The sequence below is a fragment of the Coptis chinensis genome, chromosome 8, assembly GCF_015680905.1.
Source record: "Coptis chinensis isolate HL-2020 chromosome 8, ASM1568090v1, whole genome shotgun sequence".
Taxonomy (NCBI): Eukaryota; Viridiplantae; Streptophyta; class Magnoliopsida; order Ranunculales; family Ranunculaceae; genus Coptis; species Coptis chinensis.
Window position 1 is genome coordinate 95398226 of NC_141463.1, and position 288358 is coordinate 95686583.

General features: G+C 37.8%; 8 protein-coding genes, 6 long non-coding RNA genes and 1 pseudogene across 28 annotated transcripts; 6 read left to right on the top strand and 9 right to left on the bottom strand.

The window, feature by feature from the left end:
* Window positions 1-15008: 15008 nt before the first annotated feature.
* Window positions 15009-72173, bottom strand: LOC147484713 (putative LRR receptor-like serine/threonine-protein kinase At3g47570). Of its 5 annotated transcripts, XM_086576000.1 has the most exons (8): window positions 71108-72173; window positions 70449-70481; window positions 35940-36336; window positions 35413-35500; window positions 34583-34815; window positions 34095-34219; window positions 18957-19105; window positions 15009-15300 (listed from the first exon to the last, which is right to left on the bottom strand). In XM_086576000.1, the coding sequence occupies exons 1-4, from the start codon at window positions 71709-71711 to the stop codon at window positions 35494-35496; spliced, it is 1041 nt and encodes a 346-aa protein (XP_086432126.1). In that variant the 5' UTR covers window positions 71712-72173; the 3' UTR covers window positions 15009-15300; window positions 18957-19105; window positions 34095-34219; window positions 34583-34815; window positions 35413-35493. The 5 variants fall into 5 exon arrangements, 1 of the variants encoding a protein (XP_086432126.1); XR_015203836.1 differs by lacking the exons at window positions 35940-36336; window positions 70449-70481; window positions 71108-72173 and adding an exon at window positions 35708-35848; XR_015203837.1 differs by lacking the exons at window positions 35413-35500; window positions 35940-36336; window positions 70449-70481; window positions 71108-72173 and adding an exon at window positions 69497-69515.
* Window positions 40624-41690, top strand: LOC147484714 (uncharacterized). Its single transcript, XR_015205697.1, has 2 exons — window positions 40624-40951; window positions 41188-41690. It is a non-coding gene; the product is annotated as an uncharacterized LOC147484714 (long non-coding RNA).
* LOC147484715 (F-box protein At2g26850-like) lies at window positions 46245-123674 on the bottom strand. Of its 5 annotated transcripts, XM_086576002.1 has the most exons (11): window positions 63788-63877; window positions 63190-63339; window positions 61384-61463; window positions 60956-61134; window positions 60679-60753; window positions 60070-60247; window positions 59230-59370; window positions 58755-58911; window positions 58527-58591; window positions 57746-57919; window positions 46245-47198 (listed from the first exon to the last, which is right to left on the bottom strand). In XM_086576002.1, exons 3-8 carry the CDS (start codon window positions 61443-61445, stop codon window positions 58839-58841), a joined length of 708 nt encoding a protein of 235 aa, XP_086432128.1. In that variant the 5' UTR covers window positions 61446-61463; window positions 63190-63339; window positions 63788-63877; the 3' UTR covers window positions 46245-47198; window positions 57746-57919; window positions 58527-58591; window positions 58755-58838. The 5 variants fall into 5 exon arrangements, 4 of the variants coding, with proteins under 4 accessions (XP_086432128.1, XP_086432127.1, XP_086432129.1 ...); XM_086576001.1 differs by lacking the exons at window positions 63190-63339; window positions 63788-63877 and adding an exon at window positions 123607-123674; XM_086576003.1 differs by lacking the exons at window positions 63190-63339; window positions 63788-63877 and adding an exon at window positions 62330-63128.
* LOC147484716 (uncharacterized) lies at window positions 74020-76679 on the top strand. Of its 2 annotated transcripts, XR_015206388.1 has the most exons (4): window positions 74020-74168; window positions 74427-74628; window positions 75588-75843; window positions 76055-76679. It is a non-coding gene; the product is annotated as an uncharacterized LOC147484716 (long non-coding RNA). The 2 variants fall into 2 exon arrangements; XR_015206387.1 differs by lacking the exons at window positions 74020-74168; window positions 74427-74628 and having other exon boundaries at window positions 74635-75843.
* Window positions 111150-112211, top strand: LOC147484717 (uncharacterized). The gene is made up of 2 exons (XR_015204462.1): window positions 111150-111470; window positions 111708-112211. It is a non-coding gene; the product is annotated as an uncharacterized LOC147484717 (long non-coding RNA).
* Window positions 123675-124742: 1068 nt separating the features above from the next.
* Window positions 124743-126020, bottom strand: LOC147484718 (pentatricopeptide repeat-containing protein At2g03880, mitochondrial-like). The gene is made up of 3 exons (XM_086579801.1): window positions 125882-126020; window positions 125346-125828; window positions 124743-124879 (listed from the first exon to the last, which is right to left on the bottom strand). The coding sequence occupies exons 1-3, from the start codon at window positions 126018-126020 to the stop codon at window positions 124743-124745; spliced, it is 759 nt and encodes a 252-aa protein (XP_086435927.1).
* A 1558-nt stretch (window positions 126021-127578) lies between these two features.
* Window positions 127579-180525, bottom strand: LOC147484719 (beclin-1-like protein). Its single transcript, XM_086579802.1, has 9 exons — window positions 180501-180525; window positions 180232-180398; window positions 179741-179865; window positions 131831-131879; window positions 130856-131065; window positions 129944-130029; window positions 129594-129665; window positions 128535-128684; window positions 127579-127882 (listed from the first exon to the last, which is right to left on the bottom strand). Exons 1-9 carry the CDS (start codon window positions 180523-180525, stop codon window positions 127678-127680), a joined length of 1089 nt encoding a protein of 362 aa, XP_086435928.1. The 3' UTR covers window positions 127579-127677.
* LOC147484720 (uncharacterized) lies at window positions 132272-138390 on the bottom strand. 3 transcript variants are annotated; one of them, XR_015203834.1, is made up of 5 exons: window positions 135326-138390; window positions 134249-134678; window positions 133743-133792; window positions 133416-133543; window positions 132272-132428 (listed from the first exon to the last, which is right to left on the bottom strand). XR_015203834.1 is itself a non-coding variant. In XM_086575999.1 (4 exons), exons 1-3 carry the CDS (start codon window positions 138036-138038, stop codon window positions 133786-133788), a joined length of 3150 nt encoding a protein of 1049 aa, XP_086432125.1. In that variant the 5' UTR covers window positions 138039-138389; the 3' UTR covers window positions 132689-133543; window positions 133743-133785. The 3 variants fall into 3 exon arrangements, 1 of the variants encoding a protein (XP_086432125.1); XR_015203833.1 differs by having other exon boundaries at window positions 133380-133543; XM_086575999.1 differs by lacking the exon at window positions 132272-132428 and having other exon boundaries at window positions 132689-133543; window positions 135326-138389.
* A 1130-nt stretch (window positions 180526-181655) lies between the features above and the next one.
* Window positions 181656-183135, bottom strand: LOC147484721 (putative LRR receptor-like serine/threonine-protein kinase At3g47570 pseudogene; annotated as a pseudogene).
* A 3117-nt stretch (window positions 183136-186252) lies between these two features.
* LOC147484722 (uncharacterized) lies at window positions 186253-187332 on the top strand. The gene is made up of 2 exons (XR_015205074.1): window positions 186253-186591; window positions 186829-187332. It is a non-coding gene; the product is annotated as an uncharacterized LOC147484722 (long non-coding RNA).
* Window positions 187333-228716: 41384 nt separating this feature from the next.
* Window positions 228717-230595, top strand: LOC147484723 (uncharacterized). The gene is made up of 3 exons (XM_086577980.1): window positions 228717-229756; window positions 229833-230120; window positions 230289-230595. The coding sequence occupies exons 1-3, from the start codon at window positions 229739-229741 to the stop codon at window positions 230334-230336; spliced, it is 354 nt and encodes a 117-aa protein (XP_086434106.1). The 5' UTR covers window positions 228717-229738; the 3' UTR covers window positions 230337-230595.
* Window positions 230596-236745: 6150 nt separating this feature from the next.
* Window positions 236746-243610, top strand: LOC147484724 (uncharacterized). 4 transcript variants are annotated; one of them, XM_086580697.1, is made up of 5 exons: window positions 236746-236991; window positions 238967-239137; window positions 239242-239280; window positions 240048-240160; window positions 240306-240425. In XM_086580697.1, exons 2-5 carry the CDS (start codon window positions 238969-238971, stop codon window positions 240333-240335), a joined length of 351 nt encoding a protein of 116 aa, XP_086436823.1. In that variant the 5' UTR covers window positions 236746-236991; window positions 238967-238968; the 3' UTR covers window positions 240336-240425. The 4 variants fall into 4 exon arrangements, 3 of the variants coding, with proteins under 3 accessions (XP_086436823.1, XP_086436825.1, XP_086436824.1); XM_086580699.1 differs by lacking the exons at window positions 240048-240160; window positions 240306-240425 and adding exons at window positions 240435-240494; window positions 240980-243610 and having other exon boundaries at window positions 236749-236991; XM_086580698.1 differs by lacking the exons at window positions 240048-240160; window positions 240306-240425 and adding exons at window positions 240432-240494; window positions 240980-243610 and having other exon boundaries at window positions 236752-236991.
* Window positions 243611-243899: 289 nt separating this feature from the next.
* LOC147484725 (uncharacterized) lies at window positions 243900-245086 on the bottom strand. The gene is made up of 3 exons (XR_015206192.1): window positions 244647-245086; window positions 244308-244548; window positions 243900-244232 (listed from the first exon to the last, which is right to left on the bottom strand). It is a non-coding gene; the product is annotated as an uncharacterized LOC147484725 (long non-coding RNA).
* Window positions 245087-250313: 5227 nt separating this feature from the next.
* LOC147484726 (uncharacterized) lies at window positions 250314-254489 on the bottom strand. The gene is made up of 5 exons (XR_015205035.1): window positions 254130-254489; window positions 253449-253842; window positions 252933-253077; window positions 251513-251808; window positions 250314-251180 (listed from the first exon to the last, which is right to left on the bottom strand). It is a non-coding gene; the product is annotated as an uncharacterized LOC147484726 (long non-coding RNA).
* A 12655-nt stretch (window positions 254490-267144) lies between these two features.
* LOC147484727 (uncharacterized) lies at window positions 267145-269606 on the bottom strand. Its single transcript, XM_086579803.1, has 3 exons — window positions 268622-269606; window positions 267876-268516; window positions 267145-267792 (listed from the first exon to the last, which is right to left on the bottom strand). The coding sequence occupies exons 1-3, from the start codon at window positions 269604-269606 to the stop codon at window positions 267145-267147; spliced, it is 2274 nt and encodes a 757-aa protein (XP_086435929.1).
* Window positions 269607-288358: the final 18752 nt, after the last annotated feature.

A 288358-nucleotide genomic window follows, 5' to 3' on the forward strand; every position in this document is an offset into this window, starting at 1 on the left:
ACTTTCCACTCTTTTTTGTCACGAGTGATCCGTGATCCCAAGTATCGCTTTGCTTGACCCAAATCCTTCATCTCTCAAAGGACTTACTCAAGTCTTTTTTCAACTTGGATATCTTGTTGATGTTTGGGCCAACTATCAACATATCATCCACATACAACAATAGCACTATGAAATCCCCATCTGGAAATCTCTGAACAAGCGCACAATGATCGGAAGCAGACTTCTTGTATCCTTGCTTCGCCATAAAGGAGTCAAACTTTATGTACCATTGTCTCGGTACTTGCTTCAACCCCTACAAGCTCTTTATCAGCTTGCATACTAGGTGCTCCTTGCCTTTGACCTCAAACCCCTCTGGCTGGTCCATGTAGACATCTTCTTCAAGGTCTCCATGAAGAAAAGTTGTCTTAACATCTAGCTACTCAACCTCTAGGTTCATACTTGCGGCCATATACCCCACCACCACGATAGAAGTCATCTTCACTACAGAGAGAAAATCTCATCAAAGTCGATCCCTTTCCTTTGGCCGAATCCCTTCCACAACAAGGCGAGCTTTGTGCCTTGGGGTGAGGATTGTTCTCCTCATGCTTAACTTTGTATATCCACTTATTTTTGAGAATTTTTCGCCGTCCTTGCGGTTTCTCAACTAACTTCATAAGTGTGATTCTTATGCAAAAGAATCCATCTCATCATGGATGGCCATCAACCACTTTTCTTTGTCTATACCTTCAAGTGCCTCTTGATAGTACATGGGTTCTCCACCATCCGATGGTAACGCGTGCATTATGTGGTGGATACTGGTTGAAGCTAGTCTCCCTGTCCGACCTCCTTGCTCCATCTGGCGGTGCACCGGGGAGGATGCACTACGCTTTGCTTTCGGTGGTGGTTCATGCATCTCAAATGCATCTTCTATACCAATAGGTTCTATCCCATCCCGAGCAATAGGATTCTCATCATGAGCTTCAAACTCATGGTTATCTGCATTCTCGATGCCTTACGCGCGTTCCACGGTAGGAACTTCGGTTGAATCAACAAGATCATTGGTGAAAAGATCAGAAGCTTCTCACCCTCCTCAAAGTCGCTATGGTTTGGTCTTCTAAAACACAACATCTCGACGGATTACCTTCTTGTTAATCGGATCATAGAGTTTGTAACCAAACTTTTCATCTCCATAACCCGGAAAAATGTCATGCTTGGCTTTGTCATCAAGCTTGGATCTCTCATCGCCGGAATATACACAAATGCCGCACCCAAATACCCTCAAATATCCATAATCAACATTTTACGCGACCATACTCTCTGCGGATAATCACTATTAGGAGGCTTTGTCGGCGACGAGGTTGATCACATGCATTTATGCGCATTGCTTCTACCCGGTAGCTTCTAGGTAGCTTAGAGTGAGATAGCATGCATCTCATCCCTCTACAATGGTGCGGTTCATTTCTCTGCTATTCCATTACATTTGCGGTGTCTTGGGAACGGTGCGCTCATGGCGAATCCCATGACTCGGCAATACTCTTCAAATGGCCCAATGTACTCACCCCCGTTATCGGCGAATACACTTCAACAACTTCCGGTCTCTCTTTCCACCATCTTTGTGGAATTTCTCAAACACGCCAAGTACTTCATCCTTGGTCTTCAAACTATAGGCCCATATCTTTCGACGCATCATCAATGAATGTCAAAAGTCTGAAAACCCCTGGTGGGACTTTACTCTCATAGGACCACATAAGTCCGTGTGCACTAGTTCAGGGACCGGTATCCTTGAGGCGGGAATCTTTGGAAAGACACCTGTGTTGCTTTCCTACCAAACGATGAGTACATGTATTTAAATGTGTACCTTTAATGCCGGCATGGCCTTTTGCTTAGCAAGAACTTCCATCCCTTTTATGCCCGTGTGACCACGGTCTCTTGTGCCATAGCTTTCGGATGAAGCTTCTTCTTACGCGCAGATTCATACGCTTTATACAAACTAGCTTTGTGTTTTGTAAAGAGAGCAAGTTTTCTTTCCTCTGGCTGCTACAATGGAACCTCTCGCTTTCGGTTTCCATACCCGTTACCAAACGAGTTTACAAAGCCATCGCGTCATCTAATTTCCCCGGCCGAAATTAGGCTTAACCGTATGTCGGGGACATGCCTTACATCCTTGAGTGTCAAGGTGTAGCCGACATTGGTTTTACATGAACATCTCCAATGCCTATAATCTTGAGGCGCCACTTGTTACCCATCCCACTTCACCATATTCACCACGGTGTAGGTAGTGAAGAATCCCTGTCGCGATGTGGCGTGATAGGATGCTCTCGTATCTATCACCCACCTCTCGATATCGACATGAGGTACTAAGGCGGCACACACTGCAATCGACCAATTCCCACTAGGTCGATCGACTAGTGCGGTAGTATCTCTGCTGTGTTTCCGTTCCTCGCACCATGTCTTCATGTACACAATTATTCTTCTCATCCCTCTTCAATGTCCTCGTGACTCATATCGAAGTGGCCTTGGTGGTAACCTGATAGTAACATTGCCTCTGCGCTTAGGAGTTCTAGCTTCACCCCTAGATTTATTTACGTCATCACCTCTAGAGCGAGATGGTTTTCTGTTTCTACCTCCCCGGTTTCTCTGTGAAAAGGATCTCGAGGTGAGGAGTCGCTGCTTCTTTGCACTTCTTCTAGTCTCCTCATTCAACAAAGACATGGTAGCCATCTCCATGGTAACAATTCCATCCTTGGTCGCTCCATGTAGAGAAACTGCTAATGTCTCCCCAACTTTCGGGTAGAGAGCCTAATAGGAACAAAGCCTCAACCGTCTCCCAAATTGATCTTCATCAAATACATCGATTGATGATATTACGTACTTCATTAAGATGCTCGGACATTGAAGAACCTTCTTGGTGCCGTTAATGCGCAAACTTCTTAACGACTAGCACTTTGTTTCCACCCGGCTTCCTCTCATAAAGGTATTCGAAGTTTCTTCCCACGGTGAAGGTTGTAGTCTCTTGGGACACATGGTGAAAGACACCGTCGTCAATCCATTTGTCGAATGTATCCAATCGCTTTTACGTCAAGCTTTTTTTCGGCCTCATCGGTCTTTTTCTAGTTTTACTCCCTCATTTTCAATGGGAAGTGCCAAGTCCTTGCAGTATAGCAAGTCTTCCATCTTGGCTTTCCAGATGGTGTAGTTCTTCCTATTCAAACTCATCATACGAGTGTTCACAGAATGGTCCATCTCTACAAGTTATTTAACCTCAAATCTTTTCTCAGGAATTTCGACAAACACCTTCTAACCAAGATTCGGATAACACCCTAGGCTATTCTAACCTGGCTCTATTACCACTTGTTGGAGTTTTATACTAATACCAATCGATTCTCCCACTACACAGATAACTTGTATGAACACACTTCAACTCCAGATGAATTCTAAATATCACAAACTACCTATACTAATATGCCAAACTTCGCTAAACACAACTATCAACAACAAATAATAATGTAAAGCGGTAAAACCATAACCACAAAGATTTACCGTGGTTCGCCAATGATGCCTACTTCCACAAGAGCTAGTTCTTTATAAAGTGGGAAGGAAGATTACAATTTCTCCTTTCGGTCTCACCTTACTAGATCACTCTTTATCTCTTTCTGAGGGGTTGTATCTCGTAAATGTTTATCTCAATCTTGATAGCTTTCAAGATTGGGTTTCTCTCTTGTTTTTTATGCGGTTCTTAGTCTTCCCGACTTAGTTAGGTTTTCCAAAACCTTGATTTTTGTTTTTATACCAAAAAACAAATTTCGCGGTTACTGTAGCGAAACCCACGAAAATTAGACCTGGGCGTAGGTGCGCCCCATGTGAGTGCGTCATGGCGCAAAAAAACGGAGTCATGGCTTGAGTCGCCTCATCTCGGCGCTGGTCGCTTCAACACACCGGAGTCTGAGCGTCGCGCCTTCTTTGAGCACGAATTCGGGCTCACGAACACCGGAGTCCACGGCCTTGAGTCGCGCTCCCTCGCGGGCGGTCGACGACATATCCAACGTCGAATCAGCTCCGTTTTTCTCCAGCTCTGTTTCTCTCCTCATGTGAGGGATAACTCCAACAAAAAGACGAGTTCCTAACGAGTGGAATAGGAAGAAATTGATGCAAACTTCATCATTTGTATCACAGCTGAGAATATAATGCCAGACAGTACCATAGCCAGAGATGCTCCTTCTGGAGTTCTAGGCTTGGAAGTCACCAACAACAGTGGTGGCAGTGGTAGTGTTCTTTCTACTTGGACTTTCCCTGTATTTGTTATTTGTAATTACTCTGTACAATTTAGATTATTCATCTTGCCAAAATGGCAACTTAAATGGTCACGTTTTTGTTCGGGTAATCTTCTTCTTGCTCGAACTCTCTCTTTATATAAAATTTCTAGTTTGAGTTCAGGTTTACTTAAAATGGGGAAGCTAGATGCCAAATGGAACTAGACCACCTGCTCACGAATCCTTCCCATCTATTTCTTCCTAGCTTCCAACTGAAACCAAGTTCAATCACACACCACCGAATCTCCTCAGTCCATTACGTCCCATTCCATCCTTTTCCACGCAAAGCATTCAGACAGCCCAACTGTAAAAGCATAGCAATCAGAAGCAAAAGCATCTCGACAGAGTTGGACATTTAGAACTCCTGCTTACATCCGATCCTCGATCAAAATTTAGTAATGACCATTTACATGACCACTAAACATTTAAGATAATTCCGAGATAACAAATTCGACTAGCTGTTTCCCTATATAGGCTATCTTCGGGTTCAATAAACCGATTGTTAACAACTCTAATCACGATTTTCAAAAGATGCGTCACCATTAGGCTCATAAGCTCATTCACTCTCACACGTGCTTTTTATGGTATACATTTTTCTATCGCAATTGCCAATTTCTTGGGCTAAAATTAAGTTAATGGAGCACAATAGCATTAGCTTTGGCTAGGGCTAAAATTACACTTCCTAAAGAATTTCAGATCGGAACTGAAGGCTAATAAGGAGAAACAAAAAAGTTAAACATAACAATAAAAAAAAAAGGAGGGAGTAGTAGCCTGCTACATCTGAAGCCACGCACTTATTAGCTATTACACATAAAACATCATATGTGATATTGATCCACTGGAAATCCATCACGAACATGTGGAGTACCACATACGGCGCGGACAAACAAACTTTATATCAAATGGACATTCTGGGTCGCTCGATGAAAAAAATCCTATTATGGCTACTATATATTGTTTTGAAAACGGTTTTTTTACTACCTATCGAAATCGAAATCAACCCCAAAATAAAAACCTCGATTCCAAAATTCAAATTTGAATCAATCATTAAAAATTAAATTCCCAATTTTATTTATTTTAGATGTAAAGAGGTATCATTTAACCATAGTTAGCAATTTTGAATTATTCATTTAATTTGGAAAAACAAAAAAATGAAATTTATTTATTAATGATACGGAATAATTTATTAATTCGACAAGAAATTATTAGTTTGCAAATTATTCGTATTTTCACTATAAGTTTGCTGAGTATGTTGTCAAATTTTATCGTATTTTTTTATTTTTAGCTTCGTATTATACTCAAATTACTTATGAACTCGAACTTTTGTCATTTCCGTTTTTTTTTAATTAATCCGAATTGAAAAAACTAATTCTTATCAATGCTCGAATTTTATTCGAATATTTTACGAATCGAATTTTTACCATATTATGAATTGCTAACTATGCCACTAACCCACTAATTTAGAGTAAATATGTGAAATTTGTCGAAAATAATAATAATAATAATAATTTCTTAAAATTTGTTCAGAATTTCTAATGAAATTGTCGAACTTTCAGGTGGTATTGTCGAAATTTTGGATGGTATACGTTGTGGCATGAATTGTAATAATAGTGTGAAAATTTGTCTGAAATTTCGGGTGGTATTGCCAAAATTTCGGGTGGCATAGACTGTGGCATAGATTGTAATAATAGTATTTAATGAAGGTAAAATTGGAAAAACAAAAAAATAACGTATGAAAAAATACTGTAACTCGAGGCGTGTTTTTTAAAAGAGAGAGATAGACATACTTCCTCAATAGTACAACTATCTAAACTGAAAATACCTTTATCATGTCCCGCAAAGGGACATCCATATTGTCAATTTGTCATCACAAAAGTATATGCAGTTCCTTTTACATTCAGGAAAATCGGATGCAACATGGAGAAAGAGTTATTGAAGCCCACGAAAAAAGCACAATCGCTTAAATCTGTAACCTGCCCCCACTTGGGCTCACTGTAATCCAACTTGAATACCGTGAATCTTTCAGTGAGATTATAGCCTTTTTTAACACGTGACCCAATACTGAAAAACCTTGCCACTAGGAACAGGTTATCAGAACATGCCACCAAATAATTGTTATCACCATCTACGTCTTGCACCATTCGTGGTGATAGTGTGATACAAATAATGTTGCAGTGGATGCAGGACCATCTAAGTGTTTTCACTATATCAACGCCTCCATCAGTGATAACGTAATTCGATCAAGAATCGTCCCCTTTCTAGCCTAAAAAGTATATCAAATTATTTTAGTTTTTTTAAAAATGGTGCGGGTGGCTCGGGTGTCTTGAAAAAAACTTAGTTCTTGTTTTGGCGGAACATATCGGAAAAATCTAGGAAAAAATGGGTTTAAATGGACATACTAAAAGAAATAGTAAAACCGATGATAAATAATATAATAGATAAAGAGTTTGATTTTTTTATAAAAATGGAAAAAAAAAATAGGACCATAAAATAAAAATAATAATAATCAAATGAAAGAAAATTCAAATCCTTGAAGGTATCAAATTATAATTCGGATGCAACAATATAAATTTTAGATTCAATACCAAAGCCCACTAAAAAGCACAATTGCTAAAATAATGACATAACCTGCACTACAAATAAATTAATAACTTTAAATTTTCCAATTATTAATACCGTGAATCAAAATAGAAATCTCAATAAGTCAATTGTTAGCCCACTCTTCAAAAAGGTAAATTCCAAAACCCTTTATTTCTTCTCACTAGGAACAGGTTATCAGAACATGCCACCAAATAATTGTTATCACCATCTACGTCTTGCACCATTCGTGGTGATAGTGTGATACAAATAATGTTGCAGTGGATGCAGGACCATCTAAGCCTTTCACGCTATATCAACGCCTCCATCACAATAAAGAACATAAAGATCCTCTTTATAAAATGTAACATCTGAGTAAGCAAACCGGTGATCAGGTAATTCATTCCAAGAATCGTCCCTTCCTGGCCTAAAGTATATCAAATCTCTGTTAACCGTAGGGATAGCTACAATTACCTCAGGATAAGTCGAAGATTTACCAATATCAGGAGCAGGGGACATAATCACCTTATATAGGGAGATGTCACGCATGTATTCTGAGCCGAATTCAAACACTGAGTTCTCCAAAAGGCGCCGCTGAATATGATAAAGGAGGACATTGTGGCCACTTTCCTCTAATAATCGAGTTCCAATGACATTAGGGAAACTTGTCAAAGGAGGGAGCTTTAACACTTTCTTAGCGAAAAGATGCACCAGTTGCATCTCTGAGTTGCCATTGTACTCTTTTAAATATTTTTTTATTGGAAATTTCTCTATTTAGTTGTGGATTAGGCGCAAGCTAAACTACGTAAATATTTGTCTCTCTTCTGATAACATTGGTTGTTCGCTTCCGTTTCATTGGATTGGTGTGTTTCATAGTTTTGGAGCACAACAGTTACTCCATCCATTATGCTAAACAACCTCAAAATACCCTCACGACAGTGGTTTTCTTCTTTGCCAAGGTTTCCTTCCGCAACAAATGGAACTACCAGCCATGGTAGACTTTTATGACTACGGAACATCGTGCCTGAAACTAAAATGCCCAAGTCCGACAGACACAACCAAACCGGATCACATCAGGAAGTGGAAGTTTTTCCTTGATGACGTGTAACAACTCATGAAGAAGTTGGCTCCAATCGACAAAATTATTCATGATCTCCTTTTTTTTTTTACAGAGGGATAACCAACCTAATCCTACAAGACAATAAACCAACATTAATGAAGTGCAACAGTAGCTCGTGACGCATAACAAAATGAAAGTAAACACTATCTATCTCTACTAAAATAATCCAGCAGATCAATTTCAATTTTCACTGTGTAATTTAAGAAGATGAAGGAATTAAATTTTCAAAACCCAAAAACTGTTTTAGACAGTGTGTGGCACATCAAAACACACAAGTAGCCAACCTTTATCATGCAACACATATAGAACCTTTATCAAATTAAAATCGAAACAATACAATAAGAAATCAGAAGAAGAAGTTGGTAACTGAGGCCAATGTCTGAGGAAAGAGTTATTACTGTCTTAACCTGTAAAGAGATGATTAAGGGTGATATGAATTTTGGCTCTCTGAAGTTCCAAACAAGTATTCCTGATCTTATAATAGAAAACTTGTAGTACAAGTTATTCCTCAATCCTTATATCATGGTGCCTCAGACTGAAACTTGAATCAGTTATCGAAAAAAAAAACTTGAATCAGTTATATTGGAAAACATCAAACCGACGTATAAAACCATGGCTTCCAAAGTCAAAACCCTGAATATATATCAGTGTTCCGATATATTCATGTGGTAATGCGAAATCTGATAACGATATTGTACAATTATAACCGGTGATATTTTCACTCCTAGGCATACAATAGAGTCCCTCTTCCCTCTTTAGTTCATCACTTCGTATTAAAAACTCAGCCGCTTCCATCAAATATTCACTTTTCATCTCATCTTGGATTTCGATTTTTGTGGTAAGTAAAACTTTGCTCGTTATGGTCCTTGTTTTTTTCATTGCCTTTGAACTTTTGAACTCTTTCCTCAGTGTGAGGGAGTAGTATTCACATCCAATGAATACCACACACGTGTCCAACACATTTATAAATATCACACCGACCTCATGTCCGCAACTCGCTTCATAGCGACTCACATCATCAGCTCGCACACCCAATCTAAGGTATTCGTCCTCCGAGCTCGCTCCAAAGTAGCTTAATTCGCACACCCTCACGCAGAATATTCCACCTAGTGACATCATCTATTATCCAGATGCAATCATTACCAGAGCCGTACTGACACAAACCAACCACTCCCCATCATTGCGGACTTCCTACCACCACCAATCCTACACGTATCCCTGATCTCGACCACACATCTGTACTCGTCAGTACACAAGATCTTCACGCTCAACAGCTATAAATACCCCCATTGGAACTACGCCGGACGATTCTTCTCTTCCCGAAAATCAAGAGAAGATACCGTAGGCGGTTCGTTCTTCGACGAACTCGGTCATAACCATATTCCAACCCATCCTCCTCTCTCTGTTGTATGTAAAGGAAAACGAAAACATGCCTTTACATTGGCGCCGTCTGTGGTCTCGATTCCTTGAGAACTACTTCATAAATCCTACCACCAAAAAGAAAAATTCTCAAGCCCACAAAGCATGGAAAGCCTCGAAGCTCAAGTCTAGAGTTTAGTTGGTCAACTAGGCATAATGAAAGGGCACATTACCCTACTCCGGCGGGAAAAGTCTCCAAATTAACAGTTTTTTGTTCTAATTTCTTTTGGATATTAGTTCGATCTAGTGCAGGTGAATCAAACTCCAATGCACACTGGGGGCTAGCCACAACCATCTCCAGAATGGGGCTCATTGTTGCCATCTAAACAAGTTCAATTATGTTATTATGATCCATGCATCCCCAAAATTACTATTGTTAGTTCGTACTAATTCTTTGGTGCTAGCTCGCATTTTGACAGTCAATGAAGCTCCAAAATTGGGGTTAACTATGGAGTTATCCCTCAATTCAAGGCTAGCTATGAACGTCGATCTCCAAAGTAGGATGCCGACTTATCGGAGTTCTAGTAACATAGGGGACCAGCTTCAAAGTGAACCGTGCTTCGGCTTCTTCAGTCTAACGCGACTCGCTCTCGAGTGAAGCGCCAGCTCGGGCATAATTTTGTGGGCCTTGCTATAGCGAAATTTGGTTTTGGAGATAAAAACCAAAATCAAGGTTTTGGAAAACCTAACCAAACAAGTCGGAAAGGATTGGAATCCGGACTAAAACAAAGAGAGAACCTTTCTGAGAGACTGACCGTAAAGAGATAAGAGTGATCTAGTAAGGTGAGTGAAAGGAGAGATTGTAATCTTCCCACTTTATTAAGAAGCGCTCTTGTGGAAGTAGGCATCATTGGCAAGACCACGGTAAATCTTTGTGTTGTGGTTTGCTTTTCTTTGCTTTACATTATTATCGTTGTTAATAGTTGTTTAGCGAGTTGGGCATGTTAGTATAGGTAGTTTGTGATATTTGAGATTTATCGGGTTGAAGTGTGTTCATACAAGTTATCGTGTAGTGGGGAAAGATTGGTATTGGTATAATCCCCAACATTAACTATAGTCACACCCAATTCAAGGCTAGCTATTGACGGCGATCTCCAAAGTAGGATGCCCTATCAAGTCATAACACCCGGTGAATATAGGCTCACTCGAGCTCAAACGCTACATAAGCGTCACCACTTCTCTCCTGTTGACAAGACCCGAGAGAGGTCGTCTCGCTCTATTATCAAGACCCGGAGGTCGTCTCTCCGCTCTATTATCAAGACCCCCCGGAGGTCGCCTCCGCTCTGTTATCAAGACACTTCATTCCTTGGCAAAACAATCGGAGGTCGCTTCGCTCTTGTTGTGAAGACCCGGAGGTCGCACCAACTCTGTTGCCAAGATCTTCATTCCTCCGGGCCGAAACAATCACCCGAGACCATTTCTGGGGGGTCACTTCATCTTCTACCGCAGTTCGGCATGAGGGAAACCACTCATTTCGTTCTCTGAACAAAACACTCTCGGGGAGTTCAAAGCGTGCTCAAGCACAAAATGCTCTCTTGAGCTCATAGGCTCCATTGCCTCTCAATTCTCACTAGTTGAGGACCTATACTTCTAGGTTCAACTCGGTGAGAACGCTCTCCGATGAGCCATACGGCTTTCTTAAGCTAGCGCTCTCCGCGGCGGCATGCTCTCCGGAGCTTACGGGCTCCATAGCCTCTCCAAGTCTCGCTAGTTTAAGACCTATATTTCTAGGATCAACTCAGTGAGAATGCTCTCAGTGAGCAATACGCTTTCATAAGCTAACACGCTCTTCGCGAGCAGCACGCTCTCTAGAGCTTACAGGCTCTATAGCCTCTCCAAGTCTCGCTAGTTGAAGACCTATATTTCTGGGATCAACTCAGTGAGAATGCTCTCAGTGAGCAATACGCTTTCATAAGCTAACGCGCTCTCTCCGAAAGCGGCGACACTCTCCTCGGAACTTATAGGCTCCATAGCCTTTCCAAGTCTCGCTAGTTGAGGACTTATATTTCTAGGATCAACTCAGTGAGAATGCTCTCAGTGAGCAATACGCTTTCATAAGCTAGCACGCTCTCAGTGGGCAACACGATCTCCAGGAGCAACACGCTTTCTTAAGCTAATACGCTCTCTTGAGTCCATAGGCTCCATAACCTCTCCAATTCTCACTAGTTGAGGACCTATACTTTTAGGATCAACTCAGTGAGAACACTCTCCGTGAGCCATATGCTTTCTTAAGCTAATACGCTTTCCGCGAGCGGCACGCTCTCTTGAGCTCATAGGCTCCATAGCCTCTTCAATTCTCACTAGTTGAGGACCTATACTTCTAGGATCAACTCAGTGAAAATGCTCTCCATGAGCCAAACACTTTCTTAAGCTAAGACGCCCTCCGTGAGCAATACAATTTCTTCAGCTAACAGGTCCCTTAACCTAGGCTCTCTTGAGCTACCAGACTCCATAGCCTCTCCAGTTTTTGCTAGTTGATGACCTACACCTCTAGGATCAACTCAGTGAGAATGCTCTCCGCGAGCAGCATGTTTTCTTACGCTAACAGGTCCCTTGACCTACGCTCTCTTGGGGCCTACCAAACGGTCACTCAATCTAAACCAAGGAGCAACTCAACGTTGGAGTGACCACTCAGTCTACTGAAGCACCACCCGACCTACCACACGATCTTTCGGCTTACAGAAACGCCACCCGACCTACCAAATGGTCACTCTATCTAAACCAAGGAACAACTCGGCGTTGGGCGACCACTCAATTCCATGAAGCGTCACCCGACCTACCAAGCGGTCACTTTCGGAGAACATCTCCCCGACGAGCTCAAGACAGCTCACTTCATAATGAACCAACAGTCTCTCCGTGAGATCACCTAGCCGTTCGTAGGTAGGTTGCCGAATACTTATTCACGAACTGCCACCATCGAGAAGGCAAACGATAACTAAGAAGACTAGAAAAGCATACTCTATTCTCCACTGGCTGGGCTGGATCGACTCCCTCTGCGCGAGGCGCCCGGATCTACTCCATCTTCCTCACGCTCTCCGGAAGAGACCACTCTATCGCCTAGGCTCTCGCCAGACACTATCTTCTCCACTCTCCCCAACCACACCAAATCATCCCTACATGAACTACGTTTGACTTGATTTAGGTTCCCCCAGAGAGAGCTTGATACATAGGCAGTTCGTCGAGAATGAACTCAGTCGAAACCCATCACAAATTCTGTAAAACGAGGCAGTTACTATTTCCGTTCACAATTACTCGCTTCCTCACATGTGCTAAACCGTGCTATCGTTCGTTCTCTCGCCGGATCGCTCTGGCGTATAAAGCGATCATCGGAGGGGCTGTGTGAGGGAGTAGTATTCACATCCAATGAATACCACACACGTGTCCAGCACATTTATAAATATCGCACCGACCTCATGTCCGCAACTCGCTTCATAGGGACTCACATCATCAGCTCGCACACCCGATCTAAGGTATTCGATCCTCGAGCTCGCTCGAGGTAAGCTTAATTCGCACACCCTCACGAGAATATTCCACCTAGTGACATCATCTATTATCCGGATGCAATCATTACGAGCCGTCTTGACCACAACCCAACCACTCCCCATCATTGCGGACTTCCTACCACCACCAATCCTACACGCATCCTCGATCTCGACCACACATCGTACTTTCGTCGAAGACAAGATCTTCACGCTTCAGACTATAAATACCCCCATTGGAACTCGTCGGACTGATTCTTCTCTCCCCGAAAATCAAGAGAAGATCGTGAGGCGATTCGTTCTTCGACGAATTTGGTCTTAACCATATTCCAACCCATCCTCCTCTCTCTGTTGTATGTAAAGGAAAACCAAAACACGCCTTTACACTCAAGATTTCCTCTGCATGGAACATATGGAGATGACAAATAATAATGTTGGTTTTTGGAGTGAACTTCTTCATGATCTCCAAAACTTAATCCGTTTCTATTGTGTTTGCAAGTAGTGGAGGTCACTTTTACGTCGCGGAACTCTGTCCGCGAAGTCGGTTTCCATGGCTAATTGTTCCCTAGGTCGTTGAAGTACAATATCAGCGTTGAAGTACAATATTAGCGAATATGAAAACTATTCCCTTGACGGTGTCCTTGGGTTCTTCAGTATTTTGGACGGATTGACTTATAAAGTTGAGATACGAGTTAGTTTGGGACGTTGTGTATCGCGTTCTTCTTTTGGATGGTTAATTACGTTGCAATGGGTGTAGGGGTGTCTCTTTTGCGAATTTCGATTTTTTTCGAAATCCGACCGAAATTAGTGCGGCTCACGGGTGTAGTTTTCATGGGGCGATTTTCCGATTTCGAAAATTCGAAAAAAAAAATTGGATCGGATTTGGATATAATTCTAAAATCCGATCCAATCCGAAAATTCTGAAATTTCCGATATTATTGCCAATTTATTCCGAAAATATATACTTCTCTCACTATCCACTTGATTAGATCTTGACCGTTCATTCATTTTCTAGTTTTTTACTTCCAAAAACAAACAAAAACATAACCTAGCGTCCTAGCCACTACTTCCCCACTTGAATTGGACCACTCTACTGTCATTACAATCCTGCCATAACAACAATGATATGAAAAAAATGTCATTGAGTCATACAATGACTTCGGACCAATCAAAAGCCAAATTCAATAGATAGAATATTATGTAAAGCTACTTAGAGTCCAAGACCATAATCCATTATTTATCACGGACACTTCACGCTTCAATTTTCCACACGAAAAAGATTGAAACATTACAAATACCCGGACCTCAATGAGAATGCAATGCTTGCTATTGGTGGTGCTGGAGGTTCTTTTCGCTTTTTTCTTGGATCACTTGTTTGAATGAAAATGGATTTTCTCAATAAACAAGTGTGTATTGTTGTTGGTACATTGGTGTTGTGGACATGGTTTTCTCTCCCTACAATGAACATTGGCGTATGATATTCCAAAAATAATTGAAAGTAAAGAGATCTTTGAAAATTTACCAAGTATTCCGAAATTTCGAGTTATTCGAAATTTCGAAAGTTCAAAATTGGAAATATATTTTGAATCCGAAAAAAAATTGGATCGGATTTGGCTAGCATATTAGGTTCCGAAAAAAATTTGGAAAAATTCCGAAGGAGGTTAATCCGATCCGATCCGAAGTCACCCCTAAATGGGTGCATGAGAAAGTAGTCCGTAGAGGCGTAGACCATGTTACTAATAGAATCTGTGCATTATTACTTATGAATTAATACGGTTTCAACTTCCAAGCAAAAATGCTTGGTAGAATAGTAGATAAGGTTTTTGGGTTGAGATCTATGGCTTTCCAATTTTTCATGTCTTAGTGAAGAAATCATTCTATCCGATTTCACCTAAACAGTAATATGTCAGTAAATATCCCCTTGACTATTATGGGCAATGTGCAAGCAATTTCTTATAGGACAAGTTCCCTACAAGCACCCTCCATGGATTCATCCTATCGGCCTATCACTCTTCCTCACCCATTAAACTACAAGAATCATCCTATGCTATGTCCCTACGTTTGTAATCAGATTCCGTCAAGAGATGCATAACACAGAAGTAGGCTGATAGCGAAATGATGATACAATGTGAATTAGGACCTTTTTTTCATTTATATACACTGAGCACAATTTACTAGATCATGTATCTGACCGTGTTTGTTTCAAGTTGGTCATGTTTTGTACAAAGAACCCATGGTTGAAACATCATCATGAGAAGAGACCAATGGTGAAAGAGGTTGGAAGTTTGTGTTGCCAATAAACCAGAAGAGCGCCCATTCCAAGTTGCAGAGGGTGTATTTGGGGGCCTTTGTCCAATTCTCTTGTTTATTGAAACTCTGTGTGATGGTATAGTTCTCCACTTTGTCGTTCTCAATCCTAAAATACAAAATGAGCAAGGTTAAATACATACAATATACTTTCAAATGAATATTGATGAGCACACTTTTTCAAGTTCTCTGAACAAATTTTGCACATCTCAAGGCATTTTATGAATATGTGGCATATGAAGCAGACTACATTTATATTAGCAAATGCATAGACTAATAACATCGGTAGTCTTTCCTAACAATGCATCCTTTGGAGATCAACTGAGTAGCTCTCTGGTGGTTTTGATTGCCATCAGAAATTACTCGAACTAAAAGATCCAAACTGATGATCTTGAGGATGTTACAGATATAGAGGAGGCCACCTCCTTAAAATTTCCTTTTAAAAAAGTGGACACAAATTAGCCTAAATTCTTAATAATTACACCCACCTGATACTAATGTGCCTACATCTGAGAAATGCCCAAGAGATTTTACCAAAGGATGAAAGAAGAAGAATGAACTTCGTTACAACAAGCTAGTGCTAGGTATCTAATATAACAAAGTTAAAGGGCCGTCTTTTCCTAATGACTGCTGTTCAATAATGTCTGGTCGAAGACCAGTAGCTTAATATAACACCCCGTGTTTTAATTCTTTTATTTTCCAAATAATAATAATAATAAAGATAATAATAATAGATAATAGATAAAATAAAATAGGATAAGTGTTAGTGAAAATAGGAGACGTGGGTTTATGGAATAAACCTTTGTTTTGAAAAGAACAGAAAACAGCATAGGGTTGGTCAAAAACACCGCGAGAGTTTTTCAGAAAAGGGAGAAGTTTTACTGACAACAGAAAAGGAAGATTTTTCCTGGTAACTGGTTGATAGTCGGAGCGCGCTAAAGGTGAGTAGTTATTTTTGCTATTTCACTGAAAATTATAGTTTTCGTATATCGGTGTATCGGTTTCTGCTTTTATATATACTGCTCGTCATCTTTATTTTATTGGCATCATGTTGTCGAGTTGTTATAACTCTAGTGAAATTCGGATTTGATATAGAACTGTCGAAACTCTGTTGAGTCTAGGAAATTCACATTTGAACTGTCCAAGCTTTATGGGCGCTAATGGCGTCGCGAGCCAAAACAATGGAATCGTCCTGTTCTTGGTTGGTTGAACTCGTTTTTTTTGTTGTTGTGTGTTTGTGGCTGGTTGAACTCGTTTTTGTATTGTGATTGGGTTGTGTAGTGCGTGATGTCGGGGCAGTGAAGCTTTGAGGGAGGCGTTAATGGCGTTCTTTGCCATTCTTGCGGATCTTGTGATTTTGCGTTTTTATGCGTTTTTAAAATCGTTTGAACTGTTTTTGTTTGCTTTGGTGGGTTGTTGAGGTATGTTTGTATGTTGGAATGTGGATGGGGGCTGTTGAAAGGTGGTGTAAGCCATTAATGGCGGCGGTAAGGTTTTAGATCTAGATTTGATGAAGTTAGGATTGAAGGATTTGAGGAATGTTGTGTTTGTTAAAGTTGTAGGGATTGTTATGGGGATTAAAACCGCTTGGTTGAAATGTGTGGGCGATCGGAATTGGTGGTGGCCGGTTTTTGGTGGTGGCTATTGGAGAAGATGGCACTGTTCCATCTCTTGGGCCTGGGGTTTGGGCTTAGATGGCTGTTGGGCTGGGCCGAAATGTTTAAGTTTTTTGGGCCATTTTATATTTCTTTTGTTTTAGTTTTGGGCCCGATTTTGGTTGTTTTGTATGGGCCAGTTCTAATATTAGTCTATGGGCTCGTTTCATTTGTTTTGATTGGGCCGGTTTCAGGTAAAATTTTCGGGCCGAACTCAGTTGTGTTTTGGGCCTGTTCAGTTTAAAGTTTTTGGGCCAATTTCTAATATTGCTTAGGGCCAGTCCATAGGACTTAATATAGATCCAATTGGGTCAGGTGGAATAAATAAGTTGGTTTTAGACTTTCGGGTTCTAAGGTTTGGGCTTGGCCAGTTGAGTCCGAACCATTACCTTAGTCATGAGCCCATGAGCCATGCACATTAACCTTAGCCATGAACCATGGCTATGACCCCGAACTTGTTGAACATGGAAACGACAGTTTGACTTTGACCATGATGGTTGACTTTGACTTTGACCAGGATTGACTTTGACCAGAGTTGAATGTTGACTAGGGTTGACTTTGACCAGTTGACCCAATTTGACCTTTTAACTCGGATTATGATTTGGGTTATTAAGATAGGTCTAGGGCTATTAGCATACTTGACTTTAGGCTAAGACCTCTATATATACGTGTGTATGTGTATTAACTACTATGTGATTTTCCAGCATTTTATGATATGCAACATTATGACACTAAGACATCCCTAAAATTAATAACGCGTAAATAAAAAATACAGGAATAAAGATACTCATTCGTTCTCTAAAATGATATATAAAATAAAGTTCAATAATGCGTAAATAAATTTACCGCACTCTTTTAGAACTCTCCACGCCTCAAGTTTTGGAATTGAGTTTTATGACTGTTGATGTCATATGATAGGTGGACATTTATTGAATGTGCCATAAATGGCCCGTTAGCGTTATCTATGAGTATTCATTGCATGTGCCATGAATGATCAGATTCTTTGGACTGCCCTAGAGAGGAACTAAGGTATTCGCCTTGCGGGTTAGTTGTGTTCCTTGAGTGTACAGGAATGTAGGGTTGGGTATTCTTTGAATGTGACGGGAATGACCTAAGGTATATAGGCACTAAATGGTGAGTGTATAAGAAAAGAAATTGATTATTTGATAAGAGAAATTGATTTGATTATGCGAGTGTATTTGGGCTTGCATTGGAATACCTATGGGATATCTACACATATTATATAAAATTGCTAACTTTCTTTTGCAGGAGGGTAAGACTTAAAAATATTTTTGTGCAGGGACGCGGTCTTACCCTTATACAACAGTGGATATCGGTAAGTTCTAATGCAATGATTTAGATATTAAAACGATTGATTTGAATGAGTTAATATAATGGAAGTTTTGCTTGGGAAGAAACTATGCCGGTTGAAATGACGGAACTACCTGTCTTCCAAGTTGAGAATGATTAAGTTATGGGAAAATATAAAGTGATTGTTTGGATAATTAAAGTATGATAATGGTTTTATGTGGTTAGTCTACTCATACCAACCAAATTCCATTTTCTTTGACCCATGTTTGCTTTGTTTTGTAGCGTGTGTGTGTTCTTGGGAACATAGGTGGAAGGCGATGGAACCATGGCGTGTGATTTGGATTCTTTGCGGGAGATCCGTTAATTCTTTTATTAGGTCTGTTATTATTGGAAGGATGTAATAACATAGGTTACATTTTCATATGACATGAGAATACGATGTTGGAAACTGTTTTTTTTTTAAGTCGTTCGATGTTTTTTTTGGGATGGAAGAAAGTTCTTTCATAAAGCAATAAAGAGAATTTTGGAGATTATTTTTGTTGTTAAGATTCTTTATGATGTGGGTTTTAGGTTTTGACATGTGTTGTATTCACCCCGTCATAGCCTGGGTTTTTAGACAATTGAACATAGTGATGTTTGAGATAATTTATATTTCAAATATTCATTAATTTTAATTGTTTAGAAATTCGGGCTGTGACATTTAATTTCGAGCTGATGCATCATTCTTCGGTAAATATATTTGGTATATTCAAGAACCATTTAAATGAGTACTGTTTCAACAAGCTAAATAGGAACTTACTTGTAAGGGAGCTTGAAACATTTTTCTGGAGGTATGTTGTTTTCTCTATCCTTGGAATTTGCAAAATCAGAAAAATCCTTGAGGCAGGTCAAGAACAGGGTCATTGCTTTGTCATAGTGAGTACTCCAAAATAAGTTTACAGGGCCAAACTTGAAAAAAAAAAAAGAAAAAAAAAAAAACAATCAAATAACTAGATAAATATTCAAATTTAAAGGAGAATCAATTTATCACCATGGGAGAGTATCCTGGTTAACCCATTTGGTAAGACTCCATAAGAGTGTAGGTGGTGTAAAAACATCCTACCCGAACGAATCCCCGCCCATGGTCAAACGGACCAAATAAAGGTAATTTCATAAAGTTGGAGCTGATTCTCATGATGAAATCACATAACTGATATTCTATTAACCTTTCCCGTAGCTGTCAAATACGATGAGAGCTACATTTGAATTGTGGGATTTTGCCGCACTCATTTATAGGCTAAAGTCCTAATATGAGTGGTTTATTAGTGGAAACCTACGTTACATGGGCACGCCATATTTTGAAAATAATAGGCCTCCACTGAAGCAAGATTGGGCCTCCGAGTTGGATACATATCCACATGTCCCTGTTGGACACATTGTATGTTATATACCTCAATTTTCAATATTTTTCCGTGTCAGAAACTTCGGATACGGACACGCCTATCTGTGTCAATGTAACTCAGGTGGAAATGTTTCCTCCCAAGAGCTCTAACCATTCCCAAATTAATCCACTCCCCTCTCCTTATAAAAACTCACAATCACAACTAATTAGTTGCCAAAAGTTCCCACAAAATCAAGAGGTTGACCAAACATTACCTGTTAAAATGAATGTTTCCCCTGGGAAAACCCACAAATAAAAGACGCCCACAAATAAAATGGAGGTTAACTTTTACGGTTTTAGGAGTAAAATATCTCCTAACCTCCTAGGTAGAACTCACTGTTCCGGCCCCCACAAATGTGGCCCAATAAAAGCCCTATTCAATATAAAGCCCACGCTCAAAGTCCATGCTACAAAAAAGCCCACGCTCAAAGCCCATACTCAGAGCTTTGCTACAAAAAAGCCCACGCTCAGAGCCCATGCTTAGAGCTTATCTATAAAAAATCCCACGCTCAGAGCCCATGCTCAGAGCTTATCTACAAAAAGCCCACGCTCAAAGTCTACATCCCACAATGTTTTGCGAGTCAAACAACTTCCACCAACTTCATCCCACGAGCTGACAGATGTCCTGCCAGTTCTCCAACTTCATTCCACGAGCTGACAGATGTCCCGCCAGTTCTCCAACTTCATCCCTACGGTTGTCGCCCGGTTCATCCCACGACTTCATGTCCCACGACTCCAACGGATGTCCCAGTTCTCAACTTCATCCCACGGTGACGGTTCTCCCCGGTTCTCGACTTCATCCCACGAAAGCCGACAGTTCTCCCGCGGTTCTCAACTTCATTTCCACGAGGCGACAGATGTCCCACTAGTTCTCAACTTCATCCCACAAGCCGACAGGTTCTCCGCCGGTTCTCAACTTCATCCCACGAAGTGGCGGTTGTCCCGCCAGTTCTCAACTTCATCCCACGGTGGCGGTTGTCGTATTCCACTCTCCAACTTCATCCCATGATTGGGCCAGTTCTCCGCCGGGTTCTCTACTTCATCCCATGATTGGAATATTGGAGAGCGAGGAAGTAACTATCAACAATGCTACCTATAAAATCCAACCTTCGTCATTTTTCGTAAGCGACGCTAATCGAGACTTGATCCCAAGCAATATCTTTGGAGTGCGGGCAACTTCAAAACCGAAGTCAGTCTCATCTTTTCCCAATCACCATCTCCTTCACCATCTCAAAAACATTACTTCCAACCTCAAGTGGTGTGTTTTGGCAAATCTTCTTTGAAACATATTTGGTGCCGTCGTGGTTCTACCCTCAACCACAAAACAAAAGTTACGTCAATGGCTTCTCGAAAAACAAATAGCGGTGAAAGTATCCCTTTTACCGCGACAAGTTCAACATTCACCTTTCGCTGGGAATTCACTTTCCAAGTCCGATGGTCCTCGCCATCGCGGCGAGAGAGAGTGGGTATTCATGTATCGATCCATCAACTCGGGTAGACCGTCGTCTCGGACAATTGGAGAGCAAGAATAAGAATCAAGAAAACAATTTGCGTCAACTTCTCGAAGATGATTCAGTGGTTTACGGCAAAAGTGTTTGGGATCGTTTGAACACTTTGAAGCATCACCGCCAAAGACTCCGAAAGTACAAACTCCCGCACCAAGAGAAACCGCGGCGAAGTAAACTACGAAAGGCTTGAGAAACAAAATGTGCAACGCCGAAAGCCTACACTTTCCAGTGTAATCGTAATCGAATCCACAAACTCCTCTGCCGACCTTGATGCCGACCACCCTGTCAGGGATCACCAACTCACAAAAGATCTCATGATGAAAACCGGTTTTACCGATTCGAACCGTACTAAGGGAGATCGGCAAAATATTCATATAGGTCGGCAAGATAGACTACCCAACCAACGAAAAACCAATGAAGTTCCTACCCCAAGCTATAGAAGGGGTAGGCAAGCCACTGCAAGTCCTCGTCGCAACAGCAGTATGCGCCGATCTCGACAGCAGCACTATTCACCAAGCAGTTCCAGTTCACAACCAAGTCGCTCAAGTTGTAGTCCCAATCCAAGAGCTCATTGTCGGCCAAAGTATGTTGACAATGGTAGCCATGGAGATGGAGACTCACTTGCATCAGGTCAAGAAAATGGTTGTGACCCAAAGACTACTCTGTCAGTATTCTCGATGTTCACCATAGAGAGGCGAAGGAACCAAACTCCTCTAACGGCTCGGGTCACCTTCACCTACATGGGCCGGGTCGACGAGAACTCCTCCACCTCCTCGAAGAAATCTTGGCCAAAACGTCCACAGTTCGGGTCGTGACCATCGTCAAAGAGAATGTTCCATTTTTCTGAAACGCGTCTACACGAAATGATCTGAAAGAATTTTGTTAATGATAAGGAGTCACGAGAAAATAAAATCTGACGAAATCTTGCTATCGAGAGTGGTATCGATTCTCCTTCTCTCTCGAATCCAAACAATTGTTCATCACAAGGACTTCAAGCGACCCGAATTGAAAAGTATGATGAGATTGATGGAGATCCTTTGATGCATCTTGTTAATTACTGAAACAAAATGATCTTATGGACTTTCGACGATGCTCTTCTTTGCAAGTTATTCCCGTCCACACTCATTGGAATTGAGTCGATGAGATGGTTTAACATGCTTCCAGAAAGATCCATCCACAATTTTACTGATCTGGCTTACAAGTTTGCCGAGCATTTTCATCACAACTGGAAAGAACCGAAACATATTGATTCTCTATTCAGTATTAAACAACAAAAAGAAGAAAAGCTCAATAAGTTTGTTGCGAGATTTCGGAAAGCGACTGTTGAAATCCCAGATGCATCTGATATTCTTGTCATTTATGCCTTCAAGGAAGGCATTAATTATGATAGGGACGACATTTACAACTCTATTGTAAAAGACGTCCCAACAACTCGTTATGAACTTTTTTCTCGAACTCAACAGTTTATTCGAGTTGAAGATGATGCATCGGCACGAGTTCACAGAGATAGGGATCGAATAAGCAAGCCGCAGGAACAGAGTCAAAAACCGAAGTTTCAACAAACAACCGATCAAAAGTCCAAGAGTGATGGTAGGCCACAACAATAGAACGACAAAGAACAAAAGAAACTTCCTGAGTTAAAGCTTACCGCCCTCAACGAGAAGTACGTTGTTATCTATGAGAAGATTAAGGGAAAGAATATCTTATCTCTACCTTTTCCTCTCTCCGAAGATACCAAGGCTACACGTGACAAATCCCTGTGGTGCAAATTTCACGATGATTTTGGTCATGGCCCGAACAATGCCGATCTCAAAGGGGTAGAATCAAGGTTTGATCGAGAAGGGTATGCTCGGGATTACATCTTTGGGTAAAACGAAACAAGCTTTAGTCGTTACGCACACAATGTAATCAAAGTCGGTCATGCGAGTTGATTCAATGTCTAACACCCGGTATAAGAATTTCAATCACTCCAAGATCATCGATCTCAGCCACCACTATATGTTTATAGTGGATATGATTTTCTCCACGGAATGGGTGCTGAAACTTATGAGGAAGGACCTCTCTGTTGGGTGACAATGACACGATAGGAGTGCACCATCCTCATTATGATGCCGTTGTAATACAAGCTTTTGTTGGAATTCATCGTGTGCAGAAAATCATGATCGATCTGGTAGTTCGGCAAGTGTGATCTACAAGCGTTGTTACAAAGGACTCTCAACCTCGAGAAAATGATAGTTCCCGATCCAAATCCTATCATTGGCTCCGATGGGACAGCAGCAACATCAGTTGGTAGATGCTCTCTTCCGGTGACATTAATGAACAAGGAAGTTACAATTGATTTTCTTCTCTTGGATTGTAACTCCTCCTACAATGTCATTCTGGGAAGAGATTGGATTCACTCAATGGGAGCTGTCGTTTCTACTTTCCATCAGGCTATCAAGTTCTGGTGTGATGGTAGGGTATGCAAAGTTTGAAGTGATCAGATAGCAGCTTTGAAGTGCCATGAGTCTGTACTCGAAGATTATAAAGATTCGGAAGTCAAGGGTAACACCATCCTAAATGTCGATGGGAAAAAGTAGCAATTACAGAATTCCATTGGCCGGGTAAACGCTATGGAGCAGCGTTTAGGTGGCCCCCCGACCATCGATAGACTCCTCGAAGTACAGATCGGCAACAAGGAAGAAGAAACCACTTTTATTTCTGCGGAAATTTCCAAGAAGGAACAGGATAATCTCATTGAGCTTTTGAGGAAAAATTGCACAGTGTTTGCGTGGATGGTCGAACAAATGCCTGGGATTGATCCTTCACTTGCATGTCACAGGCTGGATATCGACAAAACACAAAAGCCAGTGCGTCAGAAGCCTCGCCGAATGGCTCCCGATTGAAAGCTCAAAGTGAAAGAAGAAATCGACAAACTTCTAAGTGTTAATTTTATTAGGCCTGTACTATATCCGAAATGGATATCAAATGTAGTAGCAGTCCCTAAGAAAAATGGGAAACTTAGAATCTGTGTTGATTTTACTGATGTCAATAAAATATGTCCTGTTCACCCGTATCCCTTGCCTCGTATTTCTGAAATGGTTGATGCCACTTCAGGGTTTAAACGAATTTCTTTTATGGATGCCTCAATGGGATTTTATCAAATTGCATTAGCCGAAGATGAACAAGAACTTACGACTTTCATAACATACCAAGGCTTATTTTGCTATAAGGTAATGCCTTTCGGTCTAAAAAATGCACCGGCAACATATCAGAAATTCATTAATACATCATTTTCAGACTTCTTAGGCAAGTTTATGGAAGCTTATATTGACGATATGGTCATCAAGTCGCATGAAGAGTCATCACACCTTCATCACTTGCAAAAATATTTTGATCGGGTGATGCATATTCGAATGCGTCTAAATCCATCAAAATGCGCATTTGGATTAGCATCGGGAAAATTTCTTGGATATCTTATGACCAAACGAGGCATTGAAGCTAACCCTGATCAAATTTGTGCAATTACTGAAATGCCCTCGCCAAAAACCAAGAAGCAAATCCAGCAACTTACGGGTAGGATAGCCGCTTTGGGTAGATTTATCTCAAAATATTTAGATCGGCTCCACCCCTTTTTCCAAGCCATTAAGGGATCCCCAAAATGGACAGATGAGTGTGATGTAGCTTTTCAGAAAATGAAGGAATACCTAGTACAGCCGCCAATTCTTGCTAGTCCGACCACCGGACAAACAATTGGCATCTATTTGGCAGCATCAGAAATAGCTGTGAGTGCCGTCTTATTCATTGATGATGAAAATGAACAACCAATTTTCTTCATAAGTAAGACCCTTACAGCTCCAGAAACAAGGTATTCACAGATTGAGAAAATAGCTCTCTCACTTGTCCATAGTGCACGAAGATTGAAACCTTATTTTCAAGGACATATCATCAATGTCTACACTGAATACCCCTTGAGAAAAGTTCTTCGAAATGCTGATTCGAGCCGATTAGCAGAATGGGAAACATATTTGAGTGCCTACGAAATTATCTACAAAGCCCGATCATCTGAGAAAGGCCACGCAATGACATCACTTATGGCCGATTTTCCTGTCGATGACATACCGACCATGGAAGAGCGGTTTTGACGAACCTCCTCCTAATCCACAACAAGGATCGGCCGATCCATCCATAAGTGCCGACCCTACTTTATGGACTATACACACGGACGGTTCCAAGAACAAATCAGGTTCAGGCCTTGGTTGTGTTTTGATCCGACCTGATGGCGAGAAAATTGAAAAATCTGTTCGCCTCGGATTTTGCGCATCAAACAATGAAGTTGAATATGAAGCGGTTCTTTATGCAATCGCGAACGGCACTTGACACGGGGCGACAAAAATCGAAGTTATTCAGCGACTCAAAGCTTGTTCGAATCAATTTGGCGGATCTTTTGTTGCTTTCGAAATGATAGGATGGTGATATGTCCAAAAATGCATGAGCTATCCATTCATTTCAAATCCATTGCTGTTCACCAGCGCTCTCGCAATGATAATCGTCATGTCGATGCCTTAGCCTATCTCTCTGCCGCAGTTGATGTTAACAATGAAAGAAAAATCTGTATTGATTTCCAACCTTTTCCAAGCATAACTGTCATAGAAGAACATGTTCAAAACTTATATATTGCTCATCTATGCTATTTCCAGACGACATCTCGGAAATTCGAATTCGAGCAAGTGAATGCCGTAACAACAAGGAAAAGAAAGAGAGAAGAGCTAGCTCAATCGGCCGGCACAAGTTTAGAATCTCACTCTCGGAGGAAGCGGCTCAAGAAGATTTAGCCGACCATCAAAGGTTTGGCCGATCATCGTGTTGAGAGTGATTCTCCACCCACACATGATGCCGACCAAATCAATGTTGATATGGAGGATGAGTCCCACGGCGATAATTCTCGAAGTACCACATTTGGATCTCCAATCTATCGGCGGTGACACTTCACCGGATGATTGGAGACCTATTTATTTAGAATTTCTCGCAACATGGAACTCTACCGAGGATTCGCCGCTTTTCTACAAAATTAAAGAGATTCCACGGAAATTTGTCATAATTCCAAATTCTAAAGGAAACCTCCTACTTTATAGGAAAGCAAATAATTTCAGATCCTCTTTTTCGGATGTCTTTCCAAAGATCAAGGTCATCTAGTTCTCGAAGAGATATACTCCGGACTTTGTGGAAACCATTCTGGGGGACGTAGTCTTGCACATAAAGCCATGACTCAAGAATACTGGTGGCCTAGCATGCAAAGACACTCAACAGAATTTGCCCAAAAATGCATACCATGTCAAAAACATGCAAATATGGGCAAACTTCCAGCAACAGAACTCCACCCAATTCTAAGCCCTTGGCCTTTTGCGAAATGGGGCTTGGATATTGTTGGACCCCTACCAAAGGCTCCACGGAAGTGTCACGATTTTTATTGGTTCATCGTGATTATTTCACTAAATGGGTAGAAGCTCAACCGCTTGTCAACATCTCAGCAACAGATGTACGGCGTTTCTTATGGAAAGACATCGTTTGTCGCTTTGGAATTCCATCTAACATCGTCTCTGACAACGGTAAACAATTTGATGCGGAAGAAATTCACAAATTTTGTGCCTCACTAAAAATTCAGCATAATTTCTCCGCTCCATATTATCCACAAGCAAATGGACAAGCGTAGCAACCAATAAGGCGATTTCTCGACTTTGAAGAAGAAGCTTAATGAAGCAAAGGAAATTGGGTTAAAGAGTTGCAGCAGGTGCTTTGGGCTTATCGCACCACTCCAAAGCATTCTACCAATCTTTCCCCTTTCAATCTAGCTTATGGCATGGATGCCGCCCCTCGGACGCAGAATTAATTGCACCAACTACAAGGACGTAAGCGATAAACCGGTAACAATGATGATCTTTGCTCTAACTTTGGTGGCGGACTTCAATTGATAAAACTCGAGAAAAAGCTTTACAATGTCTAATAAAATATCAGGCAGCCATGAAATGCAAATATGATAGAAAGCTTTGCCTCAAGAGTTTTGAACCAGAAGATTGGGTACTTAGCCGCAAACAGAAGCTCATTGAATCTGGGAAGCTGTCAGAGAATTGGGAAGGACCGTTCATTATTGATAGACCAAAGCATCCAAAGGGTCTTATTTCCTTCGTCGAATCACGGAGAAAAAATTTGCCAAGCCATGGAATGCTTTCATTTGAAAAAGTGTTATCGTTGAATGTTTGTTTTTCATTCATTGTAATCATTTTATAATTCAATAAAATTCGATCCATATTTCGTTTTAACTAGAGATCAAATATCCCAAATTTTTTATCATTACATTACAAATTTCATTATGTTATCATTACACCCGGGCGGCGATTCCCCAAATTTCATTATGTTATCATTAAACTATGGGCGGCGATTCCCCAAATTTCATTATGTTATCATTAAACTATGGGGTGACACCCCAAATTTCATTACGTTATCATTACACTGACACCCCAAATTTCATTACGTTATCATTACACTATGGGGGTGACACCCCAAATTTCATTATGTTATCATTACACTACGGGGCGATTCCCCAAATTTCATTATGTTATCATTAAACTATGGGGCGGTGACACCCCAAATTTCATTACGTTATCATTACACTATGGGGTGACACCCCAAATTTCATTACGTTATCATTACACTACGGGGTGACACCCCAAATTTCATTACGTTATCATTACACTATTGACACCCCAAATTTCATTACGTTATCATTCATTACACGGGGGTGACACCCCAGATTTCAACGTTATCTTGGGGGCGACCACCACCCAAATTTCATTACGTTATCATTACACTATGGGGTGGCGACACCCCAAATTTTATTACGTTATTATTATATTATGGGGGCGGAGACACCCCAATTACGTTATCCTTAATACTTATATCTATTTTTAAAAGAAATATTATATACGTACCAGTTCTCGACTATCAATCCCTTCCTCAATTTTACTTGAGTTATCCCCAGTTTTCTTTTCATTCTTTTTTGGACGTACACTTCTTTTCTTCTTTCTAATATTTTCTTGTCCACTATCCTCAGAGTCATCTCCTTCTACTTCTTCGTCATCTTCACTGCTATCATCCACAATAATATTCTTTCTCTTCTTTGAGCCACGGAAGGTGCTAATTCCCTAGGCTCATTCAGATCTAGTTTCTATATCATGATAATAATCTACTATATCGTCTGGAAACGAAAGATCATAGACATCTACATTATGACTAAACAAACTAACAAATTTCTTTTTTATCATCTTGCTGCTAAACACTGATTTATTTGGAAACTTCAGAAAATCCCCTATAAAAAAAATAAAAAAAAAAAAAAAAAAAAAAAAAAACAATTTAATCAAAATGTGATGCTAACTATTTAAAATTATAATTATAAGAATATTAAGTTAATATCTTACCTGATATATTGTTAGGATAATCAATATCTTCGAACCTCCAATTGCCTTTAATCTTAAAACCATACAATTTCGCATTCTTGTAGTTCGAAGGCATCCCATAAAACCGATAATTCTGGTTGTGATGGTTATGATGGTTATGATATCCCAATGCATAACTTTTAGAAGATGCATTGTTTTGCCGCAGATGCTTCAATAACTCAAACAAAAGGTCTTACGACATACTATTTTGATAAACCTTACAAATTCTCGCTACATGGGCAAATATAGCCTAATAGCCAGGAGATAATTATAAGGGATGTACTCTCCATCGAGCTAATAACTCGAAAACTGATTTCCGAAATGGAACACTACAACCAAGCCAAAAATGTGAAAACAATAAAATTATCTTATCCTTTTCACATTTTTGGCCGATATCGCTACCAACATACTCAATAGAAATATCATCTCCAATATCATACTTTGCTCTCAAACTATTAGCATCAATTCCCTTCACCACCCTATTCATATTAAAATCCCCCTTATCACCCTATCTCCTCTTCAAGTTATAATTCCTCTCCATTAAACAAATATTTTCAATACTGTCAAAAACTAAACAAAATAAAAATCTAACATTTTCACAAACCTCAATTCAATTGATCAAACCCGCAAACATGTAATCACCTTGGTAAGCACTAGAGTCTCCAACGTGCAAACCTTACTGAGCAAGACGAACGAAAAGAATTATAAAATCAGAACTTTGTTTTATTTTGATTTTTGTTTTTTTTTTCTCTTCTCTCTTTGTATTATGACTGATGAAGAGCCGACTTGCGTTCTTTTTATATCCAAGGACTAATAAATAACGTAAACCAATAGGTTTCCATGTGTTTCACAACCAATAAAATTCATTGGTTTCTTGTGTTGGGTCTTTCACAAACAATGGGTTTCTATTGCCGCTCCTGAGAAAGAAATAAAGTCGCATGAGTTGCCGATCCCAGACCAGCCAATCCATTAAATTGCCGACCCCAAGCTATGCTGAATATCATTCTTTGCCGCCCATATGCTGTGATGTTCTCTCTTTGTTTCTGTTGATCCTAATATCTAATATCTAATTAGCCCCTAAGCAAAAGCCCAATACCAATACTCTCAGAAAACTTTTTTGTATGGGGCGGCAAAGGTGGTACTCAAGTAGAGAATACGCTGGGCTAGGCTGTGATTGGCAACACATTCTGAGATGGAACATTATCTGTGTATGGGTGGGATTTTATATTCAGATTTTCGATGGCTATCTACACTGTTTTATTGCCGCTCGAGTAGCCGATCCAATAATGCCGCTCGCATTGTCGCTGTATGCCGCTGGCTATAGTAACCTTGATTTGCCGCTACCAATAGAACACTCGAATTGCCGCTGCTTGTTTTGCTGCTTGTTGAATTTGCCGCAAAGCATATTCTTCTAAAATAGTGGTGGCTGATGATTTGCATCAACTTAAAGTGATGAGCATATTCTTCAACATAAAGCATCCTTATCGGTTCTAGCATCCGGGGTTTAGATTTTTAGAGTCGCCATTTGGAGTTGCTGGAATAAACCGTGTTTTTAGCTTTCTGAACAGTAAGCCAAGACTTTGATATTCATAAAACATAAAGTACAGATAATAAACCATCACAGCTAAACTTATATTGCAAGTCATAAGATCTCTTCATATTGTACTGAAAGCAATCTCGAGTCTGTCTTCTGGTTTTGGAAGAGGAAGCCCGTGACCAAATGATGAAGAAAAATGGCAAGTTGAATCCTAGCAAGCATGTTGCCTGCACTGAGCCTTTGTCTTGCTCCAAATGCTTGAATCCAGAGGGAAGGCGTTCAGGTGTGGATAGTGCAGGAGCAGTTCCTTCACAACACCAGGGTGCAGTTACCTTTGAAGATGAGCTCCAAAAGCTTGTGGCAATGGGTTTTGAAAAGACACAGGCAAAAGTCGCTCTCACAGCCGCTGATGGAGATTCGAATTGCCGACCCAATCTTTGCCAAAACACAAGCTTAATATAATTTGCCGATCCCTGAATTGCCGACCCAAAGTGTTAGATATGCCGCTCAATGCCGCTGTTATTTTTTTTTCGAATTGCCACTGGTTTCAAAAAAAAAAAAAAAAAAAAAAATTAACTCAGAACTTGTGCAGCTGGTTTCAAAGCTTGTGTGTCAAAGATATTGCTAATGGGACCAAGATATGATCAGATGGTTGGATATGTTGCCGCTTTTGATTGAAAAATGCCTGTATTGAAATCGTTGGATGTGTGTTTTCGTGAGCAATTCAAATTTTCCACTGCTTGAATTATCAACTTCGGATCGCATAAATGCCGCTCGCATCGCAGATCCCATAAATACCGCTCGCATTGCCAATCCAATTTGGCCGATCATTCTCTATCGAAATAAACCAAATTCAAAATTTCCCGATCAATATCCCACCCAATTTGAGTAACACCTACCTAAAAACCTTTGTCACAGTTGAGTAGCCGGTGGTGATAACTTCTTCTCATTTTTCCAACTTTCGAATTAGACCGATCCTACAAGCTCTTTTAGCCCCTTGCTCCTCGTATTTCTTTAAATATTGTAGAGCCCATTATCAAATCCCAATTCCAATTCCTCCCATATTTTTCTTTCCATGATTGGAATATTGGAGAACGAGGAAGTAACTATCAACAATGCTACCTATAAAATCCAACCTTCGTCATTTTTCGAGCAATCCAATTAATCGGACTTGATCCCAAGCAATATCTTTGAGTACGTAGGCAACTTCAAAACCGAAGTCCAGTCTCATCTTTCCCCAATCACCATCTCCTTCACTATCTCCAAAAAACATTACTTTCAACCCTCAACTGGTGTGTTTTGGCAAATCTTGCTGAAACACTCACCAATTGGTGGTACACTGTAAAGCTTATGATGCATCTTATCTCTAAAGAATATAACAGAAAAAAACAATGACACTTCCGAACAAACTACCAGTTTCTGACTAATCTGAAAAGTTGGGGTCAATTTGGTTATGAAAGTGATTCGACTGTTGGGAATATAAACGAATGCCGATAAACTTGGGATTGATTCACATTCCATTGCTCCTCCTGACGACCATATGGGAATCCATAGATAACAGTCCCCCCGTTCTAATGCTTTGTTTTTCTAGATTGTGATAACCCTTTCGAATACCCCAAATAGTCATTCGAAGGGAGATTACCCCTGTCATATTATTTTCTCCTTATTGTTATGAACTTTACAATACCTTTTTTGTTTTCTCCTTTTTCCAAAGGTTACTAATAACCTTATTTGGCAGCCACTGCATACGTGGTTAAGTTATTTTCTTATTGTTTAATTATAGTTTAACTTATAGTTTGTTTGCAGGTCTTCTTTTTTTTAAAAAAAAAAAAAGCTAAACTTTTATTTATATAAACCGAGTTTAACATATTCCAGTAGCATCATAGAACACCTCCATATTTACAAACATTGGGGTTTTATCCCACCAAACAAAAGAAAAAACAGGAAGGAAAGACAAATCACCAAAAGGCCAGGTTGATTGCTCAACATTTTGTTGACCTTGGCATTTAAAGTTCTTCACCCGAGACGCATCATATGAAGCAAAAACATCCGCACAACTACATATCAAACAGAAGAAAAAACAGGAAGGAAAGACAAATCACCAAAAGGCCATGTTGATTGCTCAACATTTTGTTGATCTTGACATCTAAAGTTCTTCACCCGAGACGCAACATATCTCTCTTTATTCAAATAAGGATTATCTATGTTGTTGTGGGTGAATGGATTAGTTTTTTTTTAATAAAGGGCCAGTGGTTGAGTTGGATTACATTTTGTTCTTTATCCAAGATCTTAGTATGACATTGTATAAATTTCACTTGAATTGCACATATCGTTTCTCGATACATTTTTCAAATTACTTAAAAAAAAATTCCCTTAGCATCTCCATGTTTCTTTGGAAAGTTATAGTTGTTTATGTTTTCATTTTTGAACAATTAAGCTTCCATTGAAACGTTGTCGATAGTGGAAATTTAAGCTTTTTTTTTTTGTTTTTTGTTATTGCAACTTTGTTCCAATTTTATTACCAACATATAATGTACTTAGTATTTGAATTACTGTTGAAAAGAAATACATTGCACAGTGAGTGATATTTATAGGTGTTCAAGATGATATTAGTGAAGGGTTCGTACCACTATTCTAATAGGAAATACACTTATATTAAGTTTTTTTTTTTATTCAGTAATTTTGATTCATCTTATGATTTTGGAGACAGTAGTGTGAGAAGAACTTAATATAGGATAGAGGAGATTTTGATGGAACCAACAATGACAATGATGGGAACAATAAAGAACCTGACCACTATAGTAACACACTTCACCTAATGGGTTGTTTTTATTAGCAAGTGCAGTTCTTATGTAAAGCTAGTTATGTTGGGCTTGGCAGGGTCATCGATCTATTGCACTAGATTTGATATGGTCTTCTTTTCATGACTTATGTTGAGGCTTTTCCAAAGAGCTGGCTATGGATAAATGTTGTAGTGTCCTTCCATAAAATGTTGGAATGCTGTAAAGTTCTAAATGCTTGCAGAGGTAAGAATACATCTAAGTCCTCCTTTTGCAATGTTTGGTTCTCTAGGGGAATATATACATACATGGAAGCAACACATCTGCTTATGGTTTTCAACTCATAGATGCTAGCTACTGAAGTTAAGTCTTTTTGTAATAATTTATTTTTTCTTTAATAAAAATGAAGTGCTTTAAACCGTATATGTGTAAAGAGTTTCATGATGTAGTTGTTTAAAAATAATGCAAAATTTTCTTTTCAAAGTGCCACTGATGTATTTGATGAGTTAAGTCCTATGGCTACTTTCTACACATGGTATGGAAAATAGAAGAAATTTAATGAATTTATTTCATTTATATATATATATATATATATATATATATATATTTTTTTTTTTTTAACGTTCAATGTAAATTAATAAAATTTAAAAATTCCGTGCTGAAGGCACGGGCATTAACTAGTTCAATTAACAAAAGGAGGCACTTAGATATGCAGCTGTGTTGCATGGGTGCGGTAATGAAAGTGTCCAATTTGGACACGGATCACGGAGATTTAGACACGGCATGGTCTAAAAAGCAGATACGTGGACACGCCTAATATTTATTTTAATTTTAATTTTTTTTATTAGAAAAACTATTTGGCAATAAGGTTATTAAAAAGATAAGTAAAATTCTGTGGTTACAGGATCTCAATTCTAATCTTTTATGTTTCTGTGGGTCATATATCTTATAAAAGATACATTATCCTACACCTCTTACTGTAGAAGTGTAGGTGTTGTATTTGGGTCGTATGTCCATGTCAGACATGCCGACACGGGGAGTGTCACACGGCGACACGAGACACAACAAAAAATATGAAGTACCCATGCAAAAGAGATATGCAGAGTTTGGATGATTAAAAGAACGTGCTTCTGATTACAGAAAATCCATAATGAACTTGTAAAATGCATTAGCAGATATCTTCTCCAATATGAAAAGTGCAGTAGTTATCAAGAACTTACCATTCCTCAAGTTCGTCAAAACTCTTTGATTTTAGGTCTAATTCCTTCAACTCGGTGTTCACTTCTGCACACTGTTTCTCAGTTTCTTTGATTGCTTCTTCAAGTCTTCGCTCCTCTTCTTCAACCTAAACAAGTAATGTAGAAGCAAAACTGATTTTACTAAAAATTCAAACAGATACATCAAAGTCTTACATGTTACTTGTTTCTCTGATTTAAGCATATGTGCATATTACTGGTCCTAAGTAATACATCTAATTTATCCTTTTATTTTAGGTAAAAACACACCAATAAAAACAAAGGTAAAACTAAAACACACAGATCACTGGGTTTTTTCAACGAGGCTTTTGCCCATCCCCAACGCCCTTAATGAATTAGTCTCCACCATCCACTTTCTAATACCGCAATACTGATTCTCATAGATACAAACATTCTAAACATCCAGATGGAAGAAAATTAGGATAACGTTGGTGGTGATTGTCAATTAGTACCTTCAACTTCTCACGAAGAAAGTCAGCCTCGCTTAGAACATCATGTGTCTCCCCCTCGAGACACTGAAGACAAGCTTCATATGCCTTGATATCCCTGTTGACATCTTCAACCTCTTTATCAAGTTTATCTTGATGATATTTCGAAGCTCGAATTTGGGCTGAAGATGATTATATCAGCATCGGATCCAGTAAGAATTGCTCCTTTTCTTGGGTAGATATTGAATATCTGAGCACTGCAAATTTCAATCATGCCGAGTCCTTTAATATATAGATAGCACCATCCAACTCAGTCATAGATATAATAGAAACCAGTAGCAAAAATGTAAACTATCAATCTTACAACGTCTCGTTTGTGTCAAATATATAAAGGCAAACATTCACTAAGCCAAAATTTGTCATTTGTTAGTATAACCAAACGGTCATCTGAGATCATGACTCTCAGATTCCATGCTTCAGTAAGCAACCATACAACTGAAGCGTAACTCTTTACTTTACTGCATTGGTACTCCAAAATAGAAGCCATTACACTGTTGGGCTTACCATTTTTTTTAACAATTAAATAAAATACGGTATCCCCGGCATCCCAATGTGATTTATTATCATTACTACAAATACAGAGGTACTCTATCTGGCATGCGGTATGCCATGCCAAGATAACAAAGAAGCCAGAGTATATGCATACCATTCAGTACTCGTTACTCGCACAAAATTAGTAACAGAAATTTGACCAGACTACTACATCAGATCAATTGAAACAGTAAGGTTAACGGGAGTAGAAACATCGCCAGGCATTTTCTTCAGAAGCTAAGAATCCATGAATTGAAAATTACCATTAGCACCGTTAGGAATCTTCCGAAAATCATCGATTCCAAGAGCTTTTTGTGTTGAATTGAATGTACAATGATCAGTTCCTACAAGCTGCACAAAAGAAAACGACAAACTATTTAAGAATTTCCTAGCTTGTGCAGCATGCTTATATATTAAATGCAATACAAGCCAAGTTGGAAGGGGAAAAAGAGAGAGAGAAAGAAATTATCAAAGTCGTGTTAGTAAACCTAGTACTGATTTCAACTGATACATTCATATGCACGATAGACCAATACTAAGAGAAGCAGAGAACTATACCACAGAAAGCAGAACTATCTCATCTAAGAAGGAATTTCACAGACATCATATTTATAACTACAGAAAATTCATGGAGAGCAAATACTTTTTTTTTTGTTTTGTCATGATCAACTATTTGTGGGATATATTTCCCGAGATATTAGACTTGATACTAGATACTATTGGAGACAAAAAGATATATGAGGCAAATGCACTTAATTTCAAAAGAACAACAAAAAAGATGTGATTTTACCTTTCAATTAAACCGTCTTTGGAGTCAGTTACGTTCTCCGTGAACCTAGTACCAAGAAATGTGTCTCTGCTAGCGTGCAATTCTTTACTGACACCTCTGATATCCATTCTCTCCGACGATGATTCCACACAACATGCAACCCCAAGTCTGACTATTGTAGTCAAGCACTCTAGCAGTTTTGCTCTTCTATGATTGCCGATTTTCATGCTATTATAAGTATCTCCTAGAGTGTCATCTCCTTCAGATAGAAGTATTGGATCTATGATCTTTATAAGTTGATCTTGCAAACCATTGTTAGCATAGTTATGGAGGCATAAACCGTCTTTAAACATCTTGTCGGTTGGTCTCCTTCCTGTGGACATCTCCAACACCAAAATTCCGTAACTGTACACATCACCTTGTATGGATGCATCAACTCCCATACCATATTCTGCAACATACACATCAATCACTAGTTTCCATAAAACCATTTAAATGTAAAAAAATAAACATATATTTTAATCGCCATTGGCAAGCAAAAAGAAAATGAAAAAAGATAAAGAAACATAATAGTAGTATTGTAATGCTTTACATCCATTATACTACAGAGAAATTGAAAAGGTCCATACAATCGTTAGTTAAGATATTGCTAAAAGTAAACAAACTAGCTTAATTACCACCACAACGACAGTTCCTTCAGCCTCGATCTTTTCAATTTTAACTTAACTTGCATGGACTGAAAAGAAATTAGATAAGTTGACAGTTTTTATTCTCTCAAATAGCTTTTCATTATCACTAAAAATTCATTTTTCCTCTTTTAAAATATCTAAATGGCTATGCTATAAGCTTCGGAGCTGAATTCCAACTATCCAAGGCCCTACTATACCTATATTAGCTCGTGTAACTGGGGCTATATATTTAATGGCGCTGAACTTAAAAAAGCGGCAAAACAATTTTAGTTCCACTAAAATGTGGTTGCACAAAAAGAATATAACGTATACCAAATAATGATTTCATGCACTTATGAATTGGAAAAAGGACTGAAATCAACATATATATATATGTCAATATTAAAATTCCAACTTGGAGGGGCATAGCCAATAGATCCCTTTACTCAAGTTTAGGTACTTTGATTATCATGCAAGTTCTCCATTGATCCCGTAAGAAACTTTGCTAAACCAAAATCACCAACATGAGCTACCATATCATTATCAAGAAGCACATTGCTTGGCTTTAGATCACGATGAATAACCAAAACGTGGCACTCATGATGAAGATAGCTTAGTGCAGAAGCAACATCAATGGCGACATTTAGTCTTTGAAGTAGGTTCAAATTCGATTCTTCATCTTGTTCATTAGTATCATGATGCAGCCACTTTTCTAAACTTCCGTTTGGCATGAACTCAAAGACCAGTGCTTTGAATTCATTTCCATCATAATCCTGACTAGAGCAGCAAGAAGTTAGAATTCTAACAAGATTTCGATGGCGAATATTACGCAATGATTCACACTCTGCCATGAAACTCTTTAAAGCTCCTCTCAATTGAAGTTTGAACACCTTAACAGCAACAATGGTTTCATATTGGTTGAGTATTCCCTTATACACTGCCAAAACCACCTGAACCAACAAAATTAGTTTGAGAAAATCCACCGGTTGCTTGAGAAAGATCTCCATAAGAGACCTTAACATGCTTATCACTTAATGATGGCAAAGAAGCTGTTTGAAGTTTACTTTTTCTTCTCCAGTAAAATATTAAAGAACATAATGCCATAAGAATGAACACGGCCACACTGATGCTAATTGTTATTTTGGAAGAATCGGACCTTCTTTGCTTTTTTTCATCTTGCTTTTCAGATTTGCTAATTCGGCATGGCGGCAATTGAAGTTCATGTATACCCCCGTAGAGATCGGAATTTCCTACTACTGAAAAATTACTTGCAATTTTAAAGATTCCGTTCACTGGTACCTCTCCTTCAAGTTTATTGAAGGATAGATTCAACATTTGGAGATATGAGAAGTCCTCCAAATATTTTGGAATTCCACCAGACAAGTTGTTCCTTGATAGATCCAACACTTGGACATTCTTTAAAGAACTCAAAGACTGAGGAACTATCCCTTTAAACAAATTTTCGTGCAAATTAAGATATTCCAAACTCAAACACTCACCAAGAGTACTAGGCAATAAACCAGATAACTTATTTCCAGAAACATTCAGTGTACCAAGAATTTTTAGTTTCCCTACTACTAAAGGCAGGGAACCAGTTAAGGAGTTCAGAGAAATGTCAAGACCAAACAGGGACGAGATATTAAAGATCTCTATTGGTATGGTACCATTTAGGTTGTTTTGTTCCAGACCCAGTTATTGCAAATGGCTAAGAGCACCAAGACCTGAAGGAATGTTTCCTTCCAGTCTATTGCTTCCTAAGAACAACTGACTCAATTTTGTATAAACTAAGATCTCCAATAGTCTTGCCTCGTAGAATAATTTGGTAATCATGGTCATTTGGTAATTTGGTAAGGTGTGGTAATATATATATATATATCAAGAAATGGAAAATGGAGAATTTGGTTTAAGAAAAAAAAAACAACTTAAAAGCCGAACTAATAATTTTGTTGGATTTTAATACCCCTAATTTGTTTTCATCGGCATAAGTATTTTTTTTATAGAATATCATTAGAATTTGGGCTTTTGACCAGCCCACCACATGTGATTTTTTTGAGATAATTTCTTTTCTTTTTCGGTCTTGCAAAATAACTACTTAGCAGATAAATAACTGCCCCTATTTTATTTTTTGTTCTTCTTTTTTACATAATTTTTTTTAGTTTATGCAATCATCATTCTTTTAATCTCCTCTCAATTTAATCTTTTCTTAAAAGCACATGATGTTAATCTATGAGCGAAAACAATTCCTGATCATTTAATGAGCAAGGCACAGTTTGGACAGCATTCTTTAGATGGAATGCTTTATTTCGTCTCGTGTATTTTTTTTTTTTTTTTTTTTTTTTTTTGATGGAATATTTCATTCCGTCCGGCGTGTTTTTTCGGTTTTTTAAACCCGGACGGGATGTTTCATTTCGTCCGATCGTTTTTTTTTTCGATTTTTACATTCGACGGAATCAAACATTCCGTCCCGAGGTTTAAAGTCACCTCTGCATTGGGCTACATTTTCTTATTTTTCACCATAAAGATAGCAAGAGATAGCAAAGAGGGAAAATAGTCCTACGTGGAAGTGAAAAAAAGTTATTTGCATCGGAAATGCTCTTAAGAACATTTAAGTTTATCGGTACATGTAATTTCTCCGCAAGACTCTTTGGAGAGTCATCTATGGTACTACTACATTGGGTATTTGTACAAACGTTAGTCCTTATTTTATGAATCGCATATTTCGATTGAAAAGATGAACTTGGGAGTTACCTGGAACAACCCACATCTAGCATGAGGAAAGAGCATATATACATGAGCTACAAACTTACACGCAGGAACAAACAAAAAGGCTTAACGATCTGTTCATTTTGCGCGCTTGCAACTTGTTCAAGTTTAAAATAAGAAAATCAATCTTACAATTTGTTTAGTTGGTTTACCAACAGCCAGATCATATCCTCGCTTTTGGTAAACACTTGGAAATCCAATTTTTCAGCTGATTTACATTTGCATCTTTCTTGGCTGCTTTAAATTCGTATAGTTTATCAATTCAATTTTACTAGAAGTGCAAAAGATCTTCTGATGAATTTGTGCGCTTATGGGTCTCCTGTATTAAATCAAATGTTGCACGCGCATGCTATGGGTCTAGTCACAATACATTTTAGTTGCACCTTTTCTATTCTCTCTAACAAAATTTCCAGGCAATAAGTGTCGAGGCACATTTTGTTCACAAAAAAACAAAAAAAACTAAACTAAACTCAGAAGTCTGAACTTTTTTTAACTGCTTGAAGAATGCATGTTTGATGACATTTTTTTTTTGGATTGACAATGGCGAGTGGCTACGCATGTCTACACGACTACATGCATCATTTTGAAATTCGAACTAGTGATAATTTGATACATACTTACTATTTTAATGGGAGAAAACCATGTATGTAGCGGGACTTTGGTTTGTCTAATTATTGTGATGCCTTCCAACAAAAACTACGGATAGTATGTACATAGTATATTATCACCGATCTGGAAAATTTGGCACTGTGTTAAAACAATCTGGCCGAGAACATCCCTCAAATGTTGCTGGCTTTTTCTTATATTTATGAGTTTCGATACAAAAGTAACATCTTTTTTTTTATTCCACCCAAAATGTGAGTAGAACTTTCAACAACGTTGACTTTCGATTTCTAGTACATATTATGCACGCGAGCGTGCATACTATACTATTACTAGTAGCAATAGCCATCCCAGCTCATGGAAGAAGATGCTCGAGAAAGCTTTTACATAGGAGGCAAGACATTTTGTAAAGCTTGGAGTGTTAAATTGTACTTTCATAGGCCAGGCCCCCCAACCAGAAATGGCTTTGCATATTTGCATGGTGATGAGGGAGGTTGTGATGCAAGCTGGCAGGGATGGAAAGGTAAAAACAAGAACCCACCTTTCAGTCTCCTCTGTTCAGAGATATTCCTAAGTCCGGCCTCTACTCACCTTTTCAAGCAAATACAAGACCTTGGCTTGCTAGCTAGCTATAGGTATTTGCTACAAAATGACATTTTACTTCAATGCTTTTGTTTTAGTACAAGAATTGAAAGTGGTTCAAGTCAAAATTAACTGCAGCAACATCGGCAGTTATTCTCCCCTATAAATATTCGCTCTGTTTTGCATGTTAACACATCAGTTTGTAACAAAACAATTGTTTTATCGTTACAAAAAATCAACAACTCATGGCTCTGAAATGTCTCTTCTTTGTTTCCCTCTTAGTTGTTGGCTTGGCAACCCCGCTTGCTAAAGCCCAACTTGGAGTATCCCTTCCTGGGTTGATCCGCATCCAAGGCACTTTATTTTGTACCATCAATGGCAATAGCGTAAATGGCACAGCAACTCCTGTTTTTCCTAGTAAGTTATCCTGGAAGGCAGTATTTCCAAACATGTCATATCTTGTACATAAACAAGTGTTGACGGCATTTAACGTCTGTTAAGTATCCGTGAGTTTGCATATATTGTAGAACCAAACATTATTTGTATAATTGTATCTGAGCATGGCGTGGATGGAACCTAAATGGCGGCATTCTGCTATTCATATATATATGTCACACTTCTAATGCTAGTATACATCTTTTAATTTCTTGCAGATGCTGCTGTACTACTGCAATGTGGGAGTGGAAATACTGTTGTAGCCAGTTCGATAACTAATACTTCCACTGGACAGTTTACCATCTTGTTGGTTACATCCGAATTTCTTGTCTCGTCGGTCCTGAATAACTGCAGACTTTTGGTCAACACTACACTCGCTACATGCAACGTTTCACTGGGCACCGGACTACTTTCTTCACCCTTACAGTACATAGGGAATACTGTACAAGGGCTTCTGACTATCACCGACCTCGTTCCTCTTGTGTTCAAGCTACTTCTTTGAGAAGATTGCTTCTTAGCAATATAATATATATATTTTTATGAATAAGTAAGCTTGGTTCTTACAACCAGCCAATTCAAGAGAATGGTTGGTGATAGTCTCCATATTAAGTGCTTTCCTTAGCATTCTATATATCTGTAATGAAGATCATCTGGGGTGTATTCTCCTTGCCAAGCTCTCTAGCTTGCTCAAGAAATTAATAAATAAATGCTATTGTGTCAACTTCATTTGTGCCATACTTTTTTTTTTTATTTTTTTTGTGAAGGTTAAAATGTTTCATTAATATGTATTCATAGTCATGATACATAAACAGAGTACAAGATAGACCGATTAGCAATGATTCGACTGCCCCTCCCCTAGGTCCTCCACTCCCCATCGCCCCACTATCGGTCGGGCCATGCAAAGCTTGGGCGGACGATCCGAGCTATCATATGGGTCAGCACAACGACCTCTTTACGGCTTGGGGTGAAAGTCTATGCAGCTTGAGAGACGTCCTCAATAAGCTCCAAAAACTCAAAGATAAAATCGTGCTTAAAGCTACACAAGTCCATCTAAGATTAACAAGACATCTGTTTTGAATCTCCCAATCAAAAGGTGCAATCAACATTATTGGGTATTGGGAACCTGAAATCTAATAGTCCCACATGGAAGAAGAGACAAATTTATCATGGGTTAACAAAGTGGGATCTATCACAACTAGTACCAAGGTCTTTTCACATAAAAAACCCCACACCCATGGCCATGTGTTGCCCCAAGCCTAATGGGTGGTTAAAGGGAAATGTTGTTTTGACCTTATGGGCCTGAGATCAAATTTTTGGAGATTGTTGGGTATTGTTTGTTTTGGGATCTAACAACTAATACCAAGGCCTTTTTAAACCCTACACCCATGCTGGCCCAAGCCCAATGGGTGGTTAAAGGGAAATGTTGTTTTTTTTTTTTTTTTTGTTTGTTTGAAGAGAAGAAGAAGGCTGACGCCTTTTGGCATACTGCTTAAGGAAGTTTTAAATTAGGAAAGAAGAAGGGGAACGCCTCCTATGCCTTGCTCAAGTGACGACTTCTAGCCTTTAGCCTCTACATACCAAGTTAGATTTTTTTTTCTCTAGTAAATCGAGATTGCCTTTATACACTAAATTTTTTTGGACCACTATAAAAAAAGAAGAGTTTGGGTTTTGACCTAACTAACTTTTTCTCTAATAGCACTTCCTAAACCCCACACCCATGGCCATGTGTTGGCCCAAGCCCAATGGGTGGTTAAGTTGGGGACATATTATTGGTACTAGTTAGATCTCAGAAAGTTTATGGGCCCGCCCGAGGTCGTGTGTGTCGCCCTATCAAATGGTATCAGAGCCGATATTTGGCTGGGACTAACAGCATAGATCATGTAGAATTTGAAGACGAAGTCATTCAAGGTGGAGCCGCCAACGATGATGGCAAATCAAGTGGAGTTGCTTAACGAAGTGTTCCTGTACACTATGACACTTTTGGAGGTTGTGGATGCTCGAAAGAGTGTACCCCCAGTGGAATTCAACGACATGGAGTGATCTTCGAGGTGGAGCTTGTCCTCTTGACACCTTCAATGTTTGGCATGATATCGTGCGATGGTGATAAACAAGTGAAGATATATGGATTTTGGTTTCGGTTCAAGGTGGAGATTGTTGGGTATTGTGAACTTGAAATCTAATAGTCCCACATGGGAGAAGAGACAAGTTTATCATGGGTTAATAAAGTGGGATCTATGACGACTAGTATCAAGGCCTTTTCAAATAAAACCCAACACCCATGGCCATGTGTTGGCCCAAGCCCAATGGGTGGTTAAAGGGAAATATTGTTTTGACCATTTTTTTTGGGTACTGTTCGTTTGAAGAGAAGAAGGGGTGCACACCCCTTAGGGTACCCCCTTGTCTAAGAAAAGAATTGAAGTTAGTTTTTTTTTTTTTTTTTTTTTTTTTTTTTTTTTTTTTTTTTTTTTTTTCTCTCCTTTCCGCGAAGCTTTGGAAGTTGGTCAAGAAGAAGGGGCTCGCGCTCCCTCCTATGTCTAGCCCAAGTGGGGCACGCTTTCTAGCCTTTACATACCAAGTTCTGATTTTTTTCTCCAGGAAATTGATATTGTGTTTATATAGTGAAATTTCGGACCACTATAAAAAGAAGAGTTTGGGTTTTGACCTAACTAACTTTTTCTTTGTGAGAAAGTTGAGAGAACTTAACCTAGAATACAAAGAGAGATTTGAGAGAGAACATTCTTTGTGAGTGTAGAGTGAGAAATCATTCTTAGTGAACAATTACATCCAAAGCTGAGATAAAACTCAAGTGGATAGTTAAAACTTCTGTGTGATGGGTTGGATTTGGAGTCAACTCAATAGCAACCCATCTATACATCTAGCTTGGGCCCAAGATGAGCCTTTAAAAACTGTAAGGTAAATCTAACACAAAATACAAATTTCTTATACAACCCATATTGTAGCGTTCATGGACATGTACTAAATTTGGTTGCTCTATCAATGTCTTGGTCATTCCGTTCCACACCAAGACCAAACAATGAGTCATAAACCTAGAAGCTAAACTGATCCAAGAAAAAGATAATAAATGTTCAACAAAGAAGCTGTCAATCCTTAAAAGTCTCATACTTTTTTTAGAATTAGCCCAGGTGTTTAGCAAATATTGGAGACTCTGTGAAGACTCAAAAAATAGAGCCAATAGGGTATATCTATAATATATATCTAAGGATTTGTTTTCATTGGCATAAATATTTTTTTATAGAAAATCATTAGAATTTGGGCTTTTGACCAGCCCGCCACATGTGATTTTTTTGAGATAATTTCTTCTCTTTTTCGGCCTTGCAAAATAACTACTTAGCAGATAAATAACCGCCCCTATTTTATTTTTTGTTCTTCTTCTTTACATAATTTTTTTTAGTTTATGCAATCATCATTCTTTTAATCTCTTCTTAAAAGCGCATGATGTTAATCCATGAGCCAAAACAATTCCTGATCGTTTAATGAGCAAGGCCAGTTTGAAGAGCAAGGCACTGTTTGGAGAGCAACGAAAAAAATCTCTTGCTTCAGTAGTAGTAATGACCTATTGTTTTATCTGTCTTTGGTTCGTTGGTGGTCTCACTGGCTTCCATTTATACCTAATGAGCACAAACCAGGTCAGCATCTTTCTCTTGATTAAATTTCTTTCCAACTTTGTTCTTATTTGAAAATATAACTGCTTTTGTCAATCATTCAACATATTTTGTTCTTCTTTAGTTTCAGCTTTTTTAAAAATTACTGATCATGTAATTTTTTCAGACCGCATATGAGAATTTTCGTTACAGAGTCAACAATAGGGCTAACATCTATAATCGGGGATGCTTGAACAATCCTATGGAAGTATTCTACGCGAAGATAAAGCCTTCAAGAAACAACTTCCGCACATTTGTGCCAGAGACTTTACAAAGGCCTCCCATGGTTCAGAACCCACGAACCGTAAGTAGACAAACACGTGTGGAGAGAAACGTGCCAAGGTAGAAGATGACCTAGAAATTGGTGGAGATATATTAAAGATTTCTCAGCCCACACCTAACTTAAAGCATTTTTCTTCGGAATTAAAATACGTACATCTTGATCCAGATGATAGTCACCCAATTATAATTTCATCCAAATTGACTGCCAATCAAGAATTCCGTTTAATTCATGTCATTCAAGAACACCGTTCTGCTCTTGGATGGTCTCTCGATGACATGAAGGGAATTGATTCTAGTGTGTGCACCCATCGCATCCATCTTGAAGAGAATGCAAAGACATCGTGTGAACCGCAACGCCGTCTGAACCCTGTCATGAAAAATGTGGTGCGGGAAGAAATTTTAAGATTACTCGATCCGGATATTATATTATGCGATGCGGGTATTATATATCCTATCTCTAATAGTATTTGGGTAAGTCCAATCCACGTTGTCCCCAAGAGACATTACAGTTGTGCGAAACGATAAGTGTAATTTCCAGTGAGCATCCAATCATTAGACTCTGATTACTCTCTATTATAATATACCTCTATTAGACTCTGATTACTCTCCACATAACAAGAACTAATAACCTACAGAAATATTTCCAGTGAGCATCCAATCATTTAAACGTGGCATTGGCACACTGCTCAACCTTTATACTCCTTCAGCACAAACCTCCAGACTCGATTATCAAAAAAAAAAAAAAAGTGGGAAATCAGTATTTTCCATATAATCCACAAGTAGAGTAAGTTTTTCTAATTGGGGATACATATAAAAAATCCCATATTTTCCCACCCCTCAAAAACTCTTCCCTTCTCCCTCCCCATATACACTCTCGTGCCCACTGTGTCGCAGTAATCTAGAAAATGCTATCGTTGATTCCTAAGTCCTAAACCAAATTCCAATGACCCCTAGACTCTATTAGTAAGAATCCAGTATCTACAAGCAGAACGAGTTTAATCGACTTGGGAGCGGGCAAAAAGGGCTTAAAACTCCCTTTCTTCTTCCTCCCCATCCCCTCTATTCTTCTCTATTAGTGCCCACCATGTCTAAGACCTATACCAATTCCAATGACCCTGATAATTAATCTATTTAACTAATTACCAACACAAAACAATCAAAAACTAATAAAAATAATGAGATACAATTATTTCACGCTTTTCTAAAGAGTGCTGGGTAAGGTAACTACTAGTACTACTAATGAATCGCTGAATGAGATTTTGTGTGAATCGTGAAGAACAATGGAACATCTCTCTGATAAACACATATAGAACGAAAATGATGCAACTACAAATTGATAATTGGGATGTACAATACGCCTGACTTTATTTGCATTCAGAAATACAACATACAAATGATACTACATTGTTCTTCTTTATAATGCATTTGCTTCTATTGAATCTATTCCACTTCCATTTTTGAACATTACAAAATAATAATAATCTGAATCTCCAGAAGCAGTCCTGGGGCGTTGTACAGGAGCATACATTGTGACCACGCTTTTCTACGGATTCGAAGTAGAACATTTGATGTTACAGACGTACGAGCATATGGTGAGCATCAACACTGCCGAGTGCCAAAGCTGTTACTCATGTAAGCTAAATAGATGAAGAATTTAGATGTTATGGCAGAATGATAAATGAAAGCATCTAGACTGATAAACTATTCCCTCATATAATCTTACTAGGAGTTCATGAATTGAATTAATACCAATTGACAATGGCAATAAAGAAGCACATCGTTCAAATCTCTATACAAAATCAAATCTCTTCCAGATGAAGAAATGACAACACCAAAGTACCAAACTGATTACATAGTTTCTCCCTAAGCTCTGTAAATCATTAGTGTATGTGAAATGATGATCTCGCACCATGTATATATGCATGAAACAGCCAAACCAAAAAGGATACCATACCATAGGCCCCTGGACAGTTACTGAGTCGACCAATGTGGTTCAAAAGTGGATGACTATGCTTGTTTGATGGTTCTTATCCCAGCAAACAGGATTCAGTTAGCATTGCGAATTTGAAAACCCATTTCTCCTTTTTATCCCCTACTGACCAGGGTTTGGATTAGTGAGATTGTGCTTCAAGAAGGATGTTTGTAGCCACATTGATGTCATTTCTGGCCTGTACAAGTGCCTGTCTTGCTGAGTTCCTGTGAAAGCCCATTGAAACCAGTGTTGCGATGGAATTGTCAGATGGCTCCACGGTAGAAGCAAGAGGAGCAGCGGAAGGATAATTTCCCTGAACCAAGAAAATAGGTTAGTAGAGTCAGAAAAACAGAATAAGAGATGAGGAAGTACAAAAGGAATGGAACCATTGCGATAACCAATTATTGTTTTCATTGTTATTGTTATTGCTATTCTTAGTAATGTTATTATTATACCAAACAAGGATCCATTACATAATTTAGGCAATCCAACAGTGAAAACCACAGTGCCCGCCATTTATTATAAGTCTAGTAATACTTGTCCATAAAACTATACCGCGGAAAGCCATTGACAAAGCCCAAAAGAATCATTTGGGTCAACACAAACACGGTACAAGACCAAGCAAAATGGAGTCCAAGACAAGTGGCGAATAAAAAAATCCTTCCAGTAAGGCACTAACTGGGGAACATCCAACAAAGCAAAACAAAATGCCTGACGGCCACAATATCAGTGTCCCAGGAATTTGAACCATATCAAAATGCAAGTGAAACGTATGAAAGTGAAATTCTTGCGGCAGGATGATGGGAGCATTAGATGTGATATGTGTGTTTTTTTTTTGATTGGTAAAGTATATATAGTTTTATATATATATATATATCAGTTTGTCTAGAGTGCCACTCTTATAGTGACACTCTTATCTCACACTCCTCTCAAACCGTCAGATCTAATCTAAGTCTCAAAAGATCTAACACTCCTAATTTCAAACAACAAAGTGGGGGTAAAAACGTCTTTTCTTTTCATCTTCTCAAAACAAAAGAAAAAACCGGATCTACAATTCTGAATTCATTGCGGTAAAAAGGATATGGAACAATGGGAAGTTGGACAACATCTTGCTTGAAAGAATTTCAAGCAGAGGTCCGATATTGGAAACAATTCTTCACTCAAACATAGTAAAACTGTTTTTCTTTGTATTTCTTGTGAGAGCTCGGTACTTCTTTTTTATGAATACATGGTGAATAGCGCTTAGACCGATGGTTACACAAAAGAAAGAGAGAATCAATATTTTCAGATTCAGGTTAACCATGTTCTCTTGGATTGGCCTACAAGGTTGCATATCTTGAGTTGGAGTTGCTCAAGGTCTTTGCTATATGCATCATGGATGCTCTCGATCCATCATTCATTGTGATGTGAAATCGAGCAATATCTTGTTGGATGCCAACTTTAATGCTACGATTGCAGACTTTGGATTGGCAAAGATGTTGGTTAAGCATGGGGAGTCGGATACAATGTCTGCATGCGGTAGCGTCTCTACGGATACATTTGCCGGAGTGAGTCTTATTTGAGTACATTTCTATATTTTATAACATACTTAAAGTTGGAAAATCGGCTAAACTGCAGTTGGTTGATTGAATTTAGAGTACACTTACACAACCAAGGTGAATGAAAAGATCGATGTATACAGTTTTGGGGTAGTACTCCTAGAATTGACTACGGAAAGGAACCTAATGATGGAGATGAGCACATAAGTCTTGCGAATGGGCATGGCGTCACTTTAATTAGGAAAAATCTATAACTAACATACGGACGAGGAGATCGAGGGATCCATGTTATTTGCATGAAATGAGTTTGGTCTTGGACTAGGGATCATATGTACCTGTGCTTTACCTTCAAAGAGACCTTCAATGCGGAGGTATTGCAAGTCCTACTCGATGTGGCCCTCGGCAAATCAACGCACGTAAGAAAAATCGAGAACATGCATGGCGTCGATCCACTCGTAGATACAACTAGTAGCTACCTTCTTTGCTACAAGGATAGTCACTTGGGATCATTGAAGTACAATTCAATTGTGCTTGATTATAAATAAGGTTGATGGTGAAGTTTTTCATGTATTTGTCTTGTGGCTGTACTTATTTATACTCGAGGTGAGAAATAGAAATTTCATATATTATGAATTTCATGTATCAGCCCTGTGCCTTCGAAGATAAAACTATAAAGCTTGCACCGAACTATAAGTGGCTTATTTAGTTATTTTCACTCTTTTGGCTTGTCTTGGTGTATTTGTGAGGCAACTCAATTTTTCAGGCAAAGTTGTGAGGCAAAAGGAATCAAAGAGTGTATAAATTGGTTCTAGCTATTGCTATCGCACCTTGAATCCTACCCCGCTATTAATTACACTCCCCTTCCACAAGACTTGGCATCCCCGGGAATAAATCGTTCAACATGATCGGAAAACAAAGTTCTCTTAACTATTTTAACTAACAAAATGCAAATAACAATCACAGCTAAGTCAAATATTTTGCAAAATGGAAGAAACCGAAAAACTAATCGACCTTGGGGATAACTTATTTTCCCTTGGAATGGATTCGAATAATTTGATTGCTCAATGTATGTTACAAAACTATCAAACACCTTCAACAATCAAAAATGTATCTGTTTGGACTTTGTCCCCAAACGGTGTGGCCATGCCGTTTGGCCTTAGTACCAAACGGTGTGGCCATGCAGTTTGGGACTAAGTCCAAACGGTATGGCCAGCCATGCGTTTGGGACTAAGTCCAAACGGTATGGCCATGCCGTTTTGGCCTTAGTACAAACGGTGTGGCCATGCAGTTTGGGACTAAGTCCAAGCGGTGTGGCCATGCCGTTTGGGACAAAGTCAAACAGAACCGCGCCATTTTTGCAAGTTCAAATCAAGCGATATGGCCACACCGTTTGGACTTAGTCCCAAACGGTGTTGGGACTAAGTCCAAGCGGTGTGGCCATATCGTTTGGATTTGAACTTGGATGGAAAAAAATGGCGATGTGCAGTATGGACTTTGTCCCAAGCGGCATGGCCACCGTTTGGCCTTAGATTAAAACGGTGTGGCCATGCCGTTTGGGACTAAGTCCAAACGGCAATGGCCATGCCGTTTGGGACAAAGTCCCAGAACCGTCATTTTTTGCAAGTTCATAAGGTTCGATATAACAACAAAATTTAAGAAGAAATAGTCAGCGTTATAGTCATCAACTATGTCGGGGAGTTATAGTTTATACATTAGGCCGCATGTGAGGAGTTTGTTATAGTGTTAGTGTAAGTTTGGTATGCATGTCGAGTTTTGTTATGTGAGGTGTGTGTTTTGTAAAGTCGAATTATAAGATGGGATGCTCTAGCTAGATGAACTTGCGAAGAGAACCCGGCCAAGTTAAATTTGTCTATCCGCTCATTCTAGATTTTTTGATGTGCAATTCCCGAGCTTTAAGGAGGCTGCATAAACTTCTATTACTAAGCAATGTATAGCTGCAATGTCACGGCTTCTCAAAAGTTAGAAAAAAAGCGATTACTTGCTTGCTATTTCAACACTTCCACTAGCAAAAGCCTAATTTACTTGCCCCTCTTTAGTACACCGCGTCGATCCCAAAAGCCTACTTCTCATCAAATTTAAAAAAATTCCACAAAGCTAGATTCTTCTAACATATATAGTCATATTGTTTTGGAAGCTAAGGAACATCACAAGATGCCTTGTTAGGGCATAGGCTTCTTTTTTGGCATCTTTGGCCTGAAGTGTAAGCGGTTTGCAATGAACTTTGTTTCTCAATTCACATTGTTTCCTTGTACTAGAAATATGAAAGACAAAAATACTAGGCAAATAAAAGAGACAAATTTGATAAAAGTATAATCAATTACTTTTTACATGAGCGGATCCTACATTCTTCAATTCAAGCACATCCATGCTGCTTAAATGGCTTACCAAAAAAGGACTTCATATTCACACAATATTATAAGAAACACACTTTCGCTAATGAGTAATAACATTAGATACATCAACTTTACAACTGGTAGTGCTCGGGCCTTGGAATTAATGGGCGACAATGAACACCACCGGTTTGTCCCCACGAAAATATGAGCACACGCACCAATACTTCAAATACCAATTGAGACCAGGGCCTTAATTTCAATTTGGTGCCCTTGATCCTCTTTGGAAGTTGTAAAATCAGAAAATGCTATTAAACACCTCACCAGAACAAACAAAAAACTGAAGTATCAATAGCCTATGACCAACTGAACTACCGCCGTTTGCAACTTGGCGGGCGGGGAAAGCACAAGTTAGTAGACCACTTGAAGCGTCAAACACTTTCATGTCTAACTGAAAAATTGAAATGAATGAGTTCAAATTAGAAAAGGCGTTGGCAATGAGCAAGAACCCTTAATATCTAGCAAAAACTACAAACTCAAATTAGGGCAAATATAAGGGGAAAAAATGAAGAAAGAGTTGATCGAATTAGGATATAATGGTTTAGCCCACGAGTTAAATAATTTTTTCCCGAAGGTAAAGAACAAAATCAAAGAAAGGGAGATGAAGGAACTTTTGGTTGAAAGATGAGGGCAAATGCCGCTTGCATTTTTCCTAGATAGTTCAAAGAACGGTTGTAGGGTAAGCAAAGGGAATGATAAAAGTTAACCATATACATTCTATTTGAACTTATTGATTATTCATAAACATATAAAGGAAATGAATCCCTTTTTTATGAGCGAGTGAAGTGACAAAAATCTGGAACAATATCATTAGGAACTAAAGATAAAACACGAATAACTTGAATGTTAGTAGCACATAATTATTTGTATACATTCAAAGGATTGTTAAATATTGATAGGCACTTAAAGTCGGATCTGTCATACATATAGAAACCGCGTAAGTAAGATTTCAATGATTGCTACCTGGATAGGATAGTTCCATGTCGAGATGACCAATCTGACTCCTAGTGGTTGGAACACAATTTACATTGTTGATACTGTTAACCACCAAATTCAAACTAGAATCATAAAAAAAAATAGTACAAACTAATTCACTCAAAATGATGTCAAAAGAAATCGAACCTAAGTGAAAAAAAGTCTCGAACTTAGGCTTAGAAAGTGTTTTACTTAGGCTTAAAAGTCCCCGTGGACATGAATTGAGGCTTTAACGTAATTTCGGTTGAGCTTACGTACGTACATGTGAGGATGTCTCTGCTTGGCTTCCACCATTAGAAGCCCGATAATCTTTGTGGCCAAGTAGTAGAAAAATGGGGCTAAGATTTTTAGAGGTGAGTAGTGGGTTTAACATCAACAAGACTATTTCTTTTCATCGGATCGTGTTCATTGTTGAGGGAGAATAGCAAGAAGGGGGTTAGGTGGGTAGAAGAATGAGGTAGTGAGTGAGGAAGAAAGAAGTGGGTTTTGCTTCCAAAATTTATTTTGTAAGAAATGGCGATTATACCCCCACTTGTTTTGATTTGGGCAAAATCATTTTAGTTTGTTAGATCGGGGATGAAATCGGAGGGACTAGGAAAAGTGTGAGATTAGAGTGTCACTATAAGAGTAACCGTATATATATATATATATATATACAACCAGATATATATATATATATATATATATATATATATATATATATATATATATATATATATATATATATATATATACGGTTTGTCTAGAGTGCCACTCTTATAGTGTGAGATTAGAGTGTCACTATAAGAGTGGCTCTTAGACAAACCGTATATATATATATATATACGGTTACTCTTATAGTGACACTCTAATCTCACACTTTTCCTAGTCCCTCCGATTTCATCCCTGATCTAACAAACTAAAATGATTTTGCCCAAATCAAAAAACAAGTGGGGGTATAATCGTCATTTCTTACACAAAAATAAATTTTGGAAGCAAAAAACCTCTTTTCTTTCTCTTCCTCACTACCTCATTCTCTACTGACCTAACCCCTCTTCTTGCTATTCTCCTCAAACAATGAACACGATCCGATGAAAAGAAATAGTCTTGTTGATGTTAAACCCACTACTCACCTCTAAAATCTTAGCCCCATTTTTCTACTACTTTGGCCACAAAGATTATCGGGTTTCTAATGGTGGAAGCCAAGCAGAGAGACATCCTCACATGTACGAAGCTCAACCGAGCTGGCGTAAAGCTCAATTCATGTCCACGCAGACTTTTAAGCCTAAGTAAAACACTTTCTAAGCCTAAGTTGAGACTTTTTTTTCGCCTAGGTTCGATTTCTTTTGACATCATTTTGAGTGAATTAGTTTGTACTATTTTTTTTTTATGATTCTAGTTTGAATTGGGTGGTTAATCAGATCAACGTAAATTGTGTGCGAACCACTAGGAGATGTATTGGTCATCTCGACATGGAACTATCCTATCGTATGTAGCAATCATTGAAATCTTACTACATTAGTAGCCTATATGTATGATCAGATCGACTTAAGTGCCTATCAATATTTAACAATCCTTGAATGTATACAAATAATTATGTGCTATTGATTCAAGTTATTCGTGGTTTTATCTTTAGTTCCTAATGATATTGTTCCAGATTTTTGTCACTTCAATGCTCATAAAAACAGGGATTCATTTCCTTTATATGTTTATGAATAATCAATAAGTTCAAATAGAATGTATATGGTTAACTTTTTATCATTCCCTTTGCTTACCCCCTACCGTGTTCTTTGAACTATCTAGGAAAATGCGGTTAAGCTTCATTTGCCTCATCTTTCAACCAAAAGTTCCTTCATCTCCCTTTCTTTTGATTTTGTTCTTTACCTGTTGGGAAAAATTATTTAACTCATGGCTAAACCATTATATCCTAATTCTGATCAACTCTTCTTCATTTTTTCCCCTTATATTTGCCCGAATTTGAGTTTGTAGTTTTTTGCTAGATATTAAGGGTTCTTGCTCATCATTTAACGCCTTTTCTAATTTGGAACTCATTCATTTCATTTTTTTCAGTTAGACATGAAAGTGTTTGGACGCTCGAAGTGGTCTACTAGCTTGTGCTCTTCCTGTCAAGTTGCAAACGGCGTGGGTAGCATTCGAACTGTTGCTTCCTTATTGGTCATAGGCTATTGATACTTCAGGTTTTTTGTTTGTTCTTGGTGAGGTGTTTAATAGCATTTTCTGATTTTACAACTTCCAGCAGGATCAAGGGCACCACCTCGGTTTGAAATAAAGGCCCGGTCTCAATTGGTATTTGAAGTATTGGTCGCGGTGCTCATATTTTCGTGGGACAAAACCGGTGGTGTTCGGTTGTCGTCCATTAATTCCAAGGCCCGGAGCACTACCGGTTGTAAAAGTTGATGTATCTAATGTTATTACTCATTAGCGAAAAGTCGCGTGTTTCTTATAATATTGTAGTGAATATGAAGTCCTTTTTTTGGTAAGCCATTTAAGGGGCATGGATGTGCTTGAATTGAAGAATGTAGGATCCGTTCATGTAAAAGTAATTGATTATACTTTTATCAAATTTGTCTCTTTTATTTGCCTAGTATTTTTTTGTCTTTCATATTTCTAGTACAAGGAAACAATGTGAATTGAGAAACAAAGTTCATTGTAGTCTGCTTTTACAGAGGCCAAAGATGCCAAAAAAGAAGCCTATGCCCTAACAAGGCATCTTGTGATGTTCCTTAGCTTCCAAACAATATGACTATATATGTTAGAAGAATCTAGCTTTGTGGAATTTTTAAATTTGATGAGAAGTAGGCTTTTGGGATCGGGCGGTGTATTACTAAAGAGGGGCAAAGTAAATTAGGCTTTTGTGCTAGTGGGAAGTGTTGGAATAGCAAGCAAGAAATCTTTGCTTTTTTTTCTAACTTTTTTGAGAAGCCGTACATTGCAGCTATACATTGCTTAGTAATAGAAGTTTATGCAGTTCCTTAAAGCTCAGGGAATTGCACATCAAAATTCTAGAATGAGCAGGATAGACAAATTTAACTTGCTGGGTTCTCTGGCAAGTTCATCTAGCTAGAGCATCCCATCTTATAATTCTGACTCCTGACAAAACACACTCCTGACATAACAAAACTCTGACATGCATACCAAACTTACACTAACACTATAACAAACTCTGACATGCAGGCCTAATGTATAAACTATAACTCCTGACATAGTTTATGACTATAACGTTGACTATTTCTTGCGAAATTTTGTTGTTATATCGAACCTTATGAACTTGCAAAAAAATGGCGTGTCTGTTTGGACTTTGTCCCAAACGGCATGGCCACACCGTTTGGACTTAGTCCCAAACGGCATGGCCACACCGTTTCGTACTAAGGCCAAACGGTGTGGCCATGCCGTTTGGGACAAAGTCCAAATCCATTTTTTTTTGGCCAGTTCCGTTCAAACTTATGGCCACACCGTTTTGGACTTAGTCCCAACACCGCGTTTGGGACTAAGTCCAAACGGTGTGGCCATATCGTTTGGATTTGAACTTGCAAAAAAATGGCGTGTCTGTTTGGACTTTGTCCCAAACGGCATGGCCACACCGTTTGGACTTAGTCCCAAACTGCATGGCCACACCGTTTGGTACTAAGGCCAAACGGCATGGCCATACCATTTGGACTTAGTCCCAAACTGCATGGCCATACCGTTTGGACTTAGTCCCAAACTGCATGGCCACACCGTTTGGTACTAAGGCCAAACAGCATGGCCACACCGTTTGGGACAAAGTCCAAACAGACACATTTGATTGTTGAAGGTGTTTGATAGTTTTGTAACATACATTGAGCAATCAAATTATTCGAATCCATTCCAAGGGGAAAATAAGTTATCCCCAAGGTCGATTAGTTTTTCGGTTTCTTCCATTTTGCAAAATATTTGACTTAGCTGTGATTGTTATTTGCATTTTGTTAGTTAAAATAGTTAAAGAGAACTTTTTTTTTCGATCATGTTGAACGATTTATTCCGGGGGGATGCCAAGTCTTGTGGAAGGGAGTGTAATTAATAGCGAGGGTAGGATTCAAGGTGCGATAACAATAGCTAGAACCAATTTATACACTCTTTGATTCCTTTTGCCTCACAACTTTGCCGAGAAAATTGAGTTGCCTCACAAATGCACGAAGACAAGCCAAAAAGAGTGAAAATAACTAAATAAGCCACTTATAGTTCGGTACCGCTTATAGTTTTATCTTGAAAGGCCGCGAGTTGATACATGAAATTCATAATATATGAAATTTCTATTTCTCACTCCTAAGTATAAATAAGTACGACCCACAAGACAAATACATGAAAAACTTCAGCTCATCAACCTTATTTATAATCAAAGCACAATTGGAATTGTACTTCAATGATCCCAAGTGACTATCCTTGTAGCAAAGAAGGTAGCTACTAGTTGTATCTGAGGGATCGGCGTCATGCATGTTCTCGGTTTTCTTAAATGCGTTGATTTTTTGAGGGCCACATCGAGTAGGACTTGCAATACCTCCGTCATTGAAGGTCTCTTTGAAGGTAAAGCAGGTACATATGATCCCTAGTCCGAAGACCAAACTCATTTCATGCAAATAACATGGATCCCTCGATCTCCTCGTCCGGGGCATTAGTTATAGATTTTTCCTCATTAAAGTGACGCCATGCCCATTCGGCAAGACTTATGTGCTCATCTCCATCATTAGGTTCCTTTCCGTAGTCAATTCTAGGATTACTACCCCAAAACTGTATACATCGATCTTTTCATTCACCTTGGTTGTGTAAGTGTACTCTGAAATTCAATCAACCAACTGCAGTTTAGCCCGATTTTCCAACTTTAAGTATGTTATAAAATATAGAAATGTACTCAAATAAGACTCACCGGGCGAATGTATCCGTAAGAGCACGCTACCGCATTGTATCCGACTCCCCATGCTTAACCAACATCTTTGCCAATCCAAAGTCTGCAATCGTAGCATTAAAGTTGGCATCCAACAAGATATTGCTTTCGATTTCACATCACAATGAATGATGGATGAGAGCATCCATGATGCATATAGCAAAGACCTTGAGCAACTCAAACTGCGATATGCAACCTTGTAGGCCAATCCAAGAGAACATGGTTAACTGAATCTGAAAATATTGATTCTCTCTTTCTTTTTTGTGTAACCATCGGTCTAAGCCGCTATTCACCATGTATTCATAAACAAGAAGTCTTGAGCTCTCACAAGAAATACTGACAAAACAGTTTTACTATGTTTGAGTGAAGAATTGTTCCCAATATCACGGACCTCTGCTTGAAATTCTTTTCTCAAGATGTTGTCCAACTTCCCATTGTTCCATATCCTTTTTACCGCAATGAATTCAGAATTCGTAGATCTGGTTTTTTTCTTTTGTTTTTGAGAAGATGAAAAGAAAAAGACGTTTTTACCCCCACTTTGTTGTTTGAAATTAGGAGTGTTAGATCTTTTGAGACTTAGATTAGATCTGACGGTTTGAGAGGAGTGTGAGATAAGAGTGTCACTATAAGAGTGGCACTCTAGACAAACTGATATATATATATATATATATATCCAGAGCCTAACGAAATAGGATGAGATATCCTATAGTACAAGTTACAAAGGAAAGAAAAAACACAAGACAGAAGACAAAATCAACATTTCTCCCATCAGCTCATTATAAGTCAGTAATATAAGCACCAAAATTTAAACATCAATGCAGCAAATGAAGATCTGCAAGGGCCTAAAGATAAATTAAGATTCTTCAACATTAAAGAGGAGCCAATGTCAGACATAAATTTGAATAAGGACTTCACATGGTAATAATATTAACATACACAATGCAAGAATATAGTTCTTGCAATAAAACAAAGCTAATCCATAAGTTCTCCACAAGTGACAAACAGCAAAAAAAAATCATTTACTAGCAGTACTTGCCTCCATTTCACGGCCAGTATAAGATGGTACATTTCCAATAACATTCCCGCTTGATGCTGAAGGTGATGAACCTCCCAAAGTTGGCCAAGACAGTCGTGAAAATAATGAACTGACAAAGAAAGCCACAACACTGCTCCAAGTATGACAAATTGCATGCATATGGCACCCTAGGAGCTGTATGACATTCGGTCATTGGGAATTACTTGTTCAAGTGCAATGAAAAAGGAACCGATTTTGCAATAAGAACCAGATAATCAATTAGCTATTACAAATAGAGTTGTTCCAATTTCATATTAGACAGTCTGTGCAGTTCACAATCTAAAGATTTTATTGAGATCTGTGTGCCCAATATAACAGAGCAACTCGACAAAAACCTATGGTATAACATAAAATCGCTCAATAAGAAAAATAAGCTCCACAAGATGACCTATAACCATCTATAATACCTTTTTTCTGGAGTCATGTTTTCTTCTTCATTCCTGATAACTAGAATTATTGTATTATGGTTGTATTATGATAACCTTTTTTTTATGGTTGTAACTAGAAAAATTACAATTAACTGCATTATAGAAATATTGTATCTAAGTACAGCTTGACCTGATAGATCTTCTGTATGAAATAGTTTGAATGACTAAAACTGTTGCTCCACTCAATGAAGAACTAGTAAGCTAGTGACTAGCCTACTAGTGAAATCTAAGAAATCTTTCTACTGCCATATCAGAATTTGCCCAGCTAAATTATCTAAACAAGGTTAAGAACAATTGGAAAACTATAAACTAACCTTGATGCGGCGTATGCCGAAAATATTGGAACTATAGAGAAGACCGGCAAGAACACCACATATTCCTGGCAAAATAGATTTTTTCCACGATGAGAAAAGGAGCTGTGAGGTGAAAGTAAAAGTAAAAGTACATTTAGAATTTAGTTGAGAACAAAACTATTTGACGTCGAGCCAACCTAGAAATAGATAAAAAGGAAAAACCATGAAGTAGTTATAGAACCAACTTACCTGAAGACCTGCCAAATATACAAACAACTTGTCCGAGAAGTTAATTCCAAAAATGCAAAACCGTGTCGAGTCGAAACTTGGATGTCAAAGTAGACTGGTACAAATGAACAAAATATAAGACCGTAAGGTCCAGATGCCAGCATGTTCAAGGAAGGATCTGCAAAATCAAAGAAATAAAACTTCACCCTAATTTATTGCTTTACAATCCTTTTAATAAATTAAAGAAATCCATCAAAAAATGAAGTACTCAGAAAAAGGACTGGTGAACTCTTCACACACTATGGTCCAACAAACTAAAACTTCTCATCAATCTGAATCTCTATCACTAATATTTCAACAGTAGAAAAAACTTGCAAGGCACCATATAGACCAACAAGGGACCATTATTTGCATAAAGGCTCTATGAATTTTCAACACAGTAAACATACACAAAAATCGAGACAAACAAAGGACCGTGTGGGGGTAGATAACTCACCGAGTATTTATTAGACCCAATTTGCCTCTCAAATACCCTGAAGTAGTAGAGTAAATACAGTCCAAACATCCATTCCGGTATCGATGAAAAGGCAAACACAGACGCAAATAACCTCCATAGACGAAGCCTCCCAAAGATGTCCTGTCAACCAAAAAAAACAAAAAACCAGTCCATAAGTAAAGAGATCTTTAAGTGTAGTTTTATTTTACAAAAACACAAACAGACTGCCACGTGGAGCAAAACGACATGAAATTAAGTAAACAACAATGCACAGCTCAGTATAAACAACAACCAAGTATCAAAATATATATTTCCAATCTAATCAATACCCAATTCTCTAAACACATATAGAGTACCTGATATGATAAACCGAGTTAGGAAAAAGAACCTCGAACTCCAATTAAAATTGTAAGAATAGCAGATGCAATAACAAACGGAGCATTATCTGACAAAAAATTGGACCATTAAAACAAAAATGCAGAAGCAATTAATAAATAAATAAAAGAAAAGGGTGTTTGTTAAGAAGGACGTACGGAAACCAGACAGTCCGTCGTTCATCTCTTCTTCTTGTTTGAAAACTCAGAGAGAAGAGAAAGAGGGGAGAGAATTTTTTTTTTCTAAGAGAGATACTGTATTTAATCTTGATACTGTATAACTCAACTACAACTCTACAAGTATATGATACTGTATTTAATCTTGATACTATATAACTCAACTACAACTCTACAAGTATATGATACTTTATTTAATCCCATATATGCGCAAGGCTTTCCTCAGCTCTTATGTACCATTTGACTCTTCACATGACTAAAATCACAATTAGAACAGCAAGACCTGCACCTGGTGTTGTCAGAGATGCCTCCATGCAGAGATTCTCCCTTCTTGTGAAGTTTCCTGATTCCACCATAAAATCCCTCTGCTTCACTGCCCACTTGCTGGTGGTCTTTCCTGCTTAGGGTTGTTTGTCTCCACCGTGAACCAGGGCTATATTGGTTGAATACCACTATGAAAGTATCTACTGAAATAATTTTGCATGAGACATAACAATTAATCAATTAAGTCTTCGGTAAAACAAGAACTACACTAACAACTAAAAAACAAGAGAAATGAGATGGAAAAGTTTTACTTCTCATTCTTTCCCAAAATTACAACCATGTTCCCTCCAAACTGGGCATCCCGATTTATTGATGGTGAGCAACACACTGTAACCAGTGGTGCCTCGTGACCTTGTGTATTATTAAGGAGGAGAATTATGGTTTCTCCTCCCTGGTCGAGAAACTGTTCTCAAAATGAACACACGAGACAATAAAAGCTATAGGGTGGCATATTACTCTTACTGCAAGACAGTAGAAGCAAATATGTGCACGTAACATTTGAAGAGGAACCTTATCACTAACATATGGGGAAATTGAATTCAGTTTATCGAATCAGAAAAATAAGTTCTCTTACCGCTCTTATGATAACAGCAGAGACTTCCAATCTTGTTGCACGTCTCCAGGTGACCAACAACACCATACCACCACCCTGTGAAGTATACAAGTAATACAACACAAACAACTAACTCAAAAATTTTGTTTTATTCTAGTTTTAAGGAAAAACTTGGTATAGAATATTGAGGTAGAAAATTAGAGAAAGTAGATTAAATATTGGAAACTTAATGTAATCTTGTACAGTTTCAAATCAATAAATTTCAAGAAAGCGTAGAATTCAGATGTCGTGAACACACCATAAGGAAGTTCTTTGCTTCCTCTCCACTGAATCTTAGGATGGTCCCCCGGATGTAATTTGTCTAAACAATCCGAGGCATGAACATTATGAGGGGGAATGTCTACTGGTGGCGCTCTTATCCTATCCCAGTGCACGCATTGCTCTATCATTGGTGCCCGTGAATAATGAGATGGATACCTGAAAACAGAGCAAACATCCAATGAACAAAATAAGTTCTAGAAGGTACGTACACCCACTCAAATGAGCTAAAGATACACTGAAAAGTGTCAATAGTGCTAGTACTAGCATTTTGGTCATTTTCTATCCGTCATTCTATAGCATGAAACAATTAGATGTTTTGAGGCTTTAAAATTGATGTCGAATTAGAATAATGACAACATGAGATCATCTGTTGTGAAAACGAAAATGTAGGATAAACTTTGATACCTTGCTTGAAAGGTGTCTGTGAAGCAATTGTAGCGAAGTTCCGCATCATAACATGACAACATATACTGAACGTGCCCATTCTGAAATGTAAAGACAGAAAAGAAGAACCTAAATTTCAGTCATTTTAAAACCATAACCGTCAGACGTTGAAACTCGTAAACCATTCATTACAAATCGAGAGTCAAGCATTATATTGTGATATGTGAATCCAAACTGTGAAAGATAACTCTTTGAAGGATACGATGGATGGAACAAACATGTTGAATTGAAACTCTTTTTTTAAATAGACACAAGGAAGAACGAAAGCAAGAGATTAAGATCTATATTGGGTCTTTGACCAATTTACAGTAATCAAAATTTGGATTGAATGACACATTTTTTGGACAACCTCACCAAAATCTATGATCAACACAAGAAATCTTTACAAATGTTACAAAACATAACAAAAAAATATTTACAGGTACAAGTGTACAACTAGAAACAAATATGACAGAAAATTATTGTGGGATGAAACCTGAGCCACCCTGCATATTCGATTGCATATACACAGTGAGAACTTCAGTTGCAGATAGAGGAATACGGGTATGGGGCATTGGAGGGAGATTTTCATGGTTTTACTGGGATAAGAGACCATTTGAGTTGGCCTTAACAAAGATTGCACGTACAATAACCAAATTGATACAAAATAACCAATAACTTTCACCTCATAAAAGTAGAGAATATGGCCGCTATCCTGGGAATCATGTACTGGTTGGTAGCAACCTCTAACACATGTATGAAGAATCTGCCTTCAATTTCCTTTTTACTCAATTTACTAATGTTTCTAAACAGTGTTCTATATATCCCATAAGAACATAAATGAAAGAAAAAGAACAGAGCAAAACACAGATTTTTTCTACTCTCTATCTCTTTCATACTCATTTATTTGTAAAAGATGTGATTTTACCTTTTATTTAAACCATCGTTGGAGTCAGATATGTTCTCCGTGAATCCTAGTACCAAGAAATGCATCGTCTCTGATAGCGTGCAATTCTCTACTGACATCTCTAATATCCATTCTCCGTGATGGGGATTTCACAGAACACGCAACCCTAATTCTGACTATTGCAATCATGCACTCTAGCAGTTTTGTTCTTCTGTGACTGTCGATTCTTATGCTATTAATATCTCCTAAAATGTCATCTCCTTCAAATAGAAGTACTAGATCTATAATCTTTATAATTTGATCTGGCAAACCGTTGGCCAGTATAGTTATGAAGGCTTAAACTGTCTTTAAACATCTCATTGGTTGGTCTCCTTCATGTGAAAATTTCCAACACCAGAATTCCATAACTGTACACATCACCTTGTATGGATTCATCAGCTCCCATATCATATTCTGCAATATATACATCAATCACTAGTTCCATATTTTGATCGAGGAGGTGGTTCCAATGGAATTCTGTGAAATTCGTTTTTGCAACGAATAATGCCCACGTTTTTAGCTTGCATTTAGTAGCTTATTTTTCTCACATATTTTTGTGAGGGTAGGAACTCGGAAGGTTCAAAAGAAACTATTAATTAAGGGACTGTTTTCAACATACTGATGCTGATTCTCACAAGCTTAATTCATCTTAACCTCTAAATATCCAATAAAAGCATTTAAGTCTATCATAGGTCCGTCACAACAATCAAAGTGTACATCATGAATTACAGTGGCTACAATACCCTAATTGATATAGACCTTTCACTGGTCAGATTTACTAATAGTATTTTAGCTAATTCATTAACCAAAATAGATATCTATATATGTATTACAATAAATACCTTTCCTCTCCATACACATTTGTGTTTGATCTTGAATGATGGGACCTTGATGATATTTCGAAGCTCGAATTTGGGCTGAAGATGATTATATCAACATCAGATCCAGCAAGAATTGCTCCTTTTCTTGGGTAGATATTAAATATCTGAGCACTGCAAATTTCAATCATGTCGAGTCCTTTAATATACAGATAGCACCATCCAACTCAGTCATAGATATAATAGAAACCAGTAGCAAAAATTCAAATTATAAATCTTACAACGTCTCATTTGTGTCAAATATATAAAGGCAAACATTGACTAAGCCAAAACTTGTCATTTGTTAGTATAACCAAACGGTCATCTGAGATCATGACTCTCAGATTCCATGCTTCAGTAAGCAACCATACAACTGATGTGTAACTCTTTACTTTACTGCAGTAGTACTCCAAAATAGAAGCCATTACACTGTTGGGCTTACCATTTTTTTAACAATTAAATAAAATACGGTGTCCCCGGCATCCCAATGTGACTTATTATCATTACTACAAATACAGAGGTACTCTATCTGGTATGCGGTATGCCATGCCAAGATAACAAAGAAGCCAAAGTATATGCATACCATTCAGTACTCGTTACTCACACAAAATAAAGTAACAGAAATTTGACCGGACTCCTACATCGGATCAATTGAAACGGTAAGGTTAGCGGGGAGTAGAAACATCGCCGGGCATTTTTCTTGAAGCTAAGAATCCATGAAAGTCTACAACCAATGTGTCCCACATAAGATGCATTCTCTCTTCAATTCCTGAAAATTCGGATGGCCCATTGAATTAACAAGTTGAATAATGTTGTGAATAGTTAAGCTGCGGAAACACGCGTTACCCACACCAAGCGGATCAATCCTACACAAAGATTGATCTTTCTCAATAGACAAGACTTGACACCACTCCAAGCAATATCAACACTTTCAATATCAAATAACAAGCATATGAAATAAAACAATCAATGTAAAAGAAGAACAAACCACAAGACGAGATATATCGTGGTTCGGCAATTTGCCTACATCCACACTGCGAGTTCCAAGCTTTAATAGATGTCCGGAGTAACAGATTACAAGTCTCTCTCAATTCACTCACAAAGAATGAACACTCAACTCACAAAGAATTGTTCTCTTGTAATCACTCTCTTTCTTGGTTTTGGAAAAAGTTAGGTTTTCCAAAAAACTGATTTTGTTTTATACCAAAAACCAAAAAGTAAGGTTATGCGAGGCCCCAAAAAACAAAGTTGAATGTTTTTCTTTGAGCGCTATCTAAAACATCTGGTAGTGAGTAGCGAAATTAATGGCCTTTCGACCCGTGAGAAACAGAATTTTCTCTACATTCTCCACCTCGGTGAGGTTTTAACACATAAAACCAAGCCGAACACATCCAGCAAGATCACATCCAGTAGGAACACCTCCAAAAAAAGGAAGACTTCATAATCAATTCTCGGGGCTATGCCCACACAGGGCTCTTTCAAACATGTAGGATTTGGAGCAAGTCCAAACAGTGTTGGAACTTAACTCCGGTGACAACTTTCGATGGCATATCGGCCGGGGGTTGTCATGGGTGTCTACTTTCTCAAGTGCTACATCACCATCCTCAACGACATCCCGGTATAAAGTGATATCGGACATCAATATGCTTGGTCCGACCATGATGAACTTGGTTCTTCGCCAAATGAATAGCACTCGACGACTATCACAATACACAGTAGAACACCGCTTCCGCTTTCAATACCCAAATCATCTAGAAGACCTCGAAGCCATAAACTGCCTCTCCGCCATCGCCATATACTCTGCACCGGTAGTAGATAGAGCAAAATTGTAGCTGTAGCATAGACCTCCAACTAACCGGTGCACCATGCATCATAAACACATTGAGTCGATCGTCGTCTATCTAGATCACCGCATAATCGGAATCCACAAACCCACTGACATAACAAGTGCCTCCACCATAAGCTAATCCCACATCCAAAGTACCCTTCAAGTACCTTAGTACCCATTTCATCGCCTCCCAATCTTTGCTTCGAGATTTGCCATATACCGCTCCACAACACTAACCGCGTGAAATGTCCGGGCATGCAGCACACCATAGCATACATCAAACTACCCACGGCACTTGCATAAGGAACATTAGCCATATGCTTTTGTTCCTCCACCCGAACTAGGAGAACTTAGTTGAAAGCCTAAAATGCCGACTAAAGGAGTAGAAACCGACTTTGCATTCTCCATACCAAATCGAGAAATTACTTTTCGAATGTATTTCTTCGAGATACAACTATCGTTAAAAAGTCAATCTCCATGCCCAATTATCTTCTTGGCTCCACCTAAGTCTTTCATCTCAAACTTCGAGCTAAGTTGAGATTTCAACTTGTCTATCTCCACCATGCTTTTGGAAGCAATAAGCATGTCATCCACATAAAGCGAGGAGATAGATGAAGTCATTACCACGAAGCCTTCTAAAGTAGACACGCAGTGATCATACTTGCCGGGTTGTACTCATGTTGCATCATGAATGTGTCAAAGCGCTTGTACCATTGCCCATTGCTTTAACCCGCATGATGGACCGATTCAATTTGCATACACAATCTTCTTTTCAAGAGCGACAAACCCGCGAGGGTTGTCTCATATAGATCTCTTCTTCCAAGTCCCCATGCAAGAAAAGTTTTCCACATCAAGTTGCTCTAACTCCGGTTAAGTGAGCAACTAAACTTTAATAACACACGAATGGACGTATGTTTGACCACCGGGGAAAATACCTCATTGTAGTCAACTCCTTCCTTCTGTGAAAAACCCTTTGCTACCACTCTTGCCTTGTACCCAGTACTGTCGGACTCAGGAAGGACCTCTTTCTTTCTGAACACCCATTTACTGCCGATAGTCCTTTTTGCCCTTTGGCAATAAAACTAGGTCCCATGTGTGATTTTTATCAAGAGATTCCATCTCTGATTGCATAGCTACCAACCAATCTCTGTAATGAGCATCTCTAACGCCTTCCTTGAAGCTATCTGGCTCATTTGCATATGCCACTAAATCCACCGACCATAGTGTTTCACGGGCTACCGTGCCCATACTTGTGCACTTCTTTAACTTGTCTCTCGTGGCCTAGGGTCATTTACAAATTCGCGGATGCTCTTGCTCTTCTTCACATTCTTTGTGTGGTTCCATGATTTGGTACCTCATCATGATCTAACCAGTCATTCGCATCGTGACAACTCAAGCTCTCGAGTTTTTGAACTTCTATAGACTTCACCATTCCGCCTACTTCGAAAAACTTGAAAGATAACACGGAAGTCTCATCAAAAGTAACATCTCTACGACCCGGGAACTTGTGGGCTTCTAGACACCACATCTGTATCCCTTTACCCCATTTGCGAAGCCCTAAGAATATGGCCTTCTTATTCACAGGATCTAGCTTGCTGTCCCCTCACATGGTAGTAAGTTGTCGATCCAAACACTTCAAGATACTATAATCAATTTGGGTTACTCGACCACACCTCATAAGGTGTCCCGCAATCTATATAATCGGTGACCTATTATACAGTAACACGCCATGGACTTAGATCGCCCAATACTCTTTGGCTAGACGGCATTAGACAATAAACATCTTGCTCTTTCAAGCAAAGTTCTATTCATCCTCTCGCCATTCCATTAGGTATCGATTCGATCCGATTGTCCGGCAAATTCCGTTAGCGCATGAGAACTCTTGGAAAGGTCCATAGGTATACTTCGATTACCATTGTCGGACCGTAATGTCTTTACCTTCCTATCGTGCGATTCTCAACCCTTGCCTTCCACTTCTTAAATGTCTCAAACACTTCATCTTTTCGATTTCATCATATACACCCACACATAGCGAGTATGATCATCAATGAATGAGACATAATAGCGGTTACCTCCCTTTGAAGCCACCCCGAGGGTCCCCAAACATCTGTATGCACATAATCAAGGATGCCTGTTGTCGCGGTGCTTGCTTGACTTGAACTTGACTCGCAGACTTTGCTTCCCATAGACGCAATGCTCACGTAACCCCATACTTGGCTTCTTCAAGTTCTTCAAGAACCCTCGCTTGCATAACTTCGGACAAACCCTTTTCACTCATATGCCTAAACGCGATATGCCACATCTTAGTGCACTCGGAATCATTACTACATGCACCCATCGCTACATCGCCTATCACCGCATTACTACCAATCGAGTATACAAGGTTCCATATTTTTGACCCTTCATAACAACGAAGAGCCATGAACAATATTTAGGACTCCACGCCTCCCCACAAACTTGTGGCCTTTGGAATCCAAGGTACCAAGAGAAATAAGACTTTTCTTTAGCTCGGGAACATGTCTCACATCGGTTAGAGTCCTCACTACACCATCATACATCTTGACCAGATAGTTCCAATTCCTACCGCCTTACAAAGCAACGTCATTACCCATTAAAACAGAAACCGCCATCAATGCTCTCATAAGAAGTAAAACCACTTTCTATTCTGGACACATATGATAGGAACATCCGAATCAAGAATCCACCTCTCGGTCATATAGTCTTGTGTGGACACACAAGACCTGAACTCATCCCTCTTCAGAGCACGAAGCATAATTTGCCTCAAATTTTGCCTTTACCTTTCTTCTTCGACCATCTCTTGTTCTTTTTCTTGGGTGAGGACAATTACTTTGCGTAATGTCCTTTTTCATTGCAATTGTAAAGATCGTACATGTTTTAAAGGCTTTTTTGACTTGGACCTAGAATTATCATTACTTGAATAATTCTCGTTGAATTTCCTCTTGCCACTAGCCCCCGACTTGCATCAATGCTATTCTCTACACGTGTGTCTTCTTCTTCATCAACTCATAAGAAAGAAGTGCACTCGAACTTCATCAAGATCGGCGACTTCTCTCGTTCATGAATGTAGTCATTAGATGCTCATAACTTTTCGGCAAGGAGAATATCAAACATGCCGCTTGATCCTCATCATCCATCTTCATACCAACATTCAAATAATCCGCTAGGCGTCGACGAACTCACTAACGTGCTCTTGCATCGTTGAACCATCGACCATCATGTACCGATAAAAGACGCTCTTAAGGTACATCTTGTTTCATGCTCTTTTGTCATATACATAGACTCTAGTTTGAGCCAAATAAAGCGGTATTTTCTCCCATCACACTATACATGACCTCATTAGCAAGACATAACGGATTGATGAACAAGCCCGAAGATCGAACTCTTCCCAATCATCATTGCTCATACTGCGCGCCGTTTAGATTTAATCCCCTTCAAGGCCTCTCAGGCAAACCTTGTTGGATAAGGATGTCCTTTACTTGGACTTGCCAAATCCCAAAGTTATTCTTCCCATTAAACTTCTCTACTTCAAACCTTGCGTTTGACATCTTGGGAGCCATCTTTCAAGTTACACACAATAACCCAAAAGAAACAATTTCACCTCGGAATTTAATCGAACACCTTGTCTACACAAATTTTTAGTACTAAACTCAAAATCCTAGGTCATATACCTACGCTCTGATACCAATTGTTGTGAATAGTTAAGCTGCGGAAACAAGCGTTACCATTGACCAAACGGATCAATCCTACACAAAGATTGATCTTTCTCAATAGACAAGACTTCAACACCCTCCAAGCAATATCCCAACACTTCTCAATATCAAATAACAAGCATATGAAATAAAACAATCAATGTAAAAGAAGAACAAACCACAAGACGAGATATATCGTGGTTCGGCAATTTGCCTACATCCACATCGCGAAGTTCAAGCTTTAATAGATGTCCGGAGTAACAGATTACAAGTCTCTCTCAATTCACTCACAAAGAATGAACACTCAACTCACAAAGAATTGTTCTCTTGTAATCACTCTCTTTCTTGGTTTTGGAAAAGTTAGGTTTTCCAAAAAACTGATTTTGTTTTTATACCAAAAACCAAAATCGCGGTTACTGTAGCGAGGCCCCATAAAAAGACTGAAGGCTGGCGTGGCTTCCTCTCTCTGGCTGGTCGTATTAAAAAGCCATGGCGCTGCGCTTTCTTTTTTGGGCTAAAAAAACTGGAGTAGTGAGCTGAAGTCGCCACTCAGCTTTTTATCGACCCGTGAGAAACAGAATTTTCTCTACAAATAACCAAAGGTAAAGTTCAATTATTGGATTTCTTTTTAAAAAAAAAGAAAAAAAGAAGAAGAAGAAGACGAAATCGGACAAAAAAAGGTCTCATTTCAGTTACCCTGTACAGCCTATTTAACTTTCAAATTATTCTTTAGGTGGCAAGAATTGAAAATTACCATTAGCACCATTAGGAATTTTCTGAAAATCATCAATTCCGAGACCTTGAATTGAATGCACACTGATCAGTTCCTACAAGCTGCACAAAAGAGAATGACAAACTATTTAAGAATTTCCTAGCTTGTGCAGCATGCTTATATATTAAATGCAATACAAGCCAAGTTGGAAGGGGAGAGAGAGAGAGATTATCAAAGTCATGTTAGTAAACCTAGTACTGATTTCAACTGATACATTCATATGCACGATAGGCCAATACTAAGAGAAGCAAAGAACTATACCACAGAAAGCAGGACTATCTCATCTAAGAACTAGATACTGTAGACTATTCCTTCTCACAGCCGAAGGAATTTCACAGACAACATACACTGATACTAGATATCATATTTATAACTACAGAAAATTCATGGAGAGCAAATATTTTTTTTTTGTTTTGTCGTGATCAACTATTTGTGGGATATATTTCCCGAGATATTAGACTTGATACTAGATACTATTGGAGACAAAAAGATATATGAGGCAAATGCACTTAATTTCAAAAGAACAACCAAAAAGATGTGATTTTACCTTTCAATTAAACCGTCTTTGGAGTCAGTTACGTTCTCCGTGAACCTAGTACCAAGAAATGTGTCTCTGCTAGCGTTTACTGACATCTCTGATATCCATTCTCTCCGACGATGATTCCACAGAACATGCAACCCCAATTCTGACTATTGTAGTCAAGCACTCTAGCAGTTTTGCTCTTCTGTGATTGCCGATTTTCATGCTATTATAAGTATCTCCTAGAGTGTCATCTCCTTCAGATAGAAGTATTGGATCTATGATCTTTATAAGTTGATCTTGCAAACCATTGCTAGCATAGTTATGGAGGCATAAACCGTCTTTAAACATCTCGTCGGTTGGTCTCCTTCCTGTGGACATCTCCAACACGTATTTCGTGAACGTACACATCACCTTGGATGGATGCATCAGCTCCCATACCATATTCTGCAACATACACATCAATCACTGGTTTCCATAAAACCATTTAAATGTAAAAAAATAAATATATTAAGAGCCATTGGCAAGCAAAAAGAAAATGAAAAAAGATAAAGAAACATAATAGTAGTATTGTAATGCTTTACATCCATTATACTACAGAGAAATTGAAAAGGTCCACACAATTGTTAGTTAAGATATTGCTAAAAGTAAACAAACTAGCTTAATTACCACCACAACGACAGTTCCTTCAGCCTCGATCTTTTCAATTTTAACTTAACTTGCATGGACTGAAAAGAAATTAGATCAAGTTGACAATTTTTATTCTCTCAAATAGCTTTTCATTATCACTAAAAATTCATTTTTCCTCTTTTAAAATATCTAAATGGCTATGCTATAAGCTTCGGAGCTGAAGTCCAACTATCCAAGGCCCTACTATACCTATATCAGCTCGTGTAACTGGGGCTATATATTTAATGGCGCCGAACTTAAAAAAGCGGCAAAACAATTTTAGTTCAACTAAAATGTGGTTGCACAAAAAGAATATAACGTATACCAGATAATGATTCATGCATTTATGAATTGGAAAAAGGACTGAAATCAATATATATATATGTCGATATTAAAATTCCAACCTGGAGGGGCATAGCCAATAGATCCCTTTACCCAAGTTGAGGTAATTTGATTATCATGCAAGTTCTCCATTGATCCCGTAAGAAGCTTTGCTAAACCAAAATCACCAACATGAGCTACCATATCATTATCAAGAAGCACATTGCTTGGCTTTAGATCATGATGAATAACCAAAACGTGGTACTCATGATGAAGATAGCTTAGTACAGAAGCAACATCAATGGCGACATTTAGTCTTTGAAGTAGGTTCAAATTCGATTCTTCATCTTGTTCATTAATATCATGATGCAGCCACTTCTCTAAACTTCCGTTTGGCATGAACTCAAAGACTAGTGCTTTGAATTCATTTCCATCATAATCCTGACTATAGCAAGAAGTTAGAATTCTAACAAGATTTCGATGGCGAATATTACACAATGATTCACACTCTGCCATGAAACTCTTTAAAGCTCCTCTCAATTGAAGTTTGAACACCTTAACGGCAACAATGGTTTCATATTGGTTGAGTATTCCCTTATACACTGCCAAAACCACCTGAACCAACAAAATTAGTTTGAGAAAATCCACCGGTCGCTTGAGAAAGATCTCCATAAGAGACCTTAACATGCTTATCACTTAATGATGGCAAAGAAGCTGTTTGAAGTTTACTTTTTCTTCTCCAGTAAAATATTAAATAACATAATGCCATAAGAATGAACACGGCCACACTGATGCTAATTGTTATTTTGGAAGAATCGGACCTTCTTTGCTTTTTTTCATCTTGCTTTTCAGATTTGTTAATTCGGCATGGCAGCAATTGAAGTTCATGTATACCCCCGCAGGGATCGGAATTTCCTACTACTGAAAAATTACTTGCAATTTTAAAGATTCCGTTCACTGGTACCTCTCCTTCAAGTTTATTGGATAGATTCAACATCTGGAGATATGAGAAGTCCTCCAAATATTTTGGAATTCCACCAGACAAGTTGTTCCTTGATAGATCCAACACTTGGACATTCTTTAAAGAACTCAAAGACTGAGGAACTATCCCTTTAAACAAATTTTCGTGCAAATTAAGATATTCCAAACTCAAACACTCACCAAGAGTACTAGGCAATAAACCGGATAACTTATTTCCAGAAACATTCAGTGTACCAAGAATTTTTAGTTTCCCTACTACTAAAGGCAGGGAACCAGTTAAGGAGTTCAGAGAGATGTCAAGACCCTTAGGAAACTGAGGTTGCCAATATGAGGCGATATCGATCCAACCAAACTCTGGTTGGAAAGATTCAAACTTATAACTCTTTGATGATGCTTGCCGCATGTAATGCCTTGCCACTGACAGAAATGAAAAGATTGGTTCCACGAGCTTAAGCCGCCTTTAATTCCATCTCTAATGGCGATTAGAGAGTGAAGATCAGTCTCATTTCCAGAGGTGGCCATAGAAGGTTTTGTTTGTGACATCAATTGGTTGAAGAGTAGGAAGATGATGTAAAAGTTAAGTAATGTAAATGCCTGCTTTGAAATCATGGTCATTTGGTAATTTGATAAGGTGTGATAATATATCAAAGACCATTAATAATTTGAGAATGGTGCCCTTTTTGGTAATATACCTAAAAATGACCATTCAATTGTTAAGTAGCCCATAGATAAGTAGATAAAACCTTTCTTAAATCTTATCTCAATTCTTAAATTTTATCTCCATTCTTAAGCCGTTCTTAAATCTTATCTCATTCTTTTTCATTTTAGTCGTGTTTCAAATCAAAGGCTTAACGCGTGAATCTTCAAGCAATCTTTTGAAGGCAAGAGAAAAATATTATTCATGATGTCCCAGTGACCCACGCCGCCCCTTTTTTCCCGGGACTGACACATCAGATTTTACCTAAAAAAATGAATTTACGCCCATTTGCAAATTCAATTGTTAAGTAGCCCATAGATAAGTAGATAAAAACCTTTCTTAAATCTTATCTCAATTCTTAAATTTTATCTCCATTCTTAAGCCGTTCTTAAATCTTATCTCATTCTTTTTCATTTTAGTACCGTGTTTCAAATCAAAGGCTTAACGTGAATCTTCAAGCAATCTTACGAGGAATTGTGAAGGCAAGAGAAAGGATGGGTAAACATATTATTCATGATAATCTCTCTCTTATTCTCAACGGATAAGAAACAAATTAAGGCGTCACATAAAAATTCCTCTTATCGAAAGTAAGTCCATCCAAAACCATTATCGAGAATCATTCAAAGGGGGTGAAGAGAAGTCTCTTCATCTATTTGTTCGAAACATAGATGTAAATGACGAGTTTGTAAAGGACATAGATCTATGGATGAGGGCCCAAATAGTTCTCAAAGCGTTGGAAGTGAGGATGAAAGAGTTGATGTTGAGGAGAATGGTTTGGATGAAGAGCAGAGCCTAAATTTTGAAGAGATGGAATCGAATCAAGAAACTTGAAGATGATCGTGATAATACCCATGCTATTTTGAAAAAGCCAAGAAAATGCGTATTGCAATTTTCTTTTCTCGAAACCGATGGGCGGTAAGTTTGCATAATAATGGATTGACTATACTCTATAGTGATATTAAGATGTTATTTTATAGGTACAACTCCAAACACACATGAACCCTTGGTGAAAATCTTTCATTACTTAGATATTTGTTATCTATCTTATTTCACAAAAGCTCTCTCAATTCTCTAATTTCACTTGAAATTTCTCAAATGATGTTTATATGATAGGATAATTTGCATTTCACCATTTGGGTCGTCGAAGCTTAACTTATAATTATTACAGTGATTTTTTCGAGTCCCAGTTGGCCCATGATAATCTCTAACATGGGTGATAAGCAACCGACCATAGGAGTTGGTCAACAAAGAAATGGTTATTTGCATAGACGCGTTGCTAAAAGTGTCAATGGTGAAAGATTACCACTTGAGCCACCAGATTTGAACCGAGTATGTTGCAAACTTCATTAGTGCAGTGATGGATCGTGGAACTAGGTTACGGTCAATTGAATACACAATTGAAAATTGCTCTATATCTTTCATAAGGTCTCATTTGGAGGATAAGATTTGGGGATGGCATAATGCAGGTGAGTTCACTGTTAAAAGTGCTTATAATGGGTGTTTTCATTTAATTTATCTTGGATTACCTTTTGGAAAAGTAAATGAGTAATTGACATCATATTATCGTTACATATGGAATCACAGAGCTAAACTCTAAGTAGACGTCTAGAAAAACTCTGACAGCAATGTAGTCTATAGAATTACAAGTACAATTTCTTGATGACCACTATATCATTTACTTTTGAGTGTGTGTATATTAATTATGTGCTAATATTTCGAAACAGGTTCAAGCAGTTCTTTCATATTTAGGAGGAAATGGATCACAATAAATCTTTCCATCATAGTAATATGGTAGTTCTGATTCCTTCCGAGCTCTGAAGGAAACCTTTGCTATATCACCTTTTTACTTTGATTTTCCTCCAAACGAAAAGAGCGAGGATTGGACAATAAAACTCGACATACTACCCATAAAGTGGTTGCAGCGAGGTAATTAGAAATTACTTATGAGCTTTATGTTATTGGGGGTAGTTGAATATCACCTAGAGTTTTAAAGTAAAGAGAAAGAGATGATTTGAGGAAAGAAAGTGAAAGAGGAGAGAAAATATAACAGAAAGAACTACCTTGATTATATGTATGAGACCCATATTGCATATATGCGTCCAAAAAAAAAATACTAGCTTGATAAACAATAAAGCCTTCCTGCCTTGAAATTTCTCATCACAGCAACAGCACTCCCAGAATTCCCATTTCTTATATTCCTCAGCATTTGCCATTTAGGAGCATATGTTTCCACTTGAGTTGTTGGAAATCCAAATATTTGAATTTGTCTGTTTTCGTATACTTTGATTTTGTTAGTCACTTACTCAATACATAGACGTTTTCGTTGTTAAGCTCCAAATCTGCAAGCATACTCAAGTATTATTTACCATCTATTAGATTTCTATGTGAAAGATTTATGTGTGAACCTTACTTCTGAATTAACTAAGCTTTTTAATGCGATGAGTCCACATAGATTTGTGTGTGCAAATGCAGAAGGAACGGACTGTAAATTGAAGGGACATGATAGGAAACCTTAGGTTGCTTCAAGTAGATTGCTTCTCAAACATTGCTTATTTCAATTCACACTTTTGAAAACATGAACTCCCTCTATATAAATATGCATAGCAGTTGATGTATACTTAGTGATTCTGGTCAGTCCACCTTCTCATGTGCCTTGGCTTCAAAAAACCACATTCGTTAATAGCTCAAGCTCTTACAACATACAATTAATGTATGATGTTGTAGGAAAGAGCATCAAGATATGAGCAGGTGTAGTAAAACTATTAAAAGTGGCTTTCACGTTAGTTTTCCATTGGGTTTTCTTCATGGTGCTAGAATTTGATTCGATTCTTTGTGCTGAAAAATTCACGATTTACTTCTGTATATTGATTGCCTTGAGTAACCAGCACCAGGTCCGGGTGGAGATTGAATCTCTTTATGATGGTTTGGATTTCTCAGAACCACTAACCCGAGCAAGATTTGAAGAGTTGAACAATGACCTATTCAGGATGACAATGGGACCTGTACCAGAATTCCCAAGGTTCAACAACTCCTTAGGGATTACTTTGATGGAAAGGAGCCAAACAGTGGTGTTATTATCAACTCATCATTATTGACACAAGTCCACTTCCCAGCACTGATCACAACCTTTCAAGAGCTGAGGTCAGATTGAGATTATGTTGTCGTTTCTATCTGGTTGCAGCCACTAGAAAGCCATTCGTTGAATGGTTCCTGTCTAATCGAATAGCTTCATTCTTTTTATCCTTGACAAGAATCTTATAAAACTAATGATCACTAAACATTTGGCTTTGTGAACCCTTATCTTTTCTTTTTCAGAAACAGAATATATAACATGGGAAAAAATTATATGCAGGTATTCCCACTCATCAAAACTCTTACATTCAACATAATTTGCTCTCTTTTGTTTGGGTTGGAGCATGGAACAAAAAGAGAGAAATTGGTGGAGTGGTTTGAAGAGATGGTAGAGGCCAGAGGGCCTGTTATCAGTCCCAGTGAATTTACCTTTCACCACCTTCAATCGCAGCATTTGGGCAAGCTCAAGGATTCAAAACATGATCATGGACATCATAAGTGAAAAGAAATTGGCTGTAGAGGAACAAGTGGTTTCTCCAGACCAAAAAGACCTTATCACTAACTTACTTAGCATGCATAGAGAAGACAATTCAGCATTGCGATGCACTACCTGGTCACCCGGTTCACATGGAAGTTATGCTTGAAGGTGGAAACATTGTAGAATCATTCGATTCATGTAAACATCCGAACTGAAATCAACGTTGTGGTTAAAAAAAAGCACTAGCTGTGTTCAAAGTTCTTCAACCGAACATTTGATCTGTAAATTCCTTGCGATGATTTCTAGCCAGGTTCTGGAGCATATGGCTGAAGAAAATGGATCTGTAAACTTTATGATGATCTACGTAGTACTTAAGACGCAAATACTAAATATTAAAGCAATCTACAGTGTTTAGTTATTAGTACTCTACAGCGAGTTATTTATACCATGCATAATCTGGCATAATTATTGAAGCTTTATTTCAAAGTTTGCCCTCCGAGGACGAGCTGCAAAATATAGTAGACCCACTATTGACTGACTGCTAGCCGAATTACAATTACAGAGGTAGATAAATAGCTAGGACGGTTAAATGTAGGTTGCAAAAAAAAAGTTGGCAATTTAACAAAGTTTCCCGAACTGGAGCGTTAGTGGTTCAACATCCTATTATGGCTGAAATACTGTTTTGGTACTCTCTTATTAGTCTCTTCTCCTTGGCTTTAGGCAGAGCTATTACAGTAGGCTACAAAGCAAAACATAGTGATAGTGCTGCTGGAAATGCAAAAGAAAAGCACAAAAAAGCTTCTTGCGCTACCAGTTAACAAAATAAAGAGGAGACGAGTCAACTTACGTTACCCTTCATGTCAGTTAAAAGAAACAAAGAAAAATACAACCAGTCCCATTAACTACAACGCTGTAAAACTTTGGGAATCAGAAAACTAAAGTATAAAGGACCTTTAGCATAGCTGTTGGGGTAATTTTGAACATCATTACAGAAATTTGGTTTTCATTTGATACAATTCCACTTCGTTCCTTCAGTCTTGATCAATGACTAGAACAAAATCTGCGCTCCATATGCAACTAACACTACACTACATGACTACAATTAGCTTACGAGGATTCATTTAATCTATTGAAAAACTAAGGATTCATTTACATTAGCTTACGAGGAGGAAGGTCAGTCAATACTCTGTCAATGATAGGTAATGCAACTAATGGCAGATAACGGTAGGTAATGTTCTATTGTAGTTGTTAATAGTTTGATAAAAGTAAAAATAGTTAATCGTGAACTATCAATGTAGCAGGTCCGGCCGCAGGCGGACTAATTGGCTAGTATATATCAAGAAATGGGGCTGGAGAGCCTGGTTTAAGAAAAAAACAACTTAAAAGCCGGACTAATAATTTTGTTGGGTTTTAATACCCCTAATTTGTTTTCATCGGCATAAGTATTTTTTTTTTTATAGAAAATTCTAAAAATATTTTTTTTTATAGAAAATCATTAGAATTTGGACTTTTGACCAGCACGCCGCATTCGACTTTTTTTGAGATAATTTCTTCTCTTTTTCGGCCTTGCAAAATAACTATTTAACAGATAAATAACTGCCCCTATTTTATTTTTTGTTCTTTTTCTTTACATAATTTTTTTTAGTTTATGCAATCATCATTCTTTTAATCTCCTCTCAATTTAATCTCTTCTTAAAAGCGCATGATGTTAATCTATGAGCCAAAACAATTCCTGATCGTTTAATGAGCAAGACACAGTTTGGACAGCATTCTTCAGATGGAATGTTTTATTCTGTCTCGTATATTTTTTTTTTATATTTTTTTTTTTTTTTTTTTTTTTTTTTTTTTCCGATGGAATGTTTCATTCCGTCCTGTGTGTTTTTTTGACTTTTTTTTTCGGTTTTTTTTAAAACTTCGGACGGGAAGTTTCATTCCTTCCGGCACGTTTTTTCGATTTTTACATTCAGACGGAATCAAACATTCCGTCCGAGGTTTAAAGTCACCTCTGCATTGGGCAACCTTTTCTTGTTTTTCACCATAACGATAGCAAGAGGTAGCAAAGAGGGGAAATAGTCCTACGTGGAGGTGAAAAAAAGTTGCTTGCATTGGAAATGCTCTTAAGAACATTTAAGTTTATCGGTACATGTCATTTCTCCGCAAGACTCTTTAGAGAGTCATCTATGGTACTACTGTATTGTCAAATATTACAACCTATGAACTCACTTCACTCTCCTCTATGTATAATCAAATCTTTCTCTTCTCACTCAAATGTGTTGTCCCTATTCTCTCCGATCTTCCTTCTTTTTCTCTCTCCTCACTTTATATATCCTCCTTTTTCTAACTTCCCTCCACCTCTACTCCCCTCCACCTTTCCCTATCTATATAGGGTAGTTCTCGGCAGTTACGTTACCGTAGACCTGATCCGCTACATCCTGTCTTCTCTTCACTACTCCGCATACGGCCCAATTGCCACATAACCTCCCTATCCATCTGGTTCGTCCATCTCTTCCCATCTCATGCTCCCTTCCTCTCCACCTGTCCTTATCTATATATGGCAGTTCGGTTACCATGGACCTGATCCGCTGCATCATGTATCCTCTTCACTACTCAGCATACACCCCCCTTGCCACATGTAACATCCTACATCACGAATACATTCGCTACAGATGCCCTCTCTCGGTCCTGTTGATAGTCCACAGACAAACAACGGGGCTGAGATCCAACGTCTACCGTCCGAGGTCTATTTATTTTATTTGCCACTATTTCCACTGCTAAGTAGCACGTGCTCCTACTGTATCGCCACGTGGGAACGACGCATGCGACTCTGTCTCTGACTTTGCGAATATCAAGACCTCACGTGTCCCCTTTTCTCTGGCTACTAGCTTTACAATTATGTCTTTACCCCTGTCCCTTCAAATCCCGCTCAAACTCCTCATTCCCCTCAAACCCCAAACCCTTAACTCCCTTTTCTCTTTATCCTTCTACTTTTCTTTTCCTTCGCATCTTACTCTCCCCTTCTACGGTTCCTTGATCTTGTGGATCTAGCTTGCATCACCTAAGTTTTCTCTATTGATTATTCCAATTTCTTGGCTACCGCATATCTCAGGTTGGTTTTTTGCCTTTTATCTTCCTTTCGCTTATTGCTATACTCCTGTTTCTGTACTGTTACGCACTCTTTCCTTCTTTCATAGCTTATATCCTTCCCCATTGCTTTAAGTTATCAATACTATTGTTAAATTTAGCATGTCGGAATCGGAATCGGAATCGGTGGATACCTCCACCACCAGATCCGATAGATCTGAGACCTCCACTTCCAAGACTAGTCATCCCATCGTCCGGACGATCGGGATCCCCTCCGGCCTCTAACCCAACCCGGCCCATTTGTCCCATCTACTTCAGGGAGGAAGGCTTCTTTTCCGCCCCCTCCATCATATTACCGCAGACCTAATTTAGTTGCAGTCAAAGCTGCTTATGACATCCCAGATGATGTGGTATTAAAACATGTGTCTGGCATCACCCATTTCCCCCACTTGGTACCACCGCGGCCCGGTTGTCTTGTTGCGACCGTTGGTCACATAGCAGCCGGTTTGCGTTTCCCTTTGACTCTTCTTGACGTCGAGGTATGCAATCATTTCAATATCCCACCCTGTCAAGGCATAGGTAACCTCTGGCATGTTATATACACCGCTAACCATTACAATAAAACCCACGCTCCTAAAATCCAACTTCAAGTCATAATCAACCATTTTTATGTGAAAAAAAGTACCAAATTTGGCAGTGTAGGATATCTGTCTTTCTGTACTCATCCGCAGAAGAAGTCTTTTGTTCTCCGCCTTACGACTTCTGACAAGGTGTGGCACTACTATCCCTTGTATGTGTCTGGAAGTTTCTTTTCCGCGGATCTTCCTTAAGAAGTTTCTCTAAGGCACCTCAATTTCCTTAAGAGTGGTAAGTAAAACCCTTTAATCCGCCGTACTTTTGCATAACTTTGTTTTTAATCTACCCTTTTCACCGTAAATCAGGTTGGACACCAGATTCGCGATCTCAACTGTACATCGGTATCTTCTCTGCGATCTTTCAAGAGCTCTGTGATCTAGGAAGCGCCCAGTACGAAGTTCTCGGCATTGATCCTGGAAAAGGCAACCCTCTTTTGTTTGACCCCTCTTTACAAAATATTGGTAAGTACCAAGGTACCCTCTATAGGTTGCCGCCACCCAAAGAACGAAAACCAAAATCCTCTCCACCTCCCCAACAAAAACGTAAAGCCCACAAGTCATTTGGATACACAACCAAGATCTCCCACTCCCAGGGCGAAAAGAAAAAGAGCAAAAAGCAATCAATCCATCCAGCGCCCTATCCCCACTACCACCCCCTCTTCATATTCTGCGTTAGCAGATTGGGAAGACAAATTTGCACATCCCTCTTCTGTTCCAGCTTCCACCATGGCCTCCAACAAATCTTCTAAACTCAAACTCTGGGACAGCGACTCAGATGGTGATGAACCTATTAACATCACTACCAAGAGCCCCCCAGCCAAAAAGGCCAGAACTGACCCTGTAGGTCCCTCTGAGCCTCAAACTGGATTGACATGGCCATCGTCTCAGACACGTCGTCATGGGAAAGACCCTCATTCGTCTGGTTCCCTCTCATCTAGTGCCATTGACATATGGCACCCCCAATTCAAGGCCAGAGATCGCGAAGTTAACATCCGGGACTCGGCATTGGAAAACCCGGCGGTCGCGGCGTCTTTATTTTTCAGCTTTCACCTTCCACGAGACCAAGCTTACGGCGATTCTGGGTCGTTCGCATCTCACAGAGCAGCCATATATACCGGATAGGAAAAGGTATGTTGGTGTCCCTTTCCCCTTCTTCCTTATAACTCTTTCTGACAAATATTTGGCCTCAGATGAGCTTGGACATCGGTTATATGGTGCGCGGCCTGACCAACACCTTGGAGGCTCTGGATGGCGTGAAGAAGGAGATCGATGGTCCTGATGGTTGGAAAGCCAGATATGCCAAGGTAGAGAAGGACAGGGATGATCTTTGAATCACTGCCGTGAAGGCCCAGAGAGCTTTACAGCAAGCTGAGGACAAGCACCGCGACAATGTTGCGGGGGTCGCGTCTAAACTGGATAGCCAAAAGGAGTTGGAAAAAATTGCTATTCAAGCTGCAGTGGAGAAGGCTGTACAAGAGGTCACTGACCGTTTTTTAAGCCTGGTAGAGAAGAAAATTGCCCGTCAACTTAGTCAACAACTCGAAGAACTTACTGCTTCTGGTCGTCTGCTCCCCACTGCGCCTTCAGTTCCTTCTATTCCAATTGCATCAACAGCCCCTGTTGCTCCTGAGACCGCGATTCCACTGTCCCCCCAGGCTACTCCTAGCGCGGTCACCTCCCCGATTGAAGTGGACGATGACCTCACCACCGCGGTGGAAGTTACTGAGGTTTCTTCTCAGAAGGATGTAGCTAAAGGCCAAGAATGAATCATAGAAAAAGTTGTATTTTTATTTATCTGATGTTCACACATTTTTTTTATCTGTATGTTTATACTCTTGCCTATTTTGTGGGTATGACCAGCAGGTTTTTAAGCAAATTCCATTTGCCTCTCATATGTTGGTCAAATTACTATCTTTCATAATGTGATGCATATTCCCATTTGAATTAACTCGGTTTCATTTATTTGCTGTAAATCCTTGTGGGGTAGCTCAGTTTGCCCCAATTTTGATTTAGACATAGAGTCCGCGAAGGGCTCATCTCCCGTGGTCTTTGGACGGCTGTGAAGCCTCGTGGGCACAGCTCAGAGTGCCCCAAGTTTGATTCGGACACAGAGTCCACGAAGGGCTCATCCCCCCGCTGTCTTTGGACGACTGTGAAGCCTATGGGAGCAGCTTAGTTTGCCCCCAGTTTGATTCAGATGTAGAGTCCGCGAAGGATTCATCACCCGCTCTCTTTGGACGGCTGTGAAGCCCATGGGAACAGCTTAGTTTGCCCCCAATTTGATTTGGATGTAGAGTCTACGAATGGCTCATCACCCCGTTGTTTTTGGATGGCTGTGAAGCCTCGTGGGAGCAGTTCAGTTTGCCCCCAGTTTGATTCGGACGCAGAGTCCGCGAAAGGCTCATCCCCCCCGCGGTCTTTGGACGGCTGTGAAGCTTATGGGAGTAGCTCAGTTTGCCCCCAGTTTGATTTGGATGTAGAATCTGCGAAGGGCTCATCCCCCCCGTTGTCTTTGGATGGCGGTGAAGCCTCGTGGGAGCATCTCAGTTTGCTTCAGTATGATCCGGACATAGAGTCCGCGAAGGGCTCAACCCCCCCGCTGTCTGTGGAGTGATGTGAAGTTCTCAGGTGGCGGATCAGTTCGCCTTTGATACCTTCAAATATCTTTATGTGCATTGATTGAGAATAAGTGCTGATAAGCACCAAAAACTATAATATTAAACCCCATTGAGACATATAAATTTAGTTAAATATGTGTTTAATAATCATGAAATAAGTATATTTTCGTACTTTTGCAGGTATTCACAGTAAACATGAAAATATTGGTTAAACCTGCATTAAAGCACGGGGAACGACGTATATATGAATTCTCCCAAATCCGCACGGAAGCATCAAACTTCCGAAGCTCCTACCTCTTGAACCAGGACTCCGAATGCAACAAGTGAGCTGCTCAGACAATCAGGGCGATGAACTCTACGCATAGGCGGAAAGTTGTAAAATTCCCAAAAAATCGGACCGCCACTGGACAACACATGGACCCACTATGCGGGCCCACAAGATTTGATGAGTCATCTATCATGGAGCATGTCAAGACAAAAATGCCAAATTATTGGTGCAAAATTGACACCTTGCATGTAATTAATTAGATTAGGTGTTAATAGTGAAAAAAAGGCAAAGTGTCACTTTGTTTTAATGTGGTGGATAAAAAGGAAGTAAATGTGGTTTGATATTTCACGTGGGAGGAAATGAGATTTCTCTCAAATGGAGAAGAAAACAAAACAAAAGGGGGGGGGGGGACACTCTATTTACTCCCTTGACTTATTTTCCTTTACCATGTATTATTTTAGTTCCTTAGTCTTAGATATTTTTTTAGTTTTTGGTTTTTGAACAAAAGCTTGTAATAGTTTTAATGGAGGAAACTTTGGTTTTCTTCTAGTTGAAAATAAATCTAAAAGCAAGTGAGTTTATATAGTTAGTTTTCTTCTTCTTTTTCTCTCTCTCTTTTTTACATTCTACACTTGTCATCATTTATCCCAAGGATCATGAGCTAACTTCCCTTTTGGGGAGTTAATAAAACTCATGTGAGGGAAAATCTTTGTTGTTTGGTTTAGTAAGTTGTTTAGGAAGAACAACTAGACCTACATCTTATCCCAAAATGATAGTTGGTGTAGTGTCTAGTTATGGATCAAAGTGATGAGCTTAAAGATAAGTCATTGCTTTGGTTCTACATGCTAGCATGTATGAGCTTAGTAGAAATGAGTCATATATGTTAGGGATCAAGTTTTCTTTTATTAGGACTTGTCTATGAGTTCTAGGAAGATTTTAATGTACTTACTAAAATCAAATAACAAAAGTTATCTTCACATGAGGAGAATTAACTCTCCACTTTCTTTTTAGTAAAATTTTATCTTGTCTTAGTTTCATGTTTACGTAACTTCATGTTTTTAACTTTTGTGTAGTAAAGAAACCAAATATTTAAACTTACTCACTAGTTTCCTAAAAGAGTAAAAAACAAGTTGTAAGTGGTCCTAGACTTTAGGTTGGTTCGAATCCTTACTCCAACTATATGAACACGAAGATCGTGAGTAAGAAAAAACTTTGAATTCGCACTTTCACCAAAGAAGAGATTCAATCTCTAACATAGCTAAAAGGTGAACATCAAAATGGTGCCGCTGCTGTTCTAAAGGCATAGGACTTGTGCTACAGATTGGAATTTGCTCCAAGGGCAAATCCCCCTCTCATCCTCCCTTATTTTTTGTTGTTTTTCCGTTTTTTTTATTTCTTCGTCGTCACCAAACAAACGACCTGACCTCTCTCGAATTTTTTGTTGTACTTCCAGGTACAAAAAGTTAGGACTGGGAAAGTAAACTACACAAGATTCTAAGGTTTCTGTGAAAAGTTGAACTCATTGTGGCATAATCGACACGCGTGCGCGGTACTGGACTCGCGTCCACAAGTGTATTTTCTCTTTTGCTGCTCCTGTTCTACCTCTAGAATCCATTGGTAAACCCTGATCCATATCCAGGCCTAACTCTCTGGAACTGTAACAGAAAATTCGGATATCTTTTGGGAATAAACACGTTGACGGATTGAAACATCTGTTTCATTTCTTTATCGGACTAGTGGGAAGCTACAGGTTCCAAATTTTTAGTGTTTTTTATTTTTTATTTTTTATTTTTAGTTTTTTGCATGAATGCCATGTACGTAGTTATTATGCACTAGTTTATGGATTATTATTTACGTCTTAGGCTAGAAATATGCATGAATCATGTTAATACACCTGTAAATATATATATGCGATTAAGTGGGTATGAATTGCATATTAATGTATATATACATACCAATGGTACTGTTTTGCATGGTTATCTATATTTATATGTATAAGTGTCTATTATTGCATGTTTAGTATTTCTCTACGTATAAGTACACGGTATTGTTTAATAAGTCGATTTTGTCAAGAAAGATGAGAACATTCCAACAAGGGTTAAAATCTGAGTTGGGTAAGTTGTTTCTAAACCTTACGGAGTGAAGCTGCTCTCTATATGACACTCGCAATCTCAATGAGTATTGTCGAAATCGAATTATTATGCAATACAAGAGTCGTATTTTAGTTTATGTATAATACGTTGCATGTTTAGTTTTGTCGTATTTATCTGCGTACGTATACTATATTCGCATGCTAATGTATTTAGATACGTATGACTGATTCAAATTTGCCTGTTACTGTTGATATACGTCTACATAATATCGATTTATGAATTAGAGTACATATACGTATTACTGATGTATATTTGCCTGTACGTATGGAAGTATTTATCGATGACACAACCTTGCCTATTCGTATAGCTATATGTATGAGTAGAGTATCTTCACATGCTACTGCATCTAGTATTGTATGAGTAGATCGTATTTGCATGTTTGTATTTTCACCCTTACATAAATCTTAAAAAATAAAAAAAATAACCTTTCATAAATTTTAATTCCATAAATCTTAATCATATTCCAATGGTGTCTAGGAAACTTGAAAGATTGAGGTTACTTAATTAGAACCGTGCTTGCACGGAAAGCCTCCTTCATATCTCTTTTGTGACCTGGCTGTTGGTTTATGTACACGTATTCCTAGCTTCACTGCTACGTTAGCAGCAGCTTAGGCCTACGTTGTTCAACTCTAATGCTTAAAGATAATAATAAAATTCAAGTAATAATAAGTTCCTTCTGGCAATTAGATCTAATTTTATGCTTGATGCTTAAAGATAATAATAAAATTCAAGTAATAATAAGTTCCTTCTGGAAATTAGATCTAATTTTATGTTTGCATGAGATTAAGGTCTGGTTTCGCTAAAGAATTTGAACATACCTATCGTCGAAGAAAATACGATAATCAATTGCGTAAATTCTCACCTAAAAATTGTTCTTCTTCTGTTAATTACCTTCATCAAGATCCTTCGTCGCCATTAACTCCTGTCGTTATGGCCGATGATCCTTCACCAGCTGAGAACCCCCTATCGGACTTCTATACTGCGTTACAGGAAGGCCCTTCTTCCTGCATCAAACTTGAGGACATTGTCGGTGATTTTCGAATTCCGCCAAACATTTTTAGTCTGTTACCTATATATCATGGTTTGGATCACGAAAAACCTTACAATCATCTTCGTAGGCTTCAACAAGTGGCCACAACATTTCACCATCCAGCCGTCTCTAAGGAACAACTCTTGCTTCGGCTATTTCCATTCACTTTAGCGGAGAAAGAATCAATTTGGCTAGCGGGACAACAGCCACAATCCATAGACACATGAAATAAACTAGTTCAAGCTTTCATGCTTTAATTTTACACTCAGAAGAAAACAACTGAAATGCTTCAGAAAATTCAATTCTTTCATCAAAATCCTCATGAATCCTTTACAGAAGCATGGAGTCGTTTTACTGATCTTCTGTTAGAATGTCCTCATCACCAACTAGACAAAGTTGTATTTGTTCGTTCATTCTTTAATGGTATGTCTGATCATCAAAAAGAAACTCTTGATATAATGAACGGCAGTTGCTTCATGGACAAAGGAGCTACTGAAGCTTATACTTTTCATGAAAAACAAGCGAAAAAAGGTACACACTGGGGTAACACTGAGTCGTCTAGGTCATTAAAGGATACTGTTACAATGGCTATATCTATTTTTGAGGTAAAACCCGATCCCGAATTAAAAAATTTGATAGAATCCCTAACTAAAAAAGTAGATGCCCTTGCAGTTCAAGTAAACGATCAACTACCAAAACAGGTCATGAACGTTGACACCTCCCCATGTGTTCTTTTCTTAGTCCTGACCATCCTGATGCGTATTGTCCCTTGTTATATGTTTCCCCTACTCAACAAACGGAGGAGGCATGTGCATTCAACATTCCTAATGCACCTTGGAGACAGCATCCGAATTTCACTTGGAGCCAAAATAACCAACAAATGGGGGCTCCTCCAGGTTTCGCTAATCCACCTGTTCGACCAACCAACAACTTTATTCCATATTGCCAAGGAAATAATCAGCAATACCAACAAAGTCAATTTCAAAATAATTCCAATGCTAACTATCAAACCAACCGCATCCTTGTTCCAGCTAATCTAGATCCCAACTATAATCAACAACTTCTCAGCAATAATCGTGAAATACTACCTATTGCACAACCTGCGCCACCCGTTACGGATAGGACAAACGAGACTTTCTTAGCTTACATGAACCAACAGTCTCAAATTTTAACGTCTATCCAACAATCACTTCAACAATTGGCGCAAGAAAAGAGTCGAAAGGTATTTCCGACAAGCAGGTTCCAAACCCTAAACCAGCAAACACAGCCTTTGAACTCACTAATGCACCTGGAACAAGCACCCCTAACCAAGGTGAGGTGCATGCAATCACTACTCTATGATCTGGAAAAACTGTAGACAATCAAATACGTATGCCAGATGATCAACCAAAGGAATCCGAAGGTTCCAATGAATCTATTTCCAATAATGAACCTACGAAGGATTCACCAGATCCAACAAAGTCAACATCTCAGAATTTAGGAAACAAGCAAGTGGACCATTTTGCCAAATTCCTCCCTAAGGCACCTTTTCCTGTAAGCTTGGCAAAGAATAAACCTGATGAGAATTTTGCTGAAATTCGAGAAACTTTTCAGAATTTGACAATCAACTTACCTTTTCTCGATGCCTTAAAACTATTGCCAAAACATGCAAAATTTCTGAAAGATATGTGCACCACAGAAAGGAGAACTAATGTTCCTCAACAAGCGTTCCTCACCGAACAGTTTCCATCCATCACCGAACACAATGGTATAATTAAATACAAGGACCCTGGTAGACCAACAGTTCCATGCACCTTAGGTGACAAATATAAGGCTACTGCACTACTAGACCTAGGAGCTAGTGTGAACTTACTTCCATATTACTTATTTAAACAACTAGGTCTTCATGAGCTCAAACCTACCACCATGACTCTACAGTTAGCCGATCGTTCCATTAAGTATCCAAAAGGAATTGTGGAAAACGTCCTTGTAAAAGTCCAAGCCTTTTTCAATCCTGTAGACTTTGTTATTTTGGGATACAGAAGTTGCATGTGATTCCATTCCTATCATCTTAGGACGTCCGTTCTTAGCAACTGCTAATGCTCTTATTAACTGTAGGGATGGTTCAATGACCATGTCCTTCGAAAATCTATCGGTCGAGGTTAATGTGTTCAAGTTGATGAAACAAATTCCAGAGCTTAACATTGATGGTGAGGTGAACAGGGTTGACAGCATTACGCAAGAGTATTTAACAAACTCTTTTCCTGAAGATGAAGTATACCAATTTCTTTCCTTTAGCGAATATGAGTTTGAGGACGATGATTATACACAAGAAGTAAATGAGTTATTAGAGTCAATACCATTATTTGACCCTACGACTGTGATGTCCAGTAACTTGGATGAACATCAATCTGTTTACTCCATGGACGATGACTTTCCTCAAGAATCTTTAATACCCACTCCGCCCACCCCTGACTTAAAACTTCTTCCTTCGGACTTAAAATATGTACAACTTGATCCAAATGGTCGTCACCCAGTTATCATTTCTTCACAATTGACTGATGATTAGGAAGCTCTTTTAATTAATGCCATTAAACAACATCGTTCTGCTATTGGATGGTCCCTCGATGACATTAAAGGCATTGACCCTACTGTGTGCACCCATCGCATACACCTTGAAGAAAATGCTAAGACGTCGCGTGAACCGCAGCGTCGACTAAACCCTACCATGAAAGATGTGGTACGAGAGAAAGTTTTAAAATTACTCGATGCGGGTATTATTTACCCTATCTCTAATAGTGTTTGGGTGAGTCCAGCACACGTTGGTCCCAAGAAATCTGGCATTACAGTTGTGCGAAATGATAAAGATGAATGCATTTCCGCTCGTATTCCAGTGAAGTGGCGAATATGCATTGACTATCGCAAACTTAATGCCGTCACTCGTAAGGATCACTTTCCACTTCCATTCATCGATCAGATGCTCGAACGCTTAGCCGGTCATGCATATTACTGTTTTCTTGATGGTTATTCAGGTTATTTTCAGATAGTCATAGACCCTGCTGATCAAGAAAAGACCACGTTCACCTGTCCATTTGGTACATTTGCATATAAACGAATGCCCTTCGGCCTTTGCAATGCACCTGGTACTTTCCAACGCTGCATGCTTCACATTTTCAGTGATATGGTTGAACATTTTATGGAAGTATTCATGGACGACTTCTCAATATACGGAGATTCTTTCGATAGCTATCTATCAAATCTTGAAAAGGTCTTTACACGTTGTGAAGGGTAAAACCTTGTTCTTAATTGGGAAAAATGTCATTTCATGGTTACAAAAGGAATAGTTTTAGGACATATCTTTCCTAAGGATGGAATCGAAGTCGACAAAGCTAAGATAGAAAAAATTGCTTCACTTCCTATACCAAAAACAGTTCGCGACATTCGCGCATTTTTAGGACACACAAGTTTCTATAGGAGATTTATTCAAGATTTCTCAAAGGTTGCTCGACCTTTAACCAATCTCCTGCTTAAAGATGCCGTTTTTTACTTCACTTTCAATTGCAAACAAGCCTTTGAGACTTTAAAAACCGCACTAACTTCCGCTCCCATAATTCAACCACCTGATTGGTCTAAACCTTTTGAATTAATGTGTGACGCGAGTGACTATGCTATTGGAGCTGTACTTGGACAACGCCGAGAAGATAAGCCAATTGTCATTTACTATGCGAGTAAAACCCTTAATGAAGCTCAACGTAACTATACCACCACTGAGAAAAAGTTTCTCGCCATTGTATATGCTTTGGATAAGTTTCGTCCTTACCTAGTGGGTTCTCCAACTATTGTCTACACTGACCATGCGGCACTTCGTTATTTATTAGCGAAAAAAAATGCAAAACAAAAGTTGATCCGATAGATTCTCCTTTTGCAAGAGTTTAATATCTAAATTAGAGATAAAAAAGGTTGCGAAAATGTGGTTGCAGACCATTTATCACGACTTGTCAGTGATGTTGATACTGATACCGAACCTATTTGTGATTCCTTTCCAGATGAACACTTGTACTCTATTTTTTCATCCCCTTGGTACACCGACATAGTAAATTACTTTGTTACCGAGGAAGTCCCTTTATCTTGGTCTCATAATGACCGGAAAAAGTTCTTATCCACTGTGAAATTTTATTTCTAGGATGATCCCTACCTCTTTAAGTATTGTTCCGACCAACTAATCCGCCGTTGCATTCCCGACTGGGAACACACTGACGTGTTATCCTTCTGCCATGAACAATCTTGTGGTGGTCATTTTAGTGGTAAGAAAAGTGTGGCCAAGGTTCTATAATGTAGATTTTATTGGCCAACACTGTTTAGAGATGCACATGAGCATTGCAAAGCATGCAATCGCTGCCAGCAGCTAGAACGCATTACTCAACACAATATGATGCCCTTAAATCCCATTTTAATTGTGGAAATCTTTGATGTATGGGGCATCGACTTCATGGGTCCATTTCCAAATTCACATAGCTTCCTATACATACTGGTAGCAGTTGACTATGTGTCAAAATGGATTGAGGCATTGGCATGTCGTGCTAATGATCATAAAATGGTTGTTTTCTTCGTAAAAGAAAACATTTTCTCTCGATTTGGTGTTCCAAAAGCTATAATTAGTGATGGGGGAAAACATTTCTGTAATAAAATTTTTGAATCATTAGTAAAGAAATATGGAGTCACGCACAAAGTGGCAACTCCGTACCATCCCCAAACCAGTGGCCAAGTAGAAGTCTTTAATAGAGAAATCAAATCCATTTTGGAAAAAATGGTTAATCCATCAAGAAGGATTGGTCTCTACGATTATCTGATGCCTTGTGGGCATACAGAACAACTTTTAAGACACCTGTAGGGATGTCTCCTTATCGCCTCGTTTTTGGAAAACCTTGTCATTTGCCGGTTGAACTTGAGCACCGTGCTCTATGGGCCATCAAAAGCCTCAATTATAATACTAACGCGACAGGCGCAAAGAGAAAATTGCAGTTAAATGAGCTTGGGGAAATTCGGAGTGATGCCTATGATCTCTTGAAATCCTATAAAGGCAACATGAAAAGAGTGCATGACAAGCACATATTGAGAAAAGATTTCAAAGTGGGTCAAAAAGTTTTGTTGTACAACTCAAGATTACACATTTTTCCAGGAAAATTAAAAACTCGATGGTCTGGTCCTTTCACTGTCTCTGCTATCACCCCTTATGGGGCTATCTCTTTGAAAAACGTAAATGATGACAGCGAATTTCAAGTAAATGGCCAACGCCTTAAACATTATCATGAGTTGCGCTCTCCAGATGTCGAAGAGACTCTTCTCAATGATCCAGTCTACATAGACTAATAGATTCGTTGGTGTACTTCTTTCCATGTGATTTAAACATGAAAAGTACGCCATTCGGGTAGCCGGGCCCTCTTCTATTTTCTTTTCTAAAAATCCCTAGAGTGTGTGGTTACAAGCGCCGGAACCTTAGTCCACAAAAACTCTACTTTAGAACTGAGTATAAATGTCTTCTGATAATCGAGCAAACGTGCCTCCTAGAAAACAATGGGTACCAAAAATTTCAACTCCTTCCTTCTCCTCCCTTTTCTATTCTCTTCCTCGCAAACTCCAACTCATCATTTGGTGTAAATCTCACCCATCTCGAATTGGTAATGGTTGTAGTTCTTTTGCTCGAAAGCGACGTGCGCGAAGGATGGGGTGGTGTATGAATTGTCAACAACGCTTCTGTCCAAGTCTTGATCTATTATCCGAGATGAGCCGGTATAAGGTATATTATTGTCTGACACCGCAGCAGCAGGATAAACTTCGTAGTCGCCCCATTATTCCCACAGGTTGGGATTCGTCTTGAGGATCTGACGTTAAAAGACTCACATTCGTCTTGAGGATCTGACGTAAAAAGACTCAACATGTATATACTCGTTTTTTTATTTTTCCCTTAGCACCAAGTATGGTGCCCAAAGAGAGTCGTGATATGCAACATCGAATATTTCCTAATTTGTGCGGGCAATGGATTCCACCCAGGCCAACCCCGAGCGGTTTTCTATGTGACTGTATTTCGTGGCGGTTTGAGGCTATACCATATGTACTAAGGGTAATATTATTATTAGACCATTGCACATTGGTCAGGGATGGTACCGTCCTGAACCCTAGACCCCTAAAACATAAAGGTTAAGCCACAGTCTGGCTGGATTGGGTTCGCCCCAGAGTCGACATGAAAGTTGCGTGATTTAAGCTGATGTGATGTTTTGTTTTTTGGACTGCCATTGTTGTTGACACGTTCCTCTCGACTTGTACATTTGTATATAAAATTTGCAAATAAATAAAATAAAATAAAAAAATAAAATAAAAAAAAAATAAAAATAAAATAAAAAGGTTTGAATGTGATTATGTCATATTCCAGTGGATGACATTTTTAATGCCAATCGTTTTGATATCTCATTGGTTCAATTTGGAGTTAAAACGAGTCGAAATTCCACGTTTGAAATTTTGGAACATTTCGGGACATAAGAGAAATTTCTGGAAATCATTTGGGCTTGGGCCAAAAATTGGACCTGATCCAAAATCATGGACCCGGTCACAAAACACAACCCGCGGGCCACACCACGCATGAGCCCCTCACTTTTCTTCCCCCCCAAAATCCGGATCTTGGTCCCCCTCCCACTCAACTCGCGCACGCGGCATCCCAACACCAATCTTGCCTCGCGCGCGCAGACACAAAACCACCAATTCACCCAATTTTTCAACACCAACATCCCCTCACTCCACACAACCAATATAGACCCTAAAAAATTCAACTCGATCCCTCTATGGCTGGAAATCGGAGAATCACAGTTGAGAGAAAATTTTTCAAATCTCTATAATTTCGAAATGTTTCATCCATTTTTCGATGAGGAAATTGCTAGTAGAGAGTGGGAATATCTTTTGCATCGAATTCCAGCTCATTATTCCAAAGATTTAGTGTTGAAGTTTTACAACAATGGTGGTTTCTGGGGTGATGAATTTTGGATTACGGCGGATGGGTTGGAATGTGAACTCACACTGGAGTTAATATCGAATACAGCACAGATTCTGATAAACTCCGATAGTCCGACCCTGTTGTTGTCCGAGTATCCGACTATGATGGACTTAATGTTTGACACGCTTCTCAAGGGAGAGTACAATAATGGATTGAACTGCGTGTACCAGCACTCGCTCAGATGAAACCAACTAGCCGTCACTCAATGGCTGGCTTACAACGTCATTGGAACTTCAAAGACGTCTGACGTGAACAAGACCTTCTTGCACCTGCTATGGATCCTCCAGGAGAAGAAGAACACTTTATGTATGGTTCATTTCCTGGGCCATGTTCTTACGACTGCGTCAAACAGATCAGCTCCTCTTGTTGTACTTATTACTCAGCTTATGCTTAACTTAGGATTCCAGTCTGCTACTCCTTTCATTCCAACAAGGTCTTTCGAGAATTTTGGAATTTTCGAGACTTGTGTTCTGGACCACTAGGACCCAGTAGCTAGAGATGATATTGAGCGTGATAACATACCTCCTCCTCCTCCTTCCCCACCCAACTGTTTTAATGAGGATATCATGTGCCGAATCAGCACTCCCATGGAAGCTCTGAGACACATGAACACCAGCATGCGCAGGATGTTTCTTCGTCAGGAAGAGATGCTTACTTCCCAAAATGACTTCCAGCAAGAAATGTGCAATCGCCAAGGCCGTTTCCAGAGAATGATGATGGCAAATCAGCGGCAATTCCAAGATCAATTGCTACAGTCTATAGGCCACATTCCAGACCAGTCAGCTCAGCCAGAAGTTTGTCGTGGCCGACGATGTAGAAACCCGGGTTCATCTTCTGCTAACCCGGAGGATTCCCAGTAGCTGTTTATTTACCTTCGCTTAGAAATGACTATGTCATTTATTTCCCTTATGCATTGCATTTTTATTTTTCTAGTGATAAAAAAATTATATATCGGTTGATTCCTCATAGTTTTGTATCTCCAGACGGTTTGAATGAGAAATTATTTATGTTATGTAATTATTGTACTTCCTAATATATTAGTTTGTTCCTTGATGCATTGGGCCTACTCTCTAAGCCCAACGGTCAGAACCCAACGGAGTGATCCAAACGGTTAGATGCCCAACGGTCAGAATTCTAATTATAAATACAACTCTCTTTTCCACTTTCACTCATCCCCTTCTCTCACTCTTCACAAATTCCTCTTCACAAATTCTCATTTTCTTGAACATAATGAATCCAATCGAGCGATGGGAAAAGGAGCAACGCGAATGGGCTATCACAGTATTCGTGATAACAGTGTTTATCATTGTTCTGCTGTCACTCATGCATAACATGATCCAGAACATCTAGATCTATGCAACCGACATCTCTCTTTCCGTCTGTCGTTTTGTATATTAGTATGGTATGTTAAATAATTCTCACATATTTGTACGAGTTACGTATTAAATGGAGAAGTTCGTATTAAATATTTGTGTATATTAGTTGTCTTTTCCTCTAAAAAATAAAATAAAAAATAAAATAATAATAATAATAATAATAATAATAATAAATAAATAAATAAAACAAACCATAACAAAGAAAACACCATCCAAAACTCACCAAAATAATTAAATCGATCCTCATGGTGTTCAGAGAAGATCGTGCATGCTACAAGGTACGCATAACACTTGTCACACATGCAGCTCAATTATTCTATCCATATTCTATTAATGAGGTATGATCATCATTTCTGAAATTACGTGTAAGTCTAACTAACCTGTGAAACTTTCCTCCGTATTTTCTAACATTGAAACATCTCATTAATTGTTTTTGGAAATCAGACATGACAAGAAATCTGACATGACAAGACTTACTATGGATCCCCATTGTTGCTGTTCATAATCACATGGGCCATTAACTACACTTGGAATCCAGATTGGTACAGACTCATAGATTGGCTATAAATCTCTTCTTTTCAGCCATTCTCATTTCAAACAATTTTCACTATCCTTCCCTCCGTAATACTACCAAATGGATCTACCAAGAAAAATAATGCCTGAGAAAGACTACCTAAAAGTTTTTGAAGATGGCCGTTTTCTCCTTATTTTGACACCGAAATTGTACGTCGGGGATGGACACCTATTCTATATCATTCAGTAGCTGGTTATTCCCGAGAATTTGTTTTGATGTTCTACCAATTTATAGGACCTGAGAATAGAAAAGTCTACTTCAATGCTTATGGACGACGATTGGAATTGACTAGGGAAATTATCTCCGACATACTTCAAATCCCAATGAATACCCAGGAGTTCCTTTTTCTAGAGTCATCATTTGATTCCATCAAAACTTTACTAAGAGCTACCATATCTCATGGCGAAGTGGGAAATAGACATCACGTTGTTCTTCAACGCTCTTTGAAACAGAATCAACGAGTTGTGCTCCACTGGTTGGGACACAATGTGATAGGTACATCTCACCAATCTGAAGTTACAAAGTCTCAACTTTACCTACTTTGGATTTTACAGACTCAAAGGGATGAATTTTGTCTAATCCAACACCTCTGGAATGTGATCACCAGGAAAACAAGAAAGTCAGCACCTCTACCTCTACCTACTTTAGTCACGCAAATTATGATGCGTTGGGGTTATCCAATAATTTCTCCAGAAATACCACTTCAAAGGGCACATATTAGTGTATTCCAAACAGACTACTCCATTGGTTTTGACTCTCCCGACTCGACAGATGAACGTAATCGACCCAAGCTCAAACCCCGACCATTCATTTTTTGATGAAAATGCCATGCTAAATTTTTTTTAATCCCATGGAAGGCATTCAATTTCTTCATCAAGGCATGCGGGAACTACACGCTCGTCAGAATATCATCATTACAACTCTTAAGGATTTCCAAGAACGTCAAGCAATGCATGATGTTGAACAGGAGGAAATCTTGGAAAATCATTCTCAGTCCTTGCAAAATATAATCACGCTCTCCTTATGGAGAATCAAACTACACTCTCTGCTAACCAAGGGGACATTCAGATGCAGCTCGGCCAACAAATGAAAGAACTAAACAGTCTGGTGCACGATATGCGTCTCCACAATCGACATAATAATCCATGATTTTCTAATAATACTAAGTCAATAAATAAATAATCGTATATATTATTACGTTTTTCGTCGTATTATTAATTTTGTCTTATCTTTGTGTCTTCTTTTGTAAAAAATGCTTACTAGGATTGTCATCATTTACATTGTGACTAATATAATTTTAACATGTGATTACAGGAGGGTCTATTTTCTTACATACTCATTTATCCATCCAGTTGCCCTTATCGTTACTCATTTCTTTACTTCATCCACCATGGCATCTTCATCAAACATTGCATCTTCATCAAACATGGTACCTCCCAAACTCATTCTTGAGCAATCCTTTCAGTCTATGATGGATTCCAATACCTATGCCCATCTCTTCCGTGACTACATCACTAACATTGGGTGGTCTTCCCTAATTCTTCAACCTAACCAAACTTATTCTCCGAGTTTGGCTGCATACTTTTATGCTAATATGGAAGACACACCTGCATTCAACCATGTGCATGGTTTCTATTTAGACGGATTCACAATCCTAGTTGGTGACACACATCATATCTTTTCTGAACAACAGTTTGCCCTAACTTTTGATCTTCCATATCACGAACCGGTCGCATCATGGCATTACATCCATCATAATTCTTACCGTTCCTTTCAGTGGCAAGCGTTTCGCGAAACTTACGGTGATGATCTTGGGATTAAACGAGAAGGAAATGGCCATGTGCCATGGCGCGACATCACCATCCCCTTAGCAAGCATGACCATGAACATGGGGACTACGATGTTGTTTATACTACTGAACATTATGGGAGATTGGCATTTTTCTACTGCCAATGAGACTGCCTGCGTCGTATTCAGTGCACTGGCTCAAGGTCATACATTATTTAACATCTTAGGTTGTATTATCTCCAACCTGAAACGAGCTCGCACTTTTCAGGACCAGTATATACTTTTATCGGTAACCGCTTGTCGAATCATGAAGACACATTTCCCACAGTTTGTAGCTACTTTTCATGACTGGGTCAAGGTAGATTCTATGTGCCCAGCAAATAGAGTCATTTGTTCATTGAGGTTTAGGCAATGGAAGCGTCCCGCTCGGTACCTGAGGCATGTTCGTTGTTACCCGAAGGATGACACTATGAAGAAACATTTGAGGGAATCCAAAGACAAAGAATGGGCAGAAATTTGGCAGACTATTATTTTTTGGCGATATGCTAAGGAAACGCATTTCCTTATTGAGGACGCCGGACCTTTACATCCTGCAAGATGGTAAATTTGAGCTTGCCATTGTACATATATCTAGCTAAATAATTATGTTTCATGTGTTATTGTTTTTCATTATTTCGTGTGCTATGTTTAGTGTGTTATTGAACATTTTATTGTTTCTTTCTGAATAATATATTATGTTCTCCAACCTTTCTGTTCTAGCAATCTAGACCTAATTTTGCTCACGGTTCTCAGGTACTTTCTCTCTTTATTTATTGATACTTCGAGGACTAAGCATTATTCTTTTTGGAGGTGCTTTTACCTTGTAGCAAAAATTATGCAAATTGTAGCCTGTAGATAGTTTTTATTTTCTTGTTAAAAATGGTACTTAGTGACAAAGTCTTGTTTCCTTTTCAATGATGAAAATTGTCTAGAAATCTCACATTAGTATCCGAATTAAGATTTGTTTTCAAGAAACTTAAGATAATACGTATGCAATAGTTTATACATCTTTTCATGAACATTCAAGCACTGAGTATCATCGATTGTACATAGCAGTAAGTTTCTGGAACCAACGGTTAGTTACTTAAACTATAAATCTTGTGAGAATCTAACCAAAAGCCTTGACATGAGTGATTTGTGTGTGATGACACAGAGGAGTAGTTTTTCCGATTAGAGAAAATCACGCGTCTACTTACTTGATCACCACCCGAACCCTAGGCGAGAATTTAGGCCTTCTTTGGATCGACATAGCTAAAAATTCATACCTGTTACAATTTTACCGCTAATCACTCTACTGAACCTTTCATCAGATTTTTTTACTTTCACCAAAAATTCCTTACCCATATATTAAGCCAAATAAAATAACCTACCTAAGTGACGAGTATGAGAAATAGGATGAAATATAGAAAAATAAAGAGAAAGACTTGTCCCAAATAAAAGTCAGTTACTTGCTTCAGGGAAGAAAAATTGAATCATGTTCTTAAGCCATTAAAAAAAAAAAATCATCATCTGTATCCAGAGGCTTAAGAGCAAGGTTGGAAAACTCAGATTAGAAGCAAGAAAGAAAACAAGCTGGGGACAGCATTTGAATTTCGCTTGGTGCCAAAATAACCAACAGATGGGGGCTCCTCCAGGTTTCGCTAATCCACCTGTTCGACCAACCAACAACTTTATTCCATACCGCCAAGGAAATAATCAACAATACCAACAAGGTCAATTTCAAAATAATTCCAATGCTAACTATCAAACAAACCGTAGCCTTGTTCCAGCTAATCCAGATCCCAACTATAATCAACAACTTCTCAGCAATAATCGTGAACTACTACCTGTTGCACAACCTGCGCCACTCGTTACGGATAGGACAAATGAGACTTTCTTAGCTTACATGAACCAACAATCTCAAATTTTAACGTCTATCCAACAATCACTTCAACAATTGGCACAAGAAAAGAGTCAGAAAGGCGTGTTTCCTGGACAAGCAGTTTCAAACCCTAAACCAGCAAACACAGCCTTTGAACTCACCAATGCACCTGGTACAAGTACTCCCAACCAAGGTGAGGTGCATGCAATCACTACTCTACGATCTGGAAAAACTATAGACAATCAAATACGTATGCCAGATGATCAACCAAAGGAATCCGTAGGTTCCAATGAATCTATTTCCAATAATGAACCTACGGGAGATTCACCAGATCCAACAAAGTCAACCTCTCAAAATTTAGGAAACAAGCAAGTGGACCCCTTTGCCAAATTCCACCCTAAGGCACTATTTCCTGCACGCTTGGCAAAGAATAAACCTGATGAGAATTTTGCTGAAATTCGAGAAACTTTTCAGAATTTGACAATCAACTTACCTTTTCTCGATGCCTTAAAGCTATTACCAAAACATGCAAAATTTCTGAAAGATATGTGCACCACAAAAAGGAGAACTAATGTTCCTCAACAAGCGTTCCTCACCGAATAGTTTCCATCCATCACCGAACACAATGGTATAGTCAAATACAAGGACCCTGGTAGACCAACGGTTCCATGCACCTTAGGTGACAAATATACAGCTACTGCGCTACTAGACCTAGGAGCTAGTATGAACTTACTTCCATATTACTTATTTAAACAACTAGGTCTTCATGAGCTCAAACCTACCACCATGACTCTATAGTTAGCCGATCGTTCCATTAAGTATCCAAAAGGAATTGTGGAAAACGTCCTTGTAAAAGTCCAAGACTTTTACTATCCTGTAGACTTTGTTATTTTGGATACAGAAGTTGCATGTGATTCCATTCCTATCATCTTAGGACGTCCGTTCCTAGCAACTGCTAATGCTCTTATTAATTGTAGGGATGGTTCAATGACCATGTCCTTCGGAAATCTATCGGTCGAGGTTAATGTGTTCAAGTTGATGAAACAAATTCCAGAGCCTGACATTGATGGTGAGGTGAATAGGGTTGACAACATTACGCAAGAGTATTTAACAAACTCTTTTCCTGAAGATGATGTATACCAATTTCGTTCCTTTAGCGAATCTGAGTTTGAGGATGATGATTATACACAAGAAGTAAATGAGTTATTATAGTCAATACCATTATTTGACCCTACGACTGTGATGTCCAGTAACTTGGATGAACATCAATTTGTTTATTCCATGGAAGATGACTTTCCTCAAGAATCTTTAATACCCACTCCGCCCACCCCTGAGTTAAAACCTCTTCCTTCGGAATTAAAATACGTATAGCTTGATCCAAATGGTCGTCACCTAGTTATCATTTCTTCACAATTGACTGACGATCAGGAAGCTCATTTAATTAATGTCATTCAACAACATCATTCTGCTATTGGATGGTCCCTCGATGACATTAATGGCATTGAACCTACTGTGTGCACCCATCGCATACACCTTGAAGAAAATGCTAGCTAAGACGTCACATGAACCGCAGCGTCGACTAAACCCTACCATGAAAGATGTGGTACGAGAGGAAGTTTTAAAATTACTCGATGCGGGTATTATTTACCCTATCTCTGCTAGTGTTTGGGTGAGTCCAGTACACGTTGTTCCCAAGAAATCTGGCATTACAGTTGTGTAAAATGATAAAGATGAATGCATTTCCGCCAGATTCGTTGAAATGGCTTAATATGCATTGACTATCATAAACTTAATGCCGCCACCGTAGGATCACTTTCCACTTCCATTCATCGATCGGATGCTTCGAACGCTTTAGCCGGTCATGCATATTATCGTTTTCTTGATGGTTATTCAGGTTATTTTCAGATAGTCATAGACCCTGCTGATCAAGAAAATACCACGTTCACCTGTCCATTTGGTACATTTGCATATAAACGAATGCCTTTCGCCCTTTGAATGCACCGGTACTTTCCAACGCGGCATGCTTCACATTTTCAGTGATATGGTTGAACGTTTTATGGAAGTATTCATGGATGACTTCTCAATATATGGAGATTCTTTCGATAGCTGTCTATCAAATCTTGAAAAGGTCTTTACACGTTGTGAAGAGAAAAACCTTGTTCTTAATTCGGGAAAATGCCATTTCATGGTTACAAAAGGAATAGTTTTAGGACATATCGTTTCAAAAGACGGAATAGAAGTCGACAAAGCTAAAATAGAAAAAATTGTTTCACTTCCTATACTAAAAATAGTTTGCGACATTTGCGCATTTTTAGGACACTCAGGTTTCTATAGGCGATTTATTCAAGATTTCTCAAAAGTTGCTCGACCTTTAACCAATCTCCTGCTTAAAGATGCTGCTTTTGACTTCAACTTCAATTGCAAACAAGCTTTTGAGACTTTAAAATCCGCATTAACTACCGCGCCCATAATTCAACCACCTGATTGGTCTAAACCTTTTGAATTAATGTGTGACGCAAGCGACTATGCTATTAGAGCTATACTAGGGAAACGCCGAGAAGATAAGCCAATTGTCATTTACTACGAGAGTAAAACCCTTAATGAAGCTCAACGTAACTATACCACCACTGAGAAAGAGTTTCTCGCCGTTGTATATGCCTTGGATAAGTTTCTTTCTTACCTAGTGGGTTCTTCCACAATTGTCTACACTGACCATGTAGCGCTTCGTTACCTGTTAGCGAAAAAAGATGCAAAACAAAGGTTGATCCGATGGATTCTCCTTTTACAAGAGTTTACTCTAGAAATTAGAGATAAAAAAGGTTGCGAAAATGTGGTTGCCGACCATTTATCAAGACTTGTCAGTGATGTTGATACTAATACCGAACCTATCTGTGATTCTTTTTCGGATGAACACTTATATTCCGTTTTTTCGTCCCCTTGGTACGCTGACATAGTAAATTACTTAGTTACCGAGGAAGTCCCTTCATCTTGGTCTCGTAATAACCGAAAAAAGTTCTTATCCACTGTGAAATTTTATTTCTGGGATGATCCCTACCTCTTCAAGTATTGTTCTGACCAGCTAATCCGCCGTTGCATTCCCGACTGGGAACACAATGATGTGTTATCCTTTTGCCATGAACAATCTTGTGGTGGTCATTTTAGTAGTAAGAAAACTGCGGCCAAGGTCTTACAATGTGGATTTTATTGGCCAACACTATTTAGAGATGCACATGAGCATTGCAAAGCATGCAACCGATGCCAGCAGCTAGGACGCATTACTCAGCACAATATGATGCCCTTAAATCCCATTTTAATTGTGGAAATCTTTGATGTATGGGGCATCGACTTCATGGGTCCATTTCCAAATTCTCATGGCTTCCTATACATACTGGTAGTAGTTGACTACGTGTCAAAATGGATTAAGGCATTGGCATGTCGTGCTAATGATCATAAAACGGTCGTTTTGTTCGTAAAAGAAAATATTTTCTCTCGATTTGGCGTTCCAAAAGCTATAATTAGTTATGGGGGAAAACATTTCTGTAATAAAATTTTTGAATCATTAGTAAAGAAATATGGAGTCACGCACAAAGTGGCAACTCCGTATCATCCCCAAACCAGTGGCCAAGTAGAAGTCTCTAATAAAGAGATCAAATCTATTTTGGAAAAAATTGTTAATCCATCTAGAAAAGACTGGTCTCTACAATTATCTGATGCCTTGTGGGCATACAGAACAGTTTTTAAAACACCTATAGGGATGTCTCCTTATCGCCTCGTTTTTGGAAAACCTTGTCATCTGCCGGTTGAACTTGAGCACCGTGCTCTATGGGCCATCAAAAGCCTCAATTATAATACTAATGCGGCAGGCGCAAAAAGAAAATTACAGTTAAATGAGCTTGAGGAAATTCGGAGTGATGCCTATGATCTCTCGAAATCCTGTAAATCCAATGTGAAAAGAGTGCATGACAAGCACATATTACGAAAAGATTTCAAAATTGGTCAAAAAGTTTTGTTGTACAACTCAAGATTACACATTTTTCCAGGAAAATTAAAACTTCGATGGTCCGGTCCTTTCATTCGTTCTCTGTCACCCCTTATGGGGCTATCTTTTTGGAAAACGTAAATGATAACAGCGAATTTCAAGTAAATGGTCAACGCATTAAACATTATCATGAGTTGCGCTCGCCAGATGTCAAAGAGACTCTTCTCAATGATCCAGTCTACACAGACTAATAGATTCACTGGTGTACTTCTTTCCATGTGATTTAAACAGGGAAAGCATGCCATTAGGGTACCCAGGCCCTCTTCTATTTTCTTTTCTAAAATCCCTAGAGTGTGTAGTTGCAAGTGCCGGAACCTTAGTCCACAAAAACTCTACTTCAGAACTGAGTATAAATGTCTTCTGATAATCGAGCAAAACGCATTCTAGAAAATAATGGGTACCAAAAATTCCCTCTCCTTCCTTCTCTTCCTTTTTCTATTCTCTTCCTCGCGAACTTCAGCTCATCATTTGGTGTAAATCTCACCCATCTCGAATAGGAAATGGTCGTAGTACTTTTGCTCGAAAGCGACGTGCGCGAAGGATGGGGTGGTGTATGAATTGTCAAACACCTTTCTGTCCAAGTCTTGATCTATTATCCGAGATGAGCTGGTATAAGGTATATTATTGTCTGACACCGCAGCAGCAGGATAAACTTCGTCGTCGCCCCGTTGTTCCCACAGGTTGGGATTAGTCTTGAGGATCTGACGTTAAAAGACTCACGTTCGTCTTGAGGATATGATGTTAAAAGACTCACGTTCGTCTTGAGGATCTGGCGTTAAGGCTCACATTCGTCTTGAGGATTTGATGTTAAAAGACTCACACTCGTCTTGAGGATCTAACGTAAAAAGACTCAACATGTATATGCTCATTTTTTTTTTTATCTTTCCCTTAGCACTAAGCATGGTCCCCAAAGAGAGTCGTGATATGCAACATCGGACATTTCCTAGTTCGTGCGGGCAATGGATTCCACCCAGGCCAACCCCGAGCGATTTTCTATGTGACTGTATTTCGGGGCGGTTTGAGGCTTTACCATAAGTACTAAGGGTAATATTATTATTAGACCATTGCACATTGGTCAGGGATGGTACCGTCCTGAACCCTAGTCCCCCAAAACATAAAGGTTAAGCCACAGTCTGGCTGGATTGGGTTCACCCCAGAGCCGACATGAAAGTTGCCTGATTTAAGCTGTTTGTGGTGTTTTATTTTTTTTGGGACTGCCGATGTTGTTGACAAGTTCCTCTCGACTTGTACATTTGTATATAAAATTTGTAAACAAATAAAAACTTCTAAAAAAATTAAAAAATTAAAAAAAAAATAAAAAATGGGTGGTTGCATTCTATTTTTACAAGATTCAACCCCCCCAAATAAAAATAAAAAGTTTTGAATGTGTTTTTATCATATTCAGTGGGTGGCATTTTTCATGCCGATCATTTTGACATCTTATTCGTTCAATTTGGAGTTAAAACGAATCGAAATTCCAAGTTTAAAATTTCGGGACATAAGGGGAATTTCTGGAAATCATTTGGGCTTGGGCCAAAAATTGGACCTGACAAAAAATCATGGATCCGGTCACAAAACCCAACCCGCTGGCCAAACCACGCGTCAGCCCCTCACTTTTCCCCAAAATCCGGATCTTGGTCCCCCTAATACTCCCTCGTGCACGCGGCATTCCAGGCCTAAATTTGACCAACGCACGCGGACAGTACACCACCGATTCATCCAATTTTTCAACACCAACATCCCCTCACTCCGCACAACCAATATAGGCCCTCAAAAATTCAACTCGATCCCTCTATGGCTGAAAATCGGAGAATCACAGTTGAGAGAAAATTTTCAAATCTCTATAATTCCAGAATGTTTCATCCATTTTTCGATGGGGAAATTGCTAGTAGAGAGTGGGAATATCTTTTGCATCGAATTCCAGCTCATTATTCCGAAGATTTAGTGTTGAAGTTCTATAACAGTGGAGGTTTTCAGGGGAATGAGTTTTGGATTACGGCGGATAGGTTGGAACGTGAACTCACGTTGAAATTAATATCGACTACGACGAATATTCCAATCAACTCCGATAGTTCGACACAGCTGATTTCGGCGTATCCGAATACAATGGAGTTGATGTTTGACACACTTCTCGAGGGCGAATACAATGCTACCTCGAACTGCGTGTACCAGCACTTGCTCAGACGTAACCAACTAGCAATTACTCAGTGGTTAGCTTACAACGTCATTGGAACTTCAAAGACGTCTGACGTGAACAAGACATTCTTACACCTGCTGTGGATCCTCCAGGAGAAGAAGGATACCTTTTGTATGATCCATTTCCAGGGCCATGTTCTTATGACTGCGTCAAACAGGTCAACTCCTCTTGCTGTACTTGTTACTCAGCTTATGCTTAACTTAGGGTTCCAGTCCGCTAGTCCTTTAACTCCAACAAGGTCTTTTGAAAATTTTGCGATTTTCGAGACTTGTGTCATGGATAACTGGGACCCTATAGCGAGAGATGATATTGAGCATGATAACGTACCTCTCATCTGTATCCAGAGGCTTAAGAGCAAGGTTGGAAAACTCATATTAGAAGCAGGAAAAAAAAAACAAGGATTTCTCTGGTATAAATATCTTGTAGACCCTATTCTCTCATACTCGTCAATTTTGATTATCCATTTCCATTGTCTTCTACACCATCACCTAAGCCCCACAATACCTAATAAAGACCTCTAGCTCAATTAGGAGTAGGAAGGTGTGATAATAAGTAGTAGACGTGATTGATCGACCTCGGCTCCTCTGACTGTCATTGAGATGTGAGGAAATGTGTGCCCACTGCACACTGGAGTTAACAAAACCTGAGTGGTAAAATTTTGAGTGAATTTGTGTTTCGACACATACCTGTGAGAACCCATTTAGGTACGTTCTCCAAAGGTTCCAGAAACAACCCTGCTAGTACATTTCAATGAAAAGTTCACTGCATGCATGATCATATGTAGATGTTTTAATTATTGAATGCATATTAACTTGAGTTTCAAAGAAATAAATCCTCATTCCCTGCTAAGGAGATGTATGGATATCCGAGATTAATTTAGGAAACGAAGTTTTGTCACCGAAGTCGTTGTAGTATAAATGAAGTTTGTGAGTATCTTCTCTGGAAAACTCTCACGAGGCTATAACTCGTCCACTAGGGAATTCCTAGTGGTTTAAGGCCTTGTTGCATATGGTCAATGCAACCGCACTCTGCAAAACGAGAATTAGTTAGCACTACACATTTTTGCCACTTATCTATTTTAATGTCTCTTCTTTACAAGCAAAATGCTGTTTGGGGGTAGTGTGATAAGCACCCAAAACTGTAATATGAAACCCCATTGAGACATATAAATTTGGTTAATTATGTGTTTAATAATCATGAAATAAGTATATTTTTGTACTTTCGCAGGTATTTGCAGTAAACATGAAAATATTGGTTAAACCTGTGTTAAAGCATGGGGAACGACGTATATATGAATTCTTCCAAATCAGCCATGTAAAGCCCAACAAATCCGCACAGAAGCATCAAACTTCCAAAGCTCCTACCTCTTGAACCAGGACTCCGAATGTGACAAGTGAGCTGCTCAGACAATCAGGGTGATGAACTCTACGCATAGGCGAGAAGTACGTTGTAAAATTGCCAAAAGACCGGACCGCCACTGGACTGCACGTGGGCCCACTATGCTGGCCTGTAAGATTTGATGAGTCATCATACAAGTCAAGACAAAGGTGCAAATAATTGGTGCAAAAGTGACACCTTGCATGTAGTTAATAAAGTTAGATGAGATTAGGTGTTAATAGTGAAAAAAGATAGGTGTCACTTTATTGTGGATTGTGTGGTTAAGAAGGAAGTAAATGTAGTTTAGTGTTTTCACGTGGGAAGAAATGAGATTTATCTCAAATGGAGAAGAAAACAAAACAAGGGGGGGCACTCCATTTACTCCCTTGACTTCTTTTCTTTTACCATGTATTATTTTAGTTCCTTAGTCTTAGATTTTATTTAGTTTTAGTTTTTTGGGAACAAAAAGCTTGTAATAGTTTTAATGGAGGAAATATTGTGTTCCTCTTGAAAAAAATCTCACTTATTCATGCAAGTGAGTTTATATATATATATTTTCTTCTTTTTTTTAGTTCTCTCTCTTTTTCCAATTATATTTTGCACCTCTCATCTTTTAGCCCAAGGATCACGAGCTAAACCTTCCCTTTGTGGGGAGTTAATGATGCTCATGTGAGGGAAAATCTTTTTTATTTGGTTTAGTAAGTTGTTTAGGAAGAACAACTAGACCTGCATCCTATCCCAAAATGATAGTTGGTGTAGAGTCTAGTTAGGAATCAAAGTGATGAGCTTAGAGAAAAGTCATTGCTTTGGTTCTACATGCTAGCATGTATGAGCTTAGAGATACATGAGTCATATATGTTAGAGATAAAGTTTTCCTTTATTAGGACTTGTATAAGAGTTCTAGGAAGATTAAGATGCACTTACTAAAATCAAATAACAAAAGTTATCTTCACATGAGGAGAATTAACTCTCCACTTTCGTTTTAGTAAAATTTTATCTTGTCTTAGTTGCATGTTTACGTAACTTAATGTTTTCAATTTTTGTGTAGTAAAGAAACTAAGTATTTAGTATTTACACAATCATAGCTAAACTTACTCATTAGTTTCCTAAAATAGTAAAACCAAGTTGTAAGTGGTCCTAGAATTTAGGTTGGTTCGAATTCCTACTCCAAACTATATGAACACGAAGATCGTGAGTAAGGAAAATTCTTTGTTTTCGCATTTTGGCCAAAGAAGAGATTCGAATCTCTAATATAGCAAAAGGTGAATATCACCCTCTTCACCAAATAATTTTCCATTGCTATAGTGATCACCAATGCATCCTCGTGTGGTGAAACAACTGCCTCGAGGTCCTTTGGAGTGAACATTATGACTTCCTCTCCTGTCACGGTTCCCCTGACTAACCTCGGTATGCTCTCCACTTCATTGACCTGCCGCAAACTTGCCGTCTTCCTGATCTTGTCTCTGTGTGCATTTCTCCCAAGTGTTTCCCCACTAAAAATGACATTGATAGTTCCCAAGATTCTAGCCGGAGCCGTCACTCTCTCAGCTTGATGAACTTCAGTGACAAATTCCCTCAGCATACCTTTCTCAATCATCCTTTCCACCAACCACTTCAAGGCATAACAATCATTAGTAGCGTGGTTCTTGATGCCATGATATTCGCAAAAATGGTTTCCCCTCTATCTCACCCGGAGTATTCCGCAGACCTTCATAGTACTGCCGCCCCTTAATTAATGGCAAGATCTCCTCTAGCGGCCTGTTAAGCGGAGTTGACTCTATCTCACGATATGGCTTCCTTTCTTGGATATCCCTCCTACCACGATCCCCAGTTCTCTCTAGTCCTCTATTTTCCCCTCTATATGATACCTTTTCTCTGTCTTCTTTTCTACTCTTATCCTTTGGGTTATCTCGATCCACCGCCTGCACTGTTTTCCCCGATCTCTTCTGTTCCTTTGCGGTCCTCTGCATTATGTCCTCATATCGTATGTATTTTTCTACCTTTGGGTACAGAGCGTGCAGTGTGGTGATTTCTATCTTGAACACTGACTCATGAACCCTAGTTCCCTGCCTCAAACCATGCAGGAAGGCTATAACCACGGTATGCTCATCTAAATTTTCAACCCTCAGTGTCTCTTCTTTAAACCTACACAAAAACTCCCTTAATGATTCCGCTGACCTCTGCTTAATATTGAATAGAGCCGCGATATCTACCACCCTTCTTTTTTGGTGTATGAAGTGATCAACAAAAGCGCGCTCTAATTCTTCGAATCCTCTGATGCTCCTCGAAGCCAACCTGTAATACCAGTCTGAGGCTCCCCCCTTAAGACTGGCAGGAAACATCATGCATCAGAGTCCATCGTACTTATTTTCCTGCCATAACGACATCTGTTGCCGGAAGTGATGCAGATGGTCTGTCGGGTCTCCTTTACCATCATATCTTTCAAACCTTGGCTGGGTGAATCTCTTAGGCACTTCTGAATTCCATATCAAATCTGCCAGTGGATTCTTATGGAGACTTGCAACCGCTTTCTGCGCAGCACTCTGGTTCGCTCTTTCTGCTACGCGATTCACTTCTCTGTCTTTCTCAATCATCGCCTGTACGACCTCCAACGTAATGCTCGCTGTTGGTTCCGCGCCCATGGGTGGATATTCCTCATTTTCCCCTTCCACTTCACTGCCACGTTGATCCCCCCGCTCGGTTTCCCTCTGTGTGGTCTCCCTTTCTTTTCTCAACTCATCGTTCTCGTTCCTCAACCTCATTGTTTCCTCCTGAAGAAGTCTGGTGGCGTCTGCTGCCACGTTCGATATCTCTTCCTCCTCTATTCCTTCCACCTCTACACTCGCTGCTTCCTCTACCTCTTCTCGCACTGCCTCTTTCCTAGGTCTTCCTACTCCTCTTTTTGCTATGGTGGCTATTTTGCTATTCGGTCCCTACAGACGACGCCAAATGTATTGTCAAATATTACCACCTATGAACTCACTTCACTCTCCTCTATGTATAATCAAATCTTTCAATTCTCTTCTCACTCAAATGTGTTGTCCCTATTCTCTCCGATCTTCCTTCTTTTTCTCTCTCCTCACTTTATATATCCTCTTTTTTCTAACTTCCCTCCACCTCTACTCCCCTCCACCTGTCCCTATCTATATAGGGTAGTTCTCGCAAGCGATTCGTTACGCTGGACTGATCCGCTACATCCTGTATTCTCTTCACTACTCCGCATACGGCCCAATTGCCACATAACCTCCCTATCCATCTGGTTCGTCCATCTCTTCCCATCTCATGCTCCCTTCCTCTCCACTTGTCCTTGTCTATATATGGTAGTTCTCGGCAGTTCGGTTACCGCGGACCTGATCCACTCCCTGCATCATGTATCCTCTTCACTACTCAGCATACACCCCCCCTTGCCACATGTAACATCCTACACCACGAATACATCCACTACAACAACTACATTGGGTATTTCCGTATTTGTACAAACGTTAGTCCTTATTTTATGAATCGCATATTTCGATTGAAAAGATGAACTTGGGAGTTACCTGGAACAACCCACATCTAGCATGAGGAAAGAGCATATATGCATGAGCTACAAACTTACACGCAGAAACAAACAAAAAAGGCTTAACGATCTGTTACTTCATTTTGCGCGCTTGCAACTTGCTCAAGTTTAAAATAAGAAAATCAATCTTACAATTTGTTTAGTTGGTTTACCAACAGCCAGATCATATCCTCGCTTTTGGTAAACACTTGGAAATCCAATTTTTCAGCTGATTTACATTTGCATCTTTCTTGGCTGCTTTAAATTCGTATAGTTTATCAATTCAATTTTACTAGAAGTGCAAAACATATTCTGATGAATTTGTGCGCTTATGGGTCTCCTGTATTAAATCAAATGTTGCACGCGCATGCTATGGGTCTAGTCACAATACATTTTAGTTGCACCTTTTCTATTCTCTCTAACAAAATTTCCAGGCAATAAGTGTCGAGGCACATTTTGTTCACAAAAAAACAAAAAAAACTAAACTAAACTCAGAAGTCTGAACTTTTTTTAACTGCTTGAAGAATGCATGTTTGATGACATTTTTTTTTTGGATTGACAATGGCGAGTGGCTACGCATGTCTACACGACTACATGCATCATTTTGAAATTCGAACTAGTGATAATTTGATACATACTTACTATTTTAATGGGAGAAAACCATGTATGTAGCGGGACTTTGGTTTGTCTAATTATTGTGATGCCTTCCAACAAAAACTACGGATAGTATGTACATAGTATATTATCACCGATCTGGAAAATTTGGCACTGTGTTAAAACAATCTGGCCGAGAACATCCCTCAAATGTTGCTGGCTTTTCTTATATTTATGAGTTTCGATACAAAAGTAACATCTTTTTTTTTTATTCCACCCAAAATGTGAGTAGAACTTTCAACAACGTTGACTTTCGATTTCTAGTACATATTATGCACGCGAGCGTGCATACTATCACTAGTAGCAATTAGCCATCCCAGCTCATGGAAGAAGATGCTCGAGAAAGCTTTTACATAGGAGGCAAGACATTTTGTAAAGCTTGGAGTGTTAAATTGTACTTTCATAGGCCAGGCCCCCCAACCAGAAATGGCTTTGCATATTTGCATGGTGATGAGGGAGGTTGTGATGCAAGCTGGCAGGGATGGAAAGGTAAAAACAAGAACCCACCTTTCAGTTTCCTCTGTTCAGAGATATTCCTAAGTCCGGCCTCTACTCACCTTTTCAAGCAAATACAAGACCTTGGCTTGCTAGCTAGCTATAGGTATTTGCTACAAAATGACATTTTACTTCAATGCTTTTTGTTTTAGTACAAGAATTGAAAGTGGTTCAAGTCAAAATTAACTGCAGCAACATCGGCAGTTATTCTCCCCTATAAATATTCGCTCTGTTTTGCATGTTAACACATCAGTTTGTAACAAAACAATTGTTTTATCGTTACAAAAAATCAACAACTCATGGCTCTGAAATGTCTCTTCTTTGTTTCCCTCTTAGTTGTTGGCTTGGCAACCCCGCTTGCTAAAGCCCAACTTGGAGTATCCCTTCCTGGGTTGATCCGCATCCAAGGCACTTTATTTTGTACCATCAATGGCAATAGCGTAAATGGCACAGCAACTCCTGTTTTTCCTAGTAAGTTATCCTGGAAGGCAGTATTTCCAAACATGTCATATCTTGTACATAAACAAGTGTTGACGGCATTTAACGTCTGTTAAGTATCCGTGAGTTTGCATATATTGTAGAACCAAACATTATTTGTATAATTGTATCTGAGCATGGCGTGGATGGAACCTAAATGGCGGCATTCTGCTATTCATATATATATGTCACACTTCTAATGCTAGTATACATCTTTTTAATTTCTTGCAGATGCTGCTGTACTACTGCAATGTGGGAGTGGAAATATTGTTGTAGCCAGTTCGATAACTAATACTTCCACTGGACAGTTTACCATCTTGTTGGTTACATCCGAATTTCTTGTCTCGTCGGTCCTGAATAACTGCAGACTTTTGGTCAACACTACACTCGCTACATGCAACGTTTCACTGGGCACCGGACTACTTTCTTCACCCTTACAGTTCATAGGGAATACTGTACAAGGGGTTCTGACTATCACCGACCTCGTTCCTCTTCTGTTCAAGCTACTTCCTTGAGAAGATTGCTTCTTAGCAATATAATATATATATTTTTATGAATAAGTAAGCTTGGTTCTTACAACCAGCCAATTCAAGAGAATGGTTGGTGATAGTCTCCATATTAAGTGCTTTCCTTAGCATTCTATATATCTGTAATGAAGATCATCTGGGGTGTATTCTCCCAGCACAAGCTCTCTAGCTTGCTCAAGAAATTAATAAATAAATGCTATTGTGTCAACTTCATTTGTGCCATACTTTTTTTTTTTTTTTTTTTTATGAAGGTAAAAATGTTTCATTAATATGTATTCATAGTCATGATACATAAACAGAGTACAAGATAGACCGATTAGCAATGATTCGACTGCCCCTCCCCTAGGTCCTCCACTCCCCATCGCCCCACTATCGGTCGGGCCATGCAAAGCTTTGGGCGACGACCCCGGCTATCATATGGGTCAGCACAACGACCTCTTTACGGCTTGGGGTGAAAGTCTATGCAGCTTGAGAGACGTCCTCAATAAGCTCCAAAAACTCAAAGATAAAATCGTGCTTAAAGCTACACAAGTCCATCTAAGATTAACAAGACATCTGTTCTGGATCTCCCAATCAAAAGGTGCAATCAACATTATTGGGTATTGGGAACCTGAAATCTAATAGTCCCACATGGAAGAAGAGACAAATTTATCATGGGTTAACAAAGTGGGATCTATCACAACTAGTATTTTCACATAAAAAAACCCCACACCCATGGCCATGTGTTGCCCCAAGCCCAATGGGTGGTTAAGTTGGGAATAATATTGGTACTAGTTAGATATGTAAAGCTTATGGGCCTGAGATCAAATTGGGTTCAAGGTGGAGATTGTTGGGTATTGTGAACCTGAAATCAAATTGGGTTAATAAAGTGGGATCTATCACAACTAATACCAAGGCCTTTTCACATAAAACCCTACACCCATGGCCATGTGCTGGCCCAAGCCCAATGGGTGGTTAAAGGGAAATGTTGTTTTGACCGTTTTTTTTGGTACTGTTTGTTTGAAGAGAAGAAGGGGCGCACGCCCCTTTTGGCGCCCCTTGCTTAAGAAAAGAAGTTTTTTTTTTCCGAAAGTTTAAATTCTTGGAAGTTAGTCAAGAAGAAGGGAACACGCCCTCCTATGCCTTGCTCAAGTGGCGCACGCCCCCTAGCCTCTACACACCAAGTTCCGATTTTTTTCTCTAGTAAATCGAGATTGCCTTTATACACTAAAATTTTGGACCACTATAAAAAGAAGAGTTTGGGTTTTGACCTAACTAACTTTTTCTCTAATAGCACTTCCTAAACCTCACACCCATGGCCATGTGTTGGCCCAAGCCCAATGGGTGGTTAAGTTGGGGACAATATTGGTACTAGTTAGATCTGTAAAGTTTATGGGCCCGAGGTCAGGCTGTGTGTCAGGCCCTATCAAATGGTATCAGAGCCGATATTTGGCTGGGACTAACAGCATAGATCATGTAGAATTTGAAGACGAAGTCATTCAAGGTGGAGTTGCCAACGATGGCGCAAGTCAGGTGGAGTTGCTTAACGAAGTGTTCATGTACACTATGACACTTTTGGAGGTTGTGGATGCTCGAAAGAGTGTACCCCCAGTGGAATTCAACGACATGGAGTGATTTTCGAGGTGGAGCTTGTCCTCTTGACACCTTCAATGTTTGGCATGATATCGCGGCGATGGTGATAAACAAGTGAAGATCTATGGATTTCGGGTTTCGGTTCAAGGTGGAGATTGTTGGGTATTGTGAACTTGAAATCTAATAGTCCCACATGGGAGAAGAGACAAGTTTATCATGGGTTAATAAAGTGGGATCTATGACGACTAGTATCAAGGCCTTTTCAAATAAAATCCAACACCCATGGCCATGTGTTGGCCCAAGCCCAATGGGTAGTTAAAGGGAAATATTGTTTTGACCATTTTTTTTGGGTACTGTTCGTTTGAAGAGAAGAAGGGGTGCACACCCCTTAGGGTGCCCCCTTGTCTAAGAAAAGAATTGAAGTTAGTTTTTTTTCTTTTCTTTTCTCTCCTTTCACGAAGCAAAATTACTGGAAGTTGGTCAAGAAGAAGGGGCTCGCGCTCCCTCCTATGCCTGGCCCAAGTGGGGCACGCTCTCTAGCCTTTACACACCAAGTTCTGATTTTTTTTCTCCAGGAAATTGATATTGTGTTTATACAGTGAAATTTCGGACCACTATAAAAAGAAGAGTTTGGGTTTTGACCTAACTAACTTTTTCTTTGTGAGAAAGTTGAGAGAACTTAACCTAGAATACAAAGAGAGATTTGAGAGAGAACATTCTTTGTGAGTGTAGAGTGAGAAATCATTCTTAGTGAACAATTACATCCAAAGCTGAGATGAAACTCAGGTGGATAGTTAAAACTTCCGTGTGATGGGTTGGATTTGGAGTCAACTCAATAGCAACCCATCTATACATCTAGCTTGGGCCCAAGATGAGCCTATAAAAACTGTAAGGTAAATCTAACACAAAATACAAATTTCTTATACAACCCATATTGTAGCGTTCATGGACATGTACTAAATTTGGTTGTTCTATCAATGTCTTGGTCATTCCGTTCCACACCAAGACCAAACAATGAGTCATAAACCTAGAAGCTAAACCGATCCAAGAAAAAAGATAATAAATGTTCAACAAAGAAGTCATCAATCCTTAAAAGTCTCATACTTTTTTTTAGAATTAGCCCGGTGTTTAGCAAATATTGGAGACTCTGTGAAGACTCAAAAAATAGAGCCAATAGGGTATAGCTATAATATATATCTAAGGATTTGTTTTCATCGGCATAAGTATTTTTTTTATAGAAAATCATTAGAATTTGGGCTTTTGACCCGACCGCCACATGTGATTTTTTTTGAGATAATTTCTTCTCTTTTTCGCCTTGCAAAATAACTACTTAGCGGATAAATAACAGCCCTATTTTATTTTTTGTTCTTCTTCTTTACATAATTTTTTTTAGTTTATGCAATCATCATTCTTTTAATCTCTTCTTAAAAGCATGATGTTAATCCATGAGCCAAAACAATTTCGATCGTTTAATGAGCAAGGCACAGTTTGAAGAGCAAGGCACGGTTTGAAGAGCAACTAAAAAAAATATCTTGCTTGGTAGTAGTAATGACCTATTGTTTTATCATCTCTTTGGTTCGTTGGTGGTCTCTTTGGCTTCCATTTGTACCTAATGAGCACAAACCAGTCAAAAAGCATCTTTCTCTTGATTAAGTTTCTTTCCAACTTTGTTCTTATTTGAAAATATAATTGCTTTTGTCAATCATTCAACATATTTTGTTCTTCTTTAGTTTCAAACTTTTTAAAAATTATCGATCATGTAATTTTTAGGACCATATATGAGAATTTTCGATTCTGAGTCAACAAACGGGGCTAACATCTATAATCGGGGATGCTTGAACAATCCTATGGAAGTATTCTACACCGAAGATAAAGCCTTCAAGAAACAACTTCCGCACATTTGTGCGGAGACTTTACAAAGGCCTCCCATGGTCCGTGAACCACCTAACCGTAAGTAGACGACACATGTGGAGAGAAACGCCAAGGTAGAAGATGATCTAGAAATTGGTGGAGATATATTAAAGATTTCTCAGCCATAACTTTGATAAAGTCGGTGAGGCAATGGATGCACTAGTGAGTAGAAGCAAAGTTGAAACCCACGATATCTCAAATCCTAATTTTTTTCTCGGGTTCACATCAAGTTCAGCCGTGATACATATTTAATGGTTTGTAGGAGCGATCGAGAATCAAATTTGAAAAATCATTGTTTGAAAAACTACATTTGTGTGTGTGTGTTTATTAAATTCCTGTGCATTACCCTTTATTTGGGCATAGAATTATACAGAGTTATAAAATGTGAATTTACACCAACGCTTTTGAATTGTTACCTGTTTATCATAGTTTAGACCGTGAGAAACCGTACAATCACCTTCGTAGGATTCAACAAGTAGCTACCACTTTTCAACATCCATCGGTCTCTAATAAACAAGTCTTGTTACGGTTGTTTCCTTTTACCTTAGCCGATAAAAACATCAGTTTGGCTAGCTGGTTAACAACCACAATCCCTAGACACATGGAACAAACTTGTGCAGGCTTTCATGATAAAATTTTACACTTAGAAGAAAACTACTGAAATGCTTCAGAAGATTCAATTCTTTCGCCAGCATCCTCATGAATCATTTACGGAAGCATGGAGTCGTTTTACAGATCTTCTTTTAAAATGTCCCCATCATCAGCTCGACACCGCTGTCCTTGTTCGTTCATTCTTTAACGGACTTTCCGATCATCAAAAAAAAACACTCAATATAATGAACGGCGGTTGCTTCATGGATAAAGGGGCGATTGAGGCATATAATTTTCTTGAAAAACAAGCAACAAGAGGTACTACTTATTGGGGTAATACGGATTCTTCTAGATCATATGAGGACTCTAGTACAAAAGCTACGTCTATCTTTAAGGTAAAACCGATTCTCAATTAAAAATATGATAGAATCCCCGCCTTTAAAAAAAGTAGATCCCCGCAGTTCAAGTAAATGATCAAAAACCAAAAGCAAAGGTCATGGACGTTAACACCTCCCCATGTGTTCTTTGTCTAAGTCCCCGATCATCCCGATTCGTATTGTCCCTTGTTATATGCCTCATTTTTTCACAACCATCGAGGAAGAGGCTTGTGCATTCAACATCCTTTGGAGACAAAATCCAAATTTCACTTGGCTAAATAATAACCAACGAGATGGCTCCTCCGGGTTTCGCTTAATCCAATTGATAGACCATCTACCAATTATATTTCATACCGCCAAGAAAATAATCGGCCAATACCAACAAAGTCAAAATCAGTTTTCAAGTAATTCCAATACTAACCGCAGTCTTGTTCCGGCCCAATCCAATTTACGACTTTCATCTTCAACCTACCGTGAATAACCGTGAATTAGTCCCTCTTTGCACTGTCAATGCAATCCATCCACGATCGATAAGACGAGTGAGACTTTCTTGGCTTACATGAACCAACAATCTCAAATACTGGACGCCTATCCAACAATTGCTTCAACTCTTAGCACAAGATAAAAGTCAGAAAGGCGTGTTTCCTGGACAAGCAGTTCCAAATCCTAAACCAGCAAACACTGCCTTTGAACTCAATAATGCACCTAGTCCAAGTAATCGAAACCAGGGTGAGGTGAATGCCATCACTACTCTTCGATCTAGAAAAACCGTAGACAATCAAATACGTATGCCAGATAATCCACAAAAGGTAGCTGAAACTTCCAATATACCTGTTTCTGATAATGAACCTACGTTGGCAGCACCACTTCCAAACACATTACAAACTACTAACATGAGAAAGTCGGGGCAATCCCTATGAAAAATTCAAACCCAAGGCACCGTTTCCTGCCCATTTGGCAAAGAACAAACCTAACGAAAATTTTGATGAGATTCGAGAAACTTTTAAGTATCAACTTACCTTTTTCGATGCCCTCAAACAATTGCGAAACATGCAAAGTTTTTGAAAGATATGTGCACAACAAAAGGAGAACTAATGTTCCTCTGAACAATTCTCTTCTATCACGGAATCCAATGGTGTTGTAAAATATAATGACCCTAGTAGACCAACCATTCCATGCACATTGGGTGACAAATATACTGCTACCGCGTTACTAGACCTAGGAGCTAGTGTGAACTTACTTACATATTACCTGTTTAAACAACTAGGTCTTCATGAGCTTAAACCTACCAACATGACTCTGCAGTTAGCCGATCGTTCCATTAAGTATCCCAAAGGTATTGTGGAAAGCGCCCCGTAAAAGTCCAAGACTTTTACTATCCAGCCAATTTTGTCATTCTAGATACGAAGTTGCATGTGACTCCATTCCTATCATCTTGTATGCGTTCTTTCCTTTTGAACTGCTAATGCCCTCATAAACCGTAGGGATGGTTCCATGATCATGTCCTTCGAAATCTTTTGTCGAGGTAAATATGTTTAAGTTAATGAAACAATTTTGAGGTCGACATTGATGGTGAGATTAGCATGATTGAAACCCCCATGAGAAGAGTTTTAACTAACTCTTTTCCTAGCGATGATGTTCACTTTCTTTCTTTTGGTGTTTTGAATTTGATATTGACTCTTACACTTAGGAAGTTAACGCGTTATTAGAGTCAACCCCACTATTTGACCCTACTACCGCGTGACATCGAGGCGGTTTGGATGACCATCATTCCGTTTCTCTCTTGAAGAGGACTTGCCTCAAGAATCTTTGATACCGCTCTTCGCCCACACCTAACTTTAAAGTCTTTTTCCTTGAATTAAAATACATACATCTTGATCCGGATGATAGTCACCCAATTATAATTTCATCCAAATTGGACGCCAATCAAGAATTACGTTTAATTCATGTCATTCAAGAACACCGTTACGCTCTTGGATGGTCTCTCAATGACATCAAAGGAATTGATTCTAGTGTGTGCACCCATTATATCCATCTTGAAGAGAATGCAAAGACATCGCGTGAACCGCAACGCCGTCCCCAACCCAATCATTAGACTTTGATTACTCTCTATTAGAATATACCTTTATTAGACTCGATTACTCTCCACATAACAAGAACTAATAACCTACGGGAATATTTCGGTGAGCATCCAATCATTTAAGTGTGGCATTGGCTGCTTTAAACCTTTATACTCCTTCAAAGACAAACCTCCATACTCGAAAGCAGTGTGGAATGAATCGTCGATGACTCCACGGTTGAAGCAAGAGGAGAATAAATGGAAGGATAATTTCCCTGAACCAAGAAAATAGGTTAGTGAGTCAGGAAGGACATAATAAGAGAGAGGAAGTACAAAAGGAATGGAACCATTGCAATAACCAATTATTGTTTTCATTGTTATTGTTATTGCTATTCTTAGTAATGTTATTATTATACCAAACAAGGATCCATTACATAATTTAGGCAATACAACAGTGAAAACCACGATTCGCCATTTATTATAAGTCTAGTAATACTTGTCCATAAAGCTATACCGCTGGAAAGCCATTGACAAAGCCCAAAAGAATCATTTGGGTCAACACAAACACGCACAAGACCAAGCAAAATAGAGTCCAAGACAAGTGGTGAATAAAAAAATCCTTCAAGAAGGCACTAACTGGGGAACATCCAACAAAGCAAAAACAAAATGCTTGACGGCCACAATATCATAGTGTCCGGGAATTTGAACCATATCAAAATACAAGTGGAACATATGAAAGTGAAATTCTCATGGCAGGATGATGGAGCATTAGATGTGATATGTGTGTGTGTGTTTTTTGATTGGTAAAAGTATAGTTATCTTTATATATAAAGCGGATATATATATATCCATAACATAAAGAAATAGGATGAGATGTCCTGTACTACAAAACAGAAGACAGAAGACAAAAGCAACATTTCTCCCATCAGCTCATTATAAGTCATTAATATAAGCACCAAAATTTAAACATCAATGCAGCAAATGAAGATCTGCAAGAGCCTAAAGATAAATTAAGATTCTTCAACATTTACAGAGGAGCCAATGTCAGACATAAATTTGAATAAGGACTTCCCATGGTAATAATATTAACATACACAATGCAAGAATATAGTTCTGTGCAATAAAACAAAGCTAATCCATAAGTTCTCCACACAAGTGACAAACAAACAAAAAAAATCATTTACTAGCAGTATTTTGCCTCCATTTCACGGCCGGTATAAGATGGTACATTTCCAATAACATTCCGCTTGATCTTTGAAGGTGATGAACCTCCCAAAGTGGGCCAAGACAGTCGTGAAAATAATGAACTGACAAACTTTGGGAACTGCAAAAGTCAATTCATAAACAAATTTCATTGTCAAGGATGATGTAAAAGGTTTAGGACATGCACATATTAGGTAACAAAGAAAGCCACAACACTGCTCCAAGTATGGCAAATAGCATGCATATGGCACCCTAGAGCTGTATGACATTTGGTCATTGGGAATAACTTGTTCAAGTGAAATAAAAGGAACCGATTTTTTGCAATAAGAACCGGATAATCAATTAGCTATTACAAATACAGTTGTTCCAATTTCATATCAGACCGATCTGGCAATTCACAATCTAAAGATTTTATTGATATCTGTGTGCCCCATATAAAAGAGCAACTCGACAAAAAACCTATGGTATAACATAAAATCGCTCATTTAGAAAAAGAAAAAGAAGCTCCATAAGATGACCTATAACCATCTATAATACCTTTTTTCTGGAGTCATGTTTTCTTCATTCCTGATAACTAGAAAGTTTTTTTTTTTTTTTTTTTTATGGTTGTAACTAGAAAAATTACAATTAGCTGGATTATAGAAATATTGTATCTAAGTACAGCTTGACCCGATAGATCTTCTGTATGAAATAGTTTGAATGACTAAAATTGTTGCTCCATTCAATGAAGAATTAGTAAGCTAGCGACTAGCCTACTAGTGAAATCTAAGTAATCTTTCTACTGCCATATCAGAATTTGCCCAGCTAAATTATCTAAACAAGGTTAAGAACAATTGGAAAACTATAAACTAACCTTGATGCGGCGTATGCATAAAATATTGCAACTATAGAGAAGACCGGCAAGAACACCACATATTCCTGGCAGCATAGATCTTTTCCACGATGAGAAAAGGTGCTGTGAGGTGAAAGTAAAAGTACATTTAGAATTTAGTTGAGAACAAAACTATTTGACGTCGAGCCAACCTAGAAATAGATAAAAAGTGAAAACCATGAAGTAGTTATAGAACCAACTTACCTGAAGACCTGCCAAATATACAAACGACTTGTCAGAGAAGTTAATTCCAAAAATGTGAAACCGTGTCGAGTCGAAACAGGGATGTCAAAGTAGAATGGTACAAATGAAGAAAATATAAGACCATAAGGTCCAGATGCCAGCATGTTCAAGGAAGGATCTGCAAAATCAAAGAAATAAAACTTCACCCTAATTTATTGCTTTACAATCCTTTTAATAAAGAAATCCATCAAAAAATTAAGTGCTCAGAAAAAGGACTGGTGAACTCTTCACACACTATGGTCCAACAAACTAAAACTTCTCATCAATATGAATCTCTATCATTAATATTTCAACAGTAGAAAAAACCTGAAAGGCACCATATAGATCAGACCAGCAAGGGACCATTATTTGCGTAAAGGCTCTATGAATTTTCAACAAAGTGAACATGCACAAAAATCGAGACAAACAAAGGACCGTGTGGGGGTAGATAACTCACCGAGTATTTATTAGACCCAATTTGCCTCTCAAATACCCTGAAGTAGTAGAGTAAATACAGTCCAAACATCCATTCCGGTGTCGATGAAAAGGTGAACACAGACGCAAATAACCTCCATAGATGAAGATGTCCTGTCAACAAAAAAAAACAAAAAATCAGACCATAGGTAAAGAGATCTTTAAGTTTAGTTTTATTTTACAAAACACAAACAGACTGCCACGGGAGCAAACGACATGAAATTAAGTAAACAACAATGCACAACTCAGTATAAACAACAACCAAGAATCAAAATATATATTTCCAATCTAATCAATACCCAAATCTCTAAACACAAATAGAGTACCTGATATTATAAACCGAGTTTGGAAGAAGAACCTCGAACTCCAATTAAAATCATAAGAAGAGCAGATGCAATAACAAACGCTCTCGTAACTGGAGCATTATCTGACAAAAATTTGAACCATTAAAACAAAATTGTAGAAGCAATTAATAAATAAATAAATAAAAGAAAAGGTTGTTTGTTAAGAAGGGTGTATGGAAACCAGACGGTCCACCGTTCATCTCTTCTTCTTGTTTGAAAACTCAGAGAGAAGAGAAATAGGGGAGAGATTTTTTTTTTCTTTTCAAAAAGAGATACTGTATTTAATCTTGATACTGTATACGACTCAACTACAAGTATATGATACTGTATTTAATCCCATATATGTGCAGGGCTTTCCTCAGCTCTTATGTACCATTTGACTCTTCACATGATTAAAATCACAATTAGAACAGTAAGACCTGCACCTGGTGTTGTCAGAGATGCTTCCCTCTGCTTCACTGCCCACTTCCTGGTGGTCTTTCCTGCTTAGGGTTGTTTGTCTCCACCGTGAACCAAGGCTATATTGGTTGAATACCACTATGAAAGTATCTACTGAAATAATTTTGCATGAGACGTAACAAGTAATCAATTAAGCCTTCGGTAAAACAAGAACTATACTAACAACTAAAAAAACAAGAGAAATGAGATGGAAAAGTTTTAGTTCTCATTCTTTCCCAAAATTACAACCATGTTCCCTCCCAACTGGGCATCCTGATTTATTGATGATGAGCAACACACTGTAACCAGTGGTGCCTCGTGACCTTGTGTATTGTTAAGGAGGAGAATTCTGGTATCTCCTCCCTGGTCGAGAAACTGTTCTCAAAATGAACCATGAGACAATAAAAGCTATAGGGTGGCATATTACTCTTACTGCAAGACAGTAGAAGCAAATATGTGCACGTAACATTTGAAGAGGAAACTTATCACTAACATATGGGGAAATTGAATTCAGTTTATCGAATCAGAAAAATAAGTTCTCTTACTGCTCTTATGACAACAGCAGAGACTTCCAATCTCATCGCAAGTCTCGGGTGACCAACAACACCATACCACCACCCTGTGAAGCATACAAGTACTACAACACAAACAACTAACTCAATAAATTTGTTTTATTCTAGTTTTAAGGATAAACTTGGTATAGAATATTGAGGTAGAAAATTCGAGAAAGTAGATTAAATATTGGAAACTTAATGCAGTCTTGTACGACTGAATCAATAAATTTCAAGAAAGAATTAGAATTCAGGCGTCGTGAACACACCATAAGGAAGTTCTTTGTTTCCTCTCCACTGAATCTCAACATGGTCCCCGGATGTAATTTGTCTAAACAATCCGAGGCATGAACATTATGAGGGGAATGTCTACTGGTGGTGCTCTTATCCTATCCCGATTACGCATTTTGCTCTATCACTGGTGTCATGAGATGGAGCAAACATCCAATGAACAAAATAAGTTCCAGAAGGTGCGCACACCCACTCAAATGAGCTAAGGATACACTGAAAAGTGTCAATAGTGCAAGTACTAGCATATTGGTCATTTTCTATCCGTCATTCTATAGCTTTAAACAATTAGATGTTTTAAGGTTTTAAAATTGATGTTGAATTAGAATAATGACAACATGAGATCATCCTCAGACGTTGTGAAAATGAAAATGTAGGATAAACTTTGATACCTTGCTTGAAAGGTGTGCGTGAAGCAATCATAGCAAAGTTCCATCATAACACGACAACATATCTTGAAGCGTGCCCATTCTGAAATGAAAAGATGGAAAAGAAGAACCTAAATTTCAGACATTTTAAAACCATAACCGTCGGGGACGTTGAAACTCATAAACTATTCATTACAAATCGAGAGTCAAGCATTATATTGTAAATATCTGAGGAAAAGAACATAAACGAATGAAAAATTACAGAGCAAACCAATGATTTCTTGTCCTCTCTTTCTCTTTCCTATTCATTTATTAGTAAAAGATGTGATTTTACCTTTCAATTAAACCGTCGTTGGAGTCAGTTACGTTCTCTGTGAACCCTTGTACCAAAAAATGTGTCTCACGATAGCCTGCAATTCTTTCTTGACCTCTAATATCCATTCTCTCTGACGGTGATTCCACGGAACATGCAACCCTAATTCTGACTATTGCAATCATGCACTCTAGCAGTTTTGTTCTTCTGTGACTGCTGATTCTCATGGTATTAGTATCTCCTAAAGTGTCATCTCCTTCAAATAGAAGTATTGGATCTACAATCTTTATAAGTTGATCTTGCAAACCGTTGCTAGCATAGTTATGGAGGTTTAAACCGTTTGTAAACATCTCATCGGTTGGTCTCCTTCCTGTGGACATTTCCAACACCAAAATTCCATAACTGTACACATCACCTTGTGTGGATGCATCAACTCCCATACCATATTCTGCAATATATACATCAATCACTAGTTTCCATAAAACCATTTAAACGTAACAAAAATATATATATTAAGTGTCATTGGCCAGCAAAAAGAAAATGAAAAAAAAGAAAGAATATAATAGTAATACCGTAATGCTTTACGTATATCCATTAATATACTACATAAAGATTGAAAAGCTCCTCACAATAAATCGGTTAAGATCTTGATAGAAGTAAACAAACTAGGTTAATTACCACCACCACAACCATAGTTCTTTTCAATCCTCAATCTTTTTGAATTTTAACTCCACTAACATAGGTGAAAAGAAATTAGATCAAATTAATCGTTTTATTATCTCTAACGACTCTTTAGTCGCACTAACTTAACATTCCTTTTTCCTCTTTTAAGATATCTAAATAAGTATGCTATAAGCTGGGAGATGAAAACATTCAACAATACAAGGTCCTCTTTAAGCTCGTGGTAACTGGGTCTTAACGGTGCACGTCGAACTTAACAAAGGGAATAAAAAAGACAAAGATTTGAGTTTCACTAAAATGTTCTTTGAACATAAAGATTATAACTAATGCAATTATGCGGATAATGATTTTAATGCATTTATGAATTGGAAAAAAGGACCTAAATCCACATATGTGATATTTAAATTCTTACGGGCGGCATAGCCAATAGATCCTTTTTAGCACCTTTGAGGTACTTTGATTATCATGCAAGTTCTCTAGTGATCCCGAAGAAACTTTGCCAAACCAAAATCACTAACATGAGCTACCATATCATTATCAAGAAGCACATTGCTTGGCTTTAGATCACGATGAACAACCAAAACATGGCATGTGATCAAATCATTGGAGTAATCTACAATGAGTGGTCAATGAATTAACAAATGTACAATATTGCGTACATTGCATTATTGAAGTGAGATCATAATTCTAGAGGCTCATTTCCATTTTCTCAAGTGCAGCTTGACTAGTCACTAGTCCCTAGTCCCAAGCATGGCCTCAAGTCAGTAGTTTTCCAAAACCAGATGCAGTTACGAAACCCCAGTGATTGTCACTCACCACAGGCCACAGACTAAAATTTCAGCTTGTCGTTCTTATTAATATAGAGCCTTGAACGGAGTTGATTGGCTTAAAATTATTTCCTGATATGTTAGGTTGGCTACTTGGCTATACACTGTTTGAGCCTTTGAGGCTTTGGTAGAACTTAATCTTGGCGACCAGTAATTGCCACAGGAGCACACTCCTTCAACAAAGTGGTGAAAGCGATAACAGTCCCTCATTATGATTTCTCTATCTGTAAGTTTGGATATGAACTTGGTTGCCTCGTGGCAGTCCCCCACACACTCTCAGGTTCTTGATGATTCCCAAAGGGGTTCCATTTGGCCTAATGATTAGGCCGAAAGCTATGGCCAACTTTTCGCTGTGTCCATAGAGGCTGTCTTCCTTCTCGTCTTCTTCCAAATTCTGCAACACGTACTCTGTGTCTGGGACATAACCAATCTCCTTTATTTCTGAATACAAGCTGTTCATCTTGGCAGATATCTCATCTACCAATGAGTGTGAAGTGTCTCCAACAATGAAGCTGTGAACTCTACGTTTCACCTCTATCCAACTGCAACCTGGAGGCTTTGTCACCCCTCTGTCCTTCATCAATCTTCTTATCCTTGCTGCATCTCCCCATCTTACTGCTGCTGAATAAATGTTTGCTAAGAGTATGTAGTTCCCAAAATATGTGGGTTCCAGTTCAAAACGATATCCTGCAGCATACTCTGCAAGCTCAGGGTTGCAGTGGATCCTACAAGCACCTAACAGTGAGAACCAAGACAATTGTTACCTTGTTGGGTTCAATGTCGCTTACGAGCATTCCTCTCAGCGCTAACCCCCTGTCCATGCTGAGCACAAGCAGAAATAATTGAATTCCAAGCAACTACATCTTTATCGGAAAGCACATTGAAGACATAGCAGGCCCATTCCATGTGATCACATCCCGAGTACATTGTTATAAGAGTACTTCCTACACCGGTGGACAACTCGATCTGTTTTCTAATAACAAACTCATGGATTTCCTATCCTAATTTCAAATCCTTCACCAGGGAACAAACTGCTAAGGCCCCAGACAACGTGATCGAGTTCCATGTAACGCGGTCAGGTTGTACACCAGCAAGCTTCATGCCCTTAAAATACTTCAAAGCTCTGTTTAAATCCCCTTTCAACGCATAACCTGAAATCATAATGTTCCACACCACAACATCCTTGAATTCCATCTCCTCAAAGAACTCCCAAGCAACCTCCATCTTCCCACATTTTACAAACATATCAAGAACACATATATTCACAGACAATTTGTTTCCGGACAGACTTAACACCTGTAAACTATGAAGTTTTCCAATAGAAGATGGAATACTATCGTAAAAGTTATTAAACTCGAGACCTAATAGAAACAAATTGACCAGGTTCCCAATCCCTTCTGGGATAATTCCAGATATTTGATTGCCTCCTAGATACAACCTCTCCATTTGGTTGGAGAGATTGGTAATAGAGTTCGGGAAAACACCTCCAAAATTGTTTTGGTGCAAGTCCAACGTCTTTAGATTACTGGAGTTGGTCAAATAAGTGATAAAACTCAAATCATGAGCTTCTCCTGTTCCTAGATGATTACGTCCAAGATTTAGCCATTCGATAGTTTGAGGGAATTGAAAATCCTTAGGAGCTTGTCCTTTGAAATTGTTTTCTGCAATATCAAATGTTTGAAGTTGAGAAGCATTAGCTAATGAAACTGGGAGTAGTTCAGAAAGTTGATTTTCACCACCAAAGAAACCAATGAGATTAGGAAGAGTGATGCCCATGTCTGGTGGAAGACTACCACTAAATTGGTTACCGGTAATTCCTATATCATTCAGAGATTCTGGTGGAAGACTACTACTAAATTGGTTACCGGTAATTCCTATATCATTCAGAGATGAGATGTTGAAAATTGTTAAAAGGACCTCACCAGACAGTCCATTATCTCCAACATTGAAGTATGTTAAGCTTGACAGTCTACCAAAGCTGGCTGGAATACTTCCAACCGATTTATTTTCTTCCATATGGAAGATTTGAAGGGACGAAAGATTACCTAAAGAAGGGGGTAGCACTCCTGTCAGATTGCTTCTTTGAATAATCAAGAATGTAAACTTTGCCGTAAAATCTGTGCATTATTACTTATGAATTAATACGGTTTCAACTTTCAAGCAAAATGCTTAGTAGATAAGGTTTTTGGGTTGAGATCTATGGCTTTCAAATTTTTTATGTCTTAGTGAAGAAATCATTCTATCCGATTTCACCTAAACAGTAATATGTCAGTAAATATCCCCTTGACTATTATGGGCAATGTGCAAGCAATTTCTTATAAGAGGACAAGTTCCCTACAAGCACCCTCCATGGATTCATCCTATCGGCCTATCACTCTTCCTCACCCCATTAAACTACAAGAATCATCCTATGCTATGTCCCTACATTTGTAATCAGATTCCGTAAAGAGATGCATAACACAGAAGTAGGCTGATAGCTAAATGATGATACAATGTGAATTAGGACCTTTTTTTCATTTATATACACTGAGCACAATTTTCTAGATCATGTATCTGACCATGTTTGTTTCAAGTTGGTCATGTTTTATACAAAGAACCCATGGTTGAAAGTTGAAACATCATCATGAGAAGAGACCAATGGAGAAAGAGGTTGGAAGTTTGTTTTGCCAATAAACCAGAAGAGCGCCCATTTCAAGTTGCAGAGGGTGTATTTGAGGGCCTTTGTCCAATTCTCTTGTTTATTGAAACTCTGTGTGATGGTATAGTTCTCCACTTTGTCGTTCTCAATCCTAAAATACAAAATAAGCAAGGTTAAATACATACAATATACTTTCTAATGAATTGATGAGCACACTTTTTCAAGTTCTCTGAACAAATTTTGCACAGCTCAGGGCATTTTATGAATATGTGGCATATTAAGCAGACTACATTTATATTAGCAAATGCATAGACTAATAACATCGGTAGTCTTTCCTACCAATGCATCCTTCGGAGATCAACTGAGTAGCTCTTTGGTGGTTTTGATTGCCATCAGAAAGTACTCGAACTGAAAGGTTCAAACTGATGATCTTGAGGATGTTACAGATATAGAGGAGGAAGCCACCTCCTTAAAATTTCCTTTTAAAAAAGTGGACACAAATTAGCCTAAATTCTTAATAATTACACCCACCTGATACTAATGTGCCTACATCTGAAAAATGCCCAAGAGATTTTACCAAAGGATGAAAGAAGAAGAATGAACTTCGTTACAACAAGCTAGTGCTAGGTATCTAATATAACAAAGTTAAAGGGCCGTCTTTTCCTAACGGCTGCTCAATAATGTCTGGTCGAAGACCAGTAGCTTAATGTCAGAGCTGATGCATCATTCTTCGGTAAATATATTTGGTATATTCAAGAACCATTTAAATGAGTACTGTTTCAACAAGCTAAATAGGAACTTACGTGTAAGGGAGCTTGAAACATTTTTCTGGAGGTATGTTGTTTTCTCTATCCTTGGAATTTGCAAAATCAGAAAAATCCTTGAGGCAGGTCAAGAACAGGGTCATTGCTTTGTCATAGCGAGTACTCCAGAATAAGTTCACAGGGCCAAAGCTGAAAGAAGAAAGAGGAAAAAAAAACAATCAAATAACTAGATAAATATTCAAATTTAAAGGAGAAACAATTTATCACCATGGGAGAGTATCCTGGTTAACCCATTTGGTAAGACTGCATAAGAGTGTAGGTGGTGTAAAAACATCCTACCCGGACAAATCCCCGCCCATGGTCAAACACTCAAACGGACCAAATAAAGGAAATTCCATAAAGTTGGAGCTGATTCTCATGATGAAATCACATAACCGATATTCTATTAACCTTTCCCTTAGCTGTCAAATACGATGAGAGCTACATTCGAAATGTGGGATTTTCCCGCACTCATAGGCTCAAGTCCTAATATGAGTGGTTTATTACTGGAAACCTACGTTACATGTGCACGCCATATTTTGAAAATAATAGGCCTCCACTGAAGCAAGATTGGGCCTCCGTGTTGGATACATATCCACGTGTCCCTGTTGGACACATTGTAGGTTATATACCTCAATTTTCAATATTTTTCCGTGTCAGAAACTTCGGATACGGACACGCCTATCTGTGTCAATGTAACTCAGGTGGAAATGTTTCCTCCCAAGAGCTCTACCCATTCCCAAATTAATCCACTCCCCTCTCCTTATAAAAACTCACAATCACAATAGTTGCCAAAAGTTCCCACAAAATCAAGAGGTTGACCAAACATTACCTGTTAAAATGGATGTTTCCCCTGGGAAAACTCCCCACAAATAAAATGGAGGTTAACTTTTAAGGTTTTAGGAGTAAAATATCTCCTAACATCCTAGGCAGTACTCACCAATTGGTGGTACACTGTAAAGCTTATGATGCATCTTATCTCTAAAGAATATAACAGAAAAAAACAATGACACTTCTGAACAATTTATTAACAAACAAAGAAGCACTTGGTACTCACACAGTTCATAAGTATTGTTGTTGCTGTCCATAATCCGAGGATAGCTACCCATGGGAAGAATTTTTATACGGTATCTGAAATACATATAAGTTAAGGCTATTCCCACAGAGAATGAGAGAACCTATATTGATTGTTCTATTACTGTGACGAACCACTTTTTTTTCGATAATACTGTGACGAAGCATTGAAGTGACAATACCGGCAAGTTCTGATAACATAATTTCAAGTATTTATCTTGTCTCATATTCCTATAGAAATGAGGAATTGCTAAAGAAACATTCTTTTATAGCCAGAAGGATATATGGGAATCTAGCATGCTCATAGAAGTAAGAATTTTCACTTGTAAGGATACGGAAACTTTGGCCGAAAATATTGTGCCATTGTGTGGAGGAGAAGGCATGCCTGTCCCCATGCAGCATTTATTTCATCCCACTCAACCTACACATGATGACGAAAGAATGAATAAAAGAAACAGAAAGCAGTAAAAACAGTCACATGGATAAAAATATACAATGTACAAAGAATGAAAAATTGATTGCGATCAAGAATATCCCTCACTCTCAAGGAAGAGAAACACCAGAAGTTTAAAGAATAGATGTGCACCGACATACATAGCATATTCCCCATAATATTCCTAAGGTCATGTTTAGTTTCCTAAAAGTTGCTATTTCAAATGACAAATGTATTGAGACATATAGCAAGAAACTTAGAATATAAGCCCAGTTACCGCAACAATTCATAGTAAACCCTCTTTACAGATACTGCTTTGATTATTACATGAAGAAATTCTCAGATTGTGGTAGGCTCAGATAATGTTAACTAACCCCATAAAAAATTCGCAGAATACAATAGCATTAACAGGAAAACAAGAGGAAGAAACTAGCCTCCCTGCCTACACACATCAGCACTCGTAGCACTAACAATCTACCAATACCAACACATTTTATGTACTTCTAAATAACATAAACACCAAATTTTCACTCAATCAATGCCGTCCGAGACTAATAGCTAAGATTATAACATGTCAACATCCATCAAAAGATTGTCCCAACTCTTATGCATTTGTAGGACCTGTGTAACTAATAAACAAGGGTGTGAAAAAGTCATTTGTCCTGACACTAAAATTTCTCACATTCAATAACTTTGCTTGGGGTGAGCAGTGAGCCAAGCCTGTGCACTACTGCAACGCATAGGTGAGTCGCGACCCCTATAGCAAGCTATTTCATGGACCCTCGTCGCCTAATTCAGAGTTTAAAATGCATACCAGTATCTTTGGAAGACGGCCAAGCCTAAAATTATTGATTGTCCCGAACTCTCCATCATGATATATAGGGAACGCATCATTAAGCACATTGGTGCGCTTCAGCAATTCTAAATGTAATTGCGACACGGTAATCTTAGCCAAAATCACATCTCTTTCTTCCTGTGAATCAGAGAGGGAGTTGTATTCGTCATTTGCATGTGGGTAAGGCAGCTGGATAATAATAACAACAATAATAAAACTAATTCTTAAAACAAAATCCCATTATACAAAGTACAAATTACGGAAAACAAATAATCAAAGTTCTTTTATCTGTCAAAGACGGTCACAATTATAAGAAAACAAAACCGGATTATTTATATAATCATAGGAGGCAGCTAGATTAATGCAAAGAACTAAATAATCTGATAAGATTATATTCGAATTTGAAAAGCTCATAACTTTTGTTATGCAAAAGCAATCCCTAAAATTTTATTTATGAAAATATAACAACCAATAATATTTGATTATGTCAAGAAGGGTGACTTTTATTATCCTTCCAAACTAGGTCAAATGGTCAATACAGATTGTACATCCTAGTAGGCTATTACCCTATAGAAGTATCATTTAGAAATTGGAATCATCTTGGTTTCACTGATGGAGATTTGATTGTTTCATCACTTAGTTTTAAATAAGGCGATGTCTACGTTCATATCTAATTCAAAATTGAATATCTCATACTTATTTACTTCACTGTTTTAAGCCCTGCCATTCTCTGATTTAAAGGCAGTCTGCATTTTGACCTTGACTTCGCCCTGTGCCCTTAACTACGATGGTTATCATGTAGAGGGATGTTGGCTCTCTTATACATTACATTGGAAAGAGCAGTTTATATTTTCTCATAACCAAGTAAATTTCTTCGATTACAAGACTAGTGGAAATAGTCACAATGCGCAGAAGTAGATATTGATTACAAAGCACACAATATTTGAAGCATACCTGATGTGAAGTTAACTGGAACTGGAAGCTATTGAATTCATGCCAGTACCTAAAAGATATTCAATTAACAAAAGGAGGCAGTTAGATATGCAGAGTTTGGATGATTAAAAGAACGTGCTTCTGATTACAGAAAAATCCATAATGAACTTGTAAAATGCATTAGCAGATATCTTCTCCAATATGAAAAGTGCAGTAGTTATCAAGAACTTACCGTTCCTCAAGTTCGCCAAAACTCTTTGATTTTAGGTCTAATTCCTTCAACTCGGTGTTCACTTCTGCACACTGTCTCAGTTTCTTTGATTGCTTCTTCAAGTCTTCGCTCCTCTTCTCCAACCTAAACAAGTAATGTAGAAGCAAAACTGATTTTGCTAAAAATTCAAACAGATACATCAAAGTCTTACATGTTACTTGTTTCTCTGATTTAAGCATATGGTCCTAAGTAATACATCTAATTTATCCTTTTATTTTAGGTAAAAACACACCGATAAAAAACAAAGGTAAAAACACACAGATCACTGGGTTTTTCAACGAGGCTTTTGCCCCATCCCCAACGCAAATAATGTCTCCTTTTCTTGGGTAGATATTGAATATCTGAGCACTGCAAATTTCAATCATGTCGAGTCCTTTAATATACAGACTAGAAAACATGGATACGATACGACACGGATACTCAAACACGGCATTTTTTTTAAATATAGGGCACGGATACGTGAATAATATATATCTAAATATTATATAATTGAGCATTTTTCACCAAATTCAAATTAAAATGACAATTCTACTTCATAAAATGACCAATTCAAACACATTAAACAGTAACTTACATATATAATTTGGATTCACTTTATCTTTCTTCTCTTGCATCTCTTCTTAATTTGGATTTTATTTCACTTGTTTTTTTTTTGTTAAAGTTCCAAAAAAATTTATTGTATGTGTGAGATTACTGTCCCCCGTGTATCCCCCGTGAATCCCCGCATGTCGGAAATTAAAAAATTAATTATAAAATCAGATACTCCAAATCGCATATCCGACACGTATCGAACGCGTATCCGTGTTGGACATGTATCAGACACGGATACTTCACCCTTACGGACGTATCGGTGCTTCATAGTATACAGATAGCACCATCCAACTCAGTCATAGATATAATAGAAACTAGTAGCAAAAATGTAAACTATCAATCTTACAATGTCTCGTTTGTGTCAAATATATAAAGGCAAACATTCACTAAGCCAAAATTTGTCATTTGTTAGTATAACCAAACGGTCATCTGAGATCATGACTCTCAGATTCCATGTTTCAGTAAGCAACCATACAACTGGAGCGTTACTCTTTACTTTACTGCATTGGTACTCCAAAATAGAAGCCATTACACTACTGGGCTTACCATTTTTTTAACAAGTAAATAAAATACGGTATCCCCGGCATCCCAATGTGACTTATTATCATTACTACAAATACAGCGGTACTCTATCTGGCATACGGTATGTTATGCCAAGATAACAAAGAAGCCAGAGTATATGCATACCATTCAGTACTCGTTACTCACACAAAATTAGTAACAGAAATTTGACCAGACTCCTACATCAGATCAATTGAAACAGTAAGGTTAACGGGAGTAGAAACATCGCCAGGCATTTTCTTCAGAAGCTAAGAATCCATGAAAGCCTACAACCAATGTGTCCCAGATAAGATGCATTCTCTCTTCAATTCCTGAAAATTCCAGATGGCCCATTGAGTTAACAACTTGAATAACCAAAGGTAAAGTTCAATTATTGGATTTTTTTTTGTAAAAAAAAAGAAAAAGAGAAGAAGAAGAAGGAATCGGACAAAAAAACGTCTCATTTCAGTTACCCTGTACAGCCTATTTAACTTTCAAATTACTCTTTAGGTGGCAAGAATTGAAAATTACCATTAGCACCATTAGGAATCTTCCGAAAATCATTGATCAGTTCCTACAAGCTGCACAAAAGAAAACGACAAACTATTTAAGAATTTCCTAGCTTGTACAGCATGCTTATATATTAAATGCAATACAAGCCAAGTTGGAAGGGGAAAAGGAGAGAGAGAAAGAAATTATCAAAGTCGTGTTAGTAAACCTAGTACTAATTTCAACTGATACATTCATATGCACGATAGACCAATACTAAGAGAAGCAGAGAACTATACTGTAGACTATTCCTTCTCACAGCCGACGGAGACAACATACATTGATACTAGATATTATATTTATAACTACAGAAAATTCATGGAGAGCACATACGTTTTTTTTTTGTTTTGTCGTGATCAACTATTTGTGGGATATATTTCCCGAGATATTAGACTTGATAGTTGATACCAGATGCTATTGAAGACAAAAAGATGAGGCAAATGCACTTGATTTCAAAATAACAGCTAGAGAAAAAGATGTGACTTTACCTTTCAATTAAACCGTCTTTGGAGTCAATTACGTTCTTCGTGAACCTAGTACCAAGAAATGTGTCTCTGCTAGCGTGCAATTCTTTACTGACATCTCTGATATCCATTCTCTCTGACGGTGATTCAACAGAACACGCAACCCCAATTCTGACTATTGTAGTCAAGCACTCTAGCAGTTTTGCTCTTCTGTGATTGCCGATTTTCATGTTATTATAAGTATCTCCTAGAGTGTCATTTCCTTCAGATAGAAGTATTGGATCTATGATCTTTATAAGTTGATCTTGCAAACCATTGCTAGCATAGTTATGGAGGCATAAACCGTCTTTAAACATCTCGTCAGTTGGTCTCTTTCCTGTGGACATCTCCAACACCAGAATTCCGTAACTGTACACATCACCTTGTATGGATGCATCAGCTCCCATACCATATTCTGCAACATATACATCAATCACTAGTTTCCATAAAGCCATTTAAATGTAAAAAAAATAAATATATTAAGAGCCATTGGCAAGCAAAAAGAAAATGAAAACGGAAAATATATATATATATAATTGTAATATCTTAATGTTTTACATTCATTATACTACATAGAAATTGAAAAGGTCCTCACAATTGTCCGTTAAGATGTTGATAGAAGTACAAAAACTGGCTTAATTACCACTACAACCATAGTTCTTTCATCATTCTCGCTCTTTTCAATTCTAACTCAACTAACATGGACAGAAAAGAAGTTAGATTAAGTTGATAGTTTTTATTCAGTCTAACAACTTTTCATTTGCACTAACAATTCATTTTTCCTTTTTAAAGATATCTAAATAACTATGCTATAAGCTCCGAAGCTGAAAACATCCAACTATCCAAGGCCCTCCTATACCTATATCAGCTCGTGTAACTGGGTTGTTAATGGTGTCTAACTTAACATGGGGAAAAAAGAGGCAAATAAAAGCATTTGAGTCTCACTAAAATATGGCGTCACATAAATATTATAACTAATGCAGTATACCAAATATTGATTTTCATGCATTTATGAATTGGAAAAAGGATTGAAATAACTTATGTCGATCTTTAAATTCCTACCTGGAGCGGCATAGCCAATAGAACCCTTTACTCCTGTTGAGGTACTTTGATTGTCATGCAAGTTCTCTATCGATCCTGAAAGAAGCTTTGCTAAACCAAAATCACTGACATGAGCTACCATATCATTATCAAGAAGCACATTGCTTGGCTTTAGATCACGATGAATAACCACAACGTGACACTCGTGATGAAGATAGCTAAGTGCAGAAGCAACATCAATGGCGACATTTAGTCTTTGAAGTAGGTTCAAATTCGATTCTTCATCTTGTTCACTGATCTCTTGATGTAGCCACTTATCTAAACTTCCATTTGGCATGAACTCAAAGACTAGCGCTTTGAATTTATTTCCTTCATAATCCACACCAGAGCAAGAAGTTAGAATCTTAACAAGATTTCGATGGCGGATATTACGCAATGATTTGCACTCTGCCATGAAACTCTTTGAAGCTCCTTTCAATTGAAGTTTGAACACCTTAACAGCAACAATGGTTTCATATTGGTTGAGCATTCCTTTATACACACTACCAAAACCACCAGAACCAACAAAATTAGTTGGAGAAAATCCACCAGTTGCGTGAGAAAGATCTCCATAAGAGGCCTTAAAATGTTGATCACCTAATGATTGCGAAGAAGCCGTTTTCAGTTTACTTTTTCTTCTCAAGTAAAATATTAGAGAACCTGATGCCAAAAGAATGAACACGGCCACACTGATCAAAATTGCTATCCTGGAAGGATTGGACCTTCCTTGCTTGTTAGATTTCTTAATTCGGCATGGCAGCAATTGCAGTTCATGTATACCCCCACAGAGATCAAAATTCCCAGCAATTGAAAATTTGCTTGCAATTCTAAAGATTCCGTTCACTGGTACCTCACCTTCAAGTTTATTGAATGATAGATTCAACCGTTGGAGATATGGAAAGTCCTCCAAATATTTTGGAATTCCACCAGACAAATTGTTGCTTGATAGATCCAACCCTTCGACATTCTTTAAAGAACTCAAAGATTGAGGAACTATCCCTTCAAACAAATTTCTGTCCAAGTATATATTTTCCAAACTCAAACACTCACCAAGAGTACTAGGAATTAAACCAGACAACTTATTTCCAGACACCTTGATATCAACAAGATTTTTTAGTTTTCCTACTTCTAAAGGTAGGGAACCAGTTAAGGAGTTCATAGAGAAGTTAAGATAAAGCAGAGTGGGAATATTAAAGATCTCTTTAGGTAGGGTACCATTTAGGCTGTTTTGTCCCAGATCCAATTTTTGCAATTGGCTAAGAGCACCAAGACCTGAAGGAATGTTTCCTTCCAGTCTGTTCGTATCTAACCACAACATATTCAATTTAGTATTGTTTGCTAGAGAAGATGGGATCGGTCCAGACAATTTGTTTTCGGACAGACCTAACAGCTGTAAACTATGAAGTTTTCCAATAGAAGATGGAATACTACCGTAAAAGTTATTAGACTCGAGAACTAATAGAAACAAATTGACCAGGTTCCCAATCCCTTCTGGGATAATTCCAGATATTTGATTGCCTCCTAGATACAAATCCTCCATTTGGTTGGAGAGATTGGTAATAGAGTTCGGGAAAACACCTCCAAAATTGTTTCCGGCCAAGTCCAATTTCTTTAGATTACTGGAGTTGGTTAAATAAGTGATAAAACTCAAATCATGAGCTTCTCCTGTTCCTAGATGATTGAGTGCAAAATTTATCCTTTCAATAGTTTGAGGGAATTGAAAATCCTTAGGAACTTGTCCTTCGAAATTGTTTTGGAAAATATCAAAATCTTGAAGTTTAGAAGCATTAGCTAATGAAACTGGGAGTAGTCCAGAAAGTTGATTTTTATCACCATAGAAATCAACGAGATTAGGAAGAGTAATGCCCATGTCTGGTGGAAGACTACCACTAAGTTGATTAACTTCAATTCCTAACTCATTCAGGGATGAGATGTTGAAAATTGTTAAAGGGACCTCACCAGACAGTCTATTCTCTCCAACATCGAAGTATGTTAAGTTTAACAGTCTACCAAAGCTGGCCGGAATACTTCCATCCAAATTATTTTCACATGTAGAGAAGAATTGAAGTGACGAAAGATTACCCAAAGAAGGGGGTAGCACTCCTGTCAGATTGTTTCTTCGAATAAGCAAGACTACAAGCTTTGACAATGAGCCAAGCTTTGACGGAATATTTCCTGACAATTTGTTCCGACTTAAATCAACGACCCTGAGTTCAGTACATTGGGTTAGATTGACTGGAATTTCTTCTTCGAAAGTGTTATTGGATAGAGTGAGTTCTTGAAGTCGAGACAATCGACCGGTTTCTTGTGGGATACCACCGTATAGTTGATTGTGTTGCAGGTTGATGACTCTTAGGAAAGTGAGGTTTCCAATTTGAGGCGATAACGATCCAGCCAAACTCTGGCTGGAAAGATCCAAACTTATGACTCTTTGATGATGCTTGCCGCATGTAATGCCTTGCCACTGACAGAAATGAAAGGATTGGTTCCACGAGCTTAAGCCTTGAATTCCATCTCTAATAGCGATTAGAGAGTGAAGATCAGTCTCATTTCCTGAGGGTTTTGTCTGTGACATCAAGTGGTTAAAGAGTAGGAAGATCAAGTAAAAGTTAAGTAATGTAAATGCCTGCTTTGAAATCATCTTTGCAAATTGTACAAATAAAGGGGTATGTGGTGTAGTAATATATAGGAGCATTACATTGCGACGTGTACTATTTTAGACTTCAAATTTGGTCTTGCCTGTCAAGATCTTCATTAATATTGCCGTTGCATATCCATTAATATTTCCTTCAAGACCTCCATTAATATCTTCAAATGTCGTGTGTAATGGTTGTCGCTCTCGCTCTCAAACCGCGCTCTGTGCTAAATCAAACCGTGGTTCGTCAAAATTGGGAAAAACCGTCAGTTTCCTTTGATAGAAGAGGAGCAACAACTGGTTTTAAATCTACAACACTAGTTTAGTATAAATATTTGAATGGAGATTATGGAGGACGAAGACAGAAAGGACAGGGAAGAGTCAAAGATGGTGACGTGGTGTTTTTACTTTTCAGTAACTAACGTCTTGATGTGTGATTACTTTTTGTTACCGTCCCAACTCTGAACTACCAATTAGTACTACTGTTCTAGCAATTAGTACTACTGAACTATATACGAAATCAAACATTGGGGATTATGTTTCACTTTTGTTTTTTTTGTTTTTTCTTTGTTTTTTTTCTTTTTTTTCATACGTGGCACACTTTTTTTTTTCTTTTTCTCTAATTATTTTTTTATGTGGCTATGTAAAAGTTGCCAGCGTAATGCTCTAATATATATATATATCGATTATTCGGCAGATATCGCTATAGCAAACCAGTGAAAATTTCGGGCGAAAAAACATTTCGATCCTTCAAGCTTCTCTAATGGCAGAAAAATAACAAAACCCAACTGATAAAAAAAACTAACAACACTCCATCACTTTCTTTCTTTACCTTATTTCCCTGGTAGTTATTATCGAAAAAAGTGTGATGACGTGTATGGAAACCATTGATATGGAGGATTACTTATGACTTCGAGTCAGCCATAGCTATGGATATCAATATCGGATTCCCCATATTTGAAACCTTATTCTGTGAATCTGAATAGACTTGGTTCCTTGGGTTGTATGTGTCCAACCACTGCTTCCATTTCGTCTACGAATTTTGATGACGACAACACTGAAGACTTTACATTTGATATGATGGAAGAGGATACTAACTCAGTTGGAGATACGATTTTTTTTCAAAAAAATTCCCAGTCGTTGGATTCTATATCAGATTGTTAAAAACATGAAGAATAGTTTGTGCTTTGTGTAGGCACACCACGTGCAAGTTTTAGGTAGCCACATAGGAAAATAATTAGAGAAAAAAAAAGAAATATCATGCCACATGTGAAAAAAAGGGACGGAAGTGAAACAGAAGCCAACGTTGCAAAACGTGATACACTTCGTTACCCAAATTTTCTCAAAAAAAAGTTTATACCCCAATGTTTGATTTCGAGTATAGTTCGTTATCCATTTATGCATTTTTTTTCGTGTTTAAATTGGGTCCTTTTATTATAAAAATAAACATTAAAAACCATATATGATACATACATTGAAAGATATTATTTATGACTTTTTAAACTAACATTTGATTCAACCGACCAATCTCATTATAATAGCAGATAGTTTATGAATCAATTCAAACCATACCATCAGGAAAAAGAAATGGAAGATAAAGTGATATGCTGATCTATATTTGAACTCATTATATTATAAACCATTATAAAGTAATATTATAAAGTGATATTATAAACAGCAGTTTCTTATTGGTCCAAACCATTTTCGGGCACATAAACAATTTTTTCGGGCCAAATAAACAATATTCTCGGGCACCAACTCCACCAACCAACACTTGATGTCTTGTGGACAGCAAATAGTAGCCTGTCCACAAAGTTATTATGTTTAAATTTCTTCATGGTTTACACCATTTGTATTCCTTTTGCCAACATTCCATAGTTTGTTGATTCCTCTAGATCAATAATAGCAATTGTACGAACAGATTGCATGACCGCATTGGCAACTCATTATCCATAAACTTGTTAACTATGTTGAATAGCACAACAGTGGAAGTTGTGATGCCTCTTCATGTTGGTGCAATATTAGGTCTTGAACCTAATACCAACAAAGTTTATTAAGCAACATAGTTATATTGTGCATAGCCAAAGACCATTGCATTGATTTTTCTTAAATTTTGCATGATCACGAACAAGATCTCTATGGAGACGAGATTGAGTGACAAGAGCATTAAAAATCATGATGTCACTCTTAGTGTACCATAAATCAGGGTGTGATAATAAGGAGTGGGTAGAAGAACTCATCTTTATTTGTTTTTCTTTCCAAACTCGAAATCTGTCTAAATCTGACACTTTACACGAAAACTGATATATCTTTTTACTCTGATATTGAAACGCGTATCCGCTTTATTTTTGGAAACTAGATTCAACAAGCTTCATATTGATATATGGCTTGCAATCTAATTCAAAGTATTCCAATCTGGAGACTTTTTCAAAGACAACGTTTTTTTTTGGGTGAAGGGGTGGAGGATGATTTTTTTTTTATGTGAATTGAAAGTGAAAGTGATCGGAAGCGATTTGATGATGAATAAAAAATTGATGGTGATGAGATGGTGGGCAAATAAAAATAAAGTGGTGATTGATCGCTTTCTAGATTGTAATCGAGAAAATGTGGCTCTGAATACCAATTAATGTAGAACAACTAAGAGATTTTAGAAGAAAGAGATACGTAAATCTCAATTAGTAGAGAAGTGGAGAAGAAAGATAAGAAAAATAGACGAATTAAAACAATAAGTAAGAAGAAGATGAAGATTTAGAGTAGAAAGATAGATAATAACAAAGATAACTCAATTGAGAGCTTCTTGAATAATAATCATAATGGGTTGGTTCACAAAATACTAGAGAATCCATATTTATAGATATGGTTTATTGGACTCTAAGTAATACAAAATAGAAACTACTACTAATTCTAATTTGACACAAATTAAGAAATGATTTAACTACTAATAATAGTATTCTAGAATCATCTATAACATATGTATTCTATCCTACATCAGCAGCCCAATCAATACCGATCAATAATATCCCAATTTAAATACCGCCAAAATAACAATTGAAGTACTAATTTAGGAGCCTAATTAAAAGCAATCAAGATCCCAATTTAGTAACACGTGATGTACAGTAGAGATGGAGTTGAACACCCTTGAAGGGTCTTCTCAATAACAACTAAATTATTGATTTCACAAATTAAAGACTATTAAATATAGGTTAATACACCTCAAACATCATCAATTTCGTTCAGCCGTAATAAATTTCTTAGGCATCAACAACAAAGACTATTAAATATAGGTTACTACACCTCAAATATCATCAATTTCTTTCAGCATAATAAATTTCTTAGGCATCAACAACCATTGAAGTGTCCACATTATGACAATTTAAAACCCACTCCCATACTATGACCAATTGGCCATTAAACATCATCAATTTCTTTCAGCGTAATAATTTCTTAGGCATCAACAATAAAGACTATTAAATATAGGTTACTACACCTCAAACATCATCAATTTCTTTCAGCATAATAAATCTTAGGCATCAACAACCATTGAGGTGTCCACATTATGACAATTTAAAGCCCACTCCCATATTATGACCAACTAGCCATCAAAGGGTAAATGTACCCAACCTGCTTTGGCCCAAAACAAAAAAGGAAACACACAATTAATAGGGGGGTTATGATTAATTAGTCACGCCACTGATAATTGCTCCTAAGGTCATTGAAGAAGCCATCTCAACGAAATATAAAGGATGTGAGAAAGTCATATCTACTACCATCTCTCTATCACATTTTCCTGGCTTTTGCTCTTGTTTGCATGCAGTCGTTGCAGAAACGTATGAAGTGTGGGTTCTACTCAGCTAGTCAGGTCATAAACTCTTTCTTCCACGTACTCTTTTTGGGTTTTATATGATTTAATTTTAATTTTCTTGACAGTGTGAATTTGTTTAGTTTTATGTGATTTGGTTCTTCTCTTTTCAGAAGCACTCAGTTTTATAATTGTTCGGGCGCCTTAGTAATCAAATTAACTCATCCAATGATTATTTTTTTTTTCCTTTTCATAAAATTTGTTTTCAAGTCAAAATATCTAAAGCTTCATGGGAGGTTTCTTTCTTCTAATGGTGAGTCATCAATCCGCACTCCTAACTCAAAGTGAGAGGATTGATGATTACATATACTAAAATTGTGAAGCCTTTTTCTTTATTTGGTAAGATTATGATATACGATTATTGTTATGCAACATGACTTTTGATTGAAACATCCGACTACTTTCAGATTTTCATAATTTTCATAAGAGAGAAATTTTATTCATGAGGGAAATCTGTTGTTTCTCAAGTGGAGGAGCTGCAAATAATTATTCATGAGATTTTGCAGGAAGGTTATAAAATCTGCAAAGGTTTCCAAGTTGCTTCCATCATTGAGAAACTCCCTTCTTCGTGGAAGGAGTACAAAAATAGTCTCAAACATAAGAAGAAAGAGATTACCTTAGAAGATATGATCGTCAACCTTCAGATCGATGAGGATAATAGGAAGGCTAAAATCAATGTGGAGACTTCATAAATGAAAGCTAAGACTAACTTGGTTGAAGGTAACACTGCTAGTTCTTCTAAGTCTAAATCATCTAAATTCCAAGCCAAAAAGAAACCATATGTGAACAAAAATAAACAGTCCCAACCTCACTTCAAAAAGAAACCTTACCATCTTGAAATTCATAGCTATGTGTGCGGATCACGAGGTCATATAGCCCTGGACTGTAAATTCAAAAAAGGGTCAAATGATGGGAAGAAAGATAAGGCACAAGCAAATGTAGTTCAGGATGGTAACTTTTCTGCTGTACGTGGTTACTGAGGTTAATTTGGTGAGTAACATGACTGACTGGTGGGTAGACACTGGGGCTACCAAACATATCTGTGGCACTAAAAGTGCATTTGTGTCCTTCACTCCTCTGGGAGAAAGAGAAAGTCTGTTCATGGGTAACTCATCTGCTTATAGAGTTGAAGGAAAAGGGACTGTTAATTTGAAGTTCACTTCTGGAAATGTTCTTAATTTGAAGGATGTTCTTTATGTTCTTGATATTAGGAAAAATTTGGTTTCTGGTTCCCTTTTAAGTAAGAAGGGATTCAAACTTGTCTTTGAGTCAGACAAATTTGTTCTCACTAAGGGGGGAACCTTTGTGGGTAAAGGTTATTTAGATGAAGTCTTGTTTAAGTTCAATGTAACTGATTTTGAATTTAATAAAGCATCTACTTCTTCTTATATGGTTGAGTCCTTTGATCTGTGGCATAGTAGACTTGGACACGTTAATAATGTTTCGATTAAAAAATTGATGCATCTAGGTAACATATCCAAGAATACTATTTCTGAAAACAAGAGATGTGAAGTATGTGTAGAATCTAAATATGCTAGGAAACCTTTTAAAAAGGTAGAAAGAAACACTGAGTTGTTGGCATTGATTCACACTGACTTATGTGATCTTAAAGGTTACATGACTAGAGGAGGTAATAAATATTTTGTTACATTCATTGATGATGCTTCACGTTTCTGCCATGTTTATCTTCTTAAGAGTAAAGATGAAAGCTTAGTTAGATTTATTTCCTTTAAAACTGAAGTTGAGAACCAGTTATACAAGAAAATAAAAATAGTTAGGTCTGATAGAGGAGGTGAATATTCTGGTCCTTTCAATAAATTCTATGAAGATAATGGTATTGTACATGAGATCACTGCCCTTTATGCTCCCCAATCCAATGGGATAGCAGAGAGGAAAAATAGGACTCTCAAAAATATGATCAATTCAATGATCAATAGCTCTGGGGCTTCTATGAACCTATGGGGGGAGGCTTTGCTAACAGCCTGCTATATTTTAAATAAGATACCTTTTAAAGACACAGATAAAACTCCATATGAGATGTGGAAAAATAGGACACCGTCATATAAGTATGTTAAAGTGTGGGGGTGTTTGGCTAAGGTGTCTATACTAACACCCAAGAGGACTAAACTTGGCCCTAAAACTGTAGATTGTGTCTTTATTGGGTATGCATAGAATAGCAGCGCCTACAGGTTTTTAGTTTTCAAATCTAAAAATACATTTTTTGATGATAATACCATTATTGAGTCTAGGGATGCTGTCTTTTTTTAGGATAAATTCCCATTTATTGAGAGATCTGGAGGGACTCCGAGTTCTTCAAGACTTGCTCCTAGAGTTCGAGAAGATTCTTCTGCTGAAGATGAAATTGAACTCAGGAGGAGCAAGAGACCTAGGACTAATGATAATAGCTTATTTATGTTAACTAACTATCTATGCGTAAACACAAATAATCAATTAACTAAATAAGTGCTTAATCAATATTCCTACTCTCAATTCATTATGCAATAAGACAGAGTACGGATTCGTTCCACTCATAAATCATCAAGACATCAATAGAATTCAACTAATCAAACAAAATGAACAATAATGAGAGTAATGATTTGAATAAGAAATTAACTATTATGATGATACTACGAATTTATACTAAATTAACTAACAATATAATGATGTGAATCAAAGATAGAGAATGTTAGAGAGAGAATTAAATCTACTTTTCAATTCCTAGAAGTGTTAGAATAGATTGTTAAGAAAACCTAATCTTTATATTCTCACTAAAATGTTAAATATAAATCTTAGACTTTTATGATCCATAATTAATCAATTAACTAAATAAGTGCTTAATCAATATTCCTACTCTCAATTCATTATGCAATAAGACAGAGTACGGATTCGTTCCACTCATAAATCATCAAGACATAAATAGAATTCAACTAATCAAACAAAAGGAACAATAATGAGAGTAATGATTTGAATAAGAAATTAACTATTATGATGATACTACGAATTTATACTAAATTAACTAACAATATAATGATGTGAATCAAAGATAGAGAATGTTAGAGAGAGAATTAAATCTACTTTTCAATTCCTAGAAGTGTTAGAATAGATTGTTAAGAAAACCTAATCTTTATATTCTCACTAAAATGTTAAATATAAATCTTAGACTTTTATGATCCCTAATTCAATTATATCGACTCTGGTCATAATCAAATTAGCATGAGAGGAAGGTTTGTTTTCCATTCTCATGGCAAAACTCACAATCCTCTAGTTTAGATTTTTCTCTTCTTATCTCTAAGTCAAGAAAAATCCAAACTTTAAACCTTAATCAACAAATCTATGCTAAACAAATCAAGTCCTCTCAAGGCTTCATTAACCTCCCTCTAATGGGAGTTTAGCTTTGATTCATTGGACTGAAATTACTAACACAAGAACAAATAGAACAAGTCATTTGATATAAGTAATTTAAACTTTATAAATCTAAATTTGAACAATAGTCTAAGATTTAAAATGAATTAAAACTGAATTTAAAACTAATTTAGAACTAAGATTGTGAATAACTAATTATCAATTTAAGACAAACTAAATCTATGAATCACATATTGAATTAGAAACTAAAACTTAAAATACAAACTAATTATTGATTCTAAAAACTAAATTTTGTTCTAAACACTAATTTGATGCTAATTAACTAGATCTAAAACTAACTATTGGATCTAGACTGAGTAAAGCTAAGTTATTTCAATCTAAACTCCATTCAAACTAAGTTCTATCCCTTCTCTAACTAAGTAACAAGATAGCTTAAGAGCTAAGTTTTTTTCTCTTCATATAGAGGAGACCAAATCCACAATTTCGTGCATGGGCTGAGGAGCCATGTTTTGGGCCGGAAAATCGAGCCCAAAACCTCATTACTTCAGTCCACTTTCAGCTGGAAATAACTTTAATAGCCTTTTCATCAACTTCTACTTCTCTGATTGGGTCAAGGCTTGGACCATTATAAAGCTCGTTCCGATCCGGTAATTTTGACATAAGGTAGGCCCAATTCTGAGGTCTGAGTCCAAAGATACGGCCTTTGGAAATTCTACTGACTTTTGTGCGCTATTTCTGCCCGCGTTGACTTTGACTTTTTAGCTTTGAACGGGCTTTAAAAAGGCTTTTTCTCTTGGAATCTTAGCCTTTAATCATAGAACTTCTTAGCAACCAACCCTTGCTCCTTTATCTCGCAAAAGGGACGTATTTCTGCACATATTCGACTCCAATGCCTGAAATGCACAAAAGCACGATAACAATACTAACTCTTACTTATTAATCACATAATTGGTCTAAAAGCAATATTGTTAAGGGGTTAAAACTACAGTTTTGGGCTCTTATCAACTAACACACCTCTTTTGGACCTGATTTCCTTACTTTCTTGGTAGAGGATGATCCTCATACCTATTCAGAGGCCATGTCATCTTCTGATGCTGTATTTTGGAGGGAGGCCATTCTAAGTGAATATGAGTCCATTATAACCAATAACACTTGGGAGCTGGTTGAGTTGCCCCCTGGTTGTAAAACTATTGGAAATAAATGGTTATTTAGAAAGAAAATTAAGGCAGATGGATCCATTGATAAATATAAAGCGAGATTAGTAGCAAAAGGCTATAAACAGAGAGAAGGGTTTGATTTCTTTGATACTTACTCTCCTATGACAAGGATTACATCTATCAGAATGTTAATAACTTTTGCTTCTACTCGTAATCTCTTAATTCACCAAATGGGTGTTAAAACAGCATTTCTAAGTGGGGAATTACAAGAGGAGATATATATGGATCAGCCAGAAGGTTTTGTTTTAGAAGGCCTTGAGAGAAAAGTTTGTAGACTAAAGAAATCTCTTTACGGTCTCAAACAAGCTCCTAACCAGTGTCATGAGAAATTTGACAGTGTGCTAATCTCTAATGGTTTTAATATTAATGAGGCAGATAAATGCATTTATTGTAAATTTGAGAAACAATCTGGTGTAATTATCTGTTTATATGTGGATGACATGTTGATCATCGGAACCAATTTAGAGATCGTCAATAAGACTAAATCTTTTTTGAGTAAGCATTTTGATATGAAAGATTTGAGTATTGTTGATGTCATTCTTGGCATTAAGATTGTGTATAATTCTGATGGAATTACTTTGACTCAATCTCATTATGTAGAAAAAATGCTTAAAAGATTTAATCAATTTGACTGTGTACTTGCCAATACACCATATGATCCTAGTATACATTTGATAAAAAATATTGGATCAAGTGTATCTCCTTTAGAGTTTTCTAGGGTTATAGAAAGTCCTCATGTATCTTATGAAGAGCTGACTAGACTCGCACATAGCTTACGCCGTAAGCAAACTTAGTAGATACACCATAAATCCCAGCAATGAGCATTGGGATGCTCTTATTAGAGTATTGAGGTATTTGAAATATACTTCAAATTATGGTGTTCATTATCGCAAATATCCAGCCGTGCTTGAGGGGTACAGTGATGCCAATTGGATTGCTAATTCTAAGGAATCTAAATCCACTAGTGGGTATGTGTTCATTATGGCAGGGGGTGCAGTGTCTTGGAAATCATCTAAGCAAACTTGCATTGCCCGCTCCACTATGGAATCTGAGTTTATAGCTTTAGATAAAGCTAGTGAGGAAGCAGAGTGGATCAGGAATCTATTGATGGATATCCCGTTTTGGCCTAAACCTGTTCCACCTGTCTCTATTCATTGTGATAGCCAAGCTGCTATCTTGAGGGCCAAAAATATTTCCTATAATGGGAAATCTCGACATATTCGTCGAAGACATAACACTGTGCGACAGTTGTTAAGAGATGGGATCATAGCTATTGACTTTGTGAGGTCAAAAGAAAATTTAGTTGATCCTTTAACTAAAGGTCTAGCTAGAGAGCTGGTTTTTAGTACATCGAGAGGGATGTGGCTAAAGTCTATTAAAGACTAAGCCTATTTATTTAAATCACCGATAACTGACACCCAACCTTTATGAATAGAGATCCCAGGATCAAGGTTCAATGGGGAAACAAGTTACCAAGGTGATTTTGTGGGCATTTATTACACCTAGAGTGAAAACTATGTACCCATCCCTATGATATAGTAGTACCTTATGTATCTTTTCAAGGATGAGTGAATACTCTTAATGCTTTCTATAGCTGGTTTTTCCAGTGGGGTGTAATTATACAGTACACTCCTAATAGAGGCACCTATATGAGTGAGGAAGTAAAGCCGCTTCCTGTGAGAACTTATAGGCTTGTTCTCTAGAGCATTCATAAAACCTGGGAAGCTCATGGCTATACGAGCACAACTGAGGGAACTCTATGATGATTTTTTAAGTTATGTGTGTTATCTGTTGACTTGGCTTACATATATGTTGAACAGTTCAAGACTAAGGTCACCGGGTCAACTAGTAATCCCGACATGGACAAACACCGTTTAAGGTTCAAGTCGAATGACACCACCTTGACCCATTCATAACTTCTTCATACTCCGCACATTCTTGTTTTTTCTTCTGTTTCTTTATGATTTCATTCATGTGGGGGATTGTTGGAATCTTGAATGAAATTGTGTCCTCATGGGTTTGAACCCATGACCTTATGCCTCTACTGTTAAAATATTTGTTACTATATTTAGTATTATGAAGTATCTTGTGTATTTAGTAAGAGTATTATCTTCTCCTAGATATGTGGGTCTAGGAGATCTTCTGTATTCTTGTATATATACCTACTGTAAAGATCAATAAAGTTATCAAAAATATCTATTAAAACATCTTTGACATGGTATCAAGAGCCAACTCCGATTTCCTTTCCACTACCCCATTACTATAGGAATCGGAGCCTTTTTTTGGTGTTTGGTTTCTTTTTCTGGTCATATATATAATATTATTTATTACTCTCTTCTTACTAATTGTTCTTGTCTATTTGATCTAGTTCATTATTTGTGTTCTATATCATAATGACAGACTTAACTACCAATAATGATTCTGTTGTTGTGCATTCCAATAACGATTTCGCAGTGATGTCTAATCTTTATATGAAAGAAATGTCCTCACTAATTACTCTAGAATGATTTGATGGTACTAATTACATCGAGTGGTCATTGAATGCGCAGAATAAGATTAGGGGCAGAAAACGTTGGGGCTTTATCTCTGGTACTAAGGCTGCTCCAACAAACATAAATTCTGAGGAATATGAAGCTTGGGAGGATGAGAACTGTCTGGTCAAGTCTTGGCTTTTTGATGCAATGACCAAGGACATCAGGCCAATTTTCCTTCGCTTGTCTACTGTTTCGACCCCCACCTACGTGGCAAACGTCCATTAGTAGGGGTCTCTATTTTATTCATTTAATCAACAGGGCTAAAGCCCAATTTGCAATATCATGGATCAATGTACATGCCCATTAACTCATGTGTCTAAGGCTGAACCTTAGCCACATGGCTTGCCACTAATGTACATTGATTTATGTTCAGATTCATTTCTTATCAAAAAGATAATTATCGGTTCGATGGTTATCTTCTATCACAATTACTCAAGCAACAAGATTACTTGAGCTACAAGGATTCTCTACTCTACCTATATAAATACCACATTATTTTTCATAAGGAACTACGTGGAAACTTGATCCCTAGATAATAGATTTTGGGGCGAAAGTGACCATTATCTTGGTTGAGTTTCATCTCCCCCAACATCAAATTCCTCTGTTTCTTAGTGCGTTCTTTACCATTGCTCTCGTTGTGTTGAAGCAGTTTATTGCCGAAACATCTACAGCCAAGGAAATTTGGGACACTGCCAAACAAACTTACTCAGTTATCTAAGATGCATCGAAGGGTTATCAACTATATTGTGAGGGAATTTCTATCCACCAAAATGGAGGTTCTGTTATTCCTTATTTTGGAAAACTGAAAAAAAATATGGCAGGAATTTGACGCTATTGAAGACTGCACTATGGAGTGTGCCAATGACATTAAGAAATATACCACAAAGGTTAATTCTCAGCGTGTGTATGTTTTCTTGGCTGGTTTTTATTCTCATTTGGATGGGGTTCGTGGTCGTGTTCTTGCTATTAAGCAACTTCCAGACATACAGTCTATTTATGCCATGGTTTGTACTGAGGCGAATCGTCAGGTTGCCATGCTTGGTGGGACATCTAATGAAGGGACTGCTATGGCGGCTCAAAAATCATTTGCTCGTCCTGATTCAACGAAAGGAGTTCGTAAGTGTACCCATTGTAATGGTGATAACTATGTAATTGACACCTGCTTTAAGCTACATGGTTATCCAGATTGGCATCCAAAGGGTAAGGCGTCTCATATGTCTTCTAACTCTAAGGCAGAGAATGCAAGTTTGAAGAGTCACTTAGTCACTGCTGCTGGATTTATTGCCCAGTCAAGTATATCTAACTCTGCTTTGATTGCTTTTACTAGAAATAGTGATTGGATAATTGACACGGGTGCTACTGATCATATGACTTGTGATCACTATAAATTTAACCATTTCTCCTATAGTTATTCCAAATCAGTCATTACTAATGCTAATGGTGTGTCATCTCCAGTTGTTGGTGTTGGCACTGTACCTTTGTCCCCTTCTTTATCTATCCATGATGTTTTATTTGTTACATCACTAAACTGTAACCTTCTCTCTGTTAGCCACTTCACCAAATCTAATAATTGTGTTGCCTTGTTCTTTCCTACTCACTGTATTTTTTAGAACATCCATACCAAGGAGAGGATTGGCAGTGGTAAACAAAGTAGAGGATTGTACTATCTGGAGGATGGCATAGACGCCTAGGACATCCCTCTTTTGGTTATCTTAGGAGATTATTTCCATCTTTATTTAATAGTTGTAGTCTTTCTGATTTTGCCTGTGAAACCTGTGTAATGGCGAAAAGTCATCGTACTGTTTTTTCTTTGAGTGATAATAAAATTGATGCTCCTTTTTCTTTAGTTCATTCAAATGTTTGGGGTCCTGCCCCACGTCCTACACGTAATGGGATGAAATGGTTTATTACTTTTGTCGATGACTGCACTCGGATGACCTGGGTATATTTTTTGAAACATAAAAGTGATGTCTGTACAGTTTTTCCCCTTTTCCATCAGATGGTACTCACACAGTTTGGAATCTCTGTAAAGGTTGTTCGCTCTGATAATGGGTGTGAGTATTTCAAAAAGGAATTGATTGGCTTTATGCATTCGGCTGGTATTCTACATCAAACATCTTGCTCTTATTCCCCTCAGCAAAATGGGGTTGCAAAACAAAAAAATAGACATCTTTTGGAGGTCACTAGGTCTTTATTAATTGGTGGTCATGTCCCATCTCACTTATGGGGTGAAGCCTTGAACTCTGTTATTTATTTGATGAATCGTACACATTCTAGTGTTGTCCAATTTATGAGACCCTTAGATGTGCTTTCTGATCACTGTATGCTTCCGCCCATTGTTCATTTAGCACCCTATATCTTCGGGTGTGTGGTGTATGTTCACTTACATACACAACAACGCACCAAACTTGATCCACGTGCGTTGCAGTGTGTCTTCGTTGGGTATGCCTCAACTCATAAGGGTTATAAGTGTAATCATCTATCTTCTAAAAAAAAATTGTCTCAATGGATGTCATTTTCCATGAACACGACCTTTTTTATACAGAGATCACTGATTCTTCACTTTAGGGGGCGAATAGAAATGAAATGCATAATCATGATGATATAATGGTCTTTGATTTATCGAGACCACAATCACCTAGTGATAAAAACTCAATAGAAAAAGTCGATGCAACCTCCACTGAGTGCTCAAATGAAGAATGTGAAGATCAAATCCATGATAGTACATTACCTCCTACAACGGATCCACTAATCCAATCTTCTCCAGAACACTCTTCTCCAGAAGACCCATTAGAGGTATCGCCTGAGCCTATTATTGTTGGTTCTAATATTCATGATGTTAACATACATAGTCTTAATTCTGAACGAGTTCAATATCATCTTCCACCTCGATCTAACCGTGGCCAACCACTAATTAAATATGAACCTGATCCTAAAGCTAAAGTAAAATATCCCATAAGCAATCATGTGTCATCTCATAAGTTGTCCAAGTCATATGCATCTTATGTACTCCAGCTATCATCTGTCTCTATTCCTAGTAAAATGCAGGAAGCTTTAGCAGATTCTAGATGGACCAAAGCTATGGCAGAAGAAATGGCAGCACTGAAAAAGAATGTCACTTGGGAACTTGTAATCTTACCAAAGGGAAAGAAGATAGTGGGGTGCAGATGGGTATTTATAGTCAAGCTCAAAGCAGATGGAGCCATTGAGAGATACAAAGCTCGGCTCGTTGCAAAAGGGTATACACAATCTTATGGTGTAGATTATCAAGAAACTTTTGCACCGGTTGCTAAACTCAATACTGTGAGAGTACTTTTGTCATTAGCAGCTATAAGAAATTGCTTGCACATTGCCCATAATAGTCAAGGGGATATTTACTGACATATTACTGTTTAGGTGAAATCGGATAGAATGATTTCTTCACTAAGACATGAAAAATTGGAAAGCCATAGATCTCAACCCAAAAACCTTATCTACTATTCTACCAAGCATTTTTGCTTGGAAGTTGAAACCGTATTAATTCATAAGTAATAATGCACAGATTCTATTAGTAACATGGTCTACGCCTCTACGGACTACTTTCTCATGCACCCATTTAGGGGTGACTTAGGATCGGATTAACCTCCTTCGAATTTTTCCAAATTTTTTGAACCTAATATGCTAGCCAAATCCGATCCAATTTTTTCGATTCAAAATATATTTCCAATTTGAACTTTTCGAAATTTGAATAACTCGGAAATTTCGAATACTTGGTAAATTTTCAAAGATCTCTTTACTTTCAATTATTTTGGAATATCATCGCCAATGTTCATTGTAGGGAGAAAACCATGTCCACAACACCAATGTACCAACAACAATACACACTTGTTTATTGAGAAAATCCATTTTCATTCAAACAAGTGATCCAAGAAAAACGAGAGAAAAGAACCCGCGACCACCAATAGCAAGCATTGCATTCATTTGAGGTCCGGGTATTTGTAATGTTTCAATCTTTTTTCGTGTGTGGAAATTGAAGCGTGAAGTGTCTGCATAAATAATGGATTATGGTCTTGGACTCTAAGTAGCTTTATATAATATTCTATCTATTGGAATTTGGCTTTTGGATTGGTCTGGAAGTCATTGTATGACTCAATGACATTTTTTTTCATATCATTGTTGTTATGGCAGACGGTGTAATGACAGTAGAGTGGTCCAATTCAAGCTGGGGAAGTAGTGGGTAGGACGCTAGGTTATGTTTTTGTTTGTTTTTGGAAGTAAAAAACTAGAAAATGAATGAACGGTCAAGATCTAATCAAGTGGATAGTGAGAGAAGTATATATTTTCGGAATAAATTGGCAATAATATCGGAAATTTCAGAATTTTCGGATTGGATCGGATTTTAGAATTATATCCAAATCCGATCCAATTTTTTTTCGGAATTTTCGGAAATCGGAAAATCGGCCCATGAAAACTACACCCAGAGCCAGACCAATTTCGGGTCGGATTTCGGAAAAATCGGAAATTCGGCAAAAAGAGACACCCCTACACCCATTGCAACGTAATTAACCATCCAAAAGAAGAACGCATACACAACGTCCCAATAACTCTGGTATCTCAACTTTATAAGTCAATCCGTCCAAAATACTGAAGAACCCAAGGACACCGTCAAGGGAATAGTTTTCATATTCGCTGATATTGTACTTCAACGCTGATATTGTACTTCAACGACCTAGGGAACAATTAGCCATGGAAACCGACTTCTGTGACAGAGTTCCGTGACAGAAAGTGACCTCCACTACTTGCAAACACAATAGAAACGGATTAAGTTTTGGAGATCATGAAGAAGTTCACTCCAAAAACCAACATTATTATTTGTCATCTCCATATGTTCCATGCAGAGGAAATCCTGAGTGTAAAGGCGTGTTTTGGTTTTCCTTTACATACAACAGAGAGAGGAGGATGGGTTGGAATATGGTTAAGACCAAATTCGTCGAAGAACGAACTGCCTACGTATCTTCTCTTGATTTTCGGGGGGAGAGAAGAATCAGGTCTGACGTAGTTCCAATGGGGGGTATTTATAGCTGTTGAGCGTGAAGATCTTGTGTACTGACGAGTACAGATGTGTGGTCGAGATCAGGGATGCGTGTAGGATTGGTGGTGGTAGGAAGTCCGCAATGATGGGGAGTGGTTGGGTTGTGTCAGTACGGCTCTGGTAATGATTGCATCTGGATAATAGATGATGTCACTAGGTGGAATATTCTGCGTGAGGGTGTGCGAATTAAGCTACTCTGGAGCGAGCTCGGAGGACGAATACCTTAGATCGGGTGTGCGAGCTGATGATGTGAGTCCCTATGAAGCGAGTTGCGGACATGAGGTCGGTGCGATATTTATAAATGTGCTGGACACGTGTGTGGTATTCATTGGATGTGAAATACTCCTCCCACACACCCCCCTCGGTAGATCGCTTTATACGTGAGCGTCTGGCGAGAGAACGATAGCATGTGTTTAGCACATGTGAGGAAGCGAGTAATTGTGAACGGAAATAGTAACGCCTCGTTTTACAGAATTTGTGATGGGTTTCGACTGAGTTCATTCTCGACGAACTGCCTATGTATCAAGCTCTCTCTGGGGGAACCTGAATCAAGTCAAACGTAGTTCATGTAGGGATGATTTGGTGTGGTTGGGGAGAGTGGAGAAGATAGTGTGCGAGGCGTAGAGCCTAGGGCAGATAGAGTGGTCTCTTCTGGAGAGCGTGGAGGAAGATGGAGTAGATCTGGGCGTCTCGCAGAGGGAGTCGATCCAGCCCCAACAGGTGGAGAATAGAGTCTGCTTTTCTAGTCTTCTTAGTTATCGTTTGCCTTCTCTGATGGTGGCAGTTCGTGAATAAGTATTCGGGCAACCTACTCGGAACGGCTAGGTGATCTCACGGAGAGACTGTTGGTTCACTATGAAGTGAGCTGTCTTGAGCTCGTCGGGGAGATGTTCTCTGAGTGACCGTTTGGTAGGTCGGGTGACGTTTCAGTAGATTGAGTGGTCGCTCCAACGTTGAGTTGTTCCTTGGTTTAGATAGAGTGACCATTTGGTAGGTCGGGTGGCGTTTCTGTAAGCCGAAAGATCGTGTGGTAGGTCGGGTGGTGCTTCAGTAGACTGAGTGGTCACTCCAACGTTGAGTTGCTCCTTGGTTTAGATTGAGTGACCGTTTGGTAGGCCCCAAGAGAGCGTAGGTCAAGGGACCTGTTAGCGTAAGAAAACATGCTGCTCGCGGAGAGCATTCTCACTGAGTTGATCCTAGAGGTGTAGGTCATCAACTAGCAAAAACTGGAGAGGCTATGGAGTCTGGTAGCTCAAGAGAGCCTAGGTCAAGGGACCTGTTAGCTGAAGAAATCGTATTGCTCACGGAGGGCGTCTTAGCTTAAGAAAGTGTTTGGCTCATGGAGAGCATTTTCACTGAGTTGATCCTAGAAGTATAGGTCCTCAACTAGTGAGAATTGAAGAGGCTATGGAGCCTATGAGCTCAAGAGAGCGTGCCGCTCGCGGAAAGCGTATTAGCTTAAGAAAGCATATGGCTCACGAGAGAGTGTTCTCACTGAGTTGATCCTAAAAGTATAGGTCCTCAACTAGTGAGAATTGGAGAGGTTATGGAGCCTATGGACTCAAGAGAGCGTATTAGCTTAAGAAAGCGTGTTGCTCCTGGAGATCGTGTTGCCCACTGAGAGCATGCTAGCTTATGAAAGCGTATTGCTCACTGAGAGCGTTCTCACTGAGTTGATCCTAGAAATATAAGTCCTCAACTAGCGAGACTTGGAAAGGCTATGGAGCCTATAAGTTCCAGAGAGTGTGCTGCTCGCGGAGAGCGTGTTAGCTTATGAAAGCGTATTGCTCACTGAGAGCATTCTCACTGAGTTGATCCCAGAAATATAGGTCTTCAACTAGCGAGACTTGGAGAGGCTATAGAGCCTGTAAGCTCTAGAGAGCGTGTTAGCTTATGAAAGCGTATTGCTCACTGAGAGCATTCTCACTGAGTTGATCCTAGAAATATAGGTCTTAAACTAGCGAGACTTGGAGAGGCTATGGAGCCTGTAAGCTCCAGAGAGCATGCTGCTCGTGGAGAGCGTGCTAGCTTAAGAAAGCGTATGGCTCACGGAGAGCGTTCTCACTGAGTTGAACCTAGAAGTATAGGTCCTCAACTAGTGAGAATTGGAGAGGCAATGGAGCCTATGAGCTCAAGAGAGCATTTTGTGCTTGAGCACGTTTGAACTCCTGAGAGTGTTTTGTTCTGTAGAAAACGAGCTGTGAGTGGTTTCCTCATGCTGAACTGCTGTAGAAGATGAAGTGACCCCAGCAGAGCTGGTCTCGGGTGATTGTTTCTCGACCGGAGGAATGAAGATCTTGGCAACAGGAGTTGGTGCGACCTCTGGGGTCTTCACAACAAGAGCGGAAGCGACCCCTGGGGTCTTGCCAACAGAAGCTGGGGCGACCTCTGGTGTCTTGATAACAGGAGCGGAGGCGACCTCTGGGGTCTTGATAATAGGAGCGGAGACGACCTCTGGGGTCTTGATAATAGGAGCGGAGACGACCTCTGGGGTCTTGTCAACAGGAGAGAAGTGGTGACGCTATGTAGCGTTTGAGCTCGAGTGAGCGTTATATTCAGCTGGGTGTTATGACCCGAGTGAGTCTGTGGGCATCCTACTTTCGAGATCGTCGTCAATAGCTAGCCTTGAATTGGTGTGACTATAGTTAACCCCAGTTTTGGAGCTTCATTGACCTGTCAAAATGCGAGCTAGCACCAAAGAATTAGTACGAACTAACAATAGTAATTTTGGGGATGCATGGATCATAATAACATAATTGAACTTGTTTAGATGGCAACAATGAGCCCCATTCCGGAGATGGTTGTGGCTAGCCCCCAGTGTGCATTGGAGTTTGATTCACCTGCACTAGATCGAACTAATATCCAAAAGAAATTAGAACAAAAAACTGTTAATTTGGAGACTTTTCCCGCCGGAGTAGGGTAATGTGCCCGTTCATTATGCCTAGTTGACCGACTAAACTCTAGACTTGAGCTTCGAGGCTTTCCATGCTTTGTGGGCTTGAGAATTTTTCTTTTTGGTGGTAGGATTTATGAAGTAGTTCTCAAGGAATCGAGACCACAGACGGCGCCAATGTAAAGGCATGTTTTCGTTTTCCTTTACATACAACAGAGAGAGGAGGATGGGTTGGAATATGGTTAAGACCGAGTTCGTCGAAGAACGAACTGCCTACGTATCTTCTCTTGATTTTCGGGGGAAGAGAAGAATCAGGTCTGACGTAGTTCCAATGGGGGGTATTTATAGCTGTTGAGCGTGAAGATCTTGTGTACTGACGAGTACAGATGTGTGGTCGAGATCAGGGATACGTGTAGGATTGGTGGTGGTAGGAAGTCCGCAATGATGGGGAGTGGTTGGTTTGTGTCAGTACGGCTCTGGTAATGATTGCATCTGGATAATAGATGATGTCACTAGGTGGAATATTCTGCGTGAGGGTGTGCGAATTAAGCTACTTTGGAGCGAGCTCGGAGGACGAATACCTTAGATTGGGTGTGCGAGCTGATGATGTGAGTCGCTATGAAGCGAGTTGCGGACATGAGGTCGGTGTGATATTTATAAATGTGTTGGACACGTGTGTGGTATTCATTGGATGTGAATACTACTCCCTCACACTGAGGAAAGAGTTCAAAAGTTCAAAGGCAATGAAAAAAACAAGGACCATAACGAGCAAAGTTTTACTTACCACAAAAATCAAAATCCAAGATGAGATGAAAAGTGAATATTTGATGGAAGCGGCTGAGTTTTTAATACGAAGTGATGAACTAAAGAGGGAAGAGGGACTCTATTGTATGCCTAGGAGTGAAAATATCACCGGTTATAATTGTACAATATCGTTATCAGATTTCGCATTACCACATGAATATATCGGAACACTGATATATATTCAGGGTTTTGACTTTAGAAGCCATGGTTTTTATACGTCGGTTTGATGATTTATTATCTGAGACTGGAATGCTCGGATGTAAGCCAGTTGATACTCCCATTGAGCAGAACCACAAGTTGTTTCTGTGTTTGAGTGCAACTCCTACCGATAAGGGGAGATATCAGAAGCTTGTAGGGAAACTGATTTATTTATCGCATATCAGGCCAGATATTGCGTATACGGTTAGTGTCGTGAGTCAATTCATGCATGACCCACATAAACCTCATATGGATGTTGTAGAGCGCATATTGAGATATTTGAAATCTACTCCGGGTAAAGGCTTATTGTTCTCGAATCATGATCATCTAAAAGTAGAAGGCTACATTGATGCAGATTGGGCAGGTTCAGCCGACAATAGAAGGTCTACCTCAGGATACTTTACTTTTGTAGGTGGAAACCTTGTGACTTGGAGGAGTAAAAAAGCCCGATGAGTATCAAGATCAAGTCTTTGAAATTTGAATATAGAGGTATGGCATATGGGGTATGTGAGTTGTTGTGGTTGAGAAACTTGTTGACGGACTTAGGTGTTAAACCAAAAGTGGAAATGAATCTGTATTGTGACAATACGTCAGCGATAGAGATAGCTCATAATTCTATTCAACATGATCGGACGAAGCATGTGGAGACTGATAGACATTTTATCAAAGAGAAACTTGAAGCTAGAATTACTACTTTTCCATTTGTAAAGTCTGAAGACCAATTATCAGATGTCCTTACTAAAGCAGTGGCTAGCAAGGTGTTTATTGACTCTCTTGTCAAGTTGGGCATGTGCGATATCCACGCGCCAACTCGAGGGGGTGTTGAAATACTATTGAGTGCGTGCACACCTTGTCTAGACAAAAATAGAGCGTGTGTCGCGCCTAACGATCTGTAAGTCGCCAAAGGTATGAGCGCGCCACGCGCCTTGTCCAGGCATACAGAGAGCGCGGGACGCACCTGACACTAAAGAGAGAAAAATGTTTTGTTGTCTCTATTTAACTCTCTTGTCAAGTTGGACATGTGCAATATCCACGCACCAAATTGAGGGAGGGTGTTGAAATATTTGTTACTATATTTAGTATTAGGAAGTATCTTGTATATTTAGTAAGAGTATTATCTTCTCCTATATATATGGATCTAGGAGATCTTTTGTATTCTTGTATATATACCTACTGTAAAGATCAATAAAGTTATCAGAAATATCCATTAAAACATCTTTGACATCTACTACTCTCTAATAATGTGAAGGGCTTTAGTCCCACATTAGTTACTAAACTTAAGTCTCTCAAGTTTATATTGTTTTGTGTCCTTATGGAGGGATAGTGTAGAGAGATATAAGGAGGTGCTCGCGCGCACACAAGGCCGCCTTGGTTTGGGGGCTCTCGGGAGGTGGGAGCTCCATAAAACATTAGTGCGCGTGTGCCCAGTAAAGGAGTCGTGATTCTCGCCTTCAATTGCGAAAAGTCAGATCTATAAAACAGAGGTCTCTCTTGTTTATCGAACACGAAAAAAATGCAAAACCTTTTCCTCTTCCAAAAACATGTCTGGAGTATGTTGAGAGTTTCTACATAGTTGGTCATTGGCTGGTGACTCGCTCTACCGCTGTTGTATCCTGGGAGGCGTACGCTTGAGGCTGGCAACAACCATACCGGCAGCGTTTTTCGTCTTAAGGAAATTGTGCCGAGCACAATCCTCACTGATAAGTTTTATTTGCATTCTTGTTACTGTTTTACATACTAGTTTCTTACATTTAGACCTCCTGCTTACATCCGATCCTCGATCAAAATTTAGTAATGACCATTTACATGACCACTAAACATTTAAGATAATTCCGAGATAACAAATTGACTAAATTTGTTTCCCTATATAGGCTATCTTAGGGGTTCAATAAACCGATTGTTAACAACTCTAATCACGATTTTCAAAAGATGTGTCACCATTAGGCTCATAAGCTCATTCACTCTCACACATGCTTTTTATGGTATACATTTTTCTATCGCAATTGCCAATTTCTTGGGCTAAAATTAAGTTAATGGAGCACAATAGCATTAGCTTTGGCTAGGGCTAAAATTACCTTTGCCCTAAAGAATTTCAAATCGGAACTGAAGGCTGATAAGGAGAAACAACAAAGTTAAACATAACAATAAAAAAAAAAAAGGAGGGAGTAGTAGTCTGTGTTGGAATCTCTTATGTATTTCTAAATACTAGTGTGTGTGTACAAAGTGGAGGAGATGAACAAATGGTGTTCTCTCCACTTTAGTGCATAGTAGATAGTCCCACATTGGTTATCCACCACATCGGGTAGGGTTCAGGCCTGGGCTTGGGCTTACTGTTGTGGGTAGTGGTTTGACCAATAGCCTAAACTTGTTTTGCCTTTTTCTTGAGCAAAGAAGTTTAGGTGTTCTATTAGGAGTTGGTCTCTCTTTCTCCTAACCTCTATAAATAGGACTGTGAGTCCATAGAGAAAAAGACTTGATTAGAAAACTCAACTCGAGAAAAAAAAACTCAAACAAGTCCTTTTCTTCTTCTCTTCTTCTTCTGTCGGCCTTGAGGAGAGAGTTATATTCTTTGTTCTAGAGGGTAGTCCGTTTCTAGTGCAAAGTCAGCTGCTGTTAACCATTGAATCTGTGAGGAAGACGCCATGTTGCCTTTCTCGCACCATTGGAAGGGGCGAAATCTTTCCTTAAGGACGACCTAATCCGCCTTGGTTATTCCGGTTATTCTTTGTCCTTGTTTCTTCATTGCTCTTGTTCCTTCGTTTCTACTTTTAGTTCTGTGTTCATACAACTATTCTAACAATCTTAAGGAAAGATTTTTGTAGTAGAACAAAGGAGAGTGCTTTTAATCGACAATCAAAATATAAGTATTTTACTTTGAGTTATTGTTTGTGTTATTGGGTTATGACTTTAGAAATTTTCTAATAATTTCGTTTTTGATAGGGAAACCAATTAAAGATTGAATATTTATTGATCTTTTGTGGTTTATCAAACCCTATATGGTTGTAGACCTTTCTCCTACGTTTGTGGGAGTCAAATATGAGATTTCTATCAAGAAAAACGTCAAAGTTCGTCTTTTTGACAGCTGCGTCACTCGTTACGGAAACTGCTATAACTTTCAGCTCAGAGCTCGGTTTTGCAATCCGCTTCTTGTGTTGGATAGCTGATTCAAAGAGCTTTCCAGTGGTATAAGGCTTGATACCCAATTCGTCCTGAGCTGGTTTAGAATTACAGTTCTTTTGAGCTGTTTTTCTAGAAGGAGGAAAATATGGTAATCCGGTTTTTCAATCGGTTAGGTATCGTATTCTTTCACTCTTTTCAATTCTTTTGGTTTAATTATATGGTGATATTCTTGCCTTGAGTTGCATGCTAGTTTTCTTAGGAGGGAAATCCCTAAGCTTAAACTTCTTTAATAACCTAGTCAACATATTATATGTGTTTATCACTGAGGAATTAATTGATTTGACTAGAAGTAGTTTGATATTAATTTTCTTTGTACATATGTAGATGTATGTAGATGGTCTAAGAGAGACCTTAAGATAGTTAATATCAACCACACTCAAATCTTGGATAGTAATTATAATGTATTCAATGCATAATTGCTTACCTTTATTGAGTGAAGGTGTTGTTAGACGATGGTTATAATTGTACTGTTGTGAAAATACATGTTAGATGAAGTAACTTGTAGTTTATATCCAATATAGCATATGTTAAAGTTGTGTAGCATGCTAGTTTTGGATATTAATCATCGTAGATTTACTTTAAACTTGATAATAGTTTATTAGTAAATTTTTCTAGTTGAAGACATTAATGGGTTGAGCCATTAGATGTTGTGGTAGTACTTGAGGTCTTGTTGATAGGGTATTCTATCTTACTTGAGTTCATGTAAAAAGATGAGGTAGAGTCCTCAGTTGTTTTGCATATTCAGTGGCTAGATTTGCTTAAATATCGTATACTTTTTGTTGTGAGGGGTACAGTTAAAGTTTACTTTTCCTGAACCTATGATATGATATTAACCATGTTTAGCATGAATGCATTATTTAACATAGGCATGAAGTTTAACCATGTCATATATTATTAAGTAATGAGTATCGTTGTCTACGAGAGGAAACAATATGGGAAACAATCATATCCTCCTAAACCTAATTTATTCAAGGAGATGTAAAGTTATGGATTATCTTCTTAGACAATATCCTCCAGTGACTATTTTAGACAAGGAGATGTAACGCTTGTGGATTGTCTTATTAGGCATTATCCTCCTATGACGATGGATAAATAGCCAAGGTGATGTACAAGTGCGTGGATTGTCTCCCTATGACAGTTGGAATGTTGAAGATGAAAAGAAGGATGATAATGATATTATCTTGGGTAAAACCCTTTTCATCTAATTCTTCTATTCTTTAAGATTCATTAGAATCTTTTGTGGATTTCCTTTTATATAGATAACATGAACATAATATGACTATGTTTAATATGATCTAGAATCATAGACTTAAGTAAAGTATATTCTTGTCATAAGAGTGCATTTTATTGTTGTTGTTTCTTTTAGTGTTTGTAGCGGTATAATGTGTTTTGCATGTAAGTTTGATTAGGTTGAGTAACTATTGAACTGTGGGGGGTGGCGACCCATATGCATGACACTGTTTTACCATAGTTCATCTCACAAGATAATTGGAAAGACACTGAACTACAAAGTATGGAAAGGTCTTGGGCCTATCCAAAAATGTTTCAAAATGTGGGGGGTGTCTTGCCAAGGCTATTGTGAATGAATCTAAAAGATTTTTTTTTTTTTTTTTTTTTGAGACCTAGAACTATCTAGTAGATGTTCATTGGTGAAACTCATAATAGTGATGTTTGTTTTAGTTGTCATGAGTGATAACAATTTTGTAGATACCACACTATTATTGAATGTCCTATATGCTAATTTTATTTGAGGTTGTGCTTTCTGAGAAATTGGCATAGAGTGGTTGAATGTTCATAATGAACTACATAAGATAATCCCATTATTTCTGCACAAGAAATTTGGAAGACTATCAATGAGTATTTCCACCATTTACGGTGATGATGTTTATATGTTTCTTGAGGAAGATTCATTAACTTATAAGGAAGTTGTCTGTCTATGAGAAGTGTCCTTTTTTTAAGGATACAACTCCTCTAAACTGGACTCTTGATTTATTGGGGGATCTATAGATTGAATTGGATCTTCAAGAGAAAACTAAAACGTGATAGTTGTATTGCAAAATACAATGCTAATAATAATAGCCAAGGGGTTTCAATCAGAGACAAGATTTATACTATTTTGAAACCTTGCTCATATAACTAGAATTTCTTCTACAGAATTCTAAAGACTCTAGTTGAGTAGTTGTGCGGAACTACAATACCAAGTAGTACCAGGTGATGAGCTGAAGGTATACAATTTAGTTAAATCTTTGTATGAGTTGATTCAAGCGCCTATAAATGGCATGAGCAATTCAACAACATATTAGTGTCATATGGATGTCAAAGTACCGTTGTTGATAAAAAAAAATGTGTACTTTCTTTAGAGTAAAGCAAGACATATGTGTTAATCTCTCTTTGTTTAGATGATTTAATATCATGAGTGCTAGCATTGAGAATGTGTATGAGACAGAGAAATTCCTATTTGAAACACATCATAAATCGTCATTGAAAATGATAGTTTATTATGTTGTTAAACTCATTTCTGTAACTGCTATATTCAGTTGTCAAGATGTTGACGTTTGAATATGGTTGAAGGCCACAGCGTACCTTAAACCAGACCGGCCGGATGGTATAGGGGAATTTCAGGGCACTACAGAATTGAATGACTGGTGAATATAGGAATTAAAACTCATGTTGGTCTCATTATATTGTTATAGAACTTAGAAGAAATATTTTTCATTGAAAAGTATGGGTATTATGATAGTAAGCATGTGTTAACACCTTTTGTGGCAAATATCCATCTTATGAAAAATAATCTCCTTGTGTTTTCTCATACTAAATATGTCAATATCAATGGTAGCCAATTGTACTTGATGGATAATGTATGTGAGACATGACATTGCCTACATTAATGGCATACTGAGCTGATAACCCATTGATTATGTCCTTATAAGGAACTTTGATGTATATTGTCAGATTATCCAAGTACTATAGCAGAGCCATTGATTATGGACTGATATTTAGTAGATTTCCATCATTGTTAGAAGGGTAATATGTTATAAACTGGATCCAGTAATGTTTATGTGTTTACCTTTGGTGGAAATTGAGTGTCTTGGATATCATCCAAGCTAATCGCCTTAGAAAAGGCATGTGATGATCTTGAATGGGTTAGCAACCTCTTGGCAAATCTTCCCATTGGCTCTAAAAATGACCTCGATGTGTATATGCTTTAACCGTCTCATTGCAATAGCTAAGACATGTTATCTTATGTGCATGGGAAAAGAATACATGTAAGTTGAGATATAACTTAATCAAGCTTTTGCTAGAGATTATGTTAGGTTGGACCTAGTTTGGCCACATGTCTAACTAACACCACTTCTTTGGAGGCAAGTGGTTATCGTCGAGGGGGATGGGACTTTTGCCTTAGATAGAGGGCTTATTAATCGACGGCGGCAACCCCACCTATGTGATTGGAGATCCCATGAAGTAGGTTCAAAGGGAAAAACAAGTCACCTCGTCGCTCTGGTATGCTATTGTCTTTCTTTGACGGCGTCCCTATGACTAGATAGCATTATTGTATACTTTGTATAACTTGAATAGCAATGAGAAAAGGATGAGTTATTTTACTCTTAATGGAATCCATAGTCCATTATTTTTATGAGATAGTGTATTTTAACCGCTATATGTACACTTGATGGATATCCACCTACGTGAATGTAGAACTGGGTCGGTTCTTATGAGTATTCGTGCAAGTACTCTAGAGCATTCACATAACACGAGGCGTAAAAGGGCCAAAAAGCACAACACCATGAGAATAGGCATATAATGAAAGAGCAATGTGGGTGCATATCCTCTATTTTACTACAAAGGAATGTTGGTTCAAAGATTTTTAATCCACCACTTTCACGTATTATAAGATATGTTACCCTATATGGGTTCAAGCCCGTAAAGCACCGATTATCTTATGCATGTTTTTTCGATTCTCTCACGGCATTTCGTTAATCCATTTCTTTTGTAATATCCTATTCCAAAAATAGTGGGGGCTATTAGTATTTTGAAATAGTGGGGATTGTTGGAATCTCTTATGTATTTCTAAATACTAGTGTGTGTGTGTACAAAGTGGAGGAGATGAACAAATGGTGTTCTCTCCACTTTAGTGCATAGTAGATAGTCCCACATTGGTTATCCACCACATCGGGTAGGGTTCGGGCCCGGGCTTGGGCTTCTTGTTGTGGGTAGTGGTTTGACCCAATAGCCTTTAAACTTGTTTTGCCTTTTTCTTGAAAGCAGCAAGTTTAGGTGTTCTATTAGGAGTTGGTCTCTCTTTCTCCTAACCTCTATAAATAGGATTTGTGAGTCCATAGAGAAAAAGACTTGATTAGAAACTCAACTTCGAGAAACGTAAAACTCAAACAAGTCCTTTTCTTCTTCTCTTCTTCGCATCGACCGTAGAGAGAGTTATATTGCCGTTACAGAGGGTAGTCCGTTTTCTAGTGCAAAGTCGGTGGCTGTTAACCATTGAATCTGTGAGGAAGACGCCCTTTGTTGCCTTTCGCACCATTGGAAGGGGCGAAATCTTTCCTTAAGGACGCCTAATCCAGCGCCTTGGTTATTCCGGTTATTGCCGTCCTTGTTTCTTCATTTCATCGTTCCTACGTTCTACTTTAGTTCTTTGTGTTCATACAACTATTCTAACAGTCTGCAGTCTGCTACATCTGAAGCCACGCACTTATTACACATAAAACATCATATGTGATATTGATCCACTGGAAATCCATCACAAACATGTGGAGTACCATATAGGGCGCGGACAAACAAACTTTATATCATATGGGCTGTGACATAGATTGTAATAATAGTATTTGGCGAGAATAAAATTGGAAAAACAAAAAAACGACTTATGAAAAAATACTGTAACTCGAGGCGTGTTTTTTAAAAGAGAGAAATGGACATACTTCCTCAATAGTACAACTATCTAAACTGAAAATACCTTTATCATGTCCCGCAAAGGGACCATCCATATTGTCAATTTGTCATCACAAAAGTGTATGCAGTTCCTTTTACATTCAGGAAAATCGGATGCAACAATGGAGAAAGAGTTATTGAAGCCCACGAAAAAAGCACAATCGCTTAAATCTGTAACCTGCACCCACTTGGGCTCACTGTAATCCAACTTGAATACCGTGAATTTTTCAGTGAGATTATAGCCTTTTTTAACACGTGACCCAATATTGAAAAACCTTGCCACTAGGAACAGGTTATCAGAACATGCCACCAAATAATTGTTATCACCATCTACGTCATGCACCATTCGTGGTGATAGTGTGATACAAATAATGTTGCAGTGGATGCAGGACCATCTAAGCCTTTCACTATATCAACGCCTCCATCAGTGATAACGTAATTCGTTCCAAGAATCGTCCCCTTTCTAGCCTAAAGTATATCAAATCTCTGTCAACCGTAGCATTGTTACCAAGTACGGTACGGGTTTAAAACGGTGTATTTGAAAAAAAAACTTAGTTCTTGTTTTAAACGGAACGTATCGGGAAAAAAATGGAAAAAAAACGTAGGGAAAAAAATGGGTTTAAAACAGTAAAACAGGTTTAAAACGTATAATACGTAAAAGAAACAGTAAAAACCGATGATAAATAATATAATAGATAAGGAGTTTGATTTTTTATAAAAATGGAAAAAAAAATAGGCACATAAAATAAAAATAATAATAATACAAATGAAAGAAAATTCAAATACATGAAGGTATCAAATTATAATTACTCATCCAAATAGTATAAATTTTAGATTCAATACCAAAATACGACTCTAAATAAGATACTACTAATTACTAACCATAATGACATAATCAAGTACTACAAATAAATTAATAACTTTAAATTTTCCAATTATTAATAGTCCAAAGCAAAATAGAACTGTCTCAATAAGTCAATTGTTAGCCCACTCTTCAAAAAGGTAAACTCCAAAACCCTTTTTTCTTCTCACGTTTTCTTTTAGATTAAAAAATAAAAAAAAAAAAAAAGTTTTAAAGGGGAGATTTTCAAAATCTCGGGTTTTAAACGGTTTTTAAGTTTAAAACGTTTAAAACGCGTTTTTTTTAAAACCCCGGGTTTTAAACTAGAACAAGACGCATTGCCAATATCTCGGGTTTTAAACGCGTTTTTTACAAAAAAAAAAAAAAAAACGCCGAATTTTGTGACAATGAACCGTAGGGATAGCTACAATTACCTCAGGATAAGTCAAAGATTTACCATTATCAGGAGCAGGGGACGTAATCACCTTATATGGGAAGATGTCACGCATGTATTCTGAGCCGAATTCAAACACTGAGTTGTTCAAAAGGTGCCACTGAATCTGATAAAGGAGGACATTGTGGCCACTTTCCTCTAATAATCGAGTTCCAATGACATTAGGGAAACTTGTCAAAGGAAGGAGCTTTAACACTTTCTTAGTGAAGGGATGCACCAGTTGCATCTCTGAGTTGCCATGGACAGTAACAAGCCAATCAGAAGAAGCTCCGCAGATTCAACGGCCTTGCAACTCTGGTATCTCCAATTTATAAGTTACTCCATCCATTATGCTAGACAACCCCAAAAATACCCTCACGACAGTGGTTTTCTTCTTTGCCAAGGTTTCCTTCCGCAACAAATGGAACTACCAGCCATGGTAGACTTTTATATGACGACGGAACATCGTGCCTGAAACTAAAAATGCCCAAGTCCGACAAACACAACTCATGAAGAAGTTGGCTCCAATCCACAAAATTACTCATGATCTCCTTTGCTTTTTTTTACAGAGGGATAACCAACCTAATCCTACAACACAATAAACCAACATTAATGAAGTGCAATAGTAGCTCGTGACGCGTAACAAAATAAAAGTAAACACTATCTATCTCTACTAAAATAATCCAGCAGATCAATTTCAATTTTCACTATGTAATTTAAGAAGATGAAGGAATTAATTTTCAAAACCCAAAAAACTGTTTTAGACAGTGTGTGGCACATCAAAACACACAAGTAGCCAACCTTTATCATGCAACACATATAGAACCTTTATCAAATTAAAATCGAAACAATACAATAAGAAATCAGAAGAAGAAGTTGGTAACTGAGGCCAATGTCTGAGGAAAGAGTTATTACTGTCTTAACCTGTAAAGAGATGATTTTTACGCGCCAACGCCTGGAGATGATTAAGGGTGATATGAATTTTGGCTCTCTGAAGTTCCAAACAAGTATTCCTGATCTTATAATAGAAAACTTGAAGTACAAGTTATTCCTCAATCCTTATATCATGGTGCATCAGACTACCATATTGACTGAAACTTGAATCAGTTATATTGGAAAACATCAAACCGACGTATAAAAACCATGGCTTCTAAAGTCAAAACCCTGAATATATATCAGTGTTCCGATATATTCATGTGGTAATGCGAAATCTGATAACGATATTGTACAATTATAACCGGTGATATTTTCACTCCTAGGCATACAATAGAGTCCCTCTTCCCTCTTTAGTTCATCACTTCGTATTAAAAACTCAGCCGCTTCCATCAAATATTCACTTTTCATCTCATCTTGGATTTTGATTTTTGTGGTAAGTAAAACTTTGCTCGTTATGGTCCTTGTTTTTTTCATTGCCTTTGAACTTTTGAACTCTTTCCTCAGTGTGAGGGAGTAGTATTCACATCCAATGAATACCACACACGTGTCCAACACATTTATAAATATCACACCGACCTCATGTCCGCAACTCGCTTCATAGCGACTCACATCATCAGCTCGCACACCCAATCTAAGGTATTCGTCCTCCGAGCTCGCTCCAAAGTAGCTTAATTCGCACACCCTCACGCAGAATATTCCACCTAGTGACATCATCTATTATCCAGATGCAATCATTACCAGAGCCGTACTGACACAAACCAACCACTCCCCATCATTGCGGACTTCCTACCACCACCAATCCTACACGTATCCCTGATCTCGACCACACATCTGTACTCGTCAGTACACAAGATCTTCACGCTCAATGACTATAAATACCCCCATTGGAACTACGTCCGGACTGATTCTTCTCTTCCCCGAAAATCAAGAGAAGATCGTGAGGCGATTCGTTCTTCGACGAACTCGGTCTTAACCATATTCCAACCCATCCTCCTCTCTCTGTTGTATGTAAAGGAAAACGAAAACATGCCTTTACATTGGCGCCGTCTGTGGTCTCGATTCCTTGAGAACTACTTCATAAATCCTACCACCAAAAAGAAAAATTCTCAAGCCCACAAAGCATGGAAAGCCTCGAAGCTCAAGTCTAGAGTTTAGTCGGTCAACTAGGCATAATGAACGGGCACATTACCCTACTCGGCGGGAAAAGTCTCCAAATTAACAGTTTTTTGTTCTAATTTCTTTTGGATATTAGTTCGATCTAGTGCAGGTGAATCAAACTCCAATGCACACTGGGGGCTAGCCACAACCATCTCCAGAATGGGGCTCATTGTTGCCATCTAAACAAGTTCAATTATGTTATTATGATCCATGCATCCCCAAAATTACTATTGTTAGTTCGTACTAATTCTTTGGTGCTAGCTCGCATTTTGACAGGTCAATGAAGCTCCAAAACTGGGGTTAACTATAGTCACACCAATTCAAGGCTAGCTATTGACGACGATCTCGAAAGTAGGATGCCCATTGGACTCACTTTCGGGTCATAACACCAATACCTGAATATAACGCTCACTCGAGCTCAAACGCTACATAGCGTCACCACTTCTCTCCTGTTGACAAGACCCCAGAGGTCGTCTCCGCTCCTATTATCAAGACCCCAGAGGTCGTCTCCGCTCCTATTATCAAGACCCCAGAGGTCGCCTCCGCTCCTGTTATCAAGACACCAGAGGTCGCCCCAGCTTCTGTTGGCAAGACCCGGGGGTCGCCTTCATCTTGTTGTGAAGACCCGGAGGTCGCGACAACTCCTGTTGCCAAGATCTTCATTCCTGGCCGAGAAACAATCACCCGAGACCAGCTCTGCTGGGGTCACTTCATCTTCTACAGCAGTTCAGCATGAGGAAACCACTCACAGCTCGTTCTCTACAGAACAAAACATTTTCAGACTTCTTAGGCAAGTTTATGGAAGCTTATATTGACGATATGGTCATCAAGTCGCATGAAGAGTCATCACACCTTCATCACTTGCAAAAATATTTTGATCGGGTGATGCATATTCGAATGCGTCTAAATCCATCAAAATGCGCATTTGGATTAGCATCGGGAAAATTTCTTGGATATCTTATGACCAAACGAGGCATTGAAGCTAACCCCGATCAAATTTGTGCAATTACTGAAATGCCCTCGCCAAAAACCAAGAAACAAATCCAAAGAACTTACGGGTAGGATAGCGCTTTGGGTAGATTTATCTCAAAATATTTAGATCGGCTCCACCCCTTTTTCCAAGCCATTAAGGGATCCCCAAAATGGACAGATGAGTGTGATGTAGCTTTTCAGAAAATGAAGGAATACCTAGTACAGCAGACCAATTCTTGCTAGTCCGACCACCGGACAAACAATTGGCATCTATTTGGGCAAAGATCGAAATAGGCTGTGAGTGCCGTCTTATTCATTGATGATGAAAATGAACAACCAATTTTCTTCATAAGTAAGACCCTTACAGCTCCAGAAACAAGGTATTCACAGATTGAGAAAATAGCTCTCTCACTTGTCCATAGTGCACGAAGATTGAAACCTTATTTTCAAGGACATATCATCAATGTCTACACTGAATACCCCTTGAGAAAAGTTCTTCGAAATGCTGATTCGAGCCGATTAGCAGAATGGGAAACATATTTGAGTGCCTACGAAATTATCTACAAAGCCCGATCATCTGAGAAAGGCCACGCAATGACATCACTTATGGCCGATTTTCCTGTCGATGACATACCGACCATGGAAGAGCAGTTTGACGAACCTCCTCCTAATCCACAACAAGGATCGGCCGATCCATCCACAAGTGTCGACCCTACTTTATGGACTATACACACGGGACGGTTCCAAGAACAAATCAGTTCGGAGGCCTTGGTTGTGTTTTGATCCGACCGATGGCGAAAATTGAAAAATCTGTCAGCTTCGGATTTTGGCGATCAAACAATGAAGTTGAATATGAAGCGGTTCTTTATGCAACGCGAACGGCACTTGACGGGGGCTTACAAAAATCGAAGTTATTCATCGCGACTCAAAGCTTGTTGCGAATCAATTTGGCGGATCTTTTGTTGCTTTCGAAATGATAGGATGGCTGATATGTCCAAAAATGCATGAGCTATCCATTCATTTCAAATCCATTCTTTGTTCACCGGTAGCTCATAATGATAATCGTCATGTCGATGCCTTAGCCTATCTCTCTGCCGCAGTTGATGTTAACAATGAAAGAAAAATCTGTATTGATTTCCAACCTTTTCCAAGCATAACTGTCATAGAAGAACATGTTCAAAACTTATATATTGCTCATCTATGCTATTTCCAGACGACATCTCGGAAATTCGAATTCGAGCAAGTGAATGCCGTAACAACAAGGAAAAGAAAGAGAGAAGAGCTAGCTCAATCGGCCGGCACAAGTTTAGAATCTCACTCAGAGGAAGCAGCTCAAGAAGATTTAGCCGACCATCAAGGTTTGGCCGATCATCGTGTTGAGAGTGATTCTCCACCCACACATGATGCCGACCAAATCAATGTTGATATGGAGGATGAGTCCCACGAAGCAGATAATTCTCCAGAAGTACCACATTTGGATCTCCAATCTATCGACGGTGACACTTCACCAGATGATTGGAGACCTATTTATTTAGAATTTCTGCAACATGGAACTCTACTTGAGGATTCGTCGCTTTTCTACAAAATTAAGAGAGATTCCTGGAAAGTTGTCATAATTCCAAATTCTAAAGGAAACCTCCTACTTTATAGGAAAGCAAATAATTTCAGTCCTCTTTTCAGATGTCTTTCCAAAGATCAAGGTCATCTAGTTCTCGAAGAGATATACTCCGGACTTTGTGGAAACCATTCTGGGGGACGTAGTCTTGCACATAAAGCCATGACTCAAGAATACTGGTGGCCTAGCATGCAAAGACACTCAACAGAATTTGCCCAAAAATGCATACCATGTCAAAAACATGCAAATATGGGCAAACTTCCAGCAACAGAACTCCACCCAATTCTAAGCCCTTGGCCTTTTGCGAAATGGGGCTTGGATATTGTTGGACCCCTACCAAAGGCTCCTGGAAGTGTACGATTTTTATTGGTTGCGACTGATTATTTCACTAAATGGGTAGAAGCTCAACCGCTTGTCAACATCTCAGCAATAGATGTACGACGTTTCTTATGGAAAGACATCGTTTGTCGCTTTGGAATTCCATCTAACATCGTCTCTGACAACGGTAAACAATTTGATGCGGAAGAAATTCACAAATTTTGCGCCTCACTAAAAATTCAGCATAATTTCTCCGTTCCATATTATCCACAAGCAAATGGACAAGCAGAAGCAACCAATAAGACGATTCTCTCGACTTTGAAGAAGAAGCTTAATGAAGCAAAAGGAAATTGGGTTAAAGAGTTGCCGGCCGATTGCTTTGGGCTTATCGCACCACTCCAAAGCATTCTACCAATCTTTCCCCTTTCAATCTAGCTTATGGCATGGATCGCCCTCCCCCATGTAATTAATTGCACCAACTACAAGTTAAGGACGTAAGCGGTACAAACCGGTAACAATGATCTTTGCTCTAACTTTGGTGGCAGACTCAATTGATAAAACTCGAGAAAAAGCTTTACAATGTCTAATAAAATATCGGGCAGACCATGAAATGCAAATATGATAGAAAGCTTTGCCTCAAGAGTTTTGAACCGAAGATTGGGTACTTAGCCGCAAAACGAAGCTCATTGAAATCGGGAAGTCTGTCGAGAATTGGGAAGGACCGTTCATTATTGATAGACCAGCATCCAAAGGGTCTTATTTCCTTCGTCGAATCACCGGAGAAAAATTTGCCAAGCCATGGAATGCTTTTCATTTGAAAAAGTGTTATCGTTGAATGTTTGTTTTTCATTCATTGTAATCATTTTATAATTCAATAAAATTCGATCCATATTTCGTTTTAACTAGAGATCAAATATCCCAAATTTTGTTATCATTACACTATGGGGGCGGCGACCCCCCAAATTTCATTATGTTATCATTACACTACGGGGGCGGCGATTCCCCAAATTTCATTATGTTATCATTAAACTATGGGGCGACACCCCAAATTTCATTACGTTATCATTACACTATTGGGGCGGCGACACCCCAAATTTCATTACGTTATCATTACACTATGGGGGCGGCGACACCCCAAATTTCATTACGTTATCATTACACTACGGGCGGTGACACCCCAGATTTCATTACGTTATCTTGGGGGCGGCGACCACCCAAATTTCATTACGTTATCATTACACTATGGGGGTGGCGACACCCCAAATTTTATTACGTTATTATTATATTATGGGGGCGGAGACACCCCAATTACGTTATCCTTAATACTTATATCTATTTTTAAAAGAAATATTATATACGTACCAGTTCTCGACTATCAATCCCTTCCTCAATTTTACTTGAGTTATCCCCAGTTTTCTTTTCATTCTTTTTTGGACGTACACTTCTTTTCTTCTTTCTAATATTTTCTTGTCCACTATCCTCAGAGTCATCTCCTTCTACTTCTTCGTCATCTTCAACGCTATCATCCACAATAATATTCTTTCTCTTCTTTGAGCCCAAGAAGGTGCTAATTCCCTAGGCTCATTCAGCCGTCTAGTTTCTATATCATGATAATAATCTACTATATCGTCTGGAAACGAAAGATCATAGACATCTACATTATGACTAAACAAACTAACAAATTTCTTTTTTATCATCTTGCTGCTAAACACTGATTTATTTGGAAACTTCAGAAAATCCCCTATAAAAAAATTAAAAAAAAAAAAAAAAAAAAAAAAAAAAAAAAAAAAACAATTTAATCAAAATGTGATGCTAACTATTTAAAATTATAATTATAAGAATATTAAGTTAATATCTTACCTGATATATTGTTAGGATAATCAATATCTTCGAACCTCCAATTGCCTTTAATCTTAAAACCATACAATTTCGCATTCTTGTAGTTCGAAGGCATCCCATAAAACCGATAATTCTGGTTGTGATGGTTATGATGGTTATGATATCCCAATGCATAACTTTTAGAAGATGCATTGTTTTGCCGCAGATGCTTCAATAACTCAAACAAAAGGTCTTACGACATACTATTTTGATAAACCTTACAAATTCTCGCTACATGGGCAAATATAGCCTAATAGCCAGGAGATAATTGTAAGGGATGTACTCTCCATCGAGCTAATAACTCGGAAACTGATTTCCGAAATGGAACACTACAACCAAGCCAAAAATGTGAAAACAATAAAATTATCTTATCCTTTTCACATTTTTGGCCGATATCGCTACCAACATACTCAATAGAAATATCATCTCCAATATCATACTTTGCTCTCAAACTATTAGCATCAATTCCCTTCGCCACCCTATTCATATTAAAATCCCCCTTATCACCCTATCTCCTCTTCAAGTTATAATTCCTCTCCATTAAACAAATATTTTCAATACTGTCAAAAACTAAACAAAATAAAAATCTAACATTTTCACAAACCTCAATTCAATTGATCAAACCCGCAAACATGTAATCACCTTGGTAAGCACTAGAGTCTCCAACGTGCAAACCTTACTGAGCAAGACGAACGAAAAGAATTATAAAATCAGAACTTTGTTTTATTTTGATTTTTGTTTTTTTTTTCTCTTCTCTCTTTGTATTATGACTGATGAAGAGCCGACTTGCGTTCTTTTTATATCCAAGGACTAATAAATAACGTAAACCAATAGGTTTCCATGTGTTTCACAACCAATAAAATTCATTGGTTTCTTGTGTTGGGTCTTTCACAAACAATGGGTTTCTATTGCCGCTCTGAGAGAAAGAAATAAAGTCACATGAGTTGCCGATCCCGCACCAGCCAATCCATTAAATTGCCGACCCCAAGCTATCTTTGAATATCATTCTTTGCAGCCCATATCTTTGTGATGTTCTCTCTTTGTTTTACGTTGATCCTAATATCTAATATCTAATTAGCCCCTAAGCAAAAGCCCAATACCAATACTCTCAGAAAACTTTTTTGTATGGGGCGGCAAAGGTGGTACTCAAGTAGAGAATACGCTGGGCTAGGCTGTGATTGGCAACACATTCTGAGATGGAACATTATCTGTGTATGGGTGGGATTTTATATTCAGATTTTCGATGGCTATCTACACTGTTTTATTGCCGCTCGAGTAGCCGATCCAATAATGCCGCTCGCATTGTCGCTGTATGCCGCTGGCTATAGTAACCTTGATTTGCCGCTGCCAATAGAACACTCGAATTGCCATTTGCTTGTTTTCTTCGCTTGTTGAATTTGCCATAAAGCATATTCTTCTAAAATAGTGGTGGGTGATGATTTGCATCAACTTAAAGTGATGAGCATATTCTTCAACATAAAGCATCCTTATCGGTTCTAGCATCGGGGTTTAGATTTTAGAGTCGCCATTTGGAGTTCTTTGGAATAAACCGTGTTTTAGCTTTCACGAGCAGTAAGCCAAGACTTTGATATTCATAAAACATAAAGTACAGATAATAAACCATCACAGCTAAACTTATATTGCAAGTCATAAGATCTCTTCATATTGTACTGAAAGCAATCTCGAGTCTGTCTTCTGGTTTTGGAAGAGGAAGCCCGTGACCAAATGATGAAGAAAAATGGCAAGTTGAATCCTAGCAAGCATGTTGCCTGCACTGAGCCTTTGTCTTGCTCCAAATGCTTGAATCCAGAGGGAAGGCGTTCAGGTGTGGATAGTGCAGGAGCAGTTCCTTCACAACACCAGGGTGCAGTTACCTTTGAAGATGAGCTCCAAAAGCTTGTGGCAATGGGTTTTGAAAAGACACAGGCAAAAGTCGCTCTCACAGCCGCTGATGGAGATTCGAATTGCCGACCCAATCTTTGCCAAAACACAAGCTTAATATAATTTGCCGATCCCTGAATTGCCGAATCAAAGTGTTAGATATGCCGCTCAATGCCGCTGTTATTTTTTTTCGAATTGCCACTGGTTTCAAAAAAAAAAAAATTAAATTCGGAACTCCCGGTTTGGTTTCAAAGCTTGTGTGTCAAAGATATTGCTAATGGGACCAAGATATGATCAGATGGTTGGATATGTTGCCGCTTGATTGAAATGCCGCTGTATTGAAATGCGTTGGATGTGTGTTTTCAGAGCAATTCAAATTTTCCACTGCTTGAATTATCAACTTCGGATCGCATAAATGCCGCTCGCATCGCAGATCCCATAAATACCGCTCGCATTGCCAATCCAATTTGGCCGATCATTCTCTATCGAAATAAACCAAATTCAAAATTTCCCGATCAATATCCCACCCAATTTGAGTAACACCTACCTAAAAACCTTTGTCACAGTTGAGTAGCCGGTGGTGATAACTTCTTCTCATTTTTCCAACTTTCGAATTAGACCGATCCTACAAGCTCTTTTAGCCCCTTGCTCCTCGTATTTCTTTAAATATTGTAGAGCCCATTATCAAATCCCAATTCCAATTCCTCCCATATTTTTCTTTCCATGATTGGAATATTGGAGAACGAGGAAGTAACTATCAACAATGCTACCTATAAAATCCAACCTTCGTCATTTTTCCAGAACGACGCAATCGAGACTTGATCCCAAGCAATATCTTTGAGTACGTAGGCAACTTCAAAACCGAAGTCCAGTCTCATCTTTCCCCAATCACCATCTCCTTCACTATCTCCAAAAAACATTACTTTCAACCCTCAACTGGTGTGTTTTGGCAAATCTTGCTGAAACACTCACCAATTGGTGGTACACTGTAAAGCTTATGATGCATCTTATCTCTAAAGAATATAACAGAAAAAAACAATGACACTTCCGAACAAACTACCGTTTCGACTAATCTGAAAAGTTGGGGTCAATTTGGTTATGAAAGTGATTCGATTGTTGGGAATATAAACGAATGCCGATAAACTTGGGATTGATTCACATTCCATTGCTCCTCCTGACGACCATATGGGAATCCATAGATAACAGTCCCCCCGTTCTAATGCTTTGTTTTTCTAGATTGTGATAACCCTTTCGAATACCCCAAATAGTCATTCGAAGGGAGATTACCCCTGTCATATTATTTTCTCCTTATTGTTATGAACTTTACAATACCTTTTTTGTTTTCTCCTTTTTCCAAAGGTTACTAATAACCTTATTTGGCAGCCACTGCATACGTGGTTAAGTTATTTTCTTATTGTTTAATTATAGTTTAACTTATAGTTTGTTTGCAGGTCTTCTTTTTTTTTTAAAAAAAAAAAGCTAAACTTTTATTTATATAAACCGAGTTTAACATATTCCAGTAGCATCATAGAACACCTCCATATTTACAAACATTGGGGTTTTATCCCACCAAACAAAAGAAAAAACAGGAAGGAAAGACAAATCACCAAAAGGCCAGGTTGATTGCTCAACATTTTGTTGACCTTGGCATTTAAAGTTCTTCACCCGAGACGCATCATATGAAGCAAAAACATCCGCACAACTACATATCAAACAGAAGAAAAAACAGGAAGGAAAGACAAATCACCAAAAGGCCATGTTGATTGCTCAACATTTTGTTGATCTTGACATCTAAAGTTCTTCACCCGAGACGCAACATATCTCCCTTTATTCAAATAAGGATTATCTATGTTGTTGTGGGTGAATGGATTAGTTTTTTTTTAATAAAGGGCCAGTGGTTGAGTTGGATTACATTTTGTTCTTTATCCAAGATCTTAGTATGACATTGTATAAATTTCACTTGAATTGCACATATCGTTTCTCGATACATTTTTCAAATTACTTAAAAAAAAATTCCCTTAGCATCTCCATGTTTCTTTGGAAAGTTATAGTTGTTTATGTTTTCATTTTTGAACAATTAAGCTTCCATTGAAACGTTGTCGATAGTGGAAATTTAAGCTTTTTTTTTTTTTTTTGTTATTGCAACTTTGTTCCAATTTTATTACCAACATATAATGTACTTAGTATTTGAATTACTGTTGAAAAGAAATACATTGCACAGTGAGTGATATTTATAGGTGTTCAAGATGATATTAGTGAAGGGTTCGTACCACTATTCTAATAGGAAATACACTTATATTAAGTATTTTTTTTTATTCAGTAATTTTGATTCATCTTATGATTTTGGAGACAGTAGTGTGAGAAGAACTTAATATAGGATAGAGGAGATTTTGATGGAACCAACAATGACAATGATGGGAACAATAAAGAACCTGACCACTATAGTAACACACTTCACCTAATGGGTTGTTTTTATTAGCAAGTGCAGTTCTTATGTAAAGCTAGTTATGTTGGGCTTGGCAGGGTCATCGATCTATTGCACTAGATTTGATATGGTCTTCTTTTCATGACTTATGTTGAGGCTTTTCCAAAGAGCTGGCTATGGATAAATGTTGTAGTGTCCTTCCATAAAATGTTGGAATGCTGTAAAGTTCTAAATGCTTGCAGAGGTAAGAATACATCTAAGTCCTCCTTTTGCAATGTTTGGTTCTCTAGGGGAATATATACATACATGGAAGCAACACATCTGCTTATGGTTTTCAACTCATAGATGCTAGCTACTGAAGTTAAGTCTTTTTTGTAATAATTTATTTTTTTTTCTTTAATAAAAATGAAGTGCTTTAAACCGTATATGTGTAAAGAGTTTCATGATGTAGTTGTTTAAAAATAATGCAAAATTTTCTTTTCAAAGTGCCACTGATGTATTTGATGAGTTAAGTCCTATGGCTACTTTCTACACATGGTATGGAAAATAGAAGAAATTTAATGAATTTATTTCATTTATATATATATATATATATATATATATATATATATATATATATATATATATATATATATATATATATTAAAATTCAATGTAAATTAATAAAATTTAAAAATTCCGTGCTGAAGGCACGGGCATTAACTAGTTCAATTAACAAAAGGAGGCACTTAGATATGCAGCTGTGTTGCATGGGTACGGGTACGAGTGTCCAATTTGGACACCGGTACGGAGATTTAGACACGGCATGGTCTAAAAAGCAGATACGTGGACACGCCTAATATTTATTTTAATTTTAATTTTTTTTATTAGAAAAACTATTTGGCAATAAGGTTATTAAAAAGATAAGTAAAATTCTGTGGTTACAGGATCTCAATTCTAATCTTTTATGTTTCTGTGGGTCATATATCTTATAAAAGATACATTATCCTACACCTCTTACTGTAGAAGTGTAGGTGTTGTATTTGGGTCGTATGTCCATGTCAGACATGCCGACACGGGGGAGTGTCACACGGCGACCACGAGACACAACAAAAAAATATGAAGTACCCATGCAAAAGAGATATGCAGAGTTTGGATGATTAAAAGAACGTGCTTCTGATTACAGAAAATCCATAATGAACTTGTAAAATGCATTAGCAGATATCTTCTCCAATATGAAAAGTGCAGTAGTTATCAAGAACTTACCATTCCTCAAGTTCGTCAAAACTCTTTGATTTTAGGTCTAATTCCTTCAACTCGGTGTTCACTTCTGCACACTGTTTCTCAGTTTCTTTGATTGCTTCTTCAAGTCTTCGCTCCTCTTCTTCAACCTAAACAAGTAATGTAGAAGCAAAACTGATTTTACTAAAAATTCAAACAGATACATCAAAGTCTTACATGTTACTTGTTTCTCTGATTTAAGCATATGTGCATATTACTGGTCCTAAGTAATACATCTAATTTATCCTTTTATTTTAGGTAAAAACACACCAATAAAAAACAAAGGTAAAAACTAAAAACACACAGATCACTGGGTTTTTCAACGAGGCTTTTGCCCATCCCCAACGCCCCTTAATGAATTAGTCTCCACCATCCACTTTCTAATACCGCAATACTGATTCTCATAGATACAAACATTCTAAACATCCAGATGGAAGAAAATTAGGATAACGTTGGTGGTGATTGTCAATTAGTACCTTCAACTTCTCACGAAGAAAGTCAGCCTCGCTTAGAACATCATGTGTCTCCCCCTCGAGACACTGAAGACAAGCTTCATATGCCTTGATATCCCTGTTGACATCTTCAACCTCTTTATCAAGTTTATCTTGATGATATTTCGAAGCTCGAATTTGGGCAGAAGATGATTATATCAGCATCGGATCCAGTAAGAATTGCTCCTTTTCTTGGGTAGATATTGAATATCTGAGCACTGCAAATTTCAATCATGTCGAGTCCTTTAATATACAGATAGCACCATCCAACTCAGTCATAGATATAATAGAAACCAGTAGCAAAAATGTAAACTATCAATCTTACAACGTCTGGTTTGTGTCAAATATATAAAGGCAAACATTCACTAAGCCAAAATTTGTCATTTGTTAGTATAACCAAACAGTCATCTGAGATCATGACTCTCAGATTCCATGCTTCAGTAAGCAACCATACAACTGAAGCGTAACTCTTTACTTTACTGCATTGGTACTCCAAAATAGAAGCCATTACACTGTTGGGCTTACCATTTTTTTAACAATTAAATAAAATACGGTATCCCCGGCATCCCAATGTGACTTATTATCATTACTACAAATACAGAGGTACTCTATCTGGCATGCGGTATGCCATGCCAAGATAACAAAGAAGCCAGAGTATATGCATACCATTCAGTACCCGTTACTCGCACAAAATTAGTAACAGAAATTTGACCAGACTACTACATCAGATCAATTGAAACAGTAAGGTTAACGGGAGTAGAAACATCGCCAGGCATTTTCTTCAGAAGCTAAGAATCCATGAATTGAAAATTACCATTAGCACCGTTAGGAATCTTCCGAAAATCATCGATTCCAAGAGCTTTTGTGTTGAATTGAATGTACAATGATCAGTTCCTACAAGCTGCACAAAAGAAAACGACAAACTATTTAAGAATTTCCTAGCTTGTGCAGCATGCTTATATATTAAATGCAATACAAGCCAAGTTGGAAGGGGAAAAAGAGAGAGAGAAAGAAATTATCAAAGTCGTGTTAGTAAACCTAGTACTGATTTCAACTGATACATTCATATGCACGATAGACCAATACTAAGAGAAGCAGAGAACTATACCACAGAAAGTAGAACTATCTCATCTAAGAAGGAATTTCACAGACATCATATTTATAACTACAGAAAATTCATGGAGAGCAAATATTTTTTTTTTTGTTTTGTCATGATCAACTATTTGTGGGATATATTTCCCGAGATATTAGACTTGATACTAGATACTATTGGAGACAAAAAGATATATGAGGCAAATGCACTTAATTTCAAAAGAACAACCAAAAAGATGTGATTTTACCTTTCAATTAAACCGTCTTTGGAGTCAGTTACGTTCTCCGTGAACCTAGTACCAAGAAATGTGTCTCTGCTAGCGTTTACTGACATCTCTGATATCCATTCTCTCCGACGATGATTCCACACAACATGCAACCCCAAGTCTGACTATTGTAGTCAAGCACTCTAGCAGTTTTGCTCTTCTGTGATTGCCGATTTTCATGCTATTATAAGTATCTCCTAGAGTGTCATCTCCTTCAGATAGAAGTATTGGATCTATGATCTTTATAAGTTGATCTTGCAAACCATTGTTAGCATAGTTATGGAGGCATAAACCGTCTTTAAACATCTTGTCGGTTGGTCTCCTTCCTGTGGACATCTCCAACACCAAAATTCCGTAACTGTACACATCACCTTGTATGGATGCATCAACTCCCATACCATATTCTGCAACATACACATCAATCACTAGTTTCCATAAAACCATTTAAATGTAAAAAAAATAAACATATATTTTAATCGCCATTGGCAAGCAAAAGAAAATGAAAAGATAAAGAAACATAATAGTAGTATTGTAATGCTTTACATCCATTATACTACAGAGAAATTGAAAAGGTCCATACAATCGTTAGTTAAGATATTGCTAAAAGTAAACAAACTAGCTTAATTACCACCACAACGACAGTTCCTTCAGCCTCGATCTTTTCAATTTTAACTTAACTTGCATGGACTGAAAAGAAATTAGATAAGTTGACAGTTTTTATTCTCTCAAATAGCTTTTCATTATCACTAAAAATTCATTTTTCCTCTTTTAAAATATCTAAATGGCTATGCTATAAGCTTCGGAGCTGAATTCCAACTATCCAAGGCCCTACTATACCTATATTAGCTCGTGTAACTGGGGCTATATATTTAATGGCGCTGAACTTAAAAAAGCGGCAAAACAATTTTAGTTCCACTAAAATGTGGTTGCACAAAAAGAATATAACGTATACCAAATAATGATTTCATGCATTTATGAATTGGAAAAAGGACTGAAATCAACATATATATATGTCGATATTAAAATTCCAACTTGGAGGGGCATAGCCAATAGATCCCTTTACCCAAGTTTAGGTACTTTGATTATCATGCAAGTTCTCCATTGATCCCGTAAGAAACTTTGCTAAACCAAAATCACCAACATGAGCTACCATATCATTATCAAGAAGCACATTGCTTGGCTTTAGATCACGATGAATAACCAAAACGTGGCACTCATGATGAAGATAGCTTAGTGCAGAAGCAACATCAATGGCGACATTTAGTCTTTGAAATAGGTTCAAATTCGATTCTTCATCTTGTTCATTGATATCATGATGCAACCACTTCTCTAAACTTCCGTTTGGCATGAACTCAAAGACCAGTGCTTTGAATTCATTTCCATCATAATCCTGACTAGAGCAGCAAGAAGTTAGAATTCTAACAAGATTTCGATGGCGAATATTACGCAATGATTTACACTCTGCCATGAAACTCTTTAAAGCTCCTCTCAATTGAAGTTTGAACACCTTAACAAAGAACAATGGTTTCATATTGGTTGAGTATTCCCTTATACACTGCCAAAACCACCTGAACCAACAAAATTAGTTTGAGAAAATCCACCGGTTGCTTGAGAAAGATCTCCATAAGAGACCTTAACATGCTTATCACTTAATGATGGCAAAGAAGCTGTTTGAAGTTTACTTTTTCTTCTCCAGTAAAATATTAAAGAACATAATGCCATAAGAATGAACACGGCCACACTGATGCTAATTGTTATTTTGGAAGAATCGGACCTTCTTTGCTTTTTTTCATCTTGCTTTTCAGATTTGCTAATTCGGCATGGCGGCAATTGAAGTTCATGTATACCCCCGCAGAGATCGGAATTTCCTACTACTGAAAAATTACTTGCAATTTTAAAGATTCCGTTTCATGGTACCTCTCCTTCAAGTTTATTGAAGGATAGATTCAACATCTGGAGATATGAGAAGTCCTCCAAATATTTTGGAATTCCACCAGACAAGTTGTTCCTTGATAGATCCAACACTTGGACATTCTTTAAAGAACTCAAAGACTGAGGAACTATCCCTTTAAACAAATTTTCGTGCAAATTAAGATATTCCAAACTCAAACACTCACCAAGAGTACTAGGCAATAAACCGGATAACTTATTTCCGAAACATTGATGTAATTAAGAATTTTTAGTTTCCCTACTACTAAAGGCAGGGAACCAGTTAAGGAGTTCAGAGAAATGTCAAGACCAAACAGGGACGAGATATTAAAGATCTCTATTGGTATGGTACCATTTAGGTTGTTTTGTTCCAAACCCAGTTCTTGCAAATGGCTAAGAGCACCAAGACCTGAAGGAATGTTTCCTTCCAGTCTATTGCTTCCTAAGAACAACTGACTCAATTTTGTATAAACTAAGATCTCCAATAGTCTTGCCTCGTAGAATAATTTGGTAATCATGGTCATTTGGTAATTTGGTAAGGTGTGGTAATATATATATATATATCAAGAAATGGGGCTGGAGAGCTGGTTTAAGAAAAAAAAAACAACTTAAAAGCCGAACTAATAATTTTGTTGGATTTTAATACCCCTAATTTGTTTTCATCGGCATAAGTATTTTTTTATAGAAAATCATTAGAATTTGGGCTTTTGACCAGCCCACCACATGTGATTTTTTTGAGATAATTTCTTTTTTTTTCGGTCTTGCAAAATAACTACTTAGCAGATAAATAACTGCCCCTATTTTATTTTTTGTTCTTCTTTTTTACATAATTTTTTTTAGTTTATGCAATCATCATTCTTTTAATCTCCTCTCAATTTAATCTTTTCTTAAAAGCACATGATGTTAATCTATGAGCGAAAACAATTCCTGATCATTTAATGAGCAAGGCACAGTTTGGACAGCATTCTTTAGATGGAATGCTTTATTTCGTCTCGTGTATTTTTTTTTTTTTTTTTTTTTTTTTTCTTCGATGGAATATTTCATTCCGTCCGGCGTTTTTTTCGGTTTTTTTTTAAACTTCGGACGGGATGTTTCATTCCGTCCGATGCGTTTTTTTCGATTTTTACATTCAGACGGAATCAAACATTCCGTCTGAGGTTTAAAGTCACCTCTGCATTGGGCTACATTTTCTTATTTTTCACCATAAAGATAGCAAGAGATAGCAAAGAGGGAAAATAGTCCTACGTGGAAGTGAAAAAAAGTTATTTGCATCGGAAATGCTCTTAAGAACATTTAAGTTTATCGGTACATGTAATTTCTCCGCAAGACTCTTTGGAGAGTCATCTATGGTACTACTACATTGGGTATTTGTACAAACGTTAGTCCTTATTTTATGAATCGCATATTTCGATTGAAAAGATGAACTTGGGAGTTACCTGGAACAACCCACATCTAGCATGAGGAAAGAGCATATATACATGAGCTACAAACTTACACGCAGGAACAAACAAAAAAGGCTTAACGATCTGTTCATTTTGCGCGCTTGCAACTTGTTCAAGTTTAAAATAAGAAAATCAATCTTACAATTTGTTTAGTTGGTTTACCAACAGCCAGATCATATCCTCGCTTTTGGTAAACACTTGGAAATCCAATTTTTCAGCTGATTTACATTTGCATCTTTCTTGGCTGCTTTAAATTCGTATAGTTTATCAATTCAATTTTACTAGAAGTGCAAAAGATCTTCTGATGAATTTGTGCGCTTATGGGTCTCCTGTATTAAATCAAATGTTGCACGCGCATGCTATGGGTCTAGTCACAATACATTTTAGTTGCACCTTTTCTATTCTCTCTAACAAAATTTCCAGGCAATAAGTGTCGAGGCACATTTTGTTCACAAAAACAAAAAAACTAAACTAAACTCAGAAGTCTGAACTTTTGTAACTGCTTGAAGAATGCATGTTTGATGACATTTTTTTTTTTGGATTGACAATGGCGAGTGGCTACGCATGTCTACACGACTACATGCATCATTTTGAAATTCGAACTAGTGATAATTTGATACATACTTACTATTTTAATGGGAGAAAACCATGTATGTAGCGGGACTTTGGTTTGTCTAATTATTGTGATGCCTTCCAACAAAAACTACGGATAGTATGTACATAGTATATTATCACCGATCTGGAAAATTTGGCACTGTGTTAAAACAATCTGGCCGAGAACATCCCTCAAATGTTGCTGGCTTTTCTTATATTTATGAGTTTCGATACAAAAGTAACATCTTTTTTTTTTATTCCACCCAAAATGTGAGTAGAACTTTCAACAACGTTGACTTTCGATTTCTAGTACATATTATGCACGCGAGCGTGCATACTATCACTAGTAGCAATAGCCATCCCAGCTCATGGAAGAAGATGCTCGAGAAAGCTTTTACATAGGAGGCAAGACATTTTGTAAAGCTTGGAGTGTTAAATTGTACTTTCATAGGCCAGGCCCCCCCCAACCAGAAATGGCTTTGCATATTTGCATGGTGATGAGGGAGGTTGTGATGCAAGCTGGCAGGGATGGAAAGGTAAAAACAAGAACCCACCTTTCAGTCTCCTCTGTTCAGAGATATTCCTAAGTCCGGCCTCTACTCACCTTTTCAAGCAAAGACAAGGAATAAATGGACCTTGGCTTGCTAGCTAGCTATAGGTATTTGCTACAAAATGACATTTTACTTCAATGCTTTTGTTTTAGTACAAGAATTGAAAGTGGTTCAAGTCAAAATTAACTGCAGCAACATCGGCAGTTATTCTCCCCTATAAATATTCGCTCTGTTTTGCATGTTAACACATCAGTTTGTAACAAAACAATTGTTTTATCGTTACAAAAAATCAACAACTCATGGCTCTGAAATGTCTCTTCTTTGTTTCCCTCTTAGTTGTTGGCTTGGCAACCCCGCTTGCTAAAGCCCAACTTGGAGTATCCCTTCCTGGGTTGATCCGCATCCAAGGCACTTTATTTTGTACCATCAATGGCAATAGCGTAAATGGCACAGCAACTCCTGTTTTTCCTAGTAAGTTATCCTGGAAGGCAGTATTTCCAAACATGTCATATCTTGTACATAAACAAGTGTTGACGGCATTTAACGTCTGTGAAGTATCCGTGAGTTTGCATATATTGTAGAACCAAACATTATTTGTATAATTGTATCTGAGCATGGCGTGGATGGAACCTAAATGGCGGCATTCTGCTATTCATATATATATGTCACACTTCTAATGCTAGTATACATCTTTTTAATTTCTTGCAGATGCTGCTGTACTACTGCAATGTGGGAGTGGAAATACTGTTGTAGCCAGTTCGATAACTAATACTTCCACTGGACAGTTTACCATCTTGTTGGTTACATCCGAATTTCTTGTCTCGTCGGTCCTGAATAACTGCAGACTTTTGGTCAACACTACACTCGCTACATGCAACGTTTCACTGGGCACCGGACTACTTTCTTCACCCTTACAGTACATAGGGAATACTGTACAAGGGCTTCTGACTATCACCGACCTCGTTCCTCTTGTGTTCAAGCTACTTCTTTGAGAAGATTGCTTCTTAGCAATATAATATATATATTTTTATGAATAAGTAAGCTTGGTTCTTACAACCAGCCAATTCAAGAGAATGGTTGGTGATAGTCTCCATATTAAGTGCTTTCCTTAGCATTCTATATATCTGTAATGAAGATCATCTGGGGTGTATTCTCCCTGCACAAGCTCTCTAGCTTGCTCAAGAAATTAATAAATAAATGCTATTGTGTCAACTTCATTTGTGCCATACTTTTTTTTTTATTTTTTTTGTGAAGGTTAAAATGTTTCATTAATATGTATTCATAGTCATGATACATAAACAGAGTACAAGATAGACCGATTAGCAATGATTCGACTGCCCCTCCCCTAGGTCCTCCACTCCCCATCGCCCCACTATCGGTCGGGCCATGCAAAGCTTGGGCGGACGACCCGGGCTATCATATGGGTCAGCACAACGACCTCTTTACGGCTTGGGGTGAAAGTCTATGCAGCTTGAGAGACGTCCTCAATAAGCTCCAAAAACTCAAAGATAAAATCGTGCTTAAAGCTACACAAGTCCATCTAAGATTAACAAGACATCTGTTTTGAATCTCCCAATCAAAAGGTGCAATCAACATTATTGGGTATTGGGAACCTGAAATCTAATAGTCCCACATGGAAGAAGAGACAAATTTATCATGGGTTAACAAAGTGGGATCTATCACAACTAGTACCAAGGTCTTTTCACATAAAAAACCCCACACCCATGGCCATGTGTTGCCCCAAGCCCAATGGGTGGTTAAAGGGAAATGTTGTTTTGACCGTTTTTTTTGGGTACTGTTTGTTTGAAGAGAAGAAGGGCTTTTCACACGCCTTTTGGCTTTACGCCCTTGCTTAAAGAAAAGAAGTTTTAGTTTTTTTTTTTTTGCAAAAGCCTTTTAAATTACTGGAAGTTAGTCAAGAAGAAGGGGAACGCGCGCCCTCCTATGCCTTGCTCAAGTGACGCACGCCCCCTAGCCTTTACACACCAAGTTCCGATTTTTTTCTCTAGTAAATCGAGATTGCCTTTATACACTAAAATTTTGGACCACTATAAAAAGAAGAGTTTGGGTTTTGACCTAACTAACTTTTTCTCTAATAGCACTTCCTAAACCCCACACCCATGGCCATGTGTTGGCCCAAGCCCAATGGGTAGTTAAGTTGGGGACAATATTGGTACTAGTTAGATCTGTAAAGTTTATGGGCCCGAGGTCAGGCTGTGTGTCAGGCCCTATCAAATGGTATCAGAGCCGATATTTGGCTGGGACTAACAGCATAGATCATGTAGAATTTGAAGACGAAGTCATTCAAAGGTGGAGCCAACGATGGATGCAAGTCGTGGAGTTGCTTAACGAAGTGTTCCCCGTACACTATGACACTTTTTGGAGGTTGTGGATGCTCGAAAGAGTGTACCCCCAGTGGAATTCAACGACATGGATTGATCTTCGAGGTGGAGCTTGTCCTCTTGACACCTTCAATGTTTGGCATGATATCGTGCGATGGTGATAAACAAGTGAAGATATATGGATTTTGGTTTCGGTTCAAGGTGGAGATTGTTGGGTATTGTGAACTTGAAATCTAATAGTCCCACATGGGAGAAGAGACAAGTTTATCATGGGTTAATAAAGTGGGATCTATGACGACTAGTATCAAGGCCTTTTCAAATAAAACCCAACACCCATGGCCATGTGTTGGCCCAAGCCCAATGGGTGGTTAAAGGGAAATATTGTTTTGACCATTTTTTTTGGGTACTGTTCGTTTGAAGAGAAGAAGGGGTGCACACCCCTTAGGGTACCCCCTTGTCTAAGAAAAGAATTGAAGTTAGTTTTTTTTTTTTTTTTTTTTTTTTTTTTTTTTTTCTTTTCTCTCCTTTCACGAAGCAAAATTACTGGAAGTTGGTCAAGAAGAAGGGGCTCGCGCTCCCTCCTATGTCTAGCCCAAGTGGGGCACGCTTTCTAGCCTTTACATACCAAGTTCTGATTTTTTTCTCCAGGAAATTGATATTGTGTTTATATAGTGAAATTTCGGACCACTATAAAAAGAAGAGTTTGGGTTTTGACCTAACTAACTTTTTCTTTGTGAGAAAGTTGAGAGAACTTAACCTAGAATACAAAGAGAGATTTGAGAGAGAACATTCTTTGTGAGTGTAGAGTGAGAAATCATTCTTAGTGAACAATTACATCCAAAGCTGAGATGAAACTCAGGTGGATAGTTAAAACTTCTGTGTGATGGGTTGGATTTGGAGTCAACTCAATAGCAACCCATCTATACATCTAGCTTGGGCCCAAGATGAGCCTTTAAAAACTGTAAGGTAAATCTAACACAAAATACAAATTTCTTTATACAACCCATATTGTAGCGTTCATGGACATGTACTAAATTTGGTTGCTCTATCAATGTCTTGGTCATTCCGTTCCACACCAAGACCAAACAATGAGTCATAAACCTAGAAGCTAAACTGATCCAAGAAAAAGATAATAAATGTTCAACAAAGAAGCTGTCAATCCTTAAAAGTCTCATACTTTTTTTAGAATTAGCCCAGGTGTTTAGCAAATATTGGAGACTCTGTGAAGACTCAAAAAATAGAGCCAATAGGGTATATCTATAATATATATCTAAGGATTTGTTTTCATTGGCATAAATATTTTTTTATAGAAAATCATTAGAATTTGGGCTTTTGACCAGCCCGCCACATGTGATTTTTTTGAGATAATTTCTTCTCTTTTTCGGCCTTGCAAAATAACTACTTAGCAGATAAATAACCGCCCCTATTTTATTTTTTGTTCTTCTTCTTTACATAATTTTTTTTAGTTTATGCAATCATCATTCTTTTAATCTCTTCTTAAAAGCGCATGATGTTAATCCATGAGCCAAAACAATTCTTGATCGTTTAATGAGCAAGGCCAGTTTGAAGAGCAAGGCACTGTTTGGAGAGCAACGAAAAAAATCTCTTGCTTCAGTAGTAGTAATGACCTATTGTTTTATCTGTCTTTGGTTCGTTGGTGGTCTCACTGGCTTCCATTTATACCTAATGAGCACAAACCAGGTCAGCATCTTTCTCTTGATTAAATTTCTTTCCAACTTTGTTCTTATTTGAAAATATAACTGCTTTTGTCAATCATTCAACATATTTTGTTCTTCTTTAGTTTCAGCTTTTTTAAAAATTACTGATCATGTAATTTTTTCAGACCGCATATGAGAATTTTCGTTACAGAGTCAACAATAGGGCTAACATCTATAATCGGGGATGCTTGAACAATCCTATGGAAGTATTCTACGCGAAGATAAAGCCTTCAAGAAACAACTTCCGCACATTTGTGCCAGAGACTTTACAAAGGCCTCCCATGGTTCGTAACCACGAACCAGAAGTAGACGACACAGGTGGAGAGAAACGTGCCAAGGTAGAAGATGACCTAGAAATTGGTGGAGATATATTAAAGATTTCTCAGCCCACACCTAACTTAAAGCATTTTTCTTCGAATTTAAAATACGTACATCTTGATCCAGATGATAGTCACCCAATTATAATTTCATCCAAATTGACTGCCAATCAAGAATTCCGTTTAATTCATGTCATTCAAGAACACCGTTCTGCTCTTGGATGGTCTCTCGATGACATGAAGGGAATTGATTCTAGTGTGTGCACCCATCGCATCCATCTTGAAGAGAATGCAAAGACATCGTGTGAACCGCAACGCCGTCTAAACCCTGTCATGAAAAATGTGGTGCGGGAAGAAATTTTAAGATTACTCGATCCGGGTATTATATTATGCGATGCGGGTATTATATATCCTATCTCTAATAGTATTTGGGTAAGTCCAATCCACGTTGTCCCCAAGAGACATTACAGTTGTGCGAAACGATAAGTGTAATTTCCAGTGAGCATCCAATCATTAGACTCTGATTACTCTCTATTATAACATACCTCTATTAGACTCTGATTACTCTCCACATAACAAGAACTAATAACCTACAGAAATATTTCCAGTGAGCATCCAATCATTTAAATGTGGCATTGGCACACTGCTCAACCTTTATACTCCTTCAGCACAAACCTCCAGACTCGATTATCAAAAAAAAAAAAAGTGGGAAATCAGTATTTTCCATATAATCCACAAGTAGAGTAAGTTTTTCTAATTGGGGATACATATAAAAAATCCCATATTTTCCCACCCCTCAAAAACTCTTCCCTTCTCCCTCCCCATATACACTCTCGTGCCCACTGTGTCGCAGTAATCTAGAAAATGCTATCGTTGATTCCTAAGTCCTAAACCAAATTCCAATGACCCCTAGACTCTATTAGTAAGAATCCAGTATCTACAAGCAGAACGAGTTTAATCGACTTGGGAGCGGGCAAAAAGGGCTTAAAACTCCCTTTCTTCTTCCTCCCCATCCCCTCTATTCTTCTCTATTAGTGCCCACCATGTCTAAGACCTATACCAATTCCAATGACCCTGATAATTAATCTATTTAACTAATTACCAACACAAAACAATCAAAAACTAATAAAAATAATGAGATACAATTATTTCACGCTTTTCTAAAGAGTGCTGGGTAAGGTAACTACTAGTACTACTAATGAATCGCTGAATGAGATTTTGTGTGAATCGTGAAGAACAATGGAACATCTCTCTGATAAACACATATAGAACGAAAATGATGCAACTACAAATTGATAATTGGGATGTACAATACGCCTGACTTTATTTGCATTCAGAAATACAACATACAAATGATACTACATTGTTCTTCTTTATAATGCATTTGCTTCTATTGAATCTATTCCACTTCCATTTTTGAACATTACAAAATAATAATAATCTGAATCTCCAGAAGCAGTCCTGGGGCGTTGTACAGGAGCATACATTGTGACCACGCTTTTCTACGGATTCGAAGTAGAACATTTGATGTTACAGACGTACGAGCATATGGTGAGCATCAACACTGCCGAGTGCCAAAGCTGTTACTCATGTAAGCTAAATAGATGAAGAATTTAGATGTTATGGCAGAATGATAAATGAAAGCATCTAGACTGATAAACTATTCCCTCATATAATCTTACTAGGAGTTCATGAATTGAATTAATACCAATTGACAATGGCAATAAAGAAGCACATCGTTCAAATCTCTATACAAAATCAAATCTCTTCCAGATGAAGAAATGACAACACCAAAGTACCAAACTGATTACATAGTTTCTCCCTAAGCTCTGTAAATCATTAGTGTATGTGAAATGATGATCTCGCACCATGTATATATGCAGCGAAACAGCCAAACCAAAAAGGATACCATACCATAGGCCCCTGGACAGTTACTGAGTCGACCAATGTGGTTCAAAAGTGGATGACTATGCTTGTTTGATGGTTCTTATCCCAGCAAACAGGATTCAGTTAGCATTGCGAATTTGAAAACCCATTTCTCCTTTTTATCCCCCTACTGACCAGGGTTTGGATTAGTGAGATTGTGCTTCAAGAAGGATGTTTGTAGCCACATTGATGTCATTTCTGGCCTGTACAAGTGCCTGTCTTGCTGAGTTCCTGTGAAAGCCCATTGAAACCAGTGTTGCAATGGAATTGTCAGATGGCTCCACGGTAGAAGCAAGAGGAGCAGCGGAAGGATAATTTCCCTGAACCAAGAAAATAGGTTAGTAGAGTCAGAAAAACAGAATAAGAGATGAGGAAGTACAAAAGGAATGGAACCATTGCGATAACCAATTATTGTTTTCATTGTTATTGTTATTGCTATTCTTAGTAATGTTATTATTATACCAAACAAGGATCCATTACATAATTTAGGCAATCCAACAGTGAAAACCACAGTGCCCGCCATTTATTATAAGTCTAGTAATACTTGTACATAAAACTATACCGCGGAAAGCCATTGACAAAGCCCAAAAGAATCATTTGGGTCAACACAAACACGGTACAAGACCAAGCAAAATGGAGTCCAAGACAAGTGGCGAATAAAAAAATCCTTCCAGTAAGGCACTAACTGGGGAACATCCAACAAAGCAAAACAAAATGCCTGACGGCCACAATATCAGTGTCCCAGGAATTTGAACCATATCAAAATGCAAGTGAAACGTATGAAAGTGAAATTCTTGCGGCAGGATGATGGGAGCATTAGATGTGATATGTGTGTTTTTTTTTTGATTGGTAAAGTATATATAGTTTTATATATATATATATATATATATATATATATATATATATATACACTCTTAGAGTGCCACCCTTATCTCACTCTTCATTTGAGCCGTCCGATCGAGCCCCTCTAGATCTCAAGATCTAATTCACCAAATTTACCGATATTTACCGATATTTCGATATTTCATCCTCTTTAAAAAAAAAAAAAAAACCGATCTTTACCAAAGAGTTCAAACCGATCTAACCAAAAAATTAAGACCAAGAGACCGATCTAACAAAAAAAAAGAGAGGGATCGACTAATCCGAAGCGATCTACAAAAAAACAACCATATATTGCTTTGTCGATTTGATTTCCATCTCTTCTTTTTCTGCGGTATGTGAACTTATCGGTCTAATTCACCACATCTAATTTAGATCCTGCTTTTCCGCTTATGTTGTTAGGTTCTAAAAAGGTTATTTTTGTTGCGCCGTATATTTGGTGGCTCAGTACGCTCGCGTTGAAATCAAAAGGTTAGAAGCGGCATGATACTTCCTTTTTCTGATAGCATTTCATATATCTTTAACTTATATTAAACCGAACCTTATTCGTAATAAAATTAAACCAAGAATATTCTTTTTGTTTTAAGAATGTAAATTTACTTATGAAGTGGATGTGATTTAACTTGCATCTATGTCACATGACTAGAAGCAACAACTAATAACCGATAGAAATATTGATTCGAAAGCATTTTGTTTATCGTATTATTTGGAAGATCCAAATGCAATATGACTAGAAGCAACAACTAACCTATCCAATATCCTTGAATACTCGACACCACCCCTATTTGTATTAGCTTTAGAGTCGCTTTTAATCGGCCAGAATCGGCGGTACTACTCTCATGCTTAGCAGTTCAAGGAGCTAAATGTGTTTAATTAGGTGTTAGCATATTTGATGAACTCAAGGAGTTCGTGAATTTCGCCGAGTTCTAAATTTCGGCCGAGTTCGTGAATTTCGCCGAGTTTTGAATTGCCGAGTTTTGAACTCGCCGAGTTCTAAATTCGTCGAAGTTCGTGAACTCGCCGAGTTTTGAACTCGGCCGAGTTCTAAATTCGGCCGAAGTTTTCGTCGAGTTTTGAACTCGTCGAAGTTTTGAACTCGAGTTTTGAACTCGTCGAGTTCTAAATTCGCCGAGTTTTGAATTTCGTCAGAGTTTTGAACTCGCCGAAGTTTTGAATTCGTCGAGTTTTCTCGTCGAGAGTTAAATTTCGAGTTTTGAATTGTCGAGTTTTGAACTCGCCGAAGTTTTGAATTTCGAAGTTCGGTGAACTCGCCGAGTTTTGAACTCGGTCGAAGTTCTAAATGAATTCGCTCGAGAAGTTTGAACTCGTCGTGAGTTTTTTGAACTCGCCGAGGAAGTTGAAATTTCGCCGAGTTTTTGAACTCGTCGAAGTTTTGAATTCGTCGAGTTTTGAACTCGCCGAGTTCTGAACTCGCCGAGTTTTGAACTCGTCGAGTTTTGAACTCGTCAGAGTTTTGAACTCGTCGAGTTTTAAAACTCGCCGAAGTTCTAAAGTTGAAGTTTTGAACTCGCCGAGTTTTGAACTCGTCTGTCGAGTTTTGAACTCGTCGAGTTCAATGAATTCGAGTTTTGAACTCGCCGAGTTCGTGAATTTCGCCGAAGTTTTGAATTATGTCGAGTTTTTGAATTCTATCGAAGTTTTGAATTATGTCGAGTTTTGAACTCTATCGAAGAGAAGTTTTGAACTCGTCAGAGTTTTGAACTCATGAGTTCGTGAAGTAGCATATTTGGTTAACTCTCACGAAGTTTCGATGTTTAAGTTATTTTTACACCGCTTATGTACATTGGGATTTTTGACGCTTAAGTTATTTATATTTTTATTTTTTTCGATTTATAGAAATGGAGACATAGACATCAATGTTATGTTTATCCAAGTTCAAAATAAATAAATCATTAAATCAAACAATGAAGTTATGAACTTATTGTCTCTCCCGTTGATATCACTAGATTTTTATTTGAGGCCATATCGACCGAGTAATCGCTTTGCTTGATTCAAAATAAATATATAGCTCGCTTCGTAATCGCGTTCTATCTTTCTATCTTTTTTATATATATATAATGTTATGTTTGATTCAATTCTTTTGAATTCTAGACACCCATTTTGTACTTTCCCTCGTTGATGAATTACATGACAAGATACAAAAGAGTAAACACAGCTTTAGCTAAAAATAGATGTTGAGTTAAGTTACTATTAGAGAGAATAAATCATGGTTATTTTCATTATTGATTTTGAATTAATAATTTAGCTTAACGGAAGAAGTTATGCGAGAGGATTTTGCATTGTAAACTCCTCGGCTACTAAGACAAATTTTAAAATGAAAGTATATTATGAATGCTAACCAATTTGCTGCATTTTTATTTTCTTCCTTTGCTTTTGGATTTTTGTTTTGTTCGTGAAAGAGAAAGAAAAAATGTTAAGGTTTGTAACGCTTCATCACTCGTCACTAATGCTATACTCATCTTCACATTATCTATTATAAATTGATAATTATGGCTAAGCCTTAACTCGCCATCCAACGGACATTTTCGCTTCAATATTAAGAATACATCCTCCAATCAATTCCATACATAGGACCTACAGCTTAGTAGTTGGTACTACTCAACAAACTACACAATCCTACCGTGGAAGGAGTCGGCAGAAACAATGATTAGTTAAAATCAAGGTATTAAGATGATTGATATTTTTTGGTAAAGAAGTAGATGGATAAGTTTAACTGCATGTTTAAGCCCATACAATTAATAATAATACAATTCTTAGGACTTTGTTGAGGTTTTCGCCGAGAGTTCGTGAACTCGTCAGGAGTTCGGTGAACTCGTCGAGTTTTGAACTCGTCGAGTTTTAAATTCTGCCGAGTTCTAAATTTCGCCGAGTTCCAATGCCTTTCCTTTTAAGCGTCGGGTTCATTGGCCGACGTAAGAGTATAATTCATTCTTTAATCTTTTCTATGATTCATTCATTATATTATCGATCATGTAAACGGAGACCTTTCTAAGGTCCCTAGATCTTATCCCACCAAGGTAAAGGTGTTCAGATCAATGCCATCGCCGGTTCGATCAGTGGTAGCCGGGTCATTTATCCTATATATGCAAATGGAGGGAGGATCTTTACCCTTCCTTCCGGTAGCCCATTCCTTCCTAAAGTCGAATAGCGGGATGAGGAAATAGTATGTAAATATAGCAACAGAAGACTAAGGGTGGTAGAACCTACTCCTTTCTTTCTTCTCTTATGATATAATGATCTTGCACGATCTCACCGGGCGCGGGTTTAAAAAAAACACGCGAATTGACTCAAGTAAAAATAGCAATCGCTATACAAGAATCTGTTTCTACTTTAGGAGTCTTTGTGGCATAAAAAAGAAGCTTGGGAAGAGAGGGAAGGGACTCGATACCGTGCAATAGGCAAAGAAGGCATAAGAGGGAGCAAACAGAGGCTTTGAAGCCGCCCCTACACCTAGAAAACTACGGATGGGATGTCGACCTGCATCGCAAAACCAACCTAATATAGATTCCGAAAAAGAAACTACACTAGCCCAAGCAAAACAGAGGCTTAGAAAACAATAGGGGCGAGTAGTAAGGGGGCCATTACAAGCAAACGGAGTCGTGACGGAACCTATTAAGAAGCTAATGGCGCATCGAAGTTTACTAGGTTCGGGGAGATAAATAAGTAGGCTTCAAAGCCATAGTTGGTTAAGAGCCAGCCAAAGACCGGCTAGAGGAGCTTAAAGGAAGCAACCGCTTTCGAGAGTCTTGACCACCCAATTGCATCTGAGGGAATGAACCTTTTGGGGGGCGAGGGGTAGGAAGGATATCGGTTTTGATGCAGGATGTTTTCTAGTTGAATATGCATTTCATTCCGTAGAGGACTAGACTATCGATTCCGTTGAGCCAGCCTTTTAGAGAGAAGGGGCCTAGTGGTGTGAGCTTGGCTGTGAGCTTGAAGTAGGCGTGGTCCCTTCCATTGCTTCTTCAGAGTGCACTTTCTCAGCTCGCGCTTGAAGTGGCCTACGCTTAGTACTGAGGAGGAGGAAACTACGGATGCCGCTTTAACGGAATGATAATGTGGGTCCGAGAAAGAAGCATGAGCCACGAGCTATCGCCTTTAGGCTTGCTCTCACAACCGTTAGTTTTGAGGAGTAGTTTTACTTCTAGTTTTGAGATACCTTGGCTTTTGAAGCATAGGACTTGTGAAGCTCATGGCTGGCTTTCCTCGTGATCCGATCGTATTTCACTCGAGTCTTCCCGCCATGTAGTACCGCCATCGGATCGACTTCATTTCTTGGGCAGTGTCTAGTTCCCAACCCGAATCTGAAAGTGCCAAGTCGACTTTCATCCGCAAGTCAAAGTGTCTAATTCAATTGCAAACCGGAGTACTAAAAGGAAAGGACCTACCGAAGTCGCTATAGGATAGGTCGCTAGCTCAAGAAAGCAAAGTGGTCGACCTTTAGCTTAGCCAGATAGGCAAAAGGACTTACTATGTGTGAGGCTACTTTGAGATCTTAAGCGAGGAGCTAGTTCAATAGTTTCAATAGCTTCTAATCACGCTTTGAGAAGTAGTGGAGTGGCAAGCAAAGCCAGAATGAGGGCGTGAGTGGGTCGGTTAAAGTAAGCAACAAGGCATGATGAGATCCGAACCCCTACCTTGACGCACGAGAATCGGGCTTTTGCATTTTGTCTTCGGTTGAGGCCTATCCATCCTATGCCCCGTGATGTTTTATCAATCAACTTCAAACTCAACCTCGATCGAGGCCTTCTTCGCTTCGAAATTTGTTTGATTCATTCCTTTGCTATTCATTCTAAACCCAACCCAAAGCCTACAATCGTAAAAACTCAAGATAGCAACAGCCGCTAGCTACTCCTTCGTTAGGAGCAGAGCTCGACATTACCTCCCACCCGAGCGTGGGGACCAAGCAAGCGATAAGATCGATAGCTCATTCGTATAAGCCCTAATTAATTGAATTATTTGATTAATTCAATCAATCGGGCCTCACCTTTGTTGATATCGTCTTTCTTAGGATACCCGGCAAGCAAGGCAAGGACTCTACTAAGCACTTTATGCAAGTAGATACAGAGTTCGGTGAATTTCGCCGAGTTTTGAATTTCGGCCGAGTTCTAAATTCGTCGAGTTCGTGAACTCGTCGAAGTTTTAAATTCTGGCCGAGTTTTGAACTTTGTCGAGTTCTAAATTTCGCGAGTTTAATTCGCCGAGTTTTGAATTTTTGAAGTTTTGAACTCGTCAGAGTTTTGAACTCGCCGAGTTCTAAATTCGTTAGAGTTCGGTGAATTTCGTCGAAGTTTTGAACTCGCCGAAGTTTTAAATTTCGCCGAGTTCGTGAATTTGTCAGAGTTTTGAACTCACGAGTTCGTGAATTAACATATTCGTGAACTCGTCGAAGTTTTGAACTCTATTAGAGTTTTGAGCTAAAGTGGATTGATCCGGTCGACGGGCTAAGTTTGAAAAAGAAGGAGTCCTATATATTCTATAATCGTATTGATGGCTCATTTTGGCTCACTTCCTCGATATGGGATCGAAAATGTTAAGTACTCAGATTTCTTTGAGAGGTAGCGGGTTAGTCAGATAAGCAATTCGACCTCTTATATGGGGATGGGGTTTAAAGCGACTTTCTAGGGGCAGCCCGAAGCAAGATTCTAGGCAGGCTTAAGTGGGGATTTTGGTCTAGCAATTAGAGATAGAGAAAAAGTTGAGCCAACCAAGGCTTTGGTAAGAAACCAAGAATATGCTTAACACACCCAAGTCAAGGGCTACGAGTGGGGATTTCTAGGAGATTCAAGCCGTATGCTAGCTTAGCTTTAGTCGGCATAAGAACAAACAACTAAATGGGTATCCTTAGCCTTTTGTTAGCTTCGTGGCCCGGAGTCTTCTACGGGCATCTCTTCTTTATAGCTTTATAGATTATGAATTCGATTCGTAACACACAAGAAAAGCGTTGATGGAACCATGCAAACAAAGTTGCTCATTAACTCACTAGCGCCCCAATCAAATCATTCCAAAGTACTTCCTTATCGCCAAGTGTCGGAACAAGCTCTTGGTGAAAAAGATGGCGTGTAGTCCGAACTAAGATTATCCGTCAGAAGTTATTTCCTTTTTTTGAGAAAGCTCACGAGTAAGGGAATGCTCGTAGTCGACACTTGCACTAAGCTTTCAGAATATCTTCCAAGAAACCGATTTAATCGAGTCCGCCGCCTTGAGTGATAAGCACCGCTAAACCTCGCTTTAGTGCCTAATTTCTTCCATAGCACCCTTTATTAGAATTAGAGCGCCAGACCGGTGTATTGATCGGACATAATGCTCCCCTTTCGTCATAAGGTGGTTTTTCACGCCTATAATGATGATCAAATCACGATCATGGATAGCCCGGTTCTAATTCTATATGGATTAGAATTGAAATTAAGACCCGAAGCTTATTTAGTTCCGTGATGATGTAGAGCCAATTCAATTTATTTCCTTAGGTTCCTAGCCTCCTCTCTCGGGTGGGTTGGAAAACTTTCATATCAAAGGGGTTAGCTCTATCGAACGAAGGTTAGGTTTTCAAAGTGGTAGGCTTAGAGCCAGAATAAAGCTAGAAAAGTCTACCGCGAAGCAGTAGTAGTCTTTGCCAAAGCAAAAAGGTAAATGCTTATTTCATCTTTACCGAGATGAAATGCAAACGCCGGGTGGTGCCGGGTCCAACTTTCTTTTTTTTGTCCAGATTGACTTGCCGACATATCCAAACGTAAGTGAGTCGGAATCAAGCTCTTGTCGCTCGCCCATTCAAACGATGCTATAACTTAAGAAAAGAGGGCCCCCCTCTTATAATAATAGTAGATCATTTTCGCATGCTATCCATTTGAATTGTTTTTCCTCCCTTTCCAGCCCTACCATTTTCGATCATTTTTGCATTATAGTCCTCCCTCAACTAAACAAAAACACCTAAGATTAACAGAAGAAGGTCTATCCCTTCAATCCATTTTGAAAGCCAAGCAAGCTCGGGTAAATGGCCTAGAAATACATGCACACCTTAGATATAGATTGGCATGCACACCGCCTTATTTCGTTATTTGTTTTTTCACGTTGGTATTGCAACAATTTGAATTAGTTGAATGTCTTATTTTTAACTCCTATTTATTTTGTAGCAATGCCTCGAACAAAGAATCTGAATGTGAAGAATGCAGCAAAAAGTGTTTTCACGGGTGCTAAGAAGTTGTTAGGTGGGGAGTAGTAGTTCGGTCATGCGAGGAGCCCGAGAAAAAAAGAGAGGGCAACAACAACTACCTCGCATCAGGTAGAGGGATCGGAAAGCCGGATGATCCCAAGAATGTAGTAAGTGGTGTAGAGTTAGGAAATCAAAAGAGAAGAAAGCAAACAATTATGAGTGATGTAGATTTAGATGTAGATGTAGATGTAGATTTAGATTTAGATTTAGATGAAGATGAAGATGTAGATGTAGATGATGTAAATATGGATCGTGGGAAGAGTGTAGCTGTAGTGATGATGAAGAAGAGATGACGAAGAGGGTGTTGATGACGCCGGAGGATGAGGAGGGAGGATGAGGATGAGGAGGAGGAGGAGGGAGGAGGATGATGACGAGGAAGTCCCCGGTTCCTCGCACTGCATCTCCAAGTGAATATTCAGGAGAAAGTCCAACAATGACTTGGAGTTCCAGAGGTGTTTATGGAGGTGGCCCTCGCGGTGTCACATCTATTGTATGACTATGCAAAGGCACGAGCTCGCGATGTTTGGGAGGGCAGGTAATATTATCATATAGTGTCTATTAGTATTTAAATTTTGTATTACTTAAACTTGTGCATACATTAATACTAAGTTTTTGTTGTTTTTAGGGAGTTTAGGGTGTGAAGTGCCATGGGCACCTCAACAAGTTGGTACAATGGGATATCGAGGAGAGAGTGTTCGACCGTTTCTACTTTTCACGTGGAGCTTCAAAGGACCGGCTTATGTGCTCGGGTCTTAGGTGTATACAGCATCGATCCCGTGGTTGGTCAAGCGTTTGTGGAGAGGTGGCATCCAGAGACCAACACGCTTCATATGCCGCGGGGCTTAGATGACAATCACGTTGGACGATGTTTCCCAACTCTTAGGAGTTCCGATCGAGGCAAAGCAGTGGATCGGGGACACCGATTTGACCTTGAACAGAAAAAAGACTTCTCCACAAAAATCTTGGCATACCCATGGATAAGATAGATGATGGAGATGAAATCCAATAAGTTCACTTCCAAAGTTAGGATGGATTTCTTGATGAAGCAGTTTTTGTCGGGAAGGTAAGAGATGAAGATTTACGGATGAAAATGGGGTTGTTGTGAAGAAGCGCCAACCCAAAAAGAGGTGCGCTTTGTCGTGAGAGCTTATCCGTTATTTTTCTTTGATGTACCGCCTTTTACCGACATCGCCCGAACCTGCAGTTCCCGCTTGTTATCCGAGATCGCCAAAATTTGCCGAGATCGAGACTACGCGTGGTAAAAGCCTTCTTCACCGGGCTTACTTGTATTGTGGGTCTTGGGACCGCCACAAGTGCCAAGGTGAAGGGTGTTTCGTGCTATTTCACTCTCCTACGTGTATTAGTTTTTGTTTTTCTTTTCAATGTCAATTTTATCTATCTATTACAATATTAACTCGGTGTCTATATTAATGTAGGCATGGATTTATGAGTACTTCCTTAAGTTGTTCAAAGCCATACCCAAATGAGGACTATCATTTGAGCATGTCCCGCGGCTAATAGGTACTCGTTATTCAATCTTTTATGCTAGCACAACAACCTGCATCAAGTATACCCGAGCCACCATTGATAATATGACTTGTACCGATGTAAGTATTTTTGTATGTAAATAGTTTTATTTATTAATTAATATTATTAGTATGTGATTAATGATTAATTTCCTCGATCATATGCTATTTGACAAAGTTGAATGGTATCCCTATGTTGAAGTCCGAGCTACACACGGCGGTGGATGAAATAGCATTTTTCGAGGGATTTATATGCTTTCTTGATAATGTCGAAAGCAAAGCATAATGTTGGAGGGTCAAAGCGTCGGTTGGGTCATATGCAGTTTGTACCCTCGATCCCCCAAAACCAAAGAGCTCGACGCTTAACTACTTCCCGACGCTGGTATGATGTAAAATTTAATATCAAGGCCTTCCCATCGGAGTAATTCGCGTAGAATCACTTGATTCAACTTGAACAACGCGGACCCATTCCGCCTTATCCATGGGAGTGTGTTAGTAGATACATGAGTTGGTAACGAAAACAATAGTCATATGAGAATGATAAACCCTGATCATCTTAGTCACTACTCCCTACAGAGTCTTCCATATCATAATCTGGTGAGTTAATATCTTACAACGTTAATTTTTGTTTTGTTTTGTTTTGTTTTGGTATTTTATAAATGTAAATGTATATACTAATGTAGTTTTGTGTTTTAATTTTGACAAAGACTCGTCGCCGATGAAATTTCTCGCTTGCTCAATCAAGGCCCGCGAATCAGGGGATCAGCGATTCCGTGAGGATGCACAAAACGAAGTTCATGGAGGCATACAATTTGACCCGTGCAAGTTCATTGGCGGACGATATCGCGGAAGGAGCATAGGATTTAGGTATGTTGAGTTTGGTTAGTTTAGGGTTTAGGGTTTAGTGGCCATATATCTTGTTTTTGGTGTGTCGAGCATAGGATTGCAGCTTGTGGCCATATATCTTGTTTTGGTGTGTCCACCACCACTTTTGAGTTTGAAATAGACACCCGGCTGTTCAATGGCATCAACAATAGTGTTTTATGCTTAAAAAGGAGGAACTTCGACCTTTCGCGCATTATTAGTGGATCTTTTCTTAGTAGACATATAACGACAAAGTTTGAGGACTTGCTAGGGTCTTAGAAAACATAGCTAGTTTGGCAAATTGTCATTGCAGTCACTTAAATATGATAGTGTTAAGTCTTGATTAGGTCATGTAACAAATGTTGGTGTTTCTCATGATGCAAAGAATTACTTAATGTATTTCGGGTCTAGAGTGTAGTTAGTCTACTCAATGTGAAACCGCCACTTCTCATGAGCAGTAATTTCCCAAACTATGAGTTTGATATTTTTGGACAATGGCATATATATGAAAATCTTAGAAATCATGATTTTGCATTTGAAATTTGAATTTTATGTTATCTTCCGCTTTTTTGTAGCTCTAAATGGAGGACGGTGATGAAATTGATGCGATGTTGCACCGTGATCGGGGTGCTCTCGACGGTATAATAATAGCATGATGAAAGCCGTAAGTCGGGTAGGGAAAAGGTCAGGTGTGATAGAGGTGTCCGCCAAGTCTGTTATTTTCGGTTTTGTCAAAGATTATCTTTTCGTAAATTACCAAAGAAAAGGGTTAAGACATTTGTAACTTCGATACCTCCATATGGTTTTATGTTCTTGATCAATATGTAAAAATATGATAATCCAGCCTTTTACTTCAGCTTTGTGGACTCATGTTTTACTTTGAAATAATGGAAGTACAATTCTTCCTTCGTTTGTAATCCCGCCGGGTTTCGATGGTCTTATAACTGAATTATTTCTACGTGGATGTATGTTTCCATATATGCTTTTCGCCCACAATCTCGGGTGATTAAACCGACAGAGTGACAAACCGATGTATAGGGATTTCCGGGGCATTATCAACCTTGTTCATGTGATGAATTCATTAATAAGATTGGCAAGGAATAAGAGTAAGACCTTGATAGTATAATACCACCATCTTGAAATTATGATCTGGAAAGCTTGGCATTCTCACTCCAGGCTTATTTAGTATATTCAGAAGAGGTAATTTTCAAAGAGAGAAATGTGTCCTATACGCTATACGGCTATACCTGAGTAAATTAGCTACAATTATATTAAATGTTCTAGCCATCTGATTGGTTGTATACAAGCATTATAACAAAGTAATGCTTGTATACAAATTGGTTGTCTAATTTCGTATCTTAGCGAGCATGAGCCATACATTGCTTGATCGGTTGAAATGCTTACATTGCTTGATCGGTTGAACTTGCGTCATGGCGTGTCGTGTCTGTTTGGACTTCGAACTTGCATTAGAAAACGGCATGGCGTGTCTGTTTGGACTTCGAACTTGCGTAAAAAAATGGCGGTTCCGTTTGGACTTGAACTTGCGTAAAAAAATGGCGCGGTCTGTTTGGATTTTGTCCCAAACGGCATGGCTGCACCGTTGGACTTTGTCCAAAACGGCATGGCCACACCGTTTGGCCTTAGTTCCAAAACGGTGGTGGTAAAGCGTTTTGGACAAAGTCCAAACGGTCCGCCATGCCGTTTTTACAATTAAAGTTCAAACAGACACATTTTTTTGCAAGTTCAAAGTTCAAAACGATTACACCGCTTGTCCTTAGTACCAAACGGTGTGGCCATGCCGCTTGAGACTAAGGCCAAACGGTCCGCCATGTCGCTTGGACTTTGAACTTGCAAAAAAAGGCGGTTCTGTTTGACTTTGTCCCAAACGGCATGGCTGCATCGTTGGACTTTTGTCCCAAACGGCATGGCCACACCGCTTGGTACTAAGGACAAACGGTGTGGCCATGCCGTTTGGGACAAAGTCCAAACGGTGTGGCCATGCCGCTTTGGACTTTGAACTTGCAAAAAAAAATGGTTTGTCTGTTTGGACTTGAACTTTGGCCAAAATGGCGGTGTGCTTTGATCCGTTTGGACTTCGAACTTAAGGCCAAAAATGGCGCGGTTCTGTTTGGACTTCAACTAAGGCCAAAAATGGCGCGGTTCGTTTGGACTTGAACTTAAGGCCAAGCGGTCGCGGTCCGTTTGAACTTGCAAAGTCGAAAAAACGTGTGTTGCATGGAAAACGTCAAAAATGGCGGTCCGTTTGGAACTTGCAAAAAACTGGCGTCAAAAATGGTTTGTCTGCGCTTTTGGACTTTGTGGAACTTGGGACAAAGGCAAAAAAATGGCGCGGTCCGTTTGGACTTGAACTTGCGCCAAAAATGGTTTTAATCGTTTGGACTTCAACTTAAGGCCCAAAAAATGGGCATGTCTGTTTGGACTTCGAAAACGGCAAAAAATGGCGTGTCTGTTTGGACTTGAACTTAAGGCAAAAAAATGCGGTCTCGTTGGACTTCGAACTTGCGCCAAAAATGGCGCGGTCCGTTTGACTTCGAACTTGCGCCATGGCGTGTCGCGGTCCGCGTTTGGACTTCAACTTGCATTAGAAAACGGCATGGCGGGTCCGTTTTGGACTTCAACTTGCGCAAAAATGGCGGTGTCCGTTTGGAAAACTTGCGCAAAAATGGCGCGGTTTGTTTGACTTTGTCCCAAACGGCATGGTGTTGCACCGTTTGGACTTTGTCCAAAACGGCATGGGCCACACCGTTTGGCCTTAGTTCCAAACGGTGGTGTGCCGTTTTTGGACAAAGTCCAAACGGTCCGCCATGCCGTTTGGTACAAAAGTTCAAACAGCAGGTACAAAGACAAATGGAAGTTCAGTTCAAAGTTCAAACGGCATGACTTTGACACCGCTTGTCCTTAGTACCAAACGGTGTGGCCATGCCGCTTGAGACTAAGGCCAAAAAAATGGCCATGTCGTTTGGACTTTGAACTTGCAAACTTTGGCGGTTCCGTTTGGATTTTGTCCCAAACGGCATGGCCACACCGCTTGGTACTAAGGACAAACGGTGTGGCCATGCCGTTGGGGACAAAGTCCAAACGGTGTGGCCATGCCGTTTGGACTTTGAACTTGCAAAAAATGGTTTGTCGTTTGGACTTGAACTTGCGCCAAAAAAATGGCGGTTCCGTTTGGACTTGAACTTGCGCCAAAAATGGGCGGTCTGCGTTTGGACTTCAACTTGCGCCATGGCGCAAAATGTCGCGGTCCGCTTTGGACTTCAAACTTGCATTAGAAAAACGGCATGGGACCGTTTGGACTTTGAACTTGCGCCAAAAATGGCGTGTCCGTTTGGACTTTGAACTTTAAGGCGTTTGGAAAAATGGGCGGTTCCGTTTGGACTTCGAACTTGCGCCATGGCGCGGTCGCGGTCCGTTTGGACTTGAACTTGCATTAGAAAACGGCATGGCGCGGTTCCGTTTGGACTTCAACTTAAGCGCCAAAAATGGCGTTGTTCGTTTGACTTGGACTTGAACTTGCGTTAAAATGGTGTGTCTGTTTGGACTTTGTCCCAACGGCATGGCTGAACCGCTTGGACTTTGTCCAAAACGGCATGGCCACACCGCTTGGCCTTAGTTCCAAACGGGTGGTTGTGCCGCTTTGGACAAAGTCCAAACGGTTCGCCATGCCGCTTTGGTACAAAGTCCAAACAGCATTACACCATTTTTGCAAGTTCAAAGTCCAAACGGCATGGCCACACCGCTTGGCCTTAATTCCAAACGGTGTGGCCATGCCGCTTGAGACTAAGGTCAACGGTTCGGCCATGTCGTTTGGACTTTGAACTTGCAAAAATAGCAGTCTGTTTGGACTTTGTCCAAACGGCATGGCCACACCGCTTGGTACTAAGGCCAAACGGTGTGGCTATGCCGCTTTTGGGGACAAAGTCCAAACAGACACGCCATTTTTTTATCCAAATTCAAATCCAAACGATATCGCCGCATTCAAGTCCATATCGTTGATGTTGATGTTTTGGCAATTTATCAGTTTGGTTTGTTTGTGTTGATGTTCATTGATGATCATATGAGTTGAGGTAAATTTGTTGTTGACAAACGTTGGCATTATAATCGGTGGTATAGTATCCGTGATCAATACATCATATCAACTTACGGAACAAAATTGCAAGTGGGCACGCCAGGTAACAACAAGAACATTTATAATAAGCACATCAAAATGCTTTATGCAATCCCAAATATTATTGTTTCAGATTACAACATTTAAGCACATCGTAATGAATGAATTAGCAACAAGTATAGCCCCGCCAAGCACCTAGCTTTGGCTTGTTCAAGCCTTTCACCCAAGTTTCAGCTCTCTTCAACTTCTCCACCTTCTTTCAACACTTCGCTTCTTTCTCTCGCTCTTTTCACGACAATTTCTCCCGCTATAGCTAATAACTCAATTTTGGCGACTTTCTTCGAATGGTGCATAGTCAAGGTGGCGTTGATACCGTGGGCATCTTGTGGAACTCAGAAAGAAGAAACATAACCGCAGAGAATGATGAAAAGACTGAAGATCGATTGATGCAAAGTCGAGGGGCTGGAAACGAACAGATGAGAAGGCAGTATTTTTACCTAAAGCAAAGCTTTGCCTCCAGATTCTCCATTTCTCCTTGAGCCATACTTCTCTTTTCTACAATATCAATGAGATTAGAACTCAGTCTAATTAAACTCCCCAAATGTAACCTAAACCAGCAATATTAAAATTTGAAAATAAAAAAGGAGAAAGAAGTTATCAAAAAAAGCACCGGTCTATCATTATGATGTTTCATATCTAGAGCCTAACAGACAACATTAGATACTATCCAATGGACATAATGATGCAATAGAACACAACCCTCGACACAGTTCAACTTAACAACACTTGATAAAACTCTAACAAGGCTGCCATATCTAAACCACTATTAACAAGTCCAGACATCAATGAAGTCCATGACGCGCAGATAAAAATATCATTAGAACTAGTGAACATTTAGAATCAAAGAGTTTTGAATAAATCTATACTTACAATCGACAGATTACGTATTATTTTTCTCGGACAATTTCTCGAGTCATGGTTAGCAATCTGTCCACATCCGTGACACTTTCTTCCCTGAATTGTTTAGGGCTATCTCTTTGGGGATTTCCATCTATCCGCTTTCTTCTTCCCTCCCTTTGTTTGAGAAATGTTGGGATTCAAAATCAATAGCTGAAATAAAGACCTAATTAAAATAAATATTTATATCAAATTAAACACCAATTAAACACTAAATTTATATCAAATTAAACATTCAAATAAAAACCCGTGATGTATTAACCGAAGGTATCAAGGCTCGCGAATCGAGGCTCGCGAATCGAGGCTTTGCAACCGAGGCTCTCAGAATCGAGGCTCGCGAACTTCAAGGCCTCCTTTGTAGGAAGTCTCATTAAACTTTGAAATTTCAATAGCCATTTCACCAATCTTTTCAATAAAATATGAATAACCCTCAAAAGTATGCGACGATCGTAGCCACTTGAGAAGCAACCTTGATAGAATGAGCCACTCTCAAAGGTTCATTTGAGACATTCCCACCACAAATCCAAAGATCAAACTCCATTCTATAAGTGTTAGACTTTTGCATCCACCGCCAATCTAAAATGGTTTGGAATCTCTTCAATCTCAGATCGCGATAAAACCTTTAAGATATGACCACAAAGCAAACCCATAAACCGAAAGTACTTGCATTCGCATCTCCCTCTAAGGTTCCTCTATCGAAACTCACTCTCCAAACTGAATTCTTCAAATGGTCTCTCCATTTCACCATGTAGCTTCCGGTTCCATATTGGTCAATTTGTTCCCCATCAATTTTGTACTCCATCTTTGCCTTTTCTAGTTGCTCTTTAAATTTATTGAATATTGAGATCGTGATAGACCTTCGCGGCATGCATAAGGATGAAAGCATCGTTAGGGCACAACTGTGAACTATATGCTCGGTGCGGTAATCGAATCTCTTTCTTTCCTAGCAAGCAAAGTCAAAGACTTCTCATTACCATGTACAAACCGCATAAGCGTGAGTCGCCGAATTGACAAACCGGGTCATAATGAGCATTCATCGATTCACTTCGACTACCGTGGTGCATACCAAAAAAAAAAGGTGCCATCGAGATAACAAGGAACCCATTTCTCCCAAGATTGAATATATCTCTCACAACCAAGGATTTTCGACAACTCATACTTCTCAATGATTGTACACCATCTTCTCTCAAAATCAACAATCCTATACTAAAAAGAAATAGTGTTCTTCAACTCCGCTTACCAATGTCTCAAATTTGGTAAATGACATCTTCTCTTGAATTTCTGCATAATATGCCAAAGACAAGAACGATGACGCAGTATTAGGAAACACTTTGGCAATGGTGCCGCCATCGCTCTATCCCGGTCGCTGATGATTGCAGTTGGCGACGATTCACCCATGGTCGCAAGCCGGGCTTTAAATAGCCATATGAATGTATCTTCGTCTCATCAAGCAACAATGCTAAACCAAACCTGAATCGACCGATAATGATGGTTGACTCCAGTTAAAAGGGCAAAAGGCATGGAATATGCATTGGTACGATATGTGGTATCAAAAGACACAACATCTCCAAATATTCATATCGCATCGGAGACCTCCCATGAACCCAGAAAAAGTTCACCGCAGTCCCATTTTCATCTAAATCAATAGCGTAATAGAACCGGGGATCCTCAAAGACTCTTTCTCAGATAAAATATTGCAAAGACGGCAGCTTTTGCATCACCTTCTTTAGGCATCTTTTCTCGGGTCAAACCATAATAATGGTTCCAACAATCTTTTCGCGGTAAACCCAACTTCCTCTCCATGGAAAACAGATGCCACTTTCCCAACAGATAAACCGTTATCACTAAATATCTCGGTCAAGCACTTCACGCTTTCGCATATGTTTGTTAGTTTTCATGCAAAATTCTTCGATGGGGTCACCGGACCGCGGACTATGGTCATTATGAGCAACGCCGACCTCATATATCTCTTCATGCATTCTTTTCTTAATACTTAATTCTAGCTTGGCAACCACACCGATAGTTGATGTATTTCTTGATCGGACTTCATCTCTTAGGAGTCTTAACCCCTTCACGGAGCAAACCAAGAACAACCACTAACCAAATCCACCGATTTTGTTGCTTAGAAGTCGTCCGAACACGAAGTCTCAAATCCCTCTTGTTGACCATACTCTTTGTAATAAGTCTTTGCCTCGTCAATACTTGTAAAAGTCATTCCTATATAAGGAGAGCAGCCTAATGTTTGCGTGTCTTGAACAGGGGGTTTTAGTAGACTAAGACCCAACTACGCCTTCTTCGATATTGATTGATGTCTCGCCTCCATTTCTATAAATCGAAAAAATAAAAATATAAATAACTTAAACAAATCAAAAATCCCAATGTACATAAACAGTGTAAATAACTTAAACATCTAAACTCGACAGAGTTAACCAAATATGCTATTTTATTCATCAACTCGTCAGAGTTCAAAACTCGACAGAGTTCACCGAATATGCTAGTTCATCGAACTCCGACAGAGTTCAAAACTCGACAAAGTTCACCGAATATGTTAGTTCACCAACTCCGATGTATCACGGCATGAAGAATATGAAGTTCAAAACGACAGCGTCAAAGTTCGAATATGAAATCGAACTCGAGAGTTCAAAACTCAAAGTTCACATGAAGAATATGAGTTCACCGAACTTCATCAACTCTAACGAGTTCAAAACTTTGATAGAGTTCAAACTCGACAGAGTTCAAAAACTCGATAGAACATGAAGAAGATGACAGAGTTCACCGAACTCGAAAGAGTTTTGAAATTCATCACGACAGAGTTCAAAACCCCGACAGAGTTCACCGAATATGCTACTTCAACTAACTCGACAGAGTTCAAAACTCTGGAAGAGTTCAAAACTCTGATAGAGTTCACCGAACTCTGACAGAGTTCAAAACTCTGATAGAATACGGCATGAAGAATACGACAGAGTTCACCGAACTCTGAAAGAGTTTTGAACTCTGACAGAATACGACAGAGTTCAAAACTCTGACAGAGTTCAGAATATGCTACTTCAACGAACTCTGACAGAGTTCAAAACTCAAAGAGTTCAAAACTTTGATAGAGTTCACCGAACTCGACAGAGTTCAAAACTCGATGTAGAATAATACGGCATGAAGAATAATGACAGAGTTCACCGAACTCGAAAGAGTTTTGAACTCGATGTATCATCACGACAGAGTTCAAAACTCGACAGAGTTCACCGAATATGCTACTTCAACTAACTCGACAGAGTTCAAAACTCGAAGAGTTCAAAACTCGATAGAGTTCATCAACTCCCGACAGAGTTCAAAACTCGATAGAATACGGCATGAAGAATACGATTGAGTTCACCGAACTCGAAAGAGTTTTGAACTCGACAGTATCACGACAGAGTTCAAAAACTCGACGAGTTCACCGAATATGCTATTTCTTCAACGAACTTCGAGAGTTCAAAACTCGAAAAGAGTTCAAAACTTTGATAGAGTTCATCGAACTCGACAGAGTTCAAAACTCGATAGAATAATGCATGAAGAAGAATGACAGAGTTCAAAACTCGAAAAAGAGTTTTGAACTCGACAGTATCACGACAGAGTTCAAAACTCGACAGAGTTCACCGAATATGCTACTTCAACTAACTCGACAGAGTTCAAAACTCGAAAAGAGTTCAAAACTTTGATAGAGTTCGAACTCCCGACAGAGTTCAAAACTCGATAGAATACGGCATGAAGAATACGACAAAACTCGAAAGAGTTCAAAACTCGACGTATCACGACGAGTTCAAAACCCCGACAGAGTTTCAATATGCTACTTCAACTAACTCGACAGAGTTCAAAACTCTCGAAAGAGTTCAAAACTCGATAGAGTTCAAACTCGACAGAGTTCAAAACTCGACGTATCACATACATGAAGAATACGACAGAGTTCACCGAACTCCGACAGAGTTCAAAAACTCATTGTATCACGGCATGAAGAATATACGGACAGAGTTCACCGAACTCGAAAGAGTTTGAAACTCGACGTATCACGACATGAGTTCAAAACCCCGACAGAGTTCACCGAATATGCTACTTCAACTAACTCGACAGAGTTCAAAAACGAAAAGAGTTCAAAACTCGATAGAGTTCACCGAACTCGACAGAGTTCAAAACTCCGACGTAATACGACATGAAGAATACGACGAAGTTCATCGAACGACAGAGTTCAAAACTCGAACGGCATGAAGAATACGACAGAGTTCACCGAACTCGAAGAGTTTTGAATGCGTATCAAGAGTTCAAAACCCTGACAGAGTTCACCGAATATGCTACTTCAACGAACTCTGACAGAGTTCAAAACTCTGGAAGAGTTCAAAACTCTGATAGAGTTCACCGAACTCTGACAGAGTTCAAAACTCCGACGTATCAAGACATACATGAAGAATACGACAGAGTTCATCGAACTCGGAGTTCAAAACTCGAATATCACGGCATTCAAAACTCCCGATGAGTTTCAAATCGAAGAATACGACGAGTTCAAAACTCATGAGTTCACCGAATGTTTTTCAACGAACTCGACTGAGTTCAAAACTCGAAAGAGTTCAAAACTCGATAGAGTTCACGAACTCGTTCAGTTCAAAACTCGACGTATCACGACATGAAGAATTCAAAGTTCACCGAACTCGACAGAGTTTCATGTATCGAACGGCATGAAGTTCAAAATCGACGAGTTCAAAACTCGACGAGTTTTCATCCGACGTTCACGAAAGTTCAAAACTCGACAGAGTTTCAGAGTTCATCGAACTGAATACGACGAGTTCAAAACTCGACGAGTTCAAAACTCGACAGATGAAATCTGACGAGTTCAAAACTCGACAGAAGTTCACCGAACTCCCGACAGCAGTTCAAAACTCCGATGTATCACGAGATGAAGATGAAGAATGACGAGTCAGAAATTGAGTCCACCAAATTGTCGCCGCCTTTAAACGAGGGTATTAATCATAACTATAATCATAGCAACCTAAATTAAATCAAAATTCAAGGTTTTATGGTATAATGACAATCCAAGTGTCAATTAAAGCATTATTAATAGGCAAGCACCATAACCAAATGTGGACTATAGTTGAAGTGCCAAATGATACCTGTCAGAGAAGAAGAAACCAAGTGAAGAAACCTAATTGCCAAATGATGAGAAGAAAGAAGTTTTAGAGAGCCGAGTCATTCGAGAGAGAGAGAAATTTAATTTCGGTTTTTTTTTTTTGGTTAGATCGGTTTGAACTCTTTGGTGAAGATCGGTTTTTTTTTTTTTTAGAGAAGAGGATGAAATATCAAAATATCGGTAAATATCGGTAAATTTGGTGAATTAGATCTTGAGATCTAGAGGGGCTCGTCGGACGGCTCAAATGAAGAGTGAGATAAGGGTGGCACTCTAAGAGTGGCACCCTAGACATATATATATATATATATATATATATATATATATATATAGTTGTTAACCCTTAGATGCCAAAAATTTAACATTAGCCATAGATCTCCACTTCGATAAAAGTAAACCCTATTTGTTAATTTTCTCATTCCTCATCCCTCTCTCAAGTTTTTTTTTTGGTAAGCCTATTTTAAATAAGATCAAGAACTCTTTGATATCATGGGGTCGAGCCCTGCACCCTCGGGTATCATCACCTAAAGATTTTACCGACTTTGCTAGTCGACACCTGCTCCCTCTCTCAAGTTGTTGTCATCCTCTTTCCCTCTTTCTCCCCATCCAAACTTCTTCTCTCACTCAACTCTTCCTATCCCCTCTCTCGCTTTCTTTACAAACAATTGGAAACCCTAGGTTGATTGAAAATTTTACTGAGAGAAAGCGAATTAGAAAGAATTATGGGTAGAATAAAGTTCAAATTTCGTGGATCTACCTATTTTCATCAAACACAAATATAAATATTTTATTATTATTATTATTATTATTTAAAGTCCTTTTTCAATTCATATAATGTTTGGTATAATGGATTATGTTTTCTATTGATTTTCAACCAAAAACTGACATAACCAATTTTTGGTTTGGTTTGGATCGGTTAAACCTACTTTGTTAGTTCGGTTTGGTTCCTCTACTATCTAAACCGACAGGATCGGTTCGGTGGTTGGTTTCAGTCCAAACCCGATCCATGCACACCCCTACTTGGTGCTTTTGTGCTACATCCCTACAAATAATGAGAAGTAGGGGTGTGTATAAAACCAACTGAACCAAACCAAACCGGTCAGTTTCGAGTTGGTCATGCTTATTAGTCGGTTCGGTTAAATATATGTGAAAACCAATAGGGTTGGTTCGGTCATCGATTTAATCCCAACCCCGACCCGAACCAACCTGCTATATATAATATATATTAATTATAATATACATATTTAATTGATTTAATTTAAAATTATGTGAAAACCGGTCGGTTCAGGTCGGTTAAACCGTAACTCAGTCGGTTCGGTTTGGGTATTGGTTCGGCTGAAAATTAGTTCGGTTTGGTTCCAAGAAAGTATAAACCGATAGGGTTGGTTCAGTCACCGGTTTAGTTCCAAACCCGGCCCAAACCGACCCGTGCACACCACTAGTGAGAAGGTTGTCAGCAACAAGAATGAATGTGTACTCATAATTTCTAATTTAGATAATTTTAAAATAATGAAAATACAAATATTAAGCTTCTCTTGAGATAATTACTCTAACCTTTTCAAAGCAAGGTCCAGGTCCGACTCTTCTTTGTAGTTGAAGGCTTCATCAAAACCAAACTTGTTTTTCAAAAGATAGACCTACACATTAATACCTTTATGCAATGTATTGTTATCTTACATTTTGATTACTACCAACACTTTATACCCATTGTAATGCATATATATCGTACCTTTTGTATAGTACCAGCACTTCCAACTACATAACAACCATGTAACTTTGCAAGTTGGCCAACAAATCTTAAAGGAATTTCTTGAGAAGCAAAATGACCTCTCCTTTTAGGAGAGTAGGCCTTGTAAAATAATCCAGCATAAGCAGCCAAACCTAGCATACCTGTGTCAAAATGATGATCGCTTTATTAGGAACAATTCTGAATGAAATCAGCATTCATAAAGTTCACAGCAACTTCTTCAGAAGAAACATAACTCATTGCAGCAGAGGTGGGGACTCTATTGGCTAAGGATCTCGGTGCTATGGCAGTGGGGCTGCAGGGTGATAACAAAAGTGTCATTAGAATGCTAAACTCTTCTTTACAGAATTGCAACTGGAAGTTTATTTAGTAGGATCATGACCTTTATTTTGTCTAATTTGGAACAATGTTTAAGATTTAATTTTAGTTGGGTACCTAGGACTTTTGTAGGGGGGCTCATGTGTTAGCCAGATGGGCTATGAAACACACAAACATGAGTACCCTTCCAAAGTTGCATTGCATACACTAATGTAGAAACTATTATGCTATAAATAAAAGAGAACCATTTTCATAAAAAAAAAAACCAAACTTTAAGAGGCAGTTAAATTGACTGTTTTAAAAATATGCATATAATGTAAATTTATATAAAAAATATAAATTAACAATATGTATGCATATGTTATAATGAATGCAAATTATATTAACATAATAAATTACCTTGAATGCTTTAACAAATTCAATGTAGATATGTATTCATTATCTGTTATATAATAGATTGTGCTATTATCTATTATCAATATTTTGCGTTGAAATATCATATAATTTGTAATATAACTAATATCTTTCATTCATTATAACATATAATGTAATTTATTATGTTATAATTTACATAATAAATATCTGTTATATATTATGTTATAAATTGATAATGTAATTTATATCTGTTATATTACATCAATTTATAATTATATATGTTATAACATATAATTAATATAATAACAATATTCATTATGACAAAAACAATATTCTTAACATAATATTTATAGTTATAACTGATATATATAACATCTACTTTGACAATGTGGGTGGGGATATGATTGATGCAACCTTACTCAACATGAAGACTTTCGGTAGGATAACTATGTGTGGGATGATGTCATAGCTGAGTGAGATGCGGAAGAGATTCATAACTTGTCTTTGACTACAACACGGCGCTTAAGAATTCAAGGTTTTGTATACAAAGATTATTTGCATTTAATTCCCGAATTTTGGGAACATATTATCAGTAACTACAAGCAAGGAAAGATTATATGCAAAGAACACATTACCGAAGGCATAGAAAATGTCATTTCGGCACTTGTTGGGTTGTTTTCTGGCAAGAATGTTGGCAAAGTGATCGTTCATATTCCTGTTGATGTGACCTCCAAATTAAGCACCTGTGACGCACCAATAATGAGCTAGATGATGAGTTATAAATGTAAAATTATATTGGTCGCAGTAGTACTTGTATGTTTAGGTTGGCTGATTTGACCCTCTTGTTTGTTGTCATTGTAATTTCTTTTTATGTATGTCAGATCATTTTCTTAAGAAAATTTCCAATTGACTGAATGTGTCATTTTTAAGAAAAGTATGAATGTAATATGGCTATATGTTTTAACAAAGTAAAGAAAAACTATGCTGTCAAAAAATTGAAAAAATTGAGGGACAAAGTTTGGCACAAAACGATCACCATTTACATTCTCTAAGTTCCTAATAAAAAATGTCCTAGAGTACGACATATTCACTAGACCTTGTTCTCGGCAAAGAATGTTACCAGAACTCTCTCTTGCTTATAGTCAGTCCAAATTGATACATAAAATATATAAATATTTGAATGAACATATATCAAATGTTTATCTTTATGTAACAATTTATAACTTTTATACATAAATATTTCAATGCAAAATATTGATAATGTTATATTACATTAATATTTATAACTTTCAATGCAAATTATAACTTTGCATTATATGTTATTCATTATAACATAAACATTATCGGTCATAAATTGATGTTGAGAATATTCATTATATCTGTTATAACATTATATCATTTGTAATATAAATTGATAATAATGTAATTTATTATGTTATAATTTATTATGATATAACAGATATAATTTGTAATATAAATTGATGTTATAAATATTTGTTTCAATGAATATTGTTATAACATTATTTGTTATTACATTAATGTTTAAAATATTGTCATAACAGAAACATTATCTATTATAACATTATATCATTATGTTATAGCATTAATATTTCAATATATAACATTATAATTTGTAATGAATGAAAGTTATATAATTTTGCATTGCTATTATAAATATTCTTAAATATTATCTGTTATATGAAATATTTCGTTATTTTATATATATTTAAATATTTCATGTATCATAATGTAATGTATCACTTGTTTCTGCGTTCATTCAATGTTCTAAGTTACATATTCTAATACAGAATTTTTATATAATATATATGTTATAAGGCACCTTGATAAGTTTATAATTGTAGGATTTTATCGATATCTCATGCATGGTTCCTACGATATATACAATTACGTTATACCACATGCATAAAAATAGCAATGAAATGAAAGATCGTACCTTGGTCCTGACTTTCAATTTGAAGTTCCAAGCTTTGATCTACAGGAGAAGATGTTCTTGGCACACTCAAGATCTTCTTCTTCTTAACTTTGCTGGAGTCAAGTTCCAACCATGAACGGGAAGCAACCTTTTTTTTTCACGAACCAAGAACCAAGAACTGACAATGGCTAGGGAGGATACCACCTATGGAATCTCCACAAATTACTGGCTTCTACTTTAGAAAATGTTGGAGGCTGCCATTAAAGGAGAGAGAGCTTTTCTTGTTGTTTGGATGATTAATATGTGAGAGGTGGAGGGTCTATTTATAGAGGTTCCCACCTCCTCAATATGGATAGGATAGAGTCCTATACTCATCTAATATCGATAAGATAGAGTCATATACTCATCTAATATCTGATAGGATAGAATCCTATACTCATCTAATATCAGATAGGATAGAGTCATATACTCATCTAATATCTGATAGGATAGAATCCTATACTCATCTAATATCAGATAGGATAGAGTCATATACTCATCTAATATCTGATAGGATAGAGTCCTATACTCATCTAATATCTGATAGGATAAAGTCATATACTCGAGTAGTTTATCCTTATCTTGGTGGCGTCTATCCAACCTTATTTCCAACATCTCCCCACTCGCCAATAACGGCGAAGAAGGTTTCTAAGAGAAACATTTAAGTAGAATGCTTAGCCATTTGTGTGTCTCACCGCGGCAAATAGTTCGTGTGACCCTAGCACACGTATCATAATATCTCGTGAAGTAGCAAGTCGCAATGAAAAGCGCGAACGGTGATCTACCATGAAAGTGATCTTAAAGAAGATGAATCCGAAAACCTAATATCCGGAGAGTGTGTGTGTATACCCCAAGATCTGTTTGTTTCATCACTTTGACAAATAGCAGTCATCCCTATGAGTCCACACCATAAAGTCAAAAACGTATCACATGATTCACAATTATCATCAATTGTCCTGGCCAGGTAGAATCCCAGTGATTGTGTGATAAACCTTCAATTCTTTGACCCTTTGCACGCAAGTCATTGTCGTCAGAGTTCTACCAACTTCCCAGTATGCATCCAGTCAGCCTTTTAGTAAGAGCTTGTGGGGAGCAAACCAAAGTTACGAGTAGTCCTCTTATTTTCTTGACAAGGTCAAAAGTTCAAGGAGGGTACCATTCGATATGTTTTAAACAAAAAATATATCAATAGAGCTCACATAGCAAGAATTTTAGGGATATTTCTTTTCTTGCTCTCAGGTGGTCAACTATACACATGTTGTGTGAAAACATGTCATGGCAAGAGTATCTAATTTGTTTACTCAACAATAGATATTTGTATGTCCACTCATACCATGCAAGTGTTGTCATCCCTAATGACAATTCCAAGGATACTATGCTCCCACTTGGCAACAACCGTTTGTAGGTTTAGACAGAATCTTCCCTATGAAGCCTGTTTCTTCTTATCCAATTATAAGAAGGGGCATGACTCGGCACTAGGTCCACCCTTCCTATAAGGTTTAGTGACTTGTCAAGCTAAACTCCCATTGTTTAAAATGGAAGTGACTGTTCATGTGAGTGAACCAGTCAACCCTACTGACATACATATGAGATGATAAACAATATAATGAGAATGCAATCGATCCGGAAAGAATGCACTTTTATTCATTAAACCATCAAAGTGTTCTTAACATAATCACATCCTCTTTAACCCAAGCATTTTTACATGTGCAAGGAAGAGTTCCTTTGGAATAGGTTTGGTCAGTGGATCCGCAACCATCTAATCAGTGGATATATGTTGTAGAACCACTTTCTTCTTCAGTATCATTTGTCGTACGTAGTGTTATTTTAACTCTATATGCTTGGTTCTTCCATGGTACTTTGGATCTTTAGCATATGCAAGAGCAGCCATGCTGTCAGTCCAGATGTGAACTGGTTTAGCAGCTCTTGAGAACACTGACAAGTGTTTGATGAATCGTCTGAGCCACACAGCCTCCTGTGTGGCAGAGCAACATGCAATATACTCAGCTTCCATAGTTGAAAGTGCTATGGAAGTTTGCTTCTTCTTGCTCCCGGGGATATAGCACCTCCATTCATTATGTAGGTATATCCCGAAGTTGACTTCCTCTCATCAAGGTCTCCAACCGGTCGGCATCGGAGTACCCAATCGACTTAAGATCTTTCCCTTGGTAGACAAGTGAGTAGTCCACGGTGCCTTTTAGATACCTCATTATCTTCTCTTGGACCTTCCAATTAATGCGACCCGTGGATTTGTTTGGAACCTTGATACTAACCAACCAGATAGCGGATGTCCGGCCTTGTACACAACATTGCATACATAAGGCTTCCGGATTGCTTGAGTATGGTACATTTTTCATAGCCCGAGTTTCAAAGTGGGATTCTTGGGAGACATTTTAGAACTCAAAGACTCTCCTAGACTTCTTGGGAGATCCACTTGCTTACAATCCGGTCATGTTGAATCTTTCCAAAACCTTCTTGATATATGTCTCCGAGACAAAGATAAGAAGCGTTTGGGCCGATCCACGAAGTTATTTTAACTCCTAAGACATAACTAGCTTCACCCATGTCCTTCATTTCGAAGTTTAATGACAACCACTCCTTAGTGGAATTTATCAATGCCTTATTGTTACCTGCTAACAAAATGTCATCCACATATAGAGATAGAATCACAAAACCATTTTTAGATGTCTTGACATATACGCAATGGTCCTCATTTACCATTTCGAATTTGTCTTGAAGCATTGCTTCATGGAATCTCAGATTCCACTGTCTAGAGGCCTGTTTTAAACCATATATGGATCTGTTCAGTTTACACACTTTGTGTTCGACGATTTTGATTGAAAAACCCGGTAGGTTGATCCATATAGATTTCCTCTTGTAATTCTCCATTGAGAAAAGCATTTTTGACATCCATCTGGTAAAGCTCTAAATCTAAATGGGCAACCATTGACAAGAGGAGACGTTTTAGAGGCAAATCTCACTCTGGGTGAGAAGGGGTCCTCAAGTCTATTCCTTCTTTTTGGGTGTAACCTTTTGCAACAAGCCTAGCTTTGAATTTGTCTATGTTCCCTTCCGCATTTTTCTTGATCTTGAGAACCCACTTGTTCCCAATAGATCTCCTGTTTGGAGGTAGATCAACTAAGTCCCATACTTTGTTTTTCTTCATCGACTCCAATTCTTCCTTCATAGTTTCCATCCACTTACTTGTATTGGACCCATAAATAGCCTCCTTGAACGTTTTAGGTTCATCAGATATTTCTGTAAGTGCATTGGTCATATTTATCTCCCCTTCAATCTCAAACCGACGTTTGGGGATATGGCCTCTAACACTCTTACGAGGTTGGGATTGATCAATCATTTGACCAATGCCATTGTTACTAGAATCGGGTTGATGAAAGTTTCAATCTTCGCCTTGTTTATCAGCAGTTATAAGGTTATCAACCGTAAAAGTTGTATATCCTTATCAACCTCACCCCTCATTGGGTATTGATCCTCTAAGAATCGGCGTTACGTTCTTCTATTTTTCGTGACATGCCCTTGAGTATCCTCCCCTAGGAAGACATACCCCTTAGGCGTCTCATCGTATCTTATAAAGATACACTTCTTTCCAGGAGCACTCAACTTTCCAAATTCTCGATTTTGAGAAGTGACAAAGGCAAACACACCCCATGGTCTAAGGTAGTTCAAAACGGGTTGTCTACCAGTCCATAGTTCATAGGGTGTTTTGTCAACAGCGGTTTTTGAAGGAACTAGGTTAAGTATAATGCAGCGGCCGTTAACAATGCATCACCCCAAAATGAGATAGGCAAGTTAGCCCGAGCCATCATAGATCTAACCATGTCCAAAGCAGGGTTTTATTCCTTCTCTTAGAGACACCATTCTGGCGGGGGTATAAGGAATAGTTAGTTGTCTAGCTATACCCTTATTTTCACAGAGTTCCTTAAACTCATCGAGGAAAAGATATTCACGTCAGCGGGGTCAGTTCTTAAGGCCTTTATTGTCCTATCAAGTTGATTCTCAACTAGGTTCTTGTACTTTATAAAACAGTCCAAGGCCTCGATTTGTGAGACATCAAGTACACGGTCCCATAAGCGTGTATAGTCATCTGTGAAGGTAATGAAATACAAAGCCCCATGCCCTTCTTTGTTATATTCATTGGTCCACGATGTCGAGTGAATAAGTTGTAAAGGATAAGTTGCCCTTTGGGCTTTCCCAAAAGGTTTCTTGGTGGCTTTTCCAAAGAAGACAACTTTCACAGGTTTCTATTTTAACAGAGGTTAAGTTACCTAACAACCCTCCCTTGCTAACCGGTCTATCCCATCGCGGTCCAATATGTCCTAGTCTAGCATGCCACAATTGGCAACCAACCATTTTAGACATAAAACTTCAGTTTGTGCTAAGTGTAATGTCATAAAAGAATTCATTAAATAAGCATGACCTATCAAACTGTTATTTAAAGATATCTCAAACGAAGTTCGGGAAAAATTAAACACATAGGATTCTTGAAGTAATTTCAAAACCGATAAAAGATTTCTCCTAATTGAGGGTACAAAGAGTACTTCTTCAATAAGGATGGATCTCCCCACTCATAAAATCCAACCTACAAGTATGCGTGCCCAAAACATCAGCTACACTTTGGTTTCCCATGTGGACTCTCCGAAGTTCCTTGTGGAAGTTTCCGAAATCTTGAAACAGGGGACTTATCCCGGCTTATGTGGTGCTGTCATTTCTTTGAATCTACAATCCAATATTGTGATGAATCGACAAAGATGATGGCGATTTTATCACATTGACAAGACTTAAAGTAAAACTCACCTCGGAGAAGGACATGCCCTAGCATAGTGTCCCATCTCGATGACAACGGAAGCATTCAACACTAGTCATGTCTATCGACTTCCTAGGTTTCTTTTTCTTTGTGGGTTAGGCTTGGCCTTTTCCTTGCCTTTCCCTTTTCCACTTTTCTTGTTCCAAAGAGCCTTCCTCTTTTTGGAGTTGACAACATTTGCTTCGGTTTGAACAACGGGCTTTTCATTGAGAAGCCTTTGTTCCTCAAGCTCACATTTCCTTTGCACTGTGCAAAGTTTGTGATCTTGTTGTCATCGCGCCAAGATAAGGCGAAATTGTTCCCAAGTTTTAGGTAAAGACCTAATGGCGGCTTGAATTTGTTGTTCATTTGACGGGACACGTCCCGCTTGGGCTAACTCAAGAACCATGTTTCTCATCACCGTGCAATGTTGTGTCATAGAGGTATGGGGCAGCTAGATAAATTTGTCAAAGCTCATTTGTAGCCTCCTCGGTATGCAGAGTCAGACCCCCAAGGTCCGCCTTTACTGCTTCCCATAGCTCTTTAGCCGATCCAAGGCCATCATACCGCATCATGAAGTCATTCCTCATGGTGCCAAGTATGACAATTCGGGCAACATTATCTTTGCATGTATACTCATTGTACTTTTTAAGTACAAAGCAGTATAAGCAGCTTGTGTTAATCCTTCAAGCGGTAGGTTCTCATTATTGTCTCGGTTATTACATCAATGACCTTCCTATCTCGCGAGAATTAGCCTAACTTTCCTAGACCAAAGTTCGTAATTTTATCGTTTAACAAGTCCTTTTTCGGTAGCATCATAAACGGGGATTTTCCATCGGGTGCCATTCTATCAAGTTTGAATTCCAAAAATAAGATACTACTTAATAAGAATCGTCTCTTAAATTAAATCTAAGTAATCCACATTTTCACATATGAGATGATCATGATAATCTACTAGTATGATTCTAGCCATTAAATAAAATCAATGCATTTGACTATCAATAACATAGAATATGCAAAAATCTACTACTTAAATTTCCATTTCATAAAATTGTTTCTACAAAAAGAGTTTCCTATCTTTCAAAAACAATGTAGAACTAAACGAGCTAGTCAACCATGAACATAGAAGCGCCCCGGGTGCCTGTGGGAGTCATCCTCATCCTCACGGTCACTATCACCATTTGAAAATTACTAGCCACTTCCTCTGTTTCCCGTGAGGTGGGAAAAATAAACCCGATGACACATCATATGGATTTGGTTCCTTAGCATCGTCCCATAATCGATGTAGGAGAGATTTAAGTGGTCGAGCCTCATTCCTATCCTGAATAGGACTGGGGCTCTTTGGTGTATATTCTGGTGATGGTGGCTCTGTCTCTATCTTATCAGATTCCAAGACAGTACTCTTGAAGGTTCTCCTATATTGCTTAGCAGTCATGCGTTTCTTGGAAGCCCGTCTCCCAAGATCTGGTTCAGTTTTCCTACAAGTTTCGGGTCTATGTGACTTAGGCATTGTGCCTTGGTTTTCATATAACCGTTGATAGAAAACAAACAATTTTATATACATGCAATAATAAAAATCCAGATTCAAATAATTACTGCATGGTAAAAATAAACATCCTAATGTCAATTTTTAATTGTGGAAAAATACATGTGAAAAAAAAATCCTAAAATTTATAGAGAAATAATCTTAGAAATAAATTTCCATGTAAAAATTTCTAAGAAAAAAAATTTCCACTAATTATTTCCCATAAATAATTTATTTTGCAAAAAAATTAAGCAATATCTAATTAATTTTAAACAACCTAATTATTTAAAAATTAATTAAAAGATTTTGAAAAAACCGCAGTTTTTCAAAAATTGTAGATCACAAGATCAAAACCGCAAACAAAAGCATGCAAACCATGGAAAACTGGCTCGATGCCAATGTAGGATTTTCTCGATATCTCATGCATGATTTCTACGATATATACAATTACGTTATACCACATGCATAAAATAGCGCAGCGGAAACAGAAGATCGTACCTTGGTCACAGCTTTCAATTTGAAGTTCCAAGCTTTGATCTATAGGAGAAGATGTTATTGGCACACTCAAGATCTTCTTCTTCTTAACTTTGTTGGAGTCAAGTTCCAACCACGAACGGGAAGCAACCTTTTTTTTTCACGAACCAAGAACCAAGAACTGACAATGGCTAGGGAGGATACCACCTATGGAATCTCCACAAATTATTGGCTTCTACTTTAGAAAATGTTGGAGGCTGCCATTAAAGGAGAGAGAGCTTTTCTTGTTGTTCGGATGATTAATATGTGAGAGGTGGGGGGTCTATTTATAGAGGTTCCCACCTCCTCAATATTGGATAGGATAGAGTCCTATACTCATCTAATATCAGATAGGATAGAGTCATGTACTCATCTAATATCTGATAGGATAGAATCCTATACTCATCTAATATCAGATAGGATAGAATCATATACTCATCTAATATCTGATAGGATAGAGTCCTATACTCATCTAATATCTGATAGGATAGAGTCCTATACTCAGTGGTTTATCCTTATCTTGGTGGGCGTCTATCCAACCTTATTTCCAACAATAATGAATGCAAGCAATATATATTTTTTCACAAATATATATATTGGTAAATCTTTGGCTGTTATATATATGCATGGTAACTAATTTGATAATTATTTATTTTCTTTCGGTGACCCCATTGTTCGGATTCTAGTACTCAGGTATCATTTAAAATAGTTTTGTTAGGAGATCCAAGCGAGTCTAAAATTTCTTTGTCCAATATTGGTGGGGGTTTATGATAATTTGAATATTTTGTTGTGTTGAATGGTAGTAATAATAACTAAGATGTAAAACGAGGCAAACTTATCTTCAAAATTAATGCCACCACACTTTTCAATAAGGGGGAATAATGTTAATGCCAACACACTTGATGTATCATTACTGGCCAATAGGTTATATACTTGTATAGATGTTAAAATGGTGACAATTTATGTTGTATGTTGAAATGTTTACTCCCAGGGATATGTAAAGCCTCACATAAAAGTTAATATGTTTCTGGGCTTCCATTTATCACCAATTGTTTTGAGTTGGATGCCCATCTTTAATATGGTATCATTGCGGGCTATTGTGTTTCGCCTGTAGGGCATTTTGTTTAATCCATCTAACCCAAATGTGTGTGTTCACATGTTAGGCTCAAGTAACGCCACATGAGGGGGCGTGTTGAGATACCATATGAGATGTTGAAAGCCTATATGTTCATGGGCCTCTTCACTCATCAACAATTGGTTTTGAGTTGGATACATACCATAGGCATCTTCACCCATATGTGCATACTCATGAGCATATATGTACCTTAAAATTGTTGGAAATAAAACAATCTACAAAAAAAACAAGATTAACAAGAAAATTAGAAGCTAAGGTGCGGACTAGGTCGCTCTCTTTAAGGCTAAGTCCAATGGTTTGGTGCGCCATCCCGCCAAACCACAATAGCATACTGTATGTATACAGTTAGCGGCTTAGCGTTTCCCAACCCAATGGTTATTTTCACAACCGCCAATGCCTATGGCGGATAGAATTTTTTTTTTTTTTTTTTTTTAGGACTCTCAACCGCCAGTGCCTATGGCGGGTAGGATTTTTTTTTTTTTTTGGGACTCTCCAACCGCCATTCCCATAGGCGTGTGGGAAAAAAAAAAAAAAAGTTTTTTTTTTTTAGGACTCTTAACCGCCAGTGCCTATGGCGGGTAGGATTTTTTTTTTTTTTTGGGGACTCTCCAACCGCCATTCACACAGGCGTGTGGGGAAAAAAAAAAAAAAAAAATATATATATATATTTTGGACTCTCCAGCCGCCATTCTCAAAGGCGTGTGGTTTAGATTTCTTTTACCCGCCAGTTTGAGTGGCGTATAGACTTGACGCTATCTCGTTAAAACTGGCGCTATATATAAGTAAACTTATACCGATAGCGTTGGCGGGTTAGCGTTTTGACGCACCATTGGATCAAAATGTCCGTGATATTTGGTGTTTTGCCGCACCATTGGACTTAGCCTAAGGTATTGCGAATATGTTCCTCCTAGTGCAGACAGCCACGAAACCTCCAGGATGCAACAACCTCTATAAACGTCTTAATGATCACTCCACAACAAAAACCAAAACCGGAAAAGAGAACAAGAACTAATAGTCTACTGTTATTATAGATGAGAGAAGTTTTTCATAAAGAGAGGGAAGATGCAAAAAACTGGTGTGTTTGGTCTACTGTAAAGCCTTGTATATATAGGCTCGAGAGAGTGTAACGTTAACTCTCAATTGTCAACTCTCAATGTTACAGTAAAAAAGTAACGTTCCAACTATAATGTCTCGGTTACAGTCAAAGCAAAACGTTTTTTTTTTGTTTCAAAACAAACCAAAACTGATTTTCGTATTTTAAAATAACCAACAATCCCCCACTTATTTTAATAACAGAAATCAAAATTAAAATTATGGCAGTCACTATCAGTTCCAATATATCAAGCATAAATAAAGGTGTTCAAGACTTAAACCTTTACGTAGTGAAGACTACTCAGAGTATAAGATCCATAAGTGACAAAGTCTTAAACTTAAGTCTTGTGTATACAATGAGATATCAGCACGCCTAACATACTCATTATTTTCTTTCCAAACTTCCATCCTGGATTCGTGAATGATCTAGAGAATATGCCCTCATTCTCATAGAAAGCGGCCTATACTTTAACATTCATTAGGTGAGTTATATCAAGAGTGCTCATGTAGCTTAGACACTCCGTCCATAAGGACCATATAACTTCATTAAGAGTTTTCCCAGAAAACTACAACCTCTAATCGCTTCAAGATCACATACGTTTTACTTATCCAAATTCAGGACAGATAAGTAACAATGCATGTCTCACAATGCTATCACAGTGTATCTAGATAGTTAGTACCGGTCTATGCCAAACCGGTATATAAGTGAGTAGGTCCCGGAACCAACCAGCCTCCACACTAGCACTATTCAAAGCAATCAGCTCCAACTCCATAATAGATTGTGCTATAATGGTTTGTTTTTGGACTTCCAAGATATATCACCTCCACCAATGCAGAACACATATCCACTAGTAGCTTTTGAGTCTTCTGAAAGAATATTCCAATCAGCATCAGTATACCCTTCAAGAACAACAAGAAATCTCCGATAATGAATACCCAAGTTGATTGTTCTCTTTAGGTATCTCATTAACCTGCCTATTGCTTGCCAATGTTCAACACTAGGGTTACTAGTGTACCTGCACAAAACACCTACTGCATAAGCAATGTCAAGCCATGTACAATTTGTAACATATCTTAAACTACTAAAGATACTAGCATATTCTTTCTTATTCACAGGGTCACCATTATTATTTAACACTTGAATCAAAAGGTGAGCAAACAAGCTTACAATTGAAATATTTATACTTCTTCAACACTTTCTCAACATTGTGTGACTGATCTAACCATATGGCATCTGATGATCTTGTAATTTTAATCCCTAAAATTACTTCTGCTTCTCCTAAGTCTTGGGGTGATTGGATTTTAATCCCTAACATAGATATATGGTCATGCCCTAGGATTTGAATAGAGTGATTGGGGCGATTGGAGGGTCAATTGTTGCTGTTAATGCTGACCATGGGGAAGATCGAAGGGAAGTGGAATCTGATCATGTCAATCAAACTGGTTTCATGGAATGTTAGGGGAATAAGTAACAAAGAGACGTCCAACAGTATTGGATTACTGATGAGGGAGCATAGACCAGTGATTCTTCAGTTACAGGAAACGGAAATAGGAGGAACCGAGTCCTCCAGTATCACTTACACGCTATAAGTGGTATGTACTCGACTAATCTTGGTCTATGACGAGCGTTTATGGGCCAAAAGAAGACAAGCAGCGCGAGCATGTTCTGGAGGAGTTAGAGGATGTTAGGGCATGGTCAGAATTTTTGTAGTGTTTGGGAGGGGATTTTACTATGATAAGGATTGGGCATGAGAGATACGTGTCTTTTTGACAATTTTGTCTCGAAAAACTTTTTTTTGTAATTACCCTTTGAATGGTACTCTATATGCTTTGTCTGACAGTAGGGCTTTGAGCAGAATTGATCGATTTCTTGCGTCCAGGGACTCGGATGATCAGTTTTCTCATGCAAAGGAAATTGCTCTCCGAAATATGTCTCCGATCATAGAGTGATTGTGCTGGATTGCTTTAAATCTACTAGATGGCCTATGCCTTTTCGGTTTGAATTAATGTGGTTCGTGTAACTTATGGAAAGCTAGTGGCCAACTGGCCATAACTTTCTTTTGAGGGCTCTCCTAGTTATGTATGGTGGTGTGAAGTCAAAGATCTCTAAAAGATCGAAGCTGAGAGTTTGGAATAAAGAGGTTTTTGGAAGAGTTGATCAGCTCATAAAATGTAAGTTTGAGGAGATCATTGAGTTGACAAGGAGGAACACTCTTTTCTGACTTCTGATGACGAGGTGGATAGGGCTAGCCTTAAGAGTCAGCGTCAAATTTTTATGAGGAGGGAGGAAATTTAATGGCCACAAAAACCTAGAGTGCGATGTTATAAAGAGGGGGAGGATAATGCCAAGTTCTGCGGCGAAACAGCCAATGCTAGGAGTAGGATCCGTAACATTAACAAGCTAAAGATTCAAGGCATTAAGGTCATTGATGCGGAGGCTATTAGGAACACATTGTAGAGTTCTGTGAAATCTATGAACTCATTGTGAAGTTTCGAGATCACGCTTCTTTGGATAGAAAAAACAACTCAATGTTTATTACTGTTATCCCCAATAAGGTAGGAGCTCTTTCACTTAAGGATTGCAGGCCCATAAGTTTGGTTGGGGACATTGTTTCGAAAGTTCTTGCTACTAGAATTGGAGGGGTGTAGCATCAATTGTTTCCATCATTGAGTGCTTTTGTTGGCGGATGACAGTTTCAGAGCGGCCCGCTTATAGCAAATGAGTGTATTGAAGCCCGTTTAAAAATGAAAGAAAATGGTATTTTGTGCAAAGTAGAGATTTCAAAGCCGTATGATAATGTAAAGTGGCGGTTTCCTTGAGGACTTGAGGAGGAGGACGGGATTCGGGTAGAAATATACCAAGTGAATCTGTACTTGTACAACTTCAGCATCATTCTCAGTATTAGTAGAGGATCACCTGCTGATTCAGAAATCAAAGAGGTTTGGGCCCCATCTCTCCGTTCTTGTTCAATATAGTTATGGAAGTTCTAAGCAGGTTGGTCAGGAAGGGAGTGGCCATGTGCTTTATTAGACGGTTCAGATCTGCTCCCAGTGGACTGAGGTGGCTTTGCTTCTGTTTGCATATAACACTATTTTTGATGAATGCCTCAGTCTCACATGGTAATGAAATCTATTCTGTTGATTTTCAAGGCAGTGTCTGGATTAAAGGACTATATGACTAAATTTGTTCTAATAGGTTGGTAAAGTGAACAACTTTGATACTCTTGCTGGCATTATGGGTTGCGGAACGGGTGGTCTGCCATGCAGTTACTCGGGACTACCAGACAAGTTTAAAACTGTCTGGTATCTTGTCATCGACACAGTGCAAAGAAGATTAGGAGGATGGCGAAGAAAACTCATGTCAAAAGGAGTACGAGTTATTCTCACTCGGAGTGTCCTCTCAAGCCTGCTAATTCACTACATGTCATTGTTAGCCACTTTGGTTAGAGTGGCGATCATTGAACTGAAAATGCGTGACTTCCTTGTATGTTTTTTTGCACACTAATTAGTAAAATTCAATTAAAAAAAAAAAAAAAACTACTTTAACACCCAAAAACTGACCTTCGTGATTTTTCAATTTGCTTTTTGTTTTCCTTTTTTATTTTAAAATTTGTTTTTTTTTACTAATGATGTTTCATGGTATTTATTATAGGAGGAACTATGGTCCCAATCAGTTGGACAGAGATGCAGTGCTCATTAACTGGGCAGATTGAGAAAAGAAAGGTTGCAAAATCGGGAAACTGACATCTGAAAAAGCATTTTGTAGCGGATTATAGTGAATGTAAACACTTGGGTTGCAACTTGCAAGTGGGAAGATAATTCTATGTAGGTCCTTTTTTTATTCTTTTTTTATTGTGAACAAACTATTACTGTTGTTCTGAAATTTTGTTTCACACTAAAACCAGCTCTGACTAAAGAAAATACAGTTTCCTTAGCATTAAAGAAAATTTGTTTCACAAGATTGCAGTATTGCACTACACCAATACTCTTCTTTTGTAGCTCAGGTTTTATAGAGATTATTCATTTGGATATTTTGGACATGTATCCCAAGCCTCTCCTAAAAAACGGCTAAGAACTTGGCTCAACTCAAATTAAGAAACCGGGACCTAAGGTCATAGCTGGTAAGCATACTTCAAATTTCCACTGATAACAATTTTTCCCAGGGTCCTATTACTAACGGACTCCATATTGTGTTCGGCAGACTCTAAAAAAAATAAAAAAATATTACAAGTGTGTCATTGGTCCTAAAAAGTCCAAAAAAAACAAATATTACAAGTGTACCATTGGTATTAAAAAATTGAATTCGAAAACCCTAAACTTAAACCATCCGGCTAGTTGTTCATTGTGCAAACCCAACGATATGGCCACACCGTTTGGTAGTTCAATATTTATGCTCCTGCATCAAAAATAGTATCAAGGATTTGAGGATATAATTTCAAGATGGCTTTTCCTCCCTTATGCCAAGTAGAAGTCAGCCCCCTCTGTCGAGTGGATTAGTTTAAACAAACGTTGATAATTTTACTTTTCATTTTAAGATATAAAAGGTCGGGTCAGAAAGTACCTTTACAGACACAAAGGTGGCAGCTGGTCTAGCCTAGGGTTATATTGGTGTATTTGGGTTTATTATCCTAGAAGAATAGTTTCTGGCTTGTTTCCATGGTGTCCATATAATTTCATTGATAAGCAACATAGTGAGGAGATCATATATTCATATCCACAAAAATAACTAGAATCTAATAAGACACGTATAGAAATCTGCCAAATTGCTCACCTGAAACAAGCTTCCATTTAGCTCTAGTGCGCGAGAGGCTGCTTGTTCAGACCTCATTTCTACAATAGCAAATTTCTTCTCTTTATCAACGTAGACATCACAGACAATGCCTACACGTACAGATGCAAAATTAAGACAACTGATGACTTTTAGATGAGAAAAGGAAAAAATAACAGTATACGCTTAGATTGGAGGAGTAAACGAACCTGAATTACAAGAGCTGATAGTAGAATCATTGAAGAACGTTTCAATTGTCTGCTTTTAAAAGCTACAAAGAACAAGTAAAAATTTAAAATACTAAATCTCCAACGATATGGCCACACCGTTTGAGATTTGAACTTTGCAAAATATAAAGTTCTGTTTTTTTGGTCTTTTGACCGGTGTGGCCACACCGTTTGGACTAAGTCTCAAACGCCAAAAAACAAAACTTTATATTCTTTTAAAGTTCAAATCTCAAAATGGTCGGTTCATGTCTGGCCAAGGTTTTGAGCTTAAAAAAAATTCTGGCTAAGGTTCATATAATAGGAATGGTGTAATTGGGAAAAGGTATTTGTTATTGACAGACTCCATATTGTGTTGGACAAATTCCAACAAAAAAAACAATTATTACAAGTGTATCATTGGTTCCAAAAAATCCAAAAAAAAAACAAATATTACAAGTGTGTCATTAGTCTCAAAAAATTGAATTCGAAAATCCCAAACTTAAACGACCCGGCTAAGCCGTTCATTGTGTAAACCCAACGATGTGGCCACACTGTTTGGACTGAGTCCCCAACGATGTGGCCACACCGTTTGGACCTATTATATGAACCTTAGCCATAATTTTTTTTAAGCTCAAAACCTTGGCCATACATGAACCGACCATACGTAAATTGGTTAGGCTACGTACAATAATAAACTAAAATTTTAAATGACTAGCCATGCAGCCCGACCTGTGGCCAGGCCTGCTATTTCAAAACCTATTATGTCGGTTAATTGTAGTAATATTTTCACCAGTTGTTTGAGTTATTCGACATAATAGCAAATCTGCCCGCCGATGACTGGGTTTGCTATACATTTCTTGTTAAATTAGTAATAATTAGTAATAAATAATAACATACCATTATTAACACCAAGTGTAAAAAATTATCTATTTAATTATTTTTATAACGCTGTTATCAAGCATAATATTCAATGAAAATAACAATAATAACATATAGGTATAGAGTTCCCATTACCACATAATAAATTGTCAAATAGGAGACGTTGTTATAATATAAATCCCAGCACACAACAATGATAAATTGGATATTATCATAAACATCGTGCTAACTTCTAAGTTCCTTTGTATGCCAATGCCAAAAAACTGGAAGAATGGAACATTTACAAAATAAATCACACAATAATTTATATCATCATTTGGCTTCCTTAGAAGTTTCAAACAAACATTACAACTTGGAGACTATTATTAGATAAAGTTCACACTGAACTCACAACCTTGTTTGTGTGTGACATGAATGATACAAAACAATTAATCAGTCAAATCATCAAGAAAATCGAGATCATCCTCATCATCATCGGGCTGTATGAGTCTCCAATGGTTCGACCCGTCTTCAAATGTTAGCATATCCATGGGTCCCTTTCTTACCCCAAGATTTCTCTCTTCATTCTCATACACCTCGTCATCTGCCTCAGGTTGCTCCATCTCATTATAAAGGATCACATTTAACCAATTATTCTATCAAAGAAGTTTACCCTTACTGGTATGATTAGTAAAAAAAGTAATTGTCGGGAAAGAAGAGACTCATTTTGGTAGTACCTCATCTTCCTGCAGGGCTTCTTTCTCTGTCTCTACTGTCCAGTCATCCAATAGGCTTTCAAACAGGACACTCTCAAAGGTGAAACCGTTGTCTGTCTTTCTTCTCAATTGGTGCTCCCTAAGATGCAAGTTGTAACGAACATAGATAAGGTCAATGAAACTCCTTTGAGCTAGATGATTGCGTCTTTTTCTATGGATCTGGTCAGACGTACTCCAGTTATGGTCACACCCATATGATGAACATGTTTGACTTAATACTCGAACTGCTATTCGTTGTACCTCTAAGCAATTTATTCCATGCTGTTGCCACCATGCAGCTACAGAAAGTAAAGACACAATTACCAACAACATATCATGAAATCATCATTAATGCAGAAGCTGACGGTGCATCAAAGCTTCGAACCTGAATATATTTATGGTGACTTTGGTTCATCGAAACCCGTTACCATGGGAAGTCATGAACATCACAAGAAAGAAATGAACAAAATTGGCTCTCGTAGTGTATATCCAAGATCATTTTGGCTTGAAAGTGGGTTTCGGAATTCCAGTCATGCTCCTATTGTCATCTGCATTCTTCTTCTTGGTGGGTTGTCCTCTATATATCAAAGTAAACATCCATTAAAAGCTTATTTACGGAACTTACTCAAGTCATTGTGGCAGCTTTTAGAAATAGAAATTTGGCATTCCCAGTGGACAACTTAAACAGAGTTTACTATCACAGGGACATAGGAAGCACGGATACGGACACGCGACACGGATACGACACGAATACGCGGACACGACATTTTTCAAAAATATAGGACACGGATACGTCATTGATACGTTTAAATAATATATATAATTGAGCATTTTTCACCAAATTCAAATTAAAATGGCAATTCTACTTCATATAATTGAAGATTTATCCATGGAGGTTTTAAAAAGAAGTTTTCTTTTTTAGTAGATTAAAATTAGTTAGTCAGGTACCACTTAATCACTTCATCTTTCTTCTCTTGCATCTCTTTTTATTTCGGATTTTATTTCATTTTTTTTTTGTTGAAGTTCCAAAAAAAATTTGTGAGATTAATATTCTGGCATGTCCCCCGCGTGTCGGAAATTAAAAAATCGGATACTCCAAATCGCGTATCCGGCACGTATCGGGGCGTATCCGTGTCGGACACGGATACTTCACCCTTACAGGCGTATCCATGCTTCATAGACAGAGACGACTAAAATTTTGTCAAACCTTCAGACAAACTAAGGTATCACCTTCAGCTTGTCACCAATATCATTACCATTGCTGTCTATATGAATTTGATTGATATTCATAGTGCTACGTAGGTTCCTAAACAAAGCATGCATCATAAGAAATATGGAAGAAGATTTCGACTCTGATGGTTCAGCTGTTAAACCATGGGAATTATGCAGTGTTGATCAAGTGGAAGGGCTAAAAGCACTCATTAGAGTCATTCCCATTTGGTCTATCATAGAATTGAGCACTAAAATTGCTAAGTAGGTGGAGTAGGGTAAGAGTATGTACCCTTTTACTGATGGTCCAAAGAACACCTTCTGTATAAGGGGGAGTAGTAAGGGAGCCAATGTATTTATAATACTTCTTACCAGCAACCTTTATGTGCCTTGGATCCACGATCCCCACATTTATCTCCTTTTGGTTATCAGTTATGGACTTTATATCCTTCTTTAACTGGAATGGATAACAAACACTCATATGAGGGAGATGCTTAGTTATAACAATAGTATCTTCCCAAAGGTCTTTATACAGGATTCCAATCACAACCGTCCGGTTACCCAGAATGGGATCTATTATCTGGTGAACCATGTGCAACGCGAGTCAAACTTATGAATGAATTAAGACATGAATATTACTCACAGATGGAAATATTTACCTCTTCCCGTTAATGGTATGCTCAGAAGGTGAGTGCCAATGGCATTGTTGGAAGGCGTAGTTTATACCATTGCTCTGTAGTGATCGACTACTACCGCCCATTGAAGCCGCGGTCAATCACCAAATAAGACTTCATCTATAGAGGTACAAACTTAAATATATAGCAAGGTTTGGTGCAGTAGGTTTGTTAATTACAACAATATTTCAGTTTGTCAAACAAAGAACTGCCTACTCTAAATTTTAATTAAGCAATCAACTCCGTAAGGGAATTTATCCATTGGCCACATCAAGGGGAAGTATAGACACCGAACTAACACATTTCATATTGTTATATTATAGTATTCCGATCCAGCTTTAATGGAAAGGCAACTCACCGTAATGTCATGGCCCCTGTTTTTAAGTGTTGCATTAGCAGACTTGTAACTCTTGTTCAAGTCTCCTAACTGTGGCACTATCTCTTCTTTAACGGAGGTGATGAATCCGTTGTTGTTGTTTTAGTGTGTTCCTGCAGAAAAGAGAAAGAATTCAGTATTTTTAGTTAATTAATTAATAAGAGGTGATGATGATGATCATACATTGTGACTATCATCAGGATAATCAGAAGATAAGATTTCGGATTCAAGGAAATGAGCCAAGGTTTCGTCCTCGTCTTCTTCGGAAACTGTGAGAGACCTTTTGTTTTTTATTTTTATTGAAGTGGGGTGTTTCACGGAAGAAGTGGGGTGTTTCACGAAGGGTAGGGTTATTTTTTTATTAGATAATTACTAAAATAGCCCATGCATAATGAAATAGGGTGTAGAATTGAAATAACCGGACGTAGTTTTATTTTATTTTATTTCAACCAATATGAAAATACAATTTTGATTTATATTAAATTAGAGAAGACACTAAATTCAGGGCTATTTTGGTAAAAAGGTAAGTAATTATTTTTCAAGTAGGGACTATTTTAAAAACTTTGCTGATGTGGCTCATTATGAGCATTCTGGAAGAACCGATATTAATGTAGGTAGGATGACGTATGTGACCAATTGCTAAGTTGAAATAATTATACTACAAGTAAAGAAAACTACCGAAAAAAATAACTACAAGGAAAGTAACCATATGAGATATGACTATGTGCTAAAATAAAAAAAAAAAACCAAGGAAACTCTTATATATTCTTCCAAGGGATTTCTCATAATATTTGTAGAGATATATTTCTTTCCACACGATCGTTACATTTATCAAGTTTTCTTAAAAATAAAATATTTTTTAAAACAGTTTTTTCAAATAAAATTGCATTAGATTAATTCGGACCAATTTCAATATTTCTAACTAATGAAATACATTAGAATAAATAAAATGGATTTCAAATTAAATTAAAGATGCAAATGTAAAATCAACTGAACAGTAAAATCAATTCGTCACAAAACTATATTAAAGTTGGTTTTGGGAGATGTAATTTCGATGTAAAAGAAAATTTACACACATAAACTCCCATTTTAACACACTGAAAAAAAAAACACATAAAGTAAAGTAGAACACCAAACATTGGGAAACAAATAAATAAAATATATGAAAAATATATTTATAATAGAAAAATAAATTTGCATACTAGAATACCTACCGAAAATTCAAGTAAGCCCAATTAGCTTCTAGTGTGAGTCTGTGACTAGGAAAAGCAAGTTTATTCTTCCCTCGTGACAGCGAGGAGGACCACAAGAAAAAGTTGAGAGTAGTATAAAAGCTTCCAGTTTCAAGTTTGAAACATCATTGTTGGGGAAACACATTTGAAGGTCTGCAGGTTCCATTTTCGGTTAATTCCAACTTCTCTTTTGAAACAAAAGATGGAAAATTCAACAAAACTATTGTTGTTGTTACTGCTCCTCCTCCTCCTTAAACTGCAGGTCATACTTAGAGAGGTATTTTTTTTTTTAATTGTTTTTAAATTCGAAGCTAACATTAAATTGTCTTTAATAATAAAAGACTAAGGCTGTGTTTGGTTCATAGATTTCTTTTTCAAGATGAAATTGCATTCTTGGATTTTACTTTGTCTGAATTCAATTTCTATGATCATCAAAATCCTCAAAAGGACTCCCGCTTGCATACTCCATATCACCCCTCGTAACCCCAAAGCCCCAATATCTCTCACTTTTCTCTTTGTATAGCTCTTCTTAATTAAGAGAGAAGGAATAAAAGAAAGTTGGATTCATCCAATTATACATGCTCAGAGAATCTGTTTTCCATTTTTTTTACTTTCCTTGGGTTACCAAACACTGCTGAGTTTTCAAATTCTATGAATATATTTTCTTTTCCTCACTTTTCTGTGAACCAAACACAGATTTAGTGAAAGTTTGGATAATGACGTTCTTCTAATTTATAACCATATTAGGTCGTAAAATAGCATCATCTCAAGTTCTCAACTTAACATACTATAGGTTCATTCCCTAGTTCTGTTGAGTAGGTGCATTTCCTAGGCTTCTAAGCTATGTAATTTTTGAAGTATTTTCTTTCTTTACAAATCAATACAAAATCACCGTTAGAAAAAAAAAAAAAAAAAAAAAAAAAAAACAGATAAATAAGATTCCATCTCAGACACATAATACTTTGCATTTTCATGCTAGAAAGAGAAAAAGAAATAGGTGCCAAAAGGAGGACACTTTTATATCTTGTTTAGAGATCATTCTTTGTATTTGCTTTATACTTTTCGTTTTCTTTCTTTTTCATGTCGATCCTTCGGAACTCAGCTGTATTGCCGTCCGCGCATTTTCGCGATTTACACTTTTCACTTATTTTTTTAGCAGCTATGTATGGAAAACAACTCCCATATCCTATATGTTGCCCCAAAGTGGTTGGGGATCTAGCCTACCAGGTCTGGCTTGCGGGGAGTTTTCCCTTTTTATCATTTTTTTTTTCCTATTTTTGGGGAGTTCAAAGCCTTTTTACACTTGCAATGAAAGGCAGATTTGTCTGGCGTTGCCTTAAAGATTTTATTCCCCTTGTGCCTAGCAACACAGGCAGGAAGACACGCCCCCTACGGGCCTTCTTAGTGCACTAGCAGGGGGTTCACAATCCTCACCTGGGAAGCACTCACTACGGTAGACTTCTTTATTATGCCTGGTCATCCTATTGACTCTTCTCTTACTTTCTTTCACACCCTATCGTGCTATAAGCCTAAAGGCAAGCTACTCAAAACCATCTAGCTAATAGGACAGCAGAAACATCCCATTGGGCTTATAATCCTTATGCAGTAAGTTAAGCAAGTGAAGCTACCATCCTAAACCTTAGATATCTTCTTTCTTATCCTACACTCATCGTCTAGCAGACAGATTTCGTTAGATGCCTCAGGTCAGGTAGCTTGTCTCCTGAACCTCCCCTTGCGCCCTATCAAACATCAAACAAAGAACAAGACAGCTAGCTACTCTATCTAGTTCTGTCAAAATCTCTTAGAACCAGGAAGACAACAGGGTGGGTGGTCGGTGCGTTGGCCTGATCTTCGACCTCCCTTATTCCATTATAGAGAAGCAACCTTAGAGAGCTAGCAGGCAAGTCAAGGGAGGAACCGAACGTATATAGGGCAAGCAAGAATCCTTAAATAGCTTACAGGGAAGGAATAGAGTCAAGCCTTTCTTTATCTCTCTATTGATAGAGGAACAACGTACCTCTGACATTAGTACTTCTATTCTCTACTATGTATAGCCTCTGCATCCCCCTACCCCGATACCCTGCTAAGCAAGTTAGCGCCTAGCGTCCCTACAGATTCATTCATCCTACTCCTAATAGGGGATGGAAGTGTTTTAGTTACTTTTGAGTGTTGCATGTTACCTGTATACTTTGTAAGTTTGTGAAGACTAACCCTTTCATCTAAGGCTCATATTTTTTATTTTATTTTTGCAGCAATGGACGATAGAAAATTTCCTATATTTGTTAATCAACACAATTTTAACCGCATGCGTGATGAGAACCTTCCCTTTCAGCTGCTTAGAATGCCCGTCCATATTTCGTACTTAGACCTGCGTCTGGAGAATGAAATATTAGGGCATCAAGAGATTGAGTCTTCACCTACGTGTGAGTTTATCTGTTTGATGTTCTTATTGTTTATATTAGTCATTTTTAGTCGTAATTGTTAGTATAAACTTTAATTTTATAAACTTGTCTGTTCTTTTCTATAGCGGTGATTCGAGTAGCGCACTCCCGAGAGAGTTCTCCAGGTATGCATCTCATCATTTTTGTGTGTGCTTTTTTGTTTTCAGATCATTATATTATTGATGTAATAGGCGTATTAGGATATTTATTGAATTTTCTTTTTTTATTTATTATGGCCGTGTGGGCCCAGTAGTGAAAGCCCAGCTGGTCAATGTTATCAGACCCAGCGTAGAGGTCAATCCGGTGAAGGGACAGTCACTGTATTATTGGTTCAACCTGTGGGTTATTGGAAAATATGATGGAGCCTTGGGATGACGTTTTATGTTGTTTTGAGAACTTCTAACAAGAAGATGATGAGCAAGAATCAGTAATACATGAGTTTTTCTCTATCTTTGGTGATGTTCATCGTGATGATACAGAGACCAATTGCTTTTGGGAAGCATTTTTTTTTTTTTTTTGCTAAAGCTTTTGGGAAGCATTTGAAGATGAATGTGAACTATTTCTAGGGGCGGTGGTGGAATAGTTGCAAGGTAGATTTTATGTGGCGCTCGGTGAATGATCACAAGTTGGAGAATTGTTGTGAGGCGGTGATAGTTGATTCTCATTAGTTAACCAATTTAAGTTGGAATTAGTTAACCAACAGACTTTTTGGTAACCATGTATTATTGAGTTTAGGAAACCAATTGGTTTAGTAACACCATTTGATTTTTAATTGCTGTTGTTAATCGAGGATTGTCTATCAAATGGTGTAGTTTAAGACTACATGGTGTTGTTGCCTATATTTATAGTGGAATTAGAGATACCGATATTAAGGCTTGTAAACCAACAGCAGGTGCTTGTGAGAGGAGAGACTATATTAAGGAAACAGTGAGTTATCAAAGAGAAAACGTGAGAATAGGGAGATACAAATCAGTGGTTTTGTTCTCCATTGCTGTCGCCGATCTTGTAAGTTGTATGATTCTTCTCTGTTGATAAACTCTTCTAATGTTTCACCCGTGGATTAGGCTAACACCAATCAACGGAATTCTCTTGTGTTCGTTGCTATTGCATGTGTTGTGTTCTTCATGATTTGTTCCTTATTGCTTTGTAGTTGGTGTGTCTCGTTATAAATTGCTTGTGATCTGAATGATCTTCCGTATTGCAAACAAATTAGTTACTTTATTGTGACTTTGTTTTTGTTGGATCATTCAAACTGTGACAATGTTGATTTTCTCAGAAGTTACAAGCAATAAAAAGAGGAGGGCGGATGAAGCTGGTCCTTCAAACACAATTTCGTCAGGTACCAATTTTATTTTCAGCCAATGCTTTTCTCAAAAGCTGATGTGGAATCTGCACTCACTGTTAAGCCTATCTAAGATCATTTATGCTTGGTGTCTAGTGTCTGGACAGAGAATAGATTCCATACATCTTCCATCATGTTCTGCCAACATACTCATAATCTGGTTCAAAAAGTTCTGGTACATTAAGTCAATACTAGTAGATACGCCTCACTGGGGAATAGGGTCCTGGGGTTTAGGAGATCATATGATCGTTCTCAAGTTGTGGACCATACAAGTCCAGAAGTTGTAGTGTGGTACTGCAGCTTGTTGAGATAGACCCTAGGAGATATCACTCAAGGTAAATAAAGGCACAGACCTGTGTGGCTACATATGACCCGTTTCATTACGAGTCGGAGGCCTTGGTGTCCATGCACACCAAACCAAATGAGTTAGACTCTTTAGTTTGGCAGCTATTTTACTTGGTTAATGTGAGTCTGGAATGCAGTGATCCACGAGGCACAACCAGATATTGGCATAGTCGTTGGTGAGTTCTCATTAGACCACGACAGTTTTCTATAAAAATGCTCAGTCTCACAGGCAGTGGTGAGCAGTTAAATGCAACTAAAAGCATTGCCATGGCCAATGGCCCCATGAGTAAGAACATTTTTTTTGGGATGTCAAGATACTTAATCCTAAATTTGTTTTTAACTAGTGTGTAAGGTAAATTGATGTAACAGTTTGTATCCACCACATTCATCGCGTCTTATAGAGCATAGCATCAAGGTTTCAAGTCAATAATATAGAGCCACAAGCTACAACGACCATGACAAATTCCCTGACAATGTGTGACACGTTTATTTGTACACAAGGAAAATATGGTGGGAGTTTATGATAATTTGAATATTATGTTGTGTTGAATGATAGTAATAATAACTAAGATGTAAAACGAGGCAAACTTATCTTCAAAATTAATGCCAACACACTTTTCAGTAAGGGGGAATAATGTTAATGCCAACACACTTGACGTATCATTGCTGGCCAATAGCTTACGTACTTGTATAGATGCTAAAATGCTGACAATTTATGTTGTATGTTGAGATGCTTACTCCTACATGGGATATGTAAAGCCTCGCATAAAAGTTAATATGTCCCTGGGATTCCACTTATCACCAATTGTTTTGAGTTGGATGCCCATATTTAATATGGTATCATTGCGGGTTATTGTGTTTGGCCCGAAGGGCCTTTTGTTTAATCCATGTCACCCAAATGTGTTTGTTCACGTGTTAGGTTCAAGTAACACCACACGTGAGGGGGCGTGTTGAGATATTTAGTACCAATTGAGGTGTGGAAAGCCTCGCATAAAAGTATATATGTTCATGGGCCTCTTCACTCATCACCAATTGGTTTTGAGTTGGATGCCCGTAGATATATGGTTGTGCCCTTGGATTTGAATAGAATGGTTGGGGCGATTGGAGGGTCAATCGTTGCTGTTAATGCTGACCATGGGGAAGATCTAAGGGAAGTGGAGTCTGATCATGTCAATCAAACTGGTTAAGTAACGAAGAGACGTCCAACAATATTGGATTACTGATGAGGGAGCATAGACCAGTGATTCTTCAGTTACAGGAAATGAAAATAGGAGGAACCGAGTCATCCATTATCACTTTGTATTATCCTGCAATTGGCTTGTCAGGTGGTATTGTGGTAGCATGTAATTCTGATCTTGTTGATATAACAGGTAGTTTGTTTGGGACTTACACGCTATAAGTGGTATGTACTCGACTAATTTCGGTCGATGACGAGCGTTTATGGGCCAAAAGAAAACAAGCAGCGTGAGCATGTTCTGGAGTTAGAGGATGTTAGGGCATGGTCAGAATTTTTGTGGTGTTTGGGACGGGATTTTACTATTATAAGGTTTGGACATGAGAGATATGTGTCTTTTTGACAATTGTGTCTCGAAAAACTTTTTTGGTGATTACCCTTTGAATGGTGCTCTATATGCTTTGTCAGACAGTAGGGCTTTGAGCAGAATTGATCGATTTCTTGCGTCAAGGGACTGGGATGATCAGTTTTTTCATGCAAAGGAAATTGCTCTACCGAAATATGTCGCCGATCATAGAGTGATTGTGCTGGATTGTTTTAAATCTACTAGATGGCCTATGCCTTTTTGGTTTGAATTAATGTGGTTCGTGTAACTTATGGAAAGCTAGTGGCCGTAACTTTCTTCTGAGGGCTCTCCTAGTTATGTATGGTGGTGTGAAGTCAAAGATCTCTAAAAGAAGCTGAGAGTTTGGAATAAAGAGGTTTTTGGAAGAGTTGATCAGCTCATAAATTGTAAGTTTGAGGAGATCGTTGAGTTGACAAGGAGGAGCACTCTTTTCTGACTTCTGATGACAAGGTGGATAGGGCTAGCCTTAAGAGTGAGCGTCAAATTCTTATGAGGGAGGAAATTTCATTGCCACAAAAACCTAGAGTGCGATGTTATAAAGAGGGGGAGGATAACTCCAAGTTCTGTGACGAAACAGCCAAGGCTAGGAGTAGGATCCGTAACATTAACAAGCTAGATATTCAAGGCATTGAGGTCATTGATGTGGAGGCTATTAGGAACACATTATTGTAGAGTTCTGTGAAATCTATGAACTCATTGTGGAGTTTCGAGACCACGCTTCTTTGGATAGAAAAAACAACTCGATGTTTATTACTGTAATCCCCAATAAGGTAGGAGCTCTTTCACTTAAGGATTGCAGGCCCATAAGTTTGGTTGGGGACATTGTTTCGAAAGTTCTTGCTACTAGAATGGTAGGGGTGAAGCATCAATTGTTTCCATCATTGAGTGCTTTTGTTGGCGGATGACAGTTTCAGAGCGGCCCGCTTATAGCAAATGAGGGTATTGAAGCCCGTTTAAAAATGAAAGAAAATGGTATTTTGTGCAAAGTAGAGATTTCAAAGCGGTATGATAATGTAAAGTGCGGTTTCCTTGAGGCCTTGATGAGGAGGATGGGATTCAGGTAGAAATATACAAAGTGAATCTGTACTTGTAGAAATATACCAAGTGAATTTGTACTTGTACAACTTCAGCGTCATTCTCAGTATTAGTAGAGGATCACCTGCTGATTCAGAAATCAAAGGGGTTTGGTAAGTATTAAGAACTTGGCTCAACTCAAATTAACAAACCGGGACCTAAGGTCATAAGTTGGTAGGCATATTTCAAATTTCCACTGATAACAATTTTTCCCACCAACGTCTTAGTCTAACAAACGCAATGGTGAACAGTAGAGAAATGGAACTTGATTGAGAACTCCATGTTTCCACAACTCCATATTAACTGCTGACTTAGGTGATGAAATACCATTTGGAGAAGGAAATGCGCCCAAGACATATTTAAGAGAGCTCCATTTTGACGAGGGTGGACATATTTACATTGCCCAGTGCGGCCTAACTCCTAAGCATATAGTTAATTGGGCGCACCTGGGCAGCTCCAAAGACTGATCCAAATGTAGATGAGACATTTTATGGTGTGGGTATTATCCTTTTCAAAATAACACGGTACCTGGATTGACAACGTGGGCCTTGTTTCGGTCTAGTTTCATTTCAATATATACAAGAGTAGATTCCAAACTTGTGATATTGAACCAACTCTTAAAACTTCACTGCTCCTCAGATTGCAGTTGTCTTCCCAGTAAAATAAGTCCCACGGTCGCAGATGCGGACAAAATTGTTGAAGAATAACAAATTGCAAGAAGAGCGCCCCTCAATGACTGCATTCATATAACCATAACAGAGGAAGTAAAAATATACGATAAAACTTAAGATTAGGTTTAAGGAGTAAACACCTTTCCCAGCAGCAACGTGTTGTCATTAGCATACTGCAATGCGCTCTCAGGTATGCTTTGGATGCCTTGACTCAGTTCCCAGGAGAGGATACTAAATTATCATGTACAAAAGTGATTAGTAAATCGCTTTATTCTCTTCTTCAAAAACAAAAGTGTTCAGAATTCTATACCCGTAAACAATACTTATCCCAGCTCCAATGTAGGCTTTCTAAGGTGTTAACTTGACTTGTAGCTCCCCAAACTGCATGAGCAACAAACAATACATGTAAACACTTCAAATAGGAGCTTTTTAACAGCTAACTTAACTCTAGCAGCAAAAGTTATAAAAGTACTGCTTACCTTAAACATCCTTGTTTCCTCTTTGGATTTTTCATCAGTTGCAGTTACTGGACTTGCAGACAGTAGTTTTCCAGTCTCAATCATTGATGTGGCAATCTGCAAAGTTTTTTACAAGTCAGCATATTAAAAAAAAAAAAAAAAACAGACATGAGGACAATTGTTTATAGCGGCACCAAAAATGTGTTCCAACCGATCATCTAATGCAAAATAAGACCCACCATTTTCACTGTGTGTTTATTATCATTCAAGGAAAACAAACTTGATTAATGACCACTTTGTGAATTGCCATAAGCGACGAAAAGTATCTCGAAAACATTATCGTCGAAAAGTACTCAGTACGTGATATATTATAGGCAAGTTGCTTTATATACTAATTACACACAAGATTTTGTTTCCAAATGGTAGTGGAATGTCTAAGATAAAATGAACATTTTATTGTAGTTAGTAGTTAGTAGTTACCGCCTTACTAGTACGGCGAATCCTGTATTACTAAGTTGAAATTATATTACAAGGAAAGTAAAATACGGAAAAAAAAAAAAAAAAAAAAACTACAGGGAAAGTAACCATATGACTATGTGCTAAAATCAGAAAAGAAAACCAATTCAAGGAAACTTTTATATTGTCTTCCAAGGGATTTCTCATAATACTTGTAGAGATATATTTCTTTCTACACGATTGTTACATTTTATCAAGCAAGTTTTCTTAAAAATACAATATTTCTTAAAACTGTTTTTTTTTTTCTTGATCGGCCAAGCCTTGACTTCCATAATAATGATAAATATATTTGATTTAATGATTTTGTATACCATATGAAGCAGATACATTACCATGTACAGTGACGTGGTGAGATATTTTATATCTTCGAAAAATTTGCATTTATATCAACCTCCACCTCCATGTATGTTGGGTTGTTTAGACGGGTCTCTTTATATCCTTTACATGTTTCATTGTAGTTATTAGGTACTAGTAAATGGGTACATTGCACGTTCTAGGAAAGGAAATTAGGGTGGAGAAAATCAAAAGAATGAATGGCATGTAAATTAGAAAATTAACATATTACATTTGTTTGAATGGATATATTATGTAATATGTTTTAGACATGGCCGTCTCTGAGTTTTCAATGGTCCTGTGCAAACGGCAAAATGTGGCTCTCTTCCAGTCTTCCATCAACACAAATTGGATCATCGAAATATTTCCTTTCTCGCATTTTTGGCTGCAAAATCATCAATGAAGCTTTCAAAGTTAATTTTATTTAAAAATTCATTTTCAATAGATATTAACGCTAGTCCATTTAGACTTTCTTGTGATATAGTCGATCTAAGGTATGATTTCAATAATTTTAATTTTAAAAAACTTTTTTCTGCATACGCGACAGTAATGGGAACAATCAACAAAATTCTATAAGCTATGAATGCATTAGGAAACAATCATGTCGTTTCAAGAAATCAAGTTAGGTGAATAATATTAGACTAGATTACTTTGGAATTAAATTGAGTTATTGAAAAAATATTTAAGAAAAGGAAAAATTGATTTTAATCTCTAATTTACTTGAAAAATAATCAAAATTTAGGTGAATAAGTAATTGAGATTGATCGAAATGAAAATTAATACAAATCCACAATTGTAAAGAAAGAAATTATTGAGAATGAGAGGATACTAGATGGTCATAAGGTGAATAAGGGGCTTTTTTTTTTTTTTTACTATTTCTTTTTGTATTTGAGTAATTGAGGGCAACTCAAGCAATTAATTGGAGTGATTTTCCAAAAAAAAAAACGTTATTAATTAGGAAGAGAGAGATCCAGTCAATGAGAAGATCTCCTCATCTATTATATCTATTGTTATTTTTTTTTTATGAACATAATTAATGAGGAAAGAGAATATGAGATAGTCCTGTTTACTAATGTGAAATTTTCGGTTTTTTGGGTTTTTCATCGGTTTGGGCTTTTGATTTGCGAAATAAGTCTTTTCCACTAAAACTAGTTTTTTGGGGCCTTATATATTGGGGGCCCTGTGCGGTCGCCCACATGGCACCTGCTCAGGGCCGGCCCTGGTTTTAGATTAATACAGGTCGAGGTCTAACAAAACACTTCAATAAGAAAATAACACTTCAATACGCTAGTTGTGTTCTTTGTCCGATTTGCTTTCTGTTGCTCTGCCATTGTGCAAATAAATATATTTGAAGAGGTATTTAACCGCCTGTAATTTAGTCAATATCAGTGCATATGCCACAAACTAATTTATCAAAAAAATAGGTATTTCATCAACATTTGTGTTGTTGGTTGTGTAATTATCTTGTTGAGCATTTATATGTGATTGAGGAACATTATTGGATTCATATGAGTATACTATCGGTAAGATATAAGAATATTATATCATGGTGTGCAACATAATTGTTATTCTACACTGGAGAATAAAATATAAAAAAAAAAAAAAAAAATGCAAGAAGAATAACTTTTTTTTTTTTTTTTTTCATTGTCTTCATAATGATCTAGCGAATCCATCAGCTCTTTTTTTGTCATTTTAAATATTTTGGTTGGTTTAAATAAGTAGGTAGGTTTGACAAATAAATAAATTGTAGCTAACTAACAAAAACAATTTATTTATTTATTTAGAAACAATCACATTGAGAAACAATTATGAAAAATACATTGGACACTGTAAATATTTGTTCTATATATAGATTTATTAATGCGGATATAATATGTGGAGTGAATTGAATGTGTAAATAAAAACTTTCCGGAAGATGTCTTTGTGGCAAGATTACCATTTAAAAGCTTTAAATATAATATATTTTGGTTGGTTTAAATAAGTAGGTAACTTGGATAGAAAAAGAAGTTCTAGCTAACTAACAAATGCCATTTTTTTTTTAAAAGAAATTATCACATTGAGAAACAATTAGAAAAAAAGACATTGGCCTCTATTGATAGTTGTTTTATAGAGATATTAAGTTGGATATAATATGTGTAGTGAATTGAATGTGTAAGTAAAAATTTTCTGGAAGATGTCTATATATGTGGCAAAATTACCATTTAAAAACTTTCAATATATTGTGGATCTCATTTCATGTGTATAGAGATTGAATGATTCAAATGACGGAGTGGTGTTTTTTTCAAATCATCTGTATGGAGGCGAAGAAAAGAAGAAATTATGGATGCTAGTCGCATCACTGAATTACATCTGTTTCACCCTGTCATTAGTCACACAATCCTTTGATCAATTCTTGCATTGGTTATTGGTCCTCATTCTGAAAATGCTATTATCACCCAACTCCACATTTAGTACTTTGACAGAGTGCATAATGAAGGAGTTCAGAGGCGTTAAAAGCGTGATCCATTGTGCACACTCAGCCCAAACCAAAATGCTCATTTGCACAGCGTATTTTGTATCTACTAAGGTGAAAATTTGTGAAGAACATTATCAGGTAAACTGCTTATTCGGTCTTCTGTATCATGCTTTATCTTTTTTGGCATAGATATAATTTCCCATCGTTTGATTCCATTTTTGAAGAAATTTTCAATCTAGGAAAAAAAGTAGTACAAAAAATTAGTTTTTTTTATAGTAGTGCAAAAAATTTTAAAACTGCATCACACTTACACATGCAAGAAGGAAATACTGAGACTGGAACCTACTACGAATATGTCTTCTTCGAGTATCAATCATTCGTTGTGTACACCTGATTGGCCGACTCTGTTGTTCGTCGAAACACATGAACAAACACAAAAATGAAATAAAATAAAATTAGACGAAATGCACTAACTTGGAGATGAAGGTCAGTATGCAAAACTGGTATAGATCATCCAAGCACCTCGTCCAAAGCCACTACCGAAAACACATATTAAATATATACTTTCGAGTCCAACGCCCCAAAACTCGTACAATTATATACCTAAAGTATGTGATTTTTCTGAAAAATTTCGACAGAGTCTCCTCTATATTTTCGACATTACATAAATATAAAACATATCATAACCTGAAAATTTAAAATAATATACTTCTCATTGATTAACTCAACTACTTAACCGTCTCGACGAATGCCAGAGCAGTTAAATAACTGGTTTAAAAATGAGATTACTGCAACATTAGGACTTAGTACATCAAAGAACTTGAATGTCTCGACTAATGCCAGATCATCCAAGCATCTCGTAAAAAGCCATTACCGAAAACACAAATTAAATATATACTTTCGAGTCCCATAGCTATCAAAAGGTTTACGTCATTAACAAATTCGAATGAAGACATACCTTTTTCGACTCAAATTTTTCCGAGAAACACAAAGACTTAGAACAAAAAAAGACCAACATACAAAAGCCTCAAACCGATTTTGTGAAGCGTAAACTGATTGATATTAAACAATCTTGTTTTGTGAAGCCTCAAATATCAATTGTAACTAAACATAAAAGTGAGGATGAAAGTTATCGATCAGGAATTTTTTTCAAACAATTAAAAGTTAAAAAGAAAATGGCGGATAAAAAGCTAACCATGACTGTCTACTATTAACCTTGTTTCTAGGAAACTCTCCCGAAATGAGTTCTTTTAAGAAGATGCACAAACACAATAAATCATATAATAAGCCTGGTTTAGTAAAAAAAAAAAAAAATAGATTGGTGCCGAAACTATACAACATGTAAAATGGTTTAGTTTCTTCCCGTTTGGTATATCTAAAAAAAGAACCAAAACTCACCATATAGCAGAGAGGGTTTCTAGATAAAAAATACTTAAATGTTCAGAAACATACCTTGTTCAAAAAATCTGTAAGAAAAGAAGACAACTACTTTGTTCTTCTTCACACTTCAACTCGTACCGAAAAATTAAATATAGATAAGGCATATCTTATATAAGAGGTAATTTATCAAACAATGGAATTTCCATGAATCAAAACGAAATGGAAAAACAGAAAATAGATATGAGACTACAAATGATACGCTTCACTATCTAAAATGATATTTTTTGCTATACTCTGTTGGTCTTCACCACATTTGCTTCGGGCTCTTTAGGAGAATAGTTACATCCAATGTTGGATACTGTAAAACCCAAAAAAAGATTCATGGCGAAAGTACATAGGTGGTATACCTTGCAAGAAAACACAAAAGTTTAAACAAAACAAACAACCAAATTGTAGTTACTCAAAAGCAATAACATATGAGAAATAGCATAACTGCACTTCTTATAGATCACATTTTTAAAACAAATCAGAAGAACTGGTACTACAGGAGTGAAGAGTCGGGAGTTTTTTTTTTAGAAAACCACTTTTAGATACTACAGGAGGAAATATCTTACTTTTTCAATAGCATGAATTTAGACTACTGATTGATCCAGAAATCTAGAAATTGTGGAAAAGGAAAATATATAGTTGATTTGCGACTTACAGATGGAACCCTTGATCTGGATAACCAGAGCAATCGAATCTTTCAATTTTCAATGCCTTCTCATAAGTTTTACTGGGAAGAATTTGGGAATATGGAGGAGATGCAATGTTTGGATTATAAACGGTTGCAAACAATTGTTGTACATAAAATGACCAACATACGCGGCCCGTTTGATTTGAACTTTCAATCTTAACGGCTTTTAATTGGGAATATCACAAATGGAGAAGACGAATGAACGTTTTTTTTTTTTTATTATTGTGAAACCGCAAAACGGAGTCTCTGTCTGTTTTCTGAAGACGTTGAGTTTTATGGTCCTGGGAAATGATGTAAATTACCGATTTACCCTTTCCGCGGAGAGCAAAAAGAAAGTGGCTGTCCAACTTTCCGGTACCCTTCCCCCTTCCCATTAAAAACTTTGATGTAAAATCGGGAATACGGGAACTAATTGGAAAATCCAGTATCCGCATTATATATAATATAATAGGTTGTTTGCGATTATTAATGGAATCTTGTTCGGGTTTAACGGGTCGGGTTCTTCTGCTGCTAGTTCCAGCCTTTTTTTCAGAATTAGAGAGGAGTAGGAAATTTCTTCATTTTTTTTTTGGTATTGAAACGTTGAAAGTGAGTATCTGAGTGAAAATCATATGGGCTTTGTTTCACTGAACTTAACCATTCAGGATCAACTGCTGAGCATGGTGGTTCCAAACCTATATGTCTCTTGAACTACAGAGCTGAGAATCAGTTAATGTTTGACACTGATGGTTCGGGTGGATAAGGTGAAAGAAGGGGGATCCTTCTATGTGATTGACGGGTAATACGTTGTGTTGATACTGTAACACATTGTTGAGACAAATGCCAAAAAAAAACGACCATCAAATGCATGCTTCTATGCACAAAGAAGAATTCCTAGTGAATGATACCAATCAAGAATATGAAGCTAATAATTGTTTTTTCTTATTTTCATCACTAATTGTATCCTCAAATTACAAAGAGGCATTATAAGAAAGTAGAATACATGGGGAAAGTTAAAAGACTATATTTAGGATTTGCATGTTTATGCTTTCTTTTCTTCAGCAGCAGAAAGCGCTTTGATTTCTTCAACATCATCATAGTTGCCGAGGAATATTGGGGACCGCTCGTGGATCTTCGTCGGAACCAAATCAAGTGCCTTCCAAGACCAAAAATGTTATCCTCCATAATTAACAACATCAATTAGAGGCAGAATCATTGACAATTCTCTCTCTCTCTCTCTCTCTCTCTCTGCAGTATCCTAACTTACAGGAACCCTAACGTGAATGTTTTTCCTACAGTATAAAAGCATATCTTTAAAAGAAAATTAATATGATCCTAAATAGTAATGGACAGGTCTACAGATGATGCCAACGGAACCAACACCAACCATACATACGATAAAGAATATGGTAGAATGTCTCAACTATTGATACAAAAAGCGAAAAAAATCATCCACTTTAAAAAGCAAGGATGTTCTCTAGTCCTCACCCGTTCTTTGCCTGTAAATGCCTGACCTCCTGCTTGTTCCATCAAGAAAGACAATGGGAAAACTTCATAGAGAACTCTATTTCAAGACATACAACTTCATAAAAAAAGGATCCAAAAATATCTCATATGCCACCGAATTATTACAATGAGACATATCAAAATTTGATGTGCATATCAAAAAGAGAATAGGAAGTTCCGAATACCATAGCGTAGTTTTCCATTTGTACTTTTCTTATCTGCAGGGTACAAAAAATATGCCTCCATAAAGTAATGTGCGGTGGACATCGGCAACCATGCTGTAGACAATCGTGGTAATGTTACATTAGAATTTAGAGGTTCGATCGCAGAAAACTTCATAACATACTCTATCTGCACAACGGAAAGGGGAAGAGTAATAATCTTTTACTGTGTTATGTCAACTAAAAGTTATCATGGAACAGAATCAGTCCCAGCTTCCTCCTTGATTAAAAGGGTCAGAGAAGTAATAGCATAAGGCAGCAAGAAAATTGTACTGGAGGCATTGTGGTATATAATCAAGGTTGACTCTGATGTGAACTTTAATCGGAGAAATGCTATCTACTTCACGGACTTCTCCACCTCATTAATTGGTGAAACTAAAACCTGATGGCTTCAGGACCTCATCCTTGGGAGCATAAGATGTATATTAACTGACAGCAATGGTAGCAATGGTACAGCAAAAATCAAAGTTGTCCTAACGAGAGCAGAAAGACAATATCCCAATAAAATACCACCATTTCAAGAATAGATTGCAAACTGACTAATGTTTTATTACTTTTATATTCTTGATAACTGCGTAACTAAATTCTCAAACCCAGCATTTCAATTATAGAACAAAGGTTTGAGTCATTCCAGTCCACATGCGTGTATTAGTTGCACATATTTACAAATTACTTGAGTGCAGTTATAAGAATGTAATAGGCCACTCATTTCTAAAAGTTTGTGTTTAGTTCTAAAAAAACCTCCAATTAGACCAATATATGGGGATACTAACAGAATATAATTTACACCTCCAAGGTATGATTATGTTATTGGTTCATACATACTTAAGAAATGCATAAATGATTTGTCCATGGCCTGAGTCACTAAAGCAGTAGTAGTTAAGCTGCAAGAACAAAATCATAAAGGTACTGCAATACAATAATTGTTCAGTCCAGTTTCAATGCACAGACATGAGGAAGCAATGTTAAAGGGTACAGGGAACTAACTCGTTCGCATACAGTACGCCTTGGTGCACCAATAATAAGTGGGAGGGAATGGGTTCCCTTTCACCATTTTTCCCATACATACTTCCTCCATTGACAATTTGCCATCCATTAATAACCGGAAGTCCATTCATTGGACTAATTAGAGAACAAATGATGACGCATACAAATGAAATTTTTTCCTACATATTACTTACCAAGGCTACTTCCTAGTGTGCTCTAATGGAGACTTGAGACCTCCTTAAAGTGGCTTTGGCAGCTTGATCGACACTCTTCACACCAGTTGACTTAGAAATTCATTTACGAACCCAACCGTGTGATCCATGATCTTGGCTCTATTCACTGCAAGCACTTCAGCTATCATTATCAAAGGCTGCAATATCATCGTTGCTACTATTACTATAACGTCTATATTCCATTGACATAAATTCTACACTATTGGGCGGTGATGTTGAGTGGTTACTTCTTCTACCCCAAGAAGTGGAGTTGCACTAAAAAAACTAAAGTTCAAACAATAACATGTAATGTAGTGAACACACATCTATAGAGATAATAAATGGATAGTGGATCTGGTTTACTCTACGCATCATTATATTTCCATAATAGTTGTCCATAAGAAAGGTGGGCTATCTAAAAAGATCGTTCACAATTCATTATTCTATTTGATAAATGGATGAAGACGATAACCCAACAATTATATAATCTCAACATACGTCTTAAAATTGCACAATTCTAGTAGCGGTGCGACAATTGGATGAAGACTCGAAACATAGGTTAGACAATTGGGCCATCCTTCTTCTTTGGGCTTTACTACCTGCATAAAAAACCAAAGTTTGGTTAAGCACCTCTATCCTCAGCCACCCTTCAATTCAGTCGTTTTAACTTTGAATTGCCTAACGAATATCAACAGATATCAAATTAATCTAAAATTAATAACTAAAGAAATACTTTATAGTAAATATTGTTGTCTTACAGTACGTACATCTTAGCAATGGAAAACAAATATCGTATATATATAATTCTTTAGTTGTTAGCTTTAGAACATACCGGACTTGCCAAGATTATCCAGAAGAGGTTCAATAATTCTGTTATTTTATTCCTTCATTTCTAAACATAAAGCAATAATAAAAACTTGATTAGTGAAATCATCAACACACCATATTAGAAAAAAAAAATAGCAACAACTAAAAACTGTGTTCCACCAAATCACCAACTGTTACCCCATTCCAATTACTTGAATAGAGCATGCAAAATAGTACCACCAATCGACAAAATGAATCTATTTAAGTATCATTGACATTTCCTATTTTCTGCCATTCTTAGTTCGTTCGCCAATAAACTAATGAAAATAAAAGGAAAATTAGAGAGCTTGAGAAGAGACAAAGGAAAATTACCTGAAAGATGATGAGGGCTTCACAACTGAAAAAAGATAACAATGAAGAGAGAGGAAGAAATTAGTTTTAAATAGAGGGGATAATAAGACACTGACTTTCAAGAGAGAAGAACAATACCTGAGCGGATTATAGAGGAGAAGAACTAATGTTGAGATTCGAGAGAGATAGAGTGGTTAAGCTTGAGGAAACGAAGGGTTTTGACTCTTGGGATAACTATAGTTTTTTATAAACTTTAATTCTATAAATGAAAAAATTCTAGAGTTGGGATGTTTCACGTGCTCGAGTATGAAATTTTTTAAGAATTTTGAGGAATCTGAAATAAATCGATCAGGAACTTCATGAATAAACAGGGCAAAAATATGAAACCAATCAATCAACTGTAGTCATTCAGAGCCCAAGCAGCAAATCTTTGATAATTTAATGACAATTATTGATGAAGCACCAACAGCCTTGCAACAAATATGCTATTTGAACTTATAATTCATTCTGCAGTTTGATTCTTTGATCGAATGAGAATTCTCTTTATTAACTGCAGTTTCAATTGATATCACAATAATTGAATAATATAAAGAACTATAACTGCAGGTTTCAGGTGATATCATAATAATTCATAATAAGTATGGGAAACAAACCCGCAAGAAGGTCGCTTTATCAACACTATAACTGAAACCGGTTCCATTGGGTCGGGTCGACATATAAAAGGTTTGATGCCCGCATCACGAGTAGAATTTATGTTGAGATTGTTGGTGTCTGGGACTATCACAATGCATTACATGGATGTATGCTTGATAGATCTTCGCAATGATCGATTTTTAATAGAAAACAGGCAAGGATCTCTACTTTATCAAGAACCTAATTTCTATGCCACGAGTCCTTACTATCATTTATTCTACAAGATGCCCAAAGCAGATAAAGTGAACCAAGAAATTAGACACAAATGATCATACCTTATCCCAACCATAGTGAAAGGTCCATTTTCATAGAAAACAGCCATTTCACTACTACATCCTGGGCGTCCATTCAACCATATAACCAAAGGATCCTTTTTGCTGTTTCGTGATTCAAAGAAGAAGTAAAACATCCTACAAAATTCAAGGGACACGGCAACTCAGGAAAATATATGAAACACAGGAATGATACAATATGTGTTTACTAATATAATCGCAACCCTCTTCCTACAGAACCATTATAGAGCATACAATTATTTGTTATCCACATGACGACCAAATAACACCAAAAAAAAAATCAAAACACAATGTATGATTGGTCTGACAACCAAATAACACCCTAAAAATATAAGAACATAACAAAATTTAAATGCTAATTGATAGTTTGACGTTATCAAAGAAGAATAAAACTAAGAGGATAAAAAGAAGAATATAAACATCGCCTCTTCCATCTCAGTTGACAGAAATGTGAATGAAGTAATGAACCAATTTTCTAGAATACAAAAAGAATGAAAAATTGAAAAATCGGAAACAAAAAGTAATCAAGGACTAAGTGCTTAACAATTTGCGGTGCAAAAATTAATAATCACAAAAGTAAAGAGTTCAGTAGTTTTACCAATTTTATATGGCGAGTTCAAAACCCCTGCCACGAAGAAAAATGAAAGGGCTTCTTCTGAAATTGGAACAATCCCAAAATTAAAGTTAGAACCATGTAAAAAGAAATCCAAATAGAAATAAGTCTTGCATTTAAAAATGGGAAATTGGGAATTAAATTATTAAAGGTTGTAAGTCTTCATTGTCAAAACAAAAATGGGAAAGGGAAATTGGGAAGTGAGGAAGCGAAGTTTTTTCTTTTCTCGGATAAAAGTTGAGAAAGGAGAAAAAGAATTACCTGTTATCTCGACAAAAATTAGATATAAAAGACACATGCCGCCATTGTATCTCTTAAGTTGGGAATGGGAAGTTAAAACTGAGCAGTGTTTATCATTTTGATATTTTCTTTTCGCGTGGTTTAAACGGTGCGGCTGTTAGGTGATTACGGAAAGACGCACTGTTTAGAATTAATTATATTGTAATTACCAATTTGCCTTTTAACTTAAAGCCCTTCCGAGAATTTTGTGGGTGAAATTTTCGGGTACCCTTTTCATTTAAAAGATTGGACCAAATGATGAAAACTGTTGTTGCCAAAACCAAATTATGAAAAAATTCCATATAAAAACTCACATGCTAAAATTCAATGGAGGAACATAATTCACTCGTCTAACTCTCAAACATTTGGTCGAAAGCATTATTAGTCATTGTCAATGTTCCGAGATAATCAAAACTTAATAATTGAGTACTACCAAAACAAAGCTTAGTACTGGTATTTTATCTTTTTCTTGCATAAACACAAAATCCACTTCAATTCAATTCTACTTAATACCATTTCCAAATAAACGAGTTTGTGAAAGTACTTGAAGCCTCATAAGTATATCTGAACTATGTTTCTTCTCAAACCGATGATTCCTATAACCTTGGAAACAGAGAATTATATCGAAGAATAATCGGCTGGTTTCAGAATTTTTCTGATTCTTTGTAAAATCTGGAAACGGTGTTGAAACGGTGCAAAAAATTAGTGTGGTTTCCTACAAATTGGAAACAGAGAATTGTATCAAAGAGTTTTATTTACACACTTGCATTTATAACGAAGCAAAGAATGCCACCGGAATTGGTTGTGCAATCATGCGTGAATGTTTGAGAGAAATAGTTTCATACTTTCATGTACTGTCATGGTCATTTGTATTGAGGGTCATCACAGCTTCTGTTGCTATACTCTAAGAATGTCCACCGAAAGCAATTATTGTAGGGGTTACCTGCAATCTATGCTTTGAATCTTACAGCACTCCATCATATCAAGCAAATGATACTCCAGTTGTGTCCCTCTTGACTTGAATGAAACCAGAATGAATGAAAATGCTAGTTATTCATAAATCACAGGATAGTGACACACGAAAGAAAATATAGGATATGGAGTAATTAGAATATAAAGAATTAGTAGTGGGATATATGGAGAGAGATTTACATGAATTAGTATCAGCGCTATGAAAAAAGGACCAATGATGTATTATACGAAATTGATGGACATTACATTGCATAAATGTATTCGTAGTTGTCTTAGTCTAGGAGTGCACATCAACACCGTACTCAATGTTTTTAAGTCAGAAACAAGAAATTAAGAGAAACTAAGATAAAATTTTCATAAATAACTGAATTTGAAAGCAGAGAAGAACATGAAGGAAAATATTAAACATGATGTCAACAGATGATACTCGCTGACATAATTAATACATAAATGCCTGAAAACATCCAGAAACTTGATCTTACCAGCCGGTTGGAAGAGCAGATTTATAGAAAGAGAAAAATGGAGAGGAAAAAAGTAGCCACCTCCAATGGCATGAATTCAGACTGCTATCTAGATTGTGAAAAGGGAAAATATAAAGTTGATTGGCGATTAACGGGTTTTAATTGGGAAGGAACGGAGAAGACGAACGAACGGGTATTTTTTTTTGTTGGGAAACCGCGAAACGGTGTCTCTATCTGTTTTCACGTTGAGTTTTATAGTCTTGGGAAATGTTTTAAATTACCAATTTACCCTTGGAACGTAAAGTGAAGAAAATTTGGTAGGTGAAACTTTTGGGTACCCTTTTGGACCAAAACATTGGGTTAAAACCGAGGATAAGAATACGGGGACTAATAAACGGCAACTGGTTTTCCCATTATATATAAGATATAAGATAAGATATATAAGATAACCCGTGCTTTACGGCACGGTTTGTTATTCGGCGTTCATTATAGTGATTGCATTTGCTTGGTATGTATTAATTGAAAACCAGAATTGACTTACTAAAACATGGCGCTCAATTTATTCAAGGAAATCACTTGAGTAATTAGTGAGAACATATACCGAAAAAATCAAATTTCATGTTTGATAGTACTTTTGCATGCAAGAACGGAATAAGAAGCGACAAAGTGGATAAAAGGTTCGGATCTAGTAATTTGAATCACTAACATTTAACTCACTATTGATAGCAGGCTAATACAAAAACACACAGAAACACACCCACACACAGCAGGCTAATACAAAAACACACATAAATACACCCACACACATTGAACTGGTACAAAAGTAGCACAACATAATCTTTCAAAATTCAAAATGAACAAAAAAGAAGAACAATACACAGTCAATGTCGCTGGTACGTAAGCCTCAATTTATGTTGGCAGATCCAATGATTATGTATTCATCATCAACTGCAAGAAGATATTACCAATAAAGAAATTAACACCACTTGTTATCAGAAATGAAAGAACAAAAACTTAATAGTGTTGTACAAAGACTTGACAAAAAAACTCTCTTTACAAATGAGCTTCAAGTTAACTGAATTGAAAGGGTTGTGATTTGGAGAGTTTTCATGATTAATTTCGATTATAAAAGTTAGCAGGAGTTAAAATTGAATTTTCTGGGTAATCAATAAACCTTCACTTAGCTATCATCATCTTTGTATGAACATATATCATGCATGAAACGCCGAGCTGCTTGATCTCTGCTGTAATCTGTATCAGGTTCTGGTTGCTCCGTGGGTACATACTCTCCACTCTTCTTCAAATCCCGATTCCCCAGATAGAAGAACGTCAAATATTCCTTAGGCTTTGCTTGTATTCCCTTAGCTTCAAGAGCGTGAATAATGTCAGTGTACATCATCTCCATTGTCCTATTCTGCCAGTCTAAGATTCCCCGAACAATTTTAACTCCCTAGTATCCCTTCTGGCCACATTAGGACCACAACATAGACAATAAACCTTTCTCCAGCTTCAATTTTCCCATTTTTTGAGATTTAAAACTGTGGTGTGAGCCAAGGTTGAATCTGACTACCAAATAACAACCTCATACACCCGAATTTGCCGTGAGTTGGATTGGTGGAGGAAGCCAATACAAAATTATAGTATATACGAAGTTAGACGAAAAATTTGTGGTCATTAGCAATTCTTTTGCAAAGACAATTCATAAAGCAAGAAACATTGTTAATGAGTTGTACTCTACAAAAGAATTTAAAAGGGACTAAGGGCGCAACTAATTCAGGGAAAGAAAGGTCACCCACAATCCGAAAAAGAGAGAAGAAAGCGGCAATATAATCGCATATGCTACTTTTCATGATATAAATAACTTGTAGAAGCTTTTGACCATCTAACTACCTATAAAACATGATGCAGTTTGTTATGATGGGTCCAGTATGTTAATTCTTAAACATTTGAAATGTTAGTCTATGAAAACAGTAAGTTCCTTCGCATTGCCTGGTAGAACTGGAAAACATCTATGAAAAACGAAGAACTAAAAGAAACAAAACACGTGTCACTTATATCAACTCCATTCACAATATGTGTTTTGAGTGGAAATTAAACAGGTAGATACCTTGAGCTCGACGTCAACATAATCTGATCCAAGCTGTGTTGCTAAACAAAGTGCATCTAGTCGTGAATTTCGTCACCTTCATAATGACCACCATCCCACTTGGGCCTGGAAAAAACACATCAAATATTAGCTCCTGGCACATAGTAGACTAAACTGTATATGAATGAAGAGGTCATTATATGTTAAGCATTATGAAAAGATTGCTATTGAGCTTCTTAATATAGTGGAGGTGGAAGCAATGCTTGAAAATTATAGAGTCCACCAAGTAGGTCCAGAGTATTAACCTTTAGTCCAATTATCATTTTGGCATTATGTACATTCTGCAAGTTTCGTCACTTATAGTACAAACACAAACAGGGCTTATATCACGAAATTTCTCATTTTCTTTTTAACAGTGTAATGTATTTAGGAGAGTCCAACACGAAGCCTAAAATATGATTTGTTCATCCAATGTTGGTAACAAAAACACACACACACATTGAGCTGGTACAAAAGTAACACAACAAAATCTATCAAAACTCAAAAAGAACAAAAAAGATTAACAGTACACAAAAAAGATTCTATGAACACAATCTATCGTTAAAATTGTGTTCATAGAATTTCTTTTGTAAAGACACAATTAAGAGTTCCTCAAGTATAAATGAATGCAATATCTGGTTGGCAAGTGAATTGAGTCATCACCACCCAGCACACAAACACACAAACATTATGCAAAAAAAAAAAAATCAAAGGAAAAAGAAATAGTCGTTCCTAAAAAAAGGGCATATAACACATGAACAAAGGAAAACCAAAATCAGCGAGAGCGCGAGACATACATAAAAAATAAAGTTGTTACATTCCTAGCATTGGTAGCTAATAGGCATGGCGTAAATGGAAAATCCACCATGTAGAATTTACTGGCCACCATATGAAAACCTCGACGCCATTACTCTCGTACCTGTGGTATTTATGATTTGGGGGGGGGGGGGGACATATATAAAAGAATGCTCTTGTCAAGCCAATTGGATAGCTTGTAGCCACGTCAAGATGATAATAAGCAAAATTCTTTATCCAATGCGAGAAAACAAAAATCAGTATGCCATTTTTTTTTGTATAAAAGAGTAGGTGTGAATGAAACAATACTTTATCCACTACTGATCACATTCTATGGTATGACTGAATATGATCAATTTGAATTTGATAATGGCCAGCATTTTAAGTATATTAGGGCTCATGAAATGTAGTTTTCTAATTTGAAATTCAACAAAATCTAATAGCAATATATATATAAATAGCAAAATCTATAAAATATATTGACCCAATAAGTTACAGCTGATTAAGAGTTTTTTTTTAACTACAACAGTGAACAATCAGCATCAAGCATATCACAGACATGATAATTCAAGATATGTAGAGTGAAAATGTTGTTTTGTCAGACATTAAATGTAGTAGAAGTGGCCTAAATACTTTGCAGTAAGCTCGCCAGCTAACCTTAGGCAACAACAAATTTTTATAGATAAAGACTAATAGAATTCTGTTTGTTGCATGGAAATGGAGATATAGATCCGCCTATTAAACACATTAACCACAAATGGACCAAAAGGTCACATTCAAACGGGAGGAAATCCTAAAAGCAAAGAATCATACATATTATTAAGCATCTTAAAATGGGTTGACATGTATAATTAGAGAATTACAAACACCAAATCGTAAGAAAATCAAGGCTTAGCAAACTACATAAGTTCATTCTCTAATCAGCATATGTTATTAATGTTAATCCAATAGACTTGAACAAAAGTCAAATTTAGATAGCAAAAAGTGTATTAATGCAATGCACTACATATTGGACACTAATGGTAGGAAACAAATTGCAATGGTTCAAAACTTATACTCTATTGTAGTTTAAAAAGGTGGTAAGGGGATGCAATGATGCTACTGGCAGGAAAAAAATTGCAATGATTCTAAACTTTAACTATATTGGAGTTTAAAAAGGTGTCAAGGGATTTTTCTTACTTTAGCTACAAATTATCGAATCGTAGTGAGTACCTTCCAAGTAATAGTTGTGATACCCGCCAAGAGAGCCGAAAATATCTGCATTAATCAGATATGGCTAGTTCGTCTGACTTTGCAACAACTAAAAATACGAAATACTAAAAAAATAAATTTATCGTGTCAAATATGCCGAGGCCATTGGACTCAAACATGTTGCATGCTGCAATTGGATTCAAAAGAAAAGATCTGATCATTGGAGTCATCCCCCTATGGTCGCTAGCGTTACGGATTAAAGGACTTAATCTTAACACTACGCATTACACTTTAATCACAATGAGTACTTTATAATGTCTCAAAGGCAAAGTAATTAAGGGAGGTAATGCAAGAAAAGTTGTTTTAATCTACTTGTGTTTGTTTACTTTTGGGCGAGTTTATTCTAGCTAGCGTTATCAATAATATGATATTGTTGTTTAAGGAGGGTGCTCATGATACCAAATAAAGCTAACGAAAGCGCGTTACATAGTCTTAAAGCCGTATTAGTAACACTGCTTAGGTGTTCTAGATGGAGCCTGAACACAGGCATTACATTTGTGTTTTCAAAGATGTCTCCATAGTCTTCTAACTTACTTACTTTAGCATGAAAGTCAACATGACATAGCATGTAAGTTAGCATCATTTTGCATTCCAACACACAAAGAAGAGAAAATAAGACGATGGTCAATAGGCTTAAACCATGGCATCATAGGAATAGGCCGACTCCTTCTATACCATCCACGTAATTGGGCACTTTTGATAGGGATCATGACACAATAGTTATACTGCTTTTGCAATCCTTTTACCAAATTTGTCTAGGCAATCCTACTTTCAAATGAACTTTTTGGGTTTTGAGAGAGACCCAAGTGGAGGTTCTACTAAGGTTCTACTTATTGAGGAGGGGTTGCTCAAAAAGTTCAATGACTATTGTAAAAGCTTTATTCTATCTTTATACACGTCAATCAAGTAATATCAATGAATATTGAATAAATCTAGGATATGAGTTTGTGAAAAGTTGTCTCGCCATTTGGAGCATCACCTATATTCCTTTTGTAATCACCATCAAACATAACTGGGAAAATATAAGTTTTCTTTATATTAGCTTGTTCTCAATCCCATGGGAAATTCACCCATCAAACCTGAAATCCAAAATAGTACAGTATTAGCCAAGTTTCGGCACTGAAAATCATAGACAAACTAACTAACCTAACCAATAAATTTAGAATCCAGTGTGCACAATTATAATCCAGATGTTTGGATCACTAAACACACATAAACAGAGTAAAAATAAATCACTTAAAATAGATGAGCAAGTATTGGGCTTAGGGGTTCTGAAAATGTTTGAACTGTCCTCTAATCAGCAAGCTAAAAATCCTTAACCCAAAAAATAATATAATACTGGAGTAAATCGTAATTCATAATGTGTTACCTTAGCTTTCTTCGGTATCTAGATGATTGTCTTCATATTTATTAAAAATTGGTAATTGAAATCACAACAAATGGATAAATTATACTATTTGTTCTCCAAAGAGGTTAAAAAATGTCAAGAACTATGGTTGACATCCTCATCTTCAGATGGGTCATATTGACTATCATATTCCTCTTCACTTTCAACATTCTCGTTCTTTTCGATTGTGAGACGCTCTTTTAGAACTTTATTTTCTTCAATCAACTGCTGATAACTTGCTCGCATAGCTTGATGTTCTTCAAGCAGATTGTCAAATGTGAATTCTATTCGCCGGTAGCGCACATAGTACTTTTTTTTGTCCTTATAGTTGAAGTCTTCTATTTCGCAGCCGTGGGTTTCTTGTAAAAAAGCAATTGCTTTCTTTGCAGCATCCTGTTTTGATGTTTTTTTGTCATGTGAACGTATTCCTAAGAATATCTTCTACTTTTTTATTTTGGCGATTTCAACTTCTACCCATGCCTCATATAAATTTTCGTGTAGGGTGTATCCGTAGGAACTGTTGCGCATGTTGAAATGCTTGAGCATGTGGTGGAGTAAGGTTTTGAAAGAAATGGTGTAAACTGACATACCCGATTCCATGACCTACATATTAGTCAAAATCGTTAGTTGTGCTATGGAAATGAAAAATACTACCAATGGGCAACAACGCAAGATAAACAATATGCATGTTCATAACCATAGGAGAATGAATTAAAGGTGTTGGCGTATAATTGAAGAAGACAGAGGAAAAGGTTCATGTCCACACTGTTTTGAAGAAGTACAGTGGTATATGCTAAAGCACAAAGCACAACAATTTTTTTTTGTACCATTTGACCGCTGCTAAAACCTTGCATGGAATGCAAAACATGGTACAATCAATACTTGTGTGCGAAACAGTGACTTTCTTTGCACCACTTTGAGCATAGACAACCCAGTACAATTACAACCAGCCTGTAGGATAGCTTGACTATTGTAGGGTTCTAATATGAATTTTATATTGCAATACCATTATGATTTGAAAGCATAAACTGATGTGTGGAATTATAAAATGATGCCTGGGTGATGAACTTAAATGCATTGAAGATAGTATGATGTAAAAAAATGAAAAAAGAACTAAAGAACTAAAAAGAAAGAACATAGCCAAACAAAAAATAGTACGCAGAAAGAAAGTTACAGGCGCATAGATAGGTTCAAGGAACGCAAGCATAATCAATTTCTTGTCAATGAAACTAAAGCAGTATGCAGATGATAGGGATGTACCAAATCAAAGATTTGGTTTAAACCTTTGTGGGATTTAGAAACGAAATAGCAGGAAAATTGAATAGGCCAAAAAAAGAAACAAACAGAATGGATGGGGAATGAATTTTAGCATAGAAATGAAGACAAAAATACAGTAGATTGTATCCCACACTAAAAAAGAGAATCACAAAGCAGCAACCACGAATTCACAAGCTTAAAATTAAGTGCCATGCCTGACTTGCCATTTTGCGAGAGAGGGAGATAGTAATAATTGTAAAACACACCACTGAAGCCAAAAAACCTCCGATTGTTAGGTTGTTGTTTCTTTTTTTTAATTGGAAACAGGTATATGAATTGCCAAAATATACACAATAAACCAATTTAGTTTTTATATTACAGAACCATAAGTTTTATTTTGACAGCAACAATAATAAGGGAAGGGAAATAAAGGAAAAAGTCAAAGTTTAGCAAAGAGAGAGAAGAGTGAATAAACCATGATGCACCTCTTAAAAAAACTTGTTGTCGTCTTGAAGTTTAGGGGGGTAGTAACCAAAATGGTGCCAAACACTCAGTTATATGGGGGATGTCTACACCAAGTAGCTTTGTTCAAAGTGTTGAGGAGAAAGGTTGCCGACTCGCGGGTTTTATACTGGTAGAGTTAAGAGAACAAATCAGGAATGTTACTTAATCCTTTACTTTGTAACCGACTACTTTTATGCTTATGAATTTATTCGGCAGAAAATTCGGACAAAGAGGAAGGCCTGAAAAATGGAGTTATTATTAGTATTTTTTAGAGGATGGAATTAATTTAGTGTACTATTATGTTGATTGTGATTGTTATTAAGTAACGGTTCGGAAAGGGTGTTTAAGGGAGAGGAAGAGAGGGCAACGCGTTAAGCCCATGTCGAAGCCCATAAGGAGAAATTTTGGTTTTTTTTTTTGGATAATGGTCAATACAAAAAAATGGCAATCAACATACATTAACACATGTAACGGTGAATAAATATATTTCGATTAAACCTTTATTAAGCTCTTTGTAAGTTGTTAAATTTCAAAGGTCAGTTAATCAATGCTCTCCATGCATTGCGAATTGTTAGGAAAACCACACAAACATTCTGGTTCTATCGAGACATTATTTCCATTGTTATTTCTAATCTTGATAGTGAGCTTTAGATGTGCTTTGTTATTGTAGTTGTACATTGTTAAGGCTGCATGGCAACCCGAGGATCCCCTGGGAGGTGTTGCTTCGCGCTTAGCAAGAAATTTTTCGCTGGAGTCACCGGGTACTTCGCAAAGATTATCCATTCTAAAAACACAGCATTACATGTCAGTTAGAGGAAATAATGCATTATTTAACTAAGTATATTCGTTGTAAATAAATAACAAACCTTTGAGTGGAATTAGTTGATTGTGAATAACATTTTACAAACGATTACTTAGTCTTTATAAAGGAGGTGCTTGGTAATGTGATCATTTAATGCTAAAAATACCAAGCTTATGTATATGTATAGTTTCTATATATTCATAATAAAATTATTTGCTGACCCCATTTGTATAAATTACCAAGTTTATCAATGTAAAGAAAAGTAATGTATATAGTAAGTTTCCTAGATTTGAAGTATTTGTTGGGTAAGTATTTTTTCTTTAGATTATTTCTTTACGGGAGTGAATGTTGTATGTCCATATTTGCCGTTGGTAATTCTACCAGCCATGGGGAAAAGAAATAAAATGTATATGGTAAGTTATTATGCTCAAATATAGAATGGACTACTTGTACACGAAACAGATCCTAATATCTTTGTCAGCGGATTTGTTACCTTACTTTGTATTATATGACCAAATGAATACATGCTATTTGGATTTTGTTACCTTATTTTTTAGTATATGACCAGGCTAACCAAATTAGATTACTTCTTGAAAGGGGTAAAAAAATATGAGTGGAAACGATATGTTTTAAACCACGCATCAGGCGCCTAGCATAGAAGCAGTAAAACAGTGAACTGCATAGACTTCCTTTCAAAGTGAATCACATGAATATGATGCAACCTAATTGAATGTCATGTTTTGCTGCTCGTCGTGCATGTTGTATTTGGCAAATCTTAGGTTGAACTGGTATGGAAGCATAGGAGTAGAATTGGTTGCTTCTGCTGCCACCTATATTGAGCCTACCGATACTAGCCTGCACCACTTGAGAATTATGAGCCTGGTTAGAAAGCAATGGAAAAAAGAAAGGTACAAATGAAAAAAAGGGTGGAAAAAAACAACAACAATAGTACGACATATTCTGTGTGTGGAAGTTAAAGAAATCATTCAACATGAGGAAGTCATGTTCTTCATATTTTTTAGAAATCATGACCTAACACTCTGTCGTAAAAGGCAAAATAAAAGCAATTATCCAATCGTGCCATATTTTATTTGCATTTAACATTTTCTCCCTAATAGAACTAACACCCTAATTTAAGTGCTTAGCGAATAAGACGAAAAATAGAAGGATGGCAAATAAATGTGTGTCGCTTGATACCCATAATACTAAGATCATGTTCAAAAGTTGATCTGACTCACCTGTCCATGAGTGATGAATGTGCCACAATACAGTCATCTATTATAAACATTTGTTTTAATAAAGTAGTAGTGCCATTATTAAGTTGTTGTTAATGCCTTAGTGCTCTAATAAACCCACGTAATACATCACAATGACTTAGCATCCAAGATGTACAGTACAATCTAGAGGAGGGTATAGTGATGTATATCTAATAATAGGCAATGTAAGAAAGGCATAGACATAAGACGGCTTACCTTTAACGATGCTACAAAAGCACTTCAGGGTATACAATGTTGGTGGTGCAATTGGATGAATTGGGTGGTAGTAGGACAGTAATTCTTTTTGAAGACGTGCACCTAGATAGTGCGACATAGAGCTGGCCATGACTAAATGCTGGGGGTCTCTAAGTTGATGCCGACATACTTGACTGACTGTCCTTGAGACTTGTTGATTGTCATTGCAAAAGCCAGTCTAACGGAAAATTGCCGTCTCGACATTTGAAACGACATTTTAGTTGTTGATGGCGTTAGGGATATCCTCGGAATAAATATAGTATTTCCAGCCTTGGCTCCAGTTATGATCATTGCTTCCAGTACTCTACTTTCGCAGCGTAATACAATCAAACGGGTTCCATTGCAAAGCCCATCTCTTGGGGCAATATTCCTAAGCAACATTATAGGGCATCCTGTTTTCAGTTGGAGATTAAACGGCGACAAGCTTGAGGGATCTAGGGAATTTAAAAACTCGCTAGGGTATGTGGATCCGTTATTTTGAGGGATTGTAACATCATCGACAACTTTATCTGCAGCTAAGTAAGAAATCTCTTGCCCGGGGAACAAATTCAGGGCAGCTCGGTTAACGACGCTGACATCATCATTTCGAGCAGCTAGGATGGTTCTTTCAGTCAAGTAAATTGGTGTTGCCGTCCCACTCACATTCAAATCTGGATAAACTGACGAAATAAGATCCCCTATGTTAGCACAGTTTCGTATCCTTCTTAGCAACTCAACAGTATCTAAAGGATTTGTGCCAACCTAAAAAAAATTCAGAGAAAATTGTGTTAGTAACCTGCTTTCTTAATCTTTAATTTTTATGATGTTTTTTATTTGTAAAGTACCTTGATCAAGTAATCTGCGAAGCTGGCATTATTAGGCTCTGACATCTCGAACCTCATGTTATGTACCAAGTGCAAGACTTGTACGTGTGTCCATAGCTGGGATCTTCTCACTGATGCTCCGACTAATTGTTCTCTGGTGCCTTTTGGTACAATAGGCAACATTTGCCTGAAATCTCCGCCTAGAACCATAGTAATTCCTCCGAAAGGCTTTGAATTTTCTCGGATATCCCTTAGTGTTCTTTCAACGGCTTCGATGCAGTGTTTGTGCTGCATGGGGACTTCATCCCAAATAATTAAGCTAACTTTCTTGAAAAGATCAGCATGTATGGAGTTTTTTGAAAACCCGCAGAAGGTGTTGTCCATAATATCCAGTGGGAGGCAAAAAGTAGAGTGTGCGGTCCTGCCACCAGACAGCAGCAGCGATGCTATTCCCGACGATGCAACATTGATGACAATATGGCTTTGACTATGGCAAGTAGCAGCAATTTTGTTGTAGAAGAATGTTTTTCCTATCCCCGCTGCACCATTTAGGAAGAAAGTCTTTCCCATATTGTTTTGCACTGAAACTGTTATCTCGGTGTGGACATGAAGTTGTTCAGCATTCAGGCATTCCACATTTACATTTGCCTCTTGTTCAAGACCTTCGTATTGCAATTCCCTCTACTCCCAAATAAGTCTGTTCCCACCTAGCTGGTCCTAATCTTTTTTTGGGTTTGGCATGTCTGGGAAATTAGATAAAGTCTTACCTGCTTCGAAAAGCAACTTGTTAATTAGGAACAAACCATAATCAGCTATTTCCTCTTTAGTCGGACTTTGGTTGTTAAACTTGGTACGTATCATGTGAGCCAGATCGTCACAAATATATGCAGAAAATTCATTCCATAGTGTTGCTGGACTAGTTGGGGAACATTCCAAAAGGATTACGCTGAACAATCTACGCAGTTGGTAGCCGGTCTTCATTACCGACGCCTCTTGTAGACATTCTCTCCACTCGTCGTCGGATTCGAGAAGGCCACGTGCAACACATGCTGCTTTGAACGTGTCATGCTCAAAGCCGTCAACCGTACGAAGATCTTCAAATGATGTTGGTCCTCTAACAGCAGTCAGAAGCAAGCGAAGGTAGAAGCGCTCTCCGGCATTTGGATTTGCAAAGTACATTCTCCCAATAGCATAACTGTGGTCCCTTAGTTTCCAAATCTTTTTATCTCTTTTCCAGACATAATACTGTGGGAACTCCTGGTAAGTATAGCTACGAGCACCCGGATCTTTGGCACAACATTTGAAGAAAGCCGTTAGAGTTGATCTCTGATTTCTTGCTCTTGCAAGAACTGTAGCCTTTGACTCCTTTGCATTGTAAACAACTCGATGCATCCCTTCCAAATGAACTGCCAGCCTTTCAACATGTGGTAACTCTTTGTGCAGAGGGAACTCGAGAAGAAGCCATGCAGCTTCGGGTGGGCCGACATACCGTGCATCAATGTACTGTTTGATCTCATCATCAGTACCAACAATAAGCATAGTTGCCCTATCATGCCCTTTATAAATGTATTTGTGAATATATTTAACTGCATGAACCGATGTATAAACTTCAACATTTATATGGCAGTTGAACATCTCTGATAAGTGGGGGTTGTAGGGGACGACATCTCGGTTATCAACTTTGCAGTCGTGCACCTCGTATTCGTTCCCAGTATTGCGCCGTCGGTAAACTGGATATCCAACTTGATCCATTGTAGTTTCATCTGTAAAAGCGTGCGGGTAATGTTTTGTACATCGACCATTCTCCATGTAGGGGGCCTTTGGGTTTTTAGGTCCACATGGCCCGTGTACCATACACCTCTTCATTGTCTCGAAAAGATTAGGTTCCGAGATAGGGTTTGGGAACTCCGCAGAAACAATCTTATTGACTTGATTGGCGTTACGAATCTTATCAGGTTGCTTGAGGAAGATGAGTGCATGCATGTGTGGCAGTCCTCATTTTTGAAACTCGATAGTGTAGACGGATGCAGCTTGTTCGCCAAACACGCCGTTATTTTTATCTCTTCCATTATTGCTTTCCTTTTCATTTCGAATACACGGGCAACCACCAGTCCGCCGGGACCACGGTTTGGTGTGGCTTAAGAGCTTTTATGATTTCTGGTTAATTTGGATTTGCTGTTGCTGTTAGGAATACATCCGGGTGTTTGTTGTATCGTGTAATGGCCATTGAGTCTTGGTAGATCTCATACATATGTCTCGGGCTACCCGTGTGAGACGATGGGAGAATCTAACGCTGGCCAAGTTGATCAAGAGGCAGGCCGTCTGCTGCAATGTCCGTCAAACCGTTGTACACTTTCGCACGAATGTTGTCTTGATTCAGGCGAATATAGCGTAGGCAATTCTGTTCAGTTGCAGCCCAAGCATCAACTATCCATTGTTGGTAGAGGGAGCCTCCCCTGAGTATGGAAGAGTATTCAGTTGGATGGTCAAATAAATGGTATGAATAATATTGTGCTTGCGTTAGTCTGGCTTCACTTGGGCAATTGATCTTGACATCCCATTGTCGCAAATCCGGTGCCCAACCAAGGTCTCCTCTAGGGAAAAGAAGTACATAATGAAGAGGTGTATAAGCAGGATGTCATTCACTTATCCTCTCTAGTCCACCTTCTTTGTAGTGAATAACGATGTCTCATAACATATCATACTTTGTCTCATCACCGGGTAATACCACAGCGATTTCAGAAGTGGTCGGGAGATTATATCGACGGTGATCCGTTCCTGGAGTGTATTGTATGAAGGCTGGTATATTGTTGTCCGCCGATGCACTTGAACTTAAGACCTCATTTGCATTTTTGAAAAACTTTGACCACGCGTTTGCTTGTACCAAAACACCTTGTACAATACTTAGCACCTCCCTGAGTAAATGCTTATTGCGTTGTTGTCGATAATCCAAAGCCACGCCAGCATCATAAATGTATAACTGGGTGTATTTTGGGTCAACATGTTCATCAGGTAAAAGTGATCCAATCTTATGGCAGAGCTCTCCATGTATAGTGAAAGACTTTGGTCCACGTCCTTTCAAGATTCGGTCATTTGCTTTAACGCCAAGGCTAGTGAATGCATTGCAAGCATTATATCCCCGAATGTTCTTCCGAAAATCCCGTGCAAGCCAATCGTTACCTTCGAAGAGTGATTCAAGCGGAGGGGGCAGTGGATCAAGTGAGGGCAGTTTTATTTTTCCTTAGAGACAGCATGATCTGAATAAAGGTTTTTTTTTAGTTGAACTGGAGAGTTGCTCTGCGCTCCAATGTAAAGCGAAGCAAGACTGACATTGAACATCTAGTTCCCCAAGGTAATGACGCTCCGCCGGGATAAAAGGCATTGTTTCAATTGGATTTTCAAGTTCGTCAATGTCATAGTATTCTTTGTCAGAATATTCGGATGCTTCTTCAGCAATTTCCTCGGGCCTAATATCGCCCTGAGCAGGAACATTCGACTTAATACTATTTTGAGGCAAATTGTTTGTGGAGCTAATTTCAGTGGGGAAAAAACAATTAGTATTCAATTAGTTTAGTAATTTATAATTGTTCAGTACGGAAATATTTAAGTTTGGACATAGTACTTACATGTTGCTCGTCAAGGAAGATGACCCAAGATGAAAACCGGGGCTGAAGTTACGTGTTGTTAGTGGAAAGTGCTCATGCTGAGTTGGGCCAGAAGAACATCCAGCATATGACGGTCCAGCAGGTTCTGAGTTGATGTACGGCTGGGGTGAAAGTGTGTCAGCAATTACAATATTCTTTCCTTTATCTGCTCGTTGGGTGCTTGTAGTGAAACTTGTTGCATCGATAGAATGTACTGTTGTTTCCACTATGAGGCCGTGAGTTAGGGAAGGAGGATATATGCGATCCCTTTGGGTGGTTGAAACTCTTAGGACTTCCTCCCGTTGTCGACGTGCATGTTGAGCTATTGAACGCCGAGAAGGTCCTAACTGAAGGAGCTTAACGATGTTCCGCGGTGGACATAGAGTCTTATTTGACCGATAGTCGATGGCTATTTGATTCACTGCGGACTGTAGCCTCATGAGATAACTGGTGTTGTGTTGATGAGTCTCCCATAGTAACATCAGAATCCATTGTGTTGGATAGTGCACGCTGTTGGTGTAGTGGAGCAGTGCCAGAAATAGCTATCCGTAGGGCCTTAGACAGATTCATTCAAGTTAAAAGCATGAGTATAGATTAGAAAACCAATAATGTGGGAATAAGTAAGAAAGCAAGTACATGAAAAGATTGTTTTTAAGGGCATCTAACCTCAAGTTGGGCGGCTCGTTGGTTCTAAATGAACTCTTGTACCGTTTCATTGTGTATGTATGATGATGCTTGGGTGTCCATGGTTTCTATAAACAGTCTGATAAGATAGGGGTAATAGATAAATAAGTACACAAAATACTAATGTTGGCGTAGATACAATTTTATGATAAGCTCCATGAAAAGCAAAATTATGAGACAACATCTCAAACTAACAGTTTAAAGTATAATAATAATAATAGGAACCAGCATTGGATTACCGAATGCTTAAAAAGACTATAATCCATTCTGACTATAGCAATGAACTAACCATGATTTTATTGAGCTTGCATTAAGGTATGATTCCACTGGAACGTAATAGAGAAGGAGGTAATGATAAGTCCAACACCTGATACAATGAAAGTAAGGGTTCAAGTTAGTGTTGGAAATGCAGGTAAAATGGAAAATTAAAAAGGGATTAAGTAGTTGAAGGGGTCGTACCTGGTGAAAACATGGGCGAATCTGGATAGCAGCTGTGTAATTAAACTGTGGCATAAAGCAAAAAAGTTCAGTTTCAAGAGCACGCTTAATTGTAATAAGTATAATGTCAGTTACAACAGCATGTCACGCCTGATGTGATTTATAGGTTAGAGATTATAACGGCCAGGTAAGTTTTACTCAACGCTTTTATACATATCAGGCCTTAAATTATGCTCTGCATTCATACAATTAAAATCAGTTCCCAACATGCTAATATTCTTATGGCTTCGAGTTCTTTGGAGTTCCTATGACCTACCTCATCCCTATGACTCTCTTTAATGGAGTCTGTAAATGACATATATATCAGTCTAGTTAATTACTTATCCAAGTTATTTATCAGTCTGGTTTGATTATATCTTACTCTGTGTCTTTAATGTTTCAATATTAACATATACTTCACACCTTCTATGTCACTCACAACTTGAGTTGCCTGCTAGCATTCCTTTTATCTATATGGTGAAACAGCTAAGTAGGAAAGATAATTATGGTCCTTAGGAGTACTTTACCTCTTTCTCATATGTATTGATAGTTATGTAATATGGGATGATACGTTGATACCTTTCATATCATGGTCTCACTGTGGTTTGAAATGAAATTGATCTGTACTTACCTAACTATATAGATCTTGATATCTTATGATTCAGATATTAGGACTCACTATTAACTTATTTGTAGAGTGCATTTTGTGGCCTGAAAGACTTTTTCTATTTCTGTTTAGTTGCTTTTCATAAGTAGAACATATTATTTGCTTTCAATACTCCATAGATACCCCCTTTAGTTCCTTAATCTTTTTGATGTCAATGTGCTATATAATTTTCAATTAGCTCCTCCACTATGATATGGTGTAACTGTGATATGGTGTATCATTGTGATTCCTCCCAGAACTCCAAAGAAGCTTCATGAAAAGCAAAATTATGAGACAACATCTCAAACTAACAGTTTAAAGTACAATATTAATTGGAACCAGCATTGGATTACCGAATGCTTAAAAAGACTATAATCCCTTCTGACGAAAGAAAAGAACTAACCTTGATTTTATTGAGCTTGCATTAAGGTATGATTCCGCAGGAACGTAATAGAGAAGGAGGTAATGATAAGCATCCAACACCTGATGCAATGAAAGTAAGGGTTCAAGTTAGCTTTTGAAAAGGAGGTGAAATGGAAAACTAAAAAGTGATTAAGTAGTTGAAGGGGTCGTACCTGGTGAAAGCATGGGCGAATCTGGATAGCAAATGTGTAATTATACCATGGCAAAAAGCAAAGAAGTTCAGTTTCAAGAGAACACTTCATTGTCAAAAGTATAATGTCCGTTATAGTATTGTGTCACGCCTTGTGTGATTTATATGTTAGAGATTATAATGGAAAGGTCAGTTTCACTCAACACTTTTATTATACCTGAATTGCAGCATTGTGTCACACTTTGTGTGATTTATATGTTAGAGATTATAATGGAAAGGTCAGTTTCACTCAACGCTTTTATTATACCTGTTTCACGCACGCCTCAATTGCAGCATCTATTCAACTGCCTGAATCCCCTTTTTTTTTAAAGAAATTCACACGTTTTCCCATCGCAGCAAACGACACCCACCTTAAAGAAATGACTTTATACGAACCAACGAACCGTAGGCAACTAAACTGAAATGGGATGACCGGATATGTTAGGAGGTTGAAGAAGGTAATCTTTATCAGGGAAAGTATACTTTTCAGGAATCATTTTCTCTTACTACGTGAGAATTCTTTGACACTTCTCCATAAATGAGTGGCCAAATCAACTTTGATGAATGAGAAATTGCCAAAGAGTGGCGGGAAACACTCCTACTATTATAGTTTGCGTAGCCAATGAAATTTGAATTTAAATAAATACCAAGGGTCGTTTAATTTGTATGACCATGGGGTACCAAAAAAAAAAATAGGTGTATGATCATGGGCACCGTTAAATGCAGAATCAAATTTGCATAGATTAGATGGGGGTGATCCACCCTAACGGAAAAAGAGCCTTCTCCCCAAGTAATCAAACTTTTTGTGTGTGTTCAGTAGTTGCTGTGCAAAAGCGTTATGGCTGAAAACACAGGGGTTACCAAAAAACTGAGAGCAGATAGGTAGGGGGTGATTAAAAAAAAGTGTAACAACAGTTATTGTGCGGCTATTGTGAATATTGTTTGGAAACAGTCAGCTGCAATTGCAATAAAACACACTTGATCACGACAACAAATTTTTTTGATTGAATCAGGGGAAATATTAAAAATATTAAAAAAAATTATTGATGAGCAATCAGGGGAAGAACAAAAAAATAGCAAACATCGAAGAAGATACACCGCCTATCAAAGCTAAGTACAGTCTTGTAAGGTAATCTAATTGAATGCCTTTTGTAGCTGATTTGCCATGCATATTGCAATGGAGTAGCCCTTGTGGTTGGTGGCGGCCACGCTGTAGTGGTATTCCCTTATGCTCGCCCAAGACTTTCCCGCAGATTTGGCCATGACCACCAAATATCGCAGTTTTGGCCATGACTTTCTTTTACGTACATCAATCCATTCTCCTGCAAGACTTTTTTGCGGGTGGGTCTTCATGGCTGTTTTCTTGGGCAGAGGCTTCTTTACTTGTGGCTTCAGCTGGAATTTCCAATATTGAACCCTGGGCACACTGCATTGGGGCAAAATTAGTTTGGCAAGGTTATAGAGATGTAATCCTTTAATCAACAAATTTAGTCAGGAAATTTAATACCTTATTTAATACTTCTTTGGCTATTGTGTTATCAATGTCCTCTGGGAAAATCCTTTCTATTGTGAATGATTCATACTTGTCCTTGTCACTATAGTCAGTGACTCTAACTTGGAAAACATACGCCCTTTCTTCAAGGCGCTGCAATTCTTTCCGAAGCTGTAGCGGGCCATTTTCCTATACGGTGAAATACGTAAGGTATAATACAACAAAAACTTTGTTAGATAAAAAAAAAATGATGAACAATTCGGTAATAGCATGCCTTTGAAATATGGACCAATTATTTAACTGGCTTCTGAATCAAGTGTTCGGCGTTTTTATCAAAAGCAACAAATGTGGTGTCCCCCGATGAATCATTAACTGTCATTTGTAGCATATACTTGCATCATCATTTTTTTTTATTGGACAAAAGGAATAGATCATGGATGAGAGTGTGGACAGCACGATGGGAAAAACGGGAAATGACTTAACGAAGAAAAAAAAACATTTTTTGCACACCTATCGATCACGCCAACACTACAATGTGTGCATACTGTTCCAGTGATAGTTTTCTTACAACTAATGCACGAAGTGTAGAACCACTTGCTATTAGGGACGTAGCTTATGGTGGCCTTGCAAGTGTATATTGTTCCCTAAACAAACGCAATAAAATAAGGATGGTGGTGGTTCAAATGAACATAACAATCAAGAACAGGGCAACACATTTTAATCAGCTAGCAAATAAATAATGAAGTGCGTGTGTGTGTGTGTGGGGTGGGGGGGGGGGAAGCATATACCTTGCATGATCGATCCCTTCCCATTTCCTTCAATTTACCTATGTCAACCCTCCTATCAATGAGAAGGTCTTGCTCAAAATGCCCGCCAGATTGACCAGGGTCTTCCAATTCAACAACTATTTTCGTTGTATCAAAACTGAGAAACAAATGTAACACATAAGCTATTACGAAAAAACCATAGGCCAAAAGCAACTCATAAGTAAACCATGCTTTAAACTTATTGCAATGAGCAGTGGACTGCATTGAGGACTATTCCACCCTTAAGGATGGGACGCAATCAGCAGGACAAAAAGAAAAGGAGTATTCCCTAGGAATCAATTAAATGGCAAGGAAAAAGAAAAGCAAACAAACAATAATGGTTTCACTATCACAGAAACATAGCTGAGAGAGGGACCCGTTTAGACTTGAGAGAGAAATATAACTTTAAATGGGCCTATTGGTCCTTATTCTAAGGCCCAAAGTATAGCCCAAACGACAGTAGCTTGATTCACACGTGGGACTAAGTATCACGTGTTTGTTCCGTGTCCAAAACGCGTTTTTTGTTAGCTGTTGAGTGCTTATCCTATGTGTCGCAATCAGCAGGACACAATCAGCAGGACAAAAAAAAAGAAAAAAGAGTATTCCCTAGGAACCAATTAAATGGCAAGGAAAAAGAAAATCAAACAAACAATAATGGTTTCACTATCACACAAACATGGCTGAGAGAGGGAGCTCGTTTAGACTTGAGAGAGAAATATAACTTTAAACGATTATTGGTCCTTATTCTAAGGCCCAAAGTATAGCCCAAACGACAATAGCGTACGTGATTCACACGTGGGACTAAGTATCACTTGTTTGTTCCGTGTCCAAAACACGTTTTTGTTAGCTGTTGCGTGCTTATCCCGTGTGTCGTAAGTTTCACGCTATCGTAGATGTTACGCAACCAATGATAGTTATAAATAAGGGACCCCCTACATCCAGTTGGAGAAATCTCACAACTAAGAATTCTAGGTCGGTAGAAAGAGTGATGATTGACACACGAAGGAGTATAGTTTGTGCAATGAAGGGTGTACTTGATGACGTGGAAGAATGCTTTTCCCGACTAATAGAATTCTCCACCCTCAAGAGGGAGAAATTGAGCAAACATAAGAGGATTTTCTATTTCATGGGGATTTTCTTCTACAAAATAAGCCTGCTAATCAAAATAGTAAATATAGCAAAAGGAAGGATGGGCACCAAGTAGAAGGGTGAAAGGGAACATAGCATTGTGTGATACAGGAGAACTGGCAGCTTACTTCTTGTCTGGTACTCTAGTTTCTTGAATGTCCCAAACTTCCAAGCTAGAAGGACACTCTAGCTACAAATCCAAGCACGAAGTTTAAGCCCAACCCCAACCCCTTTAAATAGGTCTCTTACTATTGAATGTAAAAAGTGTGTGATTTCAGTTGTCCTGTTCTGAGCTAAAGAAAAGAGTGGGTTTGGAACCTCATACGATGATTCACCCATCCCTAGGATGGATCGTAAAGGCAGGTTTCGGTGCCTAGGACGTGGCTATAGAATAAGACTGGATCATCCCTACTGCTGGACCAATTCAACATTGAACTTCGATATTGGATCTCGGATCCTGGGAATCCAGTATGGTTGTAGTTGCATCAACAGTCAACCTTGAACCCGGAACTCCCTTTCACGATTGAGATTGGGAGATCTTCACACTTATCACCTGGCAGAGCCACCAACAAACAATGCGTAATGGAAACCCGGGCCTTTCTTAATTACGTCCCCTTCCGCCAACCTACCACGCGAAAGAAATAGCCCACCAAAGCCCTAATTGCCCAGGTGCCCATATGATATCCAATCGTTAACGCAGCTAAAAGTTTAGTCCTGTTCACCTTTTTGTAGAATAATCCTAACGTAACGATGAAATCTTTCTCACATGGTCTTCATGATAGAGCTCATCTTCCATTCTGACCGATTGTCTCGGGTATACTAATTCACGACATCAAAGCATTCGCCCTGATATAGTTTCAAGATTCATAGGGATCACTGACGCGGAGTTGGCTTTTTCTTGTTTAGGTTCCTTGTCATACTCATTAAAGCAAAGGAGGCTTTCCAGAGAAGATATCAATTGAAATTTTAAGGGGGTATTTAAAGCTGAGGAGTTTGGTCTTGATGTGGCTGAGATGGTAGTGACTCACACAATGCAAGGGATAGAGGAAATTGGTCTGATCCAAAGATTGAGGGGAAGCTTGCAAGGAGGGGAAGAGCCAACTGCCTTGTGGTAACTTACATTTGGCGGGGGTATATAGTTGTACATGCATTTCTGTCCAGTTTCTAATTTACTGGTCCTTCTCTTTACTTATCTATATAAGTTGGCTAAGGTAAATGCTAGGTACAAACAAAAGGAACGTTACATTACATGCATGAGATACGCAATTTCTTTACCTCTGTTTAAAGTCCTTCACATCCTGGATATCCATGTTTATATAAATCTTGGTGCCTATAACACAAAATTATTCAATTCAAATTCTCAGACAGTCATTTTAAATAACAACACAGGTAGGTAAATAAAACAAAATGAAATAAATAACGAAAATGCCAAAGCAAAATCACCTCGGTAGTAGCCTGCCTTTAGGGACGTCGCAATGATCACTACGTTGGGTTGTTTCATCGTGTCTTCAGGAATTATTTCTATCATACCTTCCCACAAAGTAATTGGCAGCTCCAGCCCACTGAAAAACAGAAAAATCATCACTAGAGGCTAACATGATACATGCAGAGGGAACAAATAAAAAGCCAGGGAAAAAAAATGGGATCATTACATTTTATTCATGATAACGACTTATTTTCAAAGTTTCCCAACAGCTTTTCTAGATTTTCCAACCTTTGTCAATACACCAATCACGTCTGTGAGAAAAGTTAGCTGGCTTGCTTTAGTGGGAATATTGTCAAATTCGATGAACTTGAACATGTGCTTTGAGATGTCATTGGCTTCTTCAGTTGCGATCTTGACCAATGTCCCCTCTTTGAAATGGATCTTGTAAGCATTCTCGTCGGGGCGGTAGTCCTTCGCAAACACAACGTCAAACTTCTCCAAGGTGTAGATGCTGCCCTCCTGGACGAAGTCTTCCTTGACAATGCTATCGAAATACTGGAAATCTTTTTCGAACAAAACGACATGGATTTGATAACCCTGACCGCAAGATGAAAATTAATCAAGGTGCAATCTCCTCATTACAACATGTAACCAGCATGAATAACAAAACGGATATAATAATATATATATTGAACAACACATTGAATACTTTATTCGACAACAACCCAAATTCCGCACAAATCATATATGTGTCAAGCACGCCTAAACCAATGGGCGACAGTGTAGGAACCATTATTTCAGAATGAATATTTCTACAAACCGCGAGAACCCACGCGCAGCGGAATCAATGGGGTCATCACGATTTTGAATAGAGAACATACCTTTTAGATCCGGTTTTGATAACTTTGAGAATCCAAGCTTTATGAAATCCGAAATCAACCTCTTGATATTCTGTTGTATTCCTTTAGAATAGATTGGACGTTGTGTGGACAACGATCTACCAACCCCCTTCTTTCTCTCAAGATCATAAACGAATTCAGATCTAGTTTTCTTGCCTCTTTTTCAGAACAATAAATAGTGAATAGGTTAATTTCGGCCAGAGAGAAAGAGTATTCTATTTATAGGCTACAATAGGGACCATGAGTAGAAATTAGGGTTGGGCCTCCTGACGGGCTTAGGCTTCCCATATTCGCCCAGAACACACGGCCCAAGTCCGTCAACAAATGGCTTATTCCACTAAAGGTCATTGCTGCACTACCGCCCTAATCCCAAATTACGTGTCAGCGTTTATGGGCTCCATATTATATGCTCGTTGATCTCCCCGTGTTTAAGATATCGAATGTCCATTGATTAAGTCAAGTTACTGACAACTACATTAATCAACTTCTTATGTCCTTAAGTAGTACTACTCAACCTCATTGTCATGTCAGAATAAATCTACCTGCAGGGTTTACATGACAATCTTTTTGAGCTCCTCAAAGGGACATCATCAACTCGACTTCTTGTGGGACACGGATTCCTTCTATAATCAACAGCACACCTTACATACAATGTCATTACCCAATCCATCAAGTTTGTTGATTCACATATGAATCTCACTCATTGATGATTTAAAGCAATGTACAATGCATGTAAGTGCCCGTTATTATATCCGGATTAGGAGGACAAGCATCCATAATAATAGAGGCGTTTGTTCTCTTATATAGTCAGTATAATGAGAAACAACCTCACTTGGTCCTGTTCAATACACACAAAGTGTACTAGTGTAATCATATAGTCAAGATAGACTAATACCAGATTATACTACAACTGTATCAATGGTTTGTCCAAATCCATCTAGGTTGTGAACGATTACTTATACTTTATAAAGGTAATCGATGATATGATCTTACTCAGGTGTCCACACCATATCATCTACAACATAAAGTATTAGACACATGCATATAACTAATATGCATAACATTTGCCCATATGATTCTCATTCAAAAAATTAAGAAATAGAGTTAATACAAAAGTAATGCTTTTAGTATATAACCCTATTAGACAGCCCCCCATGTTAATTAGTGCAATCGATGACGGCATAGAAAGGAATCAGATAAAAGAAAAAAAAAAAATGGAACGAATGATTCTAATAGACACAGATAAAATTAAAAAAATCATAGCGATCCAACGGGGTAGGATTGATATGAAAAAATAAACACCAAAGGCCGATACATATTAAGAACAATCAGTTGTAATAATAGGCATCATTCAAATAGTTATAATGAGAAGAAAAAAATAATCAAACTTAGGAAAATGTATATACAACATGCTAATTAAAGGACATATCATTTAACATTTGAAAAAAGCATACTATGTAAATTATGGAGGATATGATATAGTGGTCTTTGGACTATTACATCATATCTTACACTATCCCACTAAGTCTATATGACAAAACTACACAGATATTTTATTTGATAAAACGGTTTTGTACAATGACTCGTGTAGGTTGACAATCTATTTTTTTCCACCCAAATCTAACGTATAATCATTACCTTAGAATCGAGCATTACAAATTCAATGCTTATAGCGCAATTCTTCTTCGAATTAATGGGTTTCCACAGTCGGGTGACTCGAACCCTAATCTTCCATCGGTTCGTTCGAGTGTGAAGTTTGTCGAGATCGGTGAATTGCTGATTCAACATTTTCTCCAAAAGCTATCATTTGGAAAATTAAATATGTCAGCATTGCAAGATTCGACTACCCACATTAAATAAGTTTAGGTAACACATGCAAGATGTCCAATGACCAATCTCGAATCCCAAATCCCCAAGATTGGAAAGATATTAATACTGTGACACTAAGATTAGAAGAGGAAAACATTTTAGAAATAAAAAAAAAATGGTGAAATTTAATGCTAGTTGCTGCTCAAGACTTGAGACAAGGCTATACTAATCGAGCAGTGAATTCTTTCACTGAACCAACTGAATTACCCAAGACCAGCCGACCAGCTGATCGAAACAAAGTAAATGTGGTAAGTTTAAACATTCTAAAAAATAGGTCACCATTTTTCCGCACAAAGCAAGTGAACCCGAGTGTGCAATTGAAGTCACCGTTAGCGAAAACACATAAGCAGTTCGAGTTAATTTGTAGTATTGGTTTTTCCAACATTCAAAACCTCAAATGATGTATATCCTCTGAACTATACACTATACACCCTTTACAAACTGTATAATAAAGACGCCAGCAGTTGATTTTTGTATTACTTATACTTCTTTCTCTGTCTGATGGTTGCATTTTGGTTCTTTAATTTTATTTTGATGCCTTGTGATACAACTCAAAAATATATGAAACTACCATGAAAACCTCAACATACCGCAGCGCTAAACATACCTCAAGATATGAAAATTACCATGAAAACCTCACTGTGTGTTAGCATTTACAAAGACTAATTGGTTACCATTATAGCTATCGGCAGCAGCGCTTAACATATCTCACAAACACCTAACCTAAACTGAGCCATTCATAAACTCGTAAAATGTCAAAATGTTTTGCTACATATGTAATTACCCCAATTGGAATTCAGAACTTAGCATTTCAAGATTCGACTACCCGCATTTAAAAAGTTTAGGTTGCCACATTCGAACAATAAACCACGACTTTTTTTTTACTAAAGTACATAATATTTTTGGTAATGTAGTGAATAAAACAAATAACACATGCAAAATGTCCAATGACCAATCTCGAATCCCAAATCCCCAAGATTGGAACTATATTAATACTGTGACGCTAAGATTAGAAGAGGAAAACATTTTAGAATAAAAAAAAATGGTGAAATTTAGTGCTAGCGGCTACTCAAGACTTGAGACATGGCTAAACTAATCGAGCCGTGAATTCTTTTACTAAACCAACTGAATTACCCAAGACCAGTTGATCGAAACAGAGTAATTGTGGGAAGTTTAAACATTTTAAAAAATAGGCCACCATTTTCCGTTGAAAGCAAGTAAACCCGAGTGCGAAATTGAAGTCGCCGTTAACGAAAAGGTTTTTCCAACGTTCAAAACCTCAAATGATGTATCCTCTGAACTATGCACTGTACATCCTCTACAAACCGTATAATAAAGACGCCAACATCTGATTTTTGTATTACTTTAACTTCTTTCCATTTCTGATGGCTGCATTTTGGTTATTCAATTTTATTTTGACGCCTTGTGGTACAACTCAAAAATATATCAAACTACCATGAAAACCTAAACGTATCGCAGCACTAAACATACCTCAAGATATGAAAACTACCATGAAAACCTCAATATATTAATACTGTAACGCTAAGATTATAAGAGGAAAACATTTTAGAATAAAGAAAAAAAAATGGGAAATTTAGTGCTAGCTGTTGCTCAAGACTCGAGACAGGGCTAAACTAATCGAGCCGTGAATTCTTTAACTGAACCAACTGAATTACCCAAGACCAGCTGACCAGCTGATCGAAACAGAGTAATTGTGGCAAATGTAAACATTCTAAAAAACAGGCACCATTTTTCCGCAGAAAGCAAGTAAACCCGAGTGCGAAATTGAAGTCTCCGTTAACGAAAAGGTTTTTCCAACGTTCAAAACCTCAAATGATGTATCCTCTGAACTATACATTGTACACCCTCTACAAACTGTATAATAAAGACGCCAACATCTTATTTTTGTATTACTTTAACTTCTTTCCATTTCTGATGGCTGCATTTTGGTTCTTCAGTTTTATTTTGACACCTTGTGGTACAACTCAAAAATATATTAAACTACCATGAAAACCTAAACATATCGCAGCACTAAACATACCTCAAGATATGAAAACTACAATGAAAACCTCAATATATTAATACTGTGACGCTAAGATTAGAAGAGGAAAACATTTTAGAATATAAAAAATATATATATATACCAATTTAGTGCGAGTTGCTGCTCAAGACTCGAGACAGGGCTAAACTAATCGAGCTGTGAATTCTTTAACTGAACCAACTGAATTACCCAAGACCAGCTGATCGAAACAGAGTAATTGTGGCAAGTTTAAACATTCTAAAAAATAGCACACCATTTTCCGCAGAAAGCAAGTAAACTCGAGGGTGAAATTGAAGTCGTCGTTAACGAAAAGGTTTTTCCAACGTTCAAAACCTCAAATGATGTATCCTCTGAACTATACACTGTACACCCTCTACAAACTGTACAATAAATACGCCAACATATGATTTTTGTATTATTTTAACTTCTTTCCATTTCTGATGGCTACATTTTGGTTCTTCAATTTTATTTTGACACCTTGTGGTACAACTCAAAAATATATTAAACTACCATGAAAACCAAAATGTATCCCAAAACTAAACATACCTCAAGATATGAAAACTACCATGAAAACCTCAATGTGTGTCTGCATTTACAAATGGTATTGGTCACCATTATAGCTATCGACAGCAGCACTTAACATATTTACAGTCAATAAACTCTTAAACTGTCAAAATATTTCGCTACATATTTAGTTACCTATGGGCAATCAACATAAAATGCCGTAAATGTGACATGCATCATATTCTTGGTGGCACAAAGATATTACCGAAGCCCACGATGCGATATACCAATATTCCTATACAAATATTCCATATATTTAGTTTATAAACGGCTAAACTAAACACTGAATGCATATAAAGCTTCTGAGTGGAGTGAGAAATCCCGACTGAGCATGTTATGTATTGAAGTAAAGAAATATAGCACGCAATAGTAAATTATGTAAGGCTCTGAAATAAAAAACTAATTGAAGGGAAAACAAATTTAATCATGTAAAGAACCGTACTTGTTGGAATCCTGATAATAAGAGTTCGGTAAGGCGAGGCCGAAAATCTAGAGCGAGAAACAAACAGAGAACATGAATTGTTAAATGAACAATTATAAAAGATGGATGGTGATGTAAAGAAATAGATATTAGTAATAGAAAAGCACCTCTTTGAACAATGTCGAATCTGGAGCGAGAGTTTAGCGAATTGTGAGAGAGCGAGCGATCCAGGTTTTATACTGAGAGTAGAGGAGCAAAGTAAGGGAAACATCATTGCTGTTTTAATAGCAGTCAGTATTGGTTATTTGGGAAGGCCAAATGAGAGAGAGGAGTTACAGTATCTGTGAAATTAGTCGTTGAGGATAGGCATTTTTATGAGGTTGTTAAATTAACTACTGCCGTTTCTTTGAGAGCTTGAAAGGTGGGAACGCTAGACTATACTATTACTGGAAGATGATGTTGGATCGTTTTCCCACAATTTAATTTATCGTGCTTTAGAGTGTAGTGTGGTTGAAGCCCAAGCCCATTCAAATTAGATTCGGAAGTCATTGAAGAAAACTTATAAATTAGTCGTTTACTTTGTCTTAAATGCAATAAATAGGAAAGAGCCAAATAGGAAAGAAGAGAAATTTGATTTATGCCCATTATTTTTTTAGTAATTGAAAAACTGATAATATTAAGAATCCAATGTACAACCAATGCATGCATTGCATTGAATTTGTATTAAAAGAATTCTATCATTAATTAATAAGGGACACACAAATCTCCATGCACATCTAACTCAGATCCCCACGCGATCCCGACCTCCCTTTGTCCTGCCATTGTGTTATTATAATAGATATGCTTTATTAGAGCATCACCATTCACCAATAATGGGATGCGTAAAAGTTTAGACACATAGGATGATAGGAGGCACATGTATTTTTAAAAGAGAGTTGTACAGTGGGTGTAGTGGATTAAAAAACACATCCAACAACAAACCAATAGATATTTTTTTGCAAAATATGTAAAACAAGTGGTGTACGGTTGGCTTTCCATTGGGTTAAAACAATGAGAATACAAAAAATAAACTTGTGGAGTGCCAATTTTTTGAAGCAGTGCGGCAGTGGGTATTTGAACTAATGGAGCTTAAAAATGTGTATGCTTCTATGTTCATCTTTAAACAATAATTTATATACGTTTAAGTTAAAAGTCATTTTATATATGCATTTCCACTAGTAGAGTTTTTTTAGACACATTTAGTGTAAATTTACACTAAATGCACACTAAATGTGTTTTACACGTACATCCCAATTACATTGGTGATATATGTTCTTTTAGTATATATCTTTTTTCATAACTCTTTATATTATACATCTTATTTTAAGAGTTCAATGGTAAATTTATTTGACACGAAAAAACAAAAGAATGGGGCTTCTGTGGTGATCCTGTTATTTTAGCATAAAAAGTTTCTGACAATTCCAATTTTGACCAAATATTTTGATTATATGTCTTTAATTAACAACTCATCAACATTTTTCTTTAGCTTAAGAAAAAATGTTTCTTCTAAATGGTTCCTAAATATGCTTGAGCTATTGTCCTAAAGTCTTTGTGGAAAATAATCTTGATTCCTATTATTGTTCCATGACATGAAGTGATTAATTAGTCAATCATGAGATATTTTTAAGAGTACACTGAGTCCTTTTTTTTATTAAGAAATCTGTCGTACTAGTTTTTTAGCCCGTTTAATGAACAGAGACTGTTTTCATAAAATTGATTTGATTATTTTTAATATTTTTTGAATTATTATGTATCAAAAAGTTTTAACCGTAGAATATTGTAATGATTTGTAGAAAGGGCGTTGAGGCATAATAATATAGTATTAATAAAAGGAAAAAATAGTTCAACAAACATAATTAATTTGATTTTTGACCAAATCACTAACAAATCCTAAAATTTAAAAGTAGAATTTATCTTTCTTATTTCATGCACAAATTCAAATTGGAAAAGTCATTGAACTCTTAAAATTTAACTACACTTTTTAATTGATTATATTTTGACAACTAGTCATTTTTTCCCCTAATTTACACTTTAATTCATAGGCGGAACATGTTCAGTTCACATTTTGTGAAAAAAAAAATTATTTTTATTTTTAAATTATTTACTTAAATTACCTAAATTGGCACCCTTCACAGAACGGGGACCATTTTCATATAATTGATTTTTTTTTTAATTCTTTTTTATCGAATTATTATGTACCAAAAAATTTTAGCTTTAAAATATTGTAATTATTCAAATATCGTACTTTCCCACTCAATACTCAGTGAGTCCTTGAGTAGATTGAATAACCAATCAAAAGATGCCTAACATATAGTGGGAGTAGCCACGTTGTAGCTTCTACCAACATGTGAACATGATGATATGTTAACAGGCCAGTTGCCCTCTCAAGACAACAACAATACAACATTCACAAAATTAAAATTTCTAATTCAGCCTCTATATTAGTCCACACAAACAGTGAATCTTATCATGATTATAGTGCCAAAAAGAATAATTATGTAAATTCATATATGTAATAGAACTCGTTTATTTAACAAAATCAATGGGCATTCAATTAATGACAAAAATAATTATGTAAATTATTCATTTAAATGAAACTTGTTCACCAAATTATATACTTTTTTAAATTTTATTATGTATCAAAAATCTTACTTCCAAACTATATTGAAACTCATACAATAAATTAATTTATCAAAGTTCCTAGTGCCAATAATTTGTTAGACTATTTTTTTGTATCAATGGGCCTTATAATGTATTAAGATGTCCAAATTTTGGGCCTATTACTTTACTTAACACGTGGTGTCACTTTCACCACTTGTATCTCTAATTTACCGACGTGTTTTCTCACTCTTATCCAAGCAACCTATATCTTGACTCTTGAGTATCTATCTTTAGTTGACTTAAGTGAGAAGTGAATTCAGTCGCTCTCAAAGGTAACTTTTAATTTTCCCAATATCCCTTGATCTCACTCTCGTTATTTATAGTTTCCTAATTTGCTATCGTTAGTTAAGCATACTTAAGCATGCTATGTTTTCTATATAGTAAACCGCTACTTAACTTAAGCTTTCTATGCTTTCTTCAGTGAGTGAAAGTTTGTATACCATATAGCTGTAGTTGTACTTGGATTTTTAAATCATATAATATAATTAGTGCTTTTGATATACTAATTGTTTCTAGTTATTAGATCCATTAGATATTTCTTTACATTTGAAGAATGATTTGTTTGAAGGTCTTCTTGTCAAATTTTAGTAAAGTTTTTTTCCCATGTCTTATATGTATTTTTTTTTATTGTTTTATTGGTTCTCTTGGAATATTTTTCTCAATGGAAGAGTAAGTTGATTTTTTTTTTTTTTTTTTTTGTTTTATCTGTTTATTTTTATCAAAGTTTATACTGAATTCAAGTTTTACTTTTTACTAATGTTTTTGTCCCAATTTTTTTGTTTTGTAGGCAATGTGCTTGCAAATTTATGATGTTTTTAATTCTTCAAATGATTCAAATGAAATAGAGAAAGACTTTCGTGTTTGATTTTTTAAATATCTGGAGGACATTGTGGAGGCAATTTATATAAATAGTGAAACTAAAAAGTTGGTTCTAAGTATGAGAAGTCAATTGAATGAGTATGTTTTTTTTTATACACAACTTTGGAGGATTTATCAAGCAAAAAAGGAATAATATTGTGAATTATGTACACCCATCCTCATACATGGAAGGGTGAATATTGGTGGTAATAACTAATCCAAATTTCGTGTATAGCTAACATTTATATAGGAGCCTT

Coding starts and splice junctions, on each gene's coding strand:
- LOC147484719 (XM_086579802.1), bottom strand. CDS start 180,525: ATGACTGAGTTGGATGGTGCTATCT. Junction 131,880..179,740: donor TTTGACGAACTTGAGGAATG/GTAAGTTCTTGA, acceptor AATATCTTTTAG/GTACTGGCATGAATTCAATA. Junction 131,066..131,830: donor TCCAGTTAACTTCACATCAG/GTATGCTTCAAA, acceptor ATTATTATCCAG/CTGCCTTACCCACATGCAAA.
- LOC147484718 (XM_086579801.1), bottom strand. CDS start 126,020: ATGTACTCGGGATGTGATCACATGGAATGGGCCTGCTATGTCTTCAAT. Junction 125,829..125,881: donor TAGCGCTGAGAGGAATGCTC/GTAAGCGACATT, acceptor TCTCACTGTTAG/GTGCTTGTAGGATCCACTGC. Junction 124,880..125,345: donor GTGTGGGGGACTGCCACGAG/GCAACCAAGTTC, acceptor CACTCATTGTAG/ATTACTCCAATGATTTGATC.
- LOC147484724 (XM_086580697.1), top strand. CDS start 238,969: ATGGACGATAGAAAATTTCCTATATTTGTTAATCAACACAATTTTAAC. Junction 239,138..239,241: donor GATTGAGTCTTCACCTACGT/GTGAGTTTATCT, acceptor TCTTTTCTATAG/CGGTGATTCGAGTAGCGCAC. Junction 239,281..240,047: donor CTCCCGAGAGAGTTCTCCAG/GTATGCATCTCA, acceptor AACCAACAGCAG/GTGCTTGTGAGAGGAGAGAC.
- LOC147484723 (XM_086577980.1), top strand. Junction 230,121..230,288: donor TGAAAATGCGTGACTTCCTT/GTATGTTTTTTT, acceptor TATTTATTATAG/GAGGAACTATGGTCCCAATC.
- LOC147484720 (XM_086575999.1), bottom strand. CDS start 138,038: ATGCTCCTATATATTACTACACCACATACCCCTTTATTTGTACAATTT. Junction 134,679..135,325: donor TATTGGCTATGCCGCTCCAG/GTAGGAATTTAA, acceptor TATATGTTGCAG/AATATGGTATGGGAGCTGAT.
- LOC147484715 (XM_086576001.1), bottom strand. CDS start 61,445: ATGTTGTCATGTTATGATGCGGAACTTCGCTACAATTGCTTCACAGAC. Junction 61,135..61,383: donor ACAGACACCTTTCAAGCAAG/GTATCAAAGTTT, acceptor CTCTGTTTTCAG/GTATCCATCTCATTATTCAC. Junction 58,912..59,229: donor TTGGGTCTAATAAATACTCG/GTGAGTTATCTA, acceptor TTGATTTTGCAG/ATCCTTCCTTGAACATGCTG.
- LOC147484727 (XM_086579803.1), bottom strand. CDS start 269,606: ATGGATCAAGTTGGATATCCAGTTTACCGACGGCGCAATACTGGGAAC. Junction 268,517..268,621: donor CAAGTTGCTTTTCGAAGCAG/GTAAGACTTTAT, acceptor TGCAATACGAAG/GTCTTGAACAAGAGGCAAAT. Junction 267,793..267,875: donor TCGCAGATTACTTGATCAAG/GTACTTTACAAA, acceptor AATTTTTTTTAG/GTTGGCACAAATCCTTTAGA.
- LOC147484713 (XM_086576000.1), bottom strand. CDS start 71,711: ATGTTAAGGTCTCTTATGGAGATCTTTCTCAAGCGACCGGTGGATTTT. Junction 70,482..71,107: donor TATTGGCTATGCCCCTCCAG/GTTGGAATTTTA, acceptor TGTATGTTGCAG/AATATGGTATGGGAGCTGAT. Junction 36,337..70,448: donor AGCTGATGCATCCATCCAAG/GTGATGTGTACG, acceptor CATCCATACAAG/GTGATGTGTACAGTTACGGA.